The sequence below is a fragment of the Notamacropus eugenii genome, chromosome 1, assembly GCF_028372415.1.
Source record: "Notamacropus eugenii isolate mMacEug1 chromosome 1, mMacEug1.pri_v2, whole genome shotgun sequence".
NCBI classification, from domain to species: domain Eukaryota; kingdom Metazoa; phylum Chordata; class Mammalia; order Diprotodontia; family Macropodidae; genus Notamacropus; species Notamacropus eugenii.
In genome coordinates, this window is record NC_092872.1 from 192,529,348 (window position 1) to 192,767,902 (window position 238,555).

The window sequence follows — 238,555 nt, forward strand, 5'->3', positions numbered from 1 at the left end:
CCACGCACACCCCAAACCATCCCCCATCCAGCTGCTAAAATAATCTTCCTAAATCACAAGTCTTGACCATGTCACTCTGCTTAAGGACCTTCCTTGACTATTGACTGTAGGATAAAATGCTAACTCCCTAATAGCGTTTAAAACACTTCACAGTCTTAAACTAGTCTTGCCTTTCCAGGCTCCTCTTCAATCACTGTCCATTCTAGTCAAATTGGTTTACTTGATATATCTAAAATTCAATTTTCTCTTTTCAGTCTCCAAAGCATTTTCTCAATCCGTCCCAGGCTGGAATGTACTTCCTCCCCACCTCTGCCTCTTTAAAATCTCTCACTTTCTTCTGGGCTCAGCTTATCTGGAACCTTCCAGATTCCCCTAATTGTTCATGCTCAGCTCTTCCTGAAATTATCAAGTATTTGCATACTTGTTTATATGTTGTTTTCCCTAATAAAATGTAAGCCCCTGAGGGCAAGGCAGCACGGTGTAGTGGCTAGAGCCTTGGGGCCAAAAATAAAGTTCAGCCTGATACATGCTGGGCAAAACACTTGACTTCTATGTGTTATTGTCAACTCCGTAAGACTATAAGTTGTAGAGAAGATATTGGCTTACATCAGTAGAGGGAGTTTCCTCATTTGGGAGTTCTTTCTCTTCTTTGTATCCAGTTCTTGGATCAGTGCCTGACACATAGATGCTGCATAAACGTTTGTTGGGCTGGATAAATAATTTGTTTTTCCAGCAACATTGTATTAAAAAAAACGCTCATTGCCTGCATCCCTTTGAACAACTTCACCTCTGTTTGCATGTTGAACAAAGAAAATCGGAATAACTCTTAAGTACTCACTGCGTGAATAAACTTTTTTTCCTGCATTCATTTCCTTTTGCTCTCCAAATGAGCTAGCCAACACCTGATGTTATCTCTTCATAGCAGCGTTGGTATCAGCTGTGCCCCTTTGCCAGAGATGTGATTGCCAATATCTGTTCAGATTTAGGTTTTCTTCCTTTCACACTCCCCTTCTCCACAGTATGTGCTTTGCTGCCAACAAGATCTTAAATATTTCCCCCTTATTTATCTTACTCAATTTGTCTATGATGTACTTAATGTTATTTAGAGTTATTTTTTTTCCTTTTGCTTATAGTTATCAAACAACTGCAAACAAGTAGAAATTTTAAAAGTATCTTGGCTGTATTTCTCATAGGACATAGAATAATCCTTCACTTTTACCTTAACACAATGAATGGAAGTGTATAGGTAAGCCTGCTTTTCCTAACTGTCTTTTCCTTGTTAGATGACCTTGTGTCAGGAACATCAAAATTCCCTCTTCAACCATTTGTAAATTCAAAGCATCGTTGAGCCACTGATTTGTGGCAATTGGAAGCATAACTCAGCATAAAAGCTGCAACAGCAGATGGTCCAATACCATTAAGTGTATTCTAAAAGTTGAATGACAACCTTACTGAATGACCTTGGGAAAGTCAAACAGTTTCCCTGTGACTAAGATTTTATATCAACAAAGCATGGTTGATAGCACTTACTTGGGAGTCCTTTGAGATAGATGCTCAGATGAATGTTTTATGTTACTTTATGATTCCTAGCATTTCAAATGCATTTTCTCGAAACTTCCTTTCCTTCCCCACACAAAACAAAAGCTTCAGTTCTGCTAAAAAGGAAAAAAACAATCTGACAGCAGGTAAAATATACATGTAGAGTGCTTTATGCATATAGGCAAACACTTTGTCACTACACTAAAAATTCCACAGTAACCACAACTGAAAAAAATAATCTAACCAAACATAGGATTAAGAGATCTGTTTGCTATGCTCTGGCCAAAAGGATCATTTGATAATTTTTATAACTACAACCACTTCAAGCAAGGCAAATTAAGGAATTCAGCATATTAACCAACTTCCTGAGAGAGGGCTGGATTGACTTTTGAAATTTGCAAAGACTTTTTAATGGCCCCAAGCTTTTTCCTGACAGGAAGGCCCATCATTTTAATAGTAATGTTCTTTCAGCCAGGTTGTATGACTGGTAGTCAAGAAGCACCACATTCTCCACAGAACTAAGGATCATCCAAAGGAGGATGGAAAAGCATATGGTAGGTGTGAGCAGATTGCAATACATTACAAGCAAGAAATTGTGGAGAAGTGTTAGGAAGGACATTTTCAAAAGATGTCTGAGTGAGAAAGAGAGGCTGAGTGAGACTCGTGAGCTCCACCAATAAATACTATATGTCAACAAGACTGGAGCTCTCCCCACCTCCCTAGCCCCCAGCACCTTGTGAAGAACCTTGTGTCAAACAAATTGGAAGAAATGGATGAGAGCCACCCAAGAGGGACTGTCTTGGATGAGTTGCAATCTGTATCCTTGGAGGAAATGTTTGCATCTATATGATTATAGATCCAATGGTTTTGGAGCAAACAACCAATTTTGCAAGTTTGCACATATTACTGTCAAAGACAGTCTAGAAATATTGTTCCTCTTACTTTTTGGTTGAAATAATAACCCAGACAAGGCAACCTGTATTTCTTTTTAACCTCTTATTGATTGGAAAGCAGATGTCTCTGTACTCATAACTATATATCTATCTATATATATGTATGTGTATATATGTGTGTATTTGTGTACATATATATACATACATACACACAAAACTGACTTTAAAATATTTTATATGTTAATAACCAGATCAATTTTAACATCCTTGTTTAAAGACCTTTAATGAAGTAAATGTTAAAAAGAAACTCTAACGCTACTTTGTACTCCTGGGAATTCAAGAAAAAGTCATCACAGATAACTTTGGCAAGAGGCTGTCCAAACAACTGGCTGTGTTTGCAGCAAGAATTCATGGTTTATGCATTTTAGCTGAAAAAAATACATACCCAAATTAAAAGCTCTCTGAGTCTGCAAGAATTCATGGTTTACGCGTTTTAGTTGAAAAAAGTATATACCCAAATTAAAAGATCTCTGAGTCCGGAAATTGCAGATTTGAGAAGAATATTACAGTATTGCTGGCATGGAAAGGACTTGAAGAGGTCATCTATATCTTAAAGCCAATCTGTAAGCAGATTGGACTAGGAGCCTGCCTAGTCCAATCCAAACATATGAAAATGAATTTTAGATTTATAGCACTTTAGGAAAATAGATTCTAAGTTACACAGAAAGCAATATTTTATCTCAATGGAAAAGAGAAAAAAGTTTATCCTCTTTATAAAAATTGACTATATGAAATATAAGAAAATTAGTCCTCTCTCACTTTCTCTAGGCTAACTAATCTATGTTACTTATAACTTTAGGTTCTCTTTAAGTTAAGCTGCTATAGAAAGTATCAACTATGATACTTTTATGATTATCTTGTGGCATCTATATGCTGTCTCTCTTTTTACAACTACCAGTATCACTCATCTTTCAGATTATTGCTTACAATGCGGTAATAAAACATGTCGGTAAGCAGTGAATAAAATGATTATAAAGGACTTTCCTCAAATCAGGAAATCAACAGAACCTTCTCAAATGGCAGATTATTACAACTCCATGTACTGTGCTTTCTTGGGCATCAATCCCAGGGGCATCACTAAAGATATTAAGTACTTATTAACACCTTGTAGAAGGACTTAGCCATGTAGGTCTCATTTTCTACAAAAACTTCATTTCTGACTACCTGTGGGTAAATAAGATTGTATTTTAAATTCATCAAGGGAGTTCATTGTTTTAAGTAACTATCTGGTTAGTCTTTTTCTTCGTTTACCAAATATTTGCCAGATATCTATGATATATATCACTGTATTAGATGTTGTCAAGGATTGAAAAAAAGTATAAAATACTTTCCCTGTTTTTATGAAGGTGATGATCAAGCTGGGGAGATCAGACATGCACACACTAAAAGGTCTAATAACAATATGAGGTAATATATAATTAAATACCAAATTTATAAATGATCAGTTACTGCAGAAGTTTTGTGGCAAAAAATAATTCATTTTGGTGCTGTGGGCTGTAGAGGCTTCATGGAAGATGAAAACTTGACCTGAGACTTGAAGTAATTTGTGGATTTGGACCAGTGGGGAGGATGAGGGGTATTCTGAGGTTTGAGGAATAAGGGATGGTACTTGGAGGTATAAAGAGAAGGTGGAATGGAGTAGTGTAAACTGAAGAGTAGATGCAGAAATGATGAAGTTATGACCTGAGAACAATTAATATACCAGCCTAGCTGGAGCCAAAGTCCCTTTTGATGAAGCCAGTGGAAGATAAAATTGGAAAGATAAATTGGGAAAAGCTGGATTGTAATATGGAAGTATATTTTACATGACTGCACATGTAGAGCCTACATCAAATTGCTTGCCTTCTCAGTGATGGGGGTGGAGGAGAAGGAGGGAAGGGAGGGGGAGAATTTGAAGCTAAAAATTTTTTAATGTTATTGGGGAGAAAATAAAAATACACACACACACACACACACACACACACACACACGGTTTTGAATAAGAGATTCAATTTTACCCTGCAGGAAGTGGGGGCTATAGAAGGGTTATGAGTGAGAGCATAGTGAGACAAAAGCAATTTTTAGAAACGTTAATCTAGCAGCAGGCATAAGATAGTTTGGAGAGGGAAAGAACTAGAGATAAACCAATTAGAAGGATACTGCTTTAACTCAGAATTGTAGCACCCTGAATATAAAGAAGATTTGCAAACTGATTTCTCATACTCTAATCACTTTTTTAAATCTAGATTTTTTCCTATATCAGTGAAATATATGATTGGCTTAGGGGAGTATGTCTAAAAAAGGGAGCCAAGGCTGTCTATGAAGCTTTGTAGGGGCATGCCCTTTCAGTGCTACCAGCATAACACATTAGATGTCAGTAAGGATGTTTTCCAAGTATTTCTGAAAAATTAGTATAGATAGGCCAAAAGATTTCCCTGACTTCCTTAAAACTCCAATCAAAATCTCACCTTCTGCAGAAAGCCTTCCCCAACCTTCTTAATTACAGCACCTTCCCTCTTAATTATTGCTTGTATATAGCTCGCTTTGTATATATTTGTTTGCACATTGACTACTCCATTAGATTATAAGCTTCTTGAGGGCAGACTATTTGCCTCTTCGTTTTCTCAGCACTGAGCACAGTGCCTGGCACATGGTAAGTACTTAATAAGTGTTTATCGATTGATTGATCATTTATCATCATCAGAGGGCAGCTAGATGGTGCAGTGGATAGAGCACCAGTACAGGAGTCAGGAGGACCTGAGTTCAAATCTCACCTCAGACACTTGACACTCACTAGCTGTGTGACCTTAACACCAATTGCCGCATCCTGGGTCATCTCCAGTCATCCTGATGAATATCTGGTCACTGGATTCAGATGGCTCTGGAGGAGAAGTGAGGCTGGTGACCTGCACAGCCCTTCCTCACTCAAAACAAAGTCAAGTGCAAGTCATGTCATTATTTCTCTGATGGCTTGGTCTTCTTCGGCAACGAAAGATGAACACACACTCATCATCAGAAATTGCCCAAATGTGAAAAAGATGATGAAAGTGGAAAAACACATATTGTAATCTTGTAAAGATGAAATTTCACTAAAAGTATTCAACAAGAATATATTCTAAATTATTTTTGAAAAGGATTTTAAAGTATTTGATTTTTTATAAAATGCTCCAATCATTGAACATTTACCAGACTAAACTCTAATGTTTCCAGGAGAATATTGTAGTGATTTATATTCCTGGACATTGAAGGAAGAAATGTCTTCTCTGTCTCCCTTATATTCCTCCCAACTATAGGAAACCCACAAAGCCCAGGGTCTTTTAAAAAAAAACCAGACTAAATAAAATGTGTGACTCAATTATTTTTTGCATCTAAATTTAAACAGTTGTGTTTACTAAGTTAGGAAAAGTCAGTTCATCCATGAAGATTCATGCTGAGCAAATCAACGCTAAAGTTCTCTGAAGTCCCACATTCCATACATAGGTCATTCCCAACTAAAATAACTTGTAGATTATTATCTTTGAATTCTGACAAAAGAAGTACAGTTCACAGTGAAACGTTTTATAGAGAACTCTGCCTTTTGGGCAAAGATTCAGGAGTCTCTCTTGGTGATCTGTATGTGCTTTCGTTTTTATGGATGCAGAAACTGTTCTGAAATCACGAGTAGACAAGCATAGAGGAAAGGGTGCTGGGTTTGGACTTAGGATGCCTTCATTCAGAACTTAACTCAAACTCTGAAGGGCTCTTGGTGAATCACTTAACTTTGAGGGGGTTAGTCTCCACATCTGTAAAATGGATATAATAATTGTGAGGAAAGTGCTTTGCTGACTTGAAATCATTGAGTTATTAACAATAAAATATTAAAAATTTATTAAATCAAATATTAATAATAAAAACATAGAAATGACAATACACTTTCAGTATCTTAACAAATTTGTTCTTTGCAAGGAACTGAGACATCGAGGAAAAGTACTCTTTAAAGATAAATTAATCATGTTTGGAATGAGGTATTTAATCAAATGACATAATAATTGTAAAGCACGTAGCACAGTGCCTAATATGTAGTTGGTGCTACAGAAATATTACCTATTATTATTAATTCTTTTAACCTTCTAAAAGGAAATAATATTATCATCTTAGCCTTTCCTGATGACTCAAGTATTTTAATTAGATAAACTACCCACCTTTTTACTCATTTCTTTGATTTTGATTCAGAAGAATTTTAGATGTGACAACATTTCCCTGATTCATGTCCCAAAAGCGTGTTAAATAAATACCCCGAATACCAACCTATTGCAGAGGTACAGAGAAACTTCTAGACTTACTCAGTGGAAAGCAGGAGGGAAGGAATGGGAATGTTTGGAGCTGTTGTTGAGAAATTGAGTTGGAATCTAAATGAACACAGAGTAACATTTGAAATTTTTTCGCATGCAAGAAAACGCTCAAGTTTTTAGATTGTTTCTTTGTAATCACTGACATGATTTAGTCTTAGGATATATCCTGCTATGTGTCTCATCCTGGTGCCCACTGTGGAAGGAACATTTAAATCTTGTTTTTTCATTTTTAATGCAGGAGCATATCAGAAATCAGATGTTATTCAAGAAATCAGTCCATTTGGGATAGCAGTGAGGGTATATTTCCTTTCCACAATGTTCTATTTGTTCAGAGTTCTAAGTTATTATATAAAGAAATGGTGGGGGGAAAATGGTAGAATAAATTGAAGAATCAAGCCAATGAAACAGATCACTTTACAGGTTTAAAAAATGAAAAATCATAACAATAATATAATTATATCAAATACACTAAACACTTTTCTTCGATATGTTTACATACCCCAAATCTTTTCAAGTTAAAAAGGGTAAAAGTCTGAATACAATATGTTTGAGCTTCCAAATTCACTTTTAGTAACTTATTTAGGTTACTGACATAGCAGTTGATTAGTCTCAATGTATTTTTAGAGTAGGAAGCAAGGAATAAGCAGAGAGCTGTAAATCGTGACCATACAGCATCTGGCTTTACCCCAAGAAAGAGGTGACTGAGACAACGTTGTTGGCAGGGATCAACAGTGGCAGGGGAATGAGAGCGATGGGTTGGAAAACTGTTTGGGAACCAATCAGTGTAAGGTACCGTATGAAAGACTCAGTCTTCTGCCTGTCATGGACAACTCATCAGCTCAGACCATATGATTGATTTACTGCACGGATCTTATGAAGCTAGGTATATTTGGATGGAGAGCAGATACTTTGAAATTTCTTTAAAATTTCATAGGGATTTTTAGTACATTTTAGAATATCACTATCTGAGCAGTTTAGGATGTCTTGTAAGTTGATGTCTGATGTCAGATGACCCAGAGACTTCTGTAAAGCCCATCCCCGTGTCTGCCTCCTCAGATAAAGCTTGTGAGCAAGGCAATGTGTTTGTGAACTCACTGTGACCTTTCTGGTTATTTTTTTCCTGTGGTATCATCTGTGTAGGAAGCTTACCACAAGGGACTTCTGCTGATTCAGATCATCCCCTTCTCTGCAATTTTGTAGTGCTAGTGAGTTGCCTCTGACACTAGTGATCTGCCCATAGTCACCCAGCCTGAATGTGTCAGAGGTCACACTTGAACTCAAGTCTTCCTGGCTCCAACGTCAGTTCTTTGTTCCCTATGCTATGCTGTATCTCATTTATTCACCATAAAAATTCTTAAATGAAAAAATAATCACCTTTTTTATTTAGTATTTTGGGTAAAGTGATCCTCAGGCAGTAGCTCATCAAAGTATGGTCTGGAAGACTTTTGCAAGGAGTATGCAAGGTTAAAACTACTTTCAGAATAACACTTGAGAGGTTTTAATTTCTAATATGATAAATTGACAGATATATCCCACAGAAATAGCTTTTGGGAGTTATATATATTTTTTATATATAATTTCTAATTATTTTTTTAATAATTTTTAAGAAAGTATAGATATTTTACTCCAATAATTTTTGGAATGTATAGATATTTTACTCCAAAAGGCTCATGATGGAAACTGCTATCCCCATCCAGAAAAAGAATTTCAGAATCCGAATGCAGATCAAAGCATATTCTTTGCTTTCTGTCTTTTTTGTTTTATTTTGTCTCTCCTTTCTCATGGTTCATTCCATTGGTTATAATTCTTCTTTGCAACATGACTAATGTGAAAGTATGTTTAATGTGAATGTATATGTAGAGCCTATATCAGACTGCATGCTGTCTTGAGGGGGGAGGGGAAGGAGGGCCAGAACATTTTTTTTAAATGTAAAGATGTCTTGAGACCAAAAAGTTTCAGAACTACTACTCTAATAAAAAAAAAATGCACTACTATTAATATAAAGGACATCAATTTATAATTTGAAATTAATTTTAAAATGAAATAGTTATTTTAAGTACAAAAGTCACTTGAAAGAGGATTTATGCTGACCTCTAAAATTATGATAAAATTGTGCTAATAGTGCATTTCTGGGAGTCTGATAAGAAGGGATTCTGGGTTTATTTCAGCCTTCATTACCTTGTGGTTGATAATCTGACCTCTTCAGTAGAGTTGTCTTGTGAATTCAAGATTTAAAAAGGGTGAAATGAGTAGCTGGTCTCTAAAATCAGCACCTTGATACTAGAGAACCTTGGGGTGGAGTGGGGAAATGAATTAGCTCTCTGAAGTACAGAGAAGGTAATTAATAACTGCCGAATGAGCTGCTAATGGAGAGAAAGAAAGTTAGCCAAGAATTTCCTGGTATATTGGGAAGAATTTCTCTTGAAATCCCAGACCAGAGTCTCTGGCACCACCCAATATAAGCTGATGGATGAAAGATGAGGATGCCATCTGAAATCTCACCTTGTTCCATAACTGTATTCCTCACTTCCTGGAGCTGTCTTCCTGTGCAGTCATGCATGGGAATGACCAGGATGACCAACAGCCTCACCTAGAGTGGTGTATTTGAAAGAACATTAGGTTTTTGAGGCAGTTGACATGTGTTTGAATTCTAACTCAGCCCTATATGACCCAAGTAAGCTCAGGCAAACTTTTCTGGACCTTAGTTTCTTCACCAATAGAATGAAGGAATCTTGACTTCTAAGGCCCCTTCCCATTCTCCACCCATCACTGTTTTCTGGTTCCTCTCCTCTCCCACCTCCATCTTCATCTTTCTTGGGGGCCTCACTATCCTGTGCCAGCTGACATTTACTGAATACTTTAAGATATTTTAAATGCACTTTACCTATGTATTTGCTCATCACAACCGCACTTTGAATACTAGCTGGTATCATCCCCATCTTTCAGATGAAAGAACAGGGACTCTGAGGTCATACAGCTAGCAAGTGTTAGAAGTGATGCTAGGCCATCTCTGGTCATCCTGATGAATATCTAGTCATTGAACCCAGATGACTCAGGAGCCCTCCCTCCCTCAAAACAAAGTCAAGTACAAGTCATATCATCATTTCCCTGATGTCATGGTCTTCTTCAAAAGCAAAAGATGAACACAGACTGTGAGTAGACCAAACTGCCTGAATGGGGACTCAGCTAGCTGGGTAACAGAGCTCATCCTCTCCCTTCTGTTTTCCTCTCCCCTTCCTTTGGGGTTTACTGGCTAGATGTCCTTCCTTCCTTCTTTCCCTCCCTCCTTCTCTCCCTCCCTTCCTCCTTCCCTTCTTCCTTCCTTCCTTTCCATTCCCAGAACCTTAAACCCAGTGCACTCTGAAATCCATGGGCTGGACAACAATAGGTCCCTGCCCACGCTCCACTTAATGACTGGCTTAGAGTGATTATCATTAGTAAACAGTTTCTGTTGATTTAGTTATTTTTTCTTGTGTTCACTAAAAGGACCATTTCCTGACTGCTTCTTAAAGAGGCTTATTCACTGAATGGGCATTACCTCCCTCTGAGTGAGTACCTGAAAAGGCCAGCCTAAAAAGCCCAAGGTCTGCCATTGCATCCGGGGCCATCTCCAGTCATCCTGATGAATGTCTGGTCACTGGATTCAGATGGCTCTGGAGGAAAAGTGAGGCTGGTGACCTGCACAGCCCTCCCTCCCTCAAAACAAAGTCAAGTGCAAGTCATGTCATCATTTCTCTGATGGCATGGTCTTTGACAAGGAAGGACAAGCGCAGACAGAAATGATAAGCAAACCCAGGCCTTCCTGAATCCAAATCAAATGATCTACTTTGCCACCCTGACTCTGGCAGCAGCAATACACAGGGCCTTAAGGGGGGGGAATGTTCTCCTTGCTCCAAGTTTCTAAACAGCGTTTCTAAACAATTTCATATTGTAGCCGCTGAGGCTGCCTTATCTCTTCCCTCTTTCTACCCACCTTCCAGTAAGGAGGAAGGGGCTAAGTCATAATTGATAAAGGCATTCTATTTATTTCTTTAAATTTATTGCTTTTATGCTGAGCCTGAAATTTGATAAAGTAGATATATATGTATATATATCTACATTATGAATATATACATTCATAGTGGACATGCAACAAAATATTTTCAGAAAGGGTAGACAGAAGAGATAATAAATTACTTTTGGCTTCAAAAAAAGCGAAACTCATCTTTGAGTTATGACAGGTACTAATTCAAGGAAGCTACAGTGGATAGAGTACCAACCCTGGAGCCATGATGACCTGAATTCAAATTTGACCTCAGACATTTACTAGCTGTGTGACCCTGAGCAAGTAACTTAAACCTGTTTGCCTCAGTTTCTTCATTTGTAAAATGAATTAGAGAAGGAAATTGCAAACCACTGCAGTATCTTTGCCAAGACTACCCCCAAAATGGAGTCACAAAGAGTTGGATACAACCAAAAAAAAATTACTGAACAATGCAAGGAAGGAAGAGCCTTTTTCCATCAGATAAAAATTAAAGAACGACTTTAGATGAACAAATTTCGTTTCATCTGGGGACAAATTAATTCAGATTAAATAAGAAATATCCCTTCCTTTTCATCACTACTCTAAATTCCTCAGTCCTAATAATACAACTTTTTTTAAAAGTTGAAAGGGTCTTACTTTCATTCATTCATTTTTACCTGTCCCTTGGTCTCCCAATTGCTGCTAGAAACCAAGGTATATCAGGATGTTGTCAGAATAACACTTCTTGCAAAATTCACAGCCTCACTTTTACATAGGAAGTATGAGGACTCCCAGAGAGCAACTATTCTCATGGGATTCTCAGCTAGATTTTCAAACCAACGAGATATGAATGCCTTGAAAAAGCCAGTGTGTTTTAATTTATTTATATGAAGCAAATTCATCTCTCCCTCACATCCCTGTCTTCCTTGTCCTTCATACATTCATAGCTTCTTCTCTCTAGTGATTTTTAAGATTCCCCACTTGAGTAAAATCGGATTTTTTTTAAAAAACATCTCTTTGAACACTTTCTATTTCTTGCTGTCAGGCTGATTGCTACAAAAGTTTCAATAAACATTGTTTGTGATCTTGGGCAAATTACTCCTCACTTCAGTTTTTTCCTCTGTCAAAAAGAGGCAAGATTGGATGATTTCTAAAGTTTCCATCTAAGATTCCATGATCCTATGAACTATAGCCATGTGCAAAAAAAAAAAAAAAAGCCATTTGATATAGTCCTAAAAGTACAGGATCTCCTTGGCTACAAGCACAAAGACTCTACAAAGCAGTTTTAAAAGTCAAGAAAATAAACAAAAACAGCCCCCTATAACTGAAGTTCAAAAGCTAAAACTCTCCAAGATCCCTCTCATTTCCATTAAACAAAACAAAACAAAAAAATGAAACCACAATAAAAAAAAAAGTGCACAAAGAGATAACTAATTGGGGGCGGGACAGGATTGAAGATGGAACAATCATTTCTGTGCTTTCCTCCAGACTGTTTTCCAAATACCACCCTCAATGCCCATGTTTCTTTTATGCCAGTTTCAAGTAACATGTTAGCTGCATGTGTGGCCTGAAATTACAAGTAGAAAAGCAAATTCTTTGATGAGATATTCCCCGATTCATTGTAGGAGAAGATGGCTAATTTAATAGTTTTATATCCATTTCAAGCCAGATGGACTTTCCCAGAAAAAGGCTAGAGAAGGCCTGAGAATCACTTCTTTGTACCTTCATTTTCTTAGCCTCACGTGGATTTATGCAAGATCTCCTCTACATCACTGAAAGAATGTGTTTGGCACCGAGGACCTGGTATCAAGCAGACATGTTTCTTACTTTGGAAATGTAACCAGAAGAATAGAGAACTGGAGAACCGGAACTGTTGCCAGAAATAGCAGGGTAAAATGCACCCACTTCCAAGAAGGTCACTTGTTCAGCTTTAGAACAGGGTGCAGGCAGATTGAAGCAGATTCCTGGCACTGCCCTTGGCTGTGTGCTTCGGGCATAACAGGAGGCCTGGGACCAAGAACCCTGGTGTCCCATTCCTATTCTCTAATTTTCTGGGATAAGAGTTTCTAGTTAGGACCAGACATACAAAAATGCCAGGTAACCTTCTCACCTCAATATCTTTTTGGTTATTTAACAGCTGCCTGTTGGGGGGTACTATTTTTAAACCACTATAAACCAAGAGTTGACAGCTGTCACATTAAAATTGTTCATTAAAAATAGGAGTCTCTTCACAGGTAGGTGGGAAACAACAGAATGACAATAAACAACCTGAAAAAGCACTCTGCAGTAGGCTGATGTCTTATTGTGTCTGAATCCACCACCATTTCCCAGTAGGGGAAGGAAGGGGCCTGAATGAACACCTGCCTATAGTAATGGGTGACCGTGGGGCACCCGGCTCATATCGCAGTCTTTTGTTCTGAACACTCACACTCACTGCAATAGTATTGCAAAAGTGGGATCAGAATTTATTAGTGACTTCTATGTGATTCAGGAGAGTGCGGTAGAATATTGATCCACTCAGATGATCTCCTAGCTATGGCAACGGAAGGACTGTTTCATGGAAAGCAGTTTTGGAGGTGCACTATCCCCTTGAAATCTGAAATAGGAATATTTCTCCAACCCACTGTCTTCTTCTCTGATTTTGTCACAGCTTGTTAACTGGACTAGGGCTAGGTCATGTTTCTGCCACAATGACAAACCTCCAAGGTAGATCTCTTAGGAGCTGAGGAGTGGAGCTTGGAATTTGCCAGGTGGCACCCTTGATCTCTGACTCAGCATTATGCCCTTGGAGCATGGCATAATAGATCAACGCTGGATTCGGAATCAGAAATAACCAGGTTTAAATCCTGCCCTCAGGTACTTACATCATAGTCACATGGTCGTGGGTAAGTCACAACCCCTTTGGGCCTCACTTTCTCCATATATAAAATATTCCAGTTGAATTTGATCGTCTCTAAGGCTCCTTCCAGTGCTAAATCTGTGGCCCTGTGGTAATTCTCTATACCACAGATGGAAGACCAAGACTGTTCCTGCTTGGGCCTGTTAAAGACTGAAAATCACTTTTTAAAATATCAGTTATATATGCGGTATATTTTTAATGATGAATAAAAATTCATTAAAAATGAGCTGATAAATGTTTAACAAGCAGCTTTGGGGGGATGGGGAGGAATACCCACAGTTTTTAAGTTTGATTTGCATCATTAACATTTTTTCCATTACTTAAACCTAGACAATAAACAAAAAAATCAAGCCCTGATTATAGCATTTGTCAATTTCCTAGCTGTAAATGATCTCAAAGAACATTTTATTATCAGGTCTTGAGAACCAGTCTGATTGGATTCCAGATTGCCCTTGCAGAGGTATATGATTCAGAAATTTTATAATCAAACAATATGGTGATGTAGCAAGAGCAGTGCATAACAGATGGGCATCCCAAATACTGAGCTGGTACCAAAAAATATAAAAAGATCTATAGAAAATCCCCCAGCATGTTGAGGAAATCATCTAGGAGAATGCTAATAAGAATTGCCTAAGACAAGGGGATATGACCGGATTGCAATTTGCACCCCTTAACAAATAGGTGTCAGGCATTTTTTACGTGCTAAGCATACAAATAAAAACAAAAATAGTTCCTGTCCTCAGGGAGCTTACATTCTAATAGAGGAAACCACATATAAATAATTGGATACAAACTAGCTGTACATAGAGTAAGATGGAAGGAGTACCCATTTCGATGGTTACCTGTAAATCTATTGACTTGTTGGCCTTCTTACTTTTTTTTTCTGCTGGTGCTTTCCCCTCAAAAATGGTCTTGTCTTTTTTTTTTTTTAATATATTCTGGATGGGCTTATATTTTCTCTCCTGGTAAAATTTAAATTCCTTAATGGTTAGGATTGTTTTATTTTTGTCTTTGTATACCCCATCACTCGCACAGTATCTCCCATATGCTGCACATTTAATAAATGCTTATTGATTGATTGATTAGTTGATAGGTTCTACCCAAACAGGATTACCAAGAGTCAGGCACAGTTAATAAAGGAAGAACACCATTCTTCCAAAGGGAGAGCAATTGTATCCTATTGCCTTGGTCTGCTCCAAGGACAGATTTTCCACTTCCAGGCTTCCTCGGTTTTGGGAAAACATAGACTTTTGTAGGCATAGAATATCTTGGATTCAGAAATCTTCTAAGGGACCTCAGATATCATGTAGGTCAAACCCCTCATTTTACAGTCAAGGAACTTGAAGCCCAGAGAGACAGGACTTGACCAAAAGTCACACAGGAAGTAACAGAACTAGAGTTTGACCCCAGATCTTTTGACCCCAGATCCTTGCTGCCTCTACATAGTAGACCTTTGACTTGAATGAAATGAATTAAATAAAACTCTTTTAAATACATATAAACAAATGGGCCTTTCCCCAATCCCTCTTTATTCTAGAGCCTTCTCTCTTTTACTCTGTATAAAAGTTTGTTGGCACATGATTGTTTGCTTGTTGTGGCCCCTTAGATTATGAGCTAATGTTTTATTGACTCATTGGCCCTCCCTGGTGCACGAAGGCCTTGATTTATACAGGGTGTCCCCAAAGTCTAAGTGCAAGCTTAAGCTTTAATAGCATAAAATGTTGGGTAACAATCAATCAGCAAATAATGACTAAGTACCTACTGTGTGCCAAGCTTTTTGATGAGCCCTGGAGATATGAGTACAAAGAATGAAACAGTCCCAACCCTCGGTATGGATATATATTGGGTGTCCCAAAATCTTAGTGCTATTTTAAGCTACCAAAAATTAGTAAATAATTTAAAATTTGCTTAGAATACAGGGAAAGGATCTTCAAGATAATATTAGGAGCCTCTGGTAATAATGATAGACCAGTCTCTGCAATTCTAATGAAGCAATGTGAATTATCATCATCATCATCATTATGGCTATTCCCAGCACTCTACTAAATTCAGGAATTAACCAGAGAAATTTGAGATCCAGAAACCAGATTCAAGGAGTTTTCAATGTGGTTGGTAGACAATTAGAAAACAAGAGATAGTATATAATTAAATAAGTTAGGTTCTGTTAACTACATATGTTATAAGGGTTCAGAAAAGAGAGGGGTCAAAATATGGACAAGGTAAGTAAGGAAATATGATTCAGTTTGTCAATGTCTGATTTGCACGTTTCCAAGAACACACCTGTTGTATAAGATGACATACGCTTGTACTACTTATTTTCTTGGTTAAGGCTTAAACCACAAAGTATGTGTTGCCATGGGAAGGTAGAATGCAGGCCCAGAGATCTGAAAGTCAGACTCTTTACTTTGATATTGAGGGTTCTTGGTTTCTTGGTTTGTTTTGCTGTGTATCTGTGTTTTTTTTTAACCTTAAGCCATTATTTTTAACTATACCTCTTTTTTTTTTTTTTTTGCACTCTCTTCAAAGTATTTAAGAGAAACTCAGTCTCTATGGCTACCCAGAATATTCTTGCTTGTAAAAAAAAGTGAAAAATCTTTCTTCTTTTAATCAGGCTTCCCTGAAGGATAATTTTAAAATAAATCTTCAAGTTTTATATCAGTTTCCAGATTTTTAATTTTTGGAACCCTAGTTTGAGATAACTCCTTTCCCAAGAATGAATATTATGAGTTTGCCACTTTGGTGAAGCCTATTTAACTTTCAAGGAATCCTTGAGATAATATTTCATAATTTTATAGACCAGACTTTATAGGAAGAGGAGAAGACAAGTGCAACTAGATTAGGAACTTCTCCGGCGACTTTCTAAATTCCTTTTTCAGCTTGTAGCAAGGCAGATAAATTTTTCCATGAAGCTGTCCAACCCCAGTTGCTGCAGAGCTTGTGTGAGTGTGTGCCTGTTGGTTTTTTTTTGGTTGTTTTTTTTTTAACAGATCAGTAATGTTTAAAAATGGAATTTCCTAACTTGAACCTCAGGAAAGTTTGGTGACATTCTATAGCATGAGTGCAAGTGAAAATTTAATTTGACACATAAATTGTTTTCTAGAAGGCTTTATTTATGTTCATTTTGAACTAACTACAGAGGCGGAAAGGTCTATGTAATTTCCCATTTTCATCCCTAGCTTTGATCATGGCCTCTGACATCGTCTAATCCAGGGATGGGGAACCTACAGTTTTAAGGCCACATGTGGCCTTCCAGGTCCTCCAGTGTGGCTTTTTGACTGAATCCAAATTTTACAAATCCTTTAAGATTTGTTCTGTAAAATTTAGATTCCGTCAAAAGGCTGCACCGAAGGACCTAGAAGATCACATATGACCTTAAAGTCACAGATTCTTCCCCCCAATAATCTATTGCTACCTCACTATGCAATACAGGTGAAGTTACCAGATGGCAGCAGATTGACAGGCAGGCAGTCTCTGAAGCATAGCTTGCTGAGATCTTTCTATGTTCAAGGAAATACTTTACTTATCTGTAGTTCCTTAACCAGGTAGAGGATTAGGTGTGTTGAATCCATCCTATACAAAGGCTAAAAGCCTGAACAAATGATAAGAAATGCTAAAATGCCTTCTAACAAAACCAAGCAGGAAATTAAAAAAAAAAATGGGGTGGCAAAGGGGCAGGAAGAGAGGGAAGGATAGAGAAGGCTATTTTAAAGAAAGATTGAAAAGGATAATTGCTATAAAGAATAAGGAACTACCTTTTTTTTAACCAAATCAGTAATGCTTATTCTACTGTACCTTTACTGTTCCTTTCATGACCTTTTCACAATATTCTAGTGGGCTTGCTACACTTGCTAGTGGGCAGCTATTTTAATGAATCTGAAGTCATCCCTGGTATATGGCTCAGATCATAGAGTGTACTGATGGGATTAAAGGATTAGTAGGGCTGTAGGGGAGGGGGAAGGAAGAATGTATAGGAGCAATTCCCAAAAGGGAATGTGTCCAGGAAAACAGAGCTTAGGTCAGAGAGATTTTCGAGTAGGAGTCTGAAGATGATCCTGGCTCATAATGAGGACAATTGGGATATAGATACCACATCAGCTAGGTGAGTGTAAGGCAACTGGGCGACACAGTGGAGAGCTGGACCTGAAGTGGGAAAGACATCTTTTTTTTTCCCCTGCAAATTTTTTATTCATTTTGAACTCGAATCCAAAACGAGAAAAGAAAAAAAGAAAAGAAAAAATATTTCGATGTACACAGCAGACATAAAAGGAGATTCAATATAAAACAATGAATTTCCCTTTCAAAAACATATATAGTAAATACAGCATTTTTTTCAAAGGTTTTCTTTGCTTCCTTCTAGGTTTTCTTTCGCTTTTCTTTGCTGTGCACTTTTTACTTTACTTTTTTCCCCTCCTCCCTCAAAAAACACTTTCCTGAGTTTAAATCTAGTCTCAGACACTGACTAGCTGTGTGACCCTTGGCAAGTTACTTAAGTTGGAGAAGGAAATGGCAAATCATTCCAGGATTTTTCCCAAGAAAACCTAAAATGGGGTCACAAAGAGTCAGACATAACTGAAACAACTTGGAGAACGGTTGGTGTAGTGGATCCTGTTCCAGACACTTCTTCGCCACTTTTAATGCCAGGCAAGTCATTCAGCCTCAGTTTCTTCATTCATAAAATGGGGATAATGGTAATAGCTAGCATTTACATACAGCTTTAAAATTTGCAAAGCACTTTACAAATATTATTTTATCCTCACAACAACGCTGGGAGGTAGGTGCTATTATTATGCCCGTTTTACAGGTGAGGAAACTGAGGCAAAGAGAGGTTAAGTGACTTGCCCAGGATCACACAGCTAGTAAGTGTCTGGGGCAAAATTTTAACTCTGATCTTCCTGACTAGCACTTTATCCACTGCATTACCTCATGGCACCTGTAGCATGAGGTTCTTATGAGGATCCAATGAAATAATCTCTGTAAATGTGATACGTAAAAGGGCTTTGCAAACAAAGTGCTCTTTTTATTATGATATCATCAAGGGCATATGTAATCATAAAAGGAGGTGGGCCAGTTATGGAGAGAAAGTGATGGCTCACATGTATCACTAGTATCCATTAGGAAAGTCATTGCCCAATTGATAAATGGTCAAAGGATAAGAACTGGCAATTTTTAGATGAAGAAATTAAAACAATCTGTAGTCATAAGAAAAAATGCTCTAAATCACTATTGATTAGAAAAATTCAAATAAAAATAACTTTGAGGTACCACATCATACCTATCAGATTGGCCAACGTGACAAAATGGGAAAATGATAAATATTGGAGATGTGGGAAAATTGGAACACTAATGCATTGTTGGTGGCGTTGTGAACTGATCCAGCCATTCTGGTGAGCAATTTGGAACTATGCCCAAAGGCCTAGAAAACTATATACTCTTTGACCCAGCAATACCACTTCTAGGGCTGTACCCTAAAAGAGATCTTAAAAATGGGAAAAAGACCCACATGTACAAAAATATTTATAGCAGTTGTTTTTGTGGTGGCCAAGAACTGGAAATTGAGGGGATGCTTGCCTATCAGTTGGAGAATAACTGAACAAGTTGTGGTTATATTAATATAATGGCATACTATTGTTCCATAAGAAATGATGAGCAGGCAGACCTCAGAAAAGCCTGGAAAGAACTCATGGCGAGGGAAGTGAGTGCAACCAGGAGAATATTGTACATAGTAACAGCAATATTGTGTGATGACTGACTTTGATCAACTGCATTCTTCTCAGTATGTAAGAATCTGAGACAAGTCCCAAAAACTCGAGATGGAAAATGATATCCACATCCAGAAAAAGAACTATGGAGTCATACGTATGTATGTGTATACGTATGTATGCAAGTGTGTATGTGTGTGTGCATGTATGTGCATGTGTGTGCATGCATGTGTCTGTATGTATGTGCGTGCATTTATGTGTGTATGTGTTGCATGTATGTATGTGTGCGTGCCTGTGCGTATGTATGTATGTGTGTATGTATGCTTGTGCATGTATTTGGGTATGTATGTGCATGTATGCATGTATGTGTGTGCATGCGTTTGTGTGTACATATGTGTGCATGTGTGTGTATGCATGCGTTTGTGTGTACATATGTGTGCATGTGTGTGTATACGTGTGTGTAAGTATGTATGTGTGTGAGTATGTATATATGTATGTGTATATGGGTACCTATGTGTATGTATGTGTATGTATATGTGCATGTGTGTATGTGTATGTGGGTATGTATGTAGGGGTGTATGAATGTGTGTATGTAGGGGTGTATGGATGTGTATGCATGTATGGATGTGTATGTATCTGTGTATGTATGTGTGTATTCTGCATCTATGTATCACTATGTATGTGTGTATGTATGTGTGTATAATGTGTATGTGTGTATCAGTATGTATGTGTGTGCATGTATGCATTGTGTATGTATGTGTGTATCAATGTATGTATGCATGTGTGTATGTATGTGTGTATTTATGCATGTGTGTACGAATGTGTGTATGCATGTATGTGTGTATGTATATGTGTGTGCATGCATGTATGCATGTTTGTATGTGTGAATGTGTGTATGTATATCTGTGTGTGTATGTGTCTGTATGTGTGTGTAGGTACGTGTGTACATACATGTGTATTTATGCTTCTGTGTGTGTGTACATGTTTGTATGTATGTATATACATGTGTATATATTTGTGTATGTGTGTATGTATGTTGAAAACTATACATAAATTTTTAAAAACAACAACAATAAATGCACAAAGGAGGAACTGTGAGTAGGTTGCAGTTTGTACTGATTGAGGGAGGGCCCACATCAGTGAAACTATGGATCCATCAAAGTTTATTCAGTAAGGTGTTAAAATGGGAGAGTGAGTCTATCCACATGAGAATCCGAAATTGTTTAACTTCAGATAACTGCTTAGAAAGCTTGTCCTTCAAACCTACCGGAAATTATTTCAGTCCAGAGAAGCCAGTCTTCCAAGTTCTGTATGGGGCATCCTCACTGACTTCCACTGAAATGCCATGGATCTAGTCAGAACTCAGGGGAGAAATTAAAAAGTCTACAGTGGAAGAAAATGTAAAATACTTTCTTGGAGGACGACTTTGGAGTCAGATCGACAAATAGATCAACCTCCTTTTAGTTTGCTCTGATGTAATCACTTGAGCTCCAGGGTAAACCCTAGAGAAAACAAAGGACCTTGCTTTCTCATTCACCAGGAGACCTAAAATAGTCCTAGATTGGGGGTGGGGTGGGGGTCAAAACTAGAGTGAAGCTAGGAATGAAAACCAAAAGCCACGATAAAAGTCTGATCATCCTCTTTATTTGAGACAAGGTGACTTGAACAACGCAGTTGTGATTTAGCTATCCATCAATAGTTTGTAAGATTTCCATAGTATATTGAAACATTTGTTGCTTTATAAATTACTTAGTATTTGTTGTGCTAAGATAATAGAGAAGCATATTAAGAAAAAATAAAGGGAAAAGTCCAGTATCCCAGCATCAAGCAAAACTTAGTCCTTAGGTGGAAAGGACAGCAGTGGAAAATTACCAAGAATAAAATCGTACTTTAAGGTTCTATTTTATTTCAGATTTAAAGAGGAAGATTGAAATACTGGAGTGTTGTTTTTTTTTTTATCATTAGCTAATTTATACTTACCTTTCCACTAGCATTGGTTATTTCATTAAGTCAGCTCAATACTTCAGTTAATCTCATCCATGTGGGTACTGCCTCAATGGTGCACGATGCCATGCATTCAATGGGCTTTCTGATTCTGTATGAAATCCTAAAGAGGGTATCTATCCAATGTGACTGGGTCTCCAATGTAATCAGGTTCAAGCACGAAAACTGCCCAGGAATTTAGAGAAGCATTAAGAAAGCCCCAGAAACCATAAGGGAAAGCTAAGAACTGGTAGCAAACTGCAACTCTATGTCCCTGTTATGTCTCCCATCAGTTAAAAAAATTGCTGCCCCTGTAAATTATAGTACACGCAAAAAGACTTTTCTTGCCCCAGTTAAACATTTGAAAGTCTTATAAATTACATCAGTTTCTAATTTGTAAGTAAATATCGTACAACTGCAGTAGGTCACATGGGGTAGATTTACATGTGCATCACATTTATAGGCATACCTAGAATGATGTGTCAGGTGTGCAAGCAAACCCTATAGTACATATCTTCATTGATTTCCCTTTTCTCTCAGGGGAACTAAGCAGCACACACAACATGTATCACCACCAAAGGCCATACACATATGCAGTCATATGTTATGTAACATCTATGGGTAACCTTGTAGAGTTGCATACAGTCAGCCTTGGCTGCACTCTGTTACCTCTGTGCTAATGCCCAGATGCAGCATTGCTGTTTTGAATCAGCAAATGCCTTTGGGATATTTCACTGGAATTCTTATTACAGTCCATGAATCGACCCCTAAATCAATACTGCCTGATGGTAGATGAATCAATAACGTCATTGTATACCAAAAGATAATCAATGACAAATATCACTGCTGAAAAGCAGCTTTTGACTCATATTTGGACTTGTGTTCAACTTTGCTTACTTCTCAATTACTGACACTCTCTGTGACTTATAATAGCCTCTTCCCAGAAGAAATTCATAAAAATATGAATTTGGGTCATTTCTACTTCTCTCTTGGATTATTCTAACCACCTATATCCTCCTCCTGCCTGTAATCTTCTAATATACATTTGAGCATAAACGTAAAATACTTAAGACACGTTGCACAATATACAGAAATGAAACGTACCCAAGTCCAGTTGGCAATAGGGCCAGTTTCCCTAGGCTGTACAAAGGGTTTAGTTTAGTTCCTACCCATACCTGAAAAACTCATGGCACTAATAGAGGAAGTCCCTGAAGCATGAGTGGAATTGGAAACATCTGTGAATGCAGTATCATCTCCCTCATGGTTTCCTCCTTTGAGGGTTATGCCTACTCATTTGTTACAGAACTCATAGGCCTGGTCTGCATCCATATCAGATCATGGGAGAGCAACTCCTACACTCTACACAGAGAAACCAGATTGTCACAGCTCCCACAGTCTGCTTGCCTCAAGGATTCTTTGTCACTCAGTCTGTTCATCTTACCCAGATGGTTCCATATTCTAAATGGATTCCATGACGCCTGCAATTCACTGTCATCATTACACTATCACTGATTTTCTTACCAGTGATCCCTATACCTTCAGCCCATGCCATCATGGGAAAATAAATCCTTTCCTGTCAGTGTACATCTGCTATAGTCAATTGTGTGTCCGTAAAGATGTGGTCCACTGTCAAAAATGTTAGTGTACTCTTTCTCTTCCTTTCTAATATTTTTATAATTATTAAGGATTATAATAATACCTGTGAAAATCATTCTTCCAAAAATTTTAGAGAGAGGAGAGGGGAGGGATATGGGTTGGCAAATATACTCTCAGCGCTCTTTTGGAGATGGCATAGTACTATTGTCCTTGAATTTTTTTCCAGTTGCTCAATATCTTCCCCTCTTTCAAAAATCAATCCCTCGGAACTTTCAAAACCGTGTCACCTCCTTTGTGTATATGACTCATCTGCTCCTGCAATCATTATCTTCTAGCACGCTATTTCCTTCTCCTCCTATAGAAGGGGGCTAATGTGCTGGAGTCTAAGTGAGATACGTCATCCATCCTTTAGACCCCTCGTGCCTGCTCTGAGATTTCCCTTTCCTCATCATACTTCATTTTACGGTGTCCAGATGACCAAAACTTTAGAGAAATTTTTTTTAAGTGATGACTCCAATTTTGAGGAGATGTTCTTGATAATGAAAGATTAAACCGGTGGTTGTTATGGGCAAAAGAAAGACATTAAGATTACTGAGTTGTACTTCAGAGGATGTTAAAAGAGTCTCTTAACCATGAAGTTGAGAACCATAACATTTAAAAGCTGCTATGGTTGCTCATCAACTGATAATTTTTCATTTAACTTGGCTATTTCTCTTCAAATTAAATCACTTTGAAGATGAAAAGCACATGTTCCCCCTCTAGAATTTAATCATTCTACCCCTTGCCCCACCAAGGTTATTAAAAGAGGAAAAAATAAATATTCATGTTCTTCCCTTTTACAGAGTTTCAATTTTCTTATGTAAGCTCTCTCCTCCGTTTTGTATCTTTCCTCTTTACTGTTTGTAATTATCCTGTATTGAGTAATCATCTTTCTTTCCGCCCTCTAAAAATAAGCATAGTGGTGGTCTAGAGGGAAAGGTTCATTAACCTTATTTGTCTTGCGGTTTCATTTCATTATTTCATAGCTCAGTGGTATTTTTTTTTAAAGACCTCATGCTGGTGTATGGAAGTTGATATAACAGCGCATAACAACTTTTTGGAGTCTCAGGGTCTGTGATGTAAATATTCAAGTTTGTTTCTGAAAGGTTTTCATAATCCATTGTATAAATATACATATTTACATAATTTCCAAAACATAAGCTTTGAAACCACAGACTTTCTAGCTTTATTCTCTATTACTAACGAGTCATCTGTAAACATGGGCCCTGCAAGTTGAATTCATACACCACACCCTGACAATTCCAGATTTTGTGAACTCCTATTAGAGCCAGAAGACCTACCCCATCCTTCTTCAAGTAAATATTTTAGGCATGCCATCCCTTTGGAAGGAGAAGAGCTATGATTTTGATAAACTTGGCCTCCATATGATCACACCAGAGGGAAATAAAGGGCGGGTTAAATCATTTGCCTATTTAAATCCTAACTTGTTCTTTGAGGAAGTATTCCACATTTTCTTCCATCATAGGCTTTTAATTTTTCCCCTGAGTTCTGACCAGATTCATGGTATTTCAACGGAAGTCAATGAGGATGACCCATTCAACCCTTTGAAGAAAGGCGTGCCTTTAGCGTTTCCCTTTTAGTTCATTTCAGGGTGGGCTTGAAGAAGAAGCCTTGGGAGCAGTGGTTCAAAGCCAAGCATTTAGGGATCTTTATGCAGAACCACTATCAGGAGTGGGGAACCTGCAGCCTCAAGGCCACATGGGGCCCTCTAGATCCTCAAGTGCAGTCATTTAACTGAATCCAAACTTCATAGAGCAAGAATTTTTGTTCTGTACAAAACTACACTCAAGGTTGCACTTGAGGATCTAGAGGGCCATGGTTTCCCACCCCTGCTCTAGCTTATTAAGTGACTTCAACCCAGTCACAGAGTTGGAAGATACTTCAGAGGTTATCTAGTCTGACTCAAATCCCCCACAATAATTTTCATTACAACATACTCAATTAGAAGCCAGCTTCTATTTGGAAACCTCCCATGAGATGAGCTCACCACCTCCCAAGACAATCTGTTATTCTTTGTTGTGTCATTTTCAGTCATACCTGACTCTCCATGACCCCCTTTGAAGGTTTCTTCACAACAATACTGAACTGGTTTGTCATTTCCTTCTCTGGTCCATTTTACAGATAAGGAAACTGAAGCAAACAGGGTTAAGGGACTTACCCAGGATCACGCAGCTAGAAAGCATCTGAGAGTGGGTTTGAACTCAGGTCCTCCTGACTCCAGGCCTCGCACTCTATCCACCACACCAGCTAGCTGCCTCTGTTCTTCTTTGGGACATCTCTGATATCAAGCCAAAATTTGCCTTTGCAAATTTGGTCCATTTTCTTCTGGTTCTACTTTTTAAGGCCAAGTAGACTCAGTCCCATGCCTCTTCCAAATGTCAGTCCTCCAAACAACTGAATGTAACCACCCCAGGTCCACTCTCAGGGTTCTCCTCTTCAAACATGCTGGTTCCTTCAATTAATCCTTACACAAGAATAGACTGGAGGCCCCTCCCCACATGCTCTCCAGTTTGTCAGCATTCTTCTTAAAACCTGGTGCCCTGAACTGAATATGACACTCCAGATGGGATCTGACCAGAGTGCACTAGAATTTTCCCATCCTTATTCCTGGAAGCTGTACTTCCCTTAATGCAGCCCAAGCTATGTGATAGCTTGGATAGAGCACTGGGCCTCTGAGGCAGCTATGTGATACCATGGATAGAGCACTGGGCCTGCTCACTCAGGAAGACCTGAGTTTAAATCTGACTTCAGACACTGAGGCATTGACCCTAAGCAAGTCGCTTCCCCTTTGCTTCAGTTTCCTCAGCTATAAAATGGGAATGATAATAATAATAGCTCCAAGCTCCTAGGGTTGCTTTGAAGCTCAAACAAGAAAATATTTGTAAAGCACCTGAAACATAATAGGTGCTTAATCAATGCTTGCTTCCTTCCTTGGCTGCTATACCACACAGTCTACAAAAAATTCTCAGTTATTTTGCAGGTAAACTGCTGTCTAATCATACCTCTTCCATCTTGTATTTATAAACTTGCTTTTAAAAATCAAAATGTCAGATATTTATTTTAAAATAAATACAATTACATTTAAAATACATTTAATTACATTTATTTGATCCATTCTAATGTTCTAGCCATTAAAATACTTTCTGTCCTAATTTTTGTCCAGTATGTTAGCTATTTTCCCCAAATTCATGTAATCTGCAAATTTGATAAGCATACCATTTATGCTTTTATCTGAATCATTGATTAAAAAATGTTAATTAAACAGCACAAGACCAGCAAAGATCCCTGGGGCACTCCACTGGAGACCTTCCAAATTTACAATGAACTTTTAATGAATCTCCTTTAAGTTTGGCCATTTCACTTCAGTCCTTTTAATTATACCACCATCTAGTCCGTGTCTTTTCCACAAGGAAAATCTGAAATATTTTATCAAAGACTTTGTGAAGTCTATGCAAACTCTATCTTCAGGATTCTCTTGATCTAAAATTTAGTAACCCTTTCAAAAAAAGGAAGTAAAATTAATCTGGCAAAAGCTGCCCTTTAAAAATCATCACTTCCCGCTTAAACCATCTCTTTAATAACCTGTCTTAAAATTTTGCCAGGGCTCAAAGTCAAACTCATTAGCCTATAGTCTGCAAAAACTATTCTCTTCTGTTTCTGGACATTTTTGCTTTTCTAGTCCTGTGACACCACTTCCATTCTCCATGCTCTTTTAGATGTCACTGAGTGACTCAGCAGTCATATCCACTAATGGATACTATCCCAGAGAAGGTCATTTCCTCCATGGTTTCTCGTGTGACAAACTATGTAAAAGGATTACAATGGAATGAAAAGTTGGTCCAAAAATGGGGAGACTTTCACCCTCATCCCTAACCACCTAAAAGAACACTGATCTCTTATCTCTGTGGAGGGAGGGAGCAGACCCATCCCTAATTTTGACTTACAGTGTACCCTCCACTTCTCAGCTACCAGGTATGTTGCTAAGTACTACAGGCTGAGGCAGTTAAGAAGAACTAGCTAGATTTCCACCAGGCACAAAAGAGTTACTTCAAAAAGAACATGGCCAGGTGAAATAATAACTCTAACAATGGAGCCTTCGTATTGTAGTTAACTGCAAGCACTTGGCCCTGGCTCAACCTTCAACACATGCAGTAGAACATGCCCAAGCTTTGTTGGCATATCTGTAAATAGATGGGTCACTGTAGATTCACTTTAAGAGCCTTGGATCCCTAGCTTCCACCCCTATGTGAAGACTGTAGGACAGTCTTTTTACCTTCTTTCTTTTGCAAAAACCTATTGCTTTTTCTCCCTGGACACTGTGCATCCCCCACGCTCTTGTTAGTTTTTCATGCTTAAATATTTTTCTTGGTTTCTGGGATTGGTTTAAAAAAAATTAAGTACCCAGTAATGGAATGCATCTGGGCCAAATGATTTTAACTCATCAAGGACACTGTTGTTGTTGAGTCCTTCCAGTCATATCCAACTCTTCATGACCCCATTTCGGGTCTCCTTGGCAAACATACTGCAGTAGTTTGCCATTTCCTTTTCTAGCTCATTTTAAAGATGAGCAAACTGAGGCAAACAAGACTAAGTGACTTGCCTGAGGTCACACAGCTAGGAAATATCTGAGGCTGAATCAGAACTCAGGACCTCCTGACTCCAAACCCACCACTCTACCCACTGTACCACCTGGCTGCCCACCAGGATAAATGGATGCATTTTAATTATGTCCTTATTTAGCTTGAGTTTCCAATCTCTGTTGGCCATTTTGGTTCTACCACTTCCAGTACAAAATTAGTTCACTTTGCCAAAGAAAACAGAAGGATAATAAGAACTAAGTTCTGCCTACTCTCAGCTGTCATTTATCCATCGTTGTCCCATCCACCTCAAATAGTAGTCATATCCTTATCTTTTTCCCAGTATAACTTTTGTTAGCTCTCAGTTCATCATGCACTTTAACCTCTTCACACTGGTCACTGGACCATGTCTTCTTCCTTTATTACTTGGTCCTGCTCCCATCTTCTTCTCATATCTTTTTTTTAAGTCTAAGTGGGTTGATGAATTATTTCTTCATGGAGTTCCCATTTTTCCTCCTTTGTTGGAGCCAGAATCGCATGGATATAAGCACCCTTCCTACCAGTGCAAGTTTCAGCCCCCCTCCCCACACACATAGTTTCTCATCCTCTGCAATTCTAGTGCATGTTTCTTTATAAAGCCACCAACACTGTCAACAAGCTGTAGGCCTTCCTCCAGTTCTTTAAACTCTTCATGGATGCATGGGTACCACGTGAGCTTTGTATCTATTACTGTTCACTCTCTGTACATAATCTGCCCACTTCTTTTTCTTTTTTTTTCCATGTATGTCACTGATGACATTTTAAAATGCTACTTACTTCTCACATATCTCATTGGGAATATCATCATTGGTGATACACTGCTCCTTATTTTTATATCTACTATGTATATATGGTGCATATAGTTTATTTTTGCCCGGTTAATTTAGAAATTTTCTGAATTAAAGATAGTGTCAAATATATTGTTTCTATTTGTATTCATCCCACCAGAACTTCATGGTTTCTGTTTATATATTTTATAAACTTTTTTGTTAGTATACTCATTCTACTGAAAATTTTTTTGGTTACTTTCAGTGGTCCCTTAGGAGGAGCAATTCTGTATTTAGTCATAAGACCTCCCATTATACTATATTTCACAGCATGTTAATATCAATAATCCCAAATTCCTGAGTGAGATGAGTTCTTATAGGTTTTAGTATTCTAACATAGTTGCATATAATATATGATTTCTTTCAAATATAGACTTAAGGGAAATCAACTTAGGGACGTTTATATCACAAATGTGGGAGTGATAGCTATGGCAGCAGATCCTAATAAGAAATACTTTGGACTTGTTCCTCCTCTACATGATGAATCAGGAGAGCTGAAGTATCAAATTACCATAACTGCCTGAGTAGTATCTATTAAGTAAAAAAGAGTGTAAAACTCAGAAACGGAGAGTCAACCTAAATTAGAAGATAGAGTCCTGGACCCCAGATCAGGAAAACCTGGGTTCCCACATCACATACTTCCCAGCTGTGTGACCCTTTAAGTTCTGTTTGCCTCAGTTTCTTTGTCAAAAGAGGATTAATAATTGTAACTACATCAGGGGGTCATTGTGAAGTTAAATGAGATAAGGGATGTAAAGCATTTTGCAAACATTACTGTATAAATGACAGATGTTATTTCTTTTGTGAACAATTTTCTTGGTATGCACCATAATCACGATCATCATAGCCATCGTTAAACATTTAGGGAACATGTACTGTTTGCAGATCACTCTGTTGCGTGCGGATGGCATATAAGCCATTATCCTTGTACTCAGGGAACTAAGGTTTAGCTGGGGAGAAGGTCAGAGAAAAGAGGAGCACTAAATAAGGGGACAAGTGCCAGGTGGGTGGAACAGAGAGTAAGTATTATAAAAGTTCACAAGGAGAGAGCCTTCCTTGCGACTGGAGCCATCTGGGAAGGCTTCCCAGAAGAGGTAGGAGTTGATTCTGAAAATTCTGAAGGGGAAGATTGGGATGAGGGGTTCTTGGAGGTGAAGGAGGAAGTGGTTTTCAGTGCTCTGTCTCTTTTGGAGATGACTTTTCTTGGCAAATGGTGCCCTAAGCGAGCCATATTTGTGATTAAAGCAATGGAAAGCAGAAATAGAAGCCGAAAGAAAGACAGTGTGAAATAAATGTTGGCTAGAGGGCCCTTCTTGGTGTCAGGAACACTTGGGCTCAAATCCTATCTGTCACACATACTAGTTTGCACAACTGTTGAAGATTATAAAAAATATTAGAATTGCCTATCAGAAGCATTGGAATGTTTTTGATGTTGGATGCTTTCTCCATCAGTGAAATGTCGGGTCTAGGTAGCTTGGATCCACCATCTATCCCATCACCCTCTTCAAAATCTTTAGAACATGCACTAAAAGGGTCCAAGGTCAAAGCCAAACAAGCTTCTACTTTGAGTAATACTTAAAGCTTGACCTGGGCATTCTTCTCCCTTTCAGTTTTTCTGCTCCTAAGCAGAAATAACTTCTTTCATTCCTTTAAGTATCTACTTAGTTTGTGCTCAGGCAGCTAGCTGAAGCAGTGGATGGAGTGCTGGACCTGGAATCAGGAAGTTCAAATGTGGCTTCAGACATTAGCTGTGGATCCTGGGCAAGTCACTTACTCCTGTTTGCCTCAGTTTCCTTATCTGTAAAATGAGTTGGAGAAGGAAATGGCAAACTACTCCAGTATCTTGCCAAGAAACCCTCAAATGGGGTCATGAAGAGTCAGACAGGACAGAACAACAACTGTGTGTGCTCAGCACTTTCCCAAATTACCATGGAAGATGCAGAAGCCTAAGTTATATCCCCTACCTTAACTGTCAAGACAAGACATACAGATAAAAGTTAAGCAACGATACAAAGCAGAATGGGATCAAGTAGCAGCTACACTTCTATACAGAAGCAGTTAATGACGTACTCTATCTACCTCTCTTCGTTCATATGACCCATACACCAACCTGGTGAAGGAGGCCAGGAAGACATTTTTATCCTCATTTTACAGATGAAGAAACTAAGGGTCACAGACTATGTGTAAGGTCCCTTCTAGTTCTGAGAGTCTGGGAATTGTGGATATGTCCTGCGAGCCTAAATTAGCTAGAAAGCAGAAGAGGTGGAAGCAAAATGAAATCCTTCTGATTCGAAGGTCTGGGTTCATTCCAGAATATCCAAATGCTTCAGCTGCAGGTCGGTCAGTCAGTCAACAAGTATTTAATTAAGTGCTTACATGATGTCCGGTCACAGTGCTAAGGCCTAAGCTGACAAAGAAAGGCAAAATTGCAGTCTTTGCCCTCAAAGTCACCTTCTAATGGAACAGGAGGACATAAGCATTTATATGGCATCTACTATATGCTATCCAGGTGTGGGGACCCTGCAGCCTCCAGGCCACATATGGACTTAAGGACCTGGAGGACCACATGTGGCCTGGAGGCCGCGGGTTCCCCACCCCTGTGTAAGCACTGGGCTAAACACTTTTTACAAATATTATGTCATTTGGTCCTCATGCCAACCCTGGGAGGTGGGCAGTATTATTATTATCCACTTTTTCAAATCAAGGAGACTGAAGCAAACAGAGGTTAAGTGCTTTGCCCCAGGGTCACACAGCCAGTAAGTGTCTGAACTTCAAGTGTTTGCACTGAGATCTTCCTGAGTCCAGGCCAGCTCTCTAACCACTGTACCCTCTGGCTGCCAGCAGAGAGACTTTCTAATGAAGAGTCGGAGGCAAACAAGTAAGCACGTACAAGGGATATGCAAGGGCATGGGCAATGGCCCAGCAGCTGGAGGGAGGGTGAGGAGGAAGGGGAAAAAAGGGAAGGGTACCAGGAAAGGTATCTTGTAGAAAGTGTTTAAAATAATTTTTAAAGGCAGCCTGGGAAGTGGGAATGCGAAAGAGAGGAGGGAGACTAAGGCTGATGACTAAAACCTGCTCTGAGTGGGAAATGACTAAATGATTAAATGTCAAAATGAAGGAGACATTAAGGGCAGTAAGGGTTTTCAAACGAGGCAATGGTAGATGCCACTGAAGTGACAAAAGGCTTGTTGAGCCACATTCAACAGTGATTTCGTTTAATAAATTGAGCTTTGATTTAGACAAGGAAACGAAAAGGAATCACAACGATTCTCCCCACCCCAACCTTGATCTTGCTTCCTTCGTCCTATTTATCCATGTACTGCTTCTAGTAGGGAAAGAGATGAAGAAGAAAAAATGAAGGAAGGGGGAGAAAAAGGCAGGAGTGATACTTGAGAACATGTTCTTCTTACAAGCAAAGAATTCAAGGCACCAGATTAAGCCAGCTTGGTTTAGGTAATGCAGTGAATAGAGAACAGGGCCTGAAATCAAGAAGATTCCGGCCGGTTCAAAGCTAGCCCCAGACATTTACCACTTGTGTGACCCTGAGCAAGGTGCTCAGTTTCCTTATCTGTAAAATGGTGGTAATCATAGCACTTATCCTTCCAGGTTTTATCAAATGAAATAATATTTGTAAAGTTTTTCGCCCAGTGCCTGACACATAGTAGGTATCTCATAAATGCTTGTTTCCTTCCTTTCTTCCTCTACCCCCTCTATATTATGTCCACATGGGGGCAGCTAGGTGGTGCAGTAGATAGAGCACCAGTGCAGGAGTCAGGAGGACCTGAGTTCAAATCTCACCTCAGACATTTGACACTCAGTAGCTGTGTGACCTTGGGCAAGTCACTTAACCCCACTGCCTCATCCTGGGTCATCTCCAGTCATCCTGATGAATATCTGGTCACTGGATTCAGATGGCTCTGAAGGAGAAGTGAGGCTGGTGACCTGCACAGCCCTCACTCACTCAAAACAAAGTCAAGTGCAAGTCATATCATTATTTCTCTGGAGGCATGGTCTTCTTTGGCAACAAAGGACAAACACACATTATGTCCACATTGAATCCATTTATCCCTTGCTATAAACAGTCCCTGCTCAGATTCATGAAGGAAGAAGACAAGTTTTTTTTTTTTTTTTTTGGTTGCAGTTGTTGCCAGCTCCCTCCTAAGCGGGTCATTTAGTAGCACAAGCCATCAGATTTAAGTCACTGATACCCCACTGAATGATTCTCTGACTTAGATTTTCAGTTCGTTTAAGTATCCAGATCCCTGAGGTCAGTGCTGTTCTCCCCTCTGCCCCCACACAGATGATCATAGCTTTCATTCACTTCCAATTTGTGGCCAGTTGAAAGCCAGTGACCTAGAGAGAAAAACCATTACCTCCCATTACCAGCCCCAGACAGAGAGGAAATCAGGATTTTATTTTATGAGACAGAACAAATTTACCATTATTCTAATTGAAACTGCACTATACAATGCAGGACCTACAGCAAACAGACAAGCATTAGAGGTCACTGAGGCGCTGACTGCTTTATGTATTTGGTCTTATTGTGGTCTTCTGTTGATTGTTGATTGATTGGACCCCCAAATTTAGAGGGGATTTCTCTATGAAACTTGAAAGCAACAATTATTAGTATAATTATAATAATGTGCAAAATGCCTTTCACGTCTTTCAGTGTTGAATGATGCTGTACACTTTGTGGGACCCTGCCTTAAGTGAGCTGTTTATTGTTATTTGGAGTAATTTTTTTTTATTTTGCTCATCAATGGATAAGCAGAAGAGAAAAGTTTTATTTTTGTCAGCCTCGGTGTCAGTCGCAAGGTGCTTACATGAGCAAATCAGGGATGTATCTTTTGAATTACTGGATGAGACAGGAAATTCATCTGACCTAAAAGCACAGTTATCATTCTGAAGATCTGACACACTTCCACAAACCTCATGGGACAGGCAGAATTGAGGTCTTTGACATCTTAGGATGGTGTATTTTAGACCTAGAAAAGACCCAAGAGGTCATCTAGCACATCAGTTTAAAATGTAATTGGGAAATGTTTAACAAAAAAATAAATAAAACAATCGAACACAGATAATGTTAATATGTAGTTTTCTTTAAGTCAATAGGTGATCAGTAGAGATCCTTATGCACAGTCCAATGCCCTCCTCACCTCTTCTATTTGAGTTTAACATCACTTAGGTAATACAATCCCTGAATTTGACAGATGAGGAAACTGAGGCCCAGAAAATATAAGGTAACTGCAGTGTGACTATTAATCTAGTCTTTTACCTACCATCTCACATAGGCATTTGAGAAAAAAAAATTTATCAGACCTATGATTTCCTCATTCCCAGTGAGAAATTCTTTTAGTAATGAAGATCAGCACCTTCTCAGAAACTTAGAGTTTAAGAAAGTTGCCTGGTCTCTATGAGGTTAAAGGACTTGCCCAGGGTCACACAGCCAGGTACATTTAAGTGGCAGATCCCAAAGCATGGCATTCCTGCTTCCTCCTCCAACTTATCACGTGCATTCCACTGTCAAACTAATCTTCATAAATCCCCACTGCATCACTTCAAAAATATTCAGTGCTCCCTTATTGCCTACCTCATTATGTTTAGTCTAGTATCTGTTCTTTTTAATATTACAATGATTATTTATCTGCCAAATCCAACCAAGTTTTCATTGGCCTCATCCTTCTTGACTTTTACCGTTAACCACTCATCTCCTGGATAATCTTTCCTCTCTGGATTGTTGTTCCATTGATTGGACCCTTGAATTTAGATGAGATTTCTAGGTCAAACTTGAGAAGAATACTGATTATTATAATAATGTGTAAAATATCAGTATGCTTTCCTCCTACCTATCTGACTTTTCAGTTTTCTTTTCTAGAACATCATATCATACCCCCTAGCCAGGAATTAAAAGACATTTTATGCATTGTAATAATAATTATTAGTATTCTCAAGTTTGATAGAGAAATCTCATCTAAAGCTCTGTCCTTGACCTTCTCCTCCTCCCTCTTTCTCTCTATAATCTCTTTGTTAGTGATCAGATATAAGCAGATGAGTCCCACATCTATATATCCAGCCCTAACCTCTCTCCTGAGCTGCAGCTTCACATCTCCAGTTCTTTAATGGACATTTTGAACTAGGTACTCAACATGTCCAAAGCAGAACTTATATCTTTTGCTCAAACCCTACCTCTCTTCCAAACTTCTCTTTCTATTAAGGACACTCCCATCCTTCCAGGTGCCAAGGTTCCTAAGCTTCCAGCTTGTAGTCAGCATGACTTCTCCATCTCATACCTCTGAGTTAGTCAATCACCAGCTTTTGTGGATTCTCCCTCTACAACATCTCTTCCATCCATCTCCTCCTTTCTACTCATAAGGCCACCAGTCTGGTTGAGGCCCTTACTTCTCACTAGGACTCCTGCAAGAGCCTCCTAATTAGTCTCTATGCCTCCAGTTTCTCCCCTCTCATCATCCATGCAATTACCCAGAATGATTTTTTTTTTATTTTTTAAAATTTATTTATTTATCTTTAGTTCATAACATTCATAACATCCACAAGGTTCTGAGTTCCAGATTTTCTGCCCCTCCCCCTACCTCCTCCTCCCCTCCCCAAGAGGGCATGTAATCTGATATAGGATATATATATATATGTATATGTATGTATGTATATATATATATACATTCACATTAAACATATTTTCAAATTAATCATGTTACAAAGAAGAATTAGAACCACTGGAATGAACTATGAGAAAAAAGAAACAAAGCAAAAAGGAGAGAGAGCTTCAATGTGCATTCAGACTGTAATTCTTTCTCTAGACGTGGATAGCATTTTCCATTATGAGGCTTTTGGAGTTGTCTTAGAACCTTACGTTGCTGAGAAAAGCTAAGCCTATCAAAGTTAGACATCCCACAATGTGGCTGTCATGGTGTACAATGTTGTCCTGGTTCTGCTCCCCTCACTTAGCATCAGTTCATATAAGTCTTTCCAGGTTTTTCTGAAGTCCACCTGCTCATCATTTCTTATATGATAGTATTCCATTATATTCATATACCACAGCTTGTTCAGCCATTCCCCAGCTGATAGGCATCCCCTCTATGTCTAGTTCTTGGTCACCATGAAGAGAACTGCTATAAATATTTTTGTACATGTGGGTGCTTTTAGAGTGATTTCTTAAAGCCTGGACCTTAATCACGTTATTTCCTGCTCAGTAAATTCCAGTGGTTCCCTATTATCAAATACAAATGTCTCTGGGATTTAAAGCTCTTAATACTTGGTTCCAATTTACCTTTCCAGCTATAGTATATAACCTCTATCCTTATTCACTGCTTGGACCAACCAAACCATCCTTCTACTTCTTCATATATGTTTCCATCTTTGTTTCTTCCACTCCCCAGTACCGAGAATAAACTATTTCCTCATTGCTAATTCTTAGAATTGCTAGTTTTCTTCAAACCTCAGCTCAAATGCTACCTTCTACAGGACGCTTTTTCAGATTCTTCCAGATAATACTGCCTCCTCAACCCTTCCCCTCCAAAAATGATCTTGCATTTATATATGTGTATATAGGTATGCATGCATATATGTGTGTATACCTATATCTATCTAGATATAGATATTGATGTTGATATAGATATACAATTTACGTATAAGTATTATGTTCCCTGAAAAAAAATGTAAGCTCTTTGAGGTCAGAGAGTAGTTTTTGCCTTCGTATCCCCAATACCTAGCATGGTATCTAACATATAAGTGCTGGTTCACTGCTGGCCACTCCCCTAGTTTTGACCAATCACTTGTTGACTGGATTATTGCAATAGACTCCTAATTGACTTCCCTGCTTATGCTCTTCCCTTCTCCAATCTGCCTTGTGCACTGCATCTGACACATAGCAGGCACTTAGTAACTTTATTGAATTTAATATAATTTTCTACATAGAATTTAATTGAACTTTCTACAGTTGCCAAAGTAATGTTTCTAAGACTCAGGTCTGACTATATCACTCTCCCACTCAAAAAGTTTCAATGGCTCCCTATTGCCTCTAGGATTAAATACATACTTCTCTATCTGGCATTTAAAGTCTTCCACAATCTAGTCCAACCTGAGTCTTCAGACATTTTATATTATTCACCCTTCACTAATTTTTCATTCCAGTAAAACTGAATTACTAGCTCTTCCTTGAATCCAAAGTTCCATCTCCCATCTTCATGAATTTACGTAGGCTATTCCCTGTACTTGAAATGTACTCCCTCCTTCCTCTGTCTCTCAGAGTACCCTGTTTCTTTATTTTACCTCTGTATATTAACCTCTTTTTTCACCTATAACAAAGAGATAAGAATAACATCTACTTCATAGAGTTATTGTGAGGATCAGGTTGGATAAATAAGTGCTTCCAAAACCTTAAAGTGTTAGCTATTGTTACTGTTAACTTTCTGTGTCCTCAAATGACCTTGTATTAATTAATTAATTTATTTGCCTACTTACATATTTATTTTACATGTTAGATTTTCCCCATGCCACCCCCAAACCTCCAAGAATGCAAGGTCTCCCAAGTAATGGACTATTTTGTTTTCATCTTTGTATTCCTAACAAAATTCTTTTTTTCTTTTTAAATAGTATTTTCTTTTTTCCAATTACATGGAAAGACAATTTTTAACTTTCATTTTTTTTAAATTCCAAATTTTCTCCTTCCCTCTCTCTTCTCCCCCCTCCCTAAGACGGTAAGCAATTTGAAATAGGTTATATTTGTGCAATCACGTAAAATACATTTCCAAATTAGTCACATTGTGACAGAAGAAACAGACCAAAAGAAAAAAACATGAAAGAAATAAAGTGAAAATAGAATATTTTGACCTGCATTCAGATTCCATCAGTTGTTTCTCTGGATATGGACAGCACTTTTCATCATGAGTCCTTTGGAATTGTCTTGGATCATTATATTGCTGAGAAGAGAGAAATCATTCATAGTTGATCACAGTGTTGCTGTTTGCCGTGTGCAATGCCCAACAGAATCTTTTGCACATAGTAAGTGTTTCATAAATATTCATTGTTCAATAAATATTCGTAAATGTTCTTTGATTCATTTCAATTGAGTATATTCAGTAAAACTGGGTCATTAACTACTGAAATAATCATTTTAAAATGTATATGCCATTATACCACATGGATAGCATCAAATCATCCCCCTGATTTTTCTTGTCATGTAACATAAAGGTATGAAGCACCATATAAATAAAACATCATGAGGTTTAGGAACTTGGTATGACCAAATTCTCAAATTAATGAAAGTCACCTGCCCCAGGTGGCAATACCTCTTGGTATGCCAGCTAGGGGTGCCTTGCCTATCCACAAAGAGAACAAAATTCATCTCAGACTCAATGAGATCTTAGTAAAGGAAAGCTTTTTCATTGGCAACATACCTGACAGAGGAGTGAATATTGAAAGGTTTTTAAAAGTCAGTCAACCACTTCAGATAGAGCATTTCTTCCACTGTGATCAAAGCTATGAGGGCGGAAATGACCTTTTTTAAGGTTAAGTCACAGTTGTGTATCCCAGTGCATTTTTTAAAAAACGGATTAACAAGTTAAATGGAGTGCTCATTTTGGAGGGACCTGGAGACTGAAATGCAGCCAAGCCGTTCTCTCAATAAAAGAAAGATAAGCAGAGTATAGCATTCATTAAACAAAGTCATAAAAGACATTAGTAAATAAATAGCCTATTTTCCCCCCAATTTTCCATTATGTTAATAAATTCTTCATTGACATCCTAATCTCATGATTCACTGTGGCAGAGGGGTTGACTCTAGATTCTCTGAGACCATAGCAGTGAAGGGAAAGTCATGGATAGGTCCTACAAAACTGGAAAAGCTTCAAATACAGGCTGGGAACAGGCTCTCTCTATCTGTTTTCTGGAGACTGACAGTTTGAAGAGTCTTATCATCTCAAGCTTGCCAACCAAGTGATGAATTCTGTTATGGTTATGACAACTCAGAAGTCAAGTAATAAGATGTGGAAAAGATTGTGATGTGTCTCAGTGGAGAATGTATTCACATCAATGAAATTATGCTTTCTGACATGATATAGGAGGTATTTAACTCTAGCAAATTGGAAGAATTATGAGTTGTGCATAAATACAAAGCAATAAAAATAGGAAACTTGTTTATTGTAATTTCAACTTTACATAGTTTTTTTTCCTTCCTAGGAATTCAGACCCATTCATATATATTCAGGCATATTTTTGATTCCTTCCCCTAGGACTGCCCCTCCCCCCCAAAAAAGACTTCTATTTTGTGTCTTTGAAGAAAGAAGATCTTTTAGATTCTTCCCTCCACAGCCCCCTACCCCCGAGATTTAATTACCTTTAAAAAACACTCTAACAATATTTTATTTTTTCTCCCCAATTAAAAGTAAAAGATATTTTTTAGACATTTGCTATTTTTTAAAATGATCTGTTAGAATCTTTATGGGTTCAAAGATTCTACAGTAATAATAATAACCATTATTATAGGTGACATTTACATAACACTTTGTAATTTACAAGGTACTTTCCCTACAACAACCATGTGAGATATGCATATACACACCTGTGTATTTGCTAGCAAAGAATAAGTAAACCCCCTTTGGCTGGAGTGAAGTGTTTTATATATGAGAAGGGGCAGAGATAAGGATGAAGAGGCAGGTAGGGGTCAGTTTGTAGAAGGCCTTGAACATTAGATTAGAATAGAGATTCTTAGTCTTTATGGTGTCAAGGACCCTTCCTTAATATAACATTTTTAATTTCCTAAAATAAAACATATAATACATAGGACTATAATGAAAACCAATTTATTGACATAGTTATCCAAATATTTTTTATAATAAATTCACAAATCTCAGATTAAGAACTCCTGTATTAGAGAGTTTAGATTTGACCCTCTAAGCAGCAGGGTGCCATTACAGATTTTCCTACATAGGATTGAAATTTTCAAAGTAATATCTTAGGAAGGTTAATTTGGTAGCATATCATAGTCTTCAGCTCTACAGGCACATCTTAACGATAAAAATCATTGGTATTTAATAAGTAGCAACAATTATAGGAATAATAATGATTGATCTTTCTGTAGTCGTTAATATTGCAGCGTGCCTGACATGTTTGCCTTCACAACAATCCTGTGTGATTGGTGCTGTTATGACCATTTTACTGACGAGATGATTAAATGATTTCCCCAGGAGCATAAAATTAGTGAATCTAAGGCATTATTTTAACCTAGATACTCCTGACCTCATCCAGCATGCTATCATCTAAACACGGGCTTCTTAAACTTTTTCCACTAGAGACTCCTTTTCCTGGTGTTGTGTGGCCTGAGGGCATGCTTTGGGTTCAGAACCAAGGCTGCAGTGATGTTGCACCATGCACCATTGGCAAGCATTGCCAGAAACATTTCAGATTCATTATGTGTTTGATTTTTAATTAATTTTTGGTCATTGCACATTCAGAAACCTTTTACAGTTGCCAAATTTCTCATCACCCCAGAAGCACCTTTTCAGTACACAGTATTTGTCAAAACTAAATAGGCAAGATCATCATAGACTCCTGGATGGTCATACCTATATCCAGAGCCTGGGGTGATATCAGGGCCAGATCACAGATAGAAAAGATACCCAGTGGGCAGGTATGGAGGAATACAACGTCCCTATGTCCCTCAGGTTGCCATCACCTGAGCACTGGCATACTAATAGAGCACATGGACACTCCCTGAAGAGTGGAAATCACAAGGAACTTAAAGCTTCCGCCCCTAAATTGTCTCATTACCATCAAAGTTCTACTGCCTCTATGAAGACAGTGGCATGGGGCTAATTTCAATACCCAGCAATGTCAGTATTCCTGTCTCTTCCTTAAATGCCTTGGATAAATACAGCTTCAGGAATGTGCAGAGATTATTACAGACATTTTTCCTCCTGGTATAACATAGCAGGGTATAGGATGGATAGGGAGAGGGAGAAAATGGAAATAGGAAAATGAGTTAGAGTTTACTGCAATAAGTCCAGGAATGTATGAAGTGATAAAAGTTTAAATTAGGACAGTAGGGAATGATAAGGAAAGGAAAGATAAGAGAGATCTTATGATGAAACAATGGACAGAACTTGTTGAATAATATGATGTGGGATGAGAGAAAAAGGGAGGAGTCATGAATGATTACGGCTGAGATGATGGGAGATTGCCCCTCATAAACACATGAACTTGTTCCATGAAATGATGTCTGTAGTTAGGTCATGCTGTCCTCTCTTTGTCATAAAAATACAGTTCACTTTTATGAATTACATAGCAATCCATGGGAGCACATTGGAGAAGGAATGAATGTAGAAAAGGAGTGTTGCTCAATGACTGAATTAGAGGTTTTGATCTTGATGTCTATGCTTTGGAATCATGAGAGTCAGTCATTGCATGTACAGTTAAGTACTCAGAACATTAAACATCCATTCCTTAGCCTCCTGAGTCTTTGGGTGAGAATTTAATCAAGATATTTATTTCCCTTAATTTCCTGCTGGAAAATGAACAGCAACTAGCTACTTTAAAGGGATGTTATACAACAGATTTTTATGAAACTCTTCACCCCTCTAAGTGAAAGATGAGCCAATTAGTAATATGCATATTTTGACTTTGAGAATCCAACCTATTTGAATTTACATTGTAAACTAGACTTAAGTTTTCCAAGTCTGAACATCTTTCCGCCTCTTTAAAAGTCAGAAACACTGAGCTATGTCAATTGGGGGTCCACACTAAGTTCAACATTTATGGTGAGATATTTTGGGGAATGGGGCACCAGATTGCCCAAGGAGGGATAAACTGACTCAAGCCCAAGCTGGAAACAGAGCTGGTCAAAGCTTCCATGACCTGGTATAGCCTGGATGAGACCTAGTCTTTTTTTTTTTAGTCAGAAGCAAAACCAACCACTTTTAAAATGCTCTGATAACTAAAGTTTGATTATAAGTTCAGCTATTATGAATAAGTTATAGTCTGCTGAACCAGATGACAGAAATACTTTCCTTCCTATTTTCTCCCCTCAATGAGTGTCTCTCCCACAACCCTCAAAGGTATTAATGTCACAGATCCACCACTGACAGGACCATTCACTGGCATTGGTAGGAAAAAGAGTTTCTGTAGTGACTGTACCGAGCTTAAACTGGCTATATGGTGGTGATCCCTTTTCATTCAACATGCATGGAATTAAGTTATTGGAATCAAATAGCTCTTTATTTTGCTTCAAAGTGTTGTCCATTTTTAACTTGAAATTGAGCGACTGCCTCTTGTTAACACATAAATAGTGTAGATGTCAGGCCATCCCTCTCTACCCCACCCCTTCCTTCCCTCCCTTCCTTTTTTTACTCTTTATTTGGCCTCAATAAACAATTCAAACCAAAAGGTCAGAATTATACCACTCTCATTTTAAACCTGGAACTCATATCATGTGTCAGAAAACTAAGTGGGAGAAGGCAAATCAAGAGGTTATGAACAGACTATTTACCAGATCTAACCCTTCCCACCAACAGAATAAGGAGCTGTCTTGGGGAGGCTGTGTGGTAATGATGATAATAACAAGAATAATTTACATTTATATTGCAGTTTGAGATTTATAAAACACGATAAATACATTATCTCACTTGAGCCTCACAATAACTCTTTGAAGTAGAAGCTATTATTGGAATACCAATTCTAATAATAAAAAAGATAAGAGAGCTGAGACTGTCAGATAAAGGAAAGTGACCCTTACTCGGGATCACACAAGTGAGCAAATGCCTGTGGCAGGATGGGAATGCAAGTCTTGTTGACTCTTAAATCCAGCACTTTAGCAACTCTGCCTTCTGGCTCCCTAAACTGGTATACTGGAAAGAATATTAAAACTCTGGAATCATAGAACCTAGGTTCAATTCTCACCTCTGACACCTGTGTAACCTTGGGCAAGTCACTTAACCACTTTACACCTCAGTTTCCTCATCCATAAAGTGAGGAGGTGCTTGATTAGATGAACCCTGAAGTCCTTTCCAGCTTTAGATGTGATCTTAAGTGTCAGATGTGGAGGGGTGTTAAAAGAGACCAGTTATACAAAATGATCTTCTCAATTCTCTGTGGACCTCATGATTACCATCCCCAGAGTCACTCATTTGAGCTGAGGCATAATTTCCCCAGTTAAAATGCAAACATAGATGGGGTAATACACTACTCCATTAGCTCCTGCTTACATATCTACATATTAGCAAGAGTTTATCAGATTAGAAAACCATTACCTGGCACAGAACAATGCCTTGAGGGAATAAGGTGTATATTAAGTAAATTTAGTTTAGTGGGAAGGGAAGGAAATGGTTTGGAGAGTTCTGGGTAGTGAAGATAGACTCAAATGGAGTCTTAAGTTGAGGTCTCTAGGTAGTCAAGGCTCTGGCTACCTAAGTTGAGGGGAAGGATAGAAGAATGGAAGCTACACTAAAGACAGAACTTCAGGAGTTGACAATGTCATATGAGAGATAGGTGAGACATGTATACAAGTAGCCATATTAATACTAAGAGTTCACTTTTATACAGTGTTTCAAGGTTTACAAAACATTTTGTTCACAACAGCCCTTCAAGGTAGGTTGTGCGAATATTCTTATTCTCATTTTACAGATGAGAAAACTGAGGTTCACAGAAGTTAATCAACTTTGAGGACAAGATAAGGGTCTAGGAAAGGAACAATTTTTTCTTGAGAGATTCTAAAGAAGGGGCTTATGGAAAACTTTGTGGAGAAAGCGTCACCCAAACTGGGCTCCAAAGATGGGAAAGACAGAGATGAGGAGAGTAATCCACATAGCTACCATTTATATGGTGCTTACTATGTGCCAGGCACTGTGCTAAGAACTTTATCATTATTATCTCAGTTGATCTTCAGAATAACCCTGGGGAGTAGGAACTGTTGTTATTGCTATTTTACAGATGAGGAAATTGAGGCAAACAGCAGCTAAGGGAGACTTGCCCAGGATCACACAGCCAAATACCTGGGATCAGATTGGAAGTGAGGTCTTCCTCTCTCCTGGTCCAGCATTCTATCTACACAATTTAGCTAAATTACTGACAGTGCCAGGGCACTAAAAATCGAGAATAGGAAGTAAAACACTCTATTTGGAGCACAGAGGTAAGTGAAGGAGCAGTGTAAGCTAAAGAGACAGGTTGGTAGGGGCCTTGAATTCTAGGCACAAGAGCAAAACTGTAACTAGGGTTTAGCACCAGGGACAGATTCAGCAATAGCAGCGAGGAGAAAGGAGCACATCTGACATGTACTCCCTTAATGATTCATCATTATCTCAAGATGACTATGAATGGTCCAGGAAGACTAGAACCTTTGACCATGGGAGGTGATTTAGGAACTGGGAGACCAAGGTATTTGAGATGGGAATTTGTTAGGATGCAGAAAAAGACTGAGTCAGGTACTGAGAGTGATCTGGAGATCCCTAAGTGAAAATAACAAGGATTTGGAACAAAGCATAGCAAATTTTAAAGGCAGAGGGGTTGCTGAGTAATGGGAGCAAGCAGTAGGGTCTGAAGATGGCGAGCAATGACTGTGCTAACCCCCTCTCATGCCTCCTGCATATCCCAGAAATTGTTAAAAAGAGCACCCAACTTTGGAGAGGGTTGTTTCAGGAGAAAGCTAGGTTTCAGTGAGCGTCAAAAAGAGAAGGAAGGTAAAACAAAAAGTTTCAGGATGAAGAGAACCTATTAACAATAGGGGAAAGTTCCAGGGTGCACAGTGGGAGGAAAAAGAGGGGAGTGGGTGATAGGCCCTCTGACATGCTAGGGATATTTACTTTTGGAGTCAGGGGGTGGGGGGTGGGGGGGCCAGGGCTAGGTAGTGGTGATGAGTAGCAGCCAGTTAAACTTTTGATTCCCCTTCTCCCAATCCTGGGTATCCCATGCTGCTCTTGGACTAGTGCCCAATGCTAAGCATAGTGACTAGCACATCGTATGTGTGTAATACACATTTATTGACTGACATTCAGTAAACAATGGTGAATTATCAAGGAATTTTGAGTAACGTAGTAACAGAGTTACTCATTAAGAAGACTGCACTGGCAGCAGTGGATAGAACAGATTGGAAAGGGGACAGTTTTGGAGTCAGAGAAACTAGTTATGCACAAAGTAGGGCCATAGATAATACAGAGTGGTACAAGAAAGTTGTGACTACTTCAGCCCAGAAGGCCAGGCTAATTCTTGTGATGCCTGGTCCCTGGGTGGGACCTCTGAGAGGACAAGATTTCCAGGGATTGGTGATAACTCTTTACTGTGTCAATGAGTATCTGGGAGCCGGCTGTCCTCTTCCCACTTCTCAGAAAATGTCCAGGAGCAAATGTCTTAATGTTGTCTGAATTAGTCTAACCCTACTTGATAATAAGGTTTGATCTTGAATATGAAATCCATTCTTTTGTTTACAAAAGAAAATAAGGTCTTCCTCCATCCTCTGCCCTAGGACCTTATCCATCAGACAAAAACATTAATTAGTGGACTTTCAGTAAAGACCACATTAACTCACCTCTGTCTAAATATGTGTGGTCAGGTTTCCCAGGTGAACCAATACCATGAGCCTGTGAGGACGGCAAATCCAAAGGTATTCTAGAACCATGCTGCTGTTTAGCAACTAAGTTTTTCTTTCCAAAACAACTGCTACATAAAACAGTCTTACATTACCTCCAAGCCACAGGAACCTAAAAAACCAACTAGTAAGCGCTGCTTGAAGGGTTGGGAGTTAATTTTAACAGTCTTTGCTAGCTTCAGCTTGTGGTTTTCCTCTTATTGTGAAATGTCAAGAACAGAGGAGGTAAAATTAGTATTATATTGCTACCAAAGCATTTGACCCAGTATCTTAGGTTGGATTTAGATAGTGTCCTCCACTCCCAGGATGGTTTGGGGTAGGGGTGGGGAACCTGCAGCCTCAAGGTCAAATGTGGCCCTCTAGGTCCTCAAGTGCAGTCTTTGACTGAATCCAAACTTCACAGAAGAAATCCCCTTAATAAAAGGATTTGTTCTGTAAAACTTGGACTCAGTCAAAAGGCTGCTCCCGAGGACCTAGAAGGCCACAGATGACCTCAAGGCTACAGCTTCCCCACCTCTGATTTGGGGGAATGTGACAGTATCTGAGCCACAACTTAGAGCAGAAGATTGTCAGAATTAAAAAATGGTCTTCCTGGTCCAAAGGAAAAAGCTGTTTCGCTGAGATCCAGCCTACTTACAAATTCACCTCACTTGTTATCTTCATGAGACTGAAAAGTTGAATGTCGTTGTTCCCTTCCCGTTATGTGCCCGTTTCTCTCGTTTCACTGTAATGTTCTGCAGCCCTATGGTATTTCCTCAGACATACTGTGCCTTTAATGTGTAAAGTTCATTCATTCAGTGAACATTATTAAGTGCCTACTGTGTACACAAGTAATTCCAAGAGGGCAAAGGATAAGAGATGTCCAGTCGGAGACTTCCAGTGGTATCCGCAAAACAGTAAAAAGACATGAGAAAGGTCTCTGGCCTCTATGAAGAATTTATAGAAATACATGAGCCAAAATTATAAAAGGTGAGAAGGGATAGAAGAGTTTTGATTGGCATCAGTGAAAGGGGTCCTTCCATTGAGGATTCAGGGATCCACTGCTCACACTTTAGCATGGTTTAGACACTGAGGGCAATATATGCAGTCCTCAATAGGGAACCACCAAAGGGTTTTGATCAGTGATTTAACTTGATCAAGGCTCTGCATTGAGGTTATTCTGGTGGAAAATGTGAATAATGGATTGGAAACAGGTGAGAATGGAAGCAGGAAAACTGTTAAGGAGGCTACTGATGAGAAGTAATGAGGGCTAGATTAAGGAGGAAGGAAGGAAAGAAGGAAGGAAGGAAGGAAGGAAGGAAGGAAGGAAGGAAGGGAAAAAGAAAAAGAGAAGGAAGGAAGGAAAGGAGGGGGAAATGAAGAAGGAAAGAAAGGAGGGAAGAGAGAAATGGAAGAAGGATGGAAAGAAGAAAGGAAGTACGTATTAAGCAGCTACTGTGTGCCAGGCATTGTGTTAAGCTCTTTACAATTACTACTTCATTATTATCCTCACAACAGTCCTAGGAGGTAGATACTATTATCATCATTTTACAGATGAGGAAACTGAGGCAGACAGCAGTGAAATGACCTGCTTAGGATCATATAGCTAGTCAGCGTCTGAAGCAAGATATATAAACTCGGGTCTTCCTAACTCCATCCAGTCTATCCACTCTATCACCTAGCTGCCTCTGAAGCAGTGACAGTGAATGAATGAATGAATGAATCAATGAATGAATGAATCAATGAATCAATGAATCAATGACTCAATGGATGGATGGATGAAACATTTATTAGCGCTGTGTGCAAAGCACTAAGTGCTAGGAATACAAATTAGAAAACAGGGCAGTGGAAATGGAAAGCACAAAACAGATGAGGATGATATTGGGAAGATGATTACATAGGAAATGGCCATCAGATTGGATGTGAGAAGTTGAAAAAGTGAGAGAGGAGGAGTCCAAGACGAGGCCAAGGTCTGCAGCAGAGGTAAATGGGGGTACAGCAGGGTCACGGACGGAAGCAGTGACTCTAAACTCTGAGGACCAGAAGAGAAGTTTCCAAAAGCTCTGGCACCACTCTATTTCCCATATATCCTCCATTCTAAAATATTTACAAAGTAGGAGGTTATGGAGCAGGGCTGTTTGTCATATGACCATAATAAGCTATCTGGATCTCAGTAGGAAAATCTCTTCCTTGTTCGCCATAGATGCTCTGAAGAGACAGGCAAAAGGTACAGAATGGTATTAATTAGTTCCTCATTAATTTAGTCCTATCCTCTTTAGCTAGACTTTGGAATTGTTGGCATTTAAGGCTTCCTATCATGAAAGGAGTGGTCAGAGGAGATGGATGTGTGTGTGTGTGAATGTGTGAGTGTATGTTTTCTTGAATAACTTGCCCTACTTTTACTCACAGCCACAGAGTTTATCTCACACCAGCACAACTCCGCCTAGCTGGGACAACTGAGCTCCTGCTTTAGGACTATACCTCATATCTCTCTACACAAACATGTCCCCAGGCAATGCTAGGGGTTCTTACTCTAAAAGTAATAGTAGAATTCAATCCAGTCAGAGGGGTAGCCAAGGCACCAAAGTTCGAACTCAAGCAGAAGTGATTTTTCTCTTACACCTTAGAGCCCCAAGGTGAATTTCTAATTCTAGACTTCTGACCCTGACCTTCAAAAGCTGAGGCTAGGAAAGGAATGGAGGGGGAAGAAGCAGCTATTTATAGAACTTCCCTTTAGCCTCCCAGTAACACCGACTTGAACGATAATCTCTTCCATTTCCTATCTCGTAGTCCTTCACACTCCCCTCCCCGTGAGGTTCCAAGCAAGGCTAGCACAAAGAAACTCCCAGCTGAACTGGTCAGACCTCCTTGCACTTTGCAGTCAGTTGGCAAACAACAGGTCACAAACCATTTGTAAAATCCCTTTAGGGTCTGGTCACCAAGAAGGTCTCATATATGGCAGCACTTTGGCAAATCCATCCCTCAACCTTGCACTTAGCCTCTAAACCTCAGAGATGAAATGTGTTAAATAAAAAACCCCAGCCTTGGCTCAGGCCCATGCAACATAGTCTCATAAATTGCATATCCACTCCCTCACTGCTTCCAATTTGTAATCCCTTAACCAAGTAAAACAGAGGGGAAAAATAGACACCACAACTGACTTAAGAACTCACAGGAGCTGGGACTCACCTGTTTTCACAGTTATTTCTATGACCTCTAAATCTTCCACCAAAAAAAAACAAATCACCTCAACCTCATCCTTATGATCAAAGAGGAGTCTGCGTATGATATCAATTGGACCAATATTAACAATAAAACTCTAAGTGCCTAATAGACAGCATTGAAAGCATTTTCAATGGAATATGCCTGGAGAAAGACCCACAAACCCTCCCCTCTCTTCTGTCCTGCGTATTTGCTATTTGTGTGCACTCTCTAAGTAAACACAGACCATGGCACTGATTCTGAGAAAAACCAGCCTTCTCTAGGTAGACCTAAGTCATTCAGAAAAGTTGTTTGACCCTGGAATTCCCTGGGCATAAACTAGAGTCACTTCCTGGAACTGAATTAAGTAGCTTCATGCAAGTCACCCTTAGTTCTGTTTTCATTCCCACTGCCCCCTTCCTTTTTCTTTCCCCCATCTCTTATACCTCCTTGTAGCCCATCGAAGTTCTGAGCTCCTCTGTTTTACTTTGTCTTCTGAAAAGGAAGTAGAACAGGTGTGTGCATTGTTTGGCATTAAGGCAATATTTTTCTGCCCCCTGTTCTTGGGTGTGCTTAAAGAGAAATGCAGTCTCATGGCATCTGAATTGGGTCATAACTCTTTAGGAGAGGGGGGAGGAAGTGGAAGAGCAATAATTCTAACCTGAAAGTAAAATAAAATTGAATTAAAAAAATAAGAAATTTAAAGGTATATTCAGAAGAGGGGGGGGAACTCTTCAGGAACTTCACATGTAGAGGAAAGGTACCCTATATTCATAAAGATGCATATGCCAAGAATGGTAAATTAGATGGACATATTGACTCTGGATTAAATACCTCACCTGTCAAAATAGAAACCTTATCTGTCATTTAGTGGGCAGCTAGGTGGTGCAGTGGATAGAGTGATGGGCCTAGAGTCAGGAGGACCTGAGTTCAAATCCAGTCTCAGACACTTACTAGCTGTGTGACTCTGGGCAATCCTGTTTGCCTCAGTTTACTCATTTGTAAAATAAGCTGGAGAAGGAAATGGAAAACCACTCCAGCGTCTTTGCCAAGAAAACCCCAAATGATTTTACAAAGAGTCGGAGAGGATGGAAATGACTGAACAACAAAATCTGTTATTTAATGATTTGCTCAATGGCTAAATTTCCTAAGTCACTGATTTCACAGGACTACCTGACACAGTGCCTAGTAGGTACTCAATAAATCCTCATCAAACAAATAATGTATTACCAGTAAATAGCAAAAGCTCCATCAACATAATGTGGTAGCAGTAATTAATAGCAGTACCAAGATAATTCCATTATTGTTATTGAGAGCGTGTACTTTGTCTAAAGAGCTTCCTTAGCCAATGATTAACTTCACACTCCCCACTTGGCAGGCTATAAACATTGGAATATATTTAGAAATAAAATTACTGCTTATTCATTTAAGAAAGGTCCCACCTTCTGTTGACTGATGATCATCTTTGTCATTTTCAAGTAGTAAAACTTTAAAGGGGATGAATGGTCAGTTCCTGAGATTCAGGTTCATGGTACTATGGGTGGAAAGCTGGCCCCAAAGCGAAGAAGTCATGGGTTTAACTCCTGCCTCTGATTCATACTGGCTGTGTGACCCAGGGCAAGTCATTTAATTCTTCAGTGTTCTAAGCAACTTTCTAGAGTTATAAGTTATGGAAAAGATGCTATTTGTATTAGTGGAAGGGATTTCCTCACCTGGAAATTCCCCATACCAATGAAATGGAAGGTTTGATCCCTGTTCCCTATCACTTAAATGATACCCTTCAGGTCAAAATCCTAAACCAGACCCCTAGCTGGGGACTGAGGTCCATGGGTTCAAAATTTATTTTGAAGATAGTGACAACTTGAATTCATGGGGCAATCATTTAGCCCGCCTTACCCCTATGACCTCCTTCAAATAAACAAATACATTGAGATCTCTCCTTCCAACCTAAGCATGCTAAAAGATGCTAAATTGCCTAGGAAGGAAGGATCAAAGGAGAAAAGAGACAAAAATGAACACAATTTGTCTTAATAGCAAGCTTGTAATTTTCTGAACCTCTCTCTTATAGCTCCACATAGAATGTTGTCACTGATATGCGGTGTACCACAACAGATTCCTTAATAGGAGAGGCTGTATTTGTCAATTGCCATAGAAAGAAAGTCTGCTAATTTCCAGATATGCAGAAGTACGATTCTTAAAGCTCTAGAAATGTACCCTGCTAGAGAAACAATATATCATTCCATGCCAAATAAAAATGTGCCATTAAGAAAAAAGTTCAGATTATAAGGAAAAGGAATCATTGAGAATGGCAGAGACAGAATGAGCCCCAGTTTCCCTCTCTAGCTGGAAAATCCTGTCAAGAAGGTATATTTTCTCAAGGATCTAAGTTAAGGAAGCCTCATTTTGCAACAGATTCATTAGAAAGAGGAGACTAGCTGGTGGTCAAAGTTAGCAATGAGTTATGCAAGAAGAGAAAAGTCACACCACAAGACGAAGAAGAAGGTGTGGAAGACGGGAATCTGGGTGAAAGCTGTGGAACCCAAGAGGAATTTTTATACGAAAGAAGACAGGGCAGCAGTGACTCAAGGGGCATTGAGATATGAGCTAAGTAATGTGAGGAGGGCTTTCACCAAGAAGAGGCAGCAACAGGGAGTGAGGTTATCTATCGCCATCTCTGTCTCTCCAGCCTATCAAAGCAGGACTTAACAGAGACACTCAGACAAAAAAACCACACAAACCCAGAAATTCAGGGGGTAGAACCTCCCTGAGGACCTTCATTTCTTCAGCTCCATGGCCTGACTTCCTTAGGGGGAAAGCAGGAATTGGATGCTGCTTCCCGGGCACATGGTAATATACTACAATCAGGAAGGCAAATAGTGTCAAAATTACTCCGCATCAGGATTGTAGGAGTGGAAAGTTTCATTCAAGAGGCAAGTTATTTGGTTTGGTTCATTTTTTAAAGTCTAGAACAGGTGAAAAATTGCCCTCCACCCCTAAGTTTCCCTTTCTCTTTGGCTCCAAAGATTTATCAATATTGGAAATGACTGGTTTCAGGGCAGAGCAAGGTTGACATCATGGTTACTGTTTGCACCATGTCTAGGTGTCTAAGTAATGCTTTACAAATATTGCTGAACAATGTCCTTGTCCTCTGAACTGGAAAAACAGGGAATCACCCCCTCCCTGCGTCATAGCTAAAGGTATTGCCTAAGGCAGTGATAACCAAAGACAATCAGTTAACGGCAACCTGGTGGAAGAGATAGAATGAAGCGGCAGAAGGGTAGAATGCATGGAATGTTGGAACGTATGAATCCTACCTCACTAGCTGTGTGACCCGGAGCAAGTCACTTCACAGCTCTGAGTCAAAAGTGGAAGAAAAATAGGACTGACCCAGGGGAATGCTGATAGTCAGATTTCATCCAAGTTGATGGTTAAATTTTTGGTGTAATCCTTTATACCTCAGAAATCAGCAATCACTACAAATCACAGTATGATTTTATTGATTGTCTAGACTTAAGAAAGCATTAATAATAAAGTGTTAATAAGCTTAAAGGTATGTGTGCACATATTTCCCCATTCCTTACTCTTACCTTTACCAGCCTGGTCGTTAAATATTTACCCAGTACACCCCTGTACCTACTTCATCGGCTTGTTATGAGGAGCAAACAGATAACATCTGTAAAGTGTTTTGCAAACCTGAAAGCATTATATAAATGCTAGGTATTCCTATTATTAACAAAGCTAAGAGAAGGGCCCCCTGCAGGGAAACACTTCCTCAGCCACAACCTCCAGACCACACTGCCACAGTCATTTAGATAATGTGTCCTTTCAGATGACAGGACTTCCCAGCATATCTTCTTAGGTTAATCTCCTTCCAGAGGCATGTGAGCTGCATTATTTCATTTGGCCCTCTTCCAATATTAAATTAGCATCTGCAATCTGAGGATGAAAGGGAGAAGAACATTTGATTCATAAGGCACGGGGCTAAGTTATCCTTGCTTTCAGACCTGTAATTAATAAAAACTAATTTTCTAGGAAATAGGACAAATAGTCTTGTCAACCTTAGCAGCTTATGTTAAAATCAACATAATAGCTTGGTATGGTAGAAAGAACACTAGATGAGGAGTCCAAAGGCTTGGGTTTAGATCCACTTTTACCATTAAGCAACTTTGGGACCCTACACAAATCCTTTCCTTTTTCTGGGCCTTAATTTCCTCATCTGTAAGATAAGGAGGTTGGACTAGACCAAGATTCCAAAACTGTTTGTGTCATGGGTCCCTTTGACATTCTGGTGAAACCTATGGCCTCTTCTCAGAAAAATGGGCTTAACTGTGCAAAATAAAATATATAGGATTACAAAAACCAATTACATTGAAATGGTCATCAAAATATTTTTTACAAGGAAGTTCACAGACCCCCCCCCCCCGGGTCAAGCAACCTCCTGAAACAGATGGTCTCTAAGGTCCCTTTCTATGATTCCATATTTTCAAATCTGAAAACAGAATTATGGAATTCTATGGGTTCTAGCCAGGGCATCTGAGGGGTAAGTCAAGTAAAGTCTTTCTTGACTTGAGCATGGAGAAAATTTCCCTTATGCACATAACGTATGATTTCTCTCTAAAGGCATGTTTCCCTACCTCCTACAGAAAAGAGAAGTATGCCTTCCAACTCATAGAAGTCCTTCTACCGATGAGGAGGAGGAGGATGATAAAGATAAATATCCACTCATTGGGTCATTCAAATCAAGTTGAAGAGAGAAATCAAAAGTACAAGAAAGTGAACATCTGTATCCTCAGCTAAATGGACACTGGTAGTCATCAAAGAAGGGATCTAGGTTTTAGTTCCAGCCCTGCCCACTCAATTCAACAAGCAATTATTAAGTGTTTCCTATTGACTAGACACTGTTCTAAGAACTAGGGATACAAAGGAAAAACATTAAATGGTTCTTGTCTTCCAGGAGACATTTGACTGAGGGGAAATGTGTTGTTTACAAAATGTATACAAAGAAAATTCAAAGTAATTGGGCAGGGTGCAGGAAGCATTAACAACTGAGAATTCAAATATGGCATTATATGGGAGAGGTGAACGTTGAAGGGAGCTAGGGATTCTAGGAGGCAGAGGGGAGGAAGGAGAACTTTGTAAGAATGGGTAACAGCCTGTGCAAAGGCATGGGACTGAGTAGATTTATATGTTTAGGTAACTGAATCAATTTGATTGAATTAAGTATGCATTGATTAAACACCTACTCTGGGTAAAGTACTGTGCTATGCTCTAGTGATACAAAGACAAGATGAAAAATATTCTTCATGCTCAAGAAACTTATATTCTATTGGCTCAGAAAAATGCAAGCAATGCTTAGGCATGGATGAACCCTGAAGAAAGATAATTAACAACACATGCAAATGAACTATAAATTCATGACATATTAATTAAGATCTTGGGCAAATCATAGATTCTCTGGAAGACAGTTTCTTCATCTGTAAAACAAGGAAGGTTGGATTTCCAGATCTAAATCTATGATACTAAGAAACTGGGTGTTTTGGCTTAAATTACAAAAGGAACTCATTTTGTGCTGGAATGAGCTAGCTAGCTAGCTAGAGATAAAGATATAGATATACACACATATGAGGCAGCTAGGTGGCACAGTGGATAAAGTGCTGAGCCTGGAGTCAGGAAAACTCATCTTCCTGAGTTCAAATCTGGCCTCAGACACTTACTAGTTAAGTTACCCTGAGCAAGTCACTTAACCCTGCTTGCCTTAGTTTCCTCATCTGTAAAATGAGCTGGAAATGGTATACCGCTCCAGTATCTTTGCCAAGAAAACCCTAAATGGGATCATGAAGAGTCAGACACAACTGAAACAACTGACCAACAAATAAGCATATATATCAATATATGCAGGCACAGTACAGAAGCAGATATAAGAATCCTGATGTTTTGTATTAAGCCAGACATAAAAGAGATTTGAAAATAATGTATAAAACATCATTTTAAAAAACAGTTGAAAACCCTTCTAATTTTTTTTTGTTTTAGAAAATGTAGTCTTTTTTTTAAAAAAAAGTCTATTTATGTTAATGTGTATACACCTATATGTGACAGATATACAATTATATACAAATAGATGTATTTTAAAAGCACTAGAAGAGAGAAAAGAAAACCTTGTTTTTTTCAGTCTGCTCCTCCCTGTGGCGGTTAGGTTGGGAAACTAAACTAACCCAAAAAAGGTGGAAAAACAATTATCAGTGGTTTTTGAATCATCTGCCATAAGGAAGGATAGTATATAAAAGACCTGGAAAGAATGCTGATTCTCCTGTTAATTTGTATTTATTTTCCGGCCCTAGGAGACTTGGAAATAAAATCTAAAGGGTGGAATGCTTTTGATTTTCCCTGTTTATGGGCTTGCCTGACAGTAACAGCAGAACAGCGCCCTTGTAGACTCTGAAGATAGAAGGAGTGTGCCCGCTGTTCAGTATAGCCCATACTTCTGTAACTATTCCCACTTAGTGTCTTTCCTTCCCACCAGCTAAAAGGACAAGTAGTAACAGCTGAAAATACAAAGACAGGATTTTTTTTCAGGTTATTAGGACTGAAAAAAAATGGAAAGAAGGGAAGGAGGGACATAAATATTAAAAAAGAGTTTTATCGTCTGAATAACATTTTAGTATAGTTTAATAACATCACTCTGCCACCTAGTGGCAAATAAAACCTCCAATATTTGAGAATGATTTTGGAGACCCATGGAATGTTAGTTAGACAGAAGTGGAAATGACCTTAGAAACCATCATTACAATCCAATCCCTTCCAATTTCCCATAATGAACAGATGAGGAAATGAAAGAAAGTGAATGAAAATGAAAAAAGAAAACTAAAGAGAACTGTCCAGGGTCCCACAACAAGCTAGTGTCAGGAAATTTATAATTATGTCGAGGAGTGTTGGTCTATGAGTTTTGCTTGGATTCTATTTATTAGTTACTGGAGAAGGAAGAGAAAAACATCACAAACCTTGTCAGGTGACCAGAGGGGGAAGGTTCATTTACTTATAGAACCATTCTCTCTTAGGCTCCATATTTGCTGAAGACAAAAGTCCCTATTTCCAGGGGCTATAGGGAAAGAAGGCATAATAAGAATAAAATTGCATTAAGTATTTTTTGAGATGGGGTATTTGGTATCATCTTTAAGACTTAAAGTCATTTTTAAAAATTCTTACCCTAATTTTTAAGTACATCAAAGATCTTTGATTCCTGATGTGTGTACATACTCCCTCCACCAAAGTAGATAGCATTTCCTCCACACAGGAGTTCCCAAAGTTTTTGGTCTTAGGATCAGTTTTTACACTTACAAATTATTGAAGACCACACCCCAAAGAACTTTTGTCTATGTGGGCTGCATCTATTGATATTTGCCATTTTAGAAATTAAAACTAATACATTTTTTAAAAGATTTATTATATTTAAAATTAGCAAACCCATTACATGTTAACATAAATAACGTATTTGGGGAGGAAATTACTTTTTTTCTAATTAGAAGAGTGAATAGTTTTATACAGAAATTTCAAATCTATTTGATGTCTGGCTTAATAAAAGATAACAGGATTCTCCTATCTTGCTTCTTAATTTAATCTGTTGTTTGATCAACAGCACAACTCATGTGTTGTTTTGGTTGAAGTAGATGGCAAAAAATCTGTCTCAGGTATGTAGTTAGAAAAGGGAGGAGCATTATAATAGCCAAATAATGTCTTAGTATTATTATGAAAATAGTTTTGACTTCATGGACCCCCTTAAAGAGTCTAAGGGATGCCTAGGATTAACAGACCATACTTGGAGAATCACTACTGTAGTAGATACTTTCATGAGTTGATATGGCTGAAAAAAGCTCAGTTTCTCTGAACATGGATAGATTATTCCTATGACAATAAATATACAGTCTGTCATCCAGCCTGTACTAGAATCCCTGATTAGCTTATGATGGAGTTGTGCTCACACAAAATTATAGAACAAAGTTGGAAGGGACCTCGATGGTCATCTAGATCAACCCATGCAAGAAAGAAATCCTCACTGTAACATCCCTGACAAGTGGTCTCTAGTATCTGCCTGAAGACTTCCCAGAAGACGAAAGCCACCACCTTTCAAGACAACCCATTCCACTTTGGGAAGTTCTAATTTTTAGGAATTTGTCCCCCTGACATCAAAACATCTTTGCAATTTCCACCCATCTTTCCTGGTCCTGTGCTCTTGGTTCAAACAGAACAAGTCAGTCCCTTTTCTTTTATGGCAACCCTTCAAATGCTTGAACACAGCTAATCAGGAAGGTCCTGAGAAAGGGTTGGCTCCTTCCCTGACTTCATATTCTAGTGCCTGTTCATCTAGAAGCACTAAGCTAAAATATGCTGTTTCATTACCCAAACATTTCCTGTAAAATGAATTTTGTCTGAAGTACAGATAGGCCTAAAGTTAACTGGAGATAGAAGTTAGGCAAAGAACCCAATTCCTGCCTATATGTTAAGAATTTTCTTAACTGAGGGCATGGATCTATTGTGACAAAATATAACTTCTTGTGTAACAAACTCCCTAAATCTGAAGAAGAAGGAACTATTTGAACCTTAGGGACCAATATATTGCCTCCTAGACTTTAAATAGCTAATAATCATTGTAACAGAGTGTTACACAAATATTGGCTGAACGATGCTGGAAAAGTCACTCAGCCTCTCAGTGCTCTGGGGAAACTGTCTAAAATTATAAGTATTATAAGCAAAGGTTTCCACCTGCATTAGTTGAGGGCATTTTGTCCCCTCAGTTCCCCAGTACCAATTAAATCATAGGTTTAGATCTTATCCTTTAATAATCCAGTGAGGTAGGTACTATTATTCTCTCCCATTTTACAGATAAGGAAAGAAGTTGGGTCACACATCTAGTAAGTGTCTGAAATAAAATCTAATCAAGTTGTCCTGACTCCAAGTCTGGAGCAAGTCTGGAACATGACCTGTTCTTCCTCAAGCCATATTGGCTATTGGCTCTTTTTAACCACCACTTCCTTTCCCCCTATTCATTAGTCATCCTTTTAGTGATTTGTTGTAGAGTTTTCCCCAGCCATCAAAGTCAGGCTTACTGGCCTAGAGTTTATACACAGTATTCTTCCATTTGTAAAAAATGGCGACATTTGCCCTTTTCTAATTTTGTGATACCTCTCCTGTCTCCCAAGTTATTCTAGATATTATGGACAATCTCATCAGTCAATTTTTTCAGTATATGAGAATGTAATGGTCTACATGGTTTTGAATTCATGAAGGACAACTAGAGGATCTCTTACTAAGTCTTTAACCATCTTGAATATGAAATCCCATTAGCAATTTTAGTTTCATCATATCTAGTGCTCCTTCTCCTTGGCAGTAAAAACAAAAATAAGATTTAAGATTTTTTTTCTAGGTTGTCAGTTATGATCCTCCCATTCATTCCAAGAAGAGATTCTGTCCCTTCTTTAATCCACACTTTTGTCCTAATAGAGCTCTCCAAAAATTAACCCAAACCCAACTTTTTTTGTTGTTGTCCTTAGCTTTCCTCATCAACTTTCCCTCCTCCTAAAGCTTTAGCACTCCTGAAATTATTTTTATAGTGCTGTCACACTCTTAAATGCATCCTGTGTTAGTCTTACTTACATCTTTATACCTGTACCTTCCATATTACCAACTAAGATAAAAATATGTGTAAGATGTGTTGCAACCTTTAAGATGTTACATAAGAGCTATTACTATTTTTCTGTTAAGAATCTAAGTTCGTTGATGAGTTTGGTGTGCCTCCACGCTGTTTTCTTCAGACTACTCCTAACTATTCTACTCATTAGAATTGTTTCCCTTGGGGATTTCAGAATATCATTCTTGAGTTTTTTGTACCTTTCATACCTGACTTTCCCTGTAGAATTTTAGTTCCTAGGATTCTTTATGTGTCTTTCCATGACGAAAATGGCTGGGTGTTCTTGTAGGACAATTGCTTGTCCTACATATATAGAACATTATATAGAAGAGCCATAGAAGCTATTAGGTGAAAGATCACCCATTATGGGTCAGAGAAAGAATTGAAGAGTAATGATGGTTAATAACTCCCTACTCAGGGACACACCTGTTTGTTGACCAGCTAACAATAATGAAAAAGTCCATTATCTTTCTAGTTCATAACAGAAAATTCACAAAATTTATTGTGAAATTTGCTTTTCAAAATCAAAAGCATGTATCAGATTATTCCTGGTTTTCCCTCCTCTACCACAAATTCTAAGGTAGAATGATCACTTCCCCTCAAGGGTACCATAATTTCCACTCTAGCAACCAGTTCTTCCCTGTGAATGAGAATCAGATGCAGACCATAATTTTTTCTTGGAGTTATCTCTACTTTTTGGAAGATGAAATTGTAACTAAGTCAAGTCAAGAAGTTTTTCACTGCTCTGACTTGGTAGAGAGCATCAGTAGATGCATGGCTAACCAAAATCTTCCATCATAACTATATCATGCCAATGGATCACACGTGTTCTATTCCTCAAATTTCTAATCTATTTTCCTTTTCAGTCCAAATGGTTGTTAGTGTGCTTGGATGACAAAATAATTTCTCCTTCCATCAACCTTTACCCAAATGTTCTCTATCATACTCATATTCTTTGGATTTCTGGATTCCATCGTATAAATGTACTTTCTTAATATGTCATGCCACCCTACCACTATTTTTATCTCTACTGTTTGTTTCTTCTGAATTAGGTATCTTCATCATCCAGAACAATGTTTCATACCCTCAAGTCTCAGGGATAGCCTTGAGGTCAAATTTGCTTCTTTGTATTAGGATCTCCAATTGCTCTTGCTTACTATCTAAATTTTGAGCATTTATTTATAAACATTTCAATTTTTACTGCTGACTCCTTTCTTGGATTTTGTCCTCTGTAAACTTCTGGTTGTCTCAGTTATTAATTGTCCATCTTTGTTATAGCTATTCTTTATGCTATCTATCTTGGTGAACTTACGTAGGTAGTCTTCTCCTTCTACTATCCCTTTTAACTTAAAACCTTTTAGATTAAAATTTTAAGATATCTAAAAAATACATTCTTGCTAGCCAATGTCAGGTACACTTCATACCTAGTCAGAAATCATCCCTATATTTTAAACCATAGGTAGAAATCTGGCTCTCATTTTCAGATGTTTACTTCCCAAATCAATTGTTTTCTCCTACATTTCTTAACTTCAATAGGCAAGAATGAGAAAAATCCAGTCCATTGTTCTTCACTTTCTTGCCTGATTCCTTGTAATCATTGGCAATACTTTTTAGATTGCTTTTGCACCCAATACCTTTTGCACTGTATCAGTAAGTTTTGTGAAATTGTCTGTTATGTCTTGAATATTTGACTTAGAGAGATAACAGGTTTCCCTATTACTGTTAACACGTCAACAAACATATGTGCCTCTGAGCAGGGAATCATTAGCCACTACTACTCTTCAATTGTTTCTCTGACCTTTCATGGATGGTTGATGTTTCATCTAATAGCTTCTGTGACCCTTCTTTGTCATTCTTTAGAGGACAAGTAGCTGTTTCCTCCTCACAACATCCAGCTCCTTCTTCCTGGAGAGCCTCAAATTTGATGGTGTTTTTTCCCCCGAGTTCTAAATGTACAGTTATCCTCTTCCTTCCTCTGCTTGTGTCCTCTTCTCCTCTCCAAACTGTCAACAAGTTTCAAATCTCCCTTTCTGTACCTGCAATCTCATTTTTTACCCCTCACTGGAGTTTTGCTATTTTCTTTAGCTGATGGGGGAGCTACGTAAAGGTGTGGTTTTAGGTCTGAAACATCACTAAGTCAACTAAAAGTCAGGGCTGACTCAGGAATACCAGGCTGCTCTCATCAATGTCTTGTTAGACAAGATAAATGTAAGGGAGTATACACATGTCAAAGTCTAAGATACATATGATTGGTCAGTGAGTAGTAAATGTCATTATGACCCAGTGCACAGTCAGTTCAGTTGGTATACAGCTGAGTCAGACTAATAAGATCTATAGGGGCAGCTGGCTGCTGTATCAGGAAGGAGATAAAAGTTTTGCTAGGCAGGCTGTGTCCTTTGGCTGGGGAGAAACTGCCTGGGATAGTGTTTTGAGGATAGGGAGAAATGTGATTTTTAAAGAGATATGTGATTTTAGAATTAGGATCCAAGCACATGCACACAAGCACCCCATTACTTTGACTATTTGATTCAGATTCCTTCTAGGTCTGAAATGTTGTATCTGTGAATCAAACATTGGAATATGGTTCTTAACACTTATTTATAATAAAAATCAAATGGAGAAAAAATTTTAAGAGGCAAAGGATATTCATCTGTGAACATGAAGATCACCACCATTTTAGGTCTTTTCAGAGTTCTTTGCAAGGACCTCCTTTTGCTTCCTATAAATGTTATCTCAGTACAAGATTTAAACAAGGATCCATCATTAAGTATTATTACACAGTTGTTAAGCTAAATGTTCTAAAGCACAGTAGTTATTACAATAGTAATAATTAATAGTAGTTAAATATAGTAGTTATTCAAAATAGATATGGTTCCTATTTCCCTAGAGTTTCTGACTAAAAGATTTCAGAAAAATATATATGGACATTCCTAACATCTTTTTAACTATGAAAGCTAAATACTTTCCAAAACAATGTCATATTGAAATTTACTTAAGAGGCTTTAGGTTAGAATGAGCCTTAATTCTTAAAGTTGTGTACTGGGTTTCTTATTTTTCTTATCATTTGAGGTCTTTCTATAATTTTAATTCTTTTAAATGAGCAATTACATTTTCAAATGTGCATATTTTTCCTGTCCTTCCTAAGTCTGACTAAACTTAATTATTACAGACTTGCATGTATTTGGCAAATACACTACTTATTTGTAACTGACATGATCCTTGGTCCATTATGAAAGGTGCCCAAGGGATAGCCACTTTTGCTGCAGAGTACTCTCCACTGGATGGATATTTCAAATCCCAAATCTCAGTCAATTTGAAATTACATTAACACCTTCCTTAAATTAACAGTTTAATATTTAATTAATATGCTTAAATGGCATATAAAAATCTTGTTGCTAAAAATCCTATAATTTGTAAACAAGAAGAATGATTTTGTGTAGATCCTTATCCTCCATCTTAGGGACTTTCTAATATGTTTGGAATTAATATGATTAATCACTTCACCTCTGTAGCCCTAGATCTTAAAGTTGAGAAATGAAAGTGAGGCATAACAGCTTTTTTGGAACAGTGAGCAGTTGCTTCAGGAGTTCATACCTGAAAATGTACCAAAAAAGTTCAAGCTACATGTCATCAAATGAAACTTCTAATAAGTAGAAGCTGCTCTGCCATGTATTTATTAATCAGTCATCCCTTCACACTCCTGAAAATGCATAGCTGTCAAGTGAGATTCAGGACTGGCCAGCCTTGAAGTCAGAAAGCCCTAACCCTGACACATACCAACTGGGTGACCTTGGGCAAGTCACTGAACCTCTCAATTTACCTAAATTATCTAAGTTGTTGTTTAGTCATATTAGTGATGTCCTATTCTTTATGATCCCATTTAAGGTTTTCTTGGCAAAGATACTGGGGTAGTTTGCCATTTTCTTCTCCAATTCCAACTCCTTTTACAGATGAAGAAACTGAAGTAAATGGGGTCAAGTGACTTGTCCGGGGTCACACAGCTAGTAAGTGTCTGTCTGAGGCCAGATTTGAACTCGGAAAGATGAGTCCTCCTGACTCCAGGTCCAGTGCCCTATCCACTGCACAACCTAGCTGCAGTTCAAAATGAGTTGCTCCACATCAGAGGAGTGGGTTTCTGCAGTGGGAGTTGCCAATCACCAATAAAATTAGAGGTCCAAGCCAAAAGAAAACAAAACTGAAGACAGATGGGAGCTTTGCCATCTCTTCTTTCAGTGTATCCTTAGTTAGGATTTCAGAAATTTCCATAAGCCCAGCAGCTTTACTATTTTTTTAAAAATGGGTCGTTCTAATGTGGAAATGTGTTTAATATGATTGTACATATATAACCTATATCAGATTGCTTGCCATTTTGGGAAGGGGAGAGGGAGGAAGGGAAGGAGAAAAGAATTTGGAACTCAAGGTCTTATAAAGGTGAATGTTGAAAACTATCTTTACATGTAATTGGAAAAGTAAAATACTATTAAGTGAAAAAAAAATGGGTCAACTTCCCCCAATGAAAGTGTGAGCTCCATGAGAGGAAGGACTCATTTTTTTCCCATTTATTTCCAAAGCACTTAACAGAGTGCTTGGCACATAGTAAAAGCTCAGTAAATGCTTTTTAATTCATTTATTCATTCTTATGGGATGATTTTGATGTAGTCTTGGATAAACTAGATAATTTCTCAGAGTCTCTCTCACTTTGGATATGAAACTTATGTATCCCTAGGACAGCAATAACCAAACAACCCCAAAAACAACTGTAAAACATTTATGCAGGGTTTAAGATCTACCAAGTGCTTTCCTTATGACATCTTCTGTGAGGTAGCTAGTTGGGTTATTGTTATCCCTATTAAAAAATCAAAAAATTGGAGCTGAGAGATGTTAAACAAATTATCCAGGGAGACACTATTATTAACATGCCAGAGCAAGGACTTGACCCCCAGTTCTTCTGCCTCCAAATCCAATACTCTCTCTAGCTACCACCTTGTCATTGGGGCCACAGATTGTAGTAACATATATAAGAAAGTTTACATGCTCTTTTTTCTCCCTGTCTTTGGAATATAATTTTTGAATGCTAAGGAACTGCCAGTCAACTTTATTGTGTTTTAACAAAACACTGTGTACCACACTTCATTCCCCTTTCCTTGTTGTTTGTCAGTATCTACAGCTCTCATTGTTCTCAAAACACTTATTTTGGTTACTGGTAAGTGACTAATTCACAAAGAATTCGTTGTTGGAAGGTCTTGCAGAATCCCAGCGTTCTTCATTTTCTTTAAGAGACCTGAAGTCACATCTAGTGAGTCAGGACTTAGGAAACTTGACCAGGACAATGAATGTCCCAAGGCATCTAAAGGCCATGGAAGCCCCCCGGATAGCAGCTGCTAGGCATATTATGCATCAGCCTTACAATTAGTCCAAGAAAACCCAGGAAGGTATCATGAAATAAACTTCTGTCTACTTTTCCATTGTTTACTGAAAGGGCAGACTTTTGTAATGCCAGAGATGCCTCTATTCAAAGGTCCCGGGCTAATAGTGTTAAATACTATGATAAAAGGCGTCTGGGTGGTGCAGAAGATAAGACTCATTTTCAAAACTGGCCTCAGACACTTACTAATTGTGTGCCCCTGGGCAAGTCACTGAATCCTGTTTGCCTCAGTTTTCCTTATCTGTAAAATGAGCTGGAGAAGGAAATGGCAAACCACTCCGATATCTTTGCCAAGAAAACCTTAAATGGAGTCACAAGGAGTAGGACATGACTGAAACAACACCATGCCTAAGTTGTGTTTAATTCCATTTGAAGCACCAATGGAGCTCAACAATACTTTAAGATGGTAACAAAATGGCAGTGTGATAGGATGGAAACTTAGTGTAAGAAAATGTAGGATTCAGTTTCAGTTTTGCTACTTAGACAAGTATGCTGGTGGGCAAGTCATTTCCCTCAGTTGCCTCATTTGTAAAATGAGGATTCAAAATTAAATTCAAATTCATAAAGCTTATGTTAGGCAACTACTCTATGAGAAGCAAGAGGCAACATGGTAAAGGTTCTTGGGAGTAAGAAAAATCTAGATATAAATTCTGCCTCTGGTACATGCTATTGAAGGTAAACACATTAGTGGAGGCTTGTAAGCTATGATTTTGTTAAATAGGGATCCACAGAGTGCCTCTAACCCTGGGTAGCCTTCTCTGTGGGAATTCACTCTATGAATTTTGGGGGGGGATGAGTGGACTTATCCTGAAAATTAGGGGTCCCCCAGGCACTACATAGATATGAGGTTAGATTAAACAACCAGAATCTGCTACGTAGTTGTCATTTAATCCTAGGAAACTCTCTCTAAAGCTGTGTTACAGAGGAGTCAAGACTGGTGAGAGGATGTTCTGTCCTTGGAGTTCTCCCACAATATAAGTGAAAAGAACACAGTGCCTGACACATAGTAGGCACTTAATGTTTATCGACAGACTGAAAGGACAGAGGTGCTGGAGTCAGAGGACTCAAGTTTAAATCCTATCCCTGATATTTACTTCCTATGTGACCATGAGCAAGTTACTTACCTTTCTCAAGTGTCAGTTTCATTATGTGTAAAATTAAGAGACTGGACCAGATGGTCACTGAAGTCCCTTCCAAGTCCCTGCCACTGTGTGTTCCAGTGATTCATTACCCTACACTGCCCTTACCTTTGCATATAGAAGGCACTTAATATGGAAGGATGTAACTGGAATTCAGCTCAATAATAATTAAACAAAAATGCTTTAATGTTTCTATGGATTTGTGATTTCATCCATGTAGTCAATCCTTTCAACAGTGGAGGCCATACACCGTTCATCCATGCCTTGATCTACTGTGCAATGATTATCTAATCATACTACTTCTCCACAAGGTGGGGAGAGGATTGGATCTATTATACCAAGACACTAACTGAAGAGGCTGAATTATTTGGTTTCTGTGATTCCTTCCATCGTATCAGAAATTCTATGAAGGAGGCCTATCAATTCTTACTTTGTGATAAATATCTCTTGGATTTGTCTTTTCCTCTGTATTCCCAGATGGTGAGCACTTTGAGGGCAAGGACTGTATCTTAAGTCTTTCTTTGTATCCCTAGTGTTTAGCACAGGGCCCAGCACATAGAAGGTACTTAATAAATGTTTACTAACTGGCTAACTTTTTTGTGTATCACAGACCCCTTGGGCAGCATGGCAAAGTCAATGACCTTCGCAACATAATGTTTTTGCATGCTTAAAATAAATATATAAGATTCTAAGGGAAACAAATTATATTGAAATAGTTATGAAAATTATTTTGAAAAGTTCATTGGGGCCCAGATTAAGAACCCTTGCTGTAGCTCACTTGACAGTACATGGATATTAATGAGGCATATTCACAAAGGCTATCTATCAGTTTTCTTACATTCCCACTATGTGGGAATGGCAACCCACCTGCCATGATCATATTCTTCACTCTGCTTCTCCAGGACAATTCTCTGTTGATTTTGTTACAGACCAATATGCTTGATATCACTTTGACTGACCCACAATTTTACTTCTTCAGAGACTAGGTTGCTTCACAATGCGTGCCCTTATAGCATCGCTGGGAGAACATTGATATTAAAAAGATGGGTCATTATATCAGGGAGAAGCTTTGGGTAATTAAAAAGAGCCTGCAATTTCCCAAATATTATCCAACCCACTCTTCCTAATTTTCAGTACTAGAACCAATTCACTGTCTAGCTGTAATATTCAGGATGTAAAATGATGGTGGTGGTGGTGGTAGCAGTAGTAATGATATTTATATATAATGTTTGAAGGTTTGTAAAGCACTTTATACACTTCATCTCATTTGTCCCTCACACCAAGCCTACAAGGGAGGGGTCCTAGTCCATTTGCAGTAGGTGGGGGTCTTAGAAGACTTTCATAAAAGCCGGACTGCCCAGTGATGAGAAAAGCAATAGTCTTTTAACATGGTTATATTCTAACATACCATGGAAGGCTTGAGACTTAAGAAGACATTCCACAGAGAAGGAGGCAGAAGGTTGGGGTTAGAACACAGCCAGGGTGGTTGGCAGACCTTGAGCATGATGATGATCTTTGGAGGAAGGAGGTCAATGATAGGGCAAAGCTGCTGCTCGACTTTAATGATCCTAGTTTCACTAATCATTTCTTTAATCTGTGTGAGGAAAGTCCTTCTCTACCTCGGGGATGCTCTCTGAACCTTCCCTTCCCTATAACTCGCCTATACCTCAAAAATTGCAGTACTATGCCCACCTCACACAGGGTTGCTCAGCCTACTGGGTCTGCCCACACACTGGCACAGCCTAAGGCAACCCACTTTCTAGGACATCCTGAAGATAAGGAAAGAGGGATGGGGTCTTACTCCGGAAGGTCTGATTCGATTTCCATCTCTGATGTCACAGGCATAGAGATGCCAGGGATTGTCCAACAGAGGTCTCTAGGAGCAAATGAAAGTTTCTAAAAGCAGCTTGGGATTACAGAAAGGGGGCAAGGGAGGAGGAAGGGCTTTATCTCTAGAGCAGAAGTAGCCTGTTGCAAGTGATTTGATGGATCTCAAGAGATACTCCCTAGCTCCAAAAACAGAGATTCATTTGGACTACGATAATAGTATGTAGGTATTATTAGGGTCATACAACTAATAAGTATCTTCCTGATCCCAAGCCCAGTATTCTATCCACTGGACTATCTAGCTGCCTTGTCACACAATTTGTATCAATGGTAGGATTTAAACCCTGGTATTGGCTAACTCCAAGTCCAGCACTCTCTCCGCTATTGACATTCTGCCTCCCAAAGCACATAGCTACACAATGCCTATATCTATCTAATCTTTTCTATTTATCTATCTGTCAGAGGATCATATCTGCAGAGACATGATAATTGAAACCGTGGGATCTGATGAGACCACCAAATGAGAGTATAGACAGAAGAGTAGGAGGCAAGTTCAGACCCTCGAGAGACAATCTGCAATAATATTATTTACCTACTTCAGAATGTTGTTATAAGCAAAGTGATTTTGCAAATTGTCATGTGCTCTATCAATATGAGCTGCCATCATCAGGCTCAGATGTATGATTTCATTAATATGGGTAATCCTTCTACCCATACAGATCATATCTCCAAGTCAACAATTGTAGAAGCTGCGGTAACCACAGAAATTAATCGTTTGAAGATTAATTAATCACCTTTATGTGGTGATGAATCTTTATGACGCTGGCAGGATCAGAGCCAAAGTCATTCTTGCTTGGCAAAATGTACTGAAACTTGAACTTCATTGGCATAGTCAGATAACCCAAGACCACCTTCCTCCATGCCAAGATTAGGTATGATAGAAGGATTTTGGTGGACTGCCACTAGAACTGCGATAACTGGTTATTTAGCAATTTGTAATTGCAAAATACTTTTCACATTATTGCATTATTACTTACCTAGTAGTATCAAACTCAAATATAAAGGAGGGTCACTAAATCATACATAAGGATCCCTGCTGCTACATATAGACCTAGAAAACCACAAATTAACATTATCTATGTTCTATTTCATTTTATTTTGTTAAATATTTCCCAATTACATTGTAATCCAGTTCTTCACAGTCCTGTGAATTAGCTAAGATAGACATTACAGACCCCATTTTACAGATGAGAAAACCAAATTTCAGAGAAGATAAATATGGAGGGGAGCCAGGACTCAGTTCAACGTCTTTTTACTCTCCATTTAGCAGTTTTCTTTCTACAACAGTATGTTGCCTCTACATCAACCCATATTTATAGAAAGCTGTACTTTTGAAAATAATATCTCATCTGATCCTTACAAGCTATACGCGGCTAAGATGTTGATTTGGCCAAGAGGTTAATCACTTAATGTGCAGACTTCTGGGAGACTAGAAGCAGGAACATCTTGTATGTAAAGGACTTATCTAAAGATCAGGATTTTATCAATAGCCTCTTGTCTTCCAAGCTTAAAGGGGTATTAGAAACTTGATAGTACTTTGATGTTAATATCAGGCTTTCCTATTTGGGTCACAAAAACGGTGAAATTTCTGAAAGATAGGACTGCCTTGTAAAATATGTACCCAGTCACACAATTTGGAGGTCAGAAATCTTACCTCTTCAAGGTGAGAACACCACTGGGTAAATTTGCCCAGGGTGTCAATAAAGCATAAAGTGATAAGAACCTAAACCAGAGTGATGATAGCCAGTAAATAAACATTTATAAAGTACCTACTATGTGCCAGGCCCTATGCTAAACACTGGGAATACAAAGAAATGCAAAAGATGATCCTTGCCCTCAAAGTGCTCACCATCTGGGAATATGGAGCAAGAGACAAGTCCAAGAGATACTTATCACAAAGTTAGAATTGATAGGCCTCCTTCATAGAATTTCTGTTGTGATGGATACAGCAATGCCCTGCAAGGAATCACATAAACCAAATAATTCACCCTCTTCAGTTAAATAATGAAGTATCTGAAACCCAGAGGGTCAAGCACCTTGTCCAAAGTCACCCAGTAAGTGTCAGAGCTCAAACTAGAACTCATCTTTTGTCTTTCTTTCCCCCGTTATGATATAGCCAATGATGGATGAGACTTTAGAAGTCAATCCCATGCAGAGATCTTTCCAACACTGTCAAGGTGACTTTTTGAAAAGTAATTCACAGAACTGGAAACAAAAATATATGCCCACTGATGGAGTAACAGCTAAACAAAACATAGTGTGTGCAAGTAATGAAATATTACTGGCCTATACAAAACAACAGACATGAAGAATATGGAGAAGCCTGGTCAGACATACGAACTGATGCAAAGTGAGGAACCAGGAAAACAGTATACATGAAGAATACAACAATGTAAACAGAGAGAACATTAACAGAAAAGAAAATGGAATGTTGTGTAATTACAAGGACTATACATGGCACCAACAAAAGCCATGATAATGTACCTCCCACCTTTTTTTTGGCAGAGGTGAGAAAGTATGGGTGAAGAACACAGTATTCTATCAGACTTGGTTGATGTGCCATTTAGTTTTGCTAAACTGCCCTCTTTTTTTTTTTGCGTAAAGGATGGTTCTCTAAGGGGCAGTGAGCAGAGGAGAAGTGTGTTGGAAAATGACGGTCATGTAAAAACAAAATAAATCAATTTCTTTTTAAAAAGAAAAGTAATTCACAGGGTTTACGATGAAGTGGTACTTGGTTTGGTAAGATACCTTACAATTTATAAGGACATAAAGTAACTTCTAAAAAGACACATAATGTGACATCTTTCTTTCTCATGTTAGGTTGAAATAAATATCTTTTATTAAATTTCTATGTCCTTTAAAGTTCTAACTTATTAGAACTTTATGCCAACTAGCATGTAGCACTTTGTCTCAGCATAAATCTAATTTTCTTTGCACCAGAAATAAGGCCTCTTCAATGATGTCAACTGGTTCATTTTAACATTAAAATAAATATTTGACTGTTTTTCCCTTAAGAAAAGAACTCCCACATAAACTTCAATATTCTCACACAGGTAGAGATTTCATAAGCTTCCATTACCCTGAACTTAAAGGTTATGGTCTCAGAACAGCTATAAAATTTAGCTACAGGGAACATTAATCTCTAACCTATTCTCTAGCTATTCTAGGGGACAGGGAGAATTCAACATCAGGGCTTTTTCAAACAACAAAGTTATATCTCTCCTGTCCCATGGCACAAGAGTTTTGTTTTGCTTTGATTCTAGAATTCTTCAAAGAGTTTAAAAGATCCAGACCAACTTCTTGGTTGTTCTCTGGTATAGTACGAGTCCCTTAAAAGGAAATTGATTTAAGAAAGTGTTATGGTCAATTCAGTTACTAGAGAAAATGAACTATACAAAGCCCCCATACTTTACCAAGTATTTGTGGATTATACTAGAAGTCCAGAATTATGGGAGATTCAAAAAAAAGTCTAAGAAATGGTCTTAGCCCTCAAGGATTAAACAACAGTAATAACTCCTAGTGGCACAGTGGATACAGAACTGGACCTAGAGTCAGTAATTTGAACCTGAGTTCAAATTCAGTCAGACATTTATTATCTATGCAACCCTGGGCAAGTCATTTAACCTCTGTTTGCCTGTTTCCTCAACTATAAAATGGGGATAAGTTTCTTATTCAGGTATGGATAGACCAGAAATCTCAAGTGGGGTCTTCTTGTCTCTTACCATTCCACCTTGCTCAAGGATCCTCTGAAGTTATGACCATGTAAACATTTGTGCTTTATTGCTTAAGCACACCTTAAGTCAAATGATTGTTACTTATCTCTCTTGTACTGAATAGAATCATGTGTGCTTAACCACTTTTCTTTTTAAATGCTAAAACCACCCACCTCACCACCATATTGCCATGATCACCATGCATTTTTTATTAGAAGTCAATAACAATATGAATAATAGTTTCTAGACAAAATCCAGTGACTACACCTTCATTAAAATGTTTCAATTAGTTACTAATAAATCATGAAATAGTTTTCTTTGAATATTTTCCCATCGTGAGCCTGCTTACCAAAGGAATTTCTATTAGCACCTATCAAGAATCTCTTTTGGCTCTATTATTTTCTATTTTTATGTTCACCTTGAAATTATTCTCAGCCTCCATCTCAGCTTTTCTTTTCTGCAAAGATAGTGTAGTACAAATTTACTCAGCTCTCTCTAAGTTCCTTTGTACTTCTTTCATGCACTTTCAGGTCTATCATTTAACTACTTTCTCTTACCACTAATAGCTCTATTGCTGGATTTGTTCCCATAACCCCCAACAAATCTTTTCTATGACTTATGCCAGATCTGGACTTCTGACTCAAGTCTGTGACTTTAATTCAAAAATAAGCAAACAGCAAGGAGTTGTACTCAAACTTTACCCTACTCAAAGTAAGAATCCCTTGAGAAGTTATGATTTTATAAAGGCAGCAACTCAAACAAAACCAAAATAAAACTGGCAGGCATGGAGGCAGGATTGTAGATTTAGGGCTTCAAAGGATCTGAGTTGAGTCCAATGCACTCTTTGTACACATGAGGAAATGAAGGCACTTGAAATTAGAGAGTTAAAGTGCTATCTCCCAAATCACTTAGGAAAAGAGCAGCCCTCAAATTCAAATCCAGGTCCTTTGACTTCAAAGGCAGTACAATTTTTTGCTCCATCACACTACTTTCCATAATACTTGGGTTTGGGGGAGGGGGGGTCACATTTCTCTTGTGCTTTGTATCAAAGTTGTTCATGAAATAGGAATTTCATTCAAGTACCAAAGAGCAGATTTTATGACAAATGAAATGGTAGAGAATTGCAAAGTTAGAAGAAACCTCAATGACCATCATCTATATTATCTAGTCTACAATCCATTTCTCAATCAGGTATGACTTGAACTAGATAATCTCTGAAATGTCATATTCTAAGCTTACCAATAGGTTCCCTTTCCAAAACTTCTGTTGTAATTTGATTGTTTACATTTCAGGGCACATTTTCCCCACAGAAAAACAATATCATTAAAAACAGACTTCAGACTGACTCAGAAAAGTCTGTTTAAGACATAAAATCTCATTGTATGATAGTAATAATAGTGATACAAAAGCTAATTGAGCTTTATTAATGCTGCTTCTATGGGAAAATGCATTTTGCCTGTGGAAAGCAGGAAGACATCTCCTCCTATCAAAGTCGCAGGAACTAACTCACCTCTTGACCAAACCATCCCTATTAAAAAAAGAGGTTCTGTTGATGAACACTTCCCTAAAGGAAGTGATAAGGCTTGGGGAGAGGTGGAATTTCAGATGGTTAGAGCTTCATCCAGTGGGGTGGGGTGGGAGAGAGGACAAAGGAATGGTTGTGATGGGAAAGGCAGGGATTTCGGAGATAACTGCTTTCAGCTGGGGCTCTGATGAGTCATTTGAATTCAATTCAACAAGGATTAAGTACCTACAATGTGCCAGGGACTGTGCTAGGTACTAAGGATAAAAAAACAAAAATGAAAGAGTCCTTGCCTTCAAGGAACTTCCATTTTACTGAAGAAAAACCATATACATAGATTTTTTTTTTTAAAGTAAATGGTTGGGGAGGGGGGTTCAGAAAAAGTCTCATGCAGGGAATAAACATGAATTTTAAGGCAGAGATGAGAGAGGGAAAGCACTGGAGCCAAGAAATGGATTGTTGAGCACCAGGAATAAGCCAACCAGTTTGCTTATAATATAGAGTGCATGAAAAATAATGTAAAATCTGTCTGGAAAGCCAGGTTGTAGCTAGATTGCAAAGGGTTTAAGGTGTCAAATGGAGGTATTTGTGTCAAGCTTTTTGAACAGGAGAATGAAATGGCCAGATCATCCTTTAAACATGTCATTTTGGTAGCTATGTGAGAAATGGATCAGAGAGGGGAAAGACTAGCGGCAAGGAGACCAAATAAGTTATATCAATAGTCTGAGAAATGATGAGGAATTGAACTAGAGCAAGTCTAGAGAACAGATGACAGATATATTGAATAGGTATACAATAGGATTTGGCAATAGTGAATATGGGAGGAAGTGAAGACAGTGAGTCTAAAGCTGTGAACCAGGGTAACTAGGATGATGATGTTCTTGATAGCAATAGAGAAGTTATTATAAGAAGGGGCAGAGGAAGATGAGATCTGTTCTAGACAGGCTGAGTTTGAATAATTATGGGATATCCAAGTGGAGAGGTCCAGCTTGCAGTTAGAGTTCACAAGATAAATGAGGGCTTATATATATAGATCTAGGAGTCTTCAACATAAGATAATTGAACCCAAGAGAGCTGAAGAAATCACGAGGAGAGATTATATATTGAGAAGGGAAACTTTACAGCCTTTTTTGATTGATACTGTGTTCAGGATTATTTTCTGAGTGCACAGTAACAGATGGAAAGGGAAGTTGCTCCAGAATGTGTGTTAGTTGACAGGGGAAGTCAGTATGGAACATATTGCCTAAGATAAACTACACTGTTGATCCACATGTAGTTAATTGAAAATTGGTCATCAATTTCCCTTTTAACAAATTTTTAAAAAATTTATTTCAACGTATACTTCAATTTTCACAAGGACTCTTTTTTGGCCACCAGACTGGAAGGGCTGCCCTTCTGAAATTTAAAAACAAACTTCCAACCTTACCTTTCATTTGTTTGTTTTTAAATAGGATTACATGTAGGCAGTCTGGGGGGAAAACAAAAACATGTTTTTCTTTGACTATTCAGTTTTAAAATCTCTTGTAAGTACTTAATAAATATATATGCTTGGTGTTCACTCTTAATATAAAAACAAAAGCTCCTATTGCTAATTTAGGAAATACCAAATCATATCTCCCTGGAGAAGACCATGAAGTCTGGCCAACTTGTTCCCAGAAAGACTCTATAAAATGCTTTGTTCCTAATAAAGCTTTAAAAAAAATACAGTATTAATACCAGTCTACAGCAAAAGAATAATTTTTACTGAATCACAAACTTTAAGTACCTCCTATATGCAGGACATTGTTCTAGGGAGTGATAAAAAGACAAAAATTGAAACAGACCCTCCTGTCATGGAGCTCACATTATATGAGGGTAAGGTGCATGTACACATATAATAAAATAATCTGAGGAATGATAGAAAAACAGCATATTGTTATTCAGGAAGTGGTGCCTGATGCAGAAAAATTATGATTCTGATGTTTGGGAACTGGAAAAGCACCTTCCCATGAATAGAGCCAGAGGACAGAATGCTGGGTATAAGGAATAGCAAATTCAGCTCAGATATAATCCAGCCTGTGAGGAGAAATTGGACAAGGAAGTCGGAGACAGACTCTAAAGGTCCTTGGATGCTAGGTTAAGGAGTTTAAATTTTATACTAAAGAAAATGCTGATTCACTAAACGTTTTTGGTTGTTGTTATCTTGTTTTGTTGAGAAGGGGGTGACGTGGTCAGACCTGTGCCTTAGGAAGACCATTTTAGTAGTTGTATGGACAGGCTGGTGAGGGAGCAGACCGGAGACAGGGAAACTAACTGGGGTGGGGGTAGGGCATATTAAAATACGCTTGGCAAAAGCAAGAGTTAGGAGTCCCAAAATACAGTGGTGACTGTGAGAGAAGAGAAGGTGGATGAAAGAGATGTGGAGGTAGAACTGAAAGGAGCGGGCAAGTAACTGGATGGGGATGGTGCTGACAAAAGAGTGGAAGAAATTGAAAAATAGTTAATCAACATTAAGCACTTGCTATGTGCCAGGCACTGTGCTAAATACTAGGGATACAAGACAGTCCCTGTTTTCAAAGAGCTTACAATTCAAAGGGGGACAATAAGCAAACAGATATGCACAAACAAGCTATGCGGTTTATATCCAAGGAAAAATAGGGAACAATTAAGAGGAGGAAAGGCAATTCCTTTTCAGGAAATCTTCCTGTAGAAAGTGGAATTTTAGTTGGGGAAGCCAACCAACTGGTGGGATATGAGGAGGGAGAACATTCCAGGCATAGGGGACATCCAAAGAAAGCATCCAGAGGCTAGAAATTGAGTGTCACATTTGTGGAACAGCAAAGAGGATTTTGTATTTGAACCTGGATGCAACAGGTAGCTACTGAAACTTCAAGTCAAGGGGTAATATGGTTAGACTTGGGATTTAGAAAAATCACTTTGGTGGCTGAAAAGAGGATGGATTGGAGGAGGGGAACTGGAGGCAGAAAGACCCACCAGGTGTTTAATGAAATAATCCAGGTGTGGTGTGATGAGGGCTTACACCAAAACGGTGGTAACAATATGAAAGATTGGATATATGTGAAGTGAGAGGTAGTTGTTTGCTGATGGAATCACCAAGTTAAGTAGTATAGAGAAAGAAGGTGTAAGACAGAAACCTGTGTGTGTGTGTGTGTGTGTGTGTGTGTGTGTGTGTGTGTGTGTGTGTCACAGTGATCAACAGTGTCAAAGGGTGCAGAGTATAGGAGAGTGAGAATTCAGGAAAGGCTACTAGGTTTGGCAACTAATGAATTTACGGTAACTTTGGAAAAAAGTGGTTTGGTGGAACGATGAGGTGAAAAGCTAGATTCTTAGGGGTTAAAAAGAGAGTGAGAGGAGAGAAAGTTGAGGCATCTATTGTAGATGGTCTTTTTGGGGAGTTTAGCCACAAAGGGCAGAAAAGATATAGGATGATAGATATTGGGAATAAACTATGGGAGGGCTTTTTTGAGGAGGAGGTGTATACAAATATACACAGGTATATCTGTAGGCAATAGGGAAAAAGTAGTATACAGGGAAATTGAAAATAAGTGATAGATCATTAATTAGAGACATGCAAATCAAAACAACTCTGAGGTACCACATCACACCTATCAGATTGGCTAACATGACAAAACAGGAAGATGATAAATGTTAGAGAAGAGGTGGGAGAGTTGGAACACTAATTCATTGTTGGTGGAGCTGTGAGCTGATCCAACCATTCTGGAGAGCAATTTAGAACTATGCCCAAAGGGCTATAAAAATGTACACACCCTTTGACTCAGCAATACCATTTCTAGGGCTGTATCCCAAAGAGATCATAAAAATGGGAAAAGGACCCACATGTACAAAAATATTTATAGAAGCTCTTTTTGTGGTGGCCAAGAATTGGAAATCAAGGGAATACCCATCAATTGGGGAATGGCTGAACAAGCTGTGGTGTTGAGTGTAATGGAATACTATTGCTCTATAAGAAATGATGAACAAGTGGACTTCAGAAAAACCTGGAAAGACTTATATGAACTGATGCTGAGTGAAATGAGCAGAACCAGGAGAACTTTGTACACAGTAATAGCTACAATGCGTGAGGACTGTTTCTGATAGACTTAGCCCTTCACAGCAATGCAAGAACTTAAAACATTTCCAAAGAACTCTTGAGGCAAAATACCATCCACATCCAGAGAATGGAACTGGAATGCAGAATGAAGCAGACTATTTTCTCTTGTGTTATGTTTTGATTTTTCTCATGATTGCTTGTATTCGTTTGAATTCTATGTAACATGACTAATGTGAAAATGTGTTTAATAAGAATCTAAGTGTAGCACCCATACAAGATTGTATGTCATCCCAGGGAGGGAGGGGAAAGGGAAGGGAAAAAAAATTTTTAAATTATGGAAGTGATTGTTGAAAACTGAAAACAAATAAATTAAATTAAAAAAAAAAGAAAATGTGATAGATTGGGGACAACAGAGGGGGCAATCTTTTGGAAAAGACAGGTTGGAATGGGATCACTTGAGCAAGTATTGGGGTTAGCCTTCATAAGGAACAAGGCCTCCTCTTCATGAGACAGCAGTGGAGAGTTACAGAAAGCATCTCACTGATATAGAGATGAGGGAGAGGGGGAGAAGACAGAGCTCATAGCAAGTGGTCTCAATTTTTCCTGTAAAATATAAGGTAAAGTTCTCAGCTGAAAGGGTGGGGGGTGGGGGAGCCATGGGAGCTTTGAGGAGGGATGAATAGATTTGGAAGAGCTGCTGTGGAGTGAGATACTGAGTTGATTAGGGAGGCAAAATAGGATTGCCTAGCAGAAGTTGAGGTTGTGTAACATAAATTTGTAGTGGATCCTATTAGAATGGGTGTATGATTTTCTCCACATTTGTTTAACAGCACAGTAGGAGTGAAGATAGTGGCTGAGGGCTGGCAGGGGACCATTACTAAAATGCTAAGGGGGCTAGGGGCTGAAGAGGACAGTGTAATAATGAATAGGTTCATTAATGGGTCATACTGAAGTTACAAACTTTAGTGACTAGAAGGAAGGTGGGGATTTGGAGGAGGGGTGGAAAATAGGAGGTGGAAATATGAGTTCTGTTTTAGAAATGTCGAGCTTCAAATGCCAATAGAACATCCAGGTGAAGATGCCTAACTATGCAGCTAGATAGATGCTGGACTGGAGTTCAGGAAAGAGCTTAGGGCTGGCTGTCTATCTATTTACAAACACACACATTTGGGACTAACCACTAGTTTCAACTGGGCCCTCACAAAGGCAATCTTTTAATTCCTCCATAACTGATTCTCTTGTCCATTCCTCACAGTGGCAAATTCTAGACCTTTCCTCCTCAGGCTCTCCCCACCCTCTGTACATGGAGACCTGAGGAGAGACAATTCCCCATAAGCTCCCTCTTCTCTTCATCTCACAACCTCTTAACGTCACCTCCCGTCCTCTCTTCCTTTACTATAGTATTTGATGAAGTGGCTTTTGTCTTTGTGGAGGCCAACACTTCTACATGAACTGTACCCTAACCCCATTGCAATCTTCAGTCTCCCATTTACTGACTCCTACCCTGCTGCCTACAAACATACCCAATTTCAGTTTCCTTAAAAATCCTCACATGACACCCCCTCCCCAAAAAAGTCCAAGATTCTTCACCTAGGGTCTATGAACTTTTTTTCCCTTTAAATATTTGGATATTCAATTTAATTGGTTTCCTTTGTAATCTTATATATTTTATACACTTAAAAACATTTTTTCAGAGAAGGGGTCCACAATACTCCTAAAAGGGTCCATGGGACAAACAGTTGAGACTCCTTGCTTTAGACCCTATCATCCTCTAGCTCTCCTTAGGCAAACTCCTTGAAATAGCTATTTACTATAGACAATAGTCTCTACTTTCTCTGATGACTTAACACCTACTGTTAAGTACATGGCTCCTAACCTCACCACACACCTGAAACTGCAATCTTTAAAGTTACCCATGATCTCTCCAGATGTGATGGCTTCTTCCCAGCTGTCATTTTTGTTGACCTCCCTCTGGACTGATCACCTTCTTCCCATGATGCTACTTTCTCTGAGTTTTCCTGACATCTGTTCTCTTGGTTTTCCTGTGTGATGACTGCTCCTCAACCTCCTTTGCTGGATAACCATTCACATCCCACCTTTTACCTGTGATATGAACCTCAAGGCTCTGGCCAGGGATTTTTTTACTCCTCTCTCTACACTTTCCTTCTTGGTGATCTCATCAGCTAACATGTATTTATTAGCTCTATGCTGATAACTCCCAAGATTTATTACCCAGCCCTAGTATCTCCCTTCACCTCTAGCCTTTTACTATGAACTGCAACTAGATATTCTGGACTGCATATTCCTTAGGCACATTAAATTCAGAATTTTCAAAACCACTCATATTCTTCCATTCCCTTCCCCCTCCTCCCAAAACTGTTTCAATTAACAGTGTGTTTCTAGTCAGGTTTGCACCCTCACTGTTATCCTTGACAATTCACTACCCCACACATCCAGTTGGTTGCTAAAATTTGTTTCTATTTCCAAATCTCTTCCTTATCTTCCTGTCTCCCCTGAAACAGTCACTATCCTAGGTCAGACCCTCATCACCTTTCCCGTAGACTAGAGTAATTAGCTTCCTAAATAGTCTGTCTCCCCATTCCAGACTATATTGTACACAACTGCCAGAGTAATTTTCTTAACATGTAAATTATGTTTCCTCTCTTACTTAGTAATCGTCCAAACTAAGATGAAATATAAACTTATTGGGCATTTACAACTTCAGATCCCACACCCTAGTCTACCTTTGTAGCTATGCTAACATGCACACTAAAAGTACAGCCTAACTAGCCTTGTTACTGTTCCTTATATATATAGTACTCTACCTCCGATCTGTGCACTGGATGTTTCTTAGCCTGGAGTGCATTTGTCATTCTCACCTCTGCCTCTTAACACCCTTAGTTTGCTTCACAACTCAGATTAAGGACCACATTCTACATGGAGCATTTCTTGATTCCTTAACCTGCTAATGGCTGCTCCCTAACCTCCCATAACCTTGTCTTTATCGTGTATACATCTACATACGTGCATCTCTCTCCTGCTGTTGTACACTCAAGGGCAGGCACTTCCATTTTTGTTTTTGTATCCCCAGTATTTATGACAGCTTCTGGCATAATAGATAATAAATGCTTTTTGACTGATTGAAATAATCAGTCATTAGAGGGGAAGGGAACACATCACTTAAGTGTCTACTATGCGTCAGGCTAAGTACATTATACATATCTCACTTAATCCTCACAAGAATTCTGGTAAGTAGAAATTACAATGATCCCCACTTCATAGTTCAGGAAACTGAGGCAGACAAGGGTTAAACGACTTGCCTAAAGTTTCATAACTAGTGTCTGAGGCCCACCTAGCTACCTCAAATTTTAATATAAGATCATGCAGTGTGTACAAAGACAGGAGAAAAGAGGGTCCATGGCAGCATTGAGAGTTATCTGTTCTTACAGAGCACCCTGACACAGTGGAGAAAAGACTGGACTTGAGTCATGACTGGTTCAGATTCTTGCTCTATAAGCTGTGTGACCCAGAGCAAGCACTTGACCTCTCAGAAAAGGTTTACTTAACTTTAAAGGATGGATACAATTAATATTTGTACTGTATGTTTTACAGCTTACTGTTAGGGTGAAGTGAACATAGGCATCAAAGTTATAAAGGGGAACATATTTGATTTTCATCTGTACATTTGGAATGCTTGTATTAGGATGAGTGGGATTATAAACAGTTCTTTGTATGGCATTTCCATTCACAAATATGAGTCACCATGTCAACTATAATGCTGATATTACTTAACAGAATTTAATGACACTATGAAAGCTTTTTATCACATCCTCATAATCATCACTTTCATATTTTACTGCTGATTTCAAATGAACAGAGATAGAATGACTTCCTGTGTTTGTTTTTCCTATGCAACATTCCTTTTCAATGAAAATTACTTGATGTCCATGTGTCAATGAAGTAAAGATAGGTAACAATGAAATAGGTATTTTTTAAGTGACTTCTATGTGCACGATGTTGGGGGTACAAAGAAAACCAAAAATAGATTTTGTCCTAAATGAGTTTCCACTCAAAGTACACATTTTCAGACATAAGTAATAATTTGAGTAGAAAGCACTAATAACATTAGTCACAAATGACTTTCCTGGTGTGTTGGGGTTGGAAGCTCAATTCCGTGTGGACAGTCTCGGGCGGGTAAAGGTGGGAACTTCTAAATCTTAGAGCTCTCACAAGACCCCCCCCAGGAAACGGCTGGGAATCGAGGTGAACCGAGCTATCTCGTGTATTTCCGCCTCTTCCTGTGAGAAACGTGATGGGAGAGAGATCTCCCCGCCCTCGAGATTGTCCCGGATCTGGGCACACTATTGTTATCTAACAGCACGGTATTCAGATGCAAACTATGCGACTGGAGAGTTAAGTAGGATCAGGGAAGCCTGAAAGCTCTCTTAGCACGTAAGGAGCCAAAGAGGACACAAGGCTCCGCTTTTCCTCTTCTCCTTCTCTCCCCTCCCCCTCTCTCCCCGCTTGTACTTCTACTTCCAATCTCTTATTGTAAGATCTTTGCCTCCTTGGGAGATTCTTCTATCCCTCCTAAGGAAGAATTCCCCTGCACTTGTAACTAGACCCTGAAATAAAGCTCAACCCTTGTTCGACTCTGGAACGTCCTTTCTCTCATACGAGCATCCTGTTTGGCCAACCGAAGACCTCGGGAGGTGAGGTAAGAAGACTCGGGTAGCCCACAGGCCTCTAGGCCTGGCACTGGTGGAATGTGAACCCTGAAATAAGCTAAGGATTCTAAGAGGTGGAGGTGAGGAAGGATTGCATCTCAGATGTGGAAGGCAGCCTTACAAAGGTACAATGGTGACAGTCAGAATGCTGAGTTCAGGTAATAGCAAACAAGCCAAATTTGGCAGGAGTGTGTATATGAGGAATAAGAAATAGATTTAAGAAAATGAGCTGAAGAAAGACTCCTAAAGACTTCATATGTCAAGTGGATGAGGACTAAGTCTTCCAGTACCATATTTATGATCCTACTCTTGAGGCAGAAGAGAGTAACTAAAAGATTCTTGAACATGGGAGGGACATGACCATATCTGTACTTCAATATTATTTGGAGAGCTGTGTGGAGATTGGAGAAGGAAACTGGAAGCAGACTGTCCAGTCAGGTAGCTATTGTCAGGCAAGGATGATAAGGGTCTGAAATGGAATGGCATCTATGTGAGGGAAAGAAGAGGTTGGAAGCCAGTTATGTCACTGAGATAGTATAGAGAAAGCACACAGGAAAGAGGATTGGAGAAGAGGGAATACATCTGATCCGGCCAAAAAGACTCATAAAAAATGATTAGAATGGAAGAAAACAAAGAGACAACACTGTTATGAGAGCAAGGGAGAAAGTGTCCAGGAGGATGAAAGGGAGGTCAACAGTGTCAAACGTTTCAGAGAAATCAAGAAAGACAAGAACTGAAAAAAAAGGTCATCAGATTTAACAATTAAATCATTGGTAACCTTGGAGAGGGCAATTTCAGTGAGAAGTGGGGTCAGAAGCCAAACTGCAAGAGGATGAAGAGTAAGAAGTGAGAAATGGAAGACAGAGAACATAGAGGGTTTTTTCTAGCAGTCTAACTGTGAAAGGGAGGAAAGATATGTGACAACAGCTTGAGAGGATGGCCAGGTCAAATGAAGGGTTTTTTAAAAGACAGGGAGAGCTGGGAATCTTTGTAGGCAGCAGGGAAGGAGACGATTACATAAAAGGCTAAAGATGACAGACAGGAAATGATCAAAGAAGCCAGAGGATGGGACTCAAAGCACAGATAGAGAGGGGTTGGCCTCATCAAGGAAAGTTACCTCTTCATCAGATACTAGGGCAACAGAGGAGAGAATAGAGAATGTTAAAGGGTTTTGAGGTGTAAAATAAGGGAGAAAAGAGAGTTCATGATGGAAGGCTTCTATTTCCGTAGTAAAGTAGGAGGAGAGGTAGGGCTGTTGAAAAAAAGATGGGGAGGTGCAGTTTGAGGGTCTTAAGGAGAAAAGAGAAAAGTCTGAAACAGCCACTGTGGGGACTGTTAACAAAGATTCCAACATGGAAGACTGCACCAGTGGGGGCCAGCTGAGATTAGACACAAATTTGCTGTGTGACCTGAACTACTGCACTGAGCCACACTTAAAAAGGAAATGGAGCAAAACAAGCCATCTTACTGATCTTACCTATTTGCTGAAGATGATGGTTTTAGGAAAGGATTCTCCTTCTGTAATGAACACAATGATTTAAGAGTACTTTGTATGCTTTAGACTGACAAAAATTAATGGAAAGCAAAACTCTGTCTGAAATATCTATTACATATACCAACTAGGTATAAATAATTCACATCATATTTTCTTAGTATCAAGTACATTAGTTCTTTTTTCTTAAAGCTAGATAAATTTAGAAAAATAATTTTTCAGAAATTATATCAGCTCCAAACACAAATACACATGTTTACAACAGTTCCAAAAAGCCTTCTGAAAATCAGCGTCTGACAATTTTATTAATGTTGAAGTACAGCTTGGCAGGATTGAACTTAATTTACTTACTGTTCATTAACACTGACAAATACATCAAGTGGAACAGAAAAAGGCATGAGAGTAGGAGTTTGGAAGAGACCTGACTAACCTTGGGCAAGTTATTTAACCTCTTTTAGCCTCAGTTTTCTCATGTGTAAACCAAGGGGTTGGAACAAATGGTCTCCATGGCTCCTATTGGTTGTTTCAAAGGAGACATTTCTAAGTAAGGGAAGGAGAATATATTTCAAGAATGGTTTAAAAAAAAATCAGTTTTATGAAGTATGAATTGGCCTTAAAGATAGGTTCTAAAGAGCCGTCAAAGAGGAGTGAGTTTAAAGGAGGAGTCAAGATACCATTAAATTACAGCATGGAAGCAGAAGTTTTCTTTTTAATAGTACAATATATATACAGTGTGAACTTAAGACTTCTTGAAAAACTTCATTTATACAGAATCATATCTACAAAATTAACATTTTAATGAAATCAAAGAGACTATGCACATATTCAGAAATATAAACAAATTTCACCACTGCAGACAATGGACACAAACTTTTTAAAAACTTTCCATTCTGGAATAAAAATACATCTTTACCTATATAGCTATAACCATCATTTAATCATTTTGTTCGCAAATCTTCACATTTGGAGAAATTTTCTATTTATTACCCTTTGAAATTCTGGTTAATAGTGCCACCAACTGGCAATATTTTTAAAAGAATAGTGTTCTTAAGTGTCAAGAGTTTTGTTCTTAAAGTCAGTGAGAAAAAAAACACACCAGTCACTAGAGCCAATATGCATAAGAACAGTAAATCAGAGTGAATGAAAAGATGACCTAGAAAGATTTTCACTACGGTGCCACGGAATATTTAAAATATTAACATAGTCTAAAGGTTCTGTTTCATTAAATCTAGTTTTCCATTCATATGTAAAATTTTGCAGTAAGGAAGGAATTTAAAGAAAATGTAAAAGAAAAAAATTTTTTTGCTTAAGAAACTGACATGATATTTCAACATAATTGGATGCGTTTGTCAGCAACACCATTTGGCATTAGTAATCTAAAAACATTACTAGAAAGCTAATGCCATGTTACAGGGTTTTTTGAAAGGAAGAAATAAATAAGTATCAAATTCTGATTAATGCTGAAAAGTCTATAGAACCACAGCAATCTATTTCAATAACACTAAGAATACCTCCCCCCCAAAAAAAAGAAAAAAAAGGAATAATTTCCCCAAAGCATCATTGCATCACAGCACCCAACTTTACATTTAAGATTAACATTTCCCTAACCTGTTACAAAGGGCCATATTATTTATGTCCTTAGAACTGAATTTCTGAAAATATAAAACTAAATTAGTATCTTTGGTTATTCTATATTAATCCCAGCTTGACAGAATTGAGTTGTATAGCAATTACCCTTGAAATAACTTCAAAAAGTGGGACATCCTGTAGCTATTTGCATGAACCATATTCATTAGTCAATGACTCACCCATCGTTTAAAAATGAGATATTTAAATAATTATATTTGTGCATATGTTCCTATAAACAAACCTACGTGTATAAATGCACGCACCAAAAAAATTTAAACTGCACAGGATTATGTAATTAAGGGAATAGAAATTTATTCCTCTCACATTTGTACAGTATAGAAAACAGGGCACGTGAAAAGACACTGCTTAATTAGGGAAAGTCATTCAAAAACTACCCCACTCTTTTATCCTGATGGTAAATCTTCATTTTAAATTCTCAAAACTGGCTGAGGGATTAAGAATTGAATTACTATGGGAAAACTGTTAATAATTTAATACTTTGTGCTCACTTTTTAAGATGCGATAACTTGCATACAATGTACACTATTCCCTACTACTCAAAGAACCTAAAATACTGATACCTAGCTGAAGATACCAATATACTGGGTTTTTAATGAAAATGATTTTTTTAAAAAAGCATACAATAAACATTATTTTTCCACACCTCCAGACTGTCCTTCCCTCCTGGTCTTTTCCTACATAGCTAAAATAATAACAGTCTATACAAATCCTACTAAGGTATAAATACACTGTCTTCTATACAGCCAAATATCTAGCTAGAGTACCTGGATTTTTGTATGCTCTGATTTTGCTCAGTCCTCATCCAGATAATATAAGGCTATAGTGTATGTCATTTTAAAAAAGAAAAATTAAAATACTTTCTTCAAAGGATTTCTACTTGCACTTATATTAGAAACAAGAATATGGTCAACACATACTTTCTAATGGCTTTCTTCCAAAAACTAACTTCCTAGTAAAGATTTCTTCAATGGACATATGTAGACATAAATACTGGAATAATTCATTTCCATCTCTGATAAACGTAGAAATTTAAAAGCTTATCTACATAGCACATAATGAACATATAATTATCTTGGCTTCCTGAATATTGATTCATATATGGAGAAAAACTAAAATTGTATCTCATAGATATATCTATATGACAAGCCAAACATGGTTTGGTTACACAGGAATAAAAATCTGGCTACAATAAGTAGTCACTTGGAGTGTCAATGAAGGCCTAAAAGAATAATAAGGAAAAAAAGTCAGATATGATTGCACTTACCCTATGTGGTTACTAATTTTTTACTTTCATAAATTAAACATGTGAAAAATAAGACACATTATGGTGTATTAATACTAATTATCAACTAACAGAAAATAAACAATCTTCATTGAATTTAATCTTATGAATTTCTGAATGGGAATTGGGTTTGATGAGTACATGAACTAAATAAACATAGAGAAATATAAACCACACCACAGAAATTTTAACATCTGAATATTACCCTTATTTAGCACATTTCTTTCTGCAACACTGTCAAATTAAAATCAGAATTTTAAAAGAAATTAGAGAGATGTTACTGTGATGGACTCAGCTTTTAGAATAAAAACTTCCAGTTGTAATAACCTACAGGGATTTATTCCCCTTTAAAAAAATCTGATATTAAACAAAAAATTAATCATTTTAACAGATACAACCACCAAACACTAGCCAAGGCATTGTATCGCAACAATGATCTAAATGTAATGAAATATATGTACACAAATGCATACATGAAAATTTTCAGAGATCAGGGCAAATTTAAGTAGCATCTTGACAGATGAAAATATTCAATAAACACTGAACATTAAACGCCTATTATGTGCAAAGCACTGGGGAAAGCATTGGGGAAAATACAGAGATAAATAAAAAATGGTCCCTGCCCTAATGGAATTTACATAAGAATTACTATTGATACTGCTCATAAAAATTAGGTGCACATTTTAAATAAATATAGTAAAATCTCTCAATAGGTATATGCATTTGGCTCTAAAAATCCTTTGGTTATAGATAGGTGATTGTGAGTTTTAAATAAAAATATAATAACCTTTGAGGAGTGATGTTAATAATTAATCTACAGTACAGTATAAAATGGATTTAACGATGCAAAAGATAGTATTCAAATAAAATAGTCTTGACAAAACATATCAATGCTGTTTTCTCCTTGGGACTTGAATCCTAAACACTATTACATTTTTTTTCTCATATTAGTGCAGCATATGTGTATCACAGTTTCTAAAATAGCCTACTGTTCTAATGACTCATTCAATTTTAAAATTTGGATTTAAGTCAATGAAAATTTTCTCAAGATATACTATGGGGAATCAGTTTTATGGAAATGAATTCTAGGAAACCATTTCACTATCAATCAAAAAGAATTGTGTGAAAATGAGAAACATTTAAATCTAATGAACCATGCATGAGTGCTATAAAGAAGGTATCTAATTGTAGGAAAAGCTTAATGATCAAACCAGACATTGAGAAGAATGAACGTCTGAACTTTTCACAGGATACTACACACATTATCACTAGCAAACTTTTCCATTCCACTTCAAATATCAATTTTAAAATTAAGTCGCAGAACCAAACACATATCCTACTATACAAGGCTAATGAAAATCCCAAAGTTAATGTGTTATAGTTATTTCTGTTCAGCTTATTTTAGAATAAGAAAGTGCATCTTAATGAATGGTTTTTAATGCCTGTCTTTTCATGCATATTTTTAAAAGGGTGAACCACCTTTGATATATAAGGCATATTAATGGGAAGAGATCGAAAAATAGTGTTTGAAAGCCCTTGTAGTATTCTTCAGCATCTGATATGACTATTAGCAAATTAAACAAAACTTTTTTTTTTCAATTCATCATTAACAGGATGTTATATTCCACAGTGCAAACAATTAAAATCTTGAAGCTTATGCTACTTACAGTACACATGGTAACTCATTCAAATGGTCAGAGAATAGTGAGGATGGGTCGTATCAAAAAGGTCAGTTATGACTAAAATTTGTATCAAACAGGTAAAACACGCTTTCACTGACTGACACACAGATCACAGGAAAACTTCAAAATGCCACCGAGGTCTGTAGCACCTGCTCCTTCTGCAGCTTTTGTCTGTTTACTATGCAAGAGCTTTGTTATGTTTGCTTCGTCCTCTGTTCTAGTTCATGCTGGTGTTTAATAAGACGTTCTATTTCTGTTCCTAGTGTTTGTAGATTTTCCTTTTATTTTTAGTTTATAAAACGGAAAGAAAAAAACACAAAAAATTAACTCAACACAAATAAAGGATTCACACTAAAATTTCTTCTTCTAATTAAGCTCATAAGTAAGCATGTTTATTTCCCTTCCGAACCCTAAGCTCAGTTTTGTTGTAAGAACCAGGTACTTATTTTGTACTTAGTGAAGGCCTGTCAGTTTTAAACAAAGGAATGGCAATCTGACTGAGGGATGCTGTGGTAATTGATAATGCACTGAGATTCTTTATTGACTTTTAAAAACTCATTAAAGAATGTCAAAGTGCCCGAAGATCACCTGCTTCAGTAGTTAAATCAAATAATGGCAGTAATAACTTCAAAAAAAAATTTGTAGCAGATATTTTGCTTAGAATCATTAACATTTACTCCAGCAATTAAATATAAATACTTGCAGACCAAAATGAGATAAAAAGCTGACCAAAATAAACAAATTCACAAGTAATAAAACTTTCAAATAAGGTAGAAAATTTCAGCTATAATCTATTTTATAGTAATTACACTGATTTCTTCTTCTCTAAATCATCCTATAGTGTTATCACTCTGTTTGAAAATAAAGTGGGTTTTTAAAAAATGTGAAAGCATGGGGGAGAAAAATAAACCTTAACATGAATTTTTCACCCTCTGGTATAAACAGCTGGGTTATATTACAGAAGTAATCTATCATTAGGTTGGTTTTGGGGTAACATATTTTCTAAGATTTATTGGATGAAAATTTATGAAAAACATCAATACCTTCAAAGTAATATTTTTAAGTAATGTATCCTCCAAAACAGCCTGTAACTTCCGGTTGATCTCCAAGGAGAGTTCTAATGTCAGCCCACTGTCCGCAGGATGGGAAGTATACAAGGATGCCATGATGCCTCCTCGCCTACTCAAATGGACTTTGTTAAAATCAGATGCCTCTGATGATAGTGTGCCTGCTTCTTCTCGTAAGATATAACTCTGAATTATTCTAAGGAATAAAAAAACCCATTATAGATGCATCCTTGATGCTTAAAAAATGTATTCATATAGCACTTCAGATTTGCAAAGCATTTTATTTCATTTGCTCTTCACAACAACCCTGGGAAGTAGGTACTGTTATTATCCCCACTTTCACAGATGAGGAAACTGAGGCTGAGAGGTTAAGTGACTTGCCCAGGATCACACAGCCCAGTAAGTAAGAGGCAAGATTCAAACCCAAGTCTTCCTGCTTCCTGCTTCTAAGACCAGCACTGTGCTACCGTCAAAAATGAAAATCTGTTAGAATTAACTGAAATTATAGTCTTGTACATCATTTCAATTCACACAGTTGATAATCCGGCCAAACTGACCTTCTTGATGCTTGTCACACGTGACATGCCGTCTCTCAGCTCCACACCTTTATCCAGCCACTTTCTATGCCTGAAATGTCCCCTTTTCCTGACCGTGGCCTCTTAGAATCCCTAATTTAATTGAAAGTTCAGCTTAAATGCCACCTCCTATAGGAGGTTCTTTTTTTATCCTCCCAGATGTTAAAACACTAAATACGTGTCTGTATTTAGCGGCAACATAACACAATGAAAACAGCACTGAAGCAGTAGTTGAGGGCTCAGTTAATACACCTAAAGTTTCCTCATCTGCAGAACTGGGAAAAGATGCTGCTTCAAAATACTGCTGTGAGGAAAAAATGAGATTTATGCAAGATAACTATTTATGCAAAGATAAACTATTATGTTCATTTGGTATAATTTTTATAGTTACAATGCATTTAGCCAACTTGGAAAAGAATATAAATATTTCCTTTTCTTTCAACCATTATTTGTTGAAAAATGATTTAGTAATTCCTGTTCTGCAGTCAACTAAATATCTTCATTTATATATAATTAATATAAACATTGCATAATGTTAGCCCCAAAGAGAATGACAAATCAAAGTTCTAACTTTCTTGAAAATCATATTAATCTGACTCTGACTTAGAATGAAAAAAAAAAATCTACATTTATTTATCTAGCTATATTACAGGAACAAGTAAAGTTGTTCTAGAAATTGTTTATAAATCTAAAACTAATATTGTTGTAAAATGAAGAACTAGAGCCTAAGAACTGTTTCAGTACAAAACTGTGGCTGATTACTTAATCTTACCAAATTTCACTTGCAAAATGTCACTTTTGCAATACTAATTGACACTGTTTTAAAGAATACAAAACCATCATACATACTTGGTTTTTTTCCTAATTTCTTCCACAAGTTGCTTTATATGATCCTCCATAAATTCAATCTTTTCATTTTTCCGAGCATGAGCTTTCTGCAGCCTTACTATCCTCTCAATCAGCATAGTTTTGTCCACTTCTGGAAAATTATCCACAGCCACAGAGGAGCCAGTATTTTCTGGTGATCGATCTTCTGTACTGCTTCGAGCATTAAGGGACCCTGAGCCAAAAATGGATTCAGAAATGGGTCTGGTTTAGCATTATCTTTTACTCCATCATTTTTCTCCATTTTATTTAAAAATTTTCATTTAATATGCCTAATTAAACCTTGATAGAAGAGTTCTAGCCAATAATGCCTAAACATGGTTGAATGATCAATTCCTTTAGTTCAAGGATCAGAGAGGCATCAAAGGGATCTAAAACTTTTCAGGACTACAATGTGGGGATGGGAACATGGAAACATAAAAAAATTTATAAAATTACAAAATCAGGGGAAAAAATAAGTTCCAAGTTATAGAAAAGATGAACCACTTTCTAATAATATGAATTTAATTAAAAAACATTTACTAAGCATCTACTACGTGCAACTATGCTGAGGGTAGGAGTTCAAAAGATAAAACTACTGAAGAGGGCAATCAGGAAGGGCCTTCTGTAGGAGATGGAATCTAGATTGTCTGAAATTCTGTGAGGCACAAGTGAAGAGCCTGTGTGCATCCTAAACATGAGGGACAACTTGGACAAAGGCGCACATGCCAAAAGAACAGTTAGAGCAGGATAGCACAGTTGAGGCAGGAGCTCCCCCAAATTCTCCTCCAAATAACTTTAAAAGAACACCTAAAATTGAATTCTGAAATGGAAATGGAAGAACCAACAAAACATAAAGGGTAAAGCAATTTTCAGCCTAAGACAACTTAGGAGGTCAGGAGGACAAGTCCATCTCACCTGGGAGTGGAGTGCAGTGCAGAAGAGGTCCCACCTTGGAGGCAACTGCAGCAGCTTTTGGAGCTTCCACCCCACAGATGGTAAGGGGTGGTCAGACAACTGATCGGAAAGAGATTACAGAGGTCCCTTTACGGACAATGGGTACAGGTCTCTGATACATTACCCATACATAGCTCTGGGTTGAGGTCCTAGGGAGAGACACTGGTACTTGTGGCCCTAGTCTAAGGTGTAAGGCAGGAAGGAACACTAGGGCTTGCAGCTGCAGAAGAGCAGGGGCCTGAGTCACAATTCCAGGCAGAAAAGGAACAACCATACTTGTGGCTACAGGGAACAAGGTCCCCCACCAGGGTAAAGACCAGGGCATGGACCAGGAGAGCAATAACTGTATCTCTCCTATTCGATCATATATCTTAGAAGAAATGAAAACTTACCTACCCACCAAAACTGGCTCTGGAAAAAGTGGCATGAAAAACCTGAAGCTTGGGACACTGTCCCCTCCACCCTGGGAGCAGAGCCCAACTTTAGCATAAAGTTTAAAGTCAAGAAGGAGGCTGGAAAAATGTACAGACAACAAAAAAGAACCTAACCATAACAAGTTATAGTGGTGACAGGGAAGATCAGGACACAAACTTGGAAGACAACATGTCAAAGCAGCTACAAAGCCTCAAAGAAAAACAGGACTTCAACGAATTCCAAGAGCTCAGAGAATTTTTAAAATCAAAGAGCAGAGGTAGAAGAAAAACTGGGAAAAGCAATGAGACTGATGAAAAATATTATAACAGAGTCAACAGCTTAGTTAAAGGGGGCACAAAACTACTCGGGAAACTAACCGCTTGAAAATCAGAAACGGCATAATGGTAAAAGAGGAGCAAAAATACACTGAAGAGCTTCTTAAAAAGCAGAATAGGTAGGAAAGCAGGGCTGGTTCAATATTAGGAAAACTGTCAGCATAAATGACCATATCAATAACAAAAACAACAAAAATCATTACTTAGCTCAATTAGATGCAAAAAAAAAACCCTTTTGTCAAAACACAACACTCGTTTCTATTAATTCCTAGAAAGCAGATGAATACATGGAGCTTTCTTTAAAATGACAAGTAGTATATATCTAAAACTATCAGCAAACATATATAAAAGCAACGATGTCCATTATCACCACTATTACTGAATACTGTACTAGAAATGCTAGCTATAGCAATAAAAGGAAAATAAATTGAGGGAAATACAGAGTAGGCAATGAAGAAACAATACCACTCTCCTCTCTGCAGATGATATGGCACATTTAGAGAATCCTAAAGAATCAACTAAAAACCTAGTTGAAACAATTAACAATTTTAGCAAAACTGCACGATATAGACCCACAAAAATCATTGGTATTTCTACATATTACCAAAAAATTCCAGCAGGAAGTGACAGAAAGATAAATTCCATTTAAAATAACTGCAGACAATATAAAATACTTGGGAGTCTATATGCCAAGACAAACCCAGGAACTAAGATAACACAATTACAAAAAACATTTCATATAATCAGATCTAAACAAGCGGAAATATGGGTAGGCCCAACTAATAATAATAAAAATGATAATTCCACCTAAATTAATCTACTTATTCAGTGCCATACATAGTGCTAGAAAAAAATAATTCATCTGAAACAACAAAAGGTCAAGAATATCAAGGCAGAATTTGAAAAATGTAAAGGAAGGTAGCTTAGCAGTACCAATTCTCCAAGTGGTAAACATCAAAATAATCTGGTTCTAACTAAGAAATAGAATGGTATATCAGTGGAAAAATTAGGTACACAATACATAGTAATAAATGACCATAATAATGTGGTGTTTGATAAATGCAAAGACCTAAGCTTTTGGGACAAGAACTCACTATATGACAAAAATTGCTGGGAAAACTGGAAAGCAATTTGGCAGAAACTAGGTACAGACCAACATCTCACACCATATACCAAGATAAGGTTAAAATGGGTACAGGATTTGAACGTACATAAAAGGTGATATCAAAAGCAAATTCGAAGAACAGATCTATGGGTAAGATAAGAATTTGTGACCAAACGAGAGAGGGAGCATTATGGTACGTAAACTGGGTAATTCTGATTAAATTAAAAAGGTTTGCACAAACAAAAATCAATGTTGCCAAGATTAGAAGAAAAATAGGAAAAATTTTTACAAGTTTCTCTGATAAAGGCCTCATTTCAAGTATAGAGAGAACTGAGTCTATTTATAAGAACACGAGTCATTCCCCAATTGATAAATGGTCAAAGGATATGAACAAGCAGTTTTCAGACAAAGAAATCAAAACTATCCATAGCCATATGAAAAAATGCTCTAAATCACTACTGACTAAAGAAATGCAAATTAAAACAACTCTGAGGCACCACCTGATGCCTATCTGATTGGCTAGTATGACAGAAAAGGACAAAAAACATTAATAACAGCTCTTTTTGTGGAGGCAAAGAACTGGAAATCGAGGTAGTGTCCATCAACTGTGGAATGGCTGAGACAGAATGCTACTGTGCTAAAAGAAATGATGAGCAGGAGGCTCTGAGAAAAGCCTGGGAGGACTGATATGAACTGATGCAGAATAAAGTGCATAGAACTAAGAGAACATGTACACAGTACGTTGACTATGAATGATTTAGCAATTCTTAGCAATGCAATGATCCAAGAAAGTTCTGAAGGACTTACATGCAAATGTGTTTCACATGATTATATATGTATATTCTTTCTAAAATTGTCTGTCTTCTCAAGAAGGGCATGGAAAGAGCAGGAAGAGAACTTAGAACTCAAAACTCAAATAAAATGTTAAGAAACATTTTACATGTAATTGAGAAAAAAAATATGAGGGGAAAAATACCAGCTTGGAGGCCAACTTGGCACAATGGACAGAGTGCTGGATCTCAAGTCAGGAAGACCTGAGTTCTAATCCAGCCTCAGACACTTATTAACTGTGTGACCCTGAGCAAGGCACTTACCCTGTTGGCCTAAATTTCCGGAACTGTAAAATGAGGATAATAAGAGCATCTACCTCCCAGGGTTCTTATGAGGAAAAAAATGAAACATTTGTAAAGTCCTAGAAAACCCTAAAGTGCTACAGAAATTCCAGCAAACTGAACAGAATACATGAAAGAGGATAATATAAGACTAAAAATGCAGTTGGGAGGCACAGTGTGGGAGACTAAATGCTGAATTGAGGAATGTATATTTTATCCTTGTGTAAGCTCAGATGGCACAGTGGATAGAGCACCTGCCTTGGAGTCGGGAAGGCTTACCTTCCTGAGTTCAAATCTGGCCTCAGACATTTACTAGCTGTGTGAGCATGGGTAAGCCAATTTCCTCATCCATAAAATGAGTTGGAGGAGGAAATGACAAGCCACTTCAGTATCTTTGCCAAGAAATCCTCAAATGGGGTCACCAAGTGTCAAGTACAACTTAAATGACTCTCAACAACAATTAACAACCTCAGACCTACCTTTCAGGAGTTTCAACTTAGTAGTTTCATGGGGAATACTTTGGAAGAGATCAGAAACAAATAAACTTAAAAGGAGGCTATTTCAATAGACCAGGTAAGAAAAGATGAAAAGCCTGAACTAGGGTGTTGGCTGTGTGAGACAGAATGAATGCAAGACAGGTAGCAGAGATAAAATAATAGACAAACATCTGGCAACTGGTTAGACATGGCAGGTAAGGGAGAGGGAAGAGCCAAGGGTGACTCTTAAGGTTTTGAAACTAACTGGAATGGTAGTGATGCCATCAACAGAAACGGGGAACTTAAACGAGTTGCAATTTGAACATCTGGGCTTGAGAAGCCTTTTGGACATGCAGGTACAGAAAAATGTCAAGCTTGCAATTGATAATATAAGACTAGAATTTGTAACAGAAATCATAACTCTCTAAATAGTTTAGAGAGTCAGGTGCATAGATATAAATTAAACCAATGTGAGCTGATGAGACCTAAAGGAAGAGTAGAGAGAGGGAAGAGAAAAAGAACTAGCATAGAACCTTGGGGGACTGCTGTATTTAGTGGGCAAGAGGAGGATGATAACATAGCACAGGAGACTAATAGAGCAGTGTTTCAAAAACCAAGGAAGGAGATAGGGTCCAGGAGAAGACACAAACATCTGCAAGAAATGAATGAACTGAAAGCATTTCTAATATATTAAGCTTGTGTTAGGCCAAAATGCTTGGGGATACAGTCTAAGAGTAGTAGCCAGGGAGGGTTATTTTGGTTAAGAAGTCACAGGGATGGTGAAGAGTTATAGGGCAACTGAACGACATGCCCTTTTCAGGATAAATGAAATCATATCTCTCATGGCTAGGGAAAAGGCACAAACATGACAGCACGGGATGAAAATGGTCAGGGAACAGCAAGTAAGTTTGGTGCCAAGCTTGACATGGTGAACTTTCACCACCTTAAATAAAACCCCAGGCTGGAGGTGCAGAAGCACGGCATGAAGACAGCCAGGGATGGAAAGAAGGAAGAAGACTGAGAAAAGGTCACAGAATTGAGAAGTTAAGAAATCACAGGAAACCTTAAAGAGAACAGTTTCAGCTACATAAAGAGAATAGTGTGTGTACACACACACACACACACACACACACACACACACACATTCAGTTATATAAAGGACTCAGATTTTAAGAGACTAAGAAATGAATGGGATATGAGGAAATGGAGGCAACAAGGCTGTGCTAATGGCAGGGCCAACTGAAGGATTTTCAAGGATGCAAGGCTGGAGCATGTTTGTAGGGAAAGACAAGGAGCAGTAAGAATAGTAATCACAAGAACTGTTACTTTTGCTAAAAAATATACTTAAAACCACAATGGTACACTAATAAATGCTAATATTTACAATGCTTCCTGTCAATTATTATAAGCTATCTTCATAACTTTTATTCATTGTAAAATTTAATTTAGACCACAATTAATGTTGGTCCTAAAATAAGCCAGTTAAAAGTCACGGGAAAAATTTAAGAAACAAATCATTTGTTGACTAATAATTGTATAAATGCTCTCCTGGGTTAAATATTAGGGAAAACAACCATACCTACATATCTATGAAATCTCAATACACTTATAAATATACATATATGTATTTATGCATGATTATGTATATGCACAATTTAGGGCAAGTATACTGAAAAGAGCACAGAAAGAAAATGAGGAAACCACTGATTAGAATGAAAGGGGAAGATGAGAAAAGAGAAGGATGAGGCAGGAAATCTATGAGTAAGCTTAAAGGCGAGAGAGTAATCATAAGTCAAGAAATACTATGGGCAAGCACTACATGCTGTATTCAAGCCCTGAACTGAAGCTGGCTAAAGCAGGGGGAAATTTAGATATCAAGTAAGACATTGGTGTGACAATTCAAATAGACAACAGTGTCTAATTCGTGCTATAATGACAAACAGGAACCAGGTTCAAAGTGACAAAAGATGGAACTGATCCCATGCCTGTGACATTAGGAAGATGGAAAGGCTGTCGTTTGTAGTGACAGTAAACTGTTGTTGTTTAGTCATTTTTCAGTCATCTCCAACTCTTCATGACCCCATTTGCAGTTTTCTTGACAAAGACACTGCAGGGGTTTGCCATTTCCTTTTCCAGCTTATTTTACAATTAAGGAAACTGAGGCAAACAAGGTAAAGTGACTTGTCCAAAATTACACAGCTAGTAAATATCTGAAGCCAGATTTGAACTCAGGAAGATGAGTCTTCCCTACTCCAGGCCCAGCTCTCTACTTACTGTGGCACCTAGCTCCCCAGACACAACAAAATTGTTGGCTATGGAAGAAAATTAAGAAAGGTAGAAAAACAAACAAACTCTGAATCCAGTTTTAGTCATGTTTGCACTAAAGTTTACAAACAAAAAAACCGAGGACTAAGCCCTGGGAGGGAAGAAGAGAATTGGACATATGCATGTTATTATCAAAAGTGATAAAAAAGAAAAACCTGTAGGGAACAAAGGAAGAAAGATAATAAAAGCAAATTTGTTCCTTATATCCCACACTGGAAAAAATGTCCTAAAAATTAAGCTATTGAAAAATTATCTATATCTGTATATGACCAGTGGGAAGTCACACTACTATTTATAGCAATATTTTATCTTGCCTCTTTTATCGAAGGGACTTTAAAGATCTACTGAACAGGTTGATTAGAGAGGAAGAGAGTGCCCCAATATTAATATTTGCAATTCAGGCTGATTAAAGAACACTTAGCAGAATGCTTTTATGAACATAATTATAAACTGTACCAATGACAAAGATTCATTTTGAAATGAACAAAAGTACAAATTCTCTAACTTAATATACTGTTTCTCTTCACAATCAAGAAATGATGATTAGGATTTTTTAAAAAATTTACCTGATGAACTTGAACGACTCCCCATGCTACTGACTTCTTTATCATAGCTACCATTCTCAATCTGGTCTAATTTTCTTCGTGCTACATGGAGTAAGAAAAAGAGCATTATCTGTAATAAGTTTAAGTATTTTTAACTACAGAGTCCTACACCATCTCAGATTTGAGCAATTTACACGATATAACACTCAACCAAGAATCCTAGTGCCAACAAACAGAAAATCATTGATACTGGATAAGTAATTAAGATAAGAGTAACTAATGCGAACTATTCACTTACAAATGAAAATGCATCACTAAAATATTATATGGAAAAAATATTCACATAACAGAAAAATTAAGCACTACATGTACTGAACAGATAGTTTAGTATTTAAGATAGAAAATTCATCACATTAATGGAATTCCTTTTCAAAACTCCTTTCAAACATTCTCAATGATATTTCAATACATCCATATTTCATTAGTATATGTACTCTTTTCTCCTTATGTACATACATTCAAATTTACAATCTATGTATATTTTCCCATCCTGTGCAATTTTCTATCTATACCTTCGCAGAAATCACCCATAAGGGGGTCTATCCTACATGCTAGAGGCCATGTAGTAGAATAAAAGCTCTGTAAGGGCAGACTGTTTTTCATTGTCTCAGTAACCCCAGCTTCTAGATGAGTGCACTCCAGCTTAATAAATGCCTGTTGGATTGGAATGCCTCCACTTTGGGTCTGAAACGTCTGTTGATATCAGTACAACACCTGGGTTGTCCACATGCTATTCCTTACTTTTGCTTAAGGGCCATCCTAATCTCCTTTTTTCTTAATATATATCTTTAGTGTCAGTTGTTTATGTCACTTATTTCATATGCCAGTTACAGAAATATGATGCTGCCCACTTGGACATAATATGTACCTTTCTATCCTATTCTGCATAGCACCTATTTCAAACCTTCATTTTTCTTAAGCCCAATCAAGACTTAATGCACATTACAACCATTTCATCTTCTTCCACTTTCCCTACTTATCAGACCTTATTTGTTCATACTTTACTGAGAAAATAGGGACTATTTGCACTGAGTTCCTATTTCTTTCCTATTCTACATCTCAAGACCTCAGAACATTACTATATCCCATGCTTTCTTCCTTGGTTCCCATCTCTGAATAAAAAAAAAATAGGCTCTTCTTGCACAAGCTCTTTTTTTATATATCATATCTTCTATCAGGCTGACCCTATAATCATTTCCCACCCCTGCCCCTCTCGCTTGCGCACACACATGCACACAAGTTCATTTTCTACTTACATACTCAGCTGCCTACAAACATGCCCCACTCTCCCTGATCCTCAAGAAAACCTTCATTTGACCTTACCAACCTCTCAAACTGGAGAGAACAATGTAGAGTATTTGAAACCAGAAAGAGCTGAACTCAATTACTGCCTCAAAGTGTTCTAGGTAACTCTCAAATCGAGCTAGTTCTGGACTGGCTCCCTTAGGGGAACCCAGTTCTGAATTATAACTCCCATGCAATGCATGTGTGTCCACAGCTTCAGAGAAATTGAAAACACTGACATAATCTAATTTTTGTCTCTTTCTCAGAACAAACTGTGTAAGACTGACATCACCTATTCCTCTCTGGGAGGGATCCTCTCCTGATCCTTAACAAGGGAAGTCCTCCAAATCTTCCTAATTACTCTGTATATATATTTTATGTTTATTTATAGATGTATGTCATTTTCCCTGATGGAATGTGAACTCTCTGAGGGCAGAGGCTGTTTCATTTTTGTCTATATAGCCAAAATGCCAAGCACAGCAGATGCCTGGCATACAGTGTTCACTTAGTACGAGCTTGCTGATCAACTGACTGTTTTTTATTGTTTTTTGGGTCTCTTGTGATATTGATTCTTCTGAGACTGTGATATGAATACTAGCTACAAATTATAGGAGTTTTTGTGGCAGGGAACAGCTTAGGATTGTTAAATGTACAACATGATCTCCAAAATACGATCTAACCCATTCTTTTCTTATTCAGTACTAGATCCAGAATACTGTCTAACTGCTGTGTCTGTCCAAAATGTAAGTACTGGTGGACTAACTCAATAGGCTGTTTACCTAAGCATACATAATAATCTGAGCAATAGGCATTCTTCATATAATTGGTTCCTCTCATGCGGCTTTGTTAGGCCAGTTCCTCTGAGGTCTGCCATTTCCTTCTCCAACCCACTTTTACAGATGATGAAACTGAAGCAAATAGGGTTGACTGACTTGTCCAGAGTTCACACAGCTAGTAAGTGACTGAGGCCAGATTTGAACTCAGGAAGATGAGTCTGCCTAACTTCAGGCCTGGCATTCTACCCACTGTGGCACCAAGCTGCCCTAGTAGGCACCTAACAAATGTTTGACTGATTATGCCTTGTCTAAAGATAATAACAAGAGGACCACTATAGCTATCTATTAAGGAAATTTTATAGGATCTCCACATGTACCTGCAAAGCACCTTACTAGAAGAAAAGCTTTTAGGTCTCAATTTTGCTACACTGAGTCAAAAACTTTTGTAATCAGCAAACCATTTTCACAAAAAATTTTAGAGAGGATGAAGAAAGACCAAAGGTCAATAGTTGCTAATACTGTCTTCTCGGTCAGCAATTTTTGTTAATAAGAGTATTCTTCCACTTTGTCTAGTCTTTCTACCCTTTTTGAAATACCCTGAAAATTTGAAAACTAACCAACCAGAACTTATTTCTTCTTTCCATATTTGGAAAGTCTAATGTTCTTCTCAATCTATGTGAGCCATTTTTCCTTCCTTATATAGCATGTAGGTACTGGGGTACCTGGAATTTAGGTTTGGTGGTCCCGTTGTCAATCATGAGAATGTAACTGTAGAAATGGAGGTGTACAAGTTCGTTGTTGTCCTGTTGCTGTCTGGGTAATACTGTTTAGATGGGTACTATATCAAGGCCTCTATAGAGCTTATTTTCCCCTTTCTCTATCCTCTATTTTTCAATGTTTCACAAGGTGACAGATACTGTTATAATATTCCATTATCCTCCTAAGGTTCTGAAAATGAGCTTGTATGTTAAACTTATGGCTTCCTTGTCTACCAGATCTCTCTGGTAGATATCTTTGTTCACTGCCTGTGAGCTTTTAGTCTCTGGGCTTCCTCACTTTCTCATCAACTAAGAGTCCCTGAGAGAATGATCAGAGTAAATGGCTTTACTTTTAGAGACAGCAGCTTATTTCAATAGACCACATTAGAATGGAGAAAGGGAGGTTAAGGCAGTAGAGATAATTTCCTAACTTTGCCTTTTCTATATGAAAACTGTCATCACATATGTGTTTCTAATGTTTCAGTAATTTACTTTGCAGGAATTTAGGGAAGTGATTGGTGGAAAAGGTAAAATATTATCTGTTATCTGCACTCCCAGAGCTACACTTTGGGAACTTTGAGCAGTGAAAGCACCGCTGAAGGAGGGAAGGAGGAAAGAGAGAAATGAAGGAGATTGATTCATCCCTATAGCTACCCTTGGAATTGTTCTTATAGAGACAAAAACTTGTCTTCATGAGCCTGGCTAGGTTCTGAGAAACTTTCCAAGAGCCCAGTAGCCTGTTTCTCTGCACATGAATTTTTTTTTGCGGGGGGGAGGGTTGGGGGAGAAGAAGAACCACATGTCAAAACAAAGAACAAAGGTATCAATGTTTCTTCCTGGCCTGTATTTCTGATTTAATTCTTAATTCTCCTGAGCCCATCTTTAGAACCTAAACTAGACTATAGGTACAGTAAAAGGTGAATATTCATTCAGGGCTCTTCCAAAGGTGAATATTCGTTCAGGGCTCTTCCAAAGGTGAATATTCATTCAGGGCTCTTCCACATTTTCTCAAAATCTTTCCTATGACTACATTCGCAATTAAGTCACCAAGTATCAAGGTCCATATAAGACTTCATTTGGAGAAACCTGCCAAATTCTTCAAAGGATTTCTCTATTTTTTGATCATTTGCAACAGATGCTAGTGTATAAGCCCAAACTATCTACAAAGAGGCTTTACCAGTTTCTTTGAGCACTGCAATAAGAGATGATCAAATAGCCTAAGTGATCAAGTTTCTTGTGTTTAGATGCATGATGGACTGAGATACTCTTCTATTTAACTAGAACTTCTTTATGTCGTTTGGTTTCATTTATGTGTTGATATTGTTCCGTTCCTCCAGTAATAATAAATTCATTGTCTGGACAAGGATCCTACACTTAAAGTAGCAACATTCAATGTTTAGAGCCTAAACTCTAAAAATTAGCTTTCTCTGCCTACTTTTCCACCACTGTGCCACAGAAACAGAAGAAGAATCATATGGTTGAGTTCTTTTGCATATTTCTCTGTTTCAAACATTCCCATGGTCACAGAATTCATGATATATTTGACCAACCTGATGATGAACCTTTCCATATTTCACGAGCCCTCAGGCATACAGACAATTTGCTGCCAGGACTGCACTGAAAGCCTTTTCAACTTGGTGGAACTGTCCAAAGTGTGTACTGGCATGGACTTGAAGAATTCAGGGCCATATAAAACTAAAATCAAGCAATCTACTGCTAATACCAGCTCTTAAACATGTATTTTTAGCTAGCAAACAATTCTAACTTGTTGCCAAATTTCATCTTGTTTTTAAGACAGTATGAGTTTGGTGATAAAATATATTTTTTGCTTGGGGACCAGTCTAGCTAAATTTAGAGAAATTCATCACTTGAAAATAGGCCATGAGATGATATAGACAATTTTTTGGCCACAGCAACTCAGTATTTTATACTTGGGCATAGAAGAATTATGTGGAGAAAGAACCTATACCCCAAAACCATAGATCCTCAAAGTACTAAAAAATCTTCAATACAAAAGAGGTAGTATAGCATATTGGAAAGAGTAAGAGTAAGCTAATTTTCAGAGTTTAGGCTCTAAACATTGAATGTTGCTACTTGAAGCTGGGAGATAAGACTTAAAAATTCTGACTCTCTTAACTATAAGATGGTCCTAAGCAGTTCATTATATATGAAATGAGGTTAGACTAGAAAATGGTGAAGGTCCTTCTCAGCTCTAAAATGCTGCGATTCTACTAATAAACACTTTCTGGGACATTCCTATCCTGGAACAGGGAGAACAAGTTAACATCAGATTAAAAGGAAATAACCAAACTATAAGAGAATATAGTTTTGTTGAGAGGCAGTATGGTACAGTACATAGAGTTGAACTTGGAAGTCAAGAAAGCCTGTGTTCAGGTCCCAACTTCAACACATACTGCTTGTTACTCTAGGCATGTTACTTAACTTTGCAGTCACCCAGTAACCCTCTTAAAAGGGATTGCTATTATGTTGTGATAGAAGTGTTCCTCACAAGCTATTCTCTAAATTAATGAAAGTAAAGGTCTAGTCATTGCTATCTCCCAAATAGTTTTACAATTGAATGTTTTACAAGCTACTGTATTAAAGAGTTGATTCTCATAAAAGCTTCATAAACAAAATAAATACAAACAAAGAAATTGACATGGAGAAGCTCAACCTTGCTGAAGTTGCTTGGTAAGATCCTTGAGATTTGAAGCATGTTTACGTCTTTGGGTAACCAATTCGTCTTTCAGTTCTTCTATTTGAGTATTTAATGCCTTTAATTCTATTTGTCTAGAAGTCAGTTCAGCTTGCAAAGTATGGCTTTCATTCTTTCGAAGTTCTTCTTCTTTTAATAACCTACTTTCCTGAATATAAAGCAAAGATAAAGTAAAAGTGATGTTACAATATATGCCGCTATTATTATTAGTGCTAATGGTTCTTCTACTGTTAAAAAGGGCAAACTTTTTGAGAATTAAAGCTTTTCCTACCATGTTTCATTTTTGACCATGCTTAAACATGATGCTAGGCACAAAAATGGCAACTTCAAAGATTTCAACTTTTTACTCTAACTCACTACTGATTGAAGAAATGCATGTTAATTCTGAGGTACTACCTTATACCTCCTTAGGTAAGCTATAATAGGAAAGAAAAGATAAATGACAAATGATGGAGGGGAAAATGGGAAAAATCAGACATTAATACACTTGCTGGAGTTGCAAACTGACTCAACCATTCTGTAGAGCAACCTGGAACTGTGCCCAAAGGGCTATAAAACCATAAACACCCCTTGACCAAGCAATACTACTACTAGGTTTATATCCCAAAAGAGATAAAAAACAAAAAGGAAAAGGACCAATATATACAAAAATATAGTAACTTTTTTCTGGGGACATGGAATTAGAAACTGAGAGAAAAATGCCCATCAATTGGGAATGGCTGAACAAACAGTGGTATGTGATTACAATGGAATCCTATTGTACTGTAAGAAATGATGAGCAAGACACTCTCAGAAAAACCTGGAAAGACTTACATTAGATGACACAAAGTGAAATACACTGTGTACAAAGTAGCAGCAATACTGTCAGATGATCAGCAGAGAATGACTTAGCTATCCCTCAGTAATACAACAATCCAAGACAACTCTGAAGGACTTATGATGAAAAATGCTATCCATCCCAGACAAAGAAGCGATGGTGTCTGAACACAGAATGAAGTATACTATTTTAAAACTTTATTTTTCTCGAGATATTTTTGTGTCTATGTTTTCTTTGACAAAATCACACGTATAAACTATACCAAATTGCTAGCCTTCTCAATGAGGGGACAGAGGGGAGGGAGGGAGAGAATTTGGAACTCAAAGTTTTAAAAGCAAATGTTAAAAACTGTTTTTACATGTAACTTGGAAAAAATACCAGATAAATTTTTTTAAAAAGACATTAATTTTTTAAAAAGACAATACATAAAAACTTTCAAATGCTGCGAAATATCAGATTTTAAGAAAACAGAGGGAACGACTGCAACAGATTTAAACATAAAGCATATAATTAATCTAGATAGGACTGAAAAATCTTAATTTTCTTTTCTATATCTACTTCCCTGCCCCAGTGTGGTTTTGCAGGAAGTCAAGAGAAAGTCAAGTTACAAAAAAAGAAAAATAAATAAAATTTGAAAGCACATAATAGCTCAAAACGAATGGCAAGTATACCATCTTAATGGAGCTTAAAACAGAACATCAATGCTGACTTATCAATCCCTTTCTGTTCTCCATTACCTTGGTGTAAAAATTAACTTCATACTTACCAAATCAGTGTTAGTCTGTCTCATGTGCTCACAAAGACTCTGTAACTGACTTTCGCTACAGGAGAGTTTGTCAAACTGTGACTGTAAAGAATTGGATTCAGACTGAAGCTGGGCGTTTTTACTAGTTAATTTCTCTGTAAATAACAACAGCTCAGATTCTCTTTTTCTACTGCCTTCAATGTCTTTTTGTAGGTCATTAATCAAAGAATTCAGACTTCCCACTTCTTCATTCAAGTTTTCAATTTCTTGTTTACCTCTGAAGAAAAAAATGTGCAACTAATGAAAAGATGTACAAAGACTGCTGAAAGACACTGATTGTTCTCAAAAATTTTTATCCAGCATCGAGCTCTATCAAGGTCAAATAATAAACCAATCAGTTTTTCAGATATTCTTAAGGAAAAACATTATGTACTTATATTAGTGTGAAAATGACAAGGAATGGATAAAAATATAAAATCATGCTGCCATAAAAATAACTATTATAATCATTACCTAAAAATATAATTTTCATCTTAACTTCTGTGGATAGAACATTGGATCTCAAGTCAGTAATACCTTAGTTTAAATATGGCTTCAAACACTTACAAATTTTATGTCTCTGGGCAAGTTATTTAACTTTTGTCTGCCCTTCATCTATAAGATGAGGATGATAATAATACTGTCGAGCTTTCAGGATTGTTGTGACAAAACATATAAAGCAGTTTGCAAATTTTAAAAATGCTTTATACATGCTTTTACTATTATTACATAAAACTTACAAGAAATTTCTCACTCTCCTAAAAGAGTTCAAATGAAGGCAGGAATTGTAGAAATCATTTTGACTTACAGTACCTCATGGTAAGAAAAAGTTGACAAAGGAATTGTTATGGAAAACAGTGATAAACCTACAAGTGTTATAAATTAAAATTTACAGGATACTCATTTTAAGTAGAATTGACATATGTTGCTTCTGAAAATGCCCATTTCACTTAATTCATTTCTACTGAGTAATTAATTATAAAATATACGCTCTACAAATAGAAAAAAATCTAATGATAAATAAAAATGAAAGTTTCTTATTTAATACCTTTGAAGCTGGTCCTGTAACTGCTCTACAATTTTAACTCTATCCAATAAATTTTGAATTTCAGCTTTTTGGCGATTAATAATCTCTTTATATTTGGATAATTCATCTTCTGTTCTTAACCGTTCATCTTCTAGACACTTTACCTGCCAAATAAGCATGTTATATGATATGCTTTTGTTTCTTATAAAACTTCATTGTAGTGATTATAGATTAATATTCTATAAATACTCAAGGCAGTGTGGTATAGTTGTGAAAAAACAAAATGAGGAAAGAGATCAGGATTCTAGTTCCATTTCTATCACTAAGTACTACCTGTCTTTTTTTTTTTAAGGCAAATCACTTAATTCCTAATTGTTTTTTCATCTCTAAAAAGAGTATTAATACTTGTCCTATTCAATGAAATATATTATACAGAATGTCATTATATTAAAATGAAATAACGCATATGAAAATACTTTGAAGTTACAAAGTGCTATATAGATTCAAGATAGTATTTTGAAAGGGTAGACAAATTTTGAAAAGGATAACAGCATTAACAATGTATTTCACAATAAATAGGATGCATACTAGATGTAAGTCAAAATTATTTTTTAAAATGAGGTATATAGGTAACATCTATTCAATGTCCCAGACTATTAGAAATTAAAGTGGCATTAACATATCCAGAGGAATTGTAGGGAAGAGTCTTTAATGAAAATTGATTCCCCTCCAACTATTAAGGGTTCAGATACCTTACCAGTTGACTGGCTATCAACACTATTTCTAAATCAAATGCCTAAAACCAAATCATTAATATTATAGATTGTCTTAAGTGGATTTTGAAATGGGTATAAAATTCTAAAGCACACTAATGGCAAAAACTTTAAACAAGCACAAAACAGGATGTATTTCATTATTCAAGAACTCCTATTCTGTCATATAATTATGTCTCTGCAATCCCCACCTCTCCTCTAACCTACTCCCATTCACAATCAAAATTTAAAATGTTACTTTATTCTCTCTTTGGTCCAATGATAACTAATTCAATTACCTTTGTTCTTAGTGTTCGTAGCTCATCCATACCCTCCTTAAATGTCCTCTTCAGATCTTCTAGTTCTTTTATTTTGGCATGATGCATCTTGTAAAATTTTAAAAAGGAGATCACAATATAATGTTATCCATCACGAATCAATTAACTTGCCCCAAACACTTTGCCTGCTCTTTGCAGTGGGCAGAAACCATTTTTGCAAAGGAAGCTGTCCTGACTTTCTGCATTTGTTATACGGTAGAAGGTATGTACAGAACATAAGTATTCACCTCTAGCTGATCAGATTTTTCCTGCATTTGCTTTTCTAGTTCTCCTTTTGTGACTTTGAGTTTTGCATCTAATTCATTTGATTTAATTTCTTCTGACTCCTGGTGGAAGAGAATGAAAAGAAAAAACGAGAATTTAATTTTTAAGTTTCACACTTTCAAAAGTATAAAAAGCTTTGCTATTATATTGTTACCTGTTGAAATCACTTAACCAATGTTTTACTTTAATACAGCTATAAGTACACTGTAAAAATTTAACTAACACAGTGTCTATTCTACAAGATATCAATAAGTGGAAATTTTAGAGAACTTAAGATTTACATACACTTTATAAACGTCTCATTGGGGCTTTGTAACAGCCCTGTGAAGTAGGTGTTATTATCCCCATTTTATTGATAAGTAAACTAAGTCTGAAAGAGGTTAAGTGACTTGTCAAGGGTAACACAGCTACTAAGAGTTGTTAGAAATAGGATTGAAAATCCCAGATTTGTGCTTCCAAGTCGAATGCTCTTTTCACTGTACTATGTTGCCACTACATGGAAATATTTCAGATCAGCACTGAAGTATTTGTATGAAATTTTTAGATTTTAAAAATCGTTCTAAAGAATTTCATACATTCTTCACTCCATTTTTTTCTTCAACAAGATATTTTCTTTTCCCAAGAATCTTCTGAAATATAACTTCATGCCCTACCTAGAGATATTAATGTAAAGAACAGCCTATTTTATTGGAAAATACCTGCAGAAATACATTCAACATATAAGCAGAGAAAGCTTAAAAATAATAATATTGTTAATTTTCTTTATTTGGCTAGTGAAGGAGCACTTACTTGATATGCTTTTATCATTTCTTGACAATTTTTCCGTATCTGATCTGCCTCTTCTTTGGACTGAGTTAACTTTATTGTCGTTTCTTTAAGTTTATCTTTGGTTTCCTGAAATGAAAAAGAGGAAAGAAACAAAAATAATGCTAATAAAGTTAACTGAAAGAGCACTGAATGAGAAGTTGGGAGGCCTACACTTTTGCCCAGTCAGGTTCTGCTATATTCTGTCAGCTTTGTGACCCTGGGAAAGTCAATTAACCTGTCTGGGCATCTATTTCCTTGTCTAGGGGCTGAATAAGATAATCTTTAAAATCCATCCAGTTCCAATGTTACATTATTCTAATGTTTAATTTCACAAAGATCTCAATTAAAATTGGAATGAGCATTTACATTCAAAAGTTAATTTGTAAATTATGCCATTCATTTAAGAGCTATGTCCTTAATTCTGACCTTTTGACATGTGATGGCTAAGTGTAATCTAAAATAAAATAGTAAAGTTCACAAATTAAACATTGGATTTTTACTTCAAAATGCACACTAAAAAGCACTTTTTAATAACTGCCATCATCAGAAAACTGTTGCTAAGCTTTAAGCAGTCAAAGGTCAATAATCACTCTTCTGATTCAGAAAGATCTAATCAGAAAATGGATATTTTAAGTAGCAAATGCATCTGGAGTCAAAATATCCATTTGAAATTTTGCATAAAATAATTCTAAGAAACTGAACCTATTAATTCAATTGCTTTAAACAGTTTTTTCACTGATCAACATTACTGATGTTTATCAGGTTCTGCCATCTGATTGTAAATAAGAAGCTTAGCATCTTAGATAATTTTATAGTAAATCTGAAGATCTGTTGAAGTCGTGTTATTTTTTTTTTAATCTGTCTTTTAATAGTAAAGATAGAGAAATCATTTATTTTTATTTTTTTAATGGGAAATCTTGCTGAGTAGAATGCAATATCTAGATAATTTAATATGAAAAATGTCCAAATAAGCTTTCCTTATACATGCATAGCTAAATAATATGTCCAAAATGCCATGATGTTAAGTTTTTGGCATCATTACCCATTACTGTACTTGAGGGCAAAACATATTAGACTATTGTTATCCCACCACGTTACCATACTAACCTTGTGTGAATCTGTTTCTGTTTTTAATTTGTTTTGTGCCCATTTTACTTTGATGATGTGAGAGTTGATATCTTCCTTCAACTTCTCGATTTCTCTGCTCATTCTAGTGGCATCATTCTCCTAAAATACAATGCTATTAGTTCACACTTTCACTTTTCTATTTAAGGCAATCAATTAATTACTATATATTTTGCATACATATAAGGATCAACTATAGGAATGTTCCTAGAGTAACTATACTCCGAGTTAGTTCTCTAACTCACATTTTCTTAACCTTTTAGGTGTCATGGATCCCTTAGGAAGTCTAGTAAAGTCTATGGAACCTTTCTTGAAATATATTTTTAAACGCATACATATGACCAACTATATTATGATAGAGTTCTAAAATGTTTTTTTAAGTTCATGGACTTCACATCAAGAATTCTTGCTTTAAAACTTGTCAGTAAATAACAAAGTAAAATTAAAATCTTTCCATGAGCTTTAATGAATTTAGTAGTCAAGATGAATCAGGAAAAAAAAGCCTGATTCTATATATGCCCATTGTTTATATGTTAAAGTCATTAAAATGAAACTGAATGAAACTAGTGGGGTAATAACTCTTAGTTGAGAAACTCTCAGATTATACCATAAATTCCTGTATTAATTCTTTTAAAACTTCTTTAGTCTTTTCATAAGACTTAGTAATTTTTGCTACCTAATCCAGACTCAAACATCTAAAAATTTCAGCGTCTAAACTTTCTTTATATATTAAAATAAAATTCTACTTCTACTTTGTCACCTCTTTAAAAACTTAACCCTGGATTCTGGAAAGCTGTCAGTGGACTGCAATTTCTACTCAGTCTTAAAAAGCTGAAAAGGGCTTTAAGTATGGACTACTTACTCATTCTATGAACAAGTTTTGTCATCGGATGAACAGGCTAGCTAACTTTAAAAAGACTCTTCACTGGAAGAAGCTGACCACAGGGAGACACATGTCTTTGGCCATAGCAATTCTTAACCTGCAGTAGTGTTGAATGTGCAATCTTAGGTTTCTTTAAGTATGGAGAATTATAAAAACCAATTCTAAATCAACCCACAAGAGGGCAGCAAAATTGCCAAATTAGAAAACTAGAATGACTACTGACATTTAAATTTAATCCACCATTTGAGTTGAATGCATGAGCATATCACATCTTTCTATTTCTTTCCCATTATAAAAAGTTAAAATGACATATAAAATGAATTTGTTAGAATTTCTGTGAACTTGGTCGCATTTCTTACCTACAACTTATCTAGTTAAATATCATAATAATTACTACATGGGTATAATAATGATTTTCTTGTTAGTCTTTACTATGAAACTGCATTGCTATAAAATGAGGCCATATTTTGGCACATTAGTAATGAAATCCTTTCTTAAGGCATACAAAGACTAACAAAATGCTGAACATGACTAAAATGCTCTACAATGAGACTGCAGTCTAATCAAATTCTTAAAATAAGTCACACATAAATGATATTATTTATATTCTCTTATCATAAGTGATCAAATTGGAATCTTTACCTTGGAATACAAATGAAAATTTACAACATTAATATTTATAGGTGAAAAATGCCTGTAAGGAAGAAATGGTTATTTTCTGGAAAAAATTAATCAGTATTTCATGGTAGCACATAAAAATTACTATGGACAAGATTAGAATGCTAACTTAGTAAAGATGTAATTTGGGGAGACAGGCTAATAGAAAACATTCAAGTTTTTTAAAATTGTTAAGTTTTGATTATATGACTATTAACTACCATAAATGCAGAAAATAGCGAAGCTCTTATCTAATGTACAAAAACATTCTACCTTTGTCTCATAGAGCTGGTGTAGTCTTCCTTTTTCTTGAGAAAGTTGTTTCACTTTGTTAACATGCTTCTCAATCTCTTTATTTGCATCTCTGAGTTTTCTTTCAAGTCCCTCCTTTTCCTTTCTAAGATCTAAAGATTCCTTTTCACCTCTGACGTATTTCATCACCATCGTTTCTTTTTCTTGGCGAGCCTCTTCACATTTCTTGTTTGCCTTTATTTTAATAATATTTTGAGTTAAAACTTAGTTTTACGTCAGACATTTTCATTTCTTTTATTTATTTACGTAAGGTAAGAAAACAAGGCTAAATATTTTGAATTACACCAAAGTTTTTAATTTAATATAAAAAAGTCCTAAAAAAACCTCTCAATACTCTATCTAGCTACCTGTTTGACCATTACATAGCCAAAATACTTTTCAATTCTTTGGTATGCCATTATTACCAACATTCCTGACATCAAGATATTTACATAACAAATTATTTAAATGACAATTTAAACAGAAAAGTAATATTATAATATATATTTTTCTCCCTCTGCCATTCCCAGTACCTTTACCTGAAGAGCTCTCCAATGTATTATTCTTTAAATTTTTATTAATCTTTTGTTTTAACATTCCCTTCATTTCCAAATCAACCCTTCCCTCCTCCCAAACCCAGAGAACCATCCCCTGTAACAAAGAATAAAAAAAAGAAAGAAACAGCAGTTTGCCAAAACTGACATCATCAGCTGACTTTAACGGTATATGCAATGTCCCATACTCCTTGTCCCCCACCTTCCACAAAAGAGAGGGTAGGCACTTTTTTCCCCCTTTTTCTTTAATTCTGCAATCTATTTTTAGAAGTACTTGTATGCTTGAAATGCAGCCTGTAACACTTACTGCCTGTAATTCTCAATGACCTGGATCAGGGTCCTGGGAGGAGAAAAGGATTAATTTGGAAATGAAGGGAATTTAAAAACAAAAGATAGTAAGATGGGTTAGGAATTGCTTAAATAGATGTAGTTTCTGCACTAAGGATTTCCCAGTCTACCAAAATCACATATTCTTCATGAATTCACATATACTTTAATAGCAACCTGATTGAATGTGTGAAAACTGACCATTAATACTAAGTTTTTTTCTGTCCCCTCATTTGTCAAATGAGAGGATTGAATTAGGACATTTCTAAGATCTCTTCCAACTCTGATTCTATGTTCGTTTAGGTGAGCTTTAGACACTGGGGCTAGAACTTTTATACTTAGGCCACCAGCCCTCTTTTAAAACCCATTCTTACAGAATTTCTAACTTGGGAGTTAAGATAGGGCGCTCATTTTGTCTACTACAAAGGTTAAAGCAAATCGAAGGGATTTTTAAGGTAGTGTGAGTTCAACAGCAGCACTATATTCTGACAAAGGTAGGCAAAGGACATTTAATTCAGGAAATAACAAGCATGCCATCAGAAATCAGGGGAATGAGGTAACAGATAAGAACATTACACTAGCTATCAGAAGACCCGGAGTTGACATCCTGATTTTGTTATATAGGTAGTATAACCTGTGTGACCTTGGAGCTACCTATTATGTCTGTAATATAAATAACAACAGCAATGCCATAATTCATTGCTATTATTATTAAGGCTAACATTTTCTATATCACCTGAAAGTTTGAAAAGTCCTTCTATATAACATGAATAATACATGGGATACATGCATACGCATATAATTTGATCCTCACAACAACCTTATGAGGTTAAGTGCTATGATTATCTCCATTGTACACACGAAGAACTAGACTCAGAGCAGTTAAGTGACTCAACGAGTAAAAACTGAACTAAGGTTTTCCTGATTCCAGATCTAGTGTTTTATGAAGCTAGATGTTAGATCTCTAAGATTCCATTCTCTTTCTTGCTTTAAATCCTATGATATGAAGAATGGGTTTAATGAATCATGGATAGGAAACTATGCAGTTAAGAAAATCTGACAAAATTCTCAAAATACTGAATTTATTTTAACCTCAGAACACTGGATATCTGGTTACTGTCTTAATTTTTCACTAAAAATGAAAATCAATCTGAGAATTGTTTTTCTACAGGAACATCTTTTATAATAGAATTCAAATGAGGAAATTAGGACTTGCATTTTGTAAATTTATAGTCAATTTTGCTTAAAATCTTAATTTTGTTATCTTTTGCTTTATAAAATGGATACTTTAAACAATGAAATAATGACAAAATTCAGTGTGACTAGTACCTGAAACATGTGAATGTTGCAAATGTTTATAACATGAAGAAAAAAAATCAGATATCTCACTCAATCCATCAGCATTTATTAAGCACCTAGTACGTACAAGGCACTGTGAGCGGTAGAGGATTCAAAACTCTTTCTTTCCAGGAGCTGACACTCCAATGGGGAAGGCAACAAGTATACAAGTATTCACACTACGTAAATGTAAAATAAGAATAACGAGGAGGTGGTTCTTTACAAAGTTAGGAGGGAGGAGGGCACTATAGCCATTGAGGATGAGAGTCAAGAAATGATTCATGAAAAAGGGGCTACTTAAGTTTTAGACTGAAAGAGAAGGATTCTCTGAAGTTTCATCTGTGGAGGCAAAGCAATTCTAAGCCTGGAGTATGGTCAGGAAAAAGACAAGGAAAATGAGATAAGGATAGGTTGCTGAACAGTATTTGGGTAGTAATGTCCAATGACAATTTGGGGCCAGGTTTTGAGAAATTTAAAAGAGGAATTCAATATTTGATCTGACGTACAATAAAGAACCACTGATAGTTGATATGGTCAGACCCACATCTGGCAGATGTGTAAAGGACAGAATGGAATCAGAAGAAAATAAACACAAAGAAGCTGTTGAGCCATGTGAAAAGTGGACATCTGATAAAAGTGGTGGCTATGTGAAGAAGACGCGGCAAAATTTGGCAACTCACTGGAGATGTGGTTAGCAAGGAAGAGTGAGGAGCTGAAGATGACACTATGTTTAGGAACCTGAGACTGAAAGAATGATGGTATCTTTGACAGACAGTAAGTTTAATAGATGAGTAGGTCTGCTAGGAAGACACAAGTTCTATTTCGGACAGGTGGAACTTGAGATAAACATAATAAAGTTACTCTTTAGGTTTTTATTTGCTTACACTGTCATCAAAAAGTGTTTGCTATCTAGGGTATGTCCCAAATCAAACTGAATAAATAAAATGACCAATTTTCAAAAATTAAGTATTAGATCACTATCATCTTTACAAAAGGAGTCATCATGCTACAATATACAAAAAACTTAGTTTCTAGGTAACTTTTAGAGACAATTTTAAAAAGCATATGACATCAATTTTAAGCCCCTTTACAAACAGGGATTGCTCCACTTCTTTTTAGTCTCAGTGTCTAGCACAGTATCTGACAAACAATAGGCACTTTACACATCCTAAATTACTAAATTTTGGATATTCATCACCTGACACATTATGGAATAGCTTACTAGGGAAGCCACAAAGAACAGTAACTCAATCATAGTCCTAGGAGATATTCTGGAAGTGAAGAACTATTTCAGTGAGATGCCACATTATATGTTCCTTTGTCTTCCTACCTTGGCAATGACCTACCTATAAATACTTGCCAGAGGAAGAAAAGGAATATCTACCTATGTTTCTGCTTATTATAGAAGATTATGGATTGATAGAAAGGATGAAAGAAATCAGTCGAGAACGAACCCTGCCAGCAAAACAATGTAATAACCAAAAAAGAATCAAAATCAGGGCAGAGAAAAAGCAGAAATTATGCTATTGGAGCTTTACAACAGAAAGAAGCAACATCGCATGTTCCACAGAACAATCAGGAATCCCTACAACTGAACTTGATAGGAAGATATACTACTGATCTGTTTTTACTGCTTGGTGAAGTGTCACTAACAAGAACCTGGCTACATGGTATTTCTTCATTTTTCCACCAGCAACTCTGCTTGGGTGATTCCATGGAACATCATGCATCTCCTAGACATGTGGAACTTGAGATAAATATAATAAAGTTACTCTAATCATCTGAAATCTTAGTACTGTGCTGATGGACTCATTTTTCAAACTCAACACCTCTTTAACTCCTTCAGTTGCCTCTCCCTTTTGACTGGAGGGCTAGAGAATGGAGCAATAAATTCTTCCCAAAGCCTTCCATTATAGAGGGCTGAGATAAGAACTTTCCAGATCAGCAGCTCTGTTTTGTTTTGATGCTATGAAACATCAAACCCCTAGTACCTTTTCCCCTCTACCAGTTTTCAGCTTATTTTTTTGTGTACTGTCTTCCCTCATTAGACTGTAGGCTCGGTGGAATAAGGGACCAGCTTCCTCTTTTATTTGTATTCTCAGTGCTTAGCACAGTGCTTGGAACATAGTAGGTGCTTAATAAATGTTTACTGACTGAATTACATTAAAACTATTATAGCTAAATTTAAATGTGATATTTTCCTAGAATTTCCAACTGATTGATAGTAATGTGAAGCCTTCTAATAATGCTGATCAAATCAAGCCAACAAAACCAACTTCTGTTATTTCAAGTAGTAATGGATGATACAGTAACAAGAAACAAACTGAACTTCTAGGGATGTGTCCTTGTTAGCAAACTGAAGGACTTCAGAATACAGGTAGTTCTTGCCTCTTTTCTTTCAGTCAAGGATTGTGACTTTGGATTAAAAAAAAAGGAATACATGGCAAATGAAGAACTAACTTAAGAAATGGTCTCAAAAGAACAGATTTTGGACTTTTAGATCAGATTTACCATCTGAGAACAATGATCCTGTCTACAGATAGACAACATCTCAAGAAGCACAAGGAGTAGTGTTGAGAGACGTAACAAAAACAGAAATAGATAACAAGGACCTAAAAAAGCTGCAGAAAGGTTAACATTCTGTGCCAAGGACTTGGTTAAGACTATTTAAAGTTAAATTAGAGGAGAAAAAAGAAACACAGAGATACACTACTTGGGACAGATAGCGTAATGTTAAATGATAAAGGAAAAGAAAAATTTATTAACTCCTATTTTGCTTTCATCTTTGATAAAACTACAGTTAACTACAATAAAATGAAAATTAAACTGATGTCAAAGATAAATAAGATGATAAGAGTGCATCCAGTGGTTTTAGAACGAATTCAAGTCTCCAGTCTCAGACAAACTGCATCTTAAGGTACTGAAAGCTTGTATTTGTCATCTGGAACCATGGATAATAATCTCTAAGAAATAACAGAGAATGGAAGACGTGCCAGAAGAACAGAGACAGAATAATTTGTATATTTCTTCTCTTTGAGTCAGTTTCCAGAATGTTTAGCCTAGCCATCTTATTGTCCATTCCTGAGAAAACAGGAAGGTGGGTTATGAAACAGGCTTGTTATCACTTGGAAAAGGAAGGTGTAACTTACTAAGACAAAGGATAGCAAGGGGTCTAAAACCAGTTACACAAAAAACAGCTGGGTGGTACAGTGGGATAGAGTTCCAGGGCTGCAGTCAGGAAGACTTATCTTTCTGAGTTCAACTCTGACTGGGCAATGCTGTTTGCCTCAGGTCCCTCATCTTTAAAATGAACTGGAGAAGAAAATGGCAAACCACTCTACTATCACTGCCAAGAAAACCCCAAAATGAGGTCAGGAAGAGTTGGACATGACTGAAATAATAGAACAAGAAACATGGAAAAAGAGGGAAAGGGAGGACAAAACAGCTCTCTTCAAATTTCTGAAGCACTGCCATGTGAAAAAGGGGAATCTAATGCATGGAGACCCACAGGACAACAGTTATAGGCAGGCAGATTTGGGTTTGATATAAAGAACATGCAAATAATTTAAACTAAAAACAGACTACTTTGAATTCCTCAACATTGAGGTGCTCAAGATGAAACTGGAGACTACTAGTTAAGTGTGGAGGGAATTACCTGCCTCCTATGAGTATGTAACTTACTATAACTTTTAAAGATAGAATTCCAAAATGGAGAAGAATCAAATTAATATTAAGAACTCTACAACAAATAAGACAGACTAAGCTTCACTTTAAAATAATGTCCATCTGTATAAAATAGACAATATCCTTTAGGCAGACTTCAAAAGTAGTAATATGTTTGATTGCATAGAACAAGTAGTCAATTATTCAAATGTATTAATGAATTCTATCTTAAATTTTTTCTTATGCATTACTGATACTCTTGCCCTAAAGATGTTAATTTACTTAAGAAATATACTCACCAGGATATCAGATTTATAATAATTTATGATATGAAATTACCTGCTCCATTCGAAAAGCCATTTCTTTATGTAATTGCTGAATCGCATTTTTGGCTGCAGTATCTTGCGTTACAAGTTTTTCTTTGGAAATGTTAATATCTTTATTGAGTTCTTCTATTCTTGTTTCTAACTGTAAAGTAAATATTTCCAAATTATTCTTACATAGGTTTTTAAAACTACCATAAATATTTGGACAAATGATATGAAATGATGTTATAAAGGAAAAACTACACTAAATAGTCTAGATGTAAAATATCAAGCAAAAGCAATGCAATGTTATTAGTTTGTAGTTTCTGGGACTCAGTTTCTTCATCTGTAAAATGGGGATAGAGTATCTCTGTTGTACCTCAGCTAGTTTGTGAGACTCAAATTAAAATGTATGTACACCTTAAAGTACTATACAAATATCAGTCACCTTATACAATAAAGAGTAAAAAACGTACACATGTTAAAAAAAAATAACACAAACCATCGGTTTTCTAGTTACAAGCATGATTTTCCAAATGTTAAAAAAGAAAGGTTATTTTATAGTTTCCTCTTACAGGAAGTGGTCAAATTACCAGAAAGTTCATTAAAAAAGAGTCCTGGTTCTTTCCCACCTGGCCAGTGTGAATTTCCAAATCAACAGTATGAAAATCCTAACAGAAATAAGAATTCTGCCTGTCCATTAAAGTCCGGTTCTCATGAGGCCAAACTAAAGGACAAGGAACATGCATCCAAGTAAATAAAAATTTGTAATTATAGTTAACTCTCATTTATACAAAAGTAGCTAAGTTACACCAGATTAGCAAAAATTAGTACTTTTTAAAAAATCTATTCTTATTTCCTTTTAAGATGCCAGGTTAGGAGGTTAAATAAAATAGAAAAAGAAAGGTTTTACTTAAGCTTTAAATATTTCATGTACTTCTGACTTCTCCCAAGAAGGGGACAAGAAACGAACACAGCAAGAACCACTTTGCCCAGTGTTGAGCAGCAACAAAAACAGATAGCATAGGAAAGAGTCGAACCAAGGCAGAAGAAAGTTAATTAGTCAGTTCTGAGACAGACCTTCAACGTTTTTTAGAAATTATTACTTAAAAAAAATCTGCCCTGAATAGTAAATTAATGCATTATATTTAGATACTGCTACAAAAATGCATTCCAATATATAAATGTTTAAATCAGTGCTTCTGGATCATTGCTCTGCCACAATTAGCAGGAGTTTAAATTACCTCTTATGTCCTTTCATTTATACAGCATCAAGATGAGTAAAGGTGGACGTCATCTGAGCAAAATAAGGGAAAATCTGAATACAAATTCACTTTTATTGTAAAGAAAAACAGGGGCGCATGAGACTCATTGATTCACTAAAAGGATCGCTTCACATTACAAACTCCCCTCTACATACTCAACACACAAAAAACCCTTCTTACTATATATTGCATAAACTTAGGTACGCCTATAGCCTATGGCTTCAAGGTTAATTGTTTGCCTTTTACCTGTTTAATTATGTTTATATGTTGTCTCTCTGTTTCTGTTCGTTTTTTTAGTTCTTCTCTTAGGTTGTCTTTTTCTGAACAAATTTCTAAAATGAGTTCCTGATGTTTCTTGTTTTCTTTAATTAACCTAAATATAAAAGGGACAGAATACAGACAAAATTTAAACCAAAAATATAAAAATTGCTGCAAGATACACCTTTAAGGGGGTGTGAATTTCGATGTCATGATCATAGCAAAATGTCTGTCTTTCAATCACCCTACTATGCCCCAAACCTCATTAGCATAATGTGCTATGGCCATCATTATATAACATTTGCAGAATGAATTTTACAAAAAGCAAGTCAGGCAGGCTTGTTTGGTGGAGATCTGTGAGTAGTTGATAATAATACTGTGATATAACTATACCAAAGAAACCATATGCTCTTGAGTAAGTACCTAATATTACTGAGAATATTAATTGCACCCTTCATTTTCTTCCTGTGTATGAACTTAAATTAAAAACATGCATTACTGAATAATATTCCACTATAGTTATATGACTGTAATGTGAAAATAGTGAAAAATGAAATACAAACATTTCCATGTGATCCCCACAGACAGGAAAAACAAAATTCAATTTAAGTTTGTTTTTATAGAATACAAGCTCCCTGACATCAGGATTCTTTTGTTTTTGTATCTGTATCCCCAGTGCCCAGAACAGAACCAGTATTACAGAAGAAAGATAGAGCTGTCATATTTGTTAAACTGAATCTTAAATTAATTCTGTTGAGGGCTCCTAATTGTAATAGAAGGCAAATCTCAATATTCAATGACACATGATTGGAACCACAGAATAAGGTAAAGAGTACAAGCATATATGTGTGTGTAGATATATAGATATATATATATCTCATTGGATATTTAAAAGATAAGCAATAAGTGGCTTTGTTTTTTGCAGAATAGTGCCTGAAGCTACAAAATTTATCTGAATGATCTGATTTATACCAGAAAATAATGATGCAAAATAACTGGCTAAATTTAAGGCAATTTTTAGAGGACTAAGATTTCTTAATCTCTTTCATAGTTAATACAATTAAATTTTATATACATTTTAAAGATTTTGTATGGAGAGTCAAGAAAACTCGGGTTAATTTGATCAATGAAAAACTAGCAATAAATCAGGGATTTTTCTAAGTTAACACATAAACAGCAGAAAAATACTCAATTTAAAAACTTAATGGTAAAAATTATTAAGAATTTTGAAGTAAATGACAGCTAGTCTAACAACTAAGCAATTTATCATGGAAGAAATTTATCTAGAAATACTCTGCATAGACAAAATTAATCAGACTGAAAGAATAAATTAGTTTCCTGGGAATAATAGGTTGGAGAGTAATTCTCTTTTCTACTTCATTCTTATTTTTAGACTGAAGAAACTATTCCTAACTAATTTATATGAAACAAACCTTATTACAAAGTAAAAACATTAGTCTAAACATTTACTCAATACCTGTTATATAATCACATTCAGTCCTATGCCAGGAATATAAAAGGGGCCAGAACCTAGCCTTAAAGGAACTTAAAACATAGTAAAAAGGGAAAAGTAGGAATAATAGATACAAAAAACAGTACAAGATGATTTGCTATAAATCTCAAGCCCAGCAGATGATGCATACAACCAAAATACTCAGGGGAATCAGATGATAGGATTTCTTATTAGAATTTTCAAGGAAAGCTTCATGGAACAGGTGACATCTTCATAGTAAAAAAAAAAAAGAATGGAGTTTACACAGTAGAAATGAAGGGAAGTAGGGCATTCCGAACAAATGAAACAGCATCAACAAAGCAAAGGTCCATGCCCTGCAGGAGGAGGGGCGAGTAGTCCTAGTACAGCCGGGCTATTATATGTGTTATGAAATTGTAGGCAATAAAGGTTAGAAAAAGCTGGTGGGTCAGAATAACTGTCAGCTTTGAATGGCAAAACTTTATCCTACAGAATAGCAGTTCTCAAAGTTTGGTCCATGGATCTTTAGGGGTCACTGTGACTCTTTTGGGGGATCTGAGGTCAAAACTACTTTCACAACATTATTAAGATATTATCTGCCTATTAAAAAGTATCCCTCGATTTCCCAACTATATATCTGGGTAAAGTCAGATTTTTTTTCCACATACTTCAACCAGAATATTCACAACAGATTAATGCAGAAATAGTTATGAGAATCCAGCTGTCAGACATTGAAGTGATTTGCAAAAAATATGTAAAACAATGTCACTCTTCTCACTGAAGTGTTGTTTTGAGAAAGTTATTTTTCATAAATGTTATTTATGTTAACATGCAATGGGTTTGTTATAGCTATTTTTTAAATTAAGAAATATTGTAAAAATTTGTCAGTTTTAATTTTTAATGATAAATATCTAGAAATATAACCCATATAAATAAACACTCCTGTGTTTCTGTTTCTCTTTAGTTAGCTCATATGCACCATGGACCTCTCCAGTGCCCTTAGTGTGATATTCACTTTCAGCTCTTCAGAGATTCTCACAGCCATACAAGATCAGTAGAATGTTGGTATTAAAAAGATGGGTCGCTGTTTCCGGGAAAAGTTATAAGGGAATAACAGAACAAAATCTAAGATGCAGGCAGGTTCATCTTTTAAGGATGTACAGGATTCATTAAAGGAACAAATGACAGGAAACAGACCAATTGGGAGGATATTCCAACTTGGCCTGTGGTAAAATTAATAATCTTTCTCCTTCCTCTGTAACTGCCTTATGAATCCTCACTTGGTATCCCTCTTTTCCCTTGAAGTTCCTTTTACATTTATTTTAGTTGTTCCTCTCACTGTCCTGACCTACTCCAATTCACTTTATGAAAGTGAAAAGGGAAACATACAGTATATACTTTCTACTCCAGAAATTGTTACTTTCTTACTGTTTAATTTCATTCAGTCATTTTTCTACAAGAATATTAAGGCTCCTGAGTTACTTCTACATTGCAGTATTTCAGTTTTACATATGTTATTTCATCCATGTGGGTATCTACCAACACAGATCACAACTTATTTTGCCTTTGAGAGTTGCTATGGCCAAAAAGTAATGAGCCTCTCCAAAATTAGCTAGGTTAGTTCTTCAATAACAGACATACAGTTGATCATCTTTCAGGCTAGGTTAGTCTTGTGAAAACTTGTACTCTACTGTCTTGGCCTTTGAGGACCCAGAGCTACTTTCATACCATAAGACATGGAGTGGGCCTTTAGTAGAGGTAATTAAATGGTTTTAAACAGTGGTAAGACAGAAATTTCTCAACTATAAGGGAAAGCAACTTACTTTCCTAACTAATGAATTTGCATATAATAAAAATAGCACCATTCTCTGGATGGTTGTTGTTTTTCAAAGACATCAGATTTTAAGGTGTTGCATTTCTTGGATTAGATCTCAGTTAGTAAAATGAAAGCGCTAAAGAAATTCTAATTTTCTTGGTATTTTTTTCTTACGAATAACCAAATATATGACAGTCTTCTAAGAAAAGTTTTAATAAAGTTATCTTAATAAAAATACAAGATAGTTGATGAATTAGTATGACTCAGCATTATATTACCCACTTACCAGATTTTCAATGCTAAAGGACTAATTTTACATTTAAAATTTCTCTCTGATAACTGGCCAAATGGATTTTAGGGTAAGTCAATACTTACTTCTTTATAGTATGTTCCTGCTGCAGATATTTATCCTGTACACATTTTTCAAACATAACTAAAGCATGTTCACCCTTTTTCATTCCATTGGGTACTCTATGTTCATTTGAAAGTTCTGCAGATAAGAGCTCTGATTCTATTTCTTCCAACAAATCTTCCTGTGCTGAAACATTTTGTATTCTTGAAATAAGTTTCTTGGTGCAGTCTGTATCATATGGACTTTCTGAATAAGTCTTTTCACTGGATGTTTCTGTAAGCTTAGGTGACCTTAATTCTTGCAATATTTCTGTAAGTGTCTGTTCTGTTCCGTTTCTTTTTGATACTTGCTCTGCAGCATCACCACCAGGAAAATGAGCTACTCTCTGAGATTTTTCTTCACAGCTGTCTGTTTTGCCATAAGAATTCCCAGCTCCACTATGATCCGGAGAATAATCCTTTTGTGCTTCAATTTGATCACCTTCAGGAAGCAAAAGTGAAGTCATCTCTTTTTTGGATGGAAGCAGTTTAAAATCTTTGTCTAAGCTGCTCTCTTCATCTCCAGAAAAACAGTTTGTGGAGTCTTTTGTTGCAGATACACAGTCAGTGGTTTTATCTGATGGAACGGAAGGTATATTCTCTACCTCGGACAAGCCAACTGGCACCAATTCACTCTGCATTTCTTATGATCTTCTTTGTTAAAAATCTAAAAGGGAAAAAAGCCAAACCAAAATATCATACACTAACCTACGGATGAATGAAGTCTTTATTAACAGCTTATTATGTACATACAAATAGAAAAGTCATACAGGCCCTGATCTTGAGGAGCTCACATTCTGATGTGGGGGACAATATATAGGGAAGTTTTCAGTGGCAAGTCAGATGGGAAGGTCGCCTGGTCCTTAAGGTGCAGAAGCAAAGCAGCTGGGAATGCCTCTTTAACATTACACATGTCACTTGATACAAAAGATAAGACATACTATAAATTGTACTACACATATGCTCCTTCTCCCGAACTCATGTGTGAAGTCAAAGAGAACACAGGCCAGGTATCCCTTGAAAGGATGACTTAACCCACAACAACTACTGCCAAGAATGACTTCTTGCTGCCTTCCACCTGGGATTTTGGGGACCACAAGATCACAGAACTAAAGCTAAAAGAGCCCTCAGAGTCCATCTGGTCTAAACCCATTTCACAAATGAGCCATCTGAGACCCAGAGAGGGTATCTGTCAACAGTCGTGAAGGCAGGAAATGTCAGGATCTGAATCCTGGTACTCTTCAGTCCAGAGTCAGTGCACTTTCCACTGAACCTTTTCCAACCAGTGCAGTAACACTGACAGCCACTCAGACAATGACTGTAGAGCTATTAATTTCCATTATTCCTGCCATTTTTATTCTCAGTCCCTGAAAGGTGGACTACAGAGACAAAGTCAGCAGCTGGGAGGTGGAGGTAGAAAAATGACTATTTCCTTCAATTCTAAGGAAACAGAAAGACCATCTTAAGGGCCTGGAAGAAAAGAATGGAAGAATAATGTTTAATATAGAAATATTAAGAGTATGAGGAGAGTCAGGAGAAGACTACTAACTTGGAGGGCCTTATTTTATAGTGCATTTTCTGTTAATCACTGATTGCATCTATATGAGGAATCCCCAGCATGGAGACAACCTCCAAGCATGCAGTCTGTAAGACTTGCTGGGAGCACCCACAAGTTAGTGATGTGCATGCCATAGTCACACAGCATATGTGTCTGATGCAAGACATGAAATCTCATCTTCTTGATTCCAAGGCCAGCTTTTTATCTACTACACCAGGCTGTTTCTCAGTGTATCACTCCTGCAGCCCCCTAATCACACCCAAGAAAAAGAAGCACTTATTCAGGGAAAAATATGCATATCACCGAGAAATAAGGACAAGAAAGTCCTGGTATTAACTAAATCTTATGCTACTGTAGTAAAGGTGACAGAAATGCTTTGGGATAGAGACAGGTCAGAAGGGACAATTGACAGAAGAATATGTTTTCCAGGTTGGCAGGGAATCTGGGAACTGGGAAGTTCCATGGTGATTTGCAATCATTCTCAACAGTGATAAATACAGGTACAAATAAAATGTGGTTGTTCCTAGTTCTAGGAAACTTGCCTCTTTCCGGGTAGACACTCCTTTTCCAGCCCTGTTCCAGAATAAATGGATGAGAAAAAGTATTTTAAAAAATACTAGATGAGCAAATAAGCAGCAGAACACTCATTCATTAAACCAGCTTTTATTGAGTACTCACTATCAGCAGAACACCTGAAAGCAGGGGTAGAGGACATCAGTGGTAATCTTTAGAGAGAAAGAATATAGCAAATCTACAACTGCAAAGTAAAACATGGTTCCATGAGCTGTACGTAGAACTCTCAATGAAATCCTCTTAACCACTGCTCATAATCACAAAATTCACTGAATTCAAATTATAGAGGTATTCATTTGAAAACTTGGCTACCCTCCTCACCTTTTTAAAAAAGAACCACAAACTGAATTTGGATGTTGCAGATCAATCAATCTTAGGAATGTTAAGAGACTTTAATAGATAATTGAGTTTATCTCCCCTTAGTTTTACATCAGAACACCAAAAACTGTTTTTCAAATTTCATGAAAAACTCAATATTCGAATCAGTAGATTTGGTGGGGGCATAGGTCTTCTAAAACTAATCAGCAAAGAAAAGGAAGAAAAATGAATCCCAGGTAAGCAAGGTAACATGACAGGGATAGGTCTGTACATTTGCAATAATCCTGTACAGCACCTAGAAGAGAATTTTAAAGATACTAATAATTTAATTGAATTTTTGAGCATGGCAATGATACAAAAAACCAGACGGAAAACTATTCTAGCACCTGGAAAGCACAAGAAAGGTTTTGCAAAAAAAGTGACTCCATCTTCAACTGTACTGGATCTTCCACAACAGTGGCAAAGACTTCTAGTGAGCATGTCTCTCAATGTTTTATGCCTCTTGTGACTGTCAAAAGGTCCAACAAGGTTCTTTCTGCTGCTGTGTTTCAAGCAATTTGGTATAGTTTTGACATATGCATGAAAAAGACCTCATTAGAAAAGAGTATTTATGATGGTATTTTGTTCTCCCAAATAACTCATGTATGAAAATATTGTATTTGATATCTATATCTTTTCTTCCATCCATATTCCATTTTTCTTATTTAGGCATAGCTAGCAAATGGTAGGCATTTAATTGATGCTTACTGAAATTATAGGGTACTGCACTAGGTACTAGGGAAAGTGGCATGGACTGACCCAGTGATTTTATTGAAATAGTATACTCCCCAATCAGGAAACTTAGAATGGCATCTTTTCTGCAATTTATAGTTTTAAGAGACTAAGTGACTTTCAAACATGGCCAGTGTGTTTGAGCTGGAATTTGAACCCACATCTTCTGGGCTCCAAGGCCAATGAGGTCCCTATCTGCTACACCTTTCACGTGTTGAGGATACAATGACATAAATGAAATAGTCCTTGCCTCAAGGAGCTTACATTCAGTTGGGTAGAATACAACTGGTTCACAAATATAATAAAAGTAAAATTGAGGAAGGAGAAAGAACTAAGAACTAAAACATATCCTTAAATACACAGAATTATGGAGTTGTAAGAGAATTCAGTGATTCTCTTCAGTTAGTCCAATCCAAATCTGAAAATCTCCCACTACAACACACCTGATGTTATCTAGCCTCTGCTTCTCTACCTTCAAATAACTCTCACTAAATCCAGAGGCAATTCACTATTCTCAAGAAGTCTCTACAGACATCAACTCTAACTTATTTCTTTGTAGCTTGCACATATAACTTTTAATTCTGCCCCTGAAACCAAACTGAATGTGTCTAATCCCTTTTCCACACAATAACCTTTCAACTACTTAAAAGACAACTCCTCAAATCACTGAACCCCATCTTCTTTCTCCAAGATAAAAATATTCCTTCAACTGATCCTCATATACATGAGATGAAGGCACTTCACCATTCTGCCTATTTTCTTCCAAACACTGTGTTTATTAATGTTCTTGCTAAACTGTTATCCTCAGAACTTAACCTGATATTTCAGATATTATCTAACCTGGTCAAAGTAGAGTGGGATAATCACCTTATTGCTGGAAGCTTTGCCTCTCAAAGAAGCTCATGACAAATTGCTAACCATGCCTCTACCATTTGAAACATGTTAATTTTTGAAACCCAATTGTAAGGCCTTACACTACTGAATTTTATCTTACTAGACCCACCCTGAATCTGTCTAGATTTTTTGGCTCCTGACTGTATCTAGGGCAGAGATGTCAAAACTGCCATGTAGCCTACATAACTCCTTAGTGTGGTAGAAACCAGATTAAAATGTATTCAGTTTATGTAAAATATTTAACAAAACAAATAAAAGTACAACACGAAAACGTTCGCGTGTAGTTAAATCAGTACTCAGCTCACAGAGACGTTTCCATGAGTTTGATATCACTAATCTAGTGTTTGCTACCCCTCCCAGTGGTCTAGTCATTTTTATATTTTATAAGCAAGCCACCTCAGTTTTTATCCAAGTCACTGATAAAAATGGCAAAAAAAAAAACCAACACAGGTTTAAATACAGATTCCTAGGATATTCTACCTTAGATCTCCTTTAAAAATGATGCAGTGAAGTGGAATTATTAAAAGCTGCCTTTCTGAGAAGGATTATTAGAGTATAGTTCTGAATTAAGCTAAAGAAGATGGGATATTGTAAGGTATGACTGAATTTTGTTTCCACAGAAATTATATAAAAATAGAAATTATAATTTATACTGATGGCTAACATCAGAGACAAAAACTATTGGTAGAGAAAGAGCATTGGGGGAGGTTGGCTGCCTGAAAATCAGCATATCTACTACTTTTCTTTGTTCTGAATAGGCCTCTTCCTATATATCAAAAAAGAACTGCCAGGTCAAGTCTCATTCACAAAGGATAAGGATGAGGGCCATAAACCCAGATAATGGGACCTTTACCCGGGGTTCCAATACTCACATTCACATTTTTTGTCAGTTCTCTTAGCAATTGAAAACTTTATCTCATGTAGACAAAAGGGGAGGGGACTAAGAGTATTCCTCTATTAAATAAAGTAGATGAAGATGTAATCAAGGGGTGGGATTTAGTGAACCTAGGAATGCTGGCCAATGGGGTTCAAGGCACAAAATTCAAATCTGGATGACTTAGGTCACTATCTTAACTTCCTCTTGTGGCTGACTCTCCTTCACAGGCGCTTGGAGGCCAAGTCACCTGTGAAATAAAAAACTTTTTTTCTAAATTCACTCATGGCCAGATAGAATTCTTACTTATTTCTAACAGTTTTGGGGCTCCTTCCGAGACCTTAAAAAAACATCTGAATCAAAAAGTGCTGAAGGATGAGAAAGACTCATCCCATTATTTTTAAATGGTTCTCATGCTTCGGCACTCTTGCTTGCAGACTGTTCAGAATCTCAGGATCATAAGAATTAAAGAGGATGCTGTAAAGAAAAGGAAAAAAGTAAGGCGAGAAAGGAAGTAGGTACTTGAGACAGGAAGGAAAAGAAAAAAGTGAGTGGGTATCTGGGACAGTCAGGCAAATTAAACAAATTTAGGTAGCAACAGAGGCAAAAATGACAATGACTGGGAAATCCTGCTGAGACACAAGACCACAAGGAATCTTGGACAAATTAGCAGGATGAGGAATAAAGGAAGTAAGACACTAGAAGGGGTGGATTCCCCTGGAAAGGAAAAGGGGGAAGATTTCCCTAAGGAAAAGGGAAGGGATTCTCTTGCGAGCATAACTCCAGATAATCCCTTAAGAAAAATGTTAAAATATACTAGAGACCAAAGCACAGAAAGTTAAGCTCTAAGGCCTTCAAGGTAGAAAAGACTAATAAGGAAATGTGCTCAGCCTTTTTATAGAGGCTGAGGGATCAAATGACTAAATACTCAGGAGTGGATCTCAAATCCCCAATTACAGAAGTCTTAAAAGTGCATTTTGTGACTAAACCCATGGCCTGTTATAAGAAAGAAAGTGCTGAAGACAGAAGACTGGAGTGATAAGTCATTGGAAGAACTGGTGAGGGAAGCACAGAGAGTATATGTGAAGAGAGTGTACGCAGAAGGCTAGGATTATGGTGGCAACTATGAATGAGTTTATGAGGAAAAAGTCTGAACAGGGAGGATATAAGCATAAAGGTGGGGAAAAACAAAGGAGTTTTAGAAAAGGAAGAGGCCATGAAGGGGCTTTTCTCCCTGTCCAGCAAGCTATATGTTTCCACTATGGAAAAAAAGGGCATTTCAAAAGAGAGTATCCTGAGCTGAAGAGCAAAGGAAAGCAATATTTCTCTGATGAATTTTGAAGCTCATATTACGTCCCACTTGGAAGCTCAAGTGAACATTAAAGTGTGGGACCTAGGAAGTGGGATGTGGAAATATCCCAGCACGTTAGAGGTGTTGGGGGAAAGGGAGGTGGTAGAGACCTGGAAGGGGTGTCTGGGAAGGCTCCTTATGAAACTGACTAAAAGTCAGAGTGAAATGATAACTGAGTTCTTGACCGGTCTGAATTTGAATTCTAAATTGGTTTTTTCACGTGCGCTGCCCTGTCTTGTCTGTCAAATGTCTGTGTGTTTGAAAAATGTTTTATGTTTCGTGGTGAAAAATTTACTAAAGAAAGAGAACATTTGGAAAGATCTCCCACCTTAGGCTTTCAGTGGGAGATTAAAATTCTTCCTTTTGGGTCCCAACACTGGCCAAGTGGGATACTAGACTAAAGTTAAATAATAAATTGCAGCTTTTTAGAACTGATAGAGAATCAGCCCAGAGGGAACAGGGGCTGGGAAGGGGGGAAAAAAAAAAGCTGAGGGTTCTGAATTAAGGTTTAATTAGATCCTAAAGATTAAAAATCTGTATTTTATATTTATTAAATCAATGTACCTGATATCAGACCAAGTGTTTAAAACTCTAAAAGTGGGGGGGAGGGTGTCCCTTCTGTAGGATAATGCAATCATTTTTGTTTAAAATGTGGTTAAACTGTTAGGCATTTAACTACATCTAATTTCTAAAAGGTGAAGGAGGGCAGGACAGAACTGAACTGGGGTAAGTGTGATTCTTTTATCTTATTTGCAATGTAAAGCAAAAATATGGAAGGTAAAAGAGAAAAAAGGAATGGTTGAGATGGGGATGCGGGAGCATCAAACCCATGTGCTCTCTTAGTCACTCCCTCCCACATCCCATTTCAGAAGATTTGGAGATGTTGAAAAAAAATACACATGGAAATTTTGATGTTGTTTTAAGTATCAGGGGCTGAAAATGAAAATGGGTAGCCTGACTGGAAGACCACTAGATAAAATTATGGAAGGTTTTATTGAATTTAAAAATGGGTACTGACTACGGTAAGGGTATTGGTTATTATGACTTGCAATTATTACATAAAATCTTAAAATGGGGAATTGTCAACACGTCTTTTTAAGGAAACATATGAATTATAAATCAGGACTTAACTCAAAATCTGTCCTGACAGGATAAGAACAGCATCTGAGAGTGCTCTTTCTAACAGGATTAAGCACAAAGATATTGTTGTTTGGCATTAAGAAATTTATTAACTGTATGGCTCCAAGAAAGTTCTATTTACCTCAGTTTAATATTCTGTAAGAGAATAATAGTGGAACCCACTTCCCAGAAATGTTGTAAAGATCACATGATCGTAAAATGCTTGGAACACTGTTTGGCATTGGACAAATGCTACCTGAATTTTAATTGTTTAAATGTAATTGTCTAAATTAAGATCACCTGTTTGGTAATTAATTGATTTTGTTTCAAGTTTAAATGCGTGACAATTGTTTATGGTATTGTTATATTTCTAAAATCTTCTTATTTGGGGTAATTTGATAATCATTGTATCACCTATGTTGTTTGATTAAAAATTCTGCTATGAGAGAAAAAATCTTGGCAATTATGAAAATGTATATAGTGGTTTAGAGTTATAGTTTATTCTCTGAGCAAGGTGATTTGGAAATGCATTTCACTTAAATAGATAATGGGGTTGTTTAAAAAGGAATTTCTCTTAATTTTATGGTCAGAGAAAAATAATGAATGAATGTGTTAAGTAAGAAATTTAACCTAAACTTCTTATGAACTCTGCAAAAGTTGTTGTGTTGTAAAATTCCTATTGAGAAAATGAGAATCCTTGAAAAAAAATAGGGGTGTGATTTTTAAGATTTATATATGTTAATCTGGAGGTTTATGCACTACTACATAAAATTCTGTAATAACTAGGAATTTAGTTTGTTATAAGATTTTGGGAATTTATGTTACTTAAGGACATTTTACATCAATTTAGTTTTAATGAATTCCAATGTTTAAAGGTTTACTTTTGCTTTAAGAAACAAGCTTGAATTAAAATTATTTTGCTATAAATCAAGCATTTACAAAAAGCATGTTTGTGAAAGAAAACTTAGTAATTATGTAAAATCTTTGTAAGATCTCCTCTTGTAATTTTGTCAATTATGTCCAAGAAGTTTTGTGACCAGGGAATTAGGGAATTTTGTGATATTTGGGAAATAATCATAGGATAAATTTTGAACTGTTTTTGAAAGGAGAAATACTTTTCTTAAAATCTACTTTGTCATAATAACTTGATACTCAAGTTTATATTCAAACCTACATGAACTTTCTGAGTTTCTGGGGTGAAACTGATATTTGGGGAGTTGAGGTAGACTGCAAATAGTCCTGGAGTTTTTCTATTTAGTCTAGATCAGATTAAGAAAAGAGAGCTTTACCTTTCCCCACCCCTGGGCAAAAGTGGAAGGAGGGGAATGGGCAACAGCTATCGTGAAGGCACCGCACAGGTAATAAATCTAAGCTCCTGGGGCTGGAAAGCCTTGGAAGGCTTACTGAGGGGGCAATGGGATCAGACATCAGCGGACCTCCAAACCTGACTCGTAAAGTCAACAAAATTGGTTTCTAGTGATTGACTTTTAGGATAAACTTAGAATTTAATAGTGCAAGTATGTGAAATCTTGCTGTTTTCAATCAAATAATTGAGTAAATTGGCAGTCTTACATGGTCTTGTGAAAGATAATGTCCCTGGAATAAGAACATTCTTTCTAAACGTTATGGAAATAATTACATAGAAGGGAAAAGAAACAGATACAATGTTGAATCATTATCCCATAGACTAAGGCTGGCATTTAAAGTTAACTGTAATAAAGGTGTATCCGTATGGAATAAGGTCCCTACATGTTTCAAAATGATATAAGAGCAACTGGGTATTAAATACAATTGACTGAATTAATTACTGAAACTAAATCAGAGACATCTTCAGTTTGGGGATAAGAATTTCAATGTTAAGGTTCTTAGAGGGAAGTAACTTGTGGATTACTTTTGAACTTTCCTCAAAGTTTATCACTATTGTGAAGTTATGGTACCCAAAAAACCTAGGTTTTATGGGGAGAAGTGGTAATTTTGATTTTATGTTGTTATTTAATCAGGAACCAAAGATAAAAGAGTAGAGGTAGTGGTAACAGGTTAAGAAAAAGGAATGGGTATCTGAGATGTGAAGGAGGATAGAACAGATAATTGAGCTGGGGAAGTTCTCACTGAACAGCTTCATTTACAATGTGTAATTGTTTAACTTGAAAATTTTGTTCCATTTTTTTTTTCATAATAGTACAAACATCAGAAGGGAAACACGATGGAGAACAGAAGGGGCACAGCATCTGTGTTCAATGGCCTGAATATTTGCAGGCAAGTTTCCCCTCTTCGGACTGTTAACTTTCCAGGGACTGTTTGGAATCGTGAACCCAGGAATGCAGGTAAAATAATAAATTGAATGGTCAGAGGGAGCATAAATCAGGTTGACAGGAAAATACCGGATCTGAGTACAACTTTGTCTTGCCTCGAGTTCTGGGTTCAGAAGTTAAGGTTTGCCTAGAATGGGAAATGGGATCTCTAAGAAAAATTTGGTACCAGGAGGATGAAATCAGAGTATTTGTCCGAAAGAGCCCGTGGGGACAAATACTGGCTAAAACCCTCTCCTTATTCTTCCCATGTTTGCTCCAGAGAGAAGGAAGGGAATGAAGGAAGGAGGGAAGAAAATGGAAGAGGCAGAAAAATTAAGTGAATCTAGATTCTGGGAAGGATCCTTTTGAAATTGGCCTAGGAGTCTGAATGTTGACAGTCTAATCTTAATCTAAATTGGCTTCTTGAAAGAGAGAGAGCATCTGCATTTCTCTATCTGTTCTTTGTATGTCTGTGTCTGTGACATGTTTCATGTTTGTGGTGTAAGGTTTAAAATGCAGCCAGACAGCAAGAACTGCAGCTTTCTTTTTATCTTTCCTCTTCTTCCACTCCACTTCACCCTGAAGCAATTCCAGAGGAATAAGTGGACTAGAGAAGGAAGAAATATTTTACTGCTTAGCTTATATGATGGGTAAAGTAAAGGTGAAGACAGTAGGAGAAGTGTCAGGCCAGAACCAGAAAGAAATAAGGTATCTGCAGTTTTAAAGTGGCTTTAATCAAAATCCACCAGAGAAAAAGACAAGAAAGTTTAAGCATGTAGAAAGGAGAGAGAAAGAAAGGCATTTTGCTTGGTCTGTTTGCATGAACAGTATTAACAGAGTTTGAAAACCTTTTAAAAAGTTCAAAAAAAAATCTTTATTTCTGCATTCTAAACTCTGGCCAAGTTTTGAGTGTGAAAAGAAAGATAAGGAGATGAAAAAATCTTTTGCCCTCAGACTGGGGAGGGGCAGGCTGACCAGCATTTGGACATTTCCTGTCTCACCTAAAGGAGAGGGTTTTCTATGATGAGATAAAATGAAAAGGTGAATGGATTGATTCATTCTGGTTGTATTTGGAAATGTAAAAAGTGAAATGTGTCACTCTTAATTTAATGCTTAAGGTAGGTTAGAATTTATTAAAAGCAGAAAGAAACTCTGCCAGAAGTTAGTGGAAGATTAGTGAGGAAAAAAAAATGTTTCAAGTAGGCAACCTAGAGTAAAAAACAGAGTTTTGAATTCAGGTTTAATTAAATCTCAAAACTGAAGTTTATATAATGGGATTGCTTTAGGATTTCAGAGGTCTGTTTAAAATGTATTATAAAAAAAAAAGTATTATAAAAAGCTCTTGGTCAAGACAGAAGGAGAAATGTGGCTCTCTTGGTATGTAAACTGATAGGCATTTAACTAATGTAAAGGAAGGCAGAGGTGGTCAGAGTAAAGATTGGGAAAGAGAGAAAATTTGGAAGAAAACAAAAGTAAGCATTAGGACCAAGGGCTCTTAGTCACCCCCTTCCCACAACTTACTTCAAGAGGTCTGAGAAAGAGTACAAGGTCAGAAGACTTTTAAAAAGTGAAACTTTGTAGCCTGATTAGAAAAGCAATAGACAAAGTTATAGAAAGTTATAGAAAAAATTTAAATATGGGTACTGACTATGGTAAAGATATTGGTTATTGTGATTTGCAATTATTACCATTCAATTAATTACTAAGCTCCAGAGGTGCTTTGGTTCCAATTCTTTAGATCTCTTTGGCCTGGGCCAAAGGAAACAGTTAAAATATTAACTTAGCACATTTTAAACTAACAATTTCAAACTTTTAAACTTTTTAAAGAAAGGTTACTCAAATTGGACTTAATACATATAAATAATATATGTAATTAAAGTGTCAATATACTATTATTTGACATTTATGTACATAAGGACTGCAACAGAAGGTAATTATTCCATACTTAGTAACTTTGAAATGAGTTTTAAATGCCAATAAGGTCAATAATTTCTGGAAATGCAATTGATACATGAAGTTAATATTAGTGTTTCCAAATTGTATTGTATTTCTAAAGTTCTCTTTGAAGTAGAAATGGTGATATAGCAATTTTTGAATTGGATTTTATTATATAGGAATTGGGTTTTTAAAAGGATGTGATAGAAATTTGATAATTTGAAAGTTTTATTTGGTTATAAATAAGCATAGTGATAATGCTACTAATGTTTGCTATAATGGTAGATTTATCATTTGAAATATTGGGTTATGAGGTGGTTTAGGGTGATAGTTTCCATGTGTTGGTGATGAGATGAATGAAATGCATTCACCTAATTTGATAATGAGTTACTTCAATAATAAGCTATATTGTTGAAAAAGCAATTTCTTATCTAAATGCTGTTATATTAGGAAATACATTGTTTAAAAAAAATGATGAATGGGTTAAGAAGCTATTATGAATTCTGAGTTTCTATGTTTTAGAATTATTATCAAGAAAATAAACTATGTTAAAAAAAGTTTATTTCTGCTTTGAGAAGGAAGTTTTAGTTAAAATTGTTTTTGCTGTAAAGCAAGCATTTACAAAAGCATGTTTATGAAAGGAGACTTATTAATTATGCAAAGATCTTGGTTTTAAACTTTTTTCTTGTAATTTTTGTCAATCAAGTTCAAGAGGGTTTTGTGATAAATTATAAACTGTTTTTTAAGAAGGGGAAATTTTTTTTTTATTAAGAATTGTTTCGTAAAATCTTTTGCATGACTTTTGGAAGGTCTATCAAATTTCTATTTACAAGCCAATTTGTTGTAAAAACTTGATACTGAAATTTATATTCAAACCTACTGTGAATTATGCTTATATATAGGTTTAATGAGGGTCAAAAGATAAGGGAGACAAGGAATTTTATGGCTCCAGGAAGTTCTGTGGTATTTTTAAGATAGACAGCTAGTCTCACCATTGGGAGATGGAGCATTACTTATCAGAACAGATGGAAGTCACTAACAAAGTGCTGTAGAGTCCCTGGAGGGGGAATGCAATATAAGAAGAGGGACCAGGATAAGTAGGGCTTTAAAAGCCAAAGAGAAGTTTTATATTTGACCTGAAGATTACAGGAAGCCACTGGAATTTATTGAAAAGGGGATCAGAGTTGAACTCTAGGAAAGTTCTGACATGGTTAGACTACAACTTCAGGAAAACTATTTTTTCACCTAAGTGGAGGAGGGACAAGAGTGAGCAGAGACTTGAAACAGCATCCAGAAGGCTACTGCAATTGTCTAGGTGTGAGGTAATGAGGGAAACCAGGGAGGTGGCAGTGTTTGGGGAAGATGAGGATGTTTATGAGAAGTTGAGGAGGCAGAACAGACAGGACTTTGCAACACACTGGTGGATACAGGGTGAGAGTGAAGAGTTGAGGATGATATTTAGATTGCAAATCTGGGTCACTGACAGCATAGTGATGTCCTCAACAGGGCTATGGAAGGTAGGAAGAGAAAAGGGTTTTGGGGAAAAGATAATGAGTTCTGTCCTTGACATATGGAGTTTAAGATGTCTAAGGGACATCCAATTCAAAATGTCTAACAGGCAACTGGAAATGTGAAAATGGAAAAAGAACTGGACAAATACATCTGAGAACAATCTGAACTGAGAGGATAACTGAATGCACTGCCTCTGCTGAGATCACCAAGTGACATGGTATAAAAGAGGAGAAAGGGAACAGAACAGAGCCTGAGAGGTTGCTTTTAAATGGTGTAGATGAGCAGTCAGGCAGGAGAAGAACCAGGAGGCAGCAATGCTACCAAATCCTAGCAAGAAGAGAATATCAGGGAGAAAAGGGTGATCAAAGGTTGTAGAGAAGTTGAAAAGCATGAGGACTGAGAAAAGACTGTTATCTTCATCAAAAAAAAATTATTAACTTTGGAGACCACAGTTTTGAGCTGAACGATGAGGTCAGAAGCTGGACTATAGAATTAAAAAGAGTTAGAGGAAAGGAAGTGGAGGCACTGATTACAGATGGCTTTTTAAAGGAGTTTACTACAAAAGGGAGGAGAGATATAGCAAGATAGTTATCAGAGGTGGACTGATCAAGTGAGTGTTTTTTGAGGATGGGGCAGACACATAGGTGTATAGCAGCAAGGAAGCCATGAGTAGAAAGGGAGAGATTGAAAATTACTGAGAAAGTGGTGAGATGGAATGCAACACATATATGAAGAAGGCGTTATCCTTGGCAAGGAGAAGAGCCACCTTCATGTGAGGCAGGTGAAGGAGATTGTGGGGAAGGAATCTGAGTGATATAAGATGAGAAGGAAGGGACAAAACGGAGTTCTTGACAAAAGACCTCAATATTTTTCAGGAGAGCAGGAAGGAAAGCAATGGAATGTTTAAGAAGAGATGAAAAGAATTAGAAAGGTCATTGTGATACACTGGATAGTGAAACCATTAGAGGTATAAGATTACCTTGCCTCAGTTGAGATTATGTAACAAATGTGTAGTTTTGTGATTTCCTCCAGCCTCTTTCAGCAACACATGAATTGGAGTGAAGATAATAGATGGTGGAGTAATCCAAGGCTAGGGAAAGATCAGTATAGGGCAAGGGGCAAAGGATTTTAGAAGATAGAGTAGAACTGAACTGATTCATCATGGGGTCAAGGTGAAGAAAGTAGGAGAATATAGTGAGTGCAGGAATAATAGCCTGAGAAAGAACTGAGGGGGAAGGGACTGGGGGAGTGACAGTGTAAGGACAGGGTTAGGGTTGCAAGGCAATGGGAAAGTAAAATAACCACAGACTGATCAGATAAAGGAATTTCTGAGTTCATAAACATAGAGTGGAATCCTAGTGAGTGATGGCAAGATCAAGGGTATGACCATCTCTGTGTATAGCTGAGGTAGGGTGGAGAAGTAGGTAAGTCATGGGCAAAGAATAGGGTTTAAGAACTGGGAAGTTAGGATGTTTGACAGAGTTATCAATGTATGTATTGAAGAACCCTAGAATGAGGCCAAAAGTTGGGGAGGAGAGAATGACTGTGAGATAAACTACTTAACTCACTGAGGAAGGAAGTATCCTGGAGAAGGGTAGATAATAGCTACAAAAATTTGGGTGAAATATGGATTGAGTTAATATCAAAAGAGAAGTTAATGAATATTGGAAGAAGAAGGAGTCTAGAAATAGCAAAACAGAGCAAAGAATATTCCAAGTCTCCTTCAACAGCTGGGGGAGGAAGAAGAGAGAAACCTATGAATGAAAGTGTGTAAACAATGTTGAAAAGGGTACTTAGGAAGCTGTGTCATCATGAGGAAGTCTCTGGGGGCACAAAATAGGAGGAGAGAGGAAAAGATTTAAGTTTGAAGGTAAGTTTGTTATTTAAGGAGCATGCTTTCCTGCAACCACAATGCAAGGAGCAGGTAGGACTTGAGTGGGCTGTTGGTGGGTTTGGGTTGATGGGGACAGAAGCACGCAGTGGGGGATGGGGGGTGGGATTTGTATAATGATAGCCCTGGTGCAGAATCACAGGTATGCAGAACATATGATGGCACAGGGGTTGAGGAATGAATTCAGGTAGATTATAATCATCCCCAGGGGGCCAGGTGTGCAAGTGGAGCAGGTCAATAATAACAAACCATCAGGCAAGGTCTTCTCATGATATGGAGGTTCCAGGCAGGGACTCACCAAACACTGAGTCAGCCTCAAGGTAGAGTTGTCTTAGGGAGCCAGACAGCAGGTATGCAGCTGAAAAGCAAAGGTGGGGAGCCTTTGGTGAGAAGGGAAGGGGAGGGGGAGAAGAGTGGACAAAATAACTAGTGTGGAGTTGTATTTGGCCAGGGTGCAGGCTACTCATTGAACCTAGCCAATCAAACAATTCCCTAGCTACCTAAGTGAACTATCCATAACCCATGTATCACCTCTCTTTTTCATAAAGACAGCATGAGACTTTAGTCAGTCAACAAGCACATAACAAGCAATTTACTAAGTGTCAAGCACCGTGCTAAAAGCTGAGGATACAAAAAAAGGCAAAAACATAGTTACTAGCCTCAGAAAGTTCACATTCTAATAAAGGAGACAACATGCAAATAACTATGCCCATAAAGGATATATGCAGTGTAAAGGAAAAGTAATCTCAGAAGGAAGACACTGGGGGAGGGAGGAGGGAAGAGGTGACTAGGAGCCTCCTACAGAACATGGGATTTGAGCTGAAGAACTCTAAAGGAAGTTTTATTAAATTCTTTGTTAAAGTCAGCTATATCAACACATTTCTCTGATCTGTAAGTTTAGTGACTGTCAAAAAAAAATACATAATGTTAGCAGGGCATGATACTGATGAAGCCATGATGATTCTGTATAATCATTACTTCTTTTCCTAGGGATGAGGTTCAATACATCATATGATGGATGGAATTAGTCACTTCCAGAAATCTTCAATTCTACAATATGATTTGTAGTGTATTCCGAACAGATTAGGAGAAAAGGAAGTTTATATAGTTTGATTTAGTCATGACACTGAGCTGCCACTGAGAGATTTAATTCCCATTAATTGTAGTAGTAAACGACCCTGAACCAATAAAGAAATCTAATTGAATGTGATATCAGGCTGCTGTTTGGTACAATATTTTTCTACATATCTGCGTAGCTGTATCAGGCATGCCTTACAGTCAAGGTAATAGATGAATGTTTAAAAAGTATGAAATAATTATACTTGAAATATATTAGGAAGAGCTCCATGATTATCTGTATGCCTTGAAAACAGGCACTTTATCTTTCTGGATTTAATTTCCTCCTCTGTAAAAGAAGGGGGTGAAATTAGGTTTCAAGGTTCTTTACAGATCTAACCAGGCAGCTAGATGCTGCAATGCACACAGCACCTGCCCTAGAGTCAGAAGAACCTGAGTTCAAATTCTGCCTCAGACACATCCTAGCTGTATGATCCATCCAAAACATTGATTAAAAGTATTCAAAATTAGGGGCAGCTAGATGCCTCAAGGGATACAGCACTAGGCCTGGAGTCAGGAATAACTGAGTTTGAATCGGGGCTTAGACATTAGTTATGTGACCCTAGGCAAGTCACTTAACCCTGTTTGTCTCAGTTCTTTATTTGTAAAATGAACTGGAGAAGGAATGGCAAACTACTACAGGATCTTGGCCATGAAAACTCCAAATTGGGTCATGAAAAGTTGGACATGACTGAAACGACAGGACACAGAACTAAGAAACATTCTGAGTCTGAACTCATAGAAGAAATTCTTCACTGAATCTTTTTGTAATCCATCTAAGAACAAAAATGAGTCAGAATGACCCACATATCCTAGAATATTGTCAGTAGCCCTAAGGACATTTTATAGATACTGATATAATTTGTCTTCCATGATGTCATCATGGGACATGGGACAGATGTTCAACTTCCCTAACTTGCCTTAAACAACTCGTTATTTACCATTCATGAATTTACAGCAACTAAGTTCTCTTATTATAATTTTGTAACTTTCAAACGAGATGAAATGTTTGCATCTTGATTTAGCCTCCTAACATATCAGCTATCCTCCCCGGTTTTATGCAACCATGCAAACTTGATAAGAATGCCACCTACTCCATCCAAAACATTGATTAAAAGTATTCAAAATTAGGGGCAGCTAGATGCCTCAAGGGATACAGCACTAGGCCTGGAGTCAGGAATAACTGAGTTTGAATCGGGGCTTAGACATTAGTTATGTGACCCTAGGCAAGTCACTTAACCTGTTTGCCTTAATACTGGAGAAGGAAATAACAAACTACTCCAGTACGTTTGACAAGAAAACTCAATGGACAGTATGGTCCATGACACAACTAAAATGACTGAACAGGAACAGGAACAAGGACAGATCTATGGAGATATCTATTCAGTCCATTCATTGCTCTTTGGGCCTGTTACTCAAGTAAATCTGAATCTACCTATCTTATGCATAGGCTCATGAAAGTCTGTGAAGATTTCTGACCCTGTCAGAAATCCAGGTATATTACATCCATTTCCTCCATCTAGGTAATAATAAGCCTATTTAAAAAGAAATTAAGGTTAATCTGGAATGTAAACTCATAATGTCACCTTTTCTTTCTTCCCCATTCAAATATGGATATTACCTAAAGGTCAGTCTTCAGTTCTATAGCTTCAATGATCACTTTTACACATATAATTCACAAATCTCTTCAAAACGTTAATTTCTCTCCTGAGTTCTAGCCATATATCTCCCTTTAATTATATGCCTGTTGTTTCATTAAATCATAGTTATCACAGATTCAGGTGAAAGGAAACTCCAGAGGCCCCTATTTCACATATAAAGAGATTGAGGTCCAGGGAGGTTAAGTGATTTGCTCAAGGTTACACAGATACTGTGAGAGGTAGAATTTGAACTCAGAGACTCTGACTTCACAGGACACTACTATTACAATTACACAACAGCATCTCTTATGCATTAATAATCAACAGGCTATTGCTGCAGAAGTCTCTTTAGCCTTCACTTCAAAATTGAAATGATAATCCCAAATACTGTATTTCTTGAAAATAACCAGTTTTTAATTGATTCATTTAGTCCCGAGGGAAAAGCACTTTTTATATGCTGATTCCAGATAAAATGTCCAGAACTTGGTTTTGTTCCTTGTCCCCTTTCAAAATAATAATAAAATGTGTTATGAATCTCCAAGGTAATTTAATATACTATTCATTATATTCTTTACAATTATTTACTGCTTAAGTAGCCACTAAAGAAAACCCCTTGGAGCATCAAGAGGTTCACGAACTAACTACAAAATGGCAATCTAGATGCCTCTATACCCTCATTCCCAACTCCCTATTCCTTTTCAATTTGCCTTTTATTCTAAGGTCACCTATTAGCCTTTTAATCACCAAATCTCATAGCTTTTTCTCAGTGTTTCTTCCTTGTCCTCCCCTCAAGGTATTTCACAATGCTGACCAGCCCCAGACATTCTCTTTTCTCTAGGTTTTCATGACTCAAATGAAATAATGTACATAAAATGCTTTGCAAACTTTAAAGATAGATAAATACCAGTTATTAAGGCAACACAACCTTGGCGGACTCTTCTTTCTACCCCCTTATGAACAGAACATATTCAAAGCACTGCCCTCAGGTCACTTCCAACCTCTGGATTGGAATCTACTCCCTAAAATTTCAAAGACAACCTGTAATCAACTCTAGGTAACTAATTCCCAATCTCCCAATCTAGTTCTAAATTGTCTTCAGAGTTGCTGAACTGCATTTCCAAATGCCTAAACTCCCTTTGGAAGTCACAGGTAGACCTAAAAAGAAATTTATCCCAAACCAAACTCGTCATCTCTCCTTTAAAATCTGCCCTTCTAATTTCCTTATTTATACTCCCTAGCATATGATTTAAATCACAATGTAACGACTCTACCCTTTCATTCCATATGTAATGTGTTCTCTAATCCTAGTTCCAGGTGTCACCTCACAAGCACTACTGCAAAAGCCTCCTAATTAACATTCCTGACTCAAGACTCTTCCTTCTTTAATCCACCCCCTCTATACCCAGTTGTCAACATATTTTCCCAAAATGCAGTTGACCATGCTGCCTCTTCTACTCAATAAAATTCACTGCTGCCCTACTTCTTCTAGGATCAAATATGAACTCGTATTTTGCATTTAAGCTTTTCACAATCTGTTACATCTCACTCTCCCCACCCCAATCATTCTGGCCTACTGGGTCTTTAACACAAAACATTATCTTTCCATTTCTGTGCCTCTCTACTAGCCTAGCCGTTGTTCCCCATCCCGATACTTTTCCATGACGTTATTCAAGATTCTGCTCAAGAATCATTCTCTTTGCCTACCCTCCACCCCAAGATTACCTTGTACAAAGTTTTGTGTTGTGTATACACCTACAGATCTATGTATTAGCATTCTGTCTCCCTTCAGGACTATAGAAGGCAAGTTCCTTGAGGGCAAGGACTATTTCACTTCAGATTTGGATCCAAGCATCTAACAAAATAATAAATGCTAATAAATGCTTGATTGATTCTACTTTCACAAATCTGTGACATCCCTCCATTTCCATTATCATTATCATCACCCTACTTCTGACTTTATCTCTTAGGAGGATCATTCCCCTCCACCTTTCCTAATCCTTTAAATCTTTCCATTCTGATTTATCCTATATACCCATCAGACCAATTTTTCTAATGCACAGATCTTACGTCATTCCACTGTTCAATGGCTTTCTATTACTGAGTAAAGTTCAAAAACCTTAGCCTGGAATTCAAGGCTCTCCACAATCTGACTCCAGTCTATCTTTTCTATTTTTTTTCATATTACTCTTTAGCACATAATACCACACTGCAGTCAAAATGCACCAATGTTCCACAAACACCATATACTTTTTTATTTCCATGCTTTTACAATTGACTTTCCCTTTTTCTAGAATGTGTTTTCTCAATGCATACTGAAATTCCATCTAGCTCAAATGCTACCTACCTGTTCCATGAAGTTTTTCCTAATCTCTCTCCCCCTCCTCAAACTCTTATAGTAGTATATACCTTTCTAGCAATTTACTATATTCTATTTGCACTATATAATTAGTATTGCACTATATAATTATTATTAGGATCCCTTATCTTCCCTACTAGATTCTAAACTCCCTAAAATGAGGAATCCAATCTTATAGCTCCCTCAACGTAGAGCATAGGGTTTTGAACGCAGTAGGTATTAAACAAATGTTTGAATTAAAATTTTTTGAAATGGACATTAACTGTAATTAGTGGAAGGGGCAAGAATTAAAGGGATAAGATGAGAGGAGCATGGTGTACTTCTAATCCTTATAAAAGGAAAGAAAGAAGGTAGGGAAGAAGTGTTGGGGTCAAACAGCTCCCTACTTTAGCTGCAGAATGGTCTGGCAATTGTCCAAAGTGAGCAGAGGAGTTAGACTGCAATGTGCAACTTGAGTTCAGCACATTCTTAGGTCACTTATTCAGAATATGGCAAGTGTCTATAAATCCCCAAAGTAGTGATACACACAGTTCTGAACAATGAGATAAAAACAAAATAACTTGCCTAACATTGGCTAATTTTTACAAGAAGGAAAAATGTTATAGAATATTTAAGACAATCAACACACATAATCTTGTAATTTCATTATTTTCCATTTCAGTATGTTTTATGACACAGTACTACAGGACCAATTCACACTTCAAAATTATTCCAATGGAGTGAGAAGTGGTTTCGCTCTTACTGGAGCTCATCAGCTGTAGGTAACTGGTCAGTGAAGTTTATCTGTTTATTGAAATTACCTTAAAACACTCCTCATACCTCTAAAAAAAAAAAAAATCACCACTAATTATTTCATAGTGATTTGGTTTCCCCTCCCCCCAGGAAATTCACTTAAAACCTAAATAAGATCTCAGTTCTAACAATTGTTTTCTATAAAAGTCAAGCAAGTGAAAAAGTATTTCTTAAAGAAGCTTTTTTCTGTCAACTGAACTATTCTAAATAAGAATTCTGATCTTAAGAAATTTACAAACAAAAAATAAAGCACATTCTAATCTGGGAATTGATAATGTTGAACATCATTCATAAGAAATTGATATCCCATTATAGGAATCAGAAAATTCCAGGGTAAACCCCCAAAAGATCTGATGTTACATGTTGCATCATTATTCTGGAATTTAAACTAATCCTACATTGTTAGCCAATAAACACTAAAATGTTACCCAAATACTACGTAGGGTTATATTTAGAAAGTTATAGAATTTTATTCATAAGCACAGTCTGATTCACTTTTTTCAGAAACTACATTATAAATGAATGATTGTGTAAAGTCAACATAAAATCTGTCTTTTGCGAGGAAAACCTTAAACAATTAATTTTCCAAATGGAGACAACTTCCTCCAGCTCTCCTCAAAGGATAAGGCAGAAAGGTTGATATAATTCTTGCTCTTCACCTACTATTTCACCAATATCTAAGTATTTCTCTTTTTAAAACCTAGTGCATTCCCTTATACTATCTTCCTCCCTGGTCACTACCTTCTACCATACTCCACTGTTTGTCATCAACCTCGGTGACAAACATTCATGTTGGTAACTTCTCTATCACTATTTGATGCTTGCTGCTAAAAAGCACTTAGAGCCCAATGAGGATAATCATTTTTGTTCCTCTTTAGTTAGGGCTCTAAATTACTCCCAAGGGTGGCTACTCTTCCCTCAAGCAAGCCCTTTCACTTTACAAGTGACCACCTAATTAATAAGACAGGCCATTAAACACTGAGTTCGCTTAAGTTCCTTCCTCTCCCCTTCCAAATAAAATGTTTGGTTTTTTTCTGAAGGGAAAGCTTGAAATCTAGTAATACAAATAAAGAATTGTGAGATATTGTAACAGTAGCAGGGAGATAAGGCATACAAAAATATCCTCATTCTTTCTCTTATTTCTATTCCCCCCACCCCAATCAATTCATAGATTATTCTCACTTTCCCATTGTGTATTTTCCAAACTTTCTTCTCTACTGGCTCCTTCTTTTGGCTACAAAATGTACTCAGGTCTCCTATACTTTAAAAACAAAACAATATAACCTCCTACCCCATTACACATATCCCTTTCCCTTAACAGACAAACTTCTTGAAAATAGTCTACACTCATTGTCCCTACATAACACATGGCTCATTTACCCCTAGTACTCTTGAAATCTGCTTCTGCCCTCACTACTTTGCTGATATTTTGTGAAAGTTATCAAATTCAAATAACTCAAACAGCAAATACAACAGCTTTACTTTCTTTCCCCCGCTTTTACTCTCATGCTTTGACTACTATTAGTATTTTACTGCTAGTAAGGTATTCCTTCTTTTTCTTCCCTCCTCCCTTGACTTCTCGGCAATTTATCATTCTCCTCATCCTCTTCTTAACTATATGGAAGCACCTCCTTCCTTCTTTACTGGTTTTCTTTGGTCCTCCTAGATCATAATATGTTGGTGATCCAAGGTTCTTCCCTGTACTTACTTTTTCTTCGGTCACTTACAATTTCGTAGGTATAGGGAGATCCTAGTAAAGAACTGTCATAAACAATGCAGATCAGTGATTGTTCTAAAACTTAGTCTTAGAAAGTCATCTGGGCAATGGGAAAGTTAAGTGACCTGCCCAAGGTAGAATCTGAACTCAGGTTCCCCCCACCCAGGTCAGCTTTCTATTCACTAGGTTTTACTGCCTGTCAAAGTTAACCTTTCTCAAAAGCAATTCATTTTGCTCCTAATGTCTTCCTAAATTCCTTATTTTTATCAATCTTCCAGTTGGGTTCTAAACCTTCCTCAGTGCTTCCCTAACCTTTTCAAGCTTCTTAATACCATCAGCTTACTCTTTTCAGATGTTTCAGTAGCTTCCAACTCTTCATTTGAGATTTTCTTGGCAAAGATCCTGGGGTGGTTTGCCATTTCTTTGTCCAGTTCATTTTACAGATGAGGAAACTGAGGCAAACAGGATTAAGTGACTTGCCCAGAGTCACACAGCTAGTAAGAGTGTGAGGCCAGATGTGAACTGATGAAGAGGAGTCTTCCTGACTGCAGGCTTGCCACTTTATCCACTATGCTACCTAGCTACCACCTACCTGAAGCTTAACTCGTGATTACATGAAGACATTATACCTTATTCAAAAACTTCAAAACAGTCACCAAAACTTATGATAATTCAGTGTTCGTAAGGTTTTTACATCTGGTGTAGGGGTTGTTCTTAACTTGGGATCCATTCCACCTCGCCCCCACACAGGGTGTGTGGATAGTAGATTTGAGGGGGTCTGTGAATTTGGTGAAAAAAAATCTTTATTTTCACTCACCTCTAACTGAAATTTAACATCTCCTTCAATCATATAAAACTAGAGAACAAACAATATTTACTCTCTTACTGTATATTTTTCAATTCCAAGTTCTAGAATCTCAACTTCTGCATTTACAATCACCAGATTCAATTTTGAAGGTGTCTTAAAACAAAAGAAAAACAAAACAAAGAAAAACAACAAAAATTTGGGACTTGTGCCTTAATCTCAGAATTAACCAATAGTTTCTCAGGCCATCTGCATGATTTCCTTATGTTGAAGCTTTTTAGTTGATGTTTAAATCTGGCTGAAATTTTCAAACTGTATACACAGAAATTCAAAATTGGAACATGAGTGAATATGAAAAAGTTCTAAACAGGTAGATATTAAATATCAGCTTAAGGGCTGGGCATTATGTTAAGCATTTTGTGAAAGATTCTTTTTCACAGGAGAGAGGAGAAAACAATCAATGGTCAATCAATCCACAATATAACCAACTAAATTTTAAGAATATTTTAGTTTGTGAATTATTATTCGGACACTTCCTTCCCACCCCACCTCCAACGTCCCCCAGATACTACAATTTGTTAACAAGTGATCAAATTTGTTGGGAAAGGTCAATTTACAGCTAGAGAGCACATCTCAGGGTCAGGAAGACATTGGTTCAAGTCCTTCTATCAAGACCCTAACCAAGTCATTTAACTCCTCAGGCCCCAAGCAAGTCTAAGCCAGGGTACATGTAGGGGGTTTTTACTGTCATGTATCCCTGTGGCAGTTTGATGAAGCTTATGGGTCTTTCCTCAGAATAATATCTGACAGACAGACTACTGGAGATAGAATTCCTGAGATAGCATTGTTTCTAGAAAGCGAACTGTAAACAAACACATAAAAAAATATATCTTTCTAGGGCATCCTCAAACAGATGGTACACCTTATTTTTGGCTGCTCAAGTATGCTACTGTTGTCTTCAGAGGGCTTAAAGGAGAGATGGTTTCTTGAGACTAGGGGATAGGGAACCTCACACCTCCGGGGCCACATATGGCCCTCTAGGTCCTCAAGTGCGGCCCTAACTTCACAGAACCTTTTTATTAAGTCAGACTTTCCCATAAATCACATTATCATTGGTATTATTAATATTTCCCTCCTATCCCCTTCCATCATTCATACATTTTTCCCATTCCTCTAATAATACACCGTATACTCCCCAGGGGCAGGGACTATCCTACTCAAATTTAACTAACACAATGCATGATAAATAATAGGCACTTCCTATATACATACATATTTATGTATCTATGTGTATGTATCCCTGTCTCCCCAAATGTGGATAACAGAGTAAAATAATACAATAAAAGCAGTAATTCTACTAACCCGTGGAATTCAGGAATCAGACTGTAGTTTATTATTTTATTTTTTGAACGGTATGCTACAAACATGTAAATTAAAAATGGGTCAATGGAACCTGACATCAGGGTACATTCTATCCCCTGCTCAACCTCCCCCCCCCAACAAAACAATGAAAAGAGAAGGGGGAAGAGAGGAAAATTGCCTCAGGCTAATGATATTCACTGTAATAAATGGACCTGAGATCAATTAGGAAACATCTGTACCTTAGTAGAATGTACTTCCAGGGAAAACAGGTATTTCTGAACATTCACAAAGCTGCCTTATCCTACCTCAGAATCACTTTAAAATGCTATACATAACGTTTCAAGTTTTGAGAATTATATAACTGTAGTTATTTAATATTTTATCCTAAAATCATTACTTCTTTTCATACATTTAGTTTTAAACAATGATTAATCATATTCCATTTTGTCACTTTTAACCAGTGATTACATTCCATCTTATTTTACAGTTATTTGCGTATACTATTCTCCCCTACCAAACTGAAAACTTGAGGGAGATCACGTTTTATGCATCTTCATGTCTCTCACTGCTCCTTAACACTGTTTCTTGCAAGAGTAGGTACCCAATAAGTTTGTTACATAAGTGCTCAACTGTCAGCAAACATTCAGTAGATTTTGACATCAGACTGCAGAGGTACTCTTAAAAGGTTAAAAAGGTTTCTAAACCACTACAGCCATGATTCATTAACAATGAATCCTCCTCATGATTCATTAACAATTCATCAGAAATGTCAAATGGAAATGTAGGCCTGCCTACCGACTGTATAAAACTAATACTTAAAAGTTTTCCCAAGGTCCCATAGTAGTTATTGTTTAGAGGTGGCATTTTAAAAATGATGCCATCAAGGGAATTAAATTTTTCAATTATCTCGTTTACAGATTGTAACTGTGGAATTCAACTCAATGCTCACTCCCCAGCAGCCTCCCCCATACTCTGACTATATCCAGAAAAATAAACCCTGGGAAATTGCTATTCCTAACGTTTTACAATCAGGGTTAACGTTTAACAATCAGGCTCCACATTTCACACTACATACAGGGCAGGCGGCTGCACCCTTCAGTCTCCAGGTTTTCTGGACTTTGATTTCCCCCCAAAGGTATTCAGCAAGACACATCCAGGTACTCTGCACGGCGCACACGACATACCTTAGCGCTTACTCCTCGACAGCAGAACCTCCTCAAACCAAATGCTCTCCTGCTGACTAATGAATTAACAACCACCTGAAGGGCGACCAAAACACGCCTTACAGGCAGGAAAGTGGCTTCCTGTAGGCTTGCTGGTGAGAAACCCGAATTGGGGGGAAATGGTGCTGAAGGCGAGGTGCCGTCTACACTTCCACAAAACTACTGGGCCAGTCCAACCGGACACAAAAGAGTCACCCCAAACACTCCCCTCGACACAGGCCGGGAACACGCCTGCAAGTTCTCTTTCCACCCTTCAGTAAAGTACTGAAGGTGGCTTCCCTTTGTCCTGCCTGTCCCACCTCCGTTTATAGGTCTGCCTGACTCCCGAAGAGTCACGAGCTCATTAAATCTCTGGGCCGCCCTCGGATTCCGAACAGCACTAGAGACAGGAAGGCTAGGGGCACCCCCTCTTTGTCCCTGATTCCAAGGATGGGGTTCCTTAACAACCCGACCCGCCACAACCAAGAGGCACCACCAGAGTGAACACGGCCACGCCACCCCGAATGATACAGGTTAAGGCCCCCACGTGCTTATCTCCCCCCTCCCTGCCCCCGTCTGCCTTCGGGCACCCAGACGCAGCCCCCCGGCGCAGCTCCTGGCCTCGCGCCGCCAGCAAGGGAACCTCGGAGGTGGTTTCCCGTTGGGTCTTCCCTACTCCCCGCATTCTCCTACCCGGAGAGAAGGGGCGAGGAGGGCGAGGTCCGGGGCTCACAACTTTACCGACACCCCCTTCCTTCCCCCGCTCCCCCCACCTTCCCACCCGGAGGAACTAGAGCAAGAGCTCGCTCCGCCTTCAGGGCCTCAGAACGTCCCCGTCGCCTCCGCTCCGGACTGGGCCCAGGGAGTGAGGAGAGGGGCGCGGGGCCTCGGCCCTCCCCCCCGGGCCCGGACAGCCTCCGCGGCCCCACGACTCCCCTCGGGGAACTCCCCTCCTACTTTCCCCAAGCCTCCGAAAGAGACTCTTACCCAGCAGGGAGGCAATCCACTAAGTTGTCAGCCTCTCCATAGCGACGTCGGGGAGGCCGAGGCAGCGGAGGAGAGCCAGTCAAGGCCGGGGGGGAAGGGGGTGCGGCGAGGAAGGCCGGGAACTTGACCCTTCACCGGCCGCAGGTTTCCCCCAACCCCAGCGCAGCTGACACATCAACAAAGATGGCGGCGACGCCGGACGCCGCGGAACCGGCCCCTAGCTTCAGCTGGGAGGGAGGGGCGCCCGCTGGAGCAGCCAATCAGGGTGGCGCTAGCGGAGTGACGAAAGGGCGCACCTTGAGCCACAGAGCAACCTGTCTGCAGTGGGCCGGGCTTGGGCGAGGCTCCTCCTCTCCCCGCTCCAGTCCTCTTGTTTACGGGGCTAAGAGTTGAGCCTAGTTTGTGTTAGCTGTAGGTCTGGGGAGTTTGGGTTACCTGCGGCAGCTTACCCCTCCCTCAGCCTCTGGGGAAACCCAAGCAAATCACCTTTGGATTTTACCCTCGTCCCTCCCAGAGGTAAACTCCTTATCTTAGTTCTGGGGCATAATAAAGGAATAATAAAGAACTGCAAACCAAAGGCCCTCCTTCTCCATACCTCAAGGGGTGGAGTCTATTTATCTATCCGCGTCTTTCACTGAAGCTTGAAGTGGAATGGCCAAATTCGACCGCTCTTGAATGAACAACTGGGCCAAAAGTGTTCATGGCACTTGAAGATGACCTTTGGTGAGGGGAGGGTGGTGGTTGTTAATGTATGAGTCATAAATCGTATCAGAATATAAGTGAAGGCTTCATTTAGAAGAATATCAATCCAGGAGTTTACATATAAAAACTAACTCGATAGCAATATGCTTTATTTACTTCATATATCTAAAGGTAATAAAAACATTGGTTCTTCTTTTTTTATATTTTTTTTTACCGTTATTTGTAGAAGAAAATGTAAAAGTAACCATCAGGGGCACCAGGACAGAAAAAAGGGATGTGTTCAGTTTCAGGAAGCAAGCAGATGAGTAATTGGGGACATATGGGAAAGCCTGGTTTGGAACGCAGTCGGTTGGAATCTCACCAGAGATTCACAGTTTTCAGCTGTGTGACTGGTAGAGTCAATCCAACTCCGCCAGCCTCAGTTTCCTCATCTGTAAAACGATACCTGAAGCTCTTAGGCTAGCCGTCTGGAAAGTCAAATGGGTTACGTAATGGAAAGTTTACTGGATTCGAAAACAAAGTAACTGTTTGAATTCTTCTCTGTTACTTAGTAGCATTGTGACCATCAGTAGGGAGTTGCTGAACAATTCAAAAGAAATACTGAATAGTGTATAAAAAGCTCATTTAAAAAAAATGATTAGCTGGCAAACATATTGAAACACTTTAAAGTATATATTTCATACATAAAAAACTATTAGAGATTTTTTTTTGGTGTAGATGTTTTCAACTCAGAAGACACCGCGGAGGAACTTTTCTTACAAGGGCTCCATAGTCCCAGAGCTCACCAAGCTGGGAGCCTTCTAGTGGAACTACTTTCCTCGCTTTAAAAGCCGCTCCGGGGCACATGCGCAGCAGCTCCTCGCGGATTTGGCACGTGCCCAGTGTGCACGTGCTGCCCCCTAACATCCTTGCCAGCACGTGCCTCCCCCACGCAGGGGCTGCGCAGGCGCAGCGGCTCTAGAGAGGGGTTGGAGGGTGTCCTGTTATGTAGTGGTGGAGTGATTCGTATCCGTTTGAGGCCCCCTCAGGACTTAGAAAGGAGTCGTTGGGGAACAGGACGCCTGGGGGGCATCCGCTCTTAAACCCGTTTCCAGGTAAGGGAAGCTGTTAAGGAGGGCTGGGAGGTAAGTGTGGGGCTGGGCAGGGAAGCAGAGGGTCGAGGAGCTGGGGCCAAGGCCAGGGTTATTAGCCGGGAAGCAGGGCGTGACTGCGGGGGGAGGGGAACCAGGAAGCTGGGGGGCCTGAGGAGACCCGGAGGCCTAGGTGGGAGAGGCCAGGGAAGGAAACCACAGCTATTGTAGAGGAAGCTTGGATACAGCCTGAAAAAGACGGTTTGGGGTAGGGTCCCTTGGCCACCAAGGAGGCCCTGTGTGGAGAACAGGGCACGAGGACCTTGGTCACCTTCCCATTTGCTCCTTTCCCCTACCCCCTAGTCATTCTGTAAGGGAAACGACTTGTTTATTCAACTTGGACAAAATTAAATGAGTCACAAAACTCAGCGCTCTACTTCCATGCTAGAATAAAACTAAAGAGGAACAACCATTCAGCACCCACATTAAATGGCCCTTCATTGCACACTTGATAGTTTGCTTAGGGTGGGGGGGCGTTTTGATGTGGGCGATCATTTAAGGGAGGCACACCAGAGCAGGCCTGGTGTTTACTTTTGTTGTAAAGGTTATTATTTGCCACATAGAGTTAAAAGATTATCTTATAAAAAAAGCTTCTAGTTCTTGTTTTTTGACTTTTTTCCTAAAATATCTGGATTATCTACATCCCCATAATATTTTAAGTGGGGTTGAGATTGTCACCCATTAGAGCCAATTAGAGGTATAGAGCGTTGACTGCTCCTCCCCTATTCCACTAACTGTGACCTTTGGCAAGTAGCTTGATCATCTGGCCCTCAGTTATCTGTAAAATAAGGTAGGACTGGATCGAACTTGGGATGGCTTTGAGTTCCTGATTCTATCATTCTAAGTACCTTAAGGCCCCTTTTGGCTAGATTTTCATCTTGAAAGACCCCCATGGTGCAGTAAAAAGTTTACTAGATTACAAGTTAGAGGAGTTGTATTTGAATTCTGCCATATTGATGTGATCTTGGTCATGTCACCATCTCTGGGCAATGGTTCCTTATCTGTATAAGTGAAGGAGCTAAGAGGGGATCTAAGGTCCCATACAACTTTCAATCTGTGATCCTAAGGAAAGCTGCTTTGTAGCAGATATGGAAATGGTTTCCTAATTATTGGAGGCCAAGGGAGGGAAGAAGAAGAAAAAGGGAAACAAATATAATAAATTTTGGGACTTTGGGAAAGCAGTAAAAATGGGCCTTCAAATTAGCTTTTTAATTGATAAAGTGAAAATAATACAAGATGAGACAAATTCAACAAGAGGCAAGATCCTAGAATAGTGTACTCTGGGAGAGAGCCTAGAAAGCCATACCACCTCATACTGAAAAGATTGGGAACATTAGAGTATTCTTAGACTGGGGACTGAGAAACAGTGCTGATAGAGAGCAGGGCCTGGGAGAAGTTTACTTAGATTTATGGTAGCAGGAAGGTGGACATTTAATGTCTTTTGGTGTTTTTTTTGTTTCGTCTAAAAATTCGTATTGATTTTTGTTCTGTTTTACATCACCTAGATTTGCAATATATTCCTACTATTGTAGCCCCACCCCCCAGAGAGCTCTTATACAAAAAAGGGGAACAGACACTTAAGCAAAACTGGCCAAAACATTAGTGTTCACTATTGGTAGCCCCCTACTTGAGTGTAGGGTGTGTTCAGGGAAGACTAGTAAGTACCTCTGGCATGAGGGCTGCATGGGGAGACACTGGCAAGGGACCTCCCAGTATATCATGCCTGCATCAAAGAAGTACTGTGCAGTATGAGCACAGAATTGCAGTGACTAAAAAGAAAGGTGAGATAAGCAAATTTAGAGACATCTGCACTCCAAATGTTCATGAGGAGTATTTGGGCTCACTCTGTGGTAGAATCTTCCTCCAAGCTTGTATTGGTCTGATCAGCCAGTCAGACACACTGTACTGTGATTACAATACAGGGATGTCATTTTGACCCAGTTCAAGAATGGAGGACAACAATCAACGGGTCCCCCACTTCTTCAAAGAAGGAAGAAGAATTCTCATAACTCTTCTTTGGGACCAAACAGTTAATTATAATATCACCACACTTGGTTTTGATTTCTTATTGTTCTTTCCATTTACATTGTTATTATATGTTGTTTATGTGGTTTTGTTTATTTCATTTAGTTCATGTCAATCTAGAAGCATTTACTTAGTATCTACTATGTGCCAAGCACTGTACTAAAAATAAACATATAAGGCTTCCTTTGCTTTTCCACAGTCCTGAATGGACTTCTGGTTAGTTAAGTCAACAAACTTACTGGGGATACAAAGACAGAAATTAAACAGTCCTCATTTTCAAGGAGCTTAAATTCTTTTCAGGGAGAAAACATGTATATAAAAACAGACAGATTATGTGCCATATAGATACCAAGTAATTTGGATGAGAGTGCATTAGTAACCGGGGATCAGGAGAGGTTTCAGGTAGAAAGTTTATCGTATATATATATATTCTGTTTGTACGTAGTTGGCAACGTTGTCTCTCCCATTAAGCAGTGAACTCCTTGAGATAAGGCTTTTCTTTTGATCTCCAGAGCTCAACACGGAGCCTAACACACGGCAGGTACTTCATACTTGCTGACCAGCTAAGCTGAGTCTTGAAGGAAACAAGGAATTCTAAGAAATAGAGAGGAGGAACAAGTGTACTCTACAGATAAGGGACAGCCAATTCAAAAAGCAAAACCTTGGGAGATAATGCCTTGTATGAAGAATGGTAAGAACGCTGGTGTGGCTGGATTGTTAAGTCCAAGAAATACTGCCAGCTTTTTGCAACTATGAAAAGTGTGGCTAAATAATTTGATATATCTGGAATATTTTTTAAGATCACTGACCTCTTTGGGGGCGTATGCCTTACAGTAGGATTGCTGAATTAAAGGGCATGAACATTGTTATTTTTGTAGTATAATACCAAATTGCTTTCCAGAATGGTTGGACCAATTCACACCTCTATTAGCATATTTGTATCTCCACAGCCCTGACTGTTGAGTCAATGAGCATTCATTTAGTAAAGCATTTATTATGCTATATGCCTGACACTGTGCTAAGTGCTTGGAAATGCATGGAAAAGCAAAAACAATCCCTGCACTCAAGGAGCTCTCATCTTAATGAGAGAAACAATACGCAAGCAACTATGAACAAACAAGAAATGTTCAGGGTAAATTGGAGGTAATCTCAGAGGAAAGGCAGTAATGTTGAGGGAGACAGGAAATGGCTTCTTGCAGAATGTGAAATTTTAACTGAGACTTGAAGGAAGCCAAGGAAGCTAGGAGATAGAGATGAGAGAGAGCATAGCAAACATAGGAGATAGCCAGTAAGAGATGTGTTGAGTTAGGAGAGAGATGGAGTGTTAACATGAAAGAAACAGCAAGCAGGCCAGTGTCAAAGTATTGTAGATTACCCGGAAAAAGGAAAAAAGTATAAAAAGAAAGGTAGGAAAGGGCCAGATTATATAGGGCTTTAAAAGACAAAGATAATTTTATATTTGATCCTGGAGGTAATAGGGATCCGCTGGAATTTATTGAAAAGGAGAATGATTTGGTCAGACAAGCTTTAGGAAGATGACCTTGACAGGTGAGTGGAGAGAGATTTGAAGCAGGGACGCCAACCATAACATCATAGCAGGAATCCAGATGTTGAAGTGATGAAAGCCTGCACCAGAACATTGGCAGTGTCAAAATATATGGATGATGTTGGGAAAGTAGAATCCACAGGACTTGGCAACACATTGGATGTGGTGGGTAAGAGAGATCAAGAAGTGGAAGATGACACCTAAGTGACTAGGAGATGAGTGATGCCCTCAGTAGTGATAAAAAGTTAGAAAGAAGAAAAGGTTTTTAGGAGAAAGATGAATTCAGAATTCAGCATATGTTTTATTGTTTATAAGTGTCAGACAATTTGAGGTATCTAATAGGTGGAATTGGGAGACTGGAGGTCCAGAGAGAAGAAGTTAGAGCTAGATAAATAGATCTCAGACTCATTTATATATCTCTCATAATCCATGAGAGCTGATTAAATCAAACAAAATGGTATAGAAAAAAGAAAAGAGGGTTCAGGACAGAGCCTTAGGAGAAACCATGGGTCGTGGAGGTTATTCATGAAGATTTAGCAAAGGACACTGAGAACAGAGACAAACAGATGACAGAAGAACTGAAAACTAGAAGAAAACATTGTCTTGAAAACCTGCAGAGAAGAGAGCATAAAGAAAAGAGTGAGCAACAGTATTAAATGCTTCAGAGAGGTCAAAAAGTATGGAGTCTGAGAAAAAACTATTAGATTTGGCCCTCAGAAGATCATTGATAATTTTGGAGATTGTAATTTGAGTTGAAAAATGAAGTCTGAAGCCAGACACCAAAGTTAAGAGTGAGAGGAAAGGAAATGGAGGCAAATTGTAGATGACATTTTTAAAGAGTTTAGCTACAAGAGGGAGGAGAGATATAGGAAGATAGCTATGGACTGATAAAGTGAGACTTTTTTGAGGATGGGAGAGAGAGAAGTAAGGGTGTAGGAGCAAGGAAGCCAGTAGTAGAAAGGGAGAGATTGAAGATTATTGAGAAAGTGGGGATGGAAGGGGGAGCCGTTGGGCTGAAAAAGATGAGATGGAATGAAATCACTTATGTATATAGAGAGGATTACTCTTGGCAAGGAGAAGGACCACCTTCATGTGAGGCAGGTGAAGAAGGAGATTGTGGGGAAGAAATCTGAGTGATGTGAGATGAGAAGGAATGGACAACAGGGAGTTCTCAGCAAAAGGCTTCAGTTTGAGAGGGTTAGGGGGAGGATTGGAAAGTTTGAGAAGGGATGAAAAGGATTATTAGAAAATCCATGATAGTACGTGGGATAGTGAATCGATTGTTGTTCAGTTACTTGTTTGCAATTCTTTGTGGCCCCCATAGGGTGATTTCTTAGCAAAGATACTGGAGTGATTTGCCATTTCTTTCTTTGGTGGATTAAGGTAAATAGAGGTTAAGTGACTTACCCGGGGCAAAATCTAGTGAGTGTCTGAGGCTGCATTTGAACTTGGGTCTTCCTGACTCCAGGCCCAGTGTTCTATCCACTGAGCCTTTTAACTAGCCCCACTGAATCAAATTGGGACCATCTCCAGTTGTTTAGATCTGTACCAACAACAGTGAATCGATTAGAGAGATTACCTTGCCTCATAAGGGCCTCAGTTCAAATTATGTAACAAATGAATATTGGGTCCAGTCAGCATGACTTTGTGATTTCCTCCAGCCTCTTTCAGCTACACATGAATAGGAGTGAAGATGATAGATGGTGTAGTAATCCAAGGCTGGGGAAAGATCAGCATAGGGCGAGGGGGCAAGGGACGTAAGTGTAGAAGATAGAGTAGAATTGAACTGATTCATCATGGGGTCAAGGTAAAGAAAGTAGGAGAGTGTAGTGAGTGCAGGAATAATGGCCTGAGAAAGGATTGGGGGAGTGACAGTGTAAGGACAGGGTTAGGGTTGCAAGGCAATGGGAAAGCAAAATAACCACAGACTGATCAGATAAAGGAATTTCTGAGTTCATGAACATGGAGTGGAATCCTAGTGAGTGATGGCAAGATCAAGGGTATGACCATCTCTGTGTATAGCTGAGGTAGGGTGGAGAAGTAGGTAAGTCATGGGCAAAGAATAGGGTTTAAGAAATAGGAAGTTAGGATATTTGACAGAGTTATCAATATGTGTGTTGAAGAACCCTAGAATGAGGCCAAAAGTTGGGGAGGAGAGAATGACTGTGAGATAAAGTATTTAACTCATGTCCTGGAGACGTGTAGAAGTCATTACCAGCATCTTGTTTGAGTAATTAGTATGAATTAAATGAACTTCAGTAAACATTTATCAGGTGCCTACTGTGTACTAGGCCCTGTACTAAGTGCTAGGGATACAAAGAAAGACAAGTAAAGTTCCTTCTCTCAAGGAACTTACAGTCTGTTGGAGAGACAACATATAAACACGCACACACACACGTGCTACATACAAGATAAATTGCAAATAATAGAGGGAAGGACTAGAATTAAAGGAGATTGAAAAGAGAGGTTACTTACTGATGGAAGCAGAGGAAGCTTGGAAGTACCCATGGTGAGTAGAAAGTATTCATACTCCCTGATGTCATCTCCAAGCAGCATTGGGTCATAAGTGAAAATGCAGCCAATTCTGGAAAGGGTGGTTTAGGTGCATTGTGTCATCAGAATGGGGCCAGGTCTCAGTGAGTGCAAGACCATGGAAGGAATGAGAAAGGAAAGGGTTTAAGATAAAAGCAGATTTGTTACTCATGGAACAGGCATTCCAGAGAACATAGTGAACAGGTTTGGATAGACTTGGAGTGGTACCTTGATGGTGAGGGAGTTGGGAAAAGAAAGCTGGGCAATTGATAACAAAGAACGGGGTTTGTACAGCAACACTCAGATGTCAGTCATTAGGATGACACGAGTGTGATGGGGGTGGGGAGGAATGCATTCTCATGGCTTATCTTCATAGCAGAAGGGGTGGAACAGGCTGGAGGGTGAACCTGTAGCAAAAACCAATCAGACTGGGCCTTCTTGGGATATAGGATTGGGGTAGTATGGAAGGTAGTAGAGTGAAAAGTGAGTGTCAGGTCTACCAGGTTCACCAGGTGCTACAGAAAAGTTTGGAGTAGGAACAGTTCCTAAATTTCCTCAGAGATTTTCTTCTTGGAGTTTAAGTTGATTGTAAAAAGATGAGTTTTTTTATCAAATTCCCTTCATTCATAAGTGTAACCATGTTTCTGTAACTGCTTGTCAGTTTTCTCCATGGTAGGTGAAATCTTTGAGTTTTGATTTGTTTTGCTTTTTTGCTCATTTGAAAGTCTTTTGTATAATTTTTGTTTAATATTTCTTTAATAATTTGTCATTCTTTTAAGAATTATTTGTGTCATTTTGACCACTTATCATTTGGGGAATGACTTGTGGGGGTTTTGTGTTTCTCATATATCTTGGATATTCAGATTCTCATTTTCACTTGTTATTGCTTATCAGAGAAATTTGATGAAAAAATTTCTCTTTGGTTATCTTAGCCTACTTTCATTCATTATGTTTGTGCCAAAGCAATACTAGCAAGCATACGATTTCATGTAATCAAAATTATCTATTTAATAATTTTACTTTTCTCTCTTTATTTGGTTAAGAATCCCCCATACACTTGTGAAAAGTATTTGATAAGATAATCTTGGATTTTTTTAAAATGGTATTCTAATAATAATTTTTGTTTAATATTTGTTTAATAATTTGTCGTTCTTTTAAGGATTATTTGTATCATTTTGACCACGTATTATTTGGGGAATGACTTTTGGGTTTTTTGTGTTTCTCATATATCTTGGATATTGGGATTCTCATTTTCACTTATTATTATTGCTTATCAGAGAAATTTGATGAAAAAATTTCTCTCCAGTTATCTTAGACTACTTTCATTCATTTTGTTTGTGCAAAAGCAATACTAGAAAGCATCCAATTTCATGTAATGAAAATTATCTATTTAATAATTTTGCTTCTTTCTCTTTATTTTAGTTATGAATCCCCCTCCCCCAATACTTGTGAAAAGTACTTGATAAGATAATCTTGGATTTTTAAAAAATGGTATTACTTCTAATATAAAGGACATGTTTCCATTTTGAGCTTTTTTGTTGTATGTAGTATAAGATGGCAGTCCAAATCTAATATTTGTTAACCTACTTTTCTAGATTTCCTAGCAACTCTTATCAAGTAGGAGTTTCTTTCCTGCTAATTTTCGACTTTTGACAACAGTTCTTAGACTCATTGTACTATTGTTACTTCTGTGCTGCTGAAGAAGTGAAAATTGTGTTAAAATAGTCACGTATCAAATTTTAAAAACAGTCTAAAGCCTTTATTTAGGTATATATAGTCTCTAAATTTTGGTGCCCTGAGATAAAACTCAGGTGCCCTGCTGTAGTTAAACCTCTGGATAAAATACTGAGGTAGTGGGCACGTGACGTTAGCCTTTTGACTGGATGGTAAACCCTAAGCTATTTCACCTGATTGTAGTGTCTAGGACCCAGCCCAGCTTCCTTCCCCAGCCCCCGTACTACCCATCTGTTTCAGAGACACTATTAAACTGGCTTTATTTAGACTGCTTTTATCCATCTTTAGTGATTAGGAGACTTCCACCATTGCACATCTTATTCATTTTATTGGGTTGGTGGTGGTACATTATTTATAAAGAAATAGAACTCAGTAGCATAAGTTTTCCCTTTCAATAAATTGGGTATTACTGAGAGGATCAGCTTACCTGAAAAACAGGCATTTAAAGAGAGAATTGGATTTGAACATCTTCTGAATGAACTTGTAGCATTATTTTTGTGGCCTTGGGAAAAATATCTTAATGCAATGAAGTGAGTCTATTTTACAGGATTTTTGAAGATTATAGACTTTTTTGGCCTCCTGGTATTCTGAAAAGGAGAAAAATCCTACCCCTGGCAGTGACACTATCCCTTGTTCTATCACAGCTATTTTCCTTACTTTTCAACAGTAACACTTTGAAGTGGCAGACCTGTGCAGTTCATTTTCTCTTCCCTTCTATTCAACAAGCACTTACCAAGGATCTACTGTGTGCCAGACACTGTGCTAGAAACTGGGGAGAGGACAAAAAGGATTGCTCCCTTTTCTCAAGGAACTTAAATTCTACCCAGGGAAAACATGGGTACAGACATGTAAAAGCAAAATATATCCCAAGTGAGGTTGTTTTGGGGGGAGGATGGGTGAAGGGGAAGCATAATGAGTGGTACAAGAGGTAGCACTTGAGCCTTTAATGGAACTAGGAAATTCAAGAACCTTCTAAGGTTTAAGTGATAAAAAGTACAGTGAAGCTAGTTGGCACTGGGGATAATATACTGGCCATGAAGTTAGGAAAACCCAGATGAAATCTGACCTCAGGCACTTAGCTAGGGTTACCCTTCTAGGGTGGTTGTTGAGTATAAAAGGAGATAATATTTAGAAAGTACCTTGCAAATGCCAATTACTGGTTGTTACAGGTGCAGACTCATAGGGGCAGCAGATGAAATGGCCTGTGTGGAAACAGAAAGTAGCCATGTTGAGGTAGAATATAGAGTATTTTATTTTGTGGCACTGAATTCTGTACTTGGAAAGCAGCCTAATAAATGGGCCTAGAGGTCGGAGATACCTGGTTGGGTTCAAGTCCAGTCTCTGAAGCATAGTGATGATGTGACCCTGAGCAAAACACTTTAGCCTCTTAGTGCCTCAGAAAGCTCTTAAAGAACTCTTAAGTAACAGGACACTTGTGTTGGTATTGGGAACTCCCTAAACCAATGAAATCACAGATCTGAAATGCAAGACAAAGGTCTTTATTTAAAATTGCCTGTTATGAATAAGCCTCATTGAATTGAGATTCTTTACCCTTTTTTCCCTTTTATAGATTTGTGGAATTTCAAGGTGGATTCTTAGAAAAAACAACAGATAAACAGACAAGCAAGGTACTCTCATGTTAAATTTAGTAGTCATTAAAATAATCTGTAATAGCTCTTTTTAAAAAAAATATTTATTTATTACTTTTATGTTGATTTATTTATTTTTAGTTTTCAGCATGCATTTCCACAAAATTTTGAGTTCCAAATTTTCTCCCTATCTCTCCCCTCCCCCCACCCCAAACCACCCTGCATTCTGATTACCCCTTCCCCTAATCAGCTCTCTCTTCTATCACACTCCTCCCTTCACTGATCCCCATCTTCTCTCTTTTCTTGTAGGGCAAGATAGATTTCTATACCCCATTATCTGTATGTCTTATTTCCCAGTTGTATGCAAAAACAATTCTCAACATTTGTTTCTAAGACTTTGAGTTCCAACTTCTCTCCCTTCCTCCCTCTCTACCCATCCCCACTGAGAAGATGAGCAATTCAATACAGGCTATATATGTGTAGTTTTGCAAAAGACTTCCATAACAGTCATGTTGTATAAGACTAACTATATTTCCCTCCATCCTATCCTACCCTCCATTTCTTCTATTCTCTTTTGACTTTGTCCCTCCCCAAAAGTGTTTACTTCTAATTACTCCCTCCTCCCATTTGTCCTCCCTTCTATCATCCCTCCCACACCCCACTTGCCACGTTCTCCCCTACTTTCCTATATAGTGTAAGGTAGATTTTCATACCAAATTGAGTGTGCATGTTATTCCCTCCTTAAGCCAAATGTGATGAGAGTAAGCTTTACTTTTTCCCTCTCACCTCCCCTTTTCCCCTCCATTGAAAAAGCTTTTTCTTGCCTCTTTTATGAGTGATAATTTGCCCCATTCCATTTCTTCCTTTCTCCTACCAATATATTCCTCTCACCCCTTAATTTTATTTTTTTAAATATCATCCCTTCCTATTCAACTCACCGTGTGCTCTGTGTGCATGTATAAAATCCCTCCAACTACCCAAATACTGAGAAAAGTTTCAAGAGTTACAAATATTATCTTTCCATGTAGGAATGTAAACAGTTCAGCTTTAGCAAGTCCCTTGTGATTTCTCTTTCCTGTTTACCTTTTCATGCTTCTCTTCATTCTTGTGTTTGAAAGTCAAATTTTCTATTCAGCTCTGGACTTTTCATCAAGAATGCTTGAAAGTCCTCTGTTTCATTGAATGATCATTTTTTCCCCTGAAGTATTATACTCAGTTTTCCTAGGTAGGTGATTCTTGGTTTTAATCCTAGTTCCTTGGACTTCTGAAATATCATATTCCAAGCCCTTCGATCCCTTAATGTAGAAGCAGCTAGATCTTGTGTTATTCTGATTGTATTTCCACAATACTTGAATCGTTTCTTTCTAGCTACTTGCAATATTTTCTTCTTGACCTGGGAACTCTGGAATTTGGCTACAATATTCCTAGGAGTTTGTCTTTTTGGATCTCTTTCAGGAGGTGATCAGTGGATTCTTTCAATATTTATTTTACCCTCTGGTTCCAGAATATCAGGGTAGTTTTCCTTGATAATTTCATGAAAGGTGATGTCTAGCCTCTTTTTTTGCTCATGACTTTCAGGTAGTCGCGTAATTTTTAAATTGTCTGTCCTGGATCCGTTTTCCAGGTCAGTTGTTTTTCCAGTGAGATATTTCACATTATCTTCTATTTTTTCATTCTTTTGTTTTTGTTTTATAATTTCTTGGTTTCTCATAAAGTCATTAGCTTCCATCTGCTCCATTCTAATTTTTAAAGAACTATTTTCTTCAGTGAGCTTTTGAACCTCCTTTTCCATTTGGCTAATTCTGCCTTTTAAAACATTCTTCTCCTCATTGGCTTTTTGGACCTCTTTTGACAATTGAGTTAGCCTATTTTTAAGGGTGTTATTTTCTTTAGCATGTTTTTGGGTCTCCTTTAGCAAGGTGTTGACCTGCTTTTCATGCTTATCTTGCATCTGTCTCATTTCTCTTCCCAGTTTTTCCTTCACCTCTCTTCCTTGATTTTCAAAATCCTTTTTGAGCTCTTCCATGGCCTGAGACCATTGCGTATTTATTTGGGAGATTTTGGATGCAGAAGCCTTGACTTCCTCTGATGGTATGCAGTGTTCCTCCTCATCCAAAAGAATGGAAAAAAATACCAGTTCACCAAGAAAGTAGCTACTTCTATAGTCTTATTTTTTTTTCCCCTTTTTTGAACCTTTTCCCAGCCAGTTACTTGACTTTTGAGTCCTTTGTCAAGGGAGGGTATACTCTGGGGACCTGTAAGTTCTCAGTTCCTCCAAGGTGGCACATTCAAGTGAGAGCAGTTACTCCTCTTCTGGCCTGTGCATTGGTCTGGGAGCAACCAAAAACTTTTCTGCCCAGAATCTGTGAGTAGAATTCCCTCTCCACAACCAGCTCTACCATGCCAGCCCAGTGCTTCTCCTCACCCCAGGGCCGCCACTCAGGGCTGAGATTCAGATCAGCTACTCAGTTTCCCCAGGGGCGGTAGGCGGAGGGCTCCAAAAATGGATGCTGCAGCTGCAGTAGCTGCTGCCCATGGTCCATGCCACGTTCCCTTCTCCTGAGTGAAAGAGCTTTCTAGGTGACCTTTCAAGCTGATTGTGGAGTTTGTGAGTTGAGCAATCTGAGAACTGCTGCTGGTGGTAGCTCCCTGAAGCCTGTTGCAGGTCCTCTCCCTGCCATGCCATGCAGCCCACGCTGGGCTGCACTCCACTCTGAGCCCCGAGCAATAGACCTTTCCTGTCAGCCTTCCAGGCTGCCTTGAGCTGGAAATCTCTTTCACTCTCTCGTTTTGTGGCTTCTGCTGCTCTAGAATTTGTTTAGAGTCATTTTTACAGGTATTTTATGGGCTATGGAGGAGAGCTTTTACAGTTCTGTCTTTCTACTCCTCCCCTTCTAATAGATTTTTTAAAGCTTTTATGTGAAATGTTTGTGTCAGGTTTAAAATAATGAAAATTTATTGCCCCATAGTCAAGAGTAAAGAAAGTTTTTCTTTTTTTAATGTTGAATATTAAGCTTTTAATAAAATGTCAATTTAATTTACTTAATACCAATATACAATTGAATTCGGTGCATAAGCTAATAACAATATTTTAGTTTCTCTTTTCTCATCTACATTCTTTGTCCTTTTTTTAGAGAACCATTTTGGATGAAAATCTTTCTTTAAAAATTTTAAAAGAAATTTTATTATGCAGCCTGTATGTTTTTAGCAATACAATTATTTAAAAATAAAACAATAAAAATCCAGTCCACTGAACACATTTTTTCAATAAATACTCTCCATTCATTACCAATAATGCTAATATCTTTAGCAGTCCTACCCTACCAAAGTAAGACATTGAAACAATGTTTTTATTAACAAGATGATGAAGTTATCGTGTCACTATTCTTCTTTGGTAGTGTCTTTCTGAGTTGTAATTCAGAGCAGTACCACTAAACAGCAATAAATTATATTGGAATAAATATGACACATCATAGCATAAATATCCTGTTATTTTTATTTGTTTTTGAAACATTATTTTGTACCACTCACCAACTTTTGCTCTCCTTGAGCAAGTGGAAAAAAAAAAAGCCCCTAGTACCTTAGTCGCGTAGTCCAGCCAAAGTAAATTCCCACATTGGCCTTGTCTAAACCTGTTCATGTATGTCTTCATTTCAAATTTATCGCCTCTGTCACAAGGTTAGTGACAAGTTCTGTCGTTATTCTTTGGAATTATACTTTATCAGTTTGTTGATTAGAATTCTAAAGCTTTTCAGTTATTTTTGTCTGTAATGTTACTGTATAAATCATTCTCCTAAGTCTACCTCCATTTATTCTGCATAAGTTCATAATGGTTTTCTCATTTTCTGAGCCTGTTCATTTCATCATTTCTTATGATGGCACAATAATAATCCATTACGTTCACATGCCACAGTTTATTTAGCCATTCCCAATAGTAGGGCACCTCTTTACTTTCCAATTTCTTGGCTCTCAGAGAAACTGCTTTTAAAAATATTTTTGTTATCTGTAGGTCCTTTCTTCCCCTCCTCCCTTCTTTGCTTTTTTTGGGGCATACACCTCATATTGGTGAGGCTAGGTCGAGGGTTATGTAACTTGACACGTAGTTCCAAATTGCTTTCCAGAATGTCTTGATCAATTGGTAGCTCCCTCAATAGTATGCTGCTAGTCTATCTGTTTTCCCAGTCCCCTCAGTGTTTGTCATGTTCCTCTTTGGTTATCTTTCTTAGTCTGTGACGTGTGAAGTTGCCTTAAAGTTGCATAGATTTGCATCACTCTAATTACTGGTAATTTAGAGAATTTTTTCATATTCTTTCATTTTCAATCAACTTTATTCTTACAAAGTTGTAGTTAATGTATATGCATTCTTCTACTTCTACTTTTTTCACTCTATTTCCTGTAGTTCTTTCCAGATTTTTTAATATAGTTCATACTTGTAAGTCTTAATTACAATATAGTATTCTATTAACATCAGCATATTACATTTTACTTAAACATTTCACCTATTGGACATTTAGATTGTTTCTAGGTTTGGGGTTTTGTTTTGCAGTTGCATATAATGCTGATAGAATAAATTTTGTACAGAGAGCTGGTTTGTTGTTTTTGATTATGATTTGAGTATAAAATCCCAACTATGGAACTATTCAAAGACTTATTAGTTTTTAAACTTTTAGTGCGATTGCTTTCCAAAAAGCTGATACAAGGTTGTAATTCTAGCAGTGCTGGAAGAAGATACCTGTTGCTGCACAGTCTCATTAGCATTGAATTATTATTGTGATGCATTTAATAGGTTATGAGGTGGTGGTACCTTCTAGTTGCTTCTGTTTACATCTCTGAATATAAGTGAGGTTGACCATTTTCTTTGAATAATTGTTATAACATTAATATTTGTCATTCACTTAGTTGGACAGCTAGTATATCTAGAGCACTGGTGGATTTTTTTTTTCTATTTTTCACTTCATCAGATGCTTTTTATACTTGTTTTGCATTATGTTTTAAAATTTAGGTAAGCAAGAATACATTTCAGCTCTTTTCTCTTTGTGTATTTCTTGATATTCTTGCTTATTTTCCTACATAAATTTCATTATGACTTTGTCTAGTACTATAAAGTCTCTTCAATATTTTTTTATTTGGAAGATAATAGATAGGTTTTCTTTTTTTCAGCTAACCTTTTATGCTTAGGGAAAGGCCTGCTTAATTATAAGTCTAAAATTTTTACATGTAAATTCATAAGATAGGAATATAATTTTCTTTTTCATTATGTTGCCTTTATGTGGTTTTTTTAAATTCACACCATATTTTCCTCATGAAAGGTATATTCCCTCTTTCTCTATATTCATAAACTGAATAATCTGTATAAAAGGAATTATTTATTCTTGGAAAGTTTGAAACACTCTTCCTGATCTTGTTTTATTTTTTTAATTTTTGGGGCAGTGGGATAATTCTTTGATCATTTGTCTTTGTCCTTCTTCAGTTAGCAAATTTTTCTACTTATACTTTTGCTGTTGTGCTAATTTGGGGACTTCAACACAGTGTCTGGTACATAATAAGCATTTAATAGGTGTTTTCTTTTATTCAGTAGGATGATCATCGTAGTTAATCATTTTTTTTAGCTATCACATTTGTCAGAATGTATTTATATGTAATATTCTGTAGTAATATTCTTGTTTTCTTTTATGTTTCTTATCTCCAATTTATAATTTTGTTGATTTGTATTTTCTCCTTTTTTTGAATTAAATTTCATAGTGGTTTATGAATTTTTTTATTTTGTCCAAAAATCAGTTTCTATTTATTTCTACTCTTATTTTTATCTTCTCTTGATTTTTACTTGTTTTATTTATATTGTTCCTTATTTAGAGCTTTATGTTTTAAGCTTGATTTATTTTTCCCATTTTTTTCTTACCAACTTTGGCAGTTGGCAGTATAAATTTCCTCCTGGAATGCTTTAATTGCCCCGTATAGGTTTTGATGTATGGTATTGTTATTATCTTTTAAATCTTAATTGTTTTTCTGAATTTTTTAACATTCACTCTTACTGTTTTTAGCTGCCATGTAGTTGTATAGCTTTTGCTTATATTATATTTTAAATTCTAATTTCTGGGTTTTTAATTTTACATATGATTTCTCTGAATTAGTATGTGATTTATTTTTGCAAGTTTTCATGTGTACTTGAAAAGTATATATTACATTTTGTCCACATATGTGTGTACACATATATTCATTCCAGCTTATTAAGTAAGCAGTTCAAATTTGATTTATTGTTAATCATTTTATTGTAACAATTTTACAGTAAAGTCTCATACTATTGTTATACTGTTGGTACACTGTTATCTATTTCTTCTTCTGTCACGACCTTTTACAAAATAAATTTAACTGTTGAATTGTTTGTGTATAAATTGAGAACTATTACCATGTTATTATTTCGTTTTGCCATTATGTAATGCCATTGTTTTTGAATTCTGTTTCATCAGATATTGTTACTGATATGATTTTTTTTATAAAAAATGTTGAGTTGCATGGTATAGTTGACCAAATGCCCTCTTAATTTTAATTTAGCTATACATTTTTTGCATTAAATGTTTCATGTGCTATTCATGTTATTTATGAACAAAAACTATTTGTGCTATAAATGTAGGAGAATAAAACATATTGCCTTTTATGCTCTTTGAAGCTATGTTTTTGCAATGTAGAGAAACATTTAACTTAATAGTTAATCTGTAATACATTTAATTTAAAGAACTGTCTCTTAAACATTTTTCTTCCCTCAGGTATCTATGAATTTAAACTTCAGTTTGGTAAGATGTCAAGAAATAATTCAGATACATCTGCTTGCAAAGTGACAGAGCAATTAAATATAGAGAGGAATGAAATCAAGCCTCCACATGAACCTTTAAGAAGCCCTCGATCATATCCCAACTTTAAGTTGAAAAGCCCAGAGCATGGAAGTAAAACATTGGGAATTGCCAAAAAAAATTTTTTGTTTTGTGAACAAACTAAACGATATTTTGCTAGTTGTGAAAGCAGTTCAGCACCTTCTAACCCTAACTGTATTAACAAAGAAGCAGTTGGATCAAAAATTGACAAGAAAACAACAACAGGTGATTTAATATAGCAGCCTTTGATTATCTTTGCTTTAGATGTTTCTGCAGCCCCTGTCAGATGTGTATCACCATACCCTAATAGGTGACAGAACCTTAGTAAGGTCTTCTTAGTCTGGAATTTTAACTGACTACTTTTAAAAATCAAAATATAAATTAAAGGTAAGTTTAGATACAGAAATCATCTTTCTGTTACCTCTCTGAATCGCCTTCATGGCTAAAATAGTAATGGTAGGCAGAAATCGAGTTTTTATATAGAGTGATTATGAACTAGTTTTGCTTGTGAAATTATAGTAGCTTAAACATATTACTGCTGTTTTATGTTTTGATCTGTTGTGTTCATAATGTATGTTTCTTCCTTGAAGGCTTCCATCATCTTTGCCTAGCTCTGCAGCTAAAAGTTTTCACCTTCATTTTATCTACTGGCACTTTACTTCTCTCATACATGTGTCATTATTTTAATTTGCATTACATTTATTAGTATTTCTTCTATGACATCAAATGTCCCTTGAGGACAGAGACTGTTTTATTTGTCTTGGAATCTCCCCCAGCACTTAAATTTGTTCATTGTACATTCTAGGGGCTTGATAAAGGTTTTTGAAATGGTGAAGTGAATCAGATATGCAAACTTTCCACAGAAATCCTACACTAGTGTTTTATCTTGTCATGATGACCTTGGGTTTTTAAGACTGTGTGTAGTGCCAGTGTGATATTCACAGCTCCTACAGCAGCTATGAATATATGCCAGCACATTTCTGAATCACAAAATATAATAGACTCTCCACATGGAAGCAGGAACCAAAACATTTATTCAGACACCAGAAAGCCAAATCCATCATAGCAGCAAAGAAATCCATTATAGTAATCAAGAAGTCTATACACGTTATTGGGCCTTTCCACAGACAGGCTCCCCTTCTCTCACTCACAGCCAGCTGCCTACTTTCTCTGTCTTTCTCAGCTCTGACTAGTTTCACCTACTTCCTGCTTCGCTTGTTCAGCAAATTCCTCCCACTACAGGCTCCATGTAACTCAGGCTTCCATGTGACCCAGGCAGGTTACAAAGACTTATTGATGGATGGGAAAGATCTTCCCATTTAAATTACCATTACATTGTGTTATGAGAACATGAGCTCTGAATGGTCATATAGAACTAGCATAGTTAAGTTGAGGGACGTCATGAGAAAGTTGACTATAAGCTGACCTTTTTTTATGAGAGTTATGGTGCATAGAAGCCGATGAAGTGGTCTATCTACTAAGGAGTAGAGGACTTGTGATCTACGTTGTCTAGAGAATACTTACTGATGAAATCATAAATCTTTTGAAGTGTTGCTGTGTAGCCCACTTAAATGAATTAGTGACATCAGCCCTAGATGTGTGGATGCTAAATATCTCCAAAGATGGAAGTGGTTATATCCTAACAGATAAGAAAAGACTGGTTGGTCGTTTCATCTTCTTTTCTTTGGTGAGATGATTGTTTGGTTAAAGCACCAGTTAAAACCAGTATCATTTAGGAAGTAAATTTTGATGAGAACCTATTGTATGTGATTATAGGCAGCTACCTGCTTGACCCTTTTAATTGAGGAGTGCTTAGTGTGAGACCTAATTAAGGCAGAACATCCCAAGATAATATATGAATGAACCTGGAAAGATGATCAATAGACATGAGTTAAAATTAATTTGTTCTAATATTTTGGCAGTTCATGGTCATCACTACTGATAATAGGATCACAATATTTGATTCCACCGTCTCAGTGATTTTATATTAGGTGATGCAGTGGCAGCGAAGAAATGGAGTTGTGAAGACTTGCTGGTTCCTATACAGTATATGCAGAAGAAATCCACATTGAAGATAGCACACTTTTAAGGGCACATGGGGATCTAGTTTTCAGAATATCTTAAGAAAATAAAGATTCCTGAAAAATGTAAAGGATCACAGATTCCTGAAGAATAGATCATCTAATCAGTTCTACAAAATCTCTTGAGTATGGTGTATAAACACCTCAAAAATAACTTTGTTCATGAAACAAAGAATGGAAATAGTCAATCCAGTAGCGTTTGACGTTAGACCCCTTTAATCATGCAGTTAACTGAAAAGCATAGAAAACAAAAGGTCCTGGTATGTCTGTTATTATTTGTTTATTAATCATTTGATCCAGTACAGCAAAAAGCCTTAAAGGATTTTTATAAATATTAAATTCTTTTAAGAATAAATTACAGATTTTATCTCTTTGAACTTGGTTTAATCATTTATAGATGATTAAATGGATGGAATGATGGATATTAATAGGCATTATTTATATAGTACTTCATAGTTTGCAAAGCACTTTACATAGATCCTCACAACTTTGAGGCAGAGTTCTGCAGATAATAAGTATTTGAAGTAGATTTTGATCTCCTCCTTCATGATCACAAATGCAGTGTATTCTTTACTATGCCATGTCATCATCTTGATGTCATGGTCCTCTTGAAGAAGGAAGGACAAACATAGCCTGTGAGTGAGCAACCTCTCCCCTTTTATCCTTCCCCTCCTCAGGGGCAGGTACACTTCCACGACGAAAAGCTGCCTTTTCTCCTTCGGGTTTACTGGCTATGTTTCTAATTCAAAGAACGAGCTTTAAGCCCACTTCACTCCAGAGCTCATAGATTGGACACCAGGTCCTCACCCACCTAGCATAGAGTGAATGTAATTACTAAATAGTATGTGTTTCTCTTTTACCCAGGAACCCTGAGGGTCTTCCCCTCCCAGTTTGGTTTTTTTTTCTTTCATTTAGAAGGGGCCATCCCTAGAGCAAGTACTTAAAGAAGCCTATCCTTTGAATGGGTGTATCTCACTCAATGAGAATCTGATAAGATCTTAGGCCTCCCATTGCATCCTGGGCCATCTCCAGTCATCCTGATGAATATCTGGTCCCTGGACCTAGATGGATCTGGAGGAGAAAGTGAGGTTGGTAATCTTACACAGCCCTCCCTCACTCAGATCCAAGTCAAGTGCAAGTCATCTTAATGCCATGTCCTCTTTGAAAACAAAGGACAAAACACAAGTTACCTACAATATAGATATACAATATTCTGTGTGGAGTCCACTGATCCTGCCTTAAACACTTATTAATTCTGTGACCCAAGGCAAATCACTTAATTTCTCTCAGCCTTACTCTCCTTATCTGTAAAATGCAAATAATAATGATTTTAATTCACTTTGTTGCTGTGAAGATCAAGTAAAATAATGAAATAATACTGGTAAAGAGCTACGAAAGTGTTAGCTCATGTTATTATCATAGTTACTGATTTCAATATTAAATGAGAAAACAGGGAATTGTGTGTTCTTCCAATATCCATATTCTTGGGATGTATTCTATACAAAGTTCAAACAGGAGAATTTTGCCCATTGATAAGCAGTTTCTTCAGGTAATCTTATTTGCCCTTGACATTTTATGGCATTATCTTGAACCCTTAAAGACCACAAGGCCAGCCTCGGTGAGAGCCACACCTTTCGAAAGAGATTGACTTCCTCATGGGAAACATTGGAAGAATGTGTCTTCCACTGTGACATATATGCATGGAAAGTCCACTGAGTTAGTCTCTTAGTACATTTGTATCCTGGACAGGCACTGTAAATGGACTGTGAAGGAACGAGGGTTGGATTGCATTCCAGAAGTTACATAGCACTTCTTTGAACATAGCTGCTAACTACTGCCAAAGCCTATTGTTTTGTACCCCTGTTGTACATATTGGCTGCAGGTTGTCAAACGCTATGATCTCAGAATAATTAAAATTACACATGACCTAAAGAGAAATATGTAACAGGTAGAAAAGTGCTACTGCAAATTAGCCATAATTCCAGTTCCAGAAGTAGTGTAAAAGGGTCAGCAAGGACAAATACACCAGAAAAGGAGAAGCAGGATATTCGTTAAAGCAGGAAAGAAGTCTGTCAGTCTGAATGCCGTACCAGTGTCCATAAGATACTAAAGATCCAGAAGTTGGTTTCCATACTTTGGGTAGATTCTCTATGGAGGATTTAAAGACATGTATAGGAATCACACAGGTTGTGACTTGCACCATTAAAGGGAATAGCTACTCTTATGAAGTCACACATACTTTGAAACAACTGAGATTTCAATCTATAAAATAACTTTTCCTTTGTATTTCTCTAGTAAAGCCTTTTTTTTAGTGAAATAATTTTTTTCAGAGACAGGTTTTGCGAATAACATTACTGTTAGACCATATTCATCCTATAGAAAATCGGGACCATTGCTTATTTTATACTTGCCACTTTATACCCACATTTACATAACCTATTATGTATATGTACAGAACACTGCAGGTGGAAATGCAAAGATTAGATAAATACAGTTGGTGCTCTAGTGGAACTTTTTTTCTGAACATTTATAATAAATATCTCTTAGATTTAAAAAAATCATTCCTAATAGTGTGCATTGGGTTTTCATTTAAATGAATTTTAGCATTATTTTTGTTTTATTCAAGAATACTATGTAGAAGTATTATTTTTTTCTTTCCCAGGAAACTCAGTAGCAGCATTAAACAGTGGAAACAATTTGTCGACCAAAGAATTGAACACTGTGAGTTATCAAGTTTTTTGATTTTTTATTTTTTTGGTTAAAAATCTACCATCACATTGGAGGTAGAAATTCCTTAAATTGGAATAATCATGTTTAGATTCAGTTTACTAAACCTTTGTCTCGTCAAAAGTATCTTGGCAAAGCTAATTGAGAGCTGACTTTAGAGACAAGACCTGGATTCAAGTCCCACTCTTGACATAGGCTATAGGACCCTTGGCACTTCACCTCTAAGTTCACTGGGCAGCTCTCAAAATGGGTTCTTAACCTGGGGGCCACGAATCTGTAGAATAGATTTTTAGGGAGCATACACTTAGATGGGGGGTGGGAATTATGTTTTTATTTCAATATAATTGGTTTCCTTTCTATTCCTTTGTGTTTATTTTATGTACTTAAAAACATTCTGAGAAGAGGTCCATAGGCTTCACCAAGTTGTTAAAGAGAATTTTGATTAAAAAAAAAAAATTGGTATGTATAAATTGTAGAGAAGACAAAGAGAGTTTCCTTATCTGGCCAGTCCTTCTATCAAAAGTCTAATCTCCATCCCCTTAACCTTTGAAAATATCCAAATTTTAATTCTGCTATCTTTTCCTCATAGAAGCTTAGTACTCATTTGTCTCCTGCAAAACCAAAAATGCTACAGAATTTGAGTGAGAATCCTTTGTCTCTAAACTATGATTCTAAACTATTTAACTCATTGATACCATCACCTCGGTCAACTACTTGCCATCGGTGTGGGCTCTATGGTAAGTGTGTCATTTTCTTTGAGAATTCTTGATATAGAGAGTGCGTGTATTTAAGCATTCCTGAAACTACATAAACAGCACAACTCTAATCTCTTAGAAAAGAAAATAGGGTAAAATTTAACTCAATGTGGGTTCTTATGTAATGGCATAGCAAAAGTTGCTTGCCTGTTTTTAATAAAAATGGGTCTTTCTTGTGATGCATTTTAGGCAGAAATAGGATTCACAGAAAGAATGGGGTTTAACTACTATAATAGACCACAATATCCAGACAGCTAGAATTGGAATTAGAGGACCTGGCTTTGAATCCAGATTATTGTAATTACATAGATTGTGCATATAGGTTATCCTGGAGCCCAATTTAATGGGCCAGCAGACCTCTTTCTTAGTGCTTCGGGGATGCAGGGGTTACTCTTGCAATTTCTGTGTTATTTCTGGTTGCTGCAGCTGCCACAAAATAGTCCTAATTTATTCAGTAATAAAGGTGTTTTTATGGCTCTCATCCTTATCCTTTGTTGATCAGAGCTGACCTTGTAGGGTTTTTTTGGTATGTAGGAAGAGGCCTTTTCAGAACAAAGAAAAGTAATAGATATGCTGATTTTCAAGCAGCCGACCTCCCCCATTGCTCCCTCTACAAGCAGTTTTGTTTCTGACGTTAGCCATCTGTATAAATTATAATTTTATATAATTTCTGTGGAAACAAAATTCAATCATACCTTGCATTCCAATCCAAATTCTGTGATTCTGTGTGATCTGAAATACTCAATATTTACCTTTAAGACCATATGGCAGAGTAAATAGAGGATTGGCTTTGGTCTAAGGAACAAGAACCTGGAATTGAACCCTGCCATTTGACACAGAAGAGTTACGTGACTCTGGGCAGATCACCCAACCTCTTAGGATCTTGGGCAACTGTCTAAAACACTTGAGTTAGAAATAAATTGCCAGTCCACATAGGTGGAGAGAATTTTCAGACCAGAAAGTTCTTCACAGAAATGGTTTCATAGCTTCCTTGTCCCCTGAAAGGGAAACCAGCCTTTGCAAAAGAGTTTGTTGCTCCTACAGCAACATATTATCTCAATTTTACTAATGGGAAAACAGACAAGAATTAAGTGACTTGACCATGGTTCCATAGCTATTAGACATCGGAGGCAGGATTCAGACCTAGGTCTCTTCTGCCTCCAGGTCCCAAGATTCTTTCCATTAACAACATCGGAAGCAGTAGCAATTAACATTTAGATTGCACTTTAAAGTCTGCAGGGCTCTTTACTTGTTATCTCATTTGGTCCTTATACAACCCTGTGAGGTAGGGAGTCCGTGTAATCATCGCTGCTATGGAGATTCACAAATGTGTGCCTTGTCCTCATAGAGTAAGGAGCACCTCTTAGTATATTCGAAAGGTGCGCTTCAGACTTTGCTTAAAGCCTTAGGGAGAACTTGGAGGACAGAAGAAGGGCATACTGTGGCATTTATTTTCCCAGATTGAGGTACAAACTGAAAATAGAGCTTCAGAGAAAGTAAAGCAATCTGCTGTGGACTTGTTACTCCTTAAATTAGTAAAGGAAACTAGGATTTTATTATTATATTATTATTACTTTTATCATATCATTTTTTGAGGTTGGTGGCAAGAAAGATAATGGCTTCCACAACATGTCTCTTTGCTGCTGAAACAGAATAGGAGGGTAGAGTTTGGGTTTGATCTAGTATAATAATTTTGATGTTCTTAATTAATGCATTCTTGAATCTTCCACTAGGGATCAGTCAAAACTTTTGCAAAATAAACTTTGAAATTAGTATGCTAATAAATTAAACTGTTAATAGTGTAGGAAACAGAGGAAGGAATTCTGTTTCCACAGGTTAGTCAGAGTTATGACTTAGCACGGGCAGAGTAAAGGTCAGAAACTTGTGCTCCCGCTTGATGAGGTGTTTGAGAGGAAAACGTGAAGTCACGTGGCAATAGATGGTGTAGCGGGAGTCCAAAATTCAGAACAGTAGAAGAAGCTTCCATTGGTCTGAACAAATTGTAATCTTCCTGTAACCTTACTTGGGAAGCTACCTGTCCATTCAGGGGGAATGAACCTAAAGATTAAGAAAAGCTTTCCTGATTTCATAACATCTATTTTACTTTGTTTAAGGTGATCATGTTTCTCACAGTTGGGGGCTAGTTAGTTGGGCTCATTTGTCACAATAGTTATATTATTATTTAATCCTGACACAGACTGAAGGCATAGACAATATCATAAACTAGCATTGTTCTCTTTAGACTTCCATCTTAGGGAGTTGAGGATAGATTGTCTGACAGGATATTACTGAAAAAATTGTAAATTCTAATTTATTAAAATTTTGGATTTTGATTTGAAACGTCATAGTAAACTACTTTTATATTGTTTAGGATCCCTGAGATGTTCACAGTGCAAGCAAACATACTATTGCTGTGTAGCATGCCAGAGAAGAGACTGGTCTGCACACAGCATTGTGTGCAAACCTATTAAACAAAAGTGAGTATAGGAGATTTTTAGAGTTAAAACTCTGAAAGATCAATATATAGCGCGCGCTCTCTCTCTCTCTCTCTCTCTCTCTCTCTCTCTCTCTCTCTCTCTCTCTCTCTCTCTCTATATATATATATATATATATATATGGTATTTATAAACACTAGTTTTATTGGAGTTTTACTGTTGAAGACATTAATATTTTGAAGTTCCAGGTACTGTTTATCTTTTTCTTAGGGTTAATTGCCTTTTTTTCCTTTTATCTTATACCTTGTGACAGGGGATGTAGATGATGTGTCCATTTGGTGGTACTGCTAAAACTTAACCTAATCATTTCTGGCTGACTTCCATGCTTTCTACATTCTTCAGAGACTTTTATCAGTTAACTAGTATGGAATACATTTCAGTCAGGGGCGGCTTTGTCCTCAGGCTACCAACCCCTTGGCTGTATTGGAGCCTGTCTTGTTTAGGTGTGTTTGCACTGTCTTTTCCCAAGGTTACAGTGTCTCCTGTGCTCATTAGAGGGTGCTTGCCTACAAGTTCGTAGCCTGCTCTCCTTTTCCATTGTTCTTTCTCATAGGACTGTGATGCTGGCCATGGTTCAAAATTTAGCTAGGAAATGAAAATAAAATATCAGAATTATGGGAATCTCTATAAGTCTTTGCCCCTACCTATATCTGAGAAATTCTTTTCAATCTGACCAACTTTCTGTATTTCATAGCATTCTACACTGTACTCACACACATATTCATCATACAAAAAAAAGGATTTAGAAAAGAATTTTTAAGAACTCAGTATAGCACTCTGATGGCTTCATCCTCTCAGTTCTTTCAAGCATTTCTTAAAATAGAAAATTTTCTTCTCAACACTTCTCATTTTACTCGGGTGATGAAAGGATTGGGGGCAGGAGTTGTGAGTTCGAGGACCTCATTTTAGAGGGCTGAAGAGTTATTCAGCTAGGACAGAGAAACATTGTAGGGGGGGCAAGAGAAATTAGTACCTCTTCCATCTCACCATTTGAAATCTCTAGAATCTGTTAGTCCAGGTACCCTACAATTAAGCTCTGCTTCTGATCTGACTCAGGTGCTAATTCCCCAGAGTTACAGAAGGCATTAAGCATTACTGGGTCTCAGCCCCTTTACCCATTCTGGTATTGGGAGATTCCCGCTGAATCACTACACAGAAAGACTTGTGTAGCTCAGTGAGTTATGCCTTGCAAGGTTACCCAAGATGGACAGGTCCTAGGGTTCTGACAAAAGATGATCCTTTTGTAGCAAAGAAATAAATAGAAGGAAATGGCAAACCATTCCGTTGTCTTTGCCAAGAAAACCCCACGGGCAGTACTAAAATGATAAAAGAAATGACACTGGATGATGAACCCTCTGGTTAGAAAGTGTCCAGTACACTGCTGGGGAAGAGTGGAGGACAACTACAAGTAGTTTTAGTACTTATGAAACAGCTGGGCCAAAATTGAAAGGAAGTTCAGCTGTGGATGTGTCTGAATTGAACACAGAAGATGAGTCTTCCTCAGTCCAGGCTGGTGCTCTATCCAGTGTGCCACCTAGCTTCCCTACTCACTCCCTTAAGCACAAAACTGATGCTCAGTTTGACTCCCCTTTTCCTCAGTACTCATATCTAATCAGTTATCAAGTCCTGTAGTTTCTAGGTCCAGCATATTTCAGATCTGTCAGGTTGTAAGGTTTTTTGTTGTGTTTGTTTTTGCTTTTTTCATTTATAGCAGCCTAGTTTAAATATGAGCGTGTACACACACACGCGCACACACACACGCATGCACACACACTCCTGCAGTCTTTCCCCTCTTGGATTTGTCCTTCACATTGCTGTCAGATTAGTCTCAACTGTACTCCGCTCACATGCGACTCTTTTGCTCAGATCACTTCAGTGACTCTCTACAACCTACCAAATAAACATTTTAGCCTGCCTTCACTCCTCTCTTCTTTACCTTATAGCACCTGCCTTTTACTTGTGCAGTACTTTTACTGATTGACCTATTTGCTCTTCCTTGCACATGATCAAGACTTTCCATCCCTCTTTGTAACTGTGTTCAAGATGTTCTCTACTTGGAAATCCCTTTATCTCCCGTCTCTCTCTTTGCGATTTTACCTGTCCTTCAAAACCCAGATTTAATGCTACTTTTTCCAGGAAGCCTTTGAATTATTTCACTCTCCTCCCTTTCAGAAATTATCTTTCCTTCTCACCTTGAACTTCTCTTGTGGGCTTATTATATATGTAGTCTGCACTATGGTTATTGTATTATTTGTCTGCTTGTCATTCATTTCAACAAATGTGCAAGGCCCCTTCTGGATTAGAAACTCCATGAAGGAAGAGAATGTCTTATTTAGATTTTATTTTTCCTAGCACCTAGTATGGTGGTTTACAGACATGACATAATAAATAGTAGGTAAATAAATCAGTTTTAATACAGTGTAATTTTCAGTACCTCTTTAAGTAGTATTGAGGAGAACCATGATAATACCTTTATTATCACTCAGCTATCAAGGAAAATTTTGGATGTTCAGCCATGCTTCGTTGTGTTCCTAACTTAGAGTTAATGTTTTACTTTATTGTTACATTTTCCTGTAGAGACATGAAGCTATTTTTGTTTTTAAGAATAATTGTGTTTTATTTGCTTCTTTAATTCTGCAGTATTAATATTTTAATCATTTGCTATGTTCCAGTTTCCCTAAACCTGAAGATACAAAATTATCTTGTGAAACAAAGAAAATAGAAGTAAATAAAGAGGTATGACACATTTCTCTTTACCTTTAGATTTAGAATTTGGACCAAGTTTTTGCTGAATTCAAAGTAAGCGAACTTTATCATCATCAATGTACTTTGCTTCTTTGGACTTTTTTAATAGTTTTGATGGAGCAATGGTATACCATTATATACAGTATTAAGAGTAGAGCCAAATGTTGCCAGAAATCATTTGTAAAATTTGTTTAAATCTCTCCAGGGAGAATCCTCCCTTCGTTCCAAAAGAATTCTTTATGTATGCTCTCCAATTGTGAGTTCTGACCTTTCAACAAATATATAGGAAGGCAGTCACTCCATTGATGCCAATTCTTTGTTAATATGTGGGCTAGATCGTTACAAAGCACTACAAATGTAGCCTCAACAAGTTATTTAACCTAGTTTTGTACAGCCTACTTTACTTACTCTCTATATAATTATGAAGCTTTCATCTACCTCTGAAAAGTTCATGTTAAGATACTATTAATATACATTTCCATGTATGAAAAAGGAAGCACAGAATAAATTATTTTATTTACTAGAAATTTAGACTGTTTTGTGGCTGGGCAACATCACATATTTCCTTTAAAGTATTTGTTGAATATTTGGAGTAGAATGAAAGTAAAGACTGTCTGTGTTGGTTTTTAGGATTTAATTTTTCTCAAGTCTGAGTAGTAAAACTGCTTTTAAGGATTCTGGGAATTTTTGCTCCATGCATTATAGCATGAGAGTCAGACCTTTTAAGTTAGTAACTTTCTGTTTCTAAACAGGATGATTATCAACTTGGAATCACCACAGAAATAATAGGATGTACTAAGAAAATAATGTTTTCTGATTTACAAAATCTGCAACTAAGAAAAACTATGGAAGTAAAGGTATTAATTACTTACGTAATGTGTTCAAACATTTTCAAAGGATTGTAAATGGTTACTTTTTTTATATCCCCAGCCACCTTTTTTTTCTTCATTGTCCATACTTGGTGAATTTATGATACTTTTCTTTGCAATTTTCATTGATAAAATATTTAATATAGATTCCATTTGCAAGCTGTTGGGAATAGTCTGAATCTTTTGTTTATAAAATGTTTCTAAGAAGTTTATGTTGCGGTTGAATGTTAGTAATTGTGTATTTTCATTCTTACTGCCAAAAAGGGTACAGTTACTGAATTCAAGCACCCAGGTGAATTTTATGTACAGATCTGTTCTTCAGAAGTTTTAGCATGTATCAGAAAACTTTCTACAAGTTTGAAAGAATCATATATGAACGTGATGCCTCAAGAAGAATACATCCCTATTAAAGGGGAAATCTGTGTTGCCAAGTACTCTGTGGATCAGGTAATCTCTAAAATGAAACAATAATAAGTAATAACTACTGTACACATTTTTTTTTTACCACTTTATCATTTAAATAATCAGTAGGGATACCAGTGCTTAAAAAAAATCTATTAAGAGTTAAGTCTAATCTCATTTCCTCTTTTATACTTGTACTGTTTGCTAGTTGTAGGTTAGTGACTTTTTTTAATTGCTTGTATATAATCATTTGGAACATAAAATGGACAATATTTCAGATAAAATATTTCATTGCACATCCTAAAATATACAGTAATTGTAATAAATTTTTAGAGAGGCTTCTTGAGATTCCTTGGAAAGAAAAAAAAAACAAGTTTTTCTTTAATGCCTACTTAGAGTTATGGGACTTCTTTCCATTTGTGTAAAACATAGATTAATTGAATTTTGTCTCAGATTTTGTAATTTTATAACAAAGCAGTATGTTTCATTTTCCTGTAGACCTGGAACAGAGTAATAGTACAGGATGTTGATGTGCAGCAGAAGAAGGCACACGTATTATATATTGATTATGGAAATGGAGAGGTTATTCCAATAAGCCAGATTCAGCAGCTGAACAAAAATATTGAACTTTTCCCCCCCTGTGTGAGTTCATTTTTGTTTTCCATTAAGCTCTTAGTAGTGTAAGATTTAATTCTAGGGAATCCAAGATTTCCCTACAGGTTTCAATGGGGCACTGTGAACAGGTTTTAGGAGTGATATTTTTCCCTCCAGAATATTAATTACAAAATTTTATCAAATCTGTGGGAATTTTAGATTTTGAAAATGCATGTAACATGACAAAACTTACCCAGTTTCTTTTTCCTTTATCTTAGTGGCATGCTTCCTAGATCATAACGTATAGATCTCTGTTCATATTTGAAAGACAAGTTATAAATGTTGATTGATTATACCCAAATTAATTTAGTAATTGTTGGCATGAGATGTATTACTTTGGAATGACTAGTTTTAGTGCTCTAATATGCAGGTTGTATTGTGAATTCACGTATGCAACATTATCTTTGCTTGTTCTGTCCTTTGACTACATCTGAGGGATAGCACTGGGGTAGTAAAACATTAATGCATACTCTTTGAAAACCTCATTTTCTTTCCTGTTCTTCCTTTTTTCTCCTTTCTTCTTCTTTCCTGCCCCCTTCTTCTCCCCCAGAACCCCCCTCATTCCCACCCCTTTCTCTCTCCTTAGGAGTAGGGATCTATTCATTATGTTTCTGTCCCTTGAAACATAGTAGGTGCTTAATAAATATTTAATTATGTTTTTCCTTTTAAAAAATATGTGTATTTATTAAAGTTTTGATCACAGATGAGGGATTATTTGCACTTCTTAGTATATAGTTTTATTTTTTTAATTAGTTAAATGTAATTTAGTCATAGAAATTCTGAAATTGTTCATCTTTTCTACAAGTAGTCAGACTTAGTGTGATGAAGATGAGATACTATACAATGAAGCTGGAGAGACTGTGAATGGCTTTAAAAGCCTAAAATAGAAGTTTTACATGACTGATATTGGAAATAAGTTTTACATGATTGCACATAAATAACCTATATCAAATTACTTACTGTTTTAGGGAAGGGGAGAGGTGAGGAAGAGAGAAATTTGGAAACTCAAAAAATTTTTTAAATGCATGTTAAAAATTGCCTTTACAATGTAATTGGAAATAATAGAATACAATTTAAAAGTAAATAGAAGTTTTATGTTTTATCCCAGAGGCTATAGCTAGAGCCTGCAGTTAAGTTAAAAATTGTTTCATATGACATAAAATAAAGGGGTTTTAAAAAGATTTACTCCTGTGATTTCTGTAAACCAAAACAACTACAAATAAACAGGATGTAGTGCGTATTTGTACAGTGGTTGAAAAGGAAAAGTTTTTTTATGAAATTTTAAAATTTTACTTAAAAATTTGAGGTTTCTGGATAATGCTTCAATGTAAAACACAAACTTCACTGTCTTTATAGGTTCTTAAAGAGGAAAATCAGTTGTTATTGCCCATCCTTTCTCTCTAGAATACCTTTCATCTCTTTCAGGCCATAAAATGCTTTGTTGCCAGTGTAATCCCAGCAGAAGGAAGTTGGAATGATGAGTGTACCGATGCTATTAAACCTTTAATAGTAGAGCAGTATTGTTCTTTTAAAATTCTTGATATATTACAAGAAGAAATGATTTCTTTTGCTGTTGATGTTTTGCTTCCAGGCTCTGGTAAGATCAGAAAATAATTTCTCTATCCGTCTGTAGAATTTAAAACATTTCAGTTTTCTCATTTATTTTCCAAGTATTGCTAAGAAGAAGATGAGGAAACATGAGACTCATCCCAGTCATTTTTAATAGTCTTTTTTTTAAATTTGGGAAAGAGTTTCTTTCCTTCCCTTAAGTAATTGATGTGTAAGTCTGGTCAGTAAAGTTTCTTTGAGCAGTCTGTGCAGATTTGTATTTCATCACTGTATTAAGCAGGTACTGTAAGCACCTAAAAATAATTGGCCTTTATAAGTTTTTTAAGAACTTTGTATTCTAGACTTGTAGAATTTAAAACTAGTCTTCCTGGATTCAAGCCTAATGAATTTGAAATGGTGGATTTTAGTGAATTCAGTTAATATTCTACACTTAACACTGATTTCCCTTTCAGTGTCTGATATCACATCATTGCTGATTTTGAATTTACGTGATATATGTTGAAATTACGGGAACTGAATAGAGCATGGGCTTTGGACTCAGAAGGACCTGAGTTCAAATGTGGCCTCAATCACTTACTAGCTGTGTGCAAATCACTTTACCCCAATTTTCTCTCGAAAAAAACTCAAACAAAAAAAAGAAATCGCTGTTAACTCTTGTCAGGCCTTTTAGAAAACACATTTTATAGAAGTTTTTTAACTATTAGCTAGTTATATGATTTACCACTATTTGACTGATATGTATGTATAATTTAAAATATCAATATTTGAATATCTCTTCAGAAAACTTGATAATCTTACTTTTACTGTATTTTCAGTAATTCTCACTGAACATAGCCTTTAGGCATGTTAAGTAATTACTATTTTAAGGTTCATGCTTTTTTACATTATGCAACATTTCCCATTTTTTAATTTTATTTTTTAAATAGCTAGCTATCTCCCAGAATCCGTAAGCTCAAAAGACCTTCATTTACTAAATATTTCAAGTCTTGTTCTTTGTACCCCATTTGTTGACAAATAATATTTGAAGATGTGTAATCTGTACCATACTATTTGATAAAAAGATACATATTTTTAAAAGAAATAATCACCTTTTTATATCATATAGGAAAACACTTAGACCACGTACTTTTGGAAATGGGGTATGGTTTGAGATCCATGGGACAAAATTCCAAGGTGCAAAATTCAGATAAAAGTGAGTATAAATGTTGTTGAAATATTTTTGTCAATAATACTGACTTCAGATGGAGATAATTATTCCTGTTTGAGATTGTGGAATAAAATCTCTTTATTATTGCTTTCCCCCACACACCATATAGTTTTTGTTCCATGTGTAGTAAGTCACCCTCTTAAATTTAATTGTGAAGAAATATTTTTCTCATTTTGTTTTAAATGAGGTCATACTTAATAATTTGGGGGAGAGGATAGACTTCTTTTGTTGGCATGAGGTTCAGAAACTTACTTGTGTAATTCAATCTTGGACAGTTGATCAGGTACTGAGAGGACACTAAGTGACCAGAGGCAGACTTCAACGTCTGGTCCCCCTGGAGTCAAAGGCCAGACTTCTTCAGTAAACCACATTATTTAAAATAAGAATGGACATTTCCATAGTGCTTTTAAGGTTTACAAAATGCTTTCTTCATAATAGCCCTATGAAAGAAGTATTGAAAATAGAATTAGTTCTACTTAAAAAAATAAGGTTCAGAGAGATTCTTACTTTTCCTTGGTCATAAATATCAGAACATGGATTTTTCAATTCAGTAAACTATTATTAAGTACCTTCTTTATGCCAGGCACTGTACTGGGCACTGGAGATACAAATAAGATATACAGCCCTTGACCTCAAGGAGCTTTACTATCTAATGGGGAAAGACAACACACAAAAGGAAGCTGGAAAGGGGAGGGGATTGATTCTAGGAGGTACCTGGCACAGGGGAGTCATGTTCTTTGGAGTTCAGACCAAGCAGAACAGAAGATTGAATGTGGAGGGTTTTAATTGATTTTCCTGATTCTTTTCCAGCACTGTCCTTCAGAAAAAATTTTGTTCCTGGTTTGCCAATTTTGTTTTGTAATTTTTAATCTGTACTTCCCTGATTTATTTCCCTTATGATATGCTGATTCTATACAACTGATAAATATTATGGAGGGTTAAGCTTAAGACCTTGATTTAATTTTTGTAACTGTAATTAAAACACAAATTAATTGATCCTAATTGTTTGTTATTTGAATTTTCTGGGAAGACGATTTTGAAGATTCTGGAGAAAAAATAAGCGAAGATACAACACTGGCTGAGTGTAAAAGTAATCTCATTCCAAAGGTGTTGTCCCTAAATGTTGGAGATGAATTTTGTGGTGTTGTTGCTCATATTCAAACTCCAGAAGACTTCTTTTGTCAACAGCTACAAAGTGGTCGTAAGTAAATTTCATTTTAACCACTAGCTGAAGAATGTCAGCACCCTTCCCCTTGTATATTTCTTCATATATTTTCTTACGAATTTACAAATGGATATTTGTATTTTTAAAAACTTTCTGAGGGGTAGCTAGGTGGTGCAGTGGATAGAGCACCGGCCCTGAAGTCAGGAGGACCTGAGTTCAAATCCGGTCTCAGAAACTTTACACTTACTAGTTATATGACCCTTGGCAAGTCACTTAACCCTGATTGCCTTGAAAAAAAAAAATAAAAACATACCTTCTGTCTACAGGTCAGCTTGCTGAACTTCAGTTATCTCTCAGCGAGTACTGTAATAAAATGTCTGCCCAGTCTGACTTTTATCCAGCCATTGGAGATATCTGTTGTGCACAATTCTCAGGTAAGAGAAAATTATAGAGCCAATTGTTATGTTTGATGAAGACCGCATCAATCCGCCTTGGCCCACTGCTATTAAGGATTTTCAATAAAATTATCCATTTTCTTCTCTTTAAGTGATCTGTTGTAATTGGGACTAATTAAGAGCAATAAAACTAAGAGCAATAAAAATAAATTTTTCAGAGTTTGCACCAAGTATTAGCAACAGCTAAAGCTAAATTCTCAAAATAAATTTTAAAAAAAGCAACTGAGGCAGAGCCAGGTTGGTGGAGTAAAGGTAGGAACCCAACTGAGCACTCTCAATTTACCCTCCAAACAACTTTAAAATTAAACACCTCAAATCTAATTCTGGAGTGACAGAACTAGCAAAAGGTTGGGTTGAAACACTTTCTCAGCTTAAGATAATGTAGGAGATTGGAAGGAAGGTTCTGCCTGGGGTGGTGGGCCTAGGGCATAGTGCAATATAGGTTGTACCCTAGCAAACCAGCAGCAGACTTTGGAGGCAGTTCAACAGTAGCAATGGCAAACTGTGAGTGAGTTAGATGACTAATCAGAAGGAGATTACAGTGGATCCTTTGCTGGCACTGCATGTAGGACCCTGTTGCAGTCTTAGGGCAAAAGAGAACGCAAGTCCGCTAACATTTATGGCCATAGGGGAGCAGGGTCCCTGGTCACAGTTCCAGAGTGGAGAATAGTGCTTGTGGTTGCTCACAGGAGAATCGGGGTCCTGTTGTCAGGTTTAAGGCTTCAAAGACTGTTTTGGCTGTCCACATAGCAGAGCATAAGCCCGGACAACAGCGACTGCACCTCTCGTTAACTGCTACAACACTGGATGAACTGACAACTTATAGGTCCAGTAGAATTAGCTTTGAAAACAGAAGCACAAAAAAATCTGAAACTTGGGGACAGTGCCTCGTACACTCAGGAGCAGAACCCAACTTTAACATCAAATAAAAAGTCAAGAAATAGTCTGGAAAAACAAGTAAAAAGAATCTGACCATAATGATTACTTTCTGTGGTAACAGGGAAGACCAAACTCTGATCTCAGAAGAAAACAACAAAATAAAAACAGCTATGTGCAAAGCCTCAAAGAAAAAACTATTGGTTGGACACAAGCCCAAAAAGAATTCCTGTAAGAGCTCAGAAAGGTTTTAAAAATCAAATAAAAGAGAGAAAAAATTGGGGGAAAAATGATAGCGATAGAAAAAAATCTTGAAAAAAGAGTCAACAACTTGATAAAGGAGGCACAAAAAAATACTGAAGAAAATAGCACCTTAAAAAAACAGAATGCCAAACTGTAAAAGAGACACAAAAATCCACTGAAGAAAACTCCTTTAAAAAGCAGAATTGGCCAGATGGAAAAAGAGGTATAAATGCTTATTGAAGGAACTAATTCCTTAAAAATTTAGATTGGGCAAGTGGAAGCTAATCTAATGATTCCATGAGATGAAGAAACCAAAGAAAATTGAAAGAATGAAAAAAATTAGGAAAAAACTGTGAAATATATAATTGGAAAAAACAACTGACCTGGAAAATATATCAAGTAGAGATAGGCTCAGAATTACTGGACTACCTGAAAGACATGACCTAAAAAAGAGCCTAGACATCATTTTTCCAGAAATTATAGGAAACTGTCCCAATATCCTAGAAATAGAGAGTAAAATAGGAATTGAAAAAATCCACTGGTAACCTCAAGAGCTAAATAGAAATTTTTACATTCAAATAGAAGATTCAAGAGAAGTGGAACAAGGTAACATGAAAGAGAAATCGTAAGGGATTCAATAAAGTTAAACTATATACATATTCCCATATGGGAAGGTGATACTTGTAACTCCTAGTAACTGTCATTTATTAAGGTGGTTAGAAGGAGGCAAAAGGCACAAGTGTGAATTGACTATGATGGGATGATTTTTGAAAAATGAAATTAAGGAGTAAGAAAAGGATTCACTGGGAGAAAGTGGAAGGTTAAATAGGGAAAATTATCTCATGTAGAAGAACGGCTAAACAGAGAACTTTTATGGTGGAGGAGGAGATGGGGGATGATAGGAAATGCTTGAACCTTATTCTCATCAGAATTGGTTCAAAGAGGGAATAATACACACTCAGTTGGGTGTAGAAATTTATCTTACCCAAAAAGGAAGTAAATGGATGAGAAAAGGGGGAGTGATAGAAGAAAGAGTAGATTAAAGGAAGTAGTAATCAAGAGTCAGATTGACTTTTGAGGAGGGACAGCTTAAAAAGATCAAGAAAATGATAAATGGGGAAAAACTAGGATTAAGGGAAATAGATAGTAATCATAATTATGAATGGGATGAATCACCCAAAAAACCGAAGCAAATGGAAGAATGAAGTAAAAATCAGAATCCAGCAACATGTTGTTACAAGAAACAGACACACAGAGTAAAAATAAAGGGCTGCTGAAGCAGAATCTTTTATGCTAAAAAAGCAGGGATAGCAATCCTGATCTCAGAAAAAGCAAAGTTAGACCTAATTAAAAGAGATAAGCAGGTATTACATTATGCTAAAGGTACCATAGTCAATGAAGTGTTACCAATACTAAACATCCTGAACTATCAATACTGAGCTATACCATCAAATGGCATAGCATCCAAATTCTTAAAGGAAAAGTTTAATGAGTTTAAGGAGGAAATAGACAATAAAAATGTACTGGCAGGGGACCTCAACTTGAGAAGATGAATCTTAGAAATGTTAGATATGATAGACCTCTAGAAAAAATTGAATGGGAATAGAAAGCAGTGTATACCTTTTGTTCACCTTCACAAAAATTGACTATTTTTAGGACATTAGAAATCTCACAGCCAAATGCAGAAAAGCAGAAATATTAAATGCACCTGTTTTAATGCAGTGAAAATTATATACAATAAAGGCCATGGAAACAGCTGATATCTAAACCAGAAAGAATAAACAGAGAAAGAAAACTATAGATCTTGTTTCCCTAATGAATATTGATCCAAAAAATGTAAATAAAATACTAGCAAAGAGAATACAGCAGTGTATCATACACTGTAACTAAGTGGGATTTATTTCAAGAATGTAGGACGTGTTCAGTGTTAGAAAAACTATTAGCATAATTGACAATATCAATAACAATAAAAAGTCATGATTATCTCAATAGATACAGAAGTTTTCGACAAAATATAATGCCCATTCCTATTAAAAATACTAGCGAACATAGTAATAAATGGAGGGAGCTTTCCTTAAAATAAGTATTTTCTAAAACCATCAGCAAGCATTATCTGTAACGGGGATAAACCAAGCAAGGATGTCCATGATCACTACTGTTATTCGATATCATACTGGAAATAAAGCTATAGCAATGAGAAAAGAAAAAGGAATTAGAAATAGTGAGAAAAGAAAACTATCACTCTTTGCAGATGATTTGATAGTATACTTGTAGAGTATCAACTAAAAAACTAGTTGGAATAATTAACAACTTTAGCACAGTTGCAGGATATAAAACAAACCCACATAAGCTATTGGCATTTCTAGGTATTGCCAACAAACTCCAGCAGCAAAGATAGAAAAGTTGCATTAAAAAATGTAAACAGTATCAAATATTTGGGAGTCTGTCTGCCAAGGCAAACCTGGGAACTACCATAATTGCAAAGCATTTTACACAAATAAAGTCAGATCAAAAAAAGTGGAAAAACATTAGTGGCTCATGGATAGGCCAAGCCAATATGATAAAAATGACAATTCTACCTAAATTAATTTATTTATTCAGTGCCATACTAATCAAACTACCAAAAATTATTTTATAAACTATAAAAAATAATCAAATTCCCCTGGAAGAACAAAAGATCAAGAATATCAAAAGAATTCATGAAGAAATGTGAAGGAAGGTGGCCTAGCAGTGTCAGAAACCAAAATGTATTATACAGTGGTCATCATCAAACAATCTGGTACTAGCTAAGAAACAGATCAGTGGAATAAATTAGGTACACAATACACAGTGGTGTGTATTGATGATCAAAATAATCTAGTGTTTGATGAACCTAAAGATCTAAACTTTTAGGACAAGAATTCAATTGATTGGAAAACTGGAAAAGATTGGCAGAAACGAGATACAGACCAATATTTCACACCACTTATGCCAAGATAGGATCAAAATTGGACATAAACATTAATACCATGAGCAAATTAGGGGAACATGGAATAGTTTACCTGTCAGATCTATGGATTAGGGAAGAACTTATGACCAAATGACGCGGCATTGTGGGATGTAAAATGGATCATTTTTATTATATTGAATTAAAAAGGTTTTGCACAAACAAAACCAATGCTGCCAAGATTAGAAGGAAAGCAGAAAATGGTGATAGTGGGGAATTTTATAGCAAGTTTCTGTGATTAAGGCCTTATATCTGAAGTGTATAGAAGACTGAGTTTAATTTATAAGACTATGTCTTTATGCAATTGATAATCAGAGGTTATGAAGAGACAGTTTTCTGATGAAGAAACAAAGCTATATGCAGTCATGAAGAAATGCTCTAACTTGCTGTTGGTTAGAAAAATGTACATTGAAACAGCTCTGCAGTACACACCTCACACCTATTTAATAAGATGGAAACGGAAAATGATAAATGATTGAGAGGATATGGGAAAGTTGAGACATTAATGCACTGTTGGTAGAGTTGTGAACTGATGCAACCATTCTGGAGAATAATTTGAAACTATGGTTTTAAAACTGTGAATACCCTTTTACTCATCAATATCACTATTAGGTCTGTATCCCAAAGAGATAAAAGGAAAAGGACCTAGTGGGTATAAAATATTTATAGCAGTTCTTTTTGTGGTGGCAAAGAATTGGAAATCAGGGGGATACCCATCATTTGTAGAATGGCTGAACAAGTTGTGGTGTATAATTGTGACAGAATGGTATCATGCTTTAAAAAATCATGATTACATTGCTTTCAGAAAAACCTGAGAAAACTTGGTTGAACAAATATAGAATGAAGCGAATAGAACCAGGAGAACATCGTACATAGTAACAGCAGTATTGTATGATGATCAGTGTGAATGACTTAACTATTCTTAGCAATAAACGATTCAAGACAATTCTGAAGGACTTGGGATGGACGATGCAATTCGCCTCCAGGGAAGGAATTGATGGAGTCTGAATGCAGATCAAAGCATACTTTTTTTTTTACTTTCTTTTTCTTTTTTTTCTTGGTCAGTTTTCTATTGCAACATGGCTAATATGGAAATGTTTTGCATCACTGTATAGCCTATATCAAATTGCTTGCCTTCTCATGAAGGGGGGTTGAAGGGAGTTTTAAAAGTTTCAGAAAACATGTTAAAATTGTTTTACATGTAATTGAGAAAAATGAAAAAGTTTAAATTTTCCAAAAAGTAATCAATCTTTTGTATCTTTTAATGCTTATAGAATTATGAACTTTTCTGAGATGTCAAAAAATGAGTTACTAAGCAAAGTTTTCTCAGTACTGTACTATTGTACAATAGAAGCAGTGGAGTTAGTTCAGTGTATAGAAAACTGGCCTCAGAGTTAGGAAAACTTGTGTCCCAAGTCTTGCTCTGAGTGGATATAACTCTAGGCAAGTCACTTAACTGCAGTGGATCCAGGCAACTCTCTAAGTTGTACATCTGCACTGGTAAAAGCAGTTTCCTCACCACGGTTTCTTCTGATAGTGGACTCACAGTTTGGACTGGAAAAACATATACAAAATTACTCTATAAAATTTATTGTATCATAGCTATATCTTGGATGTACCATTTCTTTTTAACCTTTCTGAAGTCAGTCAAGACAGAAGTTGTTATTAAGTGGCTACTCTGTGTCTGGCCCTGTGCTAAAACACTGGGGATACAAAGGACAGAAAATAGTCCTTCCTCTCAAGGAACAAAACAGCTGTACAAACAAGACACATGTTGGATGAGTTGGGGATGATCTCATAGGGCAGGCTCCGAGGTAAAGGCTTCTCTCTGAAAGTAGGAGTTGAGCAGAGACCAGAGGTACACCAGGAGTTGGAGATGAGGAAGGAGAGAGATCCAGGCACTGGGAATGGTCAGAGAGGATGCCAGGAGCAGAACAATTGGGGTATGAACTTGGGAATTGGAGCTGTTTTTTTCTTGTAGAGATTTGGATAGAGGAAGACATAATTTTTCTATTGCATAGTTCTTTATTTTTGTGACATAAATTGTTGCACACTTACCACCAAAATGAGGTTCTGTTGGGCACATTGTGAGTATATAGTAAAGGACTGTTTAGAACCTAAAAAACTTTTACATAACAGAGTTCATATATGCTCTGAAATGAAAGTACTTCAAGACATGTTGGCAAAATAGTACATTTGAGGAAGTGATGGCTAAAGAAGAGATGTGCTACTCCTGTTAAAACAGATTTCTAGATTCCTTAAAATACATTTAATATTAAATAGATGTGTTACTATAAATGTTAGAAAAATATTTTGGTTCTGACATGTATATGTATATATATATATATATATATATATATATATATATATATATATAAACATATATATATATGTCTATTTTTCAGAGGATAATCAGTGGTACCGTGCCTCAGTTCTAGCATATGCTTCTGAAGAGTCTGCTTTAGTGGGCTACGTTGATTATGGAAATTTTGAAATCCTCAAATTGAATAGACTTTGTCCCATGGCAGCAAGATTATTGGAATTGCCAATGCAGGCCATAAAGTGTATCTTGGCAGGTATGAAGTAGTTAAACATTTTTATAACGTTTCAGACTAAAAAATTACCATATGGCAGTTTATAGATTAAAGCCGAAAGTAAAGATGTTGCAGTTAGAGTGAAAAGAGTATTGCTTTTGCTTGAAAGCTGAAAAGATTACAAGAGGGGATGTGAGATCTATACTATTAATTTCTATAAAGGGATGAATTTTACCCATAATTTAAAAGAAGGTGACATGAAAGGAATAATTGGGAATTCATACTATGATTTCTATAAAAGTATTTTACTCATTATTATATTTTATTTTGGTTCTGTGCCTCTGTTGTTGAATTATTGCTTTAAGAATAAGTAATGTTTTTAATGTTTTAATGCTTTAAATAAGTAATGTTTTAAAAATAACTGTTTTAAGGAGTGAAGCCATCATCAGGAATCTGGTCATCAGAGGCAATTTGTCTCATGAAAAAATTAATACGAAATAAGATGATTACAGTGAAAGTTGTAGACAAGAAGGAAAATAGTTCTGTAGTGGAACTTATAGATAAGTCAGTTAAACCCAGCATCAGTGTTTCTAAAATCCTCATCGAAGCCGGCTTTGCTGTAGGAGAAGGCAAGATATGGACAACAGATACATTCGGTGACCTGAGAGAATTTAGTGGTAAGTAAATACTTGATTAGTAACTCTTAATAGCATATATATAGTAGAGTACTAAATGGGAAGTGGTCTAAGTTCAACAAAGACATGAATAAAACTATGAACATATTTAACTGGTAACTTGGTTCGGAATTCATTTAAATATCAAGTAGGAAGCCTTGTCCTCAAGGAGTTTGCATTCTACTGGGAAAGACAAGAGCATTCAAAGGATAGACAATACTAATACAAAATAAGTAAAACATAATTTTGGGAGAGTGCTAGTGGCTGCCAAGATCAGGAATGGTTTCATAAAGAAGTTGGTGCCTGATCTGAGTCTTCACGGACGTAAGGGATTCTGAATGCCAGGTGAAGGCCACGGAGAGAGAGTGTTCCGGGCCTGAGGCACAGCCAGCGAAAAGAACAGCAAGGAAGGAGTAATGTGTAATGAAGCTAGAAGGGTAGGATGCTCCCTCCTCACCCCTCCCCCCCACATTGAGCAGGCAAGTAGTTAGATATAGGTTATACACGTATGGTCATGCAAAATATATCCAGAATAGTCATGTTGTGAAAGAAAACATAGGCAAAAAAAATTCAGGAAAAATAAAGTTAAAAAAATTTGTATTCAGACACTACTAGTTCTTTCTCTGGAGAGCGATAGCATATTTCATCAGAAGTCCTTCAGAACTATCTTGGATCATTGTATTGCCAAGAACAGCATTGTCTGCCGATCATCTTACAGTACTGCTGTTACTTCATACACAGTACATTTCACTTCGCATCAGCTCATGCAAGTCTTTCCAGGTTTTTCCGAGACCATCCTGCTCGTCATTTCTTATCAAAATCTCAAACCACAACTTGTTCGGCCATTCCCTGATTTATGGGCATCCCCTCAATTTCTAATTCTTTGCCCCTAGGAATGAACTGCTATAAATATGGATCTATATCAACACAGGTCTTTTTCCATTTTTTTTTAAATCTCTTTTAGGATATAGACCTAATAGTGGTATTGCTAAGGCAAAGGATATGCATGGTTTTACAGCCCTTTGGGGTTCCAAATTGTTCTACAGAATGGTTAAATCAGTTTATGACTCCAGCCACAGTACATTAATGTCTCATTTTTCCCCACGTCCCCTTCAACATTTGTCATTTACCTTTTCTGTCCTATTAACCTATCTAATAAGTATGAGGTAGTACCTCAGAATTGTTTTAATTTGTATTTTTCCAATCAGTAGTGAGTTAGAATGTTTTTTTGTATGGCTGTAGATATGTCTCCTGAAAACTGATCATGTCTTTTGACCATTTATCAGTTGGTAAATGGTTCTTATTTTTACAAATTTGACTCAATTCTCTGTATGTTTGAGAAATGAAGCCTTTATCAGAGAAGCTTGCATCAAAATTTTTTTCATAATTACTATTACTATTTCCCTCCATCCTATCCCACCTCCCCCATTTATTCTATTTTCTCTCTCCTTTCACCCTGTCACTCCTCAAAAGTGTGTTGCTTCTAACTACCCCCTTCCTTAGTGTGCTTTCCCTATCATACCCCTGTCTCTTATCCCCTTCCCTCTTTCTTGGAGGGTAAGATGTCTATATATACTCAATTGAGTGTTTTTGTTATTCCCTCTTTAAGCCATTTTTGATGAGAATAAGATTCACTCACTCCCCCTCACCTCCCTTTTCTTCCCCTCTGCTATAAAAGCTTTTCCTTGCCTCTTTTATGTGAAATAATTTACCCCATTCTACCTCTCCCTTTCAGATGAGGCCAAGTTTTGAAGAGTTTAAATGACAGAGGAATTTATGTATTTGATATTAGTATTAGTTACATGTTATGTTGCATGAATTAAGTGAATTATAACTAGTTCTTCAATAGGAAGTCACTGGAGTTAGAGCAGGGAGTGACATGGTCCAACCCATAAGAAAAATTACTTTGGAAAAACTCTAGGAAGAATTGTATTAAGTGATATATAGTGAAGTGAGCAGTGAGCAGAACGAGAACAGTTTTTATAGTAACAGTATTATAAAGATCATCAATTTGAAAAGATTTGCTAGCTCATCAATATGATGACCAACTGTAATTCCACATAGCCAATAGACTTGGAGTACAGATTGAAGTATAATTTTCTTCTCTTTTTCTGTTCAATTTTGGATACGACAAATGCAGAAATTTGTTTTGTGTGACTACACGTATTTTTAAGATGTGATTTTTTTTTTGTTTTCTTGATGAGTGGGGGAGGGAGAAAGGAGAGACTTTGAAACTGAAAATTGAGTTTTTTGGGGAAAATAAAGTTAAAAAAGGAATATCACTAGCAGCTGTGTGGAAAATAGATTGAAATGGGGAGAGATTTGCATCAGGGAGGTCAATTAGGAAGCTTTTGCAATAGTTCAGACAGGTAATGCAAGTTTGAACTAAAGTGGTGGTTGTATGAATAATGAGAAGCATCAGGTAAAAATTATGCTGGGGGTGGGGCACAGAAACAAGATTTGGCAATCCTTTGGGAATATGGGGTGAGATACACTTGAGTTGAGCATAATACCGAAGTTGCAAATCTGGATGACTGGAAGAATGGTGGTACCCTTGACAGAAATAGTGAAGGTCCAAGATGACCAAGTTACTGAATTGGAGATAGCTATGTGCTATCTAATTTGGAATGTGTAATACACAGTTGAAGATGCAAGAACAGTCAGGAGAGAGGGTAGGGCTGAATATATAGGTCTTAGAGTTCTCTCCATAGCAATGAGAGAGACAGGTATTTGAAAAACAAGAGGAGAGTGATGGAGAGAGCATCTGAAGAAGGGAGGGAATTGAGGTCAAGGGCCCATGTAGAGAGCTGTCTTGCTAAAGAGAGGAGAGTGGGAGGTGACGTGGGTTTTGAAATGGAGTAAAGGAATTAGAACACATTTTTTGGACAGATCCAAAGTTACCATTAGAAGACCAAGGGTTAAACTTACTGTTAAAGGTAATATCCAGTTGAAGCAGCTAGGTGGCACAGTGCATAGAGCACTGATGCTGGAGTCAGGAAAACCAGATTTTAAATCTACACCCATACACTAGCTGTGTGACCTTGGGCAAGTCACCTAGTCTCTGTGCCTTAGTTCCTCATGTGTAAAAATGAGAAGGAAATAGCAAAACACTCCAGTATCTTTATCAAGAAAATCTCAAATGGCGTCACAGAGAGTTGGACACAGCTGAAAAACTCAACAACAGCCAAATGACAATCAGAAATGGATAACGTGACATATTGGACAGAATCCTGAGCTTCAAGTCAGGAACCCAAGAGTATGAGTCCTACTGGACACTTGATTAGCTGTGATTGACCTTGGGTAAATCGTTTACTGCCTGATCACAAAATCATAAATATAAAGCATAAAAGGCTTTTGGAAGCTATTGATAAAGAAACTGACACAAGAGACATCAAATGACTACATGGCAAGTGTCTGAGGTGGGATTTTAACTTGAGTTTCTTTAACTTCAAATCCTACCTTACTATGCTCATGCAATCCTCATTTAAGCTGCATGTATGGTCTGTTAACTTTGTTGGGGAGAAGGCCATCCAGCTTTTCCTCCAGGACCCTGATGAAGGGGAATCCCTGTGACCTTCGGAGTCTATTACTTTCCTGTTTTCACTGGTCTTCTTATCTTCTTTCTTTGTTCCTTCTCCCCCCAACATACAGACAACATAAACTCTGGTATACCTTTGCAGCATGTGGGTAAGGCATGGCAGGTGATAAGGGATACATGAAAAAAACTGTAAGAATGGTCCTTACCTTCAAAGAGTTTAAAGTCCTAGGAAAAGAGAAAAAATGTATGTACAAGTAACCATAACATTAAAATAAAAGATAGCTAATAGATATAAAATACTATGTATTTGGGGTTCTTTTGGCATTCTAAAGTGGTTCATTTTTTGTCTTCATAGCTCCTTTAACTGCAGAGGAAAGAGTGAATAAATTTGAATGGACTTGGGTTGAACTAACTGTTAATGAGACTGTAAATGTTATGGTTTGTATGTTATATAATCCTGGAGAATTCTATTGTCATATACTTAAAGAGGATGGTAAGTTACTTACACTTCTCTACCAATTTATCTTTATGTAGTCTTCATTTTACTAATATGTTGCTATATTTGACACAATGATAAACGTTCATCTCATTAAAGGAGAGAAGTAAGTTATTTTTTTGTTTTTAAGAGATAATTTACTTCAAATAAGTTGACTTTCATGCTCCTGTGTTAATGGTTCTGTCATCTCACTGAGGTAGGGGTTTCTTCCTGTAGTGCTAATCATAACCCATCCAGGTCCTCTCACAAGTCCTCCAGACGATCTGCCAAGTGTGATAGAAACATGTCTTTATGATTTTATTTAACATTATGTGAGTACCAATGTAGCCTGTGTTATTCCTTGCTCTTAATACATAACCAAACCACCTACTTTTCCAATCACATATCTGGATGATTTCTCTTCCTGTGCATAAGTCATATGCTAAAAGCACCACTGCAGTATTGTAACCTGACATTTGATTCTTTGCAGATTAAGATGCTGCAGGAGTTGGAAACATCATAACACCAGGAAAATATTAGTATTTATAGGTTTCTTGTTTGAGATATTTCCTTAGTACTCCTTAGCACTACATAGTTTCTCAAGCACGATTCATTCTGCTTTCTAACTCCCATTTGTTTCCATGTCCAGATTATTGTCCAACTATAGTGTTTATCTAAGATTTGTGTATTATTGGATCATTTCAGTGGATTTTTAATAAAACTGTTTTAATCATGCTTTTTTAAAAAAAGGTTTGTTGCCTTTGGTTCTTGTATCATAGTCATTTCCTGACACATAGTAGGTATCTCATAAACGCTTGTTTCCTTTCTTTCTTCCTCCACTCCCTCTATATTATGTCTACATAGGGACCGCTAGGTGGTGCAGTGGATAGATCATCAGTGCAAGAGTCAGGAGGACCTGAGTTCAAATGTTACCTCAGACACTTGACACTCACTAGCTGTGTGACCTTGGGCAAGTCACTTAACCCCAATTGCCTCATCCTGGGCCATATCCAGTCATCCTGATGAATATCTGGTCATTGGGTTCAGACGGCTCTGGAGGAGAAGTGAGGCTGGTGACCTGCACAGCCCTCCCTCACTCAAAACAAAGTCAAGTGCAAGTCATGTCATTATTTCTCTGATGGCATGGTCTTCTTTGGCAGTGAAGGACGAACACACACACAGCCATTTCATCTTAAATCTTTTTCAACAGTGTATGGCACATTTTATGTCCGTAGTTCCTTGTCTCTTAAAAAAAAATTTTTTTAACCATTCAAACACATAGATAAATGAAGTATTTCATGTATATGAAATAAATTTCATTGATGGTTTTTAAATTACACATTAAATTTAATAAGTAATGAGATTGGTTTTTTTGTTTTTATTTTAGCGGACATTTCACATAACTGCATATTATAGTCTAATCAATCAGCAGTCTTGAGCTACTTTAGTTTTTTCTGCATGGCTTTTTAGATGAAACTTTTCAATGGTAGTAAATCTCATTAAGGAAGCTCTGTATATTATTTCAGGGTTTAATGCAATCAATACCAGTGTAATCTGCAAACAAAAGTAACTGAAAGATCAGATCATAATAGGAAATCCCTCTTCCATATTTGCAAATAATCATCCATTTCACTTAGATTGTCAGATTTATTGGCATACAGTTGGGCAAAATAGCTCCTAATTATTATTTAATTCCCTTTTCCTTGGTGGTGAATTCACCCTTTTCATTTTTGATGCTGGTCATTTGATTTTCTTCTTTCCCTTTTTAAATCAAATTAATTAAAGGTTTAACTATTTTTTTCATAAAATCAGCTCATAGTTTTATTTATTGATTCAATAGTTTTTTTTTACTTAAAATTTTGTTAATCTTTGATTTTTAGAATTTCTGATTTGATAATTAATTGGGGATTTTTAATTTGATTTTTTTTTTTTTTGCTTTTTTAGTTGCATGCCCATTTTCCTCTATTCTATTCATATTAGCCTTTAGAGATAAAAAATTTCCCCTAAGAACTGCTTTGGTTGCATCCCATAAGTTTTCATATATTGTCTCATTATTGTCATTTTCTTTGATGAAATTGTTGATTGAGTGGGTCACCCGCTCATTCTTGAGGATAATTTAGTTTCCAATTAGTTTTTAGCCTACCTTTCCATGTATTTTTATTACTATTATTCCATGTATATTTATTACATGCAGTTTTTTATTGCATCATGATCTGAAAAGGATGCATTTAATATTTCTGCCTTTCTGCATTTGATTGTGAGGTTTTTATGCCCTAAGATATGGTCAGTTTTTCTGTAGGTGTCATGTGCCACTGAAAAAAAAAGATATTCCTTTCTATCCTTATTCAGTTTTTCTTCAGAGATCTCTTAACTTCTTGTTTGTTTTATGGTTAGCATTATCTAGTTGTGAGAGGGGAAGGCCAAGGTCTCCCACTAGTATAATTTTGCTGTTTGTTTCTTCATGTAACTCACTTAGCTTCTCTAAGAATTTGGATGCTATACCATTTGGTGCATGTGTGTTTAGTATTGATATTACTTCATTGTGTATGATAACTTTCAGCAGGATGTAGTTTCCTTCCTAGAAGGAATTAGATCTATTCTTGCTTTTGCTTTGTCTGGGATCAGGATTGCTACCTTTGCTTTTTTTTTTTTACTTCAGTGAAGCATAATATATTCTGCTCCAGACTTTTACCTTTACTCTGTATTTATCTCTTGCTTCAGATGTGTTTCTTGTAAACAACATATTATAGGATTCTAGCTTTTAATCCACTCCACTATCCACTTCAGTTTTATGGGAAAGTTCACCCCATACACATTCTTAGTTATGATTTCTATGTATTTCCCTCCATCTTGTAAAATGTTTTTCTTTCCTGTTTACCTTTTTATGCTTCTCTTGAGTCTTGTATTTGAAAATCAAATTCTCTGTTCAATACTGCTCTTTTCATCAGGAAAGTTTGAAAGTCCCCCTATTTCATTTAATCTCTGAAAGATTATGCTCAATTTTGCTGGGTAGTTAATTCTTGCTTATAACTCAAACTCCTTTACCTTCCAGAATATCATATTGCAAGCCCTCTAATCTTTTAATGTAGAAACTGCTAATTCCTGTGTAATCCGGACTACAACTCCTTGATAATTGAATTCTTTCTGGCTACTTAAAATATTTTTTCCTTGATCTGATAATTCTGGGATTTGGCTATAATATTCCTTGAAGTTTTCATTTTAGGATCTCTTTCAGGACATGATCAGTGGATTCTTTCAGTGACTATTTTACCCTCTGCTTCTAGGACATTAGGGCAGTTTTCCTTGATAATTTCTTGAAAGGTGCTGTCTAGGCTCTTTTTTTGATCATGGCCTTCAGGTTGTCTAAGAATTCTTATGATATCTCCCCTGGATCTATTTTCCAGATCAGTTGTTTTTTCAAATGAGGTTTTTTATTATATTTCTCCTATTTTTTTCATTCTTTTAATTTTGTTTGACTGATTCTTGATGTCTCATTGAGTCATTAACTTCCATTTGCCCAGTTCTAATTTTTAAGGAATTAATTTTCTTCAGTTAGCTTTTGTGCCTCCTTTTCCATTTGGCCAGTTCTACTTTTAAATTTTCTTCAGTCAATTTTTGTCTTTTTCCAAGCTGTTGACTCTTTTTTTCATAATTCTCTTGCATATCTCTCATTTCTTTCCCCAGCTTTTCTTCTAGCTCTCTTACTTGATTTTTAAAATCCTTTTTGAGCTCTTCCAAGAGGACTTTTTTGGGCTTGAGACCATATTCCCCTTTGAAGCTTTACATGCAGGCATTTTCACATTGTTGTCCTCTTCTGAGTTTATTTTGAGCTTCCCTGTCATCTTTCTGTGGTCAGGACTCTTTCTGTTTCTTAGTTTTCAGCTTAATTTGTGGCTTTTAAAGTTGAGCTCTGTTCCCGGGGCACAGGGGGCACTCTCCCAAGCTTCTTATACCAGGTACTGGGAGTCTGGTCACTGGTTTTCCACACCAGGGACTCAGGTGCTTGTGGCTTGTCTACTGTGCGAAGGTGGTCTGACGTTGTTGTGCCAGGGTTGCAGGTCTCAACGTTTGCCTTCTGCAGTGAGGCTAAAGGCCTCACAGCCTGCTGAACCAGGACCAGTGGGCCTTGGTTGCTGATCTGTGCTGTGGCTAAGAACCTCCTGCTGACTTGTGTAGACACCCTCTACACTGGGCTGTGCTTCCCTTTTGCCCCAGTGAGACAGACCTTTTCCAAAGTCCTTCTAAGTTATCATCTTAAGCTGGAAAATTGTTTCACTCTTTTTGTAGGTTCTGTTGCCCCAGAATCCATTTAGAGGCTTGATTTAACATTATTTCCAAGGAAAACTGTAAAGAGCTTCCTGGCTTCTCCTTGCCATCTTCCACTATTTTAAGTAATTAGCTTATATTTTACAGGGAAAAAATATTAACTATTCCCCCAAAGTTTCAAAAAGGGAATCATTGGCAGAGATCAATCACCACATAATTTGGATTCTTGATTAATTCTTTCCTAAATGATTTTATAAGACAAATTTTGATTTTATGACCTAACTCATAAAAAAGAGAGACTTAAGAGATAATGCAGTAAAACCTTTTCATTTTATGGATATGGAAACTGAGCCCTACGGAGCTGAAATACCTTGCCCAAAGTCATAGAGCAAACAAGAAAATTTGAGAATAGAACTGAGGTCTTGTGAGTTCCTAAGCAGTGCCACAAAATTGTATTTGGCTGGTCCCATGTTAATGATTTTTTGAAAGTGAGGTCTTAGTGAAATTCCATCAGTTAAATTACCAAAAATATCAGGGGTTTCAATTTCAAAATAAGAAAAACATAGAAGGATGCTTTCAATTGCAATCCCACATTTGTAACTGTTTGGATGCTTCTAGTTGGATTGAAGATACCTGAACAGGACTAGATTCCCATACAAGGAGAACAAAAGGAAAATTCTTTCCAAGTGGGAGAAATTTCTGATGGAAAATTAATGGGACAAGAAAGGGGAACATATTTTTAAGTGATTGGTCATATGGCAAGCTAGGTGACACATTGCATAGAATGTGAACCTGAAGTCAGAAATATTTATTTACACTTAATAGCTGTGTGACCCTGGGCAAATCATTTAACCTTGTTTGCCTCAGTTCCTCATCTGTGAAATGGAGCTGGATGAGGAAATTGCAAACCACTCCAGCATTTTTGCCAAGGAAACCCTAAATGGGGTCATGAAGCATCAGACACAACTGAACAACAGTAATATGTAGCAAGACCAAATTACACTTAAGTGAGCAGCTTTCCTGCTCCAGTGTTGCTCTTACTTTGTCAAGAGAACATGGTGAATATCCCCAGCATTTTGGGTAAATTTCTGGGGAGGGGGGGAGGGTAGAGCCAGGATGGCAGAGTGAAAGCAGGGACTTCCTTGAGTTTTTCAAAACCCTCCAAATACTTGTAAAAAATGACTAAACAAATTCTAGAGCAACAGAACCCACAAAATGATAGAGCAAAAGAAATTCCTAGCCACGACAACCTGGAAAGTTGACAGGAAAGGTCTGTTGCATCAGTTTGAGAGAGGAGCACAGTCCAGTGTAGGCTGCACTGACCCTAGCAAACCTAGAGATGGCCTCAGGGGACTGAATCACTGGCAGCTGTGGTGGTTACCAGACTTCTCAAACCACAAATGCCAAAGAATTTGGAAGGTCAGTATTAAAGAAATGAGAGCAATACAAGAAAGTTATGAAAAACGAGTCAACAACTTGCTAAAGAAGACCTCCCAAAAATGCTGAAGAAAATATCACCTTAAAAATAGACTAACCCAAATGATCAAAGAGGTCCAAAAACCAGTGAGAGAAGAATACCCTAAAAAGCGGACTTAGCCAAATGGAAAGGAGGTCCAAAAACTCATTGAAGAAAATCCTTAAAAATTAGAATGGAGTAAATAGAATCTAATCTAATGCCTATGAGAATCAAGAAATTATAAAAAAAAAAAATCCAGAAGAATGAAAAAATAGAAGACTGTGAAATATCACACTAGAAAAACAACTGACCTAGAAAATACATCCAGGAGAGAGAATTTTAAAATTATTGGACTACCTGAAAGTCATGATCAAAAAAAGCCTAGACATCATCTTGCAAGAAATTATCAAGGAAAACTGCCCTGATATTTTAGAACCAAAGGGTACATAATAGGGTAGGATAGATTTCCATACCCAATTGAGGATGTATGTTATTCCCTCCCTCAGCCAAATCAGATGAGAGAAAGGTTCACTCATTCCCTCTCACCTCCCCCTTCTTCCCCTCCACTGTAAAAGCTTTTTCTTGCCTCTTTTATGCTAGATAATTTACTCCATTCTACCTCTCCTGTTCTTCTTCTCCCAGGACATTCCTCTCTCACCCTTTAATTTGATTTTTTAGATATTATCCATTCATATTCAACTCACTCTGTGCCCTCTGTCTACATATACAATGAGGGTGGGTGGGAGGGAGGAAGAGAATATGGAACTCAAGAGTTTTTAAAAGGAATGTTAAAAATTGTTTTTACATGCAACTGGGAAATAAGATATATAGGCAACGGGGTATAGAAATCTTATCTTGCTCTGTGTTTAAATAGAAGGGGAAGAGGATAAGAGAAGGGAGGGCAGATTTGGGGAAGGGGTAATAAGAATGCTTGCTATCTTTAGCTGTGGGGAGGGGACAGATGGGGAGAAAAATTGGAACTCCAAATCTTGTGGAAGTAAATGTTGAAAACTAAAAATTAATTAACTAATTTTAAAACAAAAAAAATTACTGTGGTGAATTCAGAAGTGGACATGTACAAATGTAATAAAGTTTAGTAGGCATGAATGGGTTGTAATCTGCATCACTGGAAGAAATACCCATGTTGACAAAGTCACAGATTCTTTGATATATTGAAATGAGACCATTTTGGGTAGATAAGGGAGTTTGAGCTGATGAGTATTCAGTGATAAGTCTAGACAGATTAATTGACGTAAGGACTTTCAAGGGAAAGCCTTAAATGTCATGCTAAAGAGTTAGGATTTTGTCTTATGTACAATGAATGGCAATTTGATGCGTTGGAAAATTTTACCAAGAGTGTGAACATAGAACAAAACAGTTTAGAGTTAGAAGCACCTTTATGGTCATGTAAGTCAGTATCCTTATATGACAGGCTAAAAAATCTCAAGCAGCCATTATTAATTATGGAACTCTATTTAAAATGGTCTGAATAACAGTGTTTTTTGACCTTTAGAATTTCACTGACATAGATTATTCAGGCAGATTATGGAAATGTGTCTCTGAAAAACTTTAAAAGCAGAATGGAGTTTTCTAAACAATCAGCAAGTTATTTTGGTTATTTTACAATAAGGTGTATTATCATTATTGCTGCTATTATTATTAAACACAACTACCTTAATACTGAGATGACCTTGGAATCTCTAATAGTGCTATGATTTTGTTTTACTTTTTTCTTTTAAAATACATTTTTCCTAATTAAAAAAATTTTTTAGCTCTTCTCATATGAAATAAAATATTAGTCAGGACTGCATTTTTTTCATCTTGTGTTTTCAGCTTTAAGTGAGTTAAATGAAGTGAATATGTCTCTAACAGAATACTGCCAACAAAAAATGTCCATTGATTTTAAACCTGAAATTGGAGAGCCTTGTTGCGCTTATTTTGCAGGTAAGATACCCATGATGTATTCTTGACTTCATTAGAACCTCTGTTCTTTGTACATTTTTTGCCTTTTTACTAAAAATATCCTTTCTTTTTAGTTCATAAATTGAGCTTTCCTTTTGACATGACTTTTCTCTCCATTTTTTCTAATATTCAGATAACATTTCATTTTCTTAGGTAAATTTGTTGAATATTATTTAAGTATTTTTTTCTTTCTAGAACCTCTGTATACATGTTAACTTCTGCTAAACTATGTTGTTCTTTACCCTTTTGTGCTTTGGACCCTTTTGTCCATCTGGTGGAGTATATCGACTCCTCAGAATAATGATTTTAAATACATAAAATGATATTTGTAAGATGACAAAGGAAACTGATTATATTTAAATAGTTATTAAAATATTAACTTCATGGGTACCAGGTTAAGAACCCTTGTCTAAACCCCTTACTTAGGGGTTTCATTTGAAAGACTAGCCAAATTCAGTTTTTGGCAGTTTAAATGCATGTAGTCATCTGTTTTGAAAATGTTCCAGGAAAATAAAAAAAGACTAAACAAAGAAGCAAAAATAATAATAATCTGGGTAAACATAAAAAAATGTTCCAAAGGAAATTTGAATTTAGGAATGAGTTTGCTTGCTATTATTTGATGCCATCATTTTATTGTTTATGTTACATAAAACAGGATCTGAGATCAGTGGTAAGAGAAGTACATTATTGCAAATTAATTATCTTATTTATGATTTTTATCAAACTTAAAGATCTTAGCTACAGTTCAACATTTATTTGGTAGGTAGATTGTGTATATAACATGTATCTTACGTAAAAATGCCCTCCCAAAAAAAGCTGATAGTTCCCTAAGAGAGAGTAGAGTTAATGACTGTGTAAAGGGCAGCTGGGTGGCATGGATAGAGTTCCGGCCTTGAAGACTCATCTTCCTGAGTTCAAGTCTGACTTCAGACACTTTAGTAGCTCTGTGACCCTGTTTGTCTCAGTATCCTCGCCTGTAAAATGAGCTGGAGAAAGAAATAGCAAATCATTCCAGGATCTTTGCCAAGAAAGCCCCAAATGGAGTCATGAAGAGTCAGAAATGATTGAAAAATGACTGAAAAGCTACAACAAATTGCTTTCATCCAGTAGCGATGAAAAAAACAAATAAGTGTACAGTTAACGCAGAAGATTAACTTATGACTGATAACATGTAACACATTGAAGAAAATGACATTTTGTCATAAGCGTCCTTAAATTCTTTGTGTAACATCTAGGTGATGGTAATTGGTATCGAGCTATAGTAAAGGAAATACTACCAAATGCAGCTGTTAAAGTACACTTTGTGGATTATGGAAACGTTGAAGAGGTTACTACAGAAAAACTTAGAAAGATGTCATCCAAGTTCTTAAAACTTCCATTTCAAGGAATCCGATGCTGGCTAGTAGGTATGTTGGGGAACATAAAATTATTTTAATAATAAAAATACTTAGAAAGCTAGGCCTGTTAAACAATATTAAATGTAAAGGCATGACATTTCATTTTTTTGTTGTTCAGATGCTTCCATTACAATGGAAAATACTACTTCCTATCATGAAATCTGAAGAAATAAATGTTGTAAACACTAGCTCAAATGGTCTCACCAACTCCTAAAAAAGTAATTTTGAATAAGCTGAATAATTTAAAATTATTTGGGAAGAAGATTAAATAATGTTAAATTTAACCATAGAAAGAGAAAGTGCCTTTTGACAATTGGAGCTATTATAATTTTAAAACTTTTTAAAATCTTACATTTGTGCCACCGTGATTTAGTAACATTGCTATAGTTCCTGAAGGAATGTTTTTGATTTCTGAAAGGAATTTCTAAATTAGGAAGATCCTAAAGCACAGCTCCATTTTTTAGTTTTGTAAATGTATTATTATTTTAAGAGTGTAATTTGCAAATGCAGCCTTTTTGCTTCAGGGTAAAAGGCACAATTGTTTGAATTTCATTAGCCTAAGCTGAGCAAGAGGGACCAAAGACCTTAAGTAGGACATATGATGCATTAATAGATGATAAGACAATTTCTCCTGGAAATTCTGTTAATGAAATTGTTTTTCTCCAGATATAAAACCTAGAAACAAGTATTGGAGTCAAGAAGCCACAGCAAGATTTCAGATGTGTGTTGCAGGGATCAAGCTTCAGGCTAAAGTAGTGGATCTCACAGACAGTGGTGCTGGAGTTGAACTCATTGACCTTTCTACTGATTATCCAATAGTTATAAGTGATATACTTATTGATGAACATTTGGTTTTAAAAGATGAACCACCACGTAAAAATACACAAAAGGATAAATCTGTTAGTCACATTGACTTGCCATTTGATCCTGAAGTTCTTCAAGGTAAGACTTCATTTAAATATGCATTTGTTGTTATAAAACATTTTGTTATAAATGTAGATTTTAGAATTTCCTCTTCCAAGTATTTTGTAGCCACTCATTTACAATGACTTGGAGATGAGTACTTCAGATATTATGCCCACTTTATGGATAAGGAGATAGATTCCAAAAGGCTATATGACTTGCTTATGGTCAACATAGCTCATGTATCACTGAGAGTTTTAATACATTTCCTCCAAAAATTCCTCCCGACTCCAGGTCCAGCACTTTACTAAGCCATGCTGTTTCTTGTTGATATTATTTTGTGTGGGAGATCTGTTGCTGAAAAGTTTGGATTGATTAAATTTTTAGAAAATCAAATCCTATTTTAAATATACTATGGGAGTTTGATATTTAAAGAAGTTGTATTGTAATATATAGATTTTTTGTAAAATACCCAGATAACTTGAAGTCCTGATTTGTATGGATTAAGTTGGCTATATCAGGTATACCTGGTTTTAAATTTGACCAATCTGTTCTCTAGTTTGAATTTTAAAGTATTTAGTTACTTCCTGTTCTGCCATTTGTCTCTGGGTATAATGTTGGCTAAAGCTTCTTGCTATTCTAGATGTGGCTATTTTCTATCATATTCATATATCTTCTGAAAACAAAAATTCTGGTTTCCTTTAAAACTTAGCTCAAAGCCTTTTCTGTTCCTCCTCCCCTTATCACCTTGTATATATTTTGTATATGTTTATGGTTACATGTTGTCTCCTCTGATAGGATATAAACTTCTTGAGGACAGATTACATCAAATCAAATATGCAGGCATTTTACGTACCTACACTGTGCCAGGTGCTGTGCTAAGTTCTGGGGCTATCAAGAAAGGCAAAACAAAACCAAAATAATCCCTAATTTCAAGGAGCCTATCTAGTAGGGGAGAAAACATGTGAACAACATGTACAAAGAAGGATATATATATCCTATATATAGGATAAATTGGACATAATTCCAGAGGGAAGGCACTAACATTAAGGGGTTGTCAGGAAAGGCTTCTTGCAGAAGATGGAAGTGTAGCTGGACTTGAAGGAAGCCAGGAAGTGGACACAAGGAGAGAGAGTTCCAGGCCTGGGCAACATTATTGAAAATGTAAAATTGGGAGATGAAATGCCTTGTGTGAAGAACATTAAGGAATATTAAGGCTAGTATCACTAGATTCCAAAATATGCAGAGGAGGGAGTAAGGTATAAAAAGACTGTAAAGGTAGGAAGGAGCCAAATTTTGGAGGACTTTAAAAGATGAGGATTTTACATTTGATCTTAGAAGGTATAATAGAGAACCCAGAGTTTATTGAGTAGGCAAATGATAGGGTCAGACCTGTGCTTTAGGAGGAGTAGAAGATGGGCTAGAGTGGGGAGGCACTTGATTCCAGGAGACTACCCAGAAGGCTCTTGAAATCGTCCTGGTATGAGGGCATTCAGACTTGCACTATGGTGGTGGCAATGTCAGATTGACGTCGCTAAGGTTAAAACAACAATATTTGGCAACTGATTGGATACGGAAAGATGAGAAAGAGTGAGGAGTCAAGGATGACCCTAGATTGCAAGCCTGGGTGACTATGAGGATTGTGGTTCCCTTAACTGTAGTAGCAAGTTGGGAAAGGGGACAGTTTGCAGGGAAAGATATTAAAATGTCTGAGGGACATCCATTTTGAGATGTCCATTGAGCAGCTGGAGGAGTAATACTGAGAGATGAAAAGAGAGTTTAGGGCTGGACAGTTAGATATTTCCTTTTTGTCTTGGCATGCACAGTGTCTGACACATAGTAGGTATTTAATCAGTCCTTGATCCCTACCACTCCTGTCTCTTGTGGAAGATGGTGAGCCTTTTCTTCCTGTCTAAATTTCAATATCTCCTTGTGTGCTGGCTCCTGCTACACTGCCAGATGAGACTGGGTCTCCCCCATCTGTAAGAAACTCTTATTTGACTTACTCCTCTCAAACTTAAATATTATATATATCCCCTTCATAGCCAATGTAGAAAAGTTATCATCTTAACTTTAATTTCACCACTTTTCCTCATTTCTTTCATTTTTTATACTGAACTTAAACACACACAAAAAAAATCAACATTTTCATATTCACAACAAAGCACAAAAAAGATTGCATATAAAAACTGTGGCTCTCTACTTCATGCTGCTTTTTAAAAAATTTGTGTAATGAATTCAGTTCATTATTTTCAAAACTCTCTTGTTTGTATGTGTTTTCTTCTGAACTTCATTCCATTTTTCTCTAGCATTTTAAAACTATTTCAATGGTTCTATTTTTTTTTTTCTTCATCACTTTTGGTAATCCTCTCCCCTCCATTATTAAAAATGGAAAAAAGCACCTTGTAACAAATAAGCATAGCCAAGCAAAACAAATCCGTATCTTGATTATGTTTGAAAAAATAGGATTTTTCTGCACTGTGTACATTCCCTCTGTCACAAGTTGCATAACATGCTTCAGCATGGGCCCTCTGGAGACATCGTGTTGGGCATTGTTTGATCAGATTCTTTTAGCCTTCCAAAATAAATGTTTTTGTACTTTTATACATTGTTCTCCTGGTTCTGCTCACTTCACTCAGCGTCAGATCGAACAAGTCTGCCCAGGTTTCTCAGGTTCCTTACAGGGCAGTAATGTTCCATTACATTCATATTCCACAGCTTATTTAGCTGTTCCTTAATTGATTGGCATCCTCTTAATTTCCAGTTCTTTGCTTTTTCCTCTTCCTTTTAATTCTATTCTCCCTTTGGGATCAGGATATTTGTTTTGCCTCTAACTCTTCCATCCCTGGCATCAGTCTCCCTCTGAACACCTTCCATGCCTTTCCTGACATGTTCCCTGTCAGTGTATTTTCTATACCCAAGTCTGTGCGTCTGTTCGATCCTCGTTTTTCCAATTCATAAATTTCTTTTTCTTATGCATCCCAATTATGAAGAATATCAATTTCCACTTTTCCTCCTTTATTCACCAATATATTCCCTTTGCCATTCTTTCTCTCTCTCCCTTTTGAAAACCCTCAAAATAGCATTTACCCCTACATTGTCCTTTTTTTCAAACAGTACCTTTTAAATTGTATTTCATTTTTTTCAAAAAGCACAAATCTGCATTCTTACTCTAATCACCTTCTCAGCTTGCATTGAGAAAGAAAGGAAAATCCCTATTACAACTCTGTATAGTGAAGCAAAACAAATGCCCATGTTGGTCATATCAAAAAAAAAAAAAAGTCTTATTCTGTGCTGTATTTAGTCCTCTCTCAGAAAGTTGGCAGCGTGTTTCATCATTTGTCTTTGGAATTGTGATTGGTCCTTATACTGATCAGAATCCCTGAGGCTTTCATAGGAGTGTGCTTTTCATGTTGTTATCACTGTATCAGGTATTTTGTATTGTTCAGTTTCCTCTGCATCAGCTTACATAAGTCTTCCCAAGTTTCTCTGAAATCCTTCCTTTGATTACTGTTCACAGCACCAGTAACGTTCATTTACCTTTACATAGCACTCCTTCTTCCACAGTGTTCTCTCACTTCAGCTCTTGTTTCATCTCTTCTGAGTTTGTGCCTACACTGTTTGGGGTGGGGGGTTTAAGTGGAGTCATTCTCTTCTTCCACGTTTGTGTCTTGAGCATCCCTGATACCGTAGTAGCTTTTTATGATGGGATTCTTTTTTTTTTTTGTTTGCTCATTTTTCTAGTGTACTTTATGTTAGTGTCGGGCTCTGCATACTTCCACAGGGAAGGCCAGGATTAGTCCTATAGCTGCTTTTTGGGGTATTGAACGTTGTATGATTCTTGATGACACGACAACTCATACTGAGGACCTGCAAGCTTTCAGTATGTCCAGAGTGGTTTGATCCAAAGAAAAGTTTAATTGATAACCCCTTGTCTAAGTTCTGCAAGTTCCTAACCTGAGTTTGGGTCTCAGCAACAGTAAGTAAACTGATGTTGAATTGTTAACTAGCTAGGAAACTCTACTGGTTCAGAGTGACAGAACTGCAACCTCCCCTTGGGTCTGGGATTCTTGCGCTGCTTTTTCACCTTCAGGCTTCAGATTGGGCTAAAAGCTGAAAGAGATTCCACTCTGCTCCTGGGGTCTTGATCCTCACCTCTCCTACTTGCTTCTGAGCTTGTTCCTCTTTCAGCCTATTTCCTAGGGGCTGCTACCACTTTCTACTTCAGAATACCACCCATAGGTACAGGTCCACCCTTGACCTATAATTTGAAACTGAGGAGTAAGTGGTGTTTGTCACTATAGCCTATCGTGATGGGTCTGGGACCTCCTCTTTCTGTGTTGCACAGTCTTTCCCCTGGGCTCTGGAGAGCTGTGTGCCCTATATCTAGAGCCCACAAATCCCCCTCTCTCACACTGTGGGCTGGAAAAATAGCTCACCCTGGCTTTTTCTTAGATTTCCCTATCAGGACTCAGGATGTTAGGAAGTTTTTCCTTACCACAAATCTAAATTTGCCTCTTTTCGATTTATACCTATTGTTCTGGTTAAATCAGCCCTCTGGGGCCAAGCTGAAGTATCCCAATATCTTTTCAAATATTTAAAGTTGGTGCCTTTATTCCCCTCACCCAGATCTTGTCATCCCAAGGCTAAACAATCCCCAGTTCCCTCAGTTAATCTTGATATTTGATGAACTTGTAACCTTTCACTATTTCAGTTCTCTTTTTCTGGATCCTCCCTAGCGTATTAATGTCCTTTTAAAAATGTGCCCAGAACTAAAAATAACCCTGTAGATATGGACATATCTGAATAGGATACAGTGAGGCTAACACTTATTCCAGCATATCATGTCTCTCTTACTACAGTCAAAGATAATAGTTTTCTTAGCAGCCATGTCAGAATGTTTGACACATATTGAACTTGATGACAACTGAAATTCCCAGATCTTTTTCTGGATGAACTTCTGTCAAACCATGCTTCTCCTGATTTGTATTTGTGATGTTAATTTTTTAAAAATCTTAATTATAATATTTTTATTTGGATTTACTGATTTTCACCTTAATTGATCCCAATCTTCTAGCTTGTCAAAAAGTGTTTTTGATCCCACTGTTCAGCCCATTATGGGTTAGCTCTCTTTAGTAGTTTTGGATCACCTGTAGATGTGATAAACATGATAGATATACCCTTGTCCAAGATACATTTTAAAATGTTAAACAGCACAAGACCAGTCACTGATTTCCTAAGACCTTCTTCCAAAGTGAACCATTAACAACTCTTCTTGGATCTTTTTTAATTTTTTGAATCCATCTATTTGCGTTATCTAGTCTGCATCTCTTCACCTATTGGACAAGAACAAAGTGAGAAAACTTTTATCCAGAGCTTTGCTAAAATCTAGATAAACAGTGTTTACAGCATTCTACTTTATCTCATAATCTTGTTTAAAAAAAAAACAAAACCAGATTTAGTTTGGCACTGCCTGTGCTTGATGAAGACAAGCTGACTTAGGATCACTGCTTCACTGTTTGCATGATCACTAATTGCTTGGTCAGTTTGATGAGTATTTGATAAGTACCTACTATGTGCCAGGCACCGTACTAAGTATTGAGAATACAAAAGAAGCAAGAAATAATTCCTTACCTTAAAGAGCTTCCTCTAATGAGGAAGACATCATGCAAATAAATATAGACAAAGTGTTTACAGGATGAATTGGAAATGATTAAAGAGGGAAGGACTGAGATGAAGAGCTGTTGGGAACAACTCTATAGAAAAGAGGATTTTACCTGAGAATTAAAGGAAGGTAGGCAAATCAGTAGGCAAAAGTGAGGAGGGAGAGAATGTCCCAGGGATGGGAGACAGCAAGAGAAAATGCCCAGAACCAAGAGATGAAGTATCTTGTTTATGGAACAGCCAGGAGGCCAGTGTCACTGGATCAAAGACTAGTGCTGGAGAGTAAGGTTTAAGAAAGGTAGAAGAGACTAGGTTACAAAGCACTTCAAATACTAAACAGAGGAATTTGTATTTGATCCTAGAGATAGGGATCCATTGGAGTTTATTGAGTGAGAAGAAGGAGTGACTTCATCAGACTTGCATTTTGGGAAAATCACTTTGGTGTCTGAATGGAGGATGGATTGGGGTAAGGACAAATTTGAGGCAGGCAGACCTACCAGCAAACTATTTCAGTAATCTAGGCATGAGATGTTGAGGGCTTGCCCCAGAGTTGTGGAAATATCAGGAGAGAGAGAACGGATTTGAATCTCACGTTCAAGAGATGCTGCAAGGGTGAAATGATGGGTCTGTGCCACAGATTGGATATGAGGGTGAGAGGTCGTGAGGAGTCAAGGATGACACCCAAGTTTCACACCGACAGAACTGGGAAGATGGTGCTGCCCCCTGCAGTAGTAAGGGAGGCCTATTTAGTGATGTATTCCAGAATCATTGGCTTTAGATTGTAGAGTCCATTCCATTATGCTTTTTTGATGATCAGGACATTTGCCCTTCTCCAATCTCACAGATCTCTTCCCTTCTCCATGATCTCCATGATCACCAACATGGTTCAACAAAGATGCTGCCTCTGTTTCCTCTCTAGTGGCTATAATGGCCATTTTAGGTTAATATTGTAATTCTCTAGTTCTTTCAATACCGTAAGATGTAGATATCGATGATAGGGACTTAAATTCATCAGGAGCAGTTAAGTGTTTTATTATTATCTCCCTGTTTTCCTTGGACACTGATTCTCTATTAGTCATTTTTATTCTGTTCTTTCCAGGCCAAAGATCTTTCTTGTTAGAAAAAAGAAACTAAGTAAGTTTTCTTCATTAGTCATCATCCCTTCCACCCCATCAGCAGTCCTGTTCCTTCTTTTGCCCTCAGTGGAGCTTCGAAAAGCATCTCTTTGTATTGTTCTTAACTTCCCTCACTGGCCTCAGTTCATTCTAAGCTGTCACAACACTAACATTCTAGTAGGAATCTTTTGTAATCATCTTCTTACTTCTGGCTTCTGACATGACTTTTAAAAACGTAGGTTGGCTAAGTGAGTTCCTTGTTCAAGTCTTTTTAGAGAACCCTTCAGGATTTGAATGATGAAGACAAATGTTGAAAATATTGACCTTTCCTTTCAGTCTTCCTGGTGTTAATCCCTTTCAGTCCCTTTTCCCCATACTTACTATTGACTGTTGATTGTTAGAGGTTGTTGAATGGAGTGAGGTCTCCTAACTTGTCCTGCTTGGCTTATGCCCTGAGTTGGCATTCTCTAGCCTAAACAAACTGTTTGGATCCCATTTGCTTTCCTCTCTTTGTTATCTCAAAAATGATACTGTCAGGCATGATTTCAAAAAAGTTGTATGGAGGGAAGGAGAAGGTACAGAAGGAATTTGTTAATACTTGCCTAAGTTTACATATCAGTATCTATAGATCTCTGTGTGTATACACACATGCATGCGCATGCACACACTCAAAACACACACACATACATACACATACACATGTGCCTCCTGGGCTTGATGGAAAAAGTATAAGCATTTGGAGAAAGGAGTACAATCTAACTGTGCTATTACTGTCCTTTTATATTTTTCTTCTGAGGTATTATTTCTACTTCCTTTGTGTGTGTGTGCATGTGTCTGAGTAAACCATTGTATGTGTGAACAGATCATAATTTCTTTTATGGTTCTCTTTCCTATTTTTTGTGTTTTAAGATGCTTGTGATGGTTAATGATTGTTGGTTACACACACACAGGCACACAGAGACACACGCACACAGAGACACACACACACAGACACACAGGGACACACACACACACACACACACACACACACACACACACTCTAGTTCTTTCCAGTCAATAGGCAGCTAATAAATGCTTGACTTCATCCCCAGTGTAGTCATTCCACCAAGGTTACCACCTTGTTTTCAAATAGTCTTATTAACAGCATCTGCCTACTCATAATCACTGCCTCCACTAAGGTGAAAAGGGAAATCACTGTCACTTTTGAGATCTGTACCATAGCTCTACAGCATTTTGGTTTTCCATATAAACAGAATGGAAAGCATAGAAATAATGACACAGACTAGTATGTCTCTGAAAGAATATAAGTCCTGTATTTGACTTGTCCTAATGAGGAGCCATCACTGCCTGTGATGACCCAAGGTGTACTGTTCAAATTCTCCAGAGCAGTGGTGTCAAACTCTGAACCACATCAAGATATAGTTGAAAAATGTTCATCAAAATAAGTAAAAATACAGTGCAACATAATGTTAATTTGTGGTTTTTCTGAGTCAACATATAACCCACAGGAGTCCATTTCTATTTGTGTTTGACACTCCTGCTATAGAGGACACATCTCTTGGGCCTGATGGAAAAGCACAAGAATTTGGAGAAAAAATGGATAGTAGTCCAACTGTGTTATTTCTTCCCTTTTATACTTTTCTTTTGAGGCATTATCTCTACTTCATTCTTCTCAGGCTATACTTTGGAACTTCTAGGTATGCCAATTGCTTGGTACTGGGGGACTTTGCCTGTGGTTGGTTCCTTTAAAAAAAATACATCATGTTTATCTTCTTCATGGGCGTTATAAGATTATAAAGCTGCCCACTTCTATAGTTCTGTGGAAGAGGCTCCTAGCATGTGCGTGTCTCTTACTTTTTCTTACTTAGTCTCTTACACTCTTATTTCTCTTAATATTTGCTCTCTCATTATGACTGTCTACAAAACACTGTGCTGGGTGCTGAGAATAGAAAGATAAGAGTGAAACTACTCCTATCCTCATGGAGCTCATAATCTAATGGGGCAGACATGCATATATGGAAAAGAAAGATACAAGGTGCAGTGGAGGGTTGGTGAATGGGAGGCATGCATCAGCAGTTAGAGAGGGTTGCAGTAGATTTTAATTATAGTAGAAATAGTCCATCATTGAGACAAAACTCAGTGCCTTTTCAGCATAAAAGAATGTGTCTGGTTGTGTCTTGGAACCTAGAGTCACCTGTTCGCCAAAACGTGGCATTGAATTATGGAGTTAACCTCTTACTTTTATTCCTAATGAATTTCCTAAATTCTATTTTTGAAAGACCAAAATATTTTAAACTGAATTAAAATTTTCATTGTATAAAGGGCCAGAAGCTTGAAGGTACCAGATACAATCTATTTTTCATGCTGTGGACAGGACTAACAAATACTAATATGGTAAATTTCTGTTTATATAGAAGACTAAAATGCTTAAACAGAACTTTTTTCTTTTACAGTACCAAACAGTGGTAATTGGTATTTGTAATGGTAACACAAGCCTTCAGAATCATGAACTAAAAACTGTATGATTCTCATGGTATTTGAATAATGAATTTTTTATGCTTACTGGACTTTACTATCCTCACAAGATAATCCTCTCTTATCCCTTTCATTTTTCAGCAGACATTAAAAAAGCCATCTGTTAGAAGTAGTGAGTTCCATCACTACTTCTCTTATTCACTTCTCAAGTGTATGCGATATGGTTTCTGATCTCCCACTCATCTGAAACTACTTTCTTCAGAGTTACCAATGAACTCTTCTTAATTACCAAACCTTATGGTCTTCTAAAAATCTCATCCTTCTTGACAGCATTTTATAATGTTGATCATTTCTCCTTTCTGGATTTTTGTGACACAAAGCTTTTTTAGTTCTCCTCCTATGCCTATCTGACCACTTGTCATTCTTCTTACTTGCTACATTTTCACTCATGTCATCCTCACTAGGTGTGGGTCTTCACTGAAGTCCCTTTCCTAGGCCTTCTCTTTATATATTCTCATTTGATTATCTCATCAGTTCCTGTGGGTTCAGTCATCATGCCAGATCTATATATCCCTCCCTCCAATCAGTCAGTAAACATTTATTAAGCACCTACTATGATCCAGGCATTGAGCTAAGCACTGGGATACAAAGAAAAGTTAAAAAACAAAACAACCCTTGTTCTCAAAGAACTCACAGTCTGATAGGGGAGACAGCACACAAACAACTATGTATAAATGGGATATGTAAAGAATATATTGGAGATGATCTCAGAGCAAAGGCACTAAAATTAAGGACTAAGAAAGTGTTCTTATTCTTAGGTAAGAATTTAGCCAGGGAAGCTAGAAGGCAGAAATGAACAGAGAGAGCATTCCAACTTCAAGGATAGCCAGTGAAAATGCCTAAAGTTGGGAAATGGATTGATGTCACATATGAAGGAAAGCAAAGAGACTAGTGGTATTGGATCATATAATGTCAGAGGGGTGGGAGTAACATGTAAGAAGGTTGGAAAGGTGGAAAGAGCTTGGGTTGGGGGGGGGGCTTTAAAAGCCCAATAGAAGATTGTATATTTATTCATAGAGGCAGTAGGGAGCCACTAGAGTTTATTAAATGGAAGTGAAGAGGGAACAGTCAGATTTGTGCTTTAGGAACATCAGTTTTACAGTTGAGTGGAGGATCACCTGGAGTCAGGAGACTTGAGACAGGGAGATCAACCCAAAGACTTGTACTTCTCCAGGCATGAGATGATGAGGGTCTTCACCAAGCTGGTGGAAGTGTCAGAGGCAGAAAGAGGGTGTATTACAAGACTTGTTACAGAGCTAGAAACAACAGGACATGGCAACTGATTGGACATAGTGGGTGAGAGAAAAAGGAGTTGAGGATGGGTTGAAGCTTAGGTGATCATGAGGCTAGTGGCACCTTTGACAGTTATAGGAAAGTTTAGGATGAAGGAAATCTTGGGGAAAAGACAATATATTCAGTTTTGGACATGTTGGGTTTAAGATGTCCCTGGGACATACAGTTTGTGATACCTAGTGAGCAATTAGAGATGTGATACTGAAGGTCAAGAGATAGATTAGGGCTGACAGAATAGAGTGTCATATAAATGAAGGAGATGGACAGGGTCACAGTTGCATAGAGGTCAAGAAGAATAAGGATGGAGAAAAGGCCATTAGATTTTACAATTAATAATTCATTGCTAACCTTGGAGGAAAAAGTTGCAGATGATTGGAAAGTTCAGAAGCCAGACGGCAAAGAGTTAAGAGAATGAGAGAAAAGGAATAGGAAACATTGATTGTACATGGATTTGTAAAGGAGTGTAGCCATAAAACAGGAGAGGTAGAGAATGATAACTTCTGGAGATGGATGAATCCAGTAAGGATTTTTTTAAGGATAGATGTGTCTGTAAGCCATAAGGAAAAATACAGGAGACTGGAAGAGATTAAAGATATGTGAGACAATGGGGGTGATAGAGGGTGATAGATCTTTTAGAGGAATGGAATGGAATCCCTTATTCAATGTAGAGGAGTTTGCCTTGGCAAGGAGAAGGGCCCCTTGGATATTTTGACTGGACTTCATGTAGGGATCTAACGAACTCATTATCCCTTCTTTCCCTCCTTCCAACCCTTCCCTCTCTGTCTCATCTCCAGAAATTCTACATTCCAGCCATTCTGCTGTACTTGCTGTTTCTCACATAGGATGCTCTGTCTTCCATATGCATGCCTTTGCACTAGTTAACCCCCCCCCCCGACTTTCTTCAAGACTCAGTTTTCTTTTTTTTTTCTTGCAAAAAGTCTCCTGGCCCACTCTGTTTGCTATTGCCTTTGAGATATATATATATATATATATATATATATATATATATATATATATATATATATATATATATATATATATATATATATATATATACACACACACACACACACATATATATATATCTTCCATATACTATTTTTAGTTTTCTTTAATTTTCAGTTTCAAATTCTTTCCCTCTTTTCTCTCCCTTCCCTACCTATTCAGAAGACAAAAGCAAAACCCATTAAAAATATGTATAATCAGGCAAAATAAATTCCAGCATTCATCATGACTCCCCCTGTCCCAAGGAAGCAAAGATGCTTCAATCTTCATCTCTCAATTTAGAGGCAGATAGTATTCATGTAGCTTCTAAAGTAAATGTTGTCTCCCCTATTAGGACATAACTCCTTAAGGGCAGAGTCTGTTTTGGTCTTTTTTCTTTGTATCCTCAGTACTTACCAAAATGTTTGCTGTTAAGTATTTAATAATTGCACTTTGATAAATTGCATTCTTATTCCCATTTTGTATAGATTTAATGCAAGAACTACATTTTGTATCCTATTAGCTACCTCTTTTCCTGAGCAGTGGAAGACAATAGAATTTCTAGTTGATGAAATTGTACCAGCTTGCATACTAGAGATAATAAGCCCAAGCCTGTTTTATGCATTACCAATTGAGTCTAGAGGTAAGAAACTAAATTTTGATGCCTTGTATTTCTGAAAGTTTGCTGAAATACACACGCACGCATGCACATACACACACAGAAACCTGAGTTATTTTGTTTTCCTTACTTAAAAGTTTACTGTGCTCTGAATTTTTAGGAGAAAAATTTGCCTGTCATTTGCCTGTTAGTAGTTTAGTTTACAAAATAGAGCAAAACAAACTCTTGTGGCTTTGTCTGGGTCAACATATTAACTTTATTTCTGTGCAGTATATTTATGCTATTATGTAGCAATAATGTTTAGAAAGCCCAGTTCATCAATGAAACTTTAAATTATGTTCAGTGTGCTAATAAGAAAGGCAGGTTCTTATCTCAAAAATATTTTCAGCAGTGAGGGTTGAAATGGAAAAGGATTTTCTGATTAATCAAAAGATATTTGCCTTAAAATCCTGATTAATCAAGGTTTTTTACTGTATCTAGGTGTTTCAAATTTTACTACTACTCATACCTTTCTGCTTTTTGCATGGAAAATTTATGTTTGGAAGACTTGAGTATTTGATTATGAGGTAACAAATTATCAACGGTAGTTAGAGAAATCTAAGTTGTATGGAGTTACTTTTAAAATGTTATAAAATAGGCCTCAAATAAGGTCTTATTTTTTTTTAATAATTTAAGTTTAGAAGCATGTTGAAAGCTAAAATCTGCTTTGTACCTGACTTCATCTTTTTAATGAATATTGATGTTAACTATGTATAGAGAACTGTACCAAAAAATCTGGAGACCAAGAATTCTGACATTCCTGCAGGTAACAGAAGTCGAAATAACAATGATTATCTTAAAAAAAACTACAGAGGACAACATCCATACACACAGACGTGTGTGTGTATACATATATACATATATGTATGTGTTTAAATATACTTGAAATGAAAGATTAACTTGCTATTCGTTAGACTTAATTAAGATGTAGTGTGTACAAGCTCAAACTGCCCACAGAATAACTTTTTATATATTCTAAACAGACCAAGAAAAATTAAATTTGATGACAGTTAACTTAACAGAACATTGCAACTCTCAGAAAAATAGAGTAATCTTTAAGCCAAGAATTGGAGATGTGTGCTGTGCCAGATTTACAAGTAAGGATCTTTCCGTCAAAGCAGTATGTTTCTTTTTATATGTAAGTAGATATTTGAAATATTTTAAGTGCTAAGCTTCTGAAGGTAAGGGGCTCTGTGTCCATCCACTTATAGCTAGGTTGTTTAGTAGAGTGTTAACAAGGCCAGGGTCATGGTTCTAGTGTTTGGAAAAGTTTATTTACCTGTTTTGTGGCTAGCTGTTGCAGAAACCTGTGCCCTTGGTCGCAGTTGGAAGTTGGGCAAGAACATAAGGTGATTTGTACAAACCCATCAACACGTCTAGAAATACAGTTTGTCCATGCCCTGCTTGTGGTAGATGAGAAGTGTCATATTTGTATATGAAGTTATGTGCATGTAAACAATGAATGATGTTCCATGTCATACAGTGGGCAATGGAAACAAATCCAAATAGTCATACTTACATGAGCAAATGTGCTGAGTGTCTCAAAACGATGCTTGTTTTTTTAATAAGTGGATAGTGCATTCTAAGTTACAGTGTTGCTTTGTTGACTTTATTTTGTGTTATGTATAAAATGCTGATTTAAAAAAAACCCAAAACCCTAGTAGTTTAATAATGATAGAAGCCCATAATTGTTATGCATAAATTTGTTATGCTTAAATTTGTTTTTTTAAAAATAAACAGTTTGGAATAAAATGAAAGTGTAATCTTTAAACTTCTGACCTATAGACATATTTGTAGAGAAACATATTGATTGGCTAATTGTCTGCCATAGCAGGCTACAGATTTGGTAACATTACAGAGGATGAAACCATTTCAGTATGGCAAGTTAAGAGTAAGGAAATATGTAGCACTTTTTCTTTCTTCATATGTGTGGATAGAAAATTTTTGAGTGATTTAAAATTATTACTGGCCAGCTTTCAAGGGATGAGAATATTAAATGTAATTTCTTATCTGAGGTTTCATCTTTCAGGTGACAATTACTGGTACCGTGCTATCATCCTGAAGGTCTCAGAATCTGAGGTAAAAGTGCTCTATGCTGACTATGGAAACATTGAAACTTTGCCTTTTTGTCGGGTTCAGCCGATTACCACCAGCTTCCTGGAACTTCCTTTTCAAATAATTAAGTGCTCATTTGAAGGTAAGGTTATAATAGTTATTTTCCAAATGCAAATTTTTTAAGTTTGTCCCATACTGTTGACATGTTAGAACTGATGTTCTTCTAATCTTCCAGGTAAGTGTTAATGTTACGTACAGTATGTACCTACCTCTGCTTAATAATGTACTTGACTTGTTGCCAGGCCTAGAGGCCTGTGTGGGCTACCCGAGTCTTCTTACCTCACCTCTGAGGTCTTCAGTTGGCCAAAACCGGATGCTCATATGAGAGAAAGGACGTTCCAGAGTCGAACAAGGGTTGAGCTTTATTTCAGGGTCTCGGTTACAAGTGCAGGGGGGTCTTCCTTAGGAGGAAGAGGGGGAGATTTCCTAAGGAGGCTAAGATCTTAAGGGATTGGAAGTAGAAGTACAAGCAGGGAGAGAGGGGGAGGGGAGAGAGAAGAGAAGCGGAGCCTACTGTCCTCTTGGCTCCTCACGTGCTAAGAGAGCTTGCAGGCTTCCTCAATTCTACTTAACCTTCAGCCACACAGTTTGCATCTGAATACCGTGCTGTTAGATAACAATAGTGTGCCCAGATCCAGGACGACCTCGAGGGCAGGGAGACTCCACCCATCACATATCTCCCGGGGAGAGGCGGAAATACCCGAGCTAGCCGAGCTAGCTCAGTCTGACCTTCTCGAATCCCCGCTGTTCATGGAGGGCCTCGTAAGACTCTAAGATTTAGAAGTCCCACTTTTACCCGCCCGAGACCGTCCACACGGATTTGAACTTCCGATCCCAACAACTTGTCAGTGAACATTCGAATGAGATTAATAAGGTTTTTTATTTAATGCACACAAGTGAAGACCAGTATTTTTTTTTTACATCCCAGTTATAGATCCAGCTATATAAAATTAGACTGATTCATACTACATATTTTTTTTGAGAGGAGCCAAATTTATTGTTAAAATTCTCTTTCCTAGGATAATAGTACATGGAGGCAGTTTTATAAACCCAGGTGAAAATGTCGATTTATTTTGATCATCATCAGTAGATTCAGAAAATTACCCAAATTTCATCACTTTTGTAATCAAGATTATGCTTCGCAGAATAAGAGAATGTAGAAATACTGTCATTTTTGTCACCTAATTATTATAACTAATTTTTTTTTCCAGGAATAATGGAATTGGATGGGGGATGGTCTCCATTAGTAATAGAACAATTAAAAAAACTCATGCTGAATCAAAATGTCATGGTTTCAGTAAAAGGAGTCATTAAGAATGTCCATGCAGTGTCTGTTGAAAAACATTCTGAAAATGGTATTATTAATATAGCTAACGAGCTAGTGATGGAAGGTCTGGCAAAGCACATCACAAGTAAAACTCAAAGTGTTTTCAATAAAGGTAATTTTCCCCCAAACTTCATATTGTATTTTTAGATTGATTTGTTAGTAAAATTCAGTTGGATACATCTCAGAACTTTTTTTAATGTAGAAATAGTTGAAGTGGAAGATGTATTTGTGTTCAGAGTATTTTATTTTTGTTATCATAGCACATTTTATTGGTTTGCTAATAGTCTCTTGTATTTCCTTACAGGACAGACTAATTGTTGCTGTATAGAGTTAAGGAAACAAGTAAGTTAAACCCCATTAAAGTGAAAAAGAATTTTGTAAGTTTTGAGTAATAGTGAACATAATTTTGTCTTTTATACCCATAGGTGGAAAAACATGAACAGATACTACTCTTCCTTTTAAATAACCCAACAAATCAAGATAAATTTACTGAAATGAAAAAGTTGCTAAAAAGTTAAGTATGTTAAATGACATGTGATTTATTTTTTGTACCTGCTGGGTAAAATCATAGTGAATTGTGTTGTTTGAATGTATCTTACTGAATAACATTTTGGAATAACTTTATTCTAAAACCTTATTACCTACAATCTGGTTTCAGGTTATCTTAATTTTTATAGTGATACCTATTAGAATTTACTACTGCTGATGAAAATCCTATGCAAGAGAAATTAGTATTGTAGTAAATAGAATTTACTTATTTAATTATAACTTAGTTTTTATAAATAATTAATTTTTGAAATGTACACCTTACTTTTGAATATAGTTAAGTCAAAGGCCTATACATGCAGATTTTAAAGTGCAATCTCATTTTAGTTCACTTGTTGAGAGACAGTTTTGCATAGATGTTTATACATATATGTGTGTGTGTGTGTGTATATATATATATACATATGTGTGTATATATATATATATATACATACATATGGGTATTTTATAGTGGGAGTTAAAAAGCATACAGGTAGCATGTATTTCCTATCAAAACAAATCTATTTGTGGCTTCATTGACTCAGGCTTACAATAAATCTGCATATCTAGGCACTCAACAAATGTTAGTTGAGTAGTGTGGTAGGAGTTTCCCCATCATTTTTGTTTTCTGGCTTTCTTTGTTTTATTTTTTTTCAGGGAAACTATCCAGATTCTAAACCAATCTAGTAGATGAATAATGAAAGATAAATAGTATTTTAGGATTTTTTGGATATTTTTACTTTAAGATCATAGGATCACAGATTTAATTTAATTAAGGGTTTTCCATCTTTAAAAAATACATATTGACTTCTGTAGAGTTGTAAAATTTGTCCTTTGTTTAGATACTTGTAACTCAGATACATATTAAAAATCAAAGCCAACTTCAAGAACAATACTGTTGATCCATATGAACATGGATGGTAAGAACATAACTGTTTTGCCACTAAATCACAGTAAAACTTAAGCAAGTCATTGAACTTTGCTGTGCCTCAGTCTTCTCATCTGTAAAATGTGCTTATCTCACAGGGGTGTTGGGAGGATGGGTTTTAAAAACCATCTATTTAGGTGGAAAATGGTGTGTATTTTCAGTTCTGCTGATCCCTCTAAAGGCAGCCTTTTGACAGGACTGGTAGATGAACAAGAGATGTGTGTCATGGAACACTGTTCTTCAGTACACCGAAAGATCTGTGATTTCATCGCTCAACTCCCCCATGCTTAGTAGATGGTTTCATGACTTGCTGGGGCCAAAACGCGCATCCCCTGGTGGCTGGTTTTCTGATGATGAGCCTTCCAGAACTTAGCTAGGCTGGGCCTCGTGGTGATGACACTGTGTCGCAGGGCCTGGCCTGGGAGCCTTTCCAGCTCGGTTGTAGGACCTGCCAGAGCTGGCACTCTGCTTACCTAGCTGTCGAGAATCCAGGCCACTTCTGTGCCATGACTCAGCATGGGAGTGGAGAATGCCCTTCCTTATTCAGTGAATGCTCTAGGACTTCTCCTGCACACCGGATGCAGTGTTAGAGTAACTTTTAGAAGAGATGAATGTCAGGACATGAAACCAAGGTCTGTGTTATGAGAGATGCTGCCTTGCTTGCTCCAACACACGTGCATTCTTTTTTTCAGCCTTCCAGAGCACACCTTCAGCAAGCATGACTGATGGGTTTAAATATATTGTGAATGTTCTCTAACCATTTGTGAGTTTGTGTCACAGTGCGTTCTGCATTTTGGGGGGGAGGGTGATAAAAGATTTCACTGATAATGTGCACTTCCATTGAGAATAACTTCTATAAATATTTCATTTTTGTTTCAACCTTTTTAGTCAAATAATTGACCAAAACAAGAGAGTGCTGTGGTGATTAGGACACAAATGGTACTGCAACCTGGCTGTCATCTCTCAGAACTGGTGGAACTATGACTGTGAATATACATACCGATATAAAATGTATTTTCTTTTGTTTAATCATGTGGAAAAGTGGAAACTTCTATAGTATATCAAATATAAAGCCGTAGTGATGGTGTAATGGAATTGTTTTCTAACTGCATGGAAGATCTGCCAAATGATATAAGCTGCTTCACTTAGACAAAACTGATTTCTGTTCAGGTATGCTTATTTATGCTCAAAATATGGAGGAAAAATGAATAATTTGAGAACCGTAATACGTGAGCTTGTTATATAATGCATACACAAAGGCTGCTGATTTTCTGTTTTATCAGAAATGTAGTCACTACAAGAAACAAACACTTTAAAATGGGAAATAAAAATGGCTAGCAATAGGACATAGTGGAATTAAGCAGTAGAGTCTAGACACATTTAGGAGAGAAAATAGTCCTGGTATTCTGGATTCTTCTTTCCCTTACCTCTCCTTTTTTTATACTACTTGCTTTTGATACAGCTCACATCAGCCACCCTCCTTTTTTTCCTCTCTATATGGTAAAATGCTTACTTGTGTTTTTTCCTCCCAGAGCATAGAAGCATACAATATCTGCTCCCCCCTCACCAGCACCACTATCTGTTTCTATCCCCATCTCTTTCTGTCCAGCTCTAAAATGACCTATTTTTCAGTGGTATTGGCATAAAGCACCTTTCCCATCATTTTTCTCTTTTTTCAAACCTGTAGCATTCCATCAGTGGTAAGTAGAATTTTACTCAAAATAGCATTTAGCTTTGAAACAGAAAAGCAGTTGTCCTGATAATAGTATAAATTTTTTCAAAACAGCCCAGTTGAAAGGATTGAAAAAGTTTCCATGAAAACAAAGGCATATTAATGGTGTCCTAAATTCATATTCTTCCAATGCCACCTCAGTTTCTAGAATAGTACTTTGTATTTTCTTTTTATACCTTGTTATAATTTTGGAAAAGTTCAAGTCATGAATTCATAGTAAAATATATTCAAATTTGGGACATAGAGACTTCCCTCCTTTTATTACCATTATTCTTTGACTCTTACTATGCATTGAATATTATTCTTTTTCTTAGGCAAACATTATTTTTCTCTTCTACCAAATGTTAAAATTCTGCGATTTTGTCTAGTTGTTCTTATCTCTCCTCTCCAAACATACTCATCCTGTCCTACTTATAGAACTACCATGTATCAATATTTTTAATTTCCTTTTTTTATTTGAAAATAGCTTGAAAACAATGTTTTTACTCTATTGTGTTTACTATTCATGCAAATTTCAGCTAAAAATATTTCCTGAAGCATATGAAAGATACGAAAGCAATTGAAAACATGGAATCTCAAACTTGGGTTTCTTGTACAAGACAGGGCAACAAACATGTAATATGTAAAAGTTTTAGTAAATTAGAAATCTTTCTACTTAAAAAAATGCTGTGGGAGCTTAAAAAGATTTTACTTTATATATAGTTTCTTCACCCAGAAGGTTTTTGTCTCTTCCTTTTGTACTTAACAGTATATAAAAAGCTGACTTATTTACATAAAAAGCTAAAGAATATAGTTCTGACTTCATCTGCTTCTTTTTCTCCAGGGAGTCCAAATCACAGGGAGAAAATATCTTAAAAATTTTTAAAAAGTTAACTTTGAAGTAGGTTGGCATCACATTTATTAATAGCAAAAAATAGGAGTTATTTCAAATACAGGTCAGATCATGGCCATTATGTCACACTTCAAAGGAGTGCACATCTTACTGTGTTGTACTGGAATTTAGTTGTATAGAAATAAGTGCTTGAAATAAGTGAAGTGTGGTTATCTCTTATTATCTAGCTGCATTGTTATAATCGTTATTTATTGAAATGACTGTTGACCTTTACCAGTAGAGTTTTGGTTTGAATTTTCTGTAAAAGATCACTTTTGGTCTTAGTATTCATTTCTCTGTGAAGAATTTTTAAGAAGACTGACAAGTGATAGGCAAATTTGTCCCTCCTCCTTACTTTTATACTTGTTCTACATGCTTGTGTTTCAAGGTCTATTGAATTCACAATGTTGTTGCAGTAAATTCCTGTGTAAGTAACTAGTGCCTATTGATCATAATTTTGTTTTTTTACTCCTTGATATTGATGATAGTTTTTGTTAATTTAAAAAGAAACTTAGTATCATTAAATGATCTACTAATTTTCTGGTTTGCTCTTCTATATTTTGTGTTGAACAGATCTTTTACCAACCACATTCAGGTGGTCAGAATAGTGTGTATACCTCCTTCTTACATGGAGAACACCTAATATGCTTAGCATGGGTTTACAAATGTAGTTGATGCTAATAACTGAGTGCTGGATCAAGGGACAGACAGCTTTATAAAATATTTTTTGTCTGTATAGCAGTGTGACCTCAGGCATTGCATTATCTTTTTGCCACCATTTAATGAAAAGAGTAAGCTACTTTTTACTTATGTCACAGGCATCAGAAAAGGTCACAGTTAATCAAGAATTTAGTGTCTTTGAGGGCAAGAAACATCTCACCATACCTCATTAAGTTATAGCTAGATGAGGTGTCTTTGAATAACTGAAGGAATGAAATCTATTTACAATAACTTAGATTTTAGAGCCCAGATAGCAGGGGTTCTTAACCTGGGGTCAGTGGATAGATTTCCGGGGATCCGTGAATTTGAACAGGAAAAAAATTACATCCTTATTTTCACTAACCTCTAACTGAAATCTCGCATTTCTTTGAATTGTTTAAAAACATTATTCTGAGAATGAGTCCTTATGTTTTATCAGACTTCCCAAAGAGGTCCATGACACAAAAAATGGTTAAGAATCCCTATCTTAAAAAGGAGACCGTAGATCCATTTTATGTGAGAGAGCATGTAAAGCACTTTGTAAACTTCAAAGTGCTATATAAATGCTTGCTCTTATTATAGTGACCAGTCTAGCATGATACTCAGCCAACAAAATGATAATTAATATCTTTATTAAAAGGTACCAGAAACAACAAGAAATTCCAAATTGATTGCTAATTTGTTGCTGCTGGTTGTTTCCTTTATGATAGAATTTGCTCTTTCACTTATTGCTTATTTTTATGGTTGCCATGATTTCTATAACAAACCTGTCAGCATCAGAAATCAGGATTTGAATTTGTGCCTGTTTTTGATATTTTTGTTCATTCGTTCAGCTGTGTATGATTCTTTGTGAACCCATAGATCATACTGTCCATGGGGTTTTCTTGGCAAAGATGCTAAAACGGTTTGCCCTTTCCTTCTTCAGTGGATTAAGGCAAGCAGAGGTTGTCATATGGCTATAAGTGTTCTTGGCTAGATTTGAACTCAAGTCCTCCTGACTCCAGGTCCACTGCTTTATCCATTGAGCCACCCAGTTACCTCCTAGGTAGACAGGTTAAATGACTTGCCCAAGGTCACACAGCTAGATTTGAATTTAGGTCTTCCTGACTCCAGACCTAGCATACCACCCATTGAGCTACCTAGTTGCCCCTGTTTGATGTTAGGCTCTATTAAGAATAAAATTTTATGGGGGAGGAGCCAAGATGGCAGAGTAGAAAGATACACATATGCTAGCTCTGAACCCACAGCCCATAAAATACCTGTAAAGAAGAACTCCCAACAAGTTCTGGAGCAGGCCACAGAGAAACGGAGTAGAGGAGATATCTATTCCAGAGAGACCTGAGAAACTGACTGGAAGGGTCCATTGCGCCCCGGACCCAGAGCGGAGCCCAGCCCTGCCTTGGCCATGGGACACTGGGAGGAGCCAATCCAAGCAGGCTCTGGGGACAGAATGTCTGGCGGCCGCACGGGTCCCTCTGCCCACAGGTACTGGGGGTCTGTGGGAGAGTCTGTTTGGCTCGCCGAGAAGGGAGTGGGGTGTCCCCGTGGCTCGGGCCCCCTCGGGAGGCAGCAGGGGAGGCAGCTCCAGACAGGGCTGGGGGCGGGGCTGGCAGGAGCTCAGATCCATTGTTGAAGGTCTCCGCATAAACCCCCTGAGGGAACTGCGCCCTGCGTGGTGGCCCTGCCCCTACCTGAGCACCTAAACTTAATCTCACACTGAATAGCAGCCCTGCCCTCCCCCCCTGCCGAAAGCCCTGAGGCTAGGGAGCAGCATTTGAATTTCAGACCCCAAGGGCTGGCTGGGCAGATCTGGAGGTGAGTTGGGTGTGGAGAGGACACTCAGAAGTCAAGTCACTGGCTGGGAAAATGCCTAGAAAAGGGAAAAAAAATAAGACCATAGAAGGCTACTTTCTTGGTGAACAGATATCTCCTCCCATCCTTTTTAATGAGGAAGAACAATGCTTACCATCAGGGAAAGACGTAAAAGTCAAGGCTTCTGTATCCCAAACATCCATAATTAAGATTCAGTGGGCTCAGGCCATGGAAGAGCTCAAAAAGGATTTTGAAAATCAAGTTAGAGAGGTGGAGGAAAAACTGGGAAGAGAAATGAGAGAGATGCAAGAAAAGCATGAAAAGCAGGTCAACACCTTGCTAAAGGAGACCCAAAAAAATACTGAAGAGAATAACACCTTGGGGGCGGAGCCAAGATGGCGGAGTAGAAAGACGCACATACGCCAGTTCCAACCCCACTGCCCATAAAATATCTGTAAAAAAAAGAACTTCCGGTGAATTCTGGAGCAGCAGAAGCCACAGAACAACGGAGTAAAGGAGATTTCTGCTCCAGAGAACCTGAAAACCTCTCACAAAAGGTCCCTCACGCCCCGGACCCAGAGCAGAGCCCAACCATTCCTTGGCGGTGTGGCGCCAAAAGGAGCGGATCCGAGCACGCTTCAGGGAATGGAATCTCCAGCGGCCGCGCAGGTCCCCCCACCCACAGGTGACAAGGGTCAGTGAGAGGGTCTCTTTGGCAGGTCGAGAGGGGAGTGGGGTGCCTCCATAACTCAGGCCCCCTTGGGAGGCAGCAGCGGAGGTGGCAGCAGACCGGGACTCCCCAAGCACGCAGGAGCCGGGATCCACTGTTGAAGGTCTCTGCATAAACCCCCTGAAGGAACTGAGCCTGTGAGGTGGCCCTGCCCCACCTGAGCCTGTGAGGCGGCCCTGCCCCACCTGAGCAGCTGAACTTAATCTCACACTGAATAGCAGCCCTGCCCCCCGCCAAAAGCCCTGAGGCTGAGAAGCAGTATTTGAATCTCAGACCCCAAGCTCTGGCTGGGAGGATCTGGAGGTGAAGTGGGTGTGAAGAGAATATTCAGAAGTCAAGTCACTGGCTGGGAAAATGCCTAGAAAAGGGGAAAAAAATAAGACTATAGAAGGTTACTTTCTTGGTGAACAGGCATTTCCTCCCTTCCTTTCTGATGAGGAAGAACAATGCTTACCATCAGGGAAAGACACAGCAGTCAAGGCTTCTGTATCCCAGCCCACTCAATGGGCTTAGGCCATGGAAGAGCTCAAAAAGGATTTGGAAAATCAGGTTACAGAGGTGAAGGAAAAACTGGGAAGAGAAATGAGTGACATGCAAGCAAAGTGTGAAAAACAAGTAAACACCCTGCTAAAGGAGACCCAAATAAATGCTGAAGAAAATAAGACCTTGAAAAATAGGCTAACTCAATTGGCAAAAGAGATTCAAAAAGCCAATGAGGAGAAGAATGCTTTCAAAAGCAGAATTAGCCAAATGGAAAAGGAGGTCCAAAAGCTCACTGAAGAAAATAGTTCTTTCAAAATTAGAATGGAACAGACGGAGGCTAATGACTTTATGAGAAACCAAGAAATCACAAAACAAAACCAAAAGAATGAAAAAATGGAAGATAATGTGAAATATCTCATTGGAAAAACAACTAACCTGGAAAATAGATCCAGGAGAGACAATTTAAAAATTATGGGACTACCTGAAAGCCATGATCAAAAAAATCATCTTTCATTTAGTTATCAAGGAAAACTGCCCTGATATTGTAGAACCAGAGGGCAAAATAAGTATTCAGGGAATCCACTGATCACCACCTGAAGGAGATCCAAAAAGAGAAACTCCTAGGAACATTGTGGCCAAATTCCAGAGTTTCCTGGTCAAGGAGAACATATTGTAAGCAGCTAGAAAGAAACAATTCAATTATTGTGGAAATACAATCAGGTTAACACAAGATCTAGCAGCTTCTACATTAAGGGATCGAAGGATGTGGAATATGATATTCCAGAAGTCAAAGGAACTAGGACTAAAACCAAGAATCACCTACCCAGCAAAACTGAGTATAATACTTCAGGGGAAAAAATGGTCTTTCAATGAAATTGGGGACTTTCAAATGTTCTTGATGAAAAGACCAGAGCTGAAAAGAAAATTTGACTTTCAAACACAAGAATGAAGAGAAGCATGAAAAGGTAAACAGCAAAGAGAAGTCATAAGGGACTTTACTAAAGATGAACTGTTTACATTCCTACATGGAAAGAATATTTGTAACCCTTGAAACTTTTCACTATCTGGGTAGTTGGTGGGATTACATACACATACAGAGACAGAGAGCACAGTGTGAATGGAATAGGATGGGATCATATCTTTAAAAAATGAAATTAAGGGGTGAGAGAGAAATATATTGGAAGGAGAAAGGGAGAAATGGAATGGGGCAAATTATGTCTCATAAAAGAGGCAGGTAAAAGACTTTTTAGTGGAGGGAAAAAGAGGGGAGGTGAGAGAAAAACATGAAGTTTACTCTCATCCCATTCACTAAAGGAAGGAATAAAATGCACACTCATTTTGGAATGAAAACCTATCTTACAATACAGGAAAGTGGGGGAGAAGGGGATAAGCAGGGTGGGGGGGATGGTGGAAGGGAAGGCAATGGGAGGAGGGAGCAAGTTGAAATCAACACTCTTGGGGAGGGACAGGATCAAAAAAGAGAATAGAAGCAATGGGGGGCAGGATAGGATGGAGGGAAATATAGTTAGCCTTACACAACACAACTATTAGGGAAGTCATTTGCAAAACTACACAGATATTGTAAGGGGCGCTGACCGCCACATCATCTGGGACGCCACATTGATGGACATCAGGTAAACTGAGTCTGGTGCAGGGAAGGGTGAACAAGATGGCGCTGGAAGGGACGGCCCCACCCCTGATTTGTGTTTGTTACTATAGTTCCAGCTTGTGTTCATTACTGTAGTTTCAGGTTTCTTTGTGTGTGTTACCATGGTTCATTGGACTGGCTGGCAGAGACTATATAATCAGAGTGCTTACTTGAATAAATCGGACTTGCTTCATGACCCACTCTCCCACCTCATTCTTTTACTCGCGAGCTCCACAGGAGGACGAGCAGCCTGCTGGTCAGGCATAAGACTTGTTCCTCTTGGTGTGCTATGCCGATACCATAGCAAGATATGGCCTATATTGAATTGCTTGCCTTCCCTAAGGGAATGGGTGGGGAGGGGTGAAGAGAAGTTGGAACTCAAAGTTAGGAAGAACTCTCGAGTACTGTTCTTGCTACTAGGAAATAAGAAATACAGGATATAGAAAGTTACCTGGCCCTACAGGACAAAAGAGAAGATGGGGACAAGGGAAGGGAGGGATGATAGAAGAGAGGGCAGATTGGTGATAGGGGCAATCAGAATGCTGAGTGTTTAGGGGTGGGGGGAGGGGACAAATGGGGAGAAAATTTGGAACCCAAAATTTTGTGAAAATGAATGTTAAAAGTTAAATAAATTAATTTTTAAAAAATTTTAAAAAAACAAAAATTCATTCCCCTTAGAAGTTTACAGTATATTTAATTTTTAGTATTGTTTTATGCAAAATATATGTGTATCATATATGTGTATGAATATCTATGTGAATGCATATTACACACATAAACATAACTGCAAGAACAAAATAGATGATATATATAAATTTAATTCAATTAAAATAAATTTTGTAAAACTCATTCTGTTGACAGCTTTCAGCCTACTGCATCTTGAACTTTCTGTCTGGAAGGCAGCACGTTGTCCTCTCTTTTCTTCACTCTTCATTCTGCAGTCTTTTCTCCATAGGGTTGTTTATTGATTAAAGTGACGGAACCAGGCCCTTTCTTTTTCCTTTAGTGCATGGCTTCCTGTCCTTTCATCTCTTGGATCCCCATCCTCTTGCCAATAACTTTTTTGTTCAGACTTTCATCTTTTGGTTTGTTTTAAATGTACTTGAATTTACTGTACTTTTGGGACTCTTTTTCTTCCCCACTCCCTCCCTTTGCCAGTGTTTTTCATTCTTACCTCAGAGTAATTATAATATTCCATTCTTCTGAACATGGAAGAATTTTAAGGTGTTAGAACAGGAAGGGACAGTAAGACCAGAGGTGGGGAACCTCCCCATGTGGCACTCTAGGCCCTCAAGGGAGGCCCTTTGACTGAATCTGAACTTCACAGAACAAATCCCTTCAATAAAAGAATTTGTTTTGTAAAACTCAGACTGAGTGAAAAGACCACGGGTTTCCCACCCCTGGATCCAACCCCTTTATTTTCCAGATATGGAAAGTAAAGTCCAGAGACATTGTTACTTGCTCAGAGTCACACATGTGAAAAGGCAGTCAAAAGTAGAACCAACTATTCTGTAGTCTTTTAATTTTTGCATTATTAGTAAAGCTTTAATGAACTTGTTCTTAACCTTTTTGGTGTCATGGATGCCTTTGGCTGGTGAAGCCTGTAGATCTCTTGTCAGATTTAATGTTTTTAAGTACATAGAATACGTAAGATTACAGAGGAAACAAATTTTGTTAAAATATTTTTTAAAAAATCTACAAGTCCACAGACCTCAGTTTATAAATCTGTGCTTTAGTGTGTATAAACTTCAAAAGTTTGTATTACTGTGGAGAAGCACTGAAAAAAGTTTGCACGTTAAATATACAAAATAAGGATATATACTGACTGCTTTTACTGGGTGTTAGTTTTTGGCAATATAAGGAATTGTAATGAAACAGGGAAAAGATATTAGAAGGATTAATACCAGAAATTTAGAGGTTGAAATATTTTCAGATGATATTATATTTTATCTAGCTAATGTTTCAACCAAATAAAAATGCGTCAAGGTTACAGGTTGGAAGATTAACTTATAAGAATTCTTATTTAGTATCAGTATGGATCAAGAAAACACAGTTAAAAACAATTTATAGTAATGGCCAAATATAGGGGAATTAACCCACTTAAAATACACATGCCCTTAAAAAAAAAATGGAAGAATTAAGTGATTGAAGGGGGCAGTCAATATTTATGGATGAAATCAGATTAATAGAATAGGGTATTTCCAAAATTAACTACATGTTTCATACAATAGGCGTGGCATATAGAAAATTGACCTGAGGAGTCAGAAAACCTGAGTTAAAGTTGTACTTCTGACAGAGCCTGGCATATAATGGCTTTGCCAAGTCATTTAACATTTAATTAAACTAGCCCAGACAACTCACTGAGATCATAAATTGCAAATAGGTACTGATCTGCCTTCATCAAGGCAGTTTTTACAGTTCTATATGTCATTGAAATCACAAGCCTCATCTCCCTGTTGGTTTTTGAAACAATCAAATTATAAAGGGATTTCTTTATAGAACAGGATAAAATCAGTGAATTGTAGGTAGAAAAGCAAATGGACAAAGAATATCAAGGGACATGCTGAAGGAAAAAACATTAAGATAGTCTTTCATCACCACACTAAAACATTACAGAACAGTTATCAAAACTATCTAGTAGAGAAATAAAGTGTAATGAAAAATGAAAAAAAACCTACATAAAAGATCAGTTTTTTATAAATTTAAATTTTTTGAAAACTTAGGTATGTGTATATAGTTATAGTTTTTTATAAACAGACTAAAAACTGAAGAAAGATTTAACAAATACGATTCAAAAAACTGGCTAGCCACTTGATAAAGAATATATTTGTCAGATGTTCTCAATCTGGATTTCATGTATCTCATAGATTTCAGGAGGAGCTGTGAATTTAGAAGCAGAAAAAAAATTACAGCATCCTTTTGGTTTCCTTTGTAATGTTGCGTGTTTCATGCATTGAAAAACAACATATTCTGCAAAGGGGGTCTGTTGGCTTCACCAGACTGCCACAGGGATCCAGGATGCAAAAGAGGTTAAAACCCTTGATTTAGGTTCATATGGCGTACAACACACCTCATTGCATTTCAGATGACAAACTTTTTAGAAATAATAAAAATCATTTAGAAAATAGAATAACATCTCAATTGTGGAGGGGAGATTACCTTATTAAGGACATGAAAATGTGCCAATACATCAGACATAAATTTCTGTACAACAACAAATCTTAGAGTAGGAAAATGGCAAATTTGATTTAAAGTTAACATATAGAACATAAGGAAATGTGAAAAATTTTATAAAGGCACAACTCCCAGGACATAGTGGATAAAATGATTAAAATGTGTGAAGAGATAATTTTTGAAAGAAGAAATAAATTTTAAAATTTATTTAAAATTTTTATCTTCATTCTGGTAAAGAGATGCCCATGCCATCATCTTCATGAACACATCAAATTGGCAATAAATAAAATAGAACTCAGTGCTGGCAGGGTTGTTGACAAACAGATACTGCTGATGGAATTCATACCAGTATAATCATCTTAAGAGTCTGATATTTTGCAGTTAGTTATAAAAAAATCATACCCATTGATGCAGTAATTACATTGTTGGGACTAATATGTAAATGTTATTTCTTTTTAAATCAAGGAGCTCTCTATTCCCAGATTTTTGTGACATTTTCATTTTTTGTTTTGAAATTGCAAAAAATTAGAAGCAACTTAAATACTCAGGAGTAGAAGTGATGACTAAAAAAGCTATGGCATGTTAATGTGTTATGATGTATTATAATGTAATTAAGATGAGATTTGAGAAATAAAAAGAAATAGGAACTTATAAAATAATGCAGAGAAAAAAAGGAGAATGAAAAGAATATTATAACCATGTGAGGAAAAGGATGGATGGACAAAAAAAAATCCAATGGTGTGAGAGGGAGTGATTAAAAAGTTGTATTTTACACGTTGAAATTCATTTATTTTGATGTAAATAGCTTCAGTGCAACTGGTTGTATTGATATTTAGTATCATTTACAATGAATCATTTAAAGGATTTCTTTATTATGGAGTTGAGACTGAACTGGATGAGAGCATTATCAATGAAGATTTTCATGAATACCATTCAGTAATTCTTCTAGTAGTGGTCTTTCTCTATAAAAAAGTTGGCTGTGGGTTTTTTTTTTAGTCTTTATAGTCAGTTTCTATATCATGAAAGTAGAGCAAATGATCCTTGTGTGATTGGCATAGAGATGTAAAACTTTAAAAATAAAGGTATTTTTGAAAAATTACAAAAATACTGTAAATTATTTTAAATAAGAGGAAGATTTAGAATGTATAGAAATCCTGTATGCTTTTGTAAGATAACAATTCTGTATTTCCTCATTTTTATAGATTCAAATTGCAGTATTTTAGATTTACTTATATTATAAAATCATTTGAAAGTTCTGAAAGATCTTTATATGTATCATTCCCTTCATCTATAGTACTCCCATTTCAGTAACAGTAGTGGGGATTTGATAGTTCTTTCATATGATGGTATTCATGCAGTTAACTTGAGTGCATTCTTTCTGGATACTCTGTTCTCTGGTTTTCATGACACTGTTTTCACTTGTCTGCTACCTAATTGCCTCTCCTCCGTCATCTTTGCTGGATCATCATCCCTAATTGTGTTTATATCCCAGGCCTTTCTTGCTGTGTGCACTCTCTTTTGGTGGTCTCATTAACTCTCATGAATTCAGTTATCTCTATACAGATTACTTCCTGATCTCTGTATATGCAACTGTAATGTTAATGGAATGGGAACATCTTGCCTGTCCACTAATAGGCCTGTGCGACCACATGTTCAGTCACGGATGTCTTATTGCTTTGAGCTCCCACCCAGCTGTGATACATCCTGAGTCACATAGAGCCCATTGGGGGAGGAACTTGCCTCAGAAGGAGCCAGTGGAAGCTTGCTTGTAGGAAAGCTTTCGCACCATTTGGTACTAAGGTAATTAGGCACTGAGTCATGAGGGTTGTGGTGCCCTGGTTCTGAAAGTGTGTATATATTTTGAGGTTGGTATTTTGCTTTGGGGGTTTGCGTATGAGAAAGACCTTTTGATTCCCTGGATGGGACTCTTGAGTAGCCGTTTGCTAAGAACCCCCACACTGCTCAGATGTTGTTGGTGCTCCCCCATCTGGTAGTGAATGTAGGTGATTGTATTACTTTGTTTAGACAGTTGGAGCCCTGTCTATTGATCTTTGTGCTAATTTTTCTGCTTATATTTTCTCCACATTCAGGATGTTGACCCTTCCTCTGAACTAGTACTTTCTTTACTTCTCTGCTTGTATTTTCTCGACATTCAGGGTATTGACCTTTCCCCTAAACTGGCAAATGACTTATATATGTTTATTTAAAAGATTGTTAACCCCTTTGAAGCTATCTTTCCTTTATAAAACAGATCAAAGAACTTGTGCTACCAGGTCATCCTGGCTGTGCTAGGGTGCTTGCTACTATAGCAACCCCAGTATCTTGAGCTCCAGTCCCACACTGGACATTTTTAACTGGATATCCCATAGAAATCTCAAATGTTGCCTATCCAAAACAGAAGACTTGTGTCTTTCCCTCAAAACCCATTGCTTTTCAGAACTTGACTGAAGACACCACCATTTTTCTGAGCACCCAAATCTTCATCCTGTATATCCAATCATTTGCCAAGTTTTATGGCTACTCCTTCCACAGCATCTTCTGAGTTCAGTCACTTTACTTCAGTTTCATCACTCTGATTTAGATACTCATCACCTCTTACCTGGACTGTTAGAGTAGCTCCTTAATCGATCACCCTGCCTCCAACTTCCATCTCCAGTCCTTTACACCGCTACTTGAATTGTGTTTGAAAGCAGTGTAGCCCAGCTTCCCTTACAGCTACTCCAAGAAAGATCCCAGATGAGCGCCAGGTCAAGTAGTGGTCAGAAACAAAAGGAAAAGTCACATTGGAGTTTTCTACATAGGATGACATATTTGACCCTCAAGCCAGTGACTAGTACAGGAAATATGAACAAGGGTGGACCAGGATCTTAGAGCCAGTCATCATCCTTTATCCCCTTCCCCAATGGAAGAGGGTTGTAAACTGTTGGTCGAATCCCAGCAGCAGGACCCCCAGTTATAGTTACACCAGAAATGGGCAGAACCTAGCCCCAACACAGGCTCAATCTGAAAGTAAGGTTGAAAGATGAATAAACCAGAAAAGGTGTGATTGTGATACCAAGGTTGCCCAAGACAAACTCAGACTCCAAGTTGATGACTCCATGAGACAAGAAAAAAAGTCAAAAGCTTTAAAAAAAAGAAAATGTAAGGTATATCAAAACAACTGATCACAAACACATCAAAGGAGAAATAATTTAAGAAACATTGGACTTCATGAAAACCATGACCAAAAAAAATAAAAGGGCCTGGATATCATGTCTCAAAAAACCATGCAAGGAAACTATCTACACAGATAAAAAAAAAAAATTCATTGGAGTAAGAAATTACTAGAAAAAAAAGCCCCAAAATGAATATTCCACTAAATACAGCCAAAATCCAGAGCTTCCAGGTCAAAGGGGAAATACTGCATGTAGACAAAAAGAGTTCCAAGTACCAAAGAGCCAAAGAATCATAATCAAGATAATGGGATTTAATAGCTATCCCCTCTGAAAGAGCTGAAAACATGGAATATGGTATTCCAAAAAGCAAGAGATAGAAGACAAGAAGAAATAATTCAGCACAACTGAGTATAACCATGAGGCAAAAAAAAAAAAAAAATGTTTAATGAGATAGAAGACTTCTAAGCACTCCTGATGAAAAGACCAGAGCTTGAGTAGAATCTTTAAAATACAAACACAGGAGGCAAGAGCCCTTAAAAAGTAAATACAAGTGAGAAATTGCAAAGAACTTTATTAAAAATGATTTGTTAAACATTCTAATGATTAGAGAAGGGAATGATTGTAAAACCTTAATGTCATCAAGGGTTATACGGGAGTCAGATAAGAAAGAGTCTAGGAGTGGGTTTGTTATGTTTTGATTATCTTTAAAGAAGAAAAGGATATGGGTCAAGGCGGAGGAAAAATGTAGGGACTTAATACATGAAATTAGGATGTCTGCCCCTATTAGAAAAGCAAGCATCATTTGAATTTCTCTTTAATTTGAAATTGTCAAAGGATAAAAACAAACACAGAATTTGGTGTAGAAATACACCATTGAGCTCCTTCAATATTCTGGAAGAGAAGACATAAATCCTTGACATTTGAAAAAAAAAACCCAAAGCATAGGTCATACTCAGTAAGCACCAGTGGCATCTGGTCACCTCTAAGGTCATTTAATTTTTACCTTTTTTGCTCACTTAGAAGTTGGGAATGAATTGTTGTAGTGATGATGAAAATCAATTTGTTGAAGACCAACTATTTCCCTCCACAAGCACACCTTAAAATATAATAAAATAAATATATGTAAGTAGTTCTTATTTCTTTGGAAGCTATCAGGCTCAAGAGAATTTATGTTGTCCAGCTGCTTTAGAAAAGACCTAGAATTGATAGCACAGTCTACTTAAAGAGATGAGGGGAGATGGATCTAAAGCTTTTTTTTCTATCAAGGACTAAGTGACTCGAATTCAAGTAGTATACAAGTAAAAATAATTTTCAGTTTCTTTCTGGTGAAAAATGGAAAATGTTCCGATACTGGAGTTTGTTTTTTTTTTTAAGTAATGAAAGTATGAAAATAATTAAATTTAGATTCTTTTGTGGGACAGGGGAGATAGGTCCAGGACTATAAACAAATTTCTTCATTTACCTCTTACAGCTAAAGGAGAAATGTCAGCACTCTCCTACTTTCTAAATGTTAAGTTGCACTAATGTACCTTTATTTTAACCTGTTTTTCTGTGTTCACTTAGCTGTTATTCAATAAACATAAAAAGGGAATTAGATATTTGGTTATCTCAGCCTTGAGGTAGAGATGATCATGCTTCAGCCAAATCAAAAGAGAATGAGGCTGTACAAATCCTTTATACTAACCTAGCTTAGGATCTAGTAAACTGGATCTGGCAAAATTGTTCTTGTCACTGATTTTGAAGAAAATTTGGACGAAATTCACAACATTCAAGAAGCCTTTCTTGATTGAGGCAGATTAGAGTACTGAATATTATCAAGACGACATGAAAATTCTGCCTTTGAGACCTATATAGATGTGTGTGTGACCTTGGACAAACCATGATTTCTGTGCCTTGGTCTCCTCATCTGTGAAATGAGGCAATTGCCCTAAGGCAGCTCTTTATCTGTGATTCTCTAATCAGTTACCATCCCCCTAACCATAAAAATCCCAGAATTTGTATTTGGTTTTTGCTCTCTGCCTTGAGGTCTCACTTTCTGATTGTCTAGTTCCTCCCAGCCAAGGTCAAAGATGTCTTCATTCTCCTCTAGGCTTTACTCCAGTCTATCTCTAGTATAATGTTAATAGAAAGTTAAGGGTGGGTGGGGAAGAGTTAAAGATCTTCCCCAGCCCATTAATAGGTCTCAGTACTTTTTGTTAATTTCTGTTGAGGCACTGGGTCTGAGGGTCATGCCCTCTTGGACTGAAAAGTGTATAAATATTTTGAGGTGAGGTTTTATTTTGGGACTTACTCTTTGGAAGTGTTCTTTTGGCCAGACAAGACTCTGAGTAGCCATTAAGGGACCTCCCCACCACTTCTCCTGCTTTGAAAACTCAGGTGTTGGTGCTTCTCTCCCTGGTAATTAATGGTCAGTTGTATCTGTCTATTGATATGTGATGTATGTATTGCTTTTGGTCAGTCAGTTAAAAGCACTGTT

At 37.1% G+C, this 238,555-nt stretch overlaps 2 protein-coding genes across 10 annotated transcripts; one reads left to right on the forward strand and one right to left on the reverse strand.

Annotated features, from left to right (window-relative positions):
- Positions 1-86,244: 86,244 nt before the first annotated feature.
- On the reverse strand, positions 86,245-155,976 carry CCDC186 (coiled-coil domain containing 186). Of its 3 annotated transcripts, XM_072623165.1 has the most exons (17): positions 148,071-148,264; positions 136,392-136,451; positions 120,992-121,673; positions 117,318-117,444; positions 115,841-115,969; positions 109,602-109,814; positions 107,771-107,890; positions 106,646-106,750; positions 105,820-105,918; positions 105,554-105,640; positions 104,524-104,666; positions 103,458-103,713; positions 101,833-102,022; positions 96,302-96,382; positions 88,997-89,207; positions 87,549-87,768; positions 86,245-86,783 (listed from the first exon to the last, which is right to left on the reverse strand). In XM_072623165.1, exons 3-17 carry the CDS (start codon positions 121,645-121,647, stop codon positions 86,700-86,702), a joined length of 2,721 nt encoding a protein of 906 aa, XP_072479266.1. In that variant the 5' UTR covers positions 121,648-121,673; positions 136,392-136,451; positions 148,071-148,264; the 3' UTR covers positions 86,245-86,699. The 3 variants fall into 3 exon arrangements, with proteins under 3 accessions (XP_072479266.1, XP_072479276.1, XP_072479258.1); XM_072623175.1 differs by lacking the exons at positions 136,392-136,451; positions 148,071-148,264 and adding an exon at positions 155,949-155,976; XM_072623157.1 differs by lacking the exon at positions 136,392-136,451.
- On the forward strand, positions 149,575-222,865 carry TDRD1 (tudor domain containing 1). 7 transcript variants are annotated; one of them, XM_072623128.1, is made up of 28 exons: positions 149,778-149,866; positions 152,440-152,618; positions 159,310-159,367; positions 166,093-166,422; positions 170,941-170,999; positions 171,595-171,742; positions 174,132-174,237; positions 176,928-176,991; positions 177,753-177,857; positions 178,134-178,316; positions 178,770-178,913; positions 180,351-180,522; positions 181,600-181,686; positions 182,732-182,902; positions 183,193-183,300; positions 189,832-190,002; positions 190,392-190,637; positions 194,528-194,665; positions 202,203-202,313; positions 203,567-203,737; positions 204,395-204,670; positions 216,746-216,865; positions 217,864-217,977; positions 218,910-219,077; positions 220,207-220,434; positions 220,627-220,664; positions 220,748-220,835; positions 222,664-222,865. In XM_072623128.1, the coding sequence occupies exons 4-28, from the start codon at positions 166,125-166,127 to the stop codon at positions 222,669-222,671; spliced, it is 3,522 nt and encodes a 1,173-aa protein (XP_072479229.1). In that variant the 5' UTR covers positions 149,778-149,866; positions 152,440-152,618; positions 159,310-159,367; positions 166,093-166,124; the 3' UTR covers positions 222,672-222,865. The 7 variants fall into 7 exon arrangements, with proteins under 7 accessions (XP_072479214.1, XP_072479231.1, XP_072479246.1 ...); XM_072623113.1 differs by lacking the exon at positions 152,440-152,618 and having other exon boundaries at positions 149,575-149,866; XM_072623121.1 differs by lacking the exons at positions 149,778-149,866; positions 152,440-152,618 and adding an exon at positions 156,120-156,209.
- Positions 222,866-238,555: the final 15,690 nt, after the last annotated feature.

Bases quoted from the DNA above. Each gene is read 5' to 3' on its own strand.
- CCDC186 (XM_072623175.1), bottom strand. From the start codon at position 121,647: ATGCAGAGTGAATTGGTGCCAGTTGGCTTGTCCGAGGTAGAGAATATA. The intron at 117,445-120,991 runs GTAAGTATTGAC...TTTTATATTTAG, and splicing joins CAGGAACATACTATAAAGAA to GTTAATTAAAGAAAACAAGA. The intron at 87,769-88,996 runs GTATGTATGATG...TTTATTCCTTAG, and splicing joins GAAATTAGGAAAAAAACCAA to AATAATTCAGAGTTATATCT.
- TDRD1 (XM_072623113.1), top strand. From the start codon at position 166,125: ATGTCAAGAAATAATTCAGATACATCTGCTTGCAAAGTGACAGAGCAA. The intron at 171,743-174,131 runs GTAAGTGTGTCA...TATATTGTTTAG, and splicing joins CCATCGGTGTGGGCTCTATG to GATCCCTGAGATGTTCACAG. The intron at 178,914-180,350 runs GTGAGTTCATTT...CATCTCTTTCAG, and splicing joins TTGAACTTTTCCCCCCCTGT to GCCATAAAATGCTTTGTTGC.